General features: G+C 47.9%; 11 protein-coding genes across 20 annotated transcripts; 3 read left to right on the forward strand and 8 right to left on the reverse strand.

Moving 5' to 3' along the window:
- Positions 1-576: 576 nt before the first annotated feature.
- Positions 577-79,690, reverse strand: CDH22 (cadherin 22). The gene is made up of 12 exons (XM_030963086.1): positions 79,629-79,690; positions 52,653-53,637; positions 48,572-48,866; positions 38,437-38,556; positions 28,563-28,730; positions 27,486-27,673; positions 26,407-26,660; positions 19,325-19,461; positions 12,194-12,315; positions 11,803-11,920; positions 4,736-4,987; positions 577-3,371 (listed from the first exon to the last, which is right to left on the reverse strand). The coding sequence occupies exons 2-12, from the start codon at positions 52,869-52,871 to the stop codon at positions 2,833-2,835; spliced, it is 2,412 nt and encodes an 803-aa protein (XP_030818946.1). The 5' UTR covers positions 52,872-53,637; positions 79,629-79,690; the 3' UTR covers positions 577-2,832.
- Positions 79,691-110,709: 31,019 nt separating this feature from the next.
- SLC35C2 (solute carrier family 35 member C2) lies at positions 110,710-116,049 on the reverse strand. 4 transcript variants are annotated; one of them, XM_030963544.1, is made up of 9 exons: positions 115,932-116,049; positions 115,705-115,855; positions 114,009-114,072; positions 113,718-113,790; positions 113,393-113,561; positions 113,023-113,106; positions 112,629-112,693; positions 111,702-111,831; positions 110,710-111,558 (listed from the first exon to the last, which is right to left on the reverse strand). In XM_030963544.1, the coding sequence occupies exons 1-9, from the start codon at positions 116,046-116,048 to the stop codon at positions 111,437-111,439; spliced, it is 975 nt and encodes a 324-aa protein (XP_030819404.1). In that variant the 5' UTR covers position 116,049; the 3' UTR covers positions 110,710-111,436. The 4 variants fall into 4 exon arrangements, with proteins under 4 accessions (XP_030819404.1, XP_030819402.1, XP_030819403.1 ...); XM_030963542.1 differs by having other exon boundaries at positions 112,518-112,693; XM_030963543.1 differs by lacking the exon at positions 113,023-113,106 and having other exon boundaries at positions 112,518-112,693.
- A 267-nt stretch (positions 116,050-116,316) lies between these two features.
- Positions 116,317-135,546, reverse strand: ELMO2 (engulfment and cell motility 2). 6 transcript variants are annotated; one of them, XM_030963245.1, is made up of 22 exons: positions 135,280-135,546; positions 131,071-131,196; positions 130,896-130,936; positions 130,323-130,395; positions 129,942-129,992; positions 128,794-128,975; positions 127,922-128,021; positions 127,588-127,739; positions 125,314-125,392; positions 124,675-124,710; positions 121,761-121,811; positions 121,316-121,438; positions 120,556-120,690; positions 120,028-120,132; positions 119,840-119,948; positions 119,075-119,211; positions 118,597-118,760; positions 118,402-118,514; positions 117,991-118,098; positions 117,589-117,665; positions 117,191-117,268; positions 116,317-116,646 (listed from the first exon to the last, which is right to left on the reverse strand). In XM_030963245.1, exons 2-22 carry the CDS (start codon positions 131,146-131,148, stop codon positions 116,446-116,448), a joined length of 2,193 nt encoding a protein of 730 aa, XP_030819105.1. In that variant the 5' UTR covers positions 131,149-131,196; positions 135,280-135,546; the 3' UTR covers positions 116,317-116,445. The 6 variants fall into 6 exon arrangements, with proteins under 6 accessions (XP_030819105.1, XP_030819101.1, XP_030819104.1 ...); XM_030963241.1 differs by having other exon boundaries at positions 117,589-117,671; XM_030963244.1 differs by having other exon boundaries at positions 117,589-117,671; positions 135,339-135,518.
- Positions 135,547-135,585: 39 nt separating this feature from the next.
- On the forward strand, positions 135,586-138,061 carry SNRPB (small nuclear ribonucleoprotein polypeptides B and B1). Its single transcript, XM_030963066.1, has 7 exons — positions 135,586-135,727; positions 135,842-135,993; positions 136,346-136,457; positions 136,712-136,864; positions 137,236-137,374; positions 137,528-137,653; positions 137,874-138,061. Exons 1-7 carry the CDS (start codon positions 135,725-135,727, stop codon positions 137,909-137,911), a joined length of 723 nt encoding a protein of 240 aa, XP_030818926.1. The 5' UTR covers positions 135,586-135,724; the 3' UTR covers positions 137,912-138,061.
- Positions 138,062-138,532: 471 nt separating this feature from the next.
- Positions 138,533-144,848, reverse strand: DDX27 (DEAD-box helicase 27). The gene is made up of 21 exons (XM_030963260.1): positions 144,707-144,848; positions 144,488-144,622; positions 144,326-144,385; positions 143,895-144,045; positions 143,481-143,527; positions 143,238-143,324; positions 142,366-142,471; positions 142,114-142,287; positions 141,661-141,811; positions 141,410-141,509; positions 141,160-141,301; positions 140,932-141,085; positions 140,736-140,817; positions 140,483-140,660; positions 140,233-140,339; positions 139,986-140,091; positions 139,791-139,885; positions 139,571-139,697; positions 139,267-139,351; positions 139,000-139,074; positions 138,533-138,719 (listed from the first exon to the last, which is right to left on the reverse strand). The coding sequence occupies exons 1-21, from the start codon at positions 144,800-144,802 to the stop codon at positions 138,704-138,706; spliced, it is 2,274 nt and encodes a 757-aa protein (XP_030819120.1). The 5' UTR covers positions 144,803-144,848; the 3' UTR covers positions 138,533-138,703.
- Positions 144,849-146,289: 1,441 nt separating this feature from the next.
- ZNFX1 (zinc finger NFX1-type containing 1) lies at positions 146,290-157,530 on the forward strand. Its single transcript, XM_030963358.1, has 12 exons — positions 146,290-148,063; positions 148,856-148,987; positions 149,427-149,572; positions 149,768-149,920; positions 150,306-150,420; positions 150,670-150,899; positions 150,998-151,137; positions 151,453-151,607; positions 152,255-152,400; positions 152,758-152,868; positions 153,580-153,675; positions 155,095-157,530. The coding sequence occupies exons 1-12, from the start codon at positions 146,293-146,295 to the stop codon at positions 157,528-157,530; spliced, it is 5,631 nt and encodes a 1,876-aa protein (XP_030819218.1). The 5' UTR covers positions 146,290-146,292.
- A 511-nt stretch (positions 157,531-158,041) lies between these two features.
- CCNDBP1 (cyclin D1 binding protein 1) lies at positions 158,042-164,110 on the forward strand. 2 transcript variants are annotated; one of them, XM_030963425.1, is made up of 11 exons: positions 158,042-158,178; positions 158,270-158,329; positions 158,975-159,054; positions 159,655-159,736; positions 160,189-160,285; positions 160,562-160,635; positions 160,934-161,010; positions 161,635-161,888; positions 162,274-162,334; positions 163,339-163,385; positions 163,722-164,110. In XM_030963425.1, exons 1-11 carry the CDS (start codon positions 158,112-158,114, stop codon positions 163,828-163,830), a joined length of 1,008 nt encoding a protein of 335 aa, XP_030819285.1. In that variant the 5' UTR covers positions 158,042-158,111; the 3' UTR covers positions 163,831-164,110. The 2 variants fall into 2 exon arrangements, with proteins under 2 accessions (XP_030819285.1, XP_030819286.1); XM_030963426.1 differs by lacking the exons at positions 158,042-158,178; positions 158,270-158,329 and having other exon boundaries at positions 158,987-159,054; positions 159,560-159,736.
- A 417-nt stretch (positions 164,111-164,527) lies between these two features.
- EPB42 (erythrocyte membrane protein band 4.2) lies at positions 164,528-174,245 on the reverse strand. The gene is made up of 13 exons (XM_030963424.1): positions 174,129-174,245; positions 172,473-172,658; positions 171,568-171,798; positions 170,871-170,989; positions 169,819-169,941; positions 169,276-169,450; positions 168,934-169,072; positions 168,454-168,557; positions 167,916-168,158; positions 166,767-167,081; positions 166,143-166,303; positions 165,767-165,900; positions 164,528-164,869 (listed from the first exon to the last, which is right to left on the reverse strand). Exons 1-13 carry the CDS (start codon positions 174,136-174,138, stop codon positions 164,719-164,721), a joined length of 2,091 nt encoding a protein of 696 aa, XP_030819284.1. The 5' UTR covers positions 174,139-174,245; the 3' UTR covers positions 164,528-164,718.
- Positions 174,246-178,794: 4,549 nt separating this feature from the next.
- Positions 178,795-192,925, reverse strand: LOC115912165 (protein-glutamine gamma-glutamyltransferase 6-like). The gene is made up of 13 exons (XM_030963574.1): positions 192,919-192,925; positions 190,079-190,252; positions 189,492-189,731; positions 188,860-188,978; positions 187,558-187,686; positions 186,195-186,372; positions 184,624-184,759; positions 184,144-184,247; positions 183,123-183,365; positions 182,254-182,580; positions 181,034-181,191; positions 179,276-179,409; positions 178,795-178,948 (listed from the first exon to the last, which is right to left on the reverse strand). The coding sequence occupies exons 1-13, from the start codon at positions 192,923-192,925 to the stop codon at positions 178,795-178,797; spliced, it is 2,103 nt and encodes a 700-aa protein (XP_030819434.1).
- A 2,492-nt stretch (positions 192,926-195,417) lies between these two features.
- On the reverse strand, positions 195,418-206,383 carry LOC115912166 (protein-glutamine gamma-glutamyltransferase 6-like). Its single transcript, XM_030963575.1, is given in 13 exon segments — positions 195,418-195,568; positions 196,596-196,720; positions 197,399-197,562; positions 198,519-198,836; positions 199,500-199,742; positions 199,838-199,941; positions 200,311-200,435; positions 200,437-200,447; positions 200,703-200,883; positions 201,027-201,152; positions 201,397-201,515; positions 205,343-205,582; positions 206,170-206,383. Coding segments are annotated over 13 exon segments (2,121 nt in total).
- A 5,813-nt stretch (positions 206,384-212,196) lies between these two features.
- Positions 212,197-223,305, reverse strand: LOC115911845 (protein-glutamine gamma-glutamyltransferase E-like). The gene is made up of 13 exons (XM_030963090.1): positions 223,296-223,305; positions 221,382-221,549; positions 220,831-221,064; positions 220,156-220,274; positions 219,547-219,675; positions 218,449-218,626; positions 218,155-218,290; positions 217,200-217,303; positions 216,491-216,736; positions 215,258-215,563; positions 214,441-214,598; positions 214,092-214,225; positions 212,197-212,344 (listed from the first exon to the last, which is right to left on the reverse strand). The coding sequence occupies exons 1-13, from the start codon at positions 223,303-223,305 to the stop codon at positions 212,197-212,199; spliced, it is 2,070 nt and encodes a 689-aa protein (XP_030818950.1).
- Positions 223,306-245,363: the final 22,058 nt, after the last annotated feature.

The following is a 245,363-nucleotide window of genomic DNA, read 5'->3' on the forward strand; positions in this document are numbered from 1 at the left end:
TGAAGGAGGGTTTTTTAGCTGCTGCCAGTAACTGAACACTGCTGTAACACACAGCATCACCAAAATGAGAACGGGTCAGGTACCAAAGCTGTTGACAATGCTCAGCTGCACTGAATCCATCAAGAATTACAGAATCACACAATGGTTTGGGCTGCTCAAAGCACAACCCAACTTTCTCCTGAAAGGGATGGAGAAAACCAAGGGCATTTTTTTTCATTGTTCATTTTCATTTTCTTTTCAAGTTCAGAGAGAAAAAATTGACCCTTCTCTTGAAGAAGCTTTTTCCGATGAGCATTTCAATGAAAAATGGGAAGAAGCCAGAGATGCAGCATCCTGCCAGCAGGAACTTGCTGTAGGGGTTGGCTGTGCCATGGCCCATCAGCCACCCAGCCCCTCATGGAAAGCGCCAAAGGGACCACAAAGTCAGGGCAATATAAAGAAAAAGAAAAAGACAAAAAAGCACATAAGACTCAGGCTAGACGACAAGGAAATAATTTATTTCCAGGTCCCAGAAAGACCTTGAAAAAAAAAAAAAACAAGGGTGAGGAAATCAACCTTCTAATTTCATCTGGGTAGAGAAACAAAACCGAAGTGACTCCAGGGACACGGTGGCAGCCGCCAGCTCCTCCTGCGGGGGCGGGCAGGGGGCGCGGGCAGCGCGCTGCTCCTCCCGTATTTACAGAAAGGAAAACGCGAGCGTGAGTGCATGCGGAGCACGGGCTGCTCGGGGATGGGAGGGGTGCTAAACACCTACCCTGTCAGACCCCATCTGCTAGGACAGAGCCCTGCTATTGCACAACACTTGGCTACAGGGAGGGCCGGTGCCCGAGGGGCTCAGCTCTGCAGCCCAGAGGGAAAACACGAACACATTCCTGAGGAAAGAGAGGGATTTCTCCGTTCTCCTGCTTGGAGGTGCGGGGTGCCACGTGCTCGGGATGGTGTGCCCAGAGCTGGCACTCGAGGGCCCTGCTGCCTCCCCAGCATCATCACAGTGAACCAGCAGCACGCTGGGCACAGGTGCCAGCCGAGGCACCATCACCTCCTCAGAGAGGCCATGAGGGGCTCCTGGTGCCAGCATGAGCCCAGCTGGGCTCTGCACAGGTGGCAGTGGGCAGCAGCAGCCGAGGGCAGGCACTGGTCCTGCCCCTCTCTGCAGCCAAAGGAGCAACGCAGCAGCCGGGAAGCAACACACAGTAAAGAAATGGACACGCATGTACATCTACAGTTAAACCTTCTCCAGAGAGAGAAACACTGGCTGTAGTTAAACTAAAAGGACAAACCCAATGACAAGCCCAGGATGTGTCAGGCCTTGGGAGACCGTATCAGTTACCTATCAATGATATAATTGATTTTTTTCCCAACGTGAACAGATAAGGAGCTGCACCAGCCAGGATGGCCTGAGGTGCTGTGCAAGGACATCACTCTGCAGGCTGCTCAGCTTTCCCTGTGGTAGCTGGCAGGCTGGGAAGGCACTGGGCACCCAGTGCTTTCCTCCAGCATCACCTGCTGCCTAAGGAGCACTGGCACATCCCACTGGCACCTTCCTCACCTGCCTCCCAAACCCAGGAATTACATGCAAAAGCAGTCCTGCTGGGAGCTCATGCTGGTTTGCTGCAGGACACTGTGCTGGGCTGGGGACACCCTGGGCATCCCCAGGTGTCACAGATGTGCTGCCCAACCTGCAGCCAGCTCGGCCCCAGAGCTGTGCCAGCAGGTTCTGGCCTCACACACGTCTCCTGGATGGCTGTTCTGTTGCTAATGGTGATGCTCTGCTGTCAGCTGGGTGCAAGCAGGAATTATTCTCCCCAGCCAGGGGCCAGGGTTCTCCTGCACCCTGCAGCAAGGTCCTCCATGGGATGCAGCTCTTCCCCAGCCACTGTGGGCCAGGGAGCACTGACATCCTGCCTGCTGCCCTGTGCAGCTCACACCATTTGGTGACAGCCAGTGCCTGGCTGGGAGCCCTGCAAACCCCAGGTCCTGTGTGAGGGGCTGGCAGAGCCCACCTGGGGGTGGCGCTCCGATGGCACTGCCCAGCACCGCAGCTGCTCCGTGGCCAGGCCACAATATCGTGCCTCGGTGACAGGTGGGACATCCCTGTCTGCCACTGGGGCTGCAGCGCACACCAGGACTTCACAGACAACGCCTGCTGTGCAGGGAGTGTTGGGGATCCCCTTCACATCACCAGCACTTCTGTGATCACCAGACGGGTGAAGTGATTGGCAGCACGGAAGGGAAAGCTGTGAGCAGCCGTTCTGCAGGGTGTGATCCCAGCGTGGCATCCTCCCTCCAACACCGTGCCCGCAGCCGGGGGCGGCTGAGAGCCCCACGGGGAGCAGCGAGAAGGAAGACTTCAAAAAGCAAGTAAACTTAGGAGGGGAAAATCTGAACAGAAGTCAAAAGCTTGTTTCCCTCAGCAAGGAAAGCTCTTAAAGAAATCAAAGCTCTTTAAATGCTCTGACTCAAGTGACAAAAACAATTTAGACAACAAAAGGCTCCCGGTTTGCTCTTCCTCTCCTGGATGGGGATCACCGAACAGATCTATTTAAATGATAATTTGTGGGGGAGAAACCCTCTCCAAACCCTCTTGAATTAGATTTTCTCCTTCTTAAGTCAATGCGTAGTGCTTTAATGGAGACTGGCTTTGAGGAGATGAGGACACCCCGGCGGCTCCTCCGGGCTCCCCACGCGGGTGCGGAGCCCACCCGAGCTGCACAGGAGCAGTCCCGCGGTGCAGCTGTGCAGTCTGGCCCAGGAGCAGCGGATGCCCTGTGGCAGCTCTCGGGCTGCAGCCCCAGCCCAGGCGGTGGCCGGAGCCAGGGGCTGCAGGGGCAGCTAGGACTCCTCGCTGTCCTCGCCGCCCCGGCGCCCCGCGTACAGCGCTGCCAGCTGCCGGAATCGCGGCCCCCAGCCCCCCAGGTAGGAGAAGTCCTGCTCCGAGCCGCTGGACCAGGTGTTGATGGAGCTCAGGGAGGGCACTGGCGAGTCCGAGCCCTCGAAGGCATAGGTCTGGAACGAGTCATAGGGCGGCACAGAGAGGTCCTCGTCCGCCTGCTCCACCTTCCTGCAGATGTAGTCTCTGAACACAGAGAAGTCCAGATCTGGGCTCTGCACCCACTGGGGGAGTGCATGGAGCTCAGAGGCTGGGTTTCTGCCTGGGCCCCCCTCTCCTGGCCCCCCACCTCCATCACCAGCTTTGATCTCGCTGAAGTCGTAGAGGCTGCGCAGGGCTGACATGTCATAGGCCTCTGTGTCCTGCTCACCACCTCCTTCATCGTTGTATTTGATGACATTGTCCCTCATGTCCTCGTCATCCTCAGAGGTCAGGTGGCTTTTGTGGTGTCGCTTCAGCGTGAGGATCAGAAGGACCAGCACTGGGAAAGGAACAGACAGTCAGAGGGGTGCAGAGTCTCGGGGATGCTGTGCTCCTGCAGGGTGAGGACAACCCTGCTCGGTGGCAGGGGTGGAGGCACAGCACCCCCAGCACAGGGAGCCCTGCTGGGATGCCAGAGGGTTCCCATTACTCAGGCTCGTCAAGCAGCAGCCCTGCTGTGTATTGGCTTGGAGAGAGATTTGTCCAGGCTCCAGGGCAGACCAGGAGCCTCCCTTGCCATGCAGTGTGACCACTGAGACAGGAGGGAGTGATGGATAAACACACAGCTGGACAGACAAACGGACGGGCTCTGCAGAAGGTGAGCAGACAAAGGGGGTGCATGATTCACAGAACAGCTAAATGCTGGGTGGGTGAATGTGGAGCAGATGGCACAGAGCCTGAGCAGCGAGCCGCAGCTGTGTCCTGGATCATCATCCATTCAGCCCATCACCTTTAAAGCACCAATGTGCACTTTATTTGTCTGGGCAATTAGGCAGAAATTTGTTTGCACTGCGTTGGAAAATGAAACCAGTGTAAAGTGCACCCTGTGGGAAAGGGTTTTCTGAACGGAGATGCAGCAGGAGATATGGAGTGGAGCCATGCCAAGGAGAGGAAACCTCACCAAACAATGTGCTGCCTCCCACAGGTGTCTGGACAAGCCTTGGAGCCAGCCAGGGGCCAGCTCTGGGGCCAGAGAGGGCTTTCAGCAGCTGCACCCATCAACTGTCCTGTGCTGAACCTGAGGGCACTGTAACACCCCTCATTCAGAGCCCCTTCCCACAAGCACAAGCCCCCCATGCCCAGCAAAGCTTGTGCCAGTGTGCCAGTGGCAGGCAGCAGCATTCCCAGGGTACAGGTCCTGACCTAGGCAGCACTCTGGTTTGACCACAGCCCAGCTCTGCATCCTGCCCACACACTCTAACACTGACCTTTTCAGGTAAGAGCACACCTGTGTGCCCCACACCACACGCTGGGATCACACAGCCCCATCTGCTGTGACACGCCTGCTGTGGGCACAGCGTGGCAGCTGGCAAGCAGCTCTTGGCTCCTGCCTGTCCAGGCAGGGAGAGAGCCAGCAGCTCTCCAGGCTCTGCTGGGCAGCATCACACCTGCCTGGCACAGGGAACTCTGCTCTGGCTGCCTTGTGGAGCCCAGCACCATGAGCTGTGGCAAACATGGGAGCTTCCCCACTGGTCCCCAAGCCGGGGCTGAGGTTCATGTCCCCCATGCTGCAGCTACCAGGGAGGAGACAGATGCAGAGAAGCTCTGTGCCCACAGCTCTGTGCCCACCTTCACGTGATGCTGAGGGAGTGCAGCAGGGACAGGCCAGGCCAGGGAGGGCTCAGGGGACAGGCAGGCACTCACCAACCAGGATGAGGACGCAGACCAGCAGCGCGATGAGGGCGCCGGGGCTCAGCGTGGCTGACACCACATAGGCGGTGCTGTTGCAGGACTGGATGGCCCCGGTGCTGTCACAGCCACACACACGGATGGTCAGGGTCCCTGTGCTGCTCAGGGCTGGGGGGCCACTGTCCACCACCAGGATGGGGAGCAGGTACACGTCCTGCTCCTGGCGGTTGAAGCCCACTCTCTGCGTGTGCACCGCTGCCGTGTTGTCTGCAGGGAACAAGCAAAACCTCAGCAAAGTCACCCCCACATCACAGCCTGCAGCAGCTGCCAGGGGCTCCTCCATGCTCTGGGTGAACAGCAGCTATCCTCAGAGAGCCTGGGGCCTCCTCCTCCTCCATCACATGGACCCAGCTCATGGCCCCCTGGCACTGCAGCCCCCCTCTACCTGAGTGCCTGAGCATGGCCAGCTCCACTCCAGCACATTCCCCTTTGCCAGCAGCACCTCAGGGCCAGCCTGGCATCTCCTTTGTCACCACACCTGGGAGTGAGCCTGGCACAGCAGCAGCAGCACATGAGTGTCTGGACCACGCTGACAAACAGCGCAGGTGGCACAGAGAGAGGGGAAAAACTTCCAAAAGACCCTCTGAGAGTGGAACAGAGTCAGGATAAAAATCAACTGCTGACATGCACACAAGAACAGACAGGGTCTGCAGGTGGCACTGAGACTGCAAGAGCAGACACTGCTTCTTCCAAAGCCAAAAGCCATGAGTGAATGGTCCTGCCTCAGCCAGAGGGCCAGATACCCCTGTAATCCTCTGTAACTCCTGAAGGAGTAGGCAGAGCTTCTTCCAAGCCTCCCAGCCAAGTCAGGCATCCTCCTCCCCATCTGCTTACACCCTGCTGCTTGAGGGGCTCAGCTGGCACAGCACAACTCGTTAAGATCCCATTAACACAGCCACTTCAGGGGCCCTCCAGGGCCCTGGTGCCAGCGATGAACCCAAGGAGCAGCTGCTGCCCACCAGGAGCAGGGAGGGAGGGCAGGGACAGGCACTGACACTGGGACTGACTCCCTGCTCAGGGGTGCTGCAGGCTGCCAGCCAGCAGCAGCATGGGCAGGATGGGGCTGAACAGCAGGTGACAATTGGAGCCAGGTGTCACAAGCCACTGCCGACTGTCTGCAGCCTTTATCTAATAAACCATGGATTGGCCACTCACAGCAAGGTGCTGCTGTCTACAGACTCTGCTCATCAGAGCTGATTTATGCCAGACCATCCCCTTTCTCTATGAATCAGCCCTTCCATTGGAAAAGACATGTACAGTAACTCTGGCCCTTGGGCCGCTGCCGCCACGGAAATTGCTGTATGGATTGGGGGCTGCACGAGAGCACACAGGGCATGGTGGGGACAGCAGGTGAGCCAGGATGGAAAATCTGCTGGTCAGCCAGGAAGCAGATCCCAAAGGGTGTGTGTGGCAGCCAGGGCACAGCAGAGCACAGATTCCTGTCCTGTGGGACACCTGCCACTGTGGCTGAGACTCCTGGAGCAGCGTGTGGCAGCAGCACCATGGCAACTGGGCAGAGGTGTCAGCAGGAACAGGGGAGCCCTGGCCCCTGGGGGCAAGGAGGCTGGACCAAGTGTGGTGGCAGCAACACCTTAGAGCTGCCTGTGGCCTGCCAAAGATGAGCTATGAAAAAAAAAATTATTGTTATGCTAATCGTTTGCACAAAGGTAATGAGATCTCATTTGGTGCTGGTCCCCCTCCTTGCTGCAGTATAGCAGGGAGATATAAATAACGTTAATGGCACTATCTCAGCAAGAGACCAGGACTAACTCCTAGCTAGTCCAGCTAAAAGTGAGCCTCAGACACCTGGATAAAGTGGGGATAAAACCACAGGACAAAAAGGACAGACCAAAGTGCTGTAAGAGGGCAAGGCTCTGGCCACAGCCCAGGAAGGTCACCTTTGCTGTCACTGTCACACGAGGCAGGTCACCAGCCTGGGGTTGGGGTCAGATCCTGGCTCAGAGGATCCCTGAGCACACAGCCCAGCACACAGGGCTGATGGAACACAGGGCTTGGGAATCCCCCAGCTGCTCTTCAGCACTGTGCAAACGCAGGGGTAGCACCAAACCACTCTGGAAATGCAGCAGGAGGCTGGCAGCTCCCTTCTGTTTACAGGCAGCTCCAGCTCCTGTGAGGGACCTGTGACAAGGCATGCTGTATTGTTAGAAACAGTCTCTAGAAACCAAGGGGAACTGCACATGCAAGTGGCAGAGGGGCAGGCACCAACCTCAGCTCAGCCCAGACAGTTTAGGCAGCCTGGCACCACTGAAAAAGAAATATTGCCACCCACCAAGTCAAAATAAAGAACATGGTTGTTAAATTTAACAGCAGCATGACAGACAAGTCTGCTCAGAGAAACCTTGCTGCAGGAAGGGGCTGAGGGTTTGCCCTGTGACCCAAAATTGATGCAAGGGAGCCACAAAAATCACAGCTACAAATGCTACTTAAAACATCATGAAACTATATTTTATCTCCTGAACAGGGTGGCAGGCGCCCTTCATCCCAGGAGGGAGAGGCACAGAGATTTCTCACGTACAGCAATGAAACTGCTGACCAAGGCTTGACAGCCAGAGCCCAGCCTGGCAGGGACCACCTGCCTCTGGCACTGCAATGGCTCCAGCACCTGCCCACCACCCCCTGGCCCCATCACCACGAACTCTTCTCTGCTGGGTGTTTGCACCCCTGTCACTCACAAACTTTGGTGTTCCCCTCTGAGATACTCCAAAAAAAAGTGCTCTGCCATACGATTGTAGTCCTTTTGATCACAGATCTGGGAAAATTTTGCCCAGATCTTGGAATGTGTATCCTGGAAAACGCATCCAAGGCAACCTCCTACAAAACAATTGTCATTTCTCTTGGTGCAGTTGTTTCTTTACACGTGGCTGACCCACAGCAGCTGCTTTGGGATGTGGCTTGGTGCAGATTTGTTTGCATTGGCACAGCCCAGGCAGCCCTGGCCCCGCAGCCCTCGTGTCTCTTCCTCTGCAGCAGTTTCCTGCCAAATCCATTTCTGGGGTGATGAGCTGAGGAGCAGTGCTCCTCAGGAGCAGCACTGCAATGTGAGCAGACGTTAATCCACACCTCTCCTGAACAGACGACTCTGGGTCTCCACACTTGGTTTCCTGCCCAGTCCCCACAAAGCTGCACCTTCTGCTGAGGCTGTGCTGAGTGTCCTCTGATGCCCCAACCCAAACCTTTTACTATCACTGCTTTCCTGCTGCACAGATTGACATTTTCTTTGTAGGTTTCCTGCCATCCTCCCTCTGATCACGCAGTGACATTATCCTGTGTTACATCACACCACCTTGTGTGACAGGGCAGGAGATGGCCCCTCTGTCCACCTGAGGAGCAGGACACTGGGCAGGGCATGAACAGACATGAGCTGAACACACAGGGACTCATCAATGCTGCCCTAAGAGGGAACTTTGGAAAGGCAATATACTCTGGTGGTAGCTTAATGTCACTAGGAATAATAAAATAATTAAGTCTCCCAGACTCCCTCTCCAAAGAGGCTCTTGGCAGCCTTGAAGATAGAACTAATAAATCCTTCTCATAACTCAATCTCAAACCGCGCTAGCAGAGCAGGAGGGATTTTGATGTCCCTTCCCTCTCCCACACTCACAGGGCCCTGTGAGCACCTGTGTTCCCCCTCTCCAGCAGCTGCCCTGCTGCAGCAGAGCCGGGGAACAGCAGCTCTGGGGAGGAGCACCCGGCTGTGCCTGCGGGCACACTGCTGCCAGAGCTGCCCCGAGGGAGCAGACCTCCTCCAGCCCCAGCTGGTAGAAGAAACATCCTGGTTTTCCCTTCTGCCTCTTCCTTCTCTCGAGTTCTCTGGGTAGCAGGCCACAGCACCACTGCTGCTCCTTCTCTGTTTGCTCAGCCCCGAGGAGGTTTGATGCTCTTTTACACACACACACCCCAACCCTGCCCCAGCCAAACGAGCATCTGCGCTGCTTGTGCTGAGAGGGGCATCCCTGCGGGGCTGCAGGAGGCTTCCTCTATCCTCAGGCAATCCTCAAATCCTAACATTTTGCTTTTGATTGTTAGGATTTTCAGATCTTCTATCACCCATTACATGCTCTTAATGAGAAGACCTGCAGAGAGTTCAGACATCTGCTTGCCGAGCCCTTGAGCCCTGGAGTCAGTAGCTCCATGTGTCACTCCACATTACCTACCACTCCTTCCAGGTTGCTGGGCTTGGATGCTTTCTACCATCCCTTCCAACACAATTAGCATTTCTTGGAGAACATGATTTCAGGCTTTAATTGCCTTTGATCCTGCTGTAATCAATTTCTCAGGGCAGAAAGGCCCAGCAAAAGGCAAGTTAGGAAACAGAGGATGGTGAATGCCTTTGGAATGGCACCAGTTGGATCTTAACATGGTCAGCTTCTCTAATTCCATCTCTTCCTTTAGTCACTCCATATGATGGGCATCTTCTTCCTGGATGCTCGCTGCTGTTACCACAGATGACATTTGCTCCTTGTCTGATGAACCAGGGAGTGTGTGAGAGCTCCCTCAGACAGAGCAGAAGCAGGGAAAGAGAGGCACCAGCAGGCAATGGTGCAGTTTCCAAAAGCCCAACTTGCCAATCACCTGTAACTCAGCTATGTGGCTGCAGGGACACCCTTGGTTTTTGCATCTCCAGCCCTGAGCCAGCACAGCTCTGTGTGCCACACCCAGGACATCTGGAGGGAGCCCCAAAAGTGCTGTCCCCACCCTGCTGAGAACAAATCTCTCCCCGAGGTGGCTTTCTGGTGCCACAAAGGAGCCAAGAGAAGTAGGTGCAAAGCAAAAGAGAGGATTTAAGCAAGAGCTTAGAGAATCCATCTGTGCTGACATCCATCAGTGTCACTCCTTGGCTGCAAAAGCAATATTTATAAATCACGTTTCAAAACTGGCTACAAATTTGTACAAAGAAACAGATGGGCTGGTGGTAGCAGTTTGTCACCACTGATATTTGCACGGGGGAGTAGAGACAAGTGCATGGTGGAGAGGGGTGAATGCAGGAGAGGGAAGCAATGGGGGAACACAAGGGAGGATGCAGCAAGGTCACCTACGAGAGCAGGGGCAAAGGTGAGCGCACCCAGGGCAGCTGATGGAGTGGAGAAGGGGGCAGAAATCAAAGGGAGGGAGTTGGCACCAAGGCCCCCTGTTAGAAATGAGGGGTGCCTCCATCTGCCACAGGCAGCCACCTCCTCTTGCTGTGGAAGACAGCACTGCTCAGCAACTGGGAGGGTCTCCAAACACTCTGGGAATAACCCTGCAGCAACAACATTTGTTTTCCCAAGAGCAGCAGGCGGGAGGTGATGCCAGCTTTTACTCATTTTATGCAGTGTTACACCACACAAAAAGCTCCAGGGATCATTTAGCACAAAGAGTTACCCTGTGCCACGAGAGCCTCATCCCACTCAAGAGAGCAGCAGCTCTGGAGGAGATGGTGGCACAGGTGTCCTGCATCTCCTGCAAGGGCAGCTCTTGGGCACTGCTGGTGGATGCCCACACAGAGCCAGGGAGCCCCTGCCGAGCCCCACACACCCCCAGCCATGTGCCCTGGCAGATGAGCAAACAGCAGTGGCGGCTCTGGGGTGGCAGCCTGGCCATGGCAGACACCCTGGCCCAGAGCTCGGAGCCTCACGAGGGGCTGGGCAGGGATGGACACCCGGGTGCAGCTCAGCGTGTTCAAGCACATTTCCATAAGGTTTTCCAAAGAAAGTGAGGGAAGGTAATCGCTGGGTGAGGGGCAAAATCTGGCTGAGGATTAAAGCCTGTTTACATGATAAGAAGCAAAGGTCTTCTGAACAGCTGCCCTTGAGCAGAGGGGGAGGGACTCAGGTCAGGGACAGCTGTGCTGCTCAGGACACAAAGCAATATCCAGCTGTGCTACCATCACATCTGAAGCTTTTCCATTTTGACTATCCCTAATAATGCTGAACCAAACTGAGCAAGCAGGATCTTATGTCAGCAGAAGGCTCCTGTGATAAGCTCAGAACAAACTAAACCCGGCTTTTGACAGATAAAGCTGCAAAAGCAGAGAAAGAGAATGATTTTAAAAGAAAACCCAACCAAAACCAAAGAAGAATTTCAATGTAATCTGCTGGCCCCTGTGACAAGCACATGCACATGTGGCTGGAGAAGGTCCCAGTATCTGCAGGGGACCCCGCTGTACCCACTGCTACAATCAGCACCTAAATTCCCCCTTGAACACCAACCAAAAATAGGAAGCATCCTGATAACTACTTTTCTGGATTGTTAGTGTCCACACAAATGCAGCGTACAAAGTCCAGCAGCAGCCAGGCTCAGCCAACAGAACCTGCATGGCACACCCCACCACTCGCAGCAGCATCGAGTCACCCAGGATGAGCTCAGGGATGCTGAGAACCCCAGAGCTGCCCAGAGGAACAGACAGGCTCTGCCTGGCTGCCTGTCCCAAAGGAGAGGATGAGCCTCAGTAAACAGAGGAACTGCACCCAGAGCCACCACCTGACAGGGAATCAGGCTCTGCAGGCTGTGTCCCAGAGAACACACTGTGGCTGTGGGCTGGCTACAGCATGGCCCCACTGCCTCCCAGGGCTCTGGAGCTGCTCCCATTTGACAGGGGCACAGGGCTGGCCAGCCCCTAGATAACCCAAGCTCCAGGATTTACCTTGGAGAGGAATAAATCATAATGCTCAAAATGGGAGCGTGTTCTTTTATAAATCCACATCATCTCCTTGCCTGCAGGCAGGTTGGAGATTTCCCATCAAGAAAGGGACTGAGAGCCCTGAAAATACCAAAGGCTTAACCAGACAGCACGAGAGGAGCTTTGTAGCTGCTTGCAGCGAGGAATAAAGCTGGCAGAGCCTCCTTGAGGAAATCCAAGCTGTTAGCTGATCAGTCCCACCATTTCAGGTTGACAAGAAGCTCTGCAACATGCCCAAAGCACCCAGAGCAGGCACAGAGAGACCATAACCCACCTCCCTGTCCATGGCCAGAGGTGCTGCTCAGCCTGAAGGATGCTGGGCCAAGGGTACAGCAGGACTCACCCTGGATATCCAGCAAAGAGAAGTGGTGGTTGTTGGTGGCTTCAGGCGCCAAGGTGAAGTAGAAACGGTGCCCACTCTGAGGCTCGTCCCGGTCCACAACGCTGATTGTCTGGATCAGCTGTGGGGAGAGGGCACAGGTGAGCACCAGAGCTGCTCCCACAGCCTCTCCCAGGGTCCCACTGCAGGGTCCAGCCAGCAGCATCACCAGCTGCAGCCAGGGAGGGACGAGCCTTCAGCCCTGCAGGTGGCTCAGTGGGAGCAGCAGAGTGACTCCCACTGGGACAGGGGCTGCACACCAAGGCTCTCGGGCAGGACGGGACAGATGGGCAAGCTGGCACTAGTCCAGAGTGCTACCTGCAGCCCAAGACCAGAGCTGGGGGACTCTCACTACCTGGCCTGGCTTGGCATCCTCACACACAGCGGCTTCATAGGGGGTGGCAAGCTCAGGTGGATTGTCATTGACGTCCAGGATTCGGATACGGAGAGAGGCCCTCGACACCTGGGAGTGGTTATCTGAAACAGAAAGAGAAGCAGAGCTTCAGGACAAAGGGCCAGCTGCTGCTATCAGAGAGCAAACCCCCCATCCCCATCTGTCCAGAGGCCATCGTGGCTGCTGCCAGCGCTGCACCTCTGCCTGCCTGTGCACAGACTGTCTGCAGGACAGCAGCACCTGCAGAGCATGCTTCAGCCCCACTGCACCCTGCAAAGGAAGCCCAGCCACTGGGCTATGTGCCAAAGACTCCTGAAACACCACCTCATCTACCCCTGGAAAACTGGAGCAGCCCAGAGCTAGTCCCAGCCATAAGGGTCAGGATCTGTGCTGCAGAAAAACAGCACCAAGATGGGACAGAAAACTGGGATGTGAGATCCCCCTCTGACCTGGATCCTGATCCATAGGTGCTTGAGACTGGCAGCAACATCTGAGAGCCAAGGAAATGGAGCTGGGATATGAAACAGCTGCACCAGCTAAGGGCACAGGTTGGTGGTGAGATCTGTCTGTCCAGCTCTGCTGTGCCCAGGTGACCCAGGGTCAAATGTGCCCCACTGAGGCACAAGGCTCTTGCCCAGGGACTCAAGCCTCTAATGCTGACACTGGGTTTTGTTAAACTTGATCACAACATCATCCACCAGCTGGCATGAGGGGGGCACACAGTAAGACTGAGGGCAGCCCTGTCACCCTGGCACTCACCAGCCCAGCCTCACCCAGGCAGTGGTCCTGGGGACCCCCCCTCCCTTGGGGTTCACTCTGCACGTGGGATGGGGCAGCATTTACACCTCCACTCACTGCAGCATCACTGAGCTGCACACACACTGCCGAGGGACACTGAGCCCGTGGCACAGGATTATAAATCACTCTGGAGGGCCTGATGTTTGCTGAAGCACCTCATATATCTCCAGAAATGAGAACTCCCTCTTACTCCATCTCCTTTGTTTTACCCAGAGGCTGCACCTGTGACAGAACTAATGCTTCTCTCCACGCTCAGGCAGGAGTTCTGCTGCCTGTTTGTCTATAACATTAATAGTGGCCCCAGCTGATCAGGTGGGGGAGGACCCCGGGGAGAGGAGATTTAGTGCTGCTCCATAATTAGCCAGGAATGTAAGCCCCCTCCCCAGAGCTGCCTTCACCCGGTTCTCACGTTATCACTCCCTCTCACCCAGACCAGCTGCTCTGGTGATTAGATAGTTGTTTTTGGGGGAGGGAGGCTGAAGTCGTGACTAAAAGCCTAGAACTATGTGTTATTTTAAAAGGCATATTGGTGCAGTGAAATTGCTTGCAGGAAGAGAGAAAGGGGGAGGCAGCGGGGTGAGAAGGGAGCCCGGGGAGGCGGCGGGGTGTGTGCTTGATGCCCACAAATGAGCAGGAAGAAAAAGGGTTCAGTTCCTGCAAGAAGGAGAATGACAGCGTTTCATCACCCCCTCCTCAACCCACAAGGAAGATGGATAACCATCCCTGCTGCTCAGCTCTGGAGCAGGCTGAGATTGCTGAGAGAAAGACGAGAAAAGGCAGGAGGAGAGGAGAGGAGAGGAGAGGAGAGGAGAGGAGAGGAGAGGAGAGGAGAGGAGAGGAGAGGAGAGGAGAGGAGAGGAGAGGAGAGGAGAGGAGAGGAGAGGAGAGGAGAGGAGAGGAGAGGAGAGGAGAGGAGAGGAGAGGAGAGGAGAGGAGAGGAGAGGAGGAAAAAAGGAAGAAGAATCCAGGACCCCAGCTCTTCCCCTTCCTAACTGTAACCCAGAGGAGGAGCTGCTCCCTTAGTGCCCCACAGTGTGGGAGGCAGCTGTGAGCAGGAGCCCATCCCAGCACTGCCGAACCCAGGAGCTGTTGGGATGGTGCGTGCCAGCTCGGGACATCCAGGTGATCCTGAGCAAAGCAGCTTCTCTTCGAGTCCACCTCCCCCAGCCCCTGAGGAGGGATGTGAGCAGCGTGTTCAGAGCCAGGCAGAGGCACAGGGCCGTGCTCGGCAGCGGGGTCACATCCCTGCCTGGGCACAGAGCTGGGACCTGCACCCTCCCCTCTGCAGCCAGGGCTCACGTCCTGCTTCCCTGGGCACAGCTCTGAGACAGTGACCTTTCCAAATGCACCCTGTCATACAGAAACTCTCCTTCTGCCCTTCCAAAACTGCTGAAGCCTGAGGCTCCTGCTCACTCCTGGCTCAGTGACGGGGTCAGAATTTGACGTGTCAGGAACATCGAGGTTAGAAAGGCAACTGCTGCACTCTTGTCTACCTTTCCAGTGAGGCACACATCAGCTTCTTTTTATTTTGGCTGCACAATGTATATTTGAAGGTTTCTCAATGCTTTATCAACTTCCCACATCCTTTGAGCCAGTACCTGGATTTACAGGTGGAAAAAATGAAAAATGGTTGGATGTATTTGAAAGAAGTTATCTTCAAAACATCTGAAATAAGTTTTTTGTAACAGTGGCATAAACTGATATTACGATGGTCAGAAGTGTGACTGAGATTGTTGGAGCTCATCTGTGATGAAAGGCACAAAGCACACAACTAACACAGGACTCACATCTGCGAGGTCAGAAACTCTGGCAGTGCTGTGAGCACGCACCCAAAACGCCCCAGCACAGGGACAAAGGCTCAGCAGGCAGGTCCCAGCGCCAGAAAGAGAAGCAGAGAGGGTGGATGAGGCTGTGGTGTGGGTGCTGCAGGCACCTGCCCTCACAGGGCTCACCTGGCCCGTGACTGAGGCGAGGGCAGCACGTGCTGGCTGAGGGCAACCGGAAGGGAAAAGAACCATCTTCCATTGCAGCCTCTCTCCTCGGTATTCCAGCTCAGCTGACTGACATGCAAATTAGTTTAATTATTTCTTCTTCTAAAATAAATTATATTTTGCAGTGGCTGCAATATGTTGTGTCAGGCAAAATTACATTCAATATTTTTAAACTAATTGATGTCAGCCTTGAGAAAACCTGATTGACAGCAGAGAGAAAACTAGGCTGCTACCTAAACGCTTCCCTAAATTAAAATTAAACATGCCGTTTTTCTGCATTTCCTTCAGGAGCTGGAATGCTATTAATCTGAAAAGACTGAGGAAAGAGACAGGGAAAATACACAGAACAAGAGGGAGATGCTGGAAGCACAGCCGTGCAGTATGGGAGCTCCAGGCTGGTGACTGGCAGCTGCCTTTGCCAACATGGGAGGAATTATTTCAGAGGCACTGGAGCTGCTGTGTGTGGGGGACAGAGCTCTGCCCAGTGCTTCCACACTGCTGCATCTGTGCCTGCCTCAGCACAGCCACCAGCGTGGCTCAGGGCTCAGCCAGACACCCTGCCCAGGTGCCACGTAGCAGAACAGGCAGCACTGGGACAGGGCTGGCAGGGATGGGACAGGCAGTGCCAGGATTCTGGAGCATGAGACGGTCACAGTCCTGCTGCACAGCAACCCTCAGGCCAAGAGTTAAATGCTTCAGGGGAATCTTCATCCACATCCCAGAGTATTTCCTTGTTTAATTAATCATGTAAGTAAGTAATCTCAACAGGACAATATTCTCCTCTTCAATATTCAGATGCAAAACACCAACTTGGCCTCTCCCTGAGCTGCAGACAGCTGAGTGCTCACAGGACTGACACCGAGCAGCTCTGGACAATGCTGTAGCTCTGCAGCAGCTCCCAGGGAGGGGAAGGGATTGACAGCGCTTGGTCACCCCTGCTGTGGCAGGAGAGGAGGGGACTTGTGGCTTCTGCTGTGCCAGGATCCAGCCCTTACTCCTCCAGACCCTCACACAATCTCACAATAAAACACTTTGCATTTTTACACCCAAACATCTCCTGTGGAGCTCCAAATCCAGCAAATGCCATTTACCCTCCTCCCCACACACACCCCAAAGTGCTCAGCAGCTTCTCTGGGTCTGAGGAGGGCCCAGGGGACCGTGGGCTGCCACATGCAGCTGCAGAACCTGGAGCAGCCCAGCTCAGGGACACTGCTGGGCGCAGCATCCAATCTGCTCTTCTGTGTGGAGACCAAATTGGTATAATACTGAATTCAAAATTTTTACATTAGTAGGGAAGTCAGAGGAGGCAGGAGTGGAATTTATTTCCTCACTATCTCAGCAAATTGGGAGAAGAAAATGCAGAGCAGAAGACTGGGATGTGCCACTCTGCTCTCTAGCCCTGATGCCACGGCGCTGGGGCACAGGGTGGGTTTGTAGCTGTTGTGCAGCTCCTGCCTGCAAACCAGAGTGCTGCTGCCAAGGACAGAGCAGGGACATGCCAGGGGTGTGACTTGTCTGACAGGTGGCTGTATCAGAGGCTGGAGCTGAAAACGTGGTCCCCAGCTGAGGGGAAGCAAAGTGGAAGCAGCAGTTAAGCCAAGTAACATAAATGGCTCTCACCTCTCCTGAGTCCTGCCCAAACTCAGCAGCATGAGAGTCATTAAATTGCATCCAAACACAATGCTCTGATTAAAGCCAGTCTCCAGCAGGAAGATTTATCATCTCAATTACCAGCAGTGGACACAGCAGTCAAGGCCTCATCATTTTACATGAGCAAAGAGGAAAACAGGAAGAGAATCACTAATATTAGCCCAAGGAAGGTAAACAGCTTGCGAGGGAGATGAAGATTTATCTGTGGAAACGCTTGGCCTGGTCCCAGGCCAGATTAGCTGAACAGCCCCCATGCTTCCTGCTGGCTGCCATGCTGCAGGCCAAGCACTCTGCTGGTCCTGGGCAGCTCCTGCTGGGGGACAGAGCTGCCCTTGCTCCTCCTGCACCACTGGGGAGCCCAGAGAGCTCATGGGCACAGCTGGGCACCTTCTGCAGCCTTTCTTACTGCTTCCAGGGCAAATACACCCTGATATGCACAGGTGGGAAATAACCTGGACACAGGCTCTGCTGCAGCAGCAGCAGTGGGTGCCAGGCAGGGCTCTCCAGGGAGGGGGCACAGCTCCTGTTTGGAGCTGCTGAGCCCCACAGGCTGTCTGTGGGAACAAGGGTTGCCAGTGGGGCTGGGCAGTGGCACAGAGTGGTGCTAGGCAGAGACACACAGTGGGGCTGGTTGTCCTTCAGCCTGCAGTGGGGTCAAACAGCCCTGACAGCAGACCAGGAGGCCACAGGGATGCAATAATCTTGTTGCAATACACTCCAGGCCATGTGATTGGTGCCATGGGAATCAAGTGGGTCCTGGCACCTTGGGAATTCAGTGGGTGCAGTTTCCCACCAGCCCCAACGAGCTGAGGCACAATGCTGAGCAGCAGGACTCCCACTGGGTTTGTCCCATTCCTCCTGCCAAGTTTACATCTCACTGAGGAAAGAGACTAAGTGATCACTTGCCTCTGATGGAGTTGGTGATGTCCAACCCTGTGGCATCCAGCTGCACCCCACAAGCCCATGGTGAGCACCACAGACACCTGTGTGCCAGGAACTGCACTGCTGGGTGTGCAGCTGCCAGCCCCCAGCTGCTCTGCATTCCCCACTCCCACTCCAGGGCTGATCCCACTGCACCAGGCACATCCTGACAGCTGCTGCACAGCCCTGCTCCCAAACCCCTCCATCACTCACAAGGCTGTACCTTTACAACTGCCCTTTCCACCAGAGGATCCAGACATAAATTGTACTTTAAATTCAATATCAGTCATTAATATTTCATGATTACAAAACGTTAAGGATAATGTCACTGGGAAGAATGTCTGGGCAGCTAAAATGGATGAGTCAGAGCTCACCATGGGAGAAGTCAGAGCACTGAAGAGTCTCCCTGGCTTTTGAAGCAATCCAGCCTGACAGGCTTCCCTGCCAGAGGGGAGCTGCAGCATTTACTGACTTGTTCTGAAATCCTAGCCACAGCGTGTAAATATTGTCCTTCTGATTCTTGTCACCTCACGTTTGCTCTGGATGCTGAGTTGTGCTGCAGTGCTGCCATCCCCCCTCCCTGCAGAGCCTCCCCATGGAGCCCCCAGCACAGGTCACAGCTGGACTGCCCTCCCTGGGACGTGACCAGGCAGGGCTCACAGCAGTGCCACAGCCAGGGAGTGCAGGGGTCACTCCCATCACCCAGCACAGAGCACTGGCACAGGGAGGGACTGGGATGCACCACAGAGCCACAGATACCCCTTCTGGGCACTGGGCCCTTCCTCTCCCAGGGCTACAGGGCCTGTGCCCTCACCAGGCCAGAGTGGGTGGCAGGATGTGACCTCTGGGACCCAAGTCAGGCCTTCACCTGGCTCCCTGAACATGAACAGCAGCTTCAACACTCAAGAATGAGCAGACACTCAGAGCAAAGCCTGGAGATGGCTCCTGCCCACAGGCAGACAGGCCTTGGCACATGTCAGCAGGGGTAAGGAGGTGCCCTGCAGCCCCAGCAGCTCCCTGGTACCCACTGCAGGGCAGAGGCAGAGCACAGCAGGGCCCAGGCTACCCTGGTGACTTGCGCCTCCAAAATATGGAAAACTCTGAAGAATAAGGCAATGCCTTTCTGTTTCCCAGCATGGTGCCTGGAACATTCTGCTCCCACAGTCCCTTCCCACTGCTGCACCCCAGGATCTCCCATCCATTCCTTCTGTGCCAAGCCTGCACCACCCCAGGCACCCAGGAGGCATCCAGAGCTCCACACCCAGGTGCAGGTACAGTCTGTGAATCCCAACACTGAGAGCTCTGGCAGAAGCAAGTGATGACAGTCCTGCAGTGCCACAGGGCTCCAGCTGAGGGGACATCCACTCCACCAGGGCACAGGACTGATGTGAGGGAGGCAGTGATGTGAGCACAGCCCCCCGGGAGCCCCCGGTGCTGCTCAGCAGGTGTGAGCGCAGGCAGCAAGCTGTGCAGGGATGACTGGCAGAGATGGCGCAGAGATAACACAAATTTGATTAGTGTTCATCAAATATACTATTCGACCATGCTCCCTTATTAATGCTCAGCTCAGGAAGAGTATTTTTAGGTTGTCTAGGGAGATGTCAGACTCAGTGCTGCTGCATTTATTTTTCTTTTTTACTTCGGTGTTGATTAACACTCGCGTCTTGGCCACCCCTGCAATGACAGCACCCAGATTCCTCCTCCTGCCCCACAGAGCATTCCTGCATCTCACCTGCCTCCATGGCCAGGACAGTGATGTTGTGCCACCCTGCTGTCTCCCGGTCCAGGACCTTTCCTGTCACAATTGCCCCCGTTTTGGCATCGATGTCGAAGATCCTCTCGGCGTCCGTGCTGCGGTCGATGGCGTACCTGCGACCAGGCAGAAGGGGAAACCATGAGCAGCTGGAGGTGCTCACCCTTAGCAGCAGCCCCAGGGCACTGGAATCCAGCATCACAGGCCCTGTGGCACAGCTCTCCTTGTCCTGGGCTGCAGCATGGTACAGGAAGGCCACATTTCTACCAGGCTGCAAGCCCAGAGCCTTCCACTAAAATTAAAGTGTGGCTTTTGGTGCATAAAGTGGAGCTGTGCTCAGACTTTGGACAAAGGGAAAAACCTGCTCTGATGGGAACCTTGTGCTTTGGATAGACAGAGCAATACACAAACTGTGGGCTGTAACTTCACCTGTCACTCTGGGAAGCTTCAGCGCTGTAGGTTCAGGAAAAGCATGAACCAAAGTGAAGCATGAGCCAAACTGAAGGTGGGCACCCCTGCTCGAGGAGCCCATCCCACCTGCTACCCCTCTGTGCTGCTCCTGCCACTGCATCCTCAGGTGAGACACACAGAGGGCAGGGCACAGGAGGCTGTAAGCCACAGCTGCAGCTACAGTGGCACAAAGCACAGGGTCTGGACTGACCATGTGTAGCTGGGGCAGCAATCCTGGCAGCAGAGCAGTGGGCAGCAGCCAGCATCCCCCCATCAACACAGCACATCACGCCAGCAGCCCCAAGATTTGCCCTATTTCAGGCTTCCTGTCCCACAAGGAACAGGCTGATGAGCTCCTCCAGCTCTGGCTGTGTCCAGCTGCTCAGCAGAGACCCATCACAGGCATCACTCTGCTCATTCTGCTGCTTCAGTGCTGCCCCAAACAGCCCCTCCTGAGCGTGGAACCCACGTACTCCCTGGGCCACCCCCAGAGAGCACAACTCCCACTTCTCCCCAAGGACAGCCCCACAGCCCACGAGGGGTCAGACACCAGGTTTGGCCCTGAGCCTTCACCAGGACACCACAAATCCATGTCCCAGGGTCTGCCCTGCACTTCCAGCCATTACACATGGAATGGAGCAAGCCAAGAGTAAACCAGGGCACAATGAGGTGTGAGCTCCTGAAGGAAAGGGCTGGAAGGGAAGTCTGATCCAGCTGAGGCTGTTGAGCACAGCCATAGCACAAATAACACAAACCACCACTGCAATCAGAATTAGAAATCCAGAAGGCCTGCAAATCACAAACAATACAGCATAATGTTATTGTGTACAGCATCTTTCACACACACTGAATCCCAGAGTGCTTCACAGAATTAAATAATACAAGACAGCAAAGAGTACAAAGGATGAATTACCAAAAGCAGGGCTGTGAATAAATTAAAGCCTTCAGTCACATGTCCAACCACAGAAGGAAGATAAATGTGGGGACAAAGCAAACTGGAAAGCTGGTGAGGTAGGACTGAGAGGCCACACTGGACAGGAGCAGAGCAGGACAGGCTCCAGGCTAGCAGCAGGTTCAGGACAGAGGAAGTGCTCCATGTGCTGCTGAGCAGTTTTCCAGCAGTTTTCTGAGCTGATGTTCCTTTCCACAGCCAAGGAACATCAGCTCACCTTCTTCATGACCAGAGATGGCCCCGTGCTGTTCTGCCCCATGCCCTGGGATGGGACCAGCTGCAGATGGGAGTGCCTCTGGCAGAGCCCCTGCCCATCCACACAGCTCCAGCTCTGATGGAGGCACACAAAAAGGCATTCCTACAGTTTAACATGTTATACAGTACCAGATTACATTTCCCAGCTCTCTCCCTTTCAGACAGATGGGGAGATGAGAGAGTAAATACAACAGCACTTGCTTGTAGCCAAATAAAAACATTCAAAAGTCACTATCTAAATTCACTTGCAACCAGCCACCATCTAGTACTTATGCAGCTGAATTCCTCCTACCCCCTTACATCTAAAGGTGATGGACATCTCTCACACAAAGCCAGGTACAAGCTCATGTATCTCAAAACCAGCTACCAGGAACTGCCTGCATTTTCTGCCCCAACTCCCAGCTGGCAGCAGAGCTTTTACAGGCACACAGCCAACTCCAAAAGGGACAGTGACACTGTCTTGGCATGTACTGCAGCCTCTCATCCACTCTCTGTTCACTCACTGCAAAGGAAAAGGAGAGGTATGGCCACTTTGAATTGTACAAATCAGTCCAATGTTCTGCTAGAAAGAGGAGCAGAAACTGGGATGACAACACCTGATACCTTTCCAATAGCATAACTGCTTCTACATAACTGCTTCCATTGTTCTCCCACAGCCCCTGATCTCAAACACGTCCTGCCTCCCACTCCACTTTTTCATGCTGTTAAGTTCAAGATGGTAGTTCACCCTCCCCATGGCTTCCCTGCCTCTCAGAGAAGCACATGCCTGTTTTGATCACACTTCTGTCACAAACAGAGACATCTGCAAAAAAAAAATCCACACAGAAAACCCCAGTTAGTGGTGGGAGACACCCCCAAGCCTGGACACATCTGACAGGGCTGCCTGCCCAGCCAGAGGGCAGGAGGATGGCAGGGAGTGTTCAGGGTAATGCCACTGGATCCTGTTCTTATGCTTCTCATAGCTTTGCTGCTGAGGATGTCCTGTCCCTTCTGAATGGTCTGTTGGGGACATGCTGCCTGTACCCCATGGCCAGGCACAAACCAAACCACAACTCTGATCCCTTTGGCACCACTGCCACAGAGAAATGTCACCTTCTCAGCATGCCCCAGGGAAGGAGACAGAGCCCAGCACACTGCCTTGGCAGGACTGACTCTGCTGCCACTCACTGTGACTGTGGAGGTGGCCAGTCCAGCTGGGTCTGCAGCTCCCACAGGCCATGGATGCTCTGCTCTGGAGTGGGAGCTGGGGACTGGGAGGGTGGCACAGGGATGTCCATCAAGCCCTGCAAGCCACAGCCATAAGCTGCTCAGAGCTGCAGATCTCACAGCAGAGCTCACCTTCCAACAGCTTCCACCTCATCCCATGCTGGAGTGAGCAGGGCTTTGCTGGGCTCACTCACATCACTTGTGCAACACAACCTGCACCAACAGCCTCTCCTCCAGCTTCATATTCACCCTTCCCACTGCAGTCCAACAGTGTTTCTCACCTGGGAAGAGGCAGCATTTAATCCCTCCTCCTCCAGGTACTCAGAGACAGGACCTGTGCTCATGTCTCCTGCAGCTGGCTGGTGCTCTGGAACTGCAGTCCCCAGCTCTGATTGGGATGCAGACCTTGTACTCCACTTCCCTCTCCTCCTGCTGGCACTGCCTGTTGGTCTGGATGCTAGAAGTGACTGTTTAATTTCGACAGCTTTCCCCATGCTCATCTTTCCCATGAATGCATTTCTCAAGCAGTTTGTTTCACTTTTCCCCTGAACACAACAAGAAGCACATTTTATGCCATGTGTTTTGTTAATAGGGAGCTTTTCAAACACCGTATGAAAAGCTTTTTGTTGTGTTTGTTTTTTCCTCCTCTCCCTTTTGTATTGAAGCAGGTTGTAGTTCTTGCTGTGCTGTTGGAGTCTATAAAATGCCCATGTCCAACACGTGTCTCCAGATTTTGTGAATGCCAAACAAGAATATCTCTGAGAACCTTAAATCCCAAGCAACATCTTCCCAGTGCTGATAAAGCCTGGAATGCACACAATCAGAGCACAGGCTCCCACTGCAGAGAGAGAAACAAAAGGCTCCCATACAAACAGCCTCACACACACAGACAGTCTATCACTGTATTACTTCATACAATGGCTCAGCTGAGAAAAACTGCACTATGCCCAGAAAACACACAGCTAAAGCCAAAAAGCCAACTGGAAACTATTTTTTTTTCTGAAAAGAAACGGTTCCAGCCTTTGATAGGGAAAAAACCCAAGGATGGAATAAAATAAAAAGAATTGGTCCTTTAGGAGGGCATTGCCCACACTGGTACCACAGAAGGTTTTGTGCCCCACAGAGGGTTCATAGAGCTGCTTGGCCATGCTGAGCTCAGCACAGCTCCCTGCTCAGGCACTGGTGTCACTGGGAGGGTGTCCTGTTCTGAGAGATGGGCTGATCTCCAGGGGCCTCCTCACAGCCAAGGCAAGCAGCTGCCAGGGGCTCTGCAGGCAGCAGTGAGCTCTGTGCAGCTGGAGGGAGGCAGTGAGGAGGTGCCTCAGGGACGCCCCTTCAATCCTCACATCTTTGTAGCAGGTCACTGAGACCCAGCGCAGCTTGTGGGAAGGGATTTGTTCTCAAACCAAGTCGCTGCATCCTGTGGATCACCAGGAAGGCAGGGGAACATCAGGCTGGAATGTGCCTCTAGCAGTTGCTTTGGGCAGTGCAGCAGGGTTGCACAGCCTTGTTCCTGCTGGCCTGAGGCTGAAAACAAAAAGCCAAGGGCACCTCCCTTCCCGTTTGGCTAAAAATACCTCCTAAACCTCGTTACTGGCAGCCTGGTGTCAGCAGGACCTGGAAATCCTGACAGAGCTGATTTCTGCTCTGCTGTGTCTGGCAATCCTTGTTCTTTCCTGCCTCAAGGGGAGAGTGCATCTCGATGTGACAGAAGTGGTGGCTGTCCCCTGTTCACAGGCAGAGCCAACACACAGACCCGAGTCCGGAGAGCAGCCCCTGCAGGAGCACAGCCCTGCCTCTGCTCCCAGATGGAGCAGGAGGCAGATGAGGAGCAGGAAGTTAAAGGGATCCACTGAACTGCAGCATCTTCAAAGGGCTCATGCCAACTTCAAGGCACTGAGGATCAAACGCTGGTCATGCCGTCAGGACCAGGTGCTCTCTAATGTATCAGAGGTGAGGTACAAGTGCTGGCTTCTTGTGACTGAACTTCTGAGCAGCACACTTGAAACGAGAGGGGACTTAGTGCCTCTCCTGCTGACGGGTTAGTGTCACATCCTGGTGCTGCAGGGTGCTGCCATTAATGTCTGTGCACTGCTTTGAAGCTGTTAACAGCTGCCTACGCAGCAAAGTATTTTATTAAATTACCTGGCTAGCCAGAGGACAGGGAAGCAGGAGAGATCCAACTCTACCTTCCTCTTGCATTGGTGCTGCATCAGCACGACCAACAGCAACCTGCAGCTCCGCTTGGTACGTGTTAAATGTCTGTGAAGGCTCACCCTGCTGCACTGCCACTGCTCATGACAGCAGGGACTGCAGCACCAGGGAGTGAAGGGATGGACCAAGTCCCACAGGGCAGCATGGGGGACACAGGATAAGCTACCTGCCTGGGGATAGCTGGAGGCAGGACATGAATTTGAATGCATCAGCCTGACAAGGGAAAACACATGGCAATTCCCAAGCTGCAGCAGATGCCTGGGAGTCCTGTTGGCTGGGTCCTTGTGTCTGAGCACGAGGCAGTGCCTTGCCAGCACTGAGCTCACTGCAGGAGAGACTCCCAAAGCAAAGTTTGGGCTCTCACCATCTCATTCCTGCTCAGTACTTGAATCTGCTTCTCTCAGGTCCAAGTCTCCAGTGCTTTCTGTACAGCATTAGGAGCTTCCCTTCACTGCTTTCTTTTGGTCTGTCTGCAAACAATGCAGCAAGCTCCACAGGGAAGCAGCACAAAGAACAAGAAAAAGCAAGAATAAGAATAGTTCTGTCCCCAAGGTCCCTTTTCTACAATTACAGATCTGAAAGTAAAATCTGTGTTCTGCAGCACTGCTAGAAACAGTCAAGTGAAAAAGCACATGCACACGTGCACACACACAGGTATGTGGACACACCACTCTCCTGCAGGGTGTGTGCTGACAGACACATGCTCAGGGGCAATAAAAAAAGAAATCAGACACGTAGCCTGACTGGAGAGGGACTGGAGAGTCACAGGATGAGGTGAGCAGAGGTATGTTGAGAACACATTCAGCACTCAGCAGCCACTAGTGCAAGTGGTGCAGCACTCACACACACAGTTCCTGGCACACCACGGCTGATTTCAGTCACATTCCCCCCAAAGTCAACTTTGACCATCCAGCTTTGTGACACAGTACTCTCTGCTAGCTGCCAGGCATCTGTAGATGGCAGCTTTCCATGTGTAAATGCATTTCTGAGCTTTCTAATCATCATAGTCTTTGTTTGCATGAGGATCAGGAGATCCTCCTCACCCCACCATGAAACAAACCCACGGCTGCACAGCACCGAGCTCAGTGCCCCAAACAGGCACTGGGGGACATCACTGAATGCAACCAGGCGCTGTAACTGAGCCCTCTGTGGCCTGTCCCCCTCCACCCCACATCCCCATCCCTCCCAGTCCCTTGCTGCAGGGCTGGCTCCTTGCAGAGCTCTCAGTCACAGCCAGTGCTGCTCCCTGGAAGTGAGCGGCCCCGCTGGCACCTGGCACCAGAACACACATTTCAAGGAAATTTTCCACACGTTGAGGATGTTTTCTGAACACCAGATTTCCAACCCAACTGCTCGTGACTCAGGCCAGTTGGCAGGGCCAGAAGGCTGCTTTGTGCCTTAGGTAATAACAATTTAACAAGGTAACAATCTCTTTAGCCACAAATTAAATGGAAATGGGAAATGTCCTGTGCAGATAAGCTGCTGCCTGGATTATGTCCCCTGCCCAAATATAAACTCCTCTGATCTTTGATCCTATGCACACATGCACGCACACAGAGCTGGGCTGCAGCTCTGCACCTCCCAAGCCTCACCTCATTTCTCACCCTTCACCACCGTCCTCCTGCCACTCCTGGCGTCAGGTACCACTGCAGATACCTTGCTGTCAGCAGCAAGGACACACAGGTATCACCCAGCCACCTTCCCTGGCCCTCCCTTGAGCTCACAAAGCTGTCACCTGTCAGTGACGCATCTGCCACCTGAGACACCGCTGTGCCTGCTTGTGCATGGGCTGTCCCTCACCTGCCAGCTGCCTGTCCCACGAGACACACACACACTGGGCCACACACGCAGCACTTTCCACTTTCACCTGCCCTCTCCCACCCTCTCTGCCCCAGCCACGAGCCCTCCCAGGCCAGGTGTCCCCTGCAGGTGCCCCCATGCCCTGTGCTGGGTTGGCTGATGTGAGTTTGGGATGGTGCTTTACCGGACAGGGTGGTTCGCTGTGTCCGGGTCCAGGGCAGTGACCACCCCCACGACAGAGCCCACGTGTGCATCCTCCTGCACCTCCAGCAGGTTGGAGGGGGGCCGGAACTCGGGGGGCTCATCCACGTCCAGCACTGAGACCCTCACGATGGTCTGGTCCCGAAAGGTGCCCAGGTCCACGAACCGCGGGTCCACAAACTTGTTGAGGGCCTCCACCACCACAGTGTGCACTTTTTTTGACTCGTAGTCAAGAGGCTGGGGAAGAGGGAAAGGAATAGGGTAAGCCACAGCCAGCCCAAGGAGCCCCTCTGCTGCCCCTTCCTTCAGCAGAGACATCAGGGCAGCACTAGAGCCACTAAAGCCACCTGCTCCCAAGCAGTACCTTTGTAGCAGCCTGAGGGCTTCTGCTTGGCCCTTCTGCCAGCGGCACCCACACCAAGGGGGCAGGAGGAAGCAGAAGCCTCCGGCCCACTCCCCTCAGGGCCCCCAACAGGGTGCCCAAGCTGTGAGCAGCCAGGATTCACTGGGAAGACAGCACAGTGTGTGCTGCACACAAGTGAGTTTTCATCATTAATCACCCGGCTCTTATTTCTACAGGGGAGGCAAGCTGCATACAGTGGCCTTGAAGAACAATCATTCTTTCCTGCCTGCACCAAGTATTTGCTTGATTGTTTTTGCCACCAAAAGCAGATACAGTTAAAGTGCTGCTGGTCAGGTACAGGAATTAGGTAGGCATTTTTCTCCTCTAACAGGTGCTATCAATAACAGCTGTAAGCATTCCTCTCTGTAGTCCTATGCATGGTGTCTCCTCTGCACAGCTCACTGCTTCACTGCCACCCCCAAGCCACCCTGGGGGACTCCAGCAGGCATTCTGTGCTGTTCCTTTTCTGTATTTCCTCCCAGACACAGCCCTGTGTTTTGCCATGCAGGCAGAGCAGAGACAGGTCTCTCCCTGCATCAGCAGGCACAAAAATGCAGCTGCTACTGCTAGAGCAGCACTCAGAGCATTTTCTGCAACTCACATTCAACAGCAGCAGTCCCCAAAGGAAAGGGTCCTCCCTACTCAATCAACACTCTCACCTTCTGCACTGTGATGACAGCCTCTTGGGTATTGCTGTCCGTGGTGACTTTGAACATCTCCACCCCTTCCTCATCCTTCACTTGGTATGTCATGTCCGTGTTCTCCCCGACGTCAGAGTCCTCTGCCTTCACCCTCCCGATGGCAGTGCCCACGGGGGCCGTCTCCACAATGCTGAACTGATACATCTCTGCAGGAGAAATGGGCACCAAGGTCACTGCTTCTGCCTTTGAACTGCCCCCACCCTTCACACACCTCCCTGGGGCACCTTTTGGGCTGTGAGGGCTGCTCAAACCCCACCGTGGCTACAGTCCAGAATGCCCCAACAGGAGAAGTAAATACAGCCAAAAACAAGGGCTGGGGGAAGATAACTGGGGAGCACTGACATTCCAGGTGCTGTGTGAAGTAAGGGCTGATTTCTCTGCGTGGACACTGCCCTGCAATCAGCGCTCTCTGATTCCTTGCGAAGATTCTTTTGCAATTTCTGATTTCTGGGAGATGCAGCGCAAGAGCTGAGCCTCCCCCAGCTGCAGCCCCTTCCCCGGCCTGCGCTGCAGAGCCCTCACAGCCCACTCCTCACAGCAGCATCACCCTGCACCTTGCCTGGGGAGGGTCCCAGATCAGACACCAGCACCAGGCTGGGAAACAGAGCTGTGCTGTGACAAGGCTGCTGCCCCTGAGCACTGTCACTGTCCTCACACCGGGGCAAGGGTGTGACAGGGTCTCACACAGCAGCCAGGAGGGGCCAGCCCAGCAGCCAAGTTCTGGCCCCAGCTCCCAGGGGACAGCACCATGGTGGACCTTGCTGGCTTCCAGCTGCTTGGAAGGACTCAGGAAAGGGCTGGCCCTGCTCTCCTACCATGCAAGCCATGCTTGCTTCCAGGCCCTGCACTGGGGCAGGGATCTGGCACCCACTGTGCTGCCAGGCAGGGACACATTCAGGCCCAGGAGCTGTGTGTGCCATGGTCCCTGGTTATTGTCACCCTGGAGTGGCCAGGCTGGCTCAGCCTCAGGTTGCACCCCAGCACCCAGAGGAGCCAGGACATGGCCCAGTGCCCCCCCAGGGCAGCAGCACTCACTCTGAGGGAAGCGTGGCGGGTTGTCGTTGACATCAGTGACCACGATGGTGACGGTGGTGGATCCTGAGAGCCCCCCCAGCTGTCCTGCCATGTCTGTGGCACGGATCACCACCTCATAGCGGTCCTGCGTCTCGCGGTCCAGGTCTGCCACGGCCGTGCGGATCACACCTGCAAACAGCAGCACAGCTGAGCACAGAGCTGTCACAGGGCAGCTCACAGAGCCACACACAGCCTGGGGCTGGAAGGGCTCGCTGGAGATTACTTTGGACAAGATCCAGACCTCAACAGGATCAGCTGGATCTCCCTCTCCACACGGGGCAGATGCTCCAGTATTGCACCAACCTTCACAGCCCTTCCCTGGGCTCACTCTGGGATCCCACAGAATCACATCTGGCGTCAGGCACAGCACCTGCATCTCACCAGTGCACAGAAAAAGGCACTGTCACCTCCCTCGACTGCTGGGGACACTGTCCCCAACCACAGCCCTGGTGCTGCTGGCCAGCTCTGCTGCAGGAACACACTGCTGGCCACAACCAGTGCCTGCTGAACCCCTCTGCAAGAAATCACATCAGCAAAAGCCAGCTAAGGGGAGAGAAGGGCACTGAGGGGGAGAGGAACAAGCCCAGGAGGTTGTCAGCCAGCCAGAAACATCCCAAAAATCCTCCTGAAGCCCAGGGATGGCCACAGGCCCAACCTGCTCCCAGCAAGTCTCCTCATGAAGCGTGAAAGAGTCCAACTGCTGCTTTTCCTGTAGGCTATTGCAGCTCCCACTGGGTTAAACCCTGGCACAGAGGAGGTTTGTGCTTTTCCTCCAGGGTGACCGGGAGCTGGGTGAAAGATCTGTGGAGGTCAGAGGGGGCAGGAGTGACAGGAAGAGAGGACTCATCCTCACCCCCACCCAAATGCGGGGGCTGTGCTGGGGCCAGCCTCGAGGTCTGCTCCGTAGAAACCCAGGCTGAGTCACAAAACCCCTCTGGCACACATCTGCAACAGCCCACTCGTCCTGATCTGCTGAGCAGGAGCCAGGCTTGCTGCAGCACCCCTTACAGAACAGGGCTGCCCCTGCCCAGGCTCCATCTACAAGGTGCCGTGGCCTGGGCACATCTCAGAGGTGTCACAGACATCTTTTATGAACAATCCTTTCCTTAGGATTTTTCCTCCTGAGAAGCTGAGAGGCCTCAGGAACAAAATGTAAACATTGATTATCTGCTGCTGTGGAATACAACAGGTGGATCTGTGATTGGTCTCATGTGGTTGTTTCTAATTAATGGCCAATCACAGTGAGCTGGCTCAGACAGAGAGTCCGAGACACAAGCCTTTGTTATCATTCCTTCTTATTCTATTCTTAGCTAGCCTTCTGATGAAATAATTTCTTCTATTCTTTTAGTATAGTTTTAATATAATATATATGATAAAATAATAAATCAGCCTTCTGAAACATGAAGACAAATCCTCATCTCTTCCCTCATCCTAAGACCCCTGTGAACACCGTCACACGGGGGGAATTCTGTGATTTGGAGAATGGAGGTGTGAGCAGCACATTTCTAAAAGTCTGTCTGCACAAAACCCCTTATTTACAAGTGTCCTTCTAAGTTAAGGAGACCAGAGACGACAAAACACATGCTCTGTGTCAGAAAATGCACTGGAGCTTAACAAAATGAATGGTGTGGTAGCACTTCTTACAAAAGTAACTCTCTTAAAACCAGTGTTTATAGGTCTCCAGTATTCATCTGGGACTGGGGAAATGACCAGGACTAAAATATAAAGGAATGTAAAACAAGAAACAAAGAGCAGCAAAAGCCTGAACACTCTGTGCATGGCAGAAATTATCAGTCACCCACGACTGTTTCATTTAAATGGCAACAAAGTAGGGAAAAAAAATTGAGGATGAAAGAAAGAAAAGACTCTGGCCTGAAGTGGCATCAGGGTCAGGAAGGAAGGAGTGCCTACATGGATACAAGGTCATTAACACCACATTCCAGTCCCACTGTATCAGCAGCAGCCCATAACAGACAGGAATCAGCTTAAAATCCTCTCCAGCTCAGTTTTTTAACATTCCCACAGATTTAGACATTGGTTTATGTTTTTGTAAATCCTCTCTCTTCCAGCGTTTTCTGTTTAACTATCAGCTTTACCTCCTCCTACTGTGCACTGCAAATTCATCTCTGCTTTGTTTCACCAGTAATCCTGCCTGGTGCCAGGGACAAACTGGAGGAGGCTGCTGGTCCCCAGTGAGGCATCTGACCCAGGGGGAACAGGGAGCTCTCCTCTTGCTGAGCAAACAGCAGAGAACCATCCAGTGGTCTGAGCACCTTGCAATCCGTTTGCTGATGTGCAGCACATCGAGCAGTGCCAGAGCATCAAAGGTCCAAGTCACCAAGAGCACAGCAGAGGGGGGGCTGAGTTCCAGCAGGCTGAAAGGAGCAAGATTTGGCCACAGGGATAGATCCCAAGGCTACCAGGTATCTTTACCCCACAGCCAGCAGGTTTCCAGTTTCCCCATTCATGTGTCTGCTGTGGCCTTGTGCACCTGCAGACCAGGGCTCACGCCATGGAGCCACTGGTGCTGTGGCCCAAGGGCAGCCAGAAATGCCACTGAGCTGGGAGGATGAAATTCCTCCCCCTCGCCCTTTGCATGACATTACAGGTGCAGCAGGAGCTGGCAAAACTGTTCAGGAGACATTTATCACTCCTTCCTTCGTGAAACTAGCAATTATTCCAATGATTAGCATTGTTAGGATTTATTATAAAGACATAACCACCATTTCAGATCGTTGCCATTCTCCAGCTCTCATGGATGGGCACAATTATCACCCAGCCTCCCTTGTCCCTCTGTCACTTCAGGTTCTGAAATTACCTGGACTCTCCTGCCTTCAGCCCCATAGATAAGGGAGCAGGTCTGAACTCAGATCAGGTAGGACTGTTAATCATTGAAGAAACAAACCCTTGGTAGTGGCTGCACCACGAGGATGTCCTGATCCAACACTGAGGTTGGAAACCTCCCCGTTGATACGGGCTCTCGGAGGAGATTGTGCTGTTATCCCTGGGGTAGCTTGGTCCATTGATCAGTTGCATTGGGTCTGGATGCTATTAGCATGTTGAGGGGTTGCTCCCAGTCTAGAGCTATGGTCTCATTTTTGGAGGTTTGGTTTTGCTCTAAGGTCGCCCCAATGGAAAAATGCAGACCAGTGGCTTATGAGTCAGTGAACCCAGGATAGGCACAATTATCAGCCAGCCTCCCTTCTCCCTGTGTCACTTCAGGTCCTGTAATTACCTGGACCCTCCTGCCTTCAGCCCCACAGATAAGAGAGCAGCTGATTATCCTGTGGTGGGCCCAGGGTGTGCTCTGACCCCCTCATTCACCTTCTCTGCTCAGAGGGAGCCATTCAGCAAGGAGTCCCACTCCTCCTCGCACACAGAGGCAGAGGGGACGCAGGAAATGAGGCAAGGACCCATCCCAGCAAGGATGGCACCCTCCCCCGTGGGCAGCACAAAGCCCCAGGGCTCAGGGGCCAGCCCAGCTGCTCGTGCTGACAGGCCTCTCCTGCCACCCCACCGTGAATACAAAACCGCTATTTCTGGGCAAGCGCTGTCTCATTGAAATTTAAGCAATTCTGTTAATTAACGGGGTCTGAAGCATTTTATAATGAAAATGATTCATGTCAGCACAATAGTGATGAATTGGGATGAGAGGGAAAAAGCTCATGCATTCACCAAGGCTGTAATGACTTAACTGAGCTGCTCGTAATGATATAGCTCATAATACGCCATGCAGGATGGGAGGAAAGTGCTCAGGCACTTCCCAGAACACCTCCAAGGTCACTCGTCCCAACAGGGAGCAAGTCCAGGCTGTTTGGCACATGCAGAGTAGGGCCAATGTCCCCAGCCAGCTCCTGTTCCTCCAGCAGCACAAGGCAGAGAAAATCTCTGCCTGTGGCAGGGGTGGAGACTGATCAGAAACCCCCTCTCATGGTGTTGTGCGCCCAGTCCATGCTGGAAAGGTGGGGATCTGCTGCAGACAGACTGCCAGACCTCCAGGAGCCCATCAGGACTGTCACTGGGATGCTATTCCCAAATGGCATGGGCCACACCAGGCCACCAGCCCGAGTCAGGCTGGCTTTGTCTCCTAGGCTGAGGTACCTCTCACCATTTGCTAATAGCTGAGGCAGATCAGGGTCTCCTGCTCCACATCCATGTGGCACTAAGGGCACCACCTCAAACAGCCACCAGCAGCAAACCCACATGGTCCCATCCTCCAGAGCCAAGACAGTCTCTGCTCCCAAAACCTGACCCCCAGGGACTCTGCAAAGAAGCTGCAAGGGATGGAGACACAGACATTCCTTCCTCAAGGCTGTACAGAGAGCACAGAAAAGCCATTGCTATCATTTCCCAAGATTCACCTTCTTTCCAGCTGGAAAAACTGACAAACTTTGTCTTTCCCAGACACTACTAACAAAGCAAGAACAACCTCGAGCTCAGAGTTGTCTCCCCCATTCTTGTCACTATCTGTTATAGCTGAATAACGTGGACACGTGGTGGCATACCCTCTGGTACAAGGCACATGTGGCTTTCCAGCATGATCCAGATTAATCAGTATAATTACCAGGCAAGGGGACACTTAGAGCATCACATAAATACCACTGAATCTGCTCCAACAGCAGACTCTCTTCGGGTGACAAAAACAAAGCAGGACAAAGCACTCAGCAGGTAACTGCCTTCCAGGAATCCCATCATTAGGGGCTTTGCTCTGCTCTCAGGTACCTCTAGGTCAGACGTCCACATCCTCAGAGACTGCCTGGACAAGGCACCTTCCAGCTGAGGGCAGGAGGAGCAGTAAGCCAGAAAATCATGGAGTAACAAACAGGGATCTATCCTGAGGAGGTTCCTGATCCATCACTGCTCAAAGCAGGCAGTCTTCAAAGGCAGAGGAGATTACCTCTGGGCCATCAAGAGTCAAGGTTTTAGTATCTCCAGGGATGGAAGTGCCACCATCATGGTGACAAGCCTTGTCTTCCTGCCATTTGGGTCTCTTTAGTGTGAATGCCTGAGAAGAATCTGGGTCTGTCTCCTCGATCCCTCTCTCTCCTATTTAGCTAGATAAAGCAGATTAATTTCTGCCAGCAGCCTGGTCAGTTAGATCAAACCCATCTCTGCCTCAGGCCAGGAATGGCAAGGCACCTGCCAAACTGACTGCAGATTCCTCACCTGTGCCCTCACCTGCCTGCAGGGACACAGAAACACCAATATATCTGCCAAGACACGAGTCCTGCTGGAAGCACACATCCTGGAGGAGGTCAGCCCTTGCAGAAGAGGTCTTGGCTTCAAGAACCAGCACTTCAGTCTCCCTCCAGCCCCCATCCTGTCCTTCAGCTCAGCACAATTTGAGAGGCAGAAGCTAAAGGTGCTCTGAGTGAAGTACGAGGCACAAAGGGTCAGGAGGTTCAGGAAGCACCTAACAAGGGCTTGTTCCAGGCTGCAATCAGCCTTGCCCATGCAGGGCAGAGCAAGCACACTCACCCTTCCTTTGTCCCTTCTTTTAGCAGCTAAGTCCCTCATCACTTAACATTAATTCCCTCAGCACATTAGTAGATACACTCTAATTTCCTCAAGATGACCAAACATACAATTTGGTCCCAAATCAGCTGAAGTTCCTGCACCAGCCTCAGAAAAGGGCTGTTAATGTTCAATCTCACTGATAAGAGGAATCCCCTTAAATAGATGTGGCTTCTCTGCAGACTCTTGTGCCTCACACTCAGAGTCCCTTGTGCCTGTGCACAGCTCTGGTGGATAAGGGACAGGGATGGGACACAGACCTGCACAACCTCTGGGCACAAAGAACACACATCTGTGTTTCCAGGCACCAAGGAGTGTTTTTAACAAACTGGCAAGAGCAGCAGAGAAACGTGTTCTGCCTCCCACCACCCCATCACACAAAGCAACAGCTCAGTGTGCAGCAGGCTCCCAGCCCCAGCTCCTCTCCCAGCCCAGCCTCACTGCCCCAGGAGCAGGCACATCTGTCTCCAAACACAGCAAGGCTGGCAGGTAGGGCTGAAAAAACTGAGAACTGCACACAAATAACCATCAGCTTCACGCCAGTACCTCCATTCTCCCTGGCCTAAAAAGCTCCAAGCCCTTATGGCTCAGTCTTTAAACCAGGACACAGGCTCTAGAACTCAGGAGCTGGTTTAAGTCATCACAAATGCCAGACTGCATTTCAAATACCTTCTGAGTTCTGCCTTTCCCCTGCATTCAGCAGAGTGACAGATTTGAAGAACAACCTCTTCCTTGTGGTAGAGAGCCAGGCTCCCGTTCACAGCCCCAAACTGACAAGCTGGCTTTTAAGGAAGCAAACATAATGAAACCTATGGTGTTCCACGCTGTGGTTGCTCTATAATACTCAGTATCCCTACAAAAGGATGAACAAGACTGCTGGAAACAGGAGCACCAGGCTGTGGGGTGTTGAGCAGCTTCAGGCTCCCTCCCAAGGAAGGGATCACAGGCAGCAGGGAGTCTCCAGCCACACTGCCCAGGAATGAGAAAGGGCACTGCAAAGTGGAACAGACACGAGCAGGCAGGCACAGCTGCCTGCCAAAAGAGAGATTTGCCCCTATCAAGGTGAATAATCTGCAGTGGTACAGAGAATGCAGGGCGATATAAAGCAGCATGAAAACACAGCCTGTGGATTTAAATGCACAAATTTCTCCTCTCATGTAAAGGCACTCAGAGTGCCCACACTCAGGTGCACATCTCCATATTGGAAAAGAATAAGCTTGAAAGATCTTGGTGAGGATGAGATGCCTGGAGCTGGAACAGGAGCTGCCACTAAACCTCCCACCCTGTGTAACTTTGGGAGAGCTGGGCTCGTGGCCCAGCAGCAGTGAGGGGGATTCTGCTGTCAGATTATTGCTCTCACCCAGCCAACACCCAGCACAGCAGCAGAAGAGGCTGTTTCCCACTGGAAGCAGCAGGGCAGAGCTGTGTGCTGGTTGCTGTGAGAGCACAGCCTCCTGAGCAGATCAGGGCAGCCACAGCACGGGCACTGCTGCTGCTCACCTGCTGCAAGGAGCAAAGATTGCCTGCATCCTGTCTGAGAGAGGAAGGCAGAACAAAGCTTACAAAGCTTAATGCCTGCAGGCTCTTGCAACAAGCCACGGGGATATTCTTACAGCTGGCAAGAAAACCTTGCCTCAAAAGCTTATGCATATAAAGCTCCCCACTCACACAAAAAAAAGCCAGCCTTGACCTCCAGCACACACAGCTGAAGTTCTTGAACCTGATTTGGTGTACACAACACAAGTTTCAGTCTGTGAAACTAATCTCAAAGCATGAGAGTGGCTGCTGTATATGAAAGAAAGAAAAGCTCATGTGCATCAGCTGTGCTTTCTCTTCACCATCATTCAGTTCTGGAATCTTCCTACAGCATAAATGCCATCCTGCTGCTCCCACTATTCCAGTGGAGCCATTTAGATGCTTGTCTCCCTCCAAAAAGACCCGAGATGCTACAGGCACTCAGGGCTTACTGAGTGGCAGGACTTGGCACAGCACAGCAGCCAGACAGTTTGGGTTTGCCTGTGAAAGGTCCATTGAATATAAAATCCCAGCTGAACACTACAGCTGGAAACATCCATGAACAGGAGACAAAGTCAGCTACACATGGTCCATGTTCTGTACTCAAGCATGGAAACCACTTTTGTACATGCCACACCTGTGCTGTGAAGGAGGGTGTGGAAAGGGCACAAGGCAAGGGGGGAAGACAGAACCTGGGCAGGAAGGAGTCAGGGGCTGGGGTGGTGTGCAAGGCAGCACATGCATGCATGCACCTGCAAGAAACGGCAGAGAAGGAGGTCAAAACCAAAAATGGAAATCAAATTGTTCTTCATTATCATATATTATAAGAAATGTAACATGCCAAGTTTTTATGGTTCTTTTTATGGCCATTAATAACAATGGTGGCTCTGAGAGCTACGCTGCTGCTATGGATAATTAAATCTTATGCTCAGGGCAGAAGCTGGGCCACCTCGGGCAATCAGACTTGGATTCCCCTGTGCAGCATAAAGTCTTGTTCTACCAGAATGAGAGTGGGAGCAGGTTGGGGTGTGCTTGGGTGGATATGATGACACCTCGTGCCCCCACAGCACTGCTGCAGCCACAGCTTGAGGGACTGATGGGCAGAGCTGCAGTTCCTGCAGTGCTGGTGGGGCAGCTGCCACAGGCCATTTGCAGCTCAGAGACCCCCAGAGTCAGCCCCAACATCTGTGTTAGCAGCCAGATATCCTGCAAGCAGACATGCTCAAGAGGAGCTGGAGTCTTCTGCAGATTGTCAGCAATTTTGCCTTTGTGAAACACAAGCAAGTAAAACAGTAAATCAACCCCCCAGTGTATGAAACAGCCAGCTTGAGAATTAAGACACAAAAAGTCAAGGAATCAAGAAGCTTGGATTCCCAGAGTGACATTAATTCTCACCACAGTCCCACAGGGCACATTTTAGTTTATGCCTTAATACAGAGCATTAATGTGGCAGGAAGCTGAGCCTCTGCACGTCCTGGCTTGTGGTCCCTCTCCATTCCAGCAGCCAGACTTCACTCACACAAAGCTGTCTCACATTAACGAGATCTCACGTGCACCTGAATTTTCAGTGGTTAGCCTATTGTTCCTACACACACAATATAAAACAAAGCAAATCTGGCACAGAAGACAGCCCAGGTGCAACAGCTCCTGAGCAAGGGGTGGGTACAGCCCCAGCCTGCTGCTTGTGCCCTCTCCCCCCTGCAGCAGCCTCAGTCCAGACAGAGGCATTTCCCAGCACAGGCCACAGTGTCAGGTGTGTGTAGGAGCTCCCAAACCCCCAAATCTGAGTGTTCCTCCAGCAGCAGCCAGGCTGGTGGCAGAGCCAGGGCTGGGCCCAGCTTCCCCATGTGCACCAGAGCACTGCCAGGAGCTGGAGGGTTTCTTGCAGGTGCAGAGGCTCAGGCATACAGACCTTCTTCACACTCTTACACCAGCATCTCCAAACAAATCCCAGCCTTAGAAAATATCAGCACAGACACAGATCAGCCTGACAGAGATGTGGTACTTCAGCCCAGGGGTTGATCTCAGTTTATGCCACTGTGGTTCAGCAATAGGGTGGGGAGGACTTTGCTGTCCAGTTTTCCAACACAGGCTGCAGCTCCTCAGCCTGCTTGTCCTTTGACAAATTTTCCTTAAACTACAGGCACTTTACTGCATGCTTTGTGCCTTAAATATCCCTTATTAGCATTTGAGTGTCTTCCCTTCTTAGCAAGCTTGTGAGGCTCTCATTAAGGGTAATGAGAGTCAAACTCCTGGGAGGCAAGGAGAATATATACCCCAACATCTCCTGGTTATGGTCTACTCTAACCAGTATGTCAGAGCATCATCTGCCACGGATTTATTACAGAGGCATTTTACAACAGGCTCTATTATAAGTTATTAAGGAATGGAGCAGCTTCTACTGTTCTTTCATTAAATATTAATAGAACATTTATAAACCTATCCTTAATTTAAAGTGTTACCTTTAATCAAAGCCCTGGTGATAATGATGCAGCCTTTGGTAAGGCCCCTTTGGTAGTATTTAAACCTTCTTCACTGAAGTTTTATGTGCCTGTGGGGGCATTCCTGATCCAGGCAGAGAGGAGCTCTGGCCAGTGCAGGTGCAGATCAGGCACTCTGGGCAGGCAGCTGCAGATCCTGCTGCAGTCAGGGCATGGAGCTGGGCAGCAGCATCCTCTGCAACAGCCCTGCCAGCAGTATCCAGCACCAGTGGCCAGCAGGGAGGCACAGATCTGGCTCACAGCCATGCCCAGGAGCCACAGCCCCTGTGGGATCTCGTGGCCCAGCCCAGCTGGGTGCTGCTCACCTGTCTTGCTGTCCACAGTGAAGTGCTGCTCCCCCTCCAGCACACTGTAGACCACCCGGGCACTGCTCCCATAGGTGGGGTCGTCGGCATCAGAGGCCATCACCTGCATCACAGAGGTGCCTGCAGCAGGGACAAGGAGGAAAACAAAGTCAGGCAGGAGTTTAGAAGAGCAGCACAGGCCTCAGAGCAGGGCACTGATTGCTTGCAAATGATGAGGGGAAGGAGAACAGCTGGGTGCAAATGCAGCATCACCTCCCCACCAACACCTGAAAGCCAGGACTCCAGACACAAATGCCTCTGGTGTGCTGCAGAGTGGCAGCAGGGACAGGATCCTGGAGCAGGACCTGCTCTCTCCAGGAGATCACTGGTCTGAGCAGCTGGGAGCTTTTCCCCCAGCAGCTTTCTGCTGGACCATCTGGGGGTGTCATACTGGCACCTGCCCTTCCTGTCAGCACAGAGTGAGTGACATGGTCACCTCCAGCACAGAGGCACCACCCAGCTGGGGCCTGATCCACACTGCAGCAGGCAGACCTGCCCAGGGACAGCAGCCTGAGGAGAGGAAAGGCTTTCACTTGCTCAGAGCCAGACATAGCACCAGGTCCTCATGCTCTACACGTAGCAGGGCAGGAGGACTATAAATTGGATAAAAGTCCATCAAATGTCTGCAATTAAGTTATTGATTTTCAAGGCTGCCTCATTAAACTGGGTACTTCACTCCAACTGTCCCTGTGATGGCTTTAATTTGACATCATGTTCAATTTAACAAAAGCAGGGCCCAGGACATGAGGGTGGGGGCAGGAGCAAAGGGGCTGAATGTGGAGAGACAACAGAAGGGAGAAAGGAAGGGAAGCCTACTCCTACCTACAGACACCTTGAGAAAGGAGGTGGTGTGACCAAAGCCCTGTGAGGACAGGCTACCCTGTTCCATCTCCAGCACCAGACTCGGTGCATCCCTGCCCAGAGGCCAAGCACTGGCAGCAGTCAGACAGAAGCAGCCTCTGTTGCTGTGTCACAGGAGGCACACAGGGAGCTGAAACCATCCAGAGGAGGATGAGGAGCCTCAGTCCCTGATGCCTTCCTCCTCCTCCAAGTGCAGGGCCTGCAGGCAAGGCAGGGATTTCCTGCACTCAGGCAGCAGATGAGGCAGCACAGCACAGTGCTGCTGTGAGCAGCTGGGATGCACAGGCTCCCCCGGTCCAGTTCACTCTGATCTCCTGGAAAGGGTGTTCACTGAGGGAAACAAGCAGTTACCATGGTTGCTTTTCATTCTCCCTGGCAGCCTTCTCAGAGCTGCAGCTCTGCTGATAACAGGAGAATCCCCCTCATCAGTCTTCAGCAACAAGCTAGTTTGAGTCAACTTATTTATGCTTTGCTGTCTCCAGTGAAGTTATGGTGCATCCCTGCCAGGCACGTCCAGATTTTACACCACGGCAACACTGGCTCTCTGCCTGGCAAACAACTGTTTAAGAAATACTATTGCTGCATTTCCTCCTCCTCTCCCTGCCATAACACAGCTCCTTCAGGCAGGTATGAGCCAAGGCAGATCACTCCCACACCAGCACTGCACATTCCCCCGGGCAGCCTGGCGTGCTCCCTTGGCAAGCTTCTGATCAGAAAGCAAAAAAAGGGACCAGAGAAGGGAGATGACACCAGGGTCTCCAAGCACCCTTCTCCCAGCTGCAGGAGAAAAGCCTCCTAGGGATGCTGGAGGTGCCAAAGCCTGAGAATCACAGAAAGCAGTGCCTGCTCCTGGGAACAAGGGAGGGCACAGCCTGGCAGCAATCAGCTGAGTGCCCAGAGTCCACAGCAGCACCCCCTCCTGCCCCTGCAGCACAGGCAGAGCCTGCTGACCTTGCACAAACACCCCTCACTCCCAGAGCCACTTGTTCCTGCCGAGGGTTGGGAGATCCAAACCTCACCCACAGGGACCCAAGCCCATCAGTTTATTTCCCTGCCCTTGCCCTGTACACCCTGTGTCAGGACTGCACATCTGCAGACAGAACAGGTGCCCCAAGGACCACACCACAGCCTCCTGTTCCAGCCCTGTTTGTGCAGTCATCCCAAAGCAGGGATCGTGAGAGGCAGGCTGGCCACTAAACGTTTGCACCACTCTGCATCTCAAGATGCATTCACTCAATTGCACAACCCATCTCCTAATCCATCCCTGTCAGGCACAGCTGTACTCCCTGCGGTCCAGAGTTTACCTGGATGCTGCCAAGCTGCAGAGTCTGAAGAGGAGACAGGACTGTGCCCACCCAGAGCATGGTTTGTGTCACCATTCCAAGCCATGCCTTGGACAGGTGAGGTGGGCTGCTGCTCTCAGGCTTCCTGTGCCACTGAAAGCTCCTGGTCCACAGCTGCTGGGCACTCCCAAGAATTGGAAAAACAGGGCAGCAGATCCAGCTCCAGGTACCAGGGGTAAGCCTCATGTTTGGGACCAGAGTTTTCTGCTCAAGGGCAAGGGAAACCAAGCAGCACGAGGGGAATTCACTCAGAGGCAGAGAGGGGCCACAGTGCCCTTGGGCTGCAGCCAGCAATGCCAGAGGTGATGAAGGCTCTGCCCTTTCCCACCTGCCCTCACAGCATCTCATTAACAAAAGAGCAACATCAGCCAGGTAGGGAGCACTGACCCCACTTTGTGCCTTGGCTTCTTGTCTGCAAAGATGCCGGTTCAAGGTCACCTAAAGGGTATCAGGAATTTACTGGTTTAACTTTCCAGCATCCTCCCCTAACCTCCACTTATCCCTTTCCCAGCCTTCCCACCCTTCCCTTTCCATGTGAAGAGCAGTGATATTCAATTTCAGCTTAACCTGGTCCCCTCCTTCCTGCAGAGACAAGCTTTCCCTGGCTCCCACCCTGCTCCAATATTAGTCCCTGCTCTCCAAGCACAGCACTGCCCACAGCAAGTACAGAATGTACAGCTTTTATTTAGTTTTCTGGCACATGCCTTAGCCATAAAAGATACACTAAATAAAATCTAAACATCCATCATGTACTCTATCACCCGCCTCCCATAACCAAGGAGCCTGAGCCCATATCCAGAGAGATAATTAGACAAGTAAAATGAGATAAGACCTTGGTTCCTCCCCCGACAAGCTCACTCCACAGATCAGAGGAAACCAACAATGTTACATAAAAATTAACAGGTCAGAATCCATCTCTTATTCTCCCTCTGCAAAGGTGAGATCTGGCACAGCAGATCAAACAAACCCTGATTTCCTCCAGACCCTCACTTCCAGAGCAACACTTCCCTCAGCCTAGCTGGCTGTGGCTGCCAGCCATCCTCTGTCCCCATGGGCCCTGCTTGGGTTGTCCCCATTCCACACCCTGAGCCATCCTGGAGACGTGCCAGGGCCAGCAGCCAGCCCTGAGCTCTGCCAGCACATCCCTCCTCTGCTGTGAGCAGGGTCAGCAGGGCAGGGAGGGGCTGCCCACGCCCAGAGGTGCCCCTGATGCCCCACTGTGGTGTTTGTGAGGTCCCCAGGACGAGGTGAGAGATGAGAATCTAACACCATATTCTCAGAAGGTTGAGAAATTATATATTATATTATATTATATTATATTATATTATATTATATTATATTATATTATATTATATTATATTATATTATATTATATTATATTATATTATATTATATTATATTGATTATATTATATTATAATTATATGAATTATAATTATATTATATTATATTATATTATATTATATTATATTATATTATATTAATTATATTAATTCTATTCTATTCAAATTTAGAATGCTATACTAAAACTATACTAAGAAAGAGAAGGATACAGAGAGGAGGCTTAACAAGAATGAATAATAAGAACTCGTGACTGACTCAGAGAGTCCGACACAGCTGGCTGTGATTGGTCATTAAGTAAAAACAATTCACATGTTTGGATAAACAATCTCCAGACCATAGTCCAGAGCAGCAAAACTTGGAGAAGCTGAGGCTTCTCATCTTCCCAGGAGAAGAAATCCTGGCGAAGGGATTTTCCAGAAAATATCACAGTGACAGCCCAGGAGCTGCAGGAGCTGTGTCTCTGCAGGGTCCCTGCCCCTGAGGGCAGCCCCCAGAGCCACCCTGCCATGCTGAGTGTCCCCAGGGCTGGCAGGGCACAGCAGCCCAGCCCAGTGCCCTGCATGGCACAGATGGGCTCTGCAGGGCACCTCTGGAATGCCAATGCAGGCCTGTCCTGGCACCTGTGACTGCCTTCCCCAGGGACCCAGAGCCTCTGGGGCCATCCCTGCGTGAGGGAGGCTGAGAGCTCCAGGCCACTTGCTATGCCACTCACTGCAAACACGTTCAGCTAAGAGAAATGTTGACAGGCAAACTCCAAACACATCCACGAGCAGAGAGGCCCTGCACTGAATCCTCAAGCAAGAGGCTGGGACCTGTCACTTCCCCAGGGACAGGAGCACAGCCAGGCTCTGGGCAGGCAAAGAGGCAAATGAGCAGCAGGAAAAACCAGCCCTTGCTAAACTTGGCTGTCCCTCCTCATGGCAGCATTCACCATTCTGTGGTGAAACCAGGAGCCTCCAGGTGCTCTCCAGACCAGCTCTGGGGCTCAGTGGCCACCTGCAGCTCGGGCAGAGAGCAGGGACACTTTCTGGGCATGCTGAGAGCCCTTTCTGTGCGGATCTGGCCAGCTCCAGGACAGCACTGGGGCACTTCAGCCCTGCAGAACAGCAGGGACCCTGCAAGGAGTGCTGTGTCATGCAAAGCCACATTCCCTGGCCTGATGCCAGCGTGCAGCACTCCCATCCAGGTGCCTGGGTGCCATGGGGCAGGAGGGAGTTTATAAACAATGCAATTTACAGCTTTTCTGTGGCCCCAAACACCTGCAGCAGCTGATGCACCCCAGACACATTCAGGCAGGACACCAGGGAAAGAAAGAACTAGAGTAGCTTAAAAATTACTGGAGCAGAAGTGAGTTTCTTGCAATCTTGCGAACATCCTGACTTGGTAGAAAGCCAGGCCCAGAGAAGATTCACTGCACAGCCCTGTCACCCCACAGGACAAGCCCCAGGGCAGTAACCTGGCGGGGTGCAATTGCTCCAATCTGCTACTGTGAAACTTCTTTTGGGCTGTCTGGCCAGAGAAAGGCACTGCACAAAGCACCCCAGCCCCTGGCATGGCGCAGGTAAACGTGGTGCCATGGGGAGCAAAGCACAGCATCCCATGGAGAGGCTCAGGTCCCTGAGGGGCTGCCAAAGGCAGCCTGGATGAGATCCCCACCTAGGCAGGGTCGTGCTTGAGGCTGTCCTGTGACCTAGAGCACAGTGCAGAAGGGGAAGGACTCCCCTCGCCAAGGACAAACAGACAGGGCAGCCCCAGCTCCCAGCAGCTTCCAGACCCTCACAAGTGACTTCAGCACTTTCTAGCAAGGGGGGTGTGGGGGGGAAATCCGATTGCCTGCAAGTGTTCTGGCTGTATGGTAAACAAAGTGTTTTTCTCTGCTTCCAGCACGGAGATTAAACAATTTCTTTTCACAATAATCACTTCTGCATTCAGCCAGCTTTGTGCTGGAGTCAGGGCTTGACCCCAAGTTTCTGTCTGTACAGCCAAATCGCCTCTAATCTGGACATGGTGCTACACAGAGAAATGAGAGTGAAATGCACCGAGGGAGGAGTGATGCTCTGATGGAAGCACATGCCTTTCCTGCCATGCTCCTCACCCCAGACCCTGCCTGCTCCCCAAGCACCCCACAAGTGAGCTCTGGGCTGCAGCACCCACCCTGTGCAACGAAGAGAGCTGTCTGACAGGAGGCACCGTGTGCTGGATTTGGGCTCACGCCTCAGTGCAGCAGACAGCTGCTAAGCAGACCCCGGGGAGATCAGGAAAGGAGCCCAAAATACAGCTAATTTTAGCACCTCCTGTAACAAGGTGAAGCTCCTGCAGTTCCAAGGCAGTTGGCTGGGTCCCATCCTACATTCTCTGAAGCTGCAGGTCTCTCTCTTTGGTGCTGGATTCTGCTCAACTCTGATGTTTTGGACAGATCCACCCAGGGGTATCCACAGAGGCTGAGCCTGGGGTGCCAGCACAGAGCAGCCTGCAAGCTCTTGACCAGCAGCCCCTCCCTGGGGTGACAGGACAGCAGTGAACAGGATTTGCAGCTCAGGCCCCATCCTGCACACACACTGCTCCTTGGCTGGCACGCTGTGGGCACAGGGCAGTCAGTGAAAATACTCCCCAGGAGCCCCTGCCTTCCTCAGCCTGGGTGACTCCAGGGCATTGCCTCCAGCCCAGCTCCCTCTGGGGGCTGAGCAGGGACCTCTCCATCCCTCTGCAGACCCAGCTGCCCTCCCTGCCAGGCTGCAAACCTCCCACAGCAGCTGCACTTCTGCTCCTGATGCCCCAGGCCAGACCAGGTTTCTCCAGAAAATCCAGCTGCTGGTTTTTGAGCTGGTTCTGCTGTACCAAGGGAGGTCAGATAAAGCTATTGGGTCAGCTTCCATTTTGGATGTGCTTCTTCCAAGTGCAGGATACCCCTGTGTAGGAAACAATGACTTCTCCAGCCTGGCTCATAGGCTGGGGTTAGCTCCAGGCACCATCTCTGCCCTTTACAGATCCCTTATCCTCCTGACCATCCTGCATCTGCCACTATTGATCCATCAGATAACAACAGCAATCCTTTCTCTTTTCCCTCTGCAGAGGTTTACAATGAGTCTGGATGAGTTCATGGAAGACAGATACTAAAGCTGACTAAACCCCCAGAAACCACCCACAGCCAAAGAAATTTCCAAGCTGAAAACAGATGCTGGCTGGGAGAATATTAAGAGGAGCATCACATGTCCTGTGTGTGCTGCTCCTCCTTCCTAAGAATGCACTTTGACTACAGCCAAGGCAAGATCCTGGAACAAAGAGGCCTTTAGTGCACCCCCAGCCCCAGTCTCAGTACAAACACACTGCCCTGGCCCAGCTCAGAGCAAGGGCAGCTGTGCTGCAAAGCAGTCCCAGTTACTCTGAGAGTTTGTGCACTTCTCTCATTTGTTATTCCCTCTTAGACACTAGGAAATCAAATGACTTTCCCTCCCAATTAGTACTCCTTCATTATGCAAATAATGTCCTTTGATCTGCTCCTGCTGTCACAGAGCGGATCTGACTGTATTTGGTTTATTCCTCTTCACGCCCCAGGAAGGCACCCACCTCTGGGAGCTGGGGCTCTGCTTTTGGCAGGGAACGGAGAGTGCAGCTGAGAGCTGCCTTGACTGAGAACAAAAACCACCCAAGCACAAACCCCAGCGAGGCCTGGGAAGGCAAGACCACAGGAGGAGGAAGAAGGGGTCACCCTTAACTCTTCAGGCTGGGATGGAGAGCAAAGGCTGCAGAGCAGCAGAGACAGGGAATGAGCAGCTCCCTGCAGCTCCAAGCTGGAGAGCAGCCCTACCCTTGGAGTGGCCCCATCCCAGCCACCCAGTCACCCTTATTTTTACTACATTCATCTACTACAGATGGATCCGAGTGGTGCTGAGAGCAGCTTGGCTACCAGCAGGTCCCCAGGCTTTGATCTTGATACACCAATAGCCAACCAAAGTTCTCCAGCCTTTGTTCTCCTGCTTGGCCAACACCAAGCTGGGATCACCTCCATCCACACTCAGGAAAGCAGCAAGGCACACTGTCCAGTCACTCTCACGGAAATACCCCACAGCTCTAGGGGAGATGCTCTGTCCAGCTCAGAGACAGCAAATATCAATAATCAATACCAACCACAACAAAGCCATGAGCACAGCTGCACCCAGCCTTGATGCCACACAAGGAGCACTCCAACACACAAAGGGCCTGGCAGGTCTCTTCCCACAAGAATATCCTGAACTTCACCTCCCTGGCCCAGCAGCTCCCCATATCCTGCACCCTCAGCCCTCCTGCAGCATCTGGAGCTGAACTTCTCACACCAGGTCCATATGCTTTCACAGGCTGTGTCCATCTTGTCCTTCGTGCTGCCTGTTCCTGGGCAAAGCCCAGGGAGAAGTGGGAGGGAGCTGGGCACTTGCAGCAGCAGCAGCAGCAGCCTGTGGGTCCCTCAGCTCTGCGCTCACACTGCTGGGGCCTGGGCAGCAGCAGCACAGCAGGATGATGTGTGAGGCCCTCCCTGGGCCATCTCCAGGGCAAGGCTGCTCTGGAGGAGCCCTGCACTCCCCAGCATGGCCAGACTGCAGGAGGCTCCGAGGCTGTGCAGGCAGGTAGCCTGGAAAGCAGAGCAGGCTCTTGGCTCCAGCTCCCCTCTCCAAGCACACAGCTGGGAAATGCAGCCCACGCCCTTCACAGCACTTCTCTTCACTTTTAACTTCCGAGTATTTTAATTTGCAGGAATCGTTTTCTTTCATGTTGCGAAACCGTGTTTCTTTCTCCCTCTGATCTCCAATTTCGCATAGAAACTGTCTCCTTTGATATGTCTTGTTCACATCAGTCTGATCAGGCAGCTCCATAATTGTTAGTGATTTTCAAAGAACTGGGATCCTTGTCTAATACCCAGAGTTGAGAATTCCTTGCTTTTTAAAATGTTGTTCAAGCAAATTAGATTAATTTAATTTCTTACTTCCCTTTGGGAACAGGATGCCTCTTGCTTTGGTGCCCACATGCTGTCTTTCATTCCTCCAGGAGCACCCAGCTGTAGTTCAAGGGGTCACTCTCTGACTGAGGCAAGGATTTGCACAGGTAACTGGAAGCAGAAGGAGAGCTTGGGATGCCTCAGGAGAACTTGTTCTGCATACATGAACAGAATCCAGGCAGCAGCAGCTCCTCTGGTGCAATTCCTGCACATCTATATTTGCTGGAGGCCATGCACCAGCCTTGCAATATGCTGCACATGAGCCATGGAGAGCTGGAGCTCTGTCCTGAGGCAGTGCAGACTGAGCACCACCCCCTGCCCTCTGCAGCCAGACCTTCCTGCAGCAGCACAGCAGCACCTGGTGGTCCCCCTGAGCTGCCTCTCAAGCCCCTGGTGCTCTCAGCTGTCCCCCCCCTGCCCTGGGGGCTCTCTGCACTCCTGGCACTGCTGCTGCCCCCTGTGCTGTCTCAGCCCTTGCTGAGTGTTGGGGTCCTGCCTGATCTTCAATGCCAGCCTTTCACAAGCTGTCTGCTACCTGGACACAGCCTTTGGGAGCAGTGATTTATGGTTCCTGCTCACAGCACATGCCAACACACACAGCCTGCTATAGGGGTAGGACAGAGCTCCAGCGTGCACAGGGAATGCTGTGGCTTCAGGCAGTGCAGCACAGCCATTCTCCTGGTCTCCAGCTGTGCTCAGCAGCAGGGAACCCAGCAGAAGCGAGGGCAGCAGTGCTGCAGCTCACACATCACCTCCCTGCATGTGATGACTGCCCTGCTCTGCCATCCCAGGGGATGGACTCATGCAGCCTCATCATCATCAGCCTTGCCCTCAGAGCTTAGTGAGGAAGACCATCGGCACACTTGAGAGGGGCCTGGTGCCAAGAGGATGGCCAGTTAAGGCTAACACAGGGAAGCCACACTTCTGTCACAGGGACATGAATTCCCAGTCTCAGCCAGCAAGGCCTGGCCCCTCAGAGAAGGGCAGACCCAGCTGAGAAGGGCCTGGCAGCTCTGCATGCGGACACTCAAAGGGATGGTGTCTGAGCAGCCCTGGGGCTCAGGAGAGCAGCAAGGCAGCACACAGAGGATGGCCTGAGCTGGGGGAGAAGCACCACTCAGACCAATCTGAACCACAGGCAGACGTGAGCTCCTTGATTTGTGAGGGTTTAGTCCAACCACCCAGCATTCAGGAGGGAGGGGGCTGTGCAAAGCCAGAGTCAATGCACAGCAGGCAGCTGGCACCACCACGACCCATCCCCAGAGCACGGCTTAGGGCTGAGACTGAGCGCTCAGCCAAAGGCTGGCAATCAGCTCAGAGGATTTATCCACTTGTTTTTCTTAAGCCACCTTATTTATTTTTCCCTTTTGGCTCCCTAGCTCTGCAATCCCTGAGATTTGCAAGTGGTTTTGGAGGGGTACAGCGGGCTCAGAGGTGTGACAGGGGAGAGGTGCAGCTTTCCCAGCCCAGAGCAGACCAAGGTGTGACAGGAGGGAGGTGCAGCTTTCCCAGCCCAGCCCAGAGCAGACCAAGGTGTGACAGGGAAAAGGTGCAGCTTTCCCAGCCCAGAGCAGACCTACCGACGGGGGACAGCTCGGCCACGCTGCCGATGTAGGGCCCCTCGAGGAAGCGCGGCTCGCTGTCGTTGATGTCCTGCACCTTGATGATGAACTCTGACTCGGGCTCCAGCAGCTGGTCCGTCTGTCTGTCCCGGGCCTGTGCCCGCAGCGTGTAGAAGGTTTTCTGCTCCCGGTCCAGGCGCTCGGTGGCGTGGATGTCCCCTGTGATCTCATCGATGAGGAAGATGGTGCCTGCGCCCTCCCCGGAGATGGTGTACTTGATGGAGCCATCCCCCTCGTCCGAGTCTGAGTGGATCTGCCAGGGAAAGAGGCAAAGGGTGGGAGCAGGCTGGGGATGTGCTTGTACCCAACCCCAGCCACCTCCCCAGGGTCTCTGTGTGATGCCCCTCTGCCCTTGTAGGACTGGACAGTGACCGAGAGCACCACCAGACAACTCTTGTTGGTTGACATGAAGGCCCAATGAATTGGAATTTCAGGCCTGCCTTTACAGCTCTGCAGACTACAGATTCTGCCAGTGCCCACTCCCACTACAAACTAAGGGACAAACCCCTTTAATAAGGGGTTACAAGATGATGGAAAAGCAAAGGACAACTCAACTGCACTCCAAAGAAAGAGGCTTCCCTATGGGCAAGGACCCAGGACTCTGGCAGCATGGGATCACCTCTCCCAAGCTGCACCATCAGCATCCCCCCCTTCTACACAACCAACAGTTTTTTCCCTTTAATTGCCCAAAGTCCATCCTCATCCACCTGCTTGGCCTCAGCCACAGCCACACTCCACGATCTGGGCAGCTGGCGCCGACAAATCTCCCTGCTGGAGAGCTCACACACTTGCTGCACCCCTCTGCTGGGTTTATAATGCAGGGTAACAGGGGTCACAACATCCCATCATCATGCCCAGAGCCCCAGCTGGACAAAATCTCACAAAAGAGTGTGACAAATCAGCTCATGTCCAGGACTAAAAACAGACCCTGAGGAAGATGCCTTTGCAGGCAATCTCTGCTGCTTCATTTTTTAATTAAGACAATGTTTGGAATTAGGAAAAGAAAGGGTAAACAGCAGCTCCCCAAGGACCAAGAGCTGACTGGAATCCAGGCCAGACGTCCAGAGATAATTTTATTGGTGGCATTAAACTGAGTTATGAGGTTTTTACAATCCAGCCACTTATGAGAAATCTATTAACAGTAACTGGACAGGCAGAATGCATCTTGACAGGGAGCAGCATGGGCATTAATTGGGACAATCCATAATGGGACAGGCCCCTGAAAGGTTTCCTCAGCTGCTTTCATTTGTTTCCTACAATTTTTGCTTAGAATCAGCAAAGTCATGTCCCCCCTCCACAAAAAGAAAAAAGCCGTCCATTAATCGGCTAATGAAATATGAAAATGTTTATGGGCCATTCAATCTTCCAAACTGCAGTTCTATAATCCACCTTTCAGACATACAGCTCTACCAGCAAGAATTTATACCAGAGCTGCCTCTTTTTTTTACGATGCCTTCATTATATTTGTCTTGTTAGATACAGTTTATGTATTTATTTCACAAGTGAGGGACCCACACGTTAGGCAATTCAGTGCATTTCGCCCAACATTCACAAATTACTGCCCATGGTGACACATCTCTCAAGGCTTGCCTGGAAGGAGACCTTCACTCAGCCCACAAATAGGGCTGTGAGCCCAGCAGAGTCTGGGACCACCGTGATGGCTTTGGCTGGAAATGTGCCTATGGGGTGGTCACCCCACCCTGGCCACCTGGAGCATCCTGCCCTGGTCTGTGGGATGGTCATCCCAGCCTGGCCATCCAGCCCCAACCCTCCCTCCTGGCTGGGGGAGAGCTTGCTGCCCTCTTCACTTTATCATCCTCTCCCAGTTCTCAGTGCTACTCTGTGAGCTTTTCAGAATGAAGGAGCACCAGGTTGTACAGTGCAGGCAGCAGAAACCTGCATTTCCTGCTGAACACCAGGCTCATGATTAATAATTAGGCTAGAGATAAAGCATCCAGCACCACATTGAGCTCTCAGCACATCCTCTTCACATATTTGCTCATCACTGACTGCTTGGAGCAGGCACCAGCATCCCTGCAAACCGGAATGCTAGGAAGAAAAATGGAGCCTGGGCTCAAGGGGCTGCAGAGATTGATTTACAGGGGAAGATTAAAAGAGCTAAATCTGTGCTGCTTGGCTAAACAACAACTAATGGGGGAGGGCCGGATGGCAGACTACAGAAACACGAGGGGAGATGCCACGGACCACATGCCAGGGATGCTCTCCCCTCCCTGTCACAGCAGGCAGGCTTGGGGAGCACCACGCTCCCACGCAGCCTCAGGGCTCCCTCCACCCCTGGGCATGGCAGGACACTGATGTCACACAGCTCTGGGCCCCAAGAGCAGAGGGACCACCCAGCCCTGCCTGCAGCTCAGCCCCAAGCAAGGAGAACAGTGTCTGCAGAGCTGGGACATCCAGAGGGAGGACAATAGGCTGATCTGTCCCATTTGTTAAACAGGAAAATTATTTCCTTGTCCTAAAAGACTACAACCAGAATTCTTACCAAGCCATTAATTACATACTAATAATTAAATCAAAATTAAATATGAACAGAGGTGCACATTCCTTATTAAAAGCAATTAAACAGAAAGCACAGATACACAAATAAAAAATTACTCTGGGGCTAGAAAAGAAAGAAAATCAAATAAAAACTAGCCTGTAATAAAGGCGCACTCTGTTTGCTCCAACTCATAAAGCCCGAGTTCATCAATTTTCTTTAAATATTAGCAACTTAATTAAATCTGCTTTTTTCCCTTTAATCCTCTCCTCTATCTAAAATAGATCTGTCCACATGCAGAAGTTTGTAACTAGTGCTGACCCCATAATTCTATTTAAAAAACCCAAAGAAATCCACATCAAACTGACAGCAGCCTCGGGGGAAATTACAGTTCAGAAGAAGGATTAGCTAGAGAACCCAGATTTTATGGAAATGGTATCGGCCCTCCAGAAAGCACATGTAGGTGTGTGAGAGGCAGCCACGGAGGGCAAGCCCCAGTGCAGGAAGGCTCTGGACCCACAGACTGTGCTAGGAGGGCTGACACACTGCTGGGGACAAGGAGTGTCCCAGGCAATTGCTCCATCCTCTCCCAGCAGCAGGAAAAGCCTGGCCCTGCTGCTTTCAGCCCTGGGGATCACAGGCAGTGCTGGCAGAGCTGCGGCTGGCAGCCAGGCGGGTGATGTGGTGGGTGATGTGGAAAGGGGCTGTACAACGGGTGAGTTGTAGGTTTGGGTTCAGCTGGAGCAGAGGAAGAGCCAGGCCTGTGACAGGCCCTGTGCTGCTCCCAGGGGAGCCATGAATTAGCTGTGCCTGCTCCGAGGGCGGCTTTGAGTGTCTGCTGAAACGGACACAAATCACCACTGAAATCCCCGCTGGCCCCCAGCCAAGAAACCCATTTTCAAGCTCCTCCAGACTCATGCCCAGACGGCTGAGGCCATGAGACAGCCCTGCTGTACAAGCTCTTGGGCACTTTCCTTCAGGGTGAGCCCATGCCTCCAGCTCCAGTGTGTTCCTCTGACTGGTCCCAACAGCTAGCACTGCCTTCACCCAAATATAAACAACCCATCTGCCCGATCTGTGGGGCAGCTGCTTCTCCAAAGCTCCCAGAAAAGGATAAAGCCCAGCAACCCCAAGGTGAAATGCTCCTTCAGCCTCGGGACACCAGGAGGGAGGGAGCAGAGGTCCATGTCCAGCCTTCCCAGGAGGTCACACACCAGGGAAGTGTGGTGAGCTCCTGCCTGCAGACCCAGTCCTGCCCACCAAGGCACTGTCACCTGTCCCAAGAGACAGGGCTTCTTGCACCCACCCTCAGACATCACAAGAAGCCAGTATACAATTGTAGGAATGCAGATGTAAATCTCGGTGTGTCCTGGGAGCACATTAACCTCACCACCCCCAGCAGGGACCAGGCTCCTGCCAACACAGTCCACAAAATATTTGTCCAGCCAGGCCCCCATGAACAACCTCCACATGGGCCCTCTCTCTGCTCAGCAGTGCCAGCATGTCCACCCTGCCCCTGTCAGCCCCATCAGGTCAGCTTACCTTCCCCACATAGAGCGGCTCCGTGCCCGTGTACTCCTCCACCACAAAGAACTGGTTCCAGACCCAGCCACGCTTCACTCTCCCTCCGGCCAGCAGCGCAGGGTCCCCGGGCTCCCCAGGGCCCTGCCCTGCTGTGTGCATGGCCCAGCAGCCCAGCTCCTGCATGGCACACAGCAGCAGCAGCATGGGGCACAAGCAGCCCCGCAGACCCTTCGCCATGGCACTCTAGGAGGCTGCATCAGCAGGAGCTTCTGCGTGTACAGCCAGCATCCTTCAGGGAAAGGCAGGAGGAAAGTCCACACTAGGAGCTTCTGGACAGGCAGCCAGCATCCTTTAGGGACAAGCAGGAGGAAAGTCCACACTAGGGGTGTGAGGCTGCCCGGTCAGTGCAGAGCATCCCTGTCCCTGCTGCATGCCGTGCCCTGCAGCTGGAGCGCTCCTGTCCTGCCTGAGTCACATCTGGGACAAGAGGTGGCCCGGGCTGCCGCTGCTGATGTGGGAGCAGTCAGTGCTGGTGCCTGGCAGGATGCACCTGGGTTTCCAGAGAAGAGTGTGGCAGCTGGCATTTGTCCCTGGGGACAGAGCTGCAGGGCTCCGTGCTGGGCTGCCGTGGGTCTGGCTGGGCAGGGGGGCGATGCACAGCCTGCTGCCCACCCTGTCTGCGGGCACACACACCCACTGCTGGCATTCACAGGAGGAGGAGGAAGCTCTTGCACAAAGCTTTTCACAGAGGAGTTGACAGGATGAGCTGCTGTGGCCAACGTCTGCCTGTCCTGTGGCAGCCTGGGACTACTGTGCAAGGGGGTGGCAGGGCAGGTGTGTGTGCCACAGGTGCAGCTCACAAGGCCATTTGTAACTCCCATCTTCAGGGGGACACCATCCCAGTGCCTGCTGAAGGGTCCTTGGCCCAGATGATTCTGGTCACTCCCATTGTCTGCTGGCTCACGCAGGGAGGTGCAGGGCAGTCAGCAGCATCTCCAGGAGCCTGGAAAAAGCCAAAGTGTCAGAGCTGGTGTGAAAACACAGCCTAATGTCCCCCTGTGCTGCTCCTGCAGCCTTGCTCAGTATCTCCCACCCTGCCCTGCCCCAGGTGCTCCACAGCCAGGCCAAATCCCACAGGTCCTGCAGAGCAGGAACACAACAGGGGCTCTCAGCACTGCAGACATCTGCTCCAGCAGGGACTCAGAGACCAAGGATCCTGCTGACAAGGGCACCCCCTCACTGCATGGTCCTGGCTGTTGAGAGGAGTGAGGTCTGTGCCTGGAGGGAGTCACTGGTGCCCACCCACACTGCTGGGAGATGTGCCCAGCACTCCTGGCACAGCACAGGACCAGAGCACAGCAGTCCTGCACAGGCAGACAAAAGGCTCACGCTGAGGGACACCAGCCCCTGAGGTGGGAGGTACAGCCAGTGCAGCAGACACTCCTGCAAGCCCCCCCTGCAGAACCTCTCTGTCATCTCATCTCTGCAGCCGTGGGCAGCAGAAAAGCATCTGTTCAAGAATTTGCCACCTGGCTGACTCTAAAGGTAACAGTTTGAAAAAGGGCTCTGGTGTAAGCTTCAAGGCACCCTCAAGGCACCAAGGACTGAGACACGAGACTTTCAGCCCAGGGTACATTGCATCCAGTGAGCACAAGGAGAGAAGCAGCCTGATCAGGAGATGGGGATGCAGCATCCATCTCTCCCTGCACCAACACCCTGAGGTTCCACCAGAGCTCTGCAATACCAGCCACAGCCTGATCTACTCATGAAACATGCACCAGTCTGCAGAATTCATCTCCTGTCAGCTGCTACTCTGGAGAAGAGGAGAGCAGAAAAAGGGTGAATGGAAAGGCAAATGATCCTGGACTAGGTGTCCATCTACTGCCCACAGAAAGGGAACTGGACTGTGCTTTCCACAGACCCCTGCACAAATCTGAACAGTTCAGAGGAGGGACAGCTCCCACATATTTCTCCAGCCCTTTCCCTCACTTGCAATTCCCCCGTGTGACTCCACCAATGGGGCCATTTCCCAAACAGGGAATGTCTGCTGCACTCCTTCCTGTCTGCATTCACTTGTCTGGACAAACCCTTCCCTGAGAACCCCGAAGCATCATCCTACACTGCCTGTTCATGGCTCACAAGTTGTGTGTCACACAATGTGCACAAATCTGTTCACCAAAGGGCTCACACACATCCCACCCCATGCACAGCTAAGATCACTCATACTCACTGGCTTCTTTTGTCTATTTCTGCCTCATTTGTGTGCACACACATTTCCTCCCCATGTACACACACTACATTCCACTCACACATGCACATCAGCTGTCACATGTGCCAGCCCTGTGCACTTCATGCTCCAAGGAAAACAGGGTCTCCAGTGTATTTTCATGTTAGCAATCATGGTACAGAAGCAGTAACATTGCTCCCCACCCCTCCTCCTTGCCAGCCCATTTAGTATAAAGATATTTCCCCACCAGCCAGGTGAGTTGTTGGCGATGTGTCTTGCAGCCAGGCCACCCCAAGCAGAAATGCTTCCTGTCCCTGCTCCCAAAGGGCAGCTGGTGAGGGTCCCTATCAAACCCCAGAGTATTTAACACTGTACTCTTAGGGGAGCAAGATGTCCTTGTGGGGGACAGACTGAGCCATCTCTTCCCACACGGAGGGTAAAGTAAATTCACAGATCAAATGCAGAGATTGGGGTCCCTGCTCTGGAGCAACAGAGCTGGGGCTGCCCAACCCACAGCAGAGCAAGACACTCACAAAACCAGTGCAAGTGTGCTTTATCACACTTACCTGGGTATATAGAAGATAAACACAGCCAGACAAAGTGCACTGCTGTCACAAACAACACCTCTCCCAACTCTCACACCTAGGAGAGCTCTGGCTATTTTGGAGTAGGTTACCCACACAGTGAGACATGCCAATAAACTGAGCAGCAAAAGCTGTGTCAGAGCAAGAGTTTCAGGTCAGCAGCAAGGGCAAACAGTAAGTGTGGGAAGAACATCCTGCCCAGCATCTCTGCCTGCCACTCTGCAGCACTTTTGCAGGCAACACCTCTGGTTGCATCCAAAATCCGAGTACAAAGAGTTGTAGCTGGTAAACTCAACTGCCAGAAAGAGAATTTAAAAAAGAATCCATCTGCATGTGTTCTCAGGACAGCTATGTCAGCCAGAGCCTTGGGGAGAAGCAGCCACCACCTGCTGAAGTCTCCCATTCTGCACACCCAGCATCCTGTCCTTGCCATCCAGGAGCAGATCCAGCCACACTGATTTATAAAGCCCTGCCAGAAGCCTGACAAGGCAGCAGTGCCAGTGCCAGGGTGCAGTTCTGCAACACTGAAGGCCTTCTGAACACATGGGGAGGCTGCAGGAAAGCCAGTCCAGTGGAGCAAATCCTGGCACCACAACTAACATCAGCATCCAGGGTGTCCAAGTGAGCTGGCACAAAGGCAGCACATTCCCACTGCCTCCAGAACCCAGCACCTGGGGCACACAGCTGGCAAAAAGCACCAATACTGGCTCTGTGACACAGCAGGAGCCACCTTGATTCCCCTCATCACACCATCTCACACCTCAGAGGCATCTGATTTCCTCCAGGACACAGCCACCCCAGGCACACACTGCAGGCAGCCCTGTGCACACAGAAACGGCACTGCTGCTTGCTCAGAAATGGACTCTGGCCTTCTCTGTCAGCCTGACCAGAGTTACAGCACACCAGCAGAAGCAGCACAGTCCCAAACAGCGTCAATAAACCAGTAACAAGAACAGCTTAAATGCACACACACTAAGGCAAGGCAGGAAAGAGGAAGAGAGGGCAGAAGAAGATGCTGCAGTGGGTGAGCTCCACTTGAGCAGAGCTGCTCCCTGGCTGGCAGACAAGCTGGCCCACAGTTCCCAAGGCAACTTGTTCAGTCCTGTTGCATCTGAGCACTCCACAGAGCAGATTCTGCCATGGAGAGGAGAGTCCTGCTGAGCACCCATGGGGCTGGGCTGCGTTGCTGTGGGAAACACAACCTTATGTACAGTCTCAGCTATTGTGCTGGGTTTATATTTCACAGATTTCTCATCTGAGCTGATGCAGTTTGCTGGTGACGGTGTCACGTGCCCGAAGTTCAGCTGCTCTCAGCTGAGCTGTGTGCCTGCTCTTCCTGTGGGCAGCAGTGCAGGTGCTGGAACCAGAGCTGCCTCATCCAGGTCCCACACATCAAAGCCCAGCCACAGAACCTGTGCTGACCTCCAGTCCCCTGCACCACAAAATGCGGGCCCAGAGTCACATCTCTAGCCAGGCTCATTGCCACAAACCAGATCCTTCTTCTCCAGTGGCAAATTCTCAGCCTGTGTCTCTTGTGTGACAGCTTCAGGGTCATGTCTCTCCTCAGTGTGCAGAACCTTTCCAGCTGTCACACATAGACCTCTTACAGAGGCTGCAAAGCCAAGAGCCCCACGTCCTACTCGTGCCCTTGCAGCAGCAGGAATGAAGACACCCCAGAAGGTCCCATGCACAGGAACCAGGACTGTTTTCATCTTTTATGAAAAATCTTTTCTTTAGGATTTTTCCTCCTGAGAAGCTGAGAAACCTCTGGAACAAAATGTAAACATTGATTATCTGCTGCTGTGGAATGCAACAAGTAGATCTTTGATTGACCCATGTTAGTTGTTTCTAATTAATAGCCAATCACAGCCTGGCTGGCTCAGATAGAGAGTCCGAGACAGAAGCCTTTGTTATCATTCTTTCTTATTCTATTCTTAGCTACCCTTCTAATGAAATCCTTTCTTCTATTCTTTTAGTATAGTTTTAATATCATATATATCATAAAATAATAAATCAAACCTTCTAAAACATACAGTCAAATCCTCGTCTCTTCCCTCATCCTAAGACCCCTGTGAACACGGTCACACAGGACTAGCACAATATTTATTTCCCTGCGTTACTGAAAAACCTTTCACCAACAGCTGGAAGTGCCCCTTCCCTGTGCCACACCTGAGCAGCGGGGCTGTAAATACCCATGGGAGCTGCTGCTGCAGCCAGCCCAGCCCACAGCAGCACACACGTTCCCACGTGGCAGCGTGCCCAGCACACCACACCAAGCAGGTTTCCATGCAGAGTGTGAAGCACCAGAGCATCACACCGCCCCAGGCCCAGGGTGATGTCCCCTCTCCTGCTGCTCTGCCATCCCCACTTCCAATGATCAGCACAACTCCCCCCTGCCCTCCCCAGCAGAGCCCGTGCAGTTTGTTGGTGTGCATTTGGCACAGCTATACTGTACATCATGTTGACAGTAGAAATTACATCCTGAGCTTATGTTTTACACTGTGCTCTGTCAGAACTCACCGCAGCCCAGTGATCAGGACAAATTGAATAGCATCCCGTCCATGTCAATATTTATTTCATTTTACAAATGCAGGCTGATGCAGGAGAAAGTAGGCAGGGGGAGGCGGGAGACACGGGCAGGCAGTAGCACACCAGGACAGCAGTGCCCAGCACACCACAGCCCTGCACTGCTGCCAGCAGCCCAGGGAGGACTGTCCCACCCAGAGGCCAGGGAGCATCCCCAGGACCTCATGCACATAGCTGTGCTGGCACAGCAGTACTGCTCCTCTGACAAGCCCTAAGAACTGGTAAAAAACACAGAACTGCCCATCAGGTACCAGAGGATGCAAAGGCAGGGAAGGAGAGCCCTCTCTCCTCAACCCCAGGCTGCAGCCTCAGCAAACATGGGCTTGGGTGTCCTGCTCTGGCTCCCCACTCCTCCCAGCAGAGTGGCAGCAGCATCAGGACTGCTCCAGCTGCTCAGAACAGCCATGAGGATGCTACAAAGGCTGCTGAGGAGCAAGGCACTGCTTGTGCCACCCTCTAGAATGCAGAGCCACAGCATGAATACCAAGCACAAGAGAGGAGCTCCTTAAAGCCTGGGCTTTCTTCTGCTTTACTACAGCCCAGAGGACACAAGGAAAGGAAGGCTGCAGTAGGAGGGTTGCTGGACAGAGACAATTCCTCAGTCCTGACACCCACAGTCCTCCTGCTGCTGGATTAGCTGCCTGCAGAATGAGCTCAGGGGAGCACCCCTCACACAGCTCCAGCCCTGCTAGCCAGCAAAGCCAAGGAAGGAGCAGACAGCAGCACAGCAGGGACAGTCCTCGGGCTGGGGACAGCACCTGCAGGCAGAATCCCAACCCTGTGGCTGAAAACTGGGAGCTTGTGGACTCCCATGCTCTCCCAAGGGCAGATCCTGCAGGGACAAAGGGGGCACGAGAAGAGCTGTGGTGTGCCTGCATCCCCAGGGTCTGGAGCAGCTATCTCTGACCAGTCAGAGGAAGCCACCCAGGTCCAGCACTGCTCTGCCAGCTGTGGCACTGAGCTCAGCTACCTCACAGGGAGGCTGCAGAGCAGAGCATGGGGAGATACAAGAGGCAGGCTGGAGATGCACAGAGCACAGTCACAGCTTTGTCAGTGGTTTGCAGCTCTGCTTCCAACAGGCAGAACTGCAGCACACCTGGAGACAACCCAGGACAGAAAGCCAGATGGACAAAAGCCCCTACTTGACTCCCAGCAAGCAGCCGTAAGTGCTCCACTGTCAGAGCAGCAAGCAGAGCACAAGTTTCACACCAGCTTGTTCCCAGAACATGCAAACCCATCTGGAGGCCCCTTCTGAAGAGTGGGGCCAACCTCCAGCACCAACCAGCCCCCTCCATTCCCTGCCCAGCTCTTTCTGACCCCACTGTGCCTTTACCTGAGAGCTCAGAGGCTGTGCACTGGCTCCAGCACTGTCCGATGTCAGCTGTGTCACCTCAAGGGAACAGCTGAAGCCACGTGCAAGCACAAGAGCAGCTCTGGGGGTCAAATTAGTGCCAGCTTAGCCTGCACCCCACAGGGAGCCCACCTGCCTCACATCTGAGAGCGTGGGCAGCACAGCAGCCCAGGCTCAGACAGCCCTTGCTGGGACATGGGGCAGGGAAAAGCAGCAATTACTCCAAGAGCAATTCTTTTCCAGCGCTGCCTACAGCGCAGCACGGGCTGTGACCACGTCTCCTCCTGTTAAACAGGATTCAAATCCGCTTAAAGCTCCCCTTCCTGGGCAAAGGAGCAGGCTGGCTCGAGCACACTCCCCAGATCTGCTGTGTGGAGGTAATACAAGCATGGCAAGGCTGCTGCAAAGCTTTAAGATGGTTCATAATCTCCAGGCCTAAGGCTAAGACATGAACTCAGGCTCTCTGGAGCTCACTTTCTCTACTGGATATTGTAAGACAAGATGAGGCAAATACAGGTTTTTGGTTTTTTTTCTTTTTATAAACTTCTCCTTGAAATACAGAGAGGAGAGATGAGGCAATCTCAGCAGACATAAAACACTGTCAACTCCAGGCCAGGCAGGGGTGTCACAATCAAGCTTCCAACATCCCACATGCTGTCTCTTGACAGGAGATGTCAATAACACACCAAGCACCTTGGCCAAGCACCCACCCATATCCCCACACTCCTCTCCAGCATTCAAAGGCACCTCAGGATTGCCCCTTTGGGCTGGACAATGGAATGCACTGAGCCCTCTGTCCCACAGGGAATACTCTGCAGCTTTAGAACACCTGGGACCAACTGCACAACCTGGCTGCAGCGCCCACAAACCAGTGTCCTTGGCTGGAAAACATGAACACACATCACCAATTCTGTAAGGGAAGGCAGCACTGCTGAGAGAAAAGGTGTGGGATGCCCACTCACATCAAGACAGATGATGATCACAGGCACTGCACTGCAAGCTCCCATTCCAGCAGATCCCATCAGTGCCATTTAAGTCTCAGTGTTCACATAAAGCTGGACAAAGTACCAGAATACTGGTGCCACAGGGAGCATCTGGAAGCTAGACAGGTTTTTGTCACTGCAAGCTCTGGATCTCCCATTGCACCCTCTGCTGAAATGGATCCTGCAGAAGGCAGACTCTAACTCAGTGTCCTTTCCAGAATATCACCAAATTTTGTCAATCTAGCAAGAGATGGCGAGAGATGTTGACCTGGCTAGCACTGTGTACAAATGCTGGAGATCAGTGGCAGAAGGATTGAAAACTGTAGAGGCTTTTGAATTAAGATATTTAAATTACTTTTGTCTTTACTTAGACAGTGAAAGGGTCACGTAACCAGTCACTGGATAAGCATTCCCAAATGCAGGTCCAGACTGTGCAAGGGAAGATTTGGTAGCAATCTGCCTTTCAGCAAGTCTCCAGCCTTGATAGAGAGCACAGAAGACAGACAGACAATGATAAAATCAAGTTCTCTCTCTGATGTCACCACAGCCTCAGCTTTAACAACAGGGCAGAAAACCCATTATCCGTAGTAAAAGTTTAGTCATGCTTATTTTTGAAGTAAATCTCTGGATTTCCTCTTTCTTCTTCCTTGGAACTGTTCTCTCAGCAAGGAACTCCTTCATCTGCCTTTCTTCTCAGATCAACTTGCACAGGGTTGAGGAAAGTTGTTTTGGCAGAGGAATGTGTACCTACACAATGCTCAGGTCTGTATGACTAAACATGCCTCTTTCTCCCTTCTTTTTAAGTTGCTTTAAGTTTAATTATTGTCCCCTTTGATGCTGCCTTGAGAAATTATAATAGAAAAATGAGGCAACTTCCAGAGCAGGAGCTATTCACAACCTTTTGACTTTTCATGTTCAGTCACTTTCTGCTACCAGACACACTGTGAGGAACAGTATTTGTTAAAGCTCTCACACAAGCATTGTTTGGAAAGAAGTATTTTCAAAGTTTAGGAGGTGTTTTTTTTTTCCTCCAAATCTTCTCTAGTCCAAGTTTCAAAGAAATTTTAATTGCAAAGAAAATCTCAACATTTGCCCTAGGGAAGAAGTTTTTACAGCCATAACGGTCTCGCTCTGCAGCAATTCTTTCCCAAATATGGAATTTTCATGCCTTGTCTACGTGAATACAATACTTTTAATTTGTCTTTAAAAACAGTCTCGGAGAGGAGTTGGAAGCAGCCATCACAGCACCTCTGTCACAACTTCTGAGATGGACAGAGCTCCTCCTGCTGTGGTGAGAGAGCTCCAGAGCTCAGCCCAAGGCTTTCATTTTAGGATCTGGACAGAGAGCTGTATCTGAAAGCCATTCCCTTAAAAACACCCTGTATAAAGCCAGAAATTGCATTCTAAGAGAGCTGCATCTTTTATGCCTCAGCATCTCCTGAGGAGCCTGAAGTGCTCTTGGGCAGAGAATCCCCACCAGCCTCCCCTGCCAGAGCTGCACCTGTGGCCAGCCCTGGGACACACAGGGACCAGCATCACCCCATCCCTGCCTCCTGCTGCACTTCTTCAGGCCCTGAACACCAGCAAAAGTGACAAGAGCCCAAAACAGGACAGGTGGAATCAAAGCTGATGGCCCAGACAAAGGGGCCATTTGATAGGAATTAGAGGACAAAGTAAAGTAAAAAAGCACAAAATGGAATTCTTCCGCTTTGACAAATGTGGAGGGAATTGGCTTCTTTTAAGCCAATGTTTGGCAGATGTATGAATTATTTATCATTCAATATTGTGTGATTAAATGGAAAATTGAAGGTGTTCATAGCTCTGTCTGCAACTTTCTACCTCTTGTGAAAGACTCCTCAAATTCCTACACAGAATAACAAATGGGTATTATAGTGAGTCAGAAAGGTTCAAAGAAACCTCCTCCAATTTGCTTCAAGGTTCAAGGTCACGTTTAGACTCAGTCCTCTGGTGAAATAAATACCATGGCAGGCACACATCACTTTCAGGAAGGTCTCTTGCTGCTGCTCACTCTTCTTCCCTATACATCTTAATCCTCTTAGCAATTTTGTCCTTGGAAATCCCTCAGTCTTCCTGACAGGAGATCTGCAAGCCCTCTTTACAGAAGGCACGAGGAAGTCCCTTCCCCTGACAGCACACTGTCATTGTGAGCCTCAGACCAGGCTCCCACAGGATCCTTCACAATGAAGCTGAGAGGTTGTGAGGGAGGACAGGAGAGCAGCAAAAAACCAGGACAAGACCTGGGGGGCTGCACCTGCAGTTCTGACAGCACTTTTCTGCAGTGTAACAAGATCATCTGGTTGAGCACAGCCCAGATTAGAAGCCTGTAGCAACTTTCCACTGCAGATGCCTCTTTGGGTGCCTTTGGTCCAAGCTAAGTGGCTTCCTCAGCACCTCAGGACAAGCCTGCAGCAATAAACAGCTGGTAGCAAGGTGAAAGAATGAGTGTAATTAGTCTCCTTAATGCCAATTTCAGCCTGATCTCTCACACTTAAGAAAACTGTTACAACGATTTTCTTTTTTTCAGAGGAGCTCATTAAATAAAAATTAGAAACAAGATAGCATAATGGGTAAGAAAATTGTTTCTGCAACATCCTGCTAAAATCCAACACTGCCTGGCCTACAGACAGGCTTTTCTGGTTTGGAAGAAGATGCTCCGAACCTTCCTGCCCCCCAGGAATTCCTAAGCACCAGGAAAAAAAGAAGGAATCTGGACACCAGAGAAATTTAGGAACCTGAAGCAGAATGGTGCACAGCCTCACCCCCCAGAGAGGAGGCAAATGTGCTTTGCTAAGACTCAGCACTGTGCAGAACACTCCACCACAGCTGGCAGGAATCCCTGGCAGCTGAGCCTCCAGCACAGGCAGCACATTTTGGCCAAGTCTGCTTGAAAGCCAAGGTCTCCAAGAGGAGCCCAGCAAGGAGAGGGGCTGCCCAGGTGGTCAGAGCTCTCCCAGTCCCTTCCTGGTCCCTGAGGCTGCACATTGAGCACAAACAGGCCAGCAGCGAGCGGCGCTCTTGAGAACAAGCCCCAGAGCACCACAGCCCCACAGGAGCCTCTGGATGGTCACCCTGGTAGACACTCACTGAAAACAAAACCCGTCTCCCCCTCACAAAGAACAAACAGGAGAGACCAGAGCTTCTTGCTGGGCCAGGGACCTCTCGGGAGGTTGCAGGTTATTGCAGCTTTGAGACACAAGAAAAGTCTCTGTTTCAGCCCAAACGTTTGAAGAATGAGTTGGAGTTCTTCAGGTTTTGGTCTCAGAGTTGTTTATTGTATCTTGTCTATAAAAATTTTTCTCTTGCTTTGCTGAGGTCTGCTCAGCAGGACAGAGGCACTTCCACTGCCCCCGGGGTGGTGTTATGTATTTATACTACAAACTACGTACAACACGTTTACAATTACTTTCCAATACCTATCACTTACGTTACACAGTGAGCTTCTATTCTAAACCAATCTAAAAGTGCCAACATCCCAGCAGAAGATGGAGGTAGAGAAGAAGAAGAAGAAGAAAGGCTGGACATGCCCGAATCTTTCTATCTTGTCTCTAAAACCTCTATTCTAAAAACTCTAAAATCTACTTTTTCACTTAGTGATAATTTTATTATTACACTGCTTAAACTTTTGTGGCTTTTAGGTCTCCGTACAAAGTTGGTAATTTGCTTTATGGGTCATAATCAAAGCTACCAGTGTTCTGGGCTGTGTGCTAGGGTCTCAGAGCCTTCTGGCAGGGGTCCTGGCAACTCTGGGCACTTAGAGGGATGTCCTGAGTTCTGACACACTGGAGCAGATGTGCCAGGAATACTCAGAGCACAGCACCTGCCCACGAGCTGCAGATAACAGCTCCTGCAAAATAAAGGACTGACCTCCTTGTAAGCAACTTGCAGACAACAGCAACAGGCTAAATTTTGCATTCAACCATTAATGATTGATGCATTATTTATTTGGAATCATTTGCTTCATTCTGCTAATCACATCAGCACTACCAGCTCCCGACAATGAGCAGTGCTCACAGCCATGTCCCAGGAGCCACTCAAACCAAGCTCGGTGGCCTCAGGGCTATTTCACCTCCCCAGGAAAACATCCAGCCTTTGCCAAAAGCTGCTCACTGCCCTGCAGACACCACATACCCTCTGATGGCCAGCGTCTGCCACTGCTCACACTGCCCCAGGTCCAGAGGGAGCTGCTGAAAGCAGCTCCTGTCCACCAAGGCTCACCTGCAGCCAGGAGAAACCAGCACCACACTCAGGTTCTCCTGCCCTGAGCCCAACTTGCACTTTGAGTTCTGCCTTCACGTCATGGTTTAACTGCAGAACAAGGTAACCACTGTGAGTTTCTGCAAAATTCACATGTCAATGGCCCAACTTGGGCCCCACCAAGGCGGGGGCAAACAGCCCCATAAAGAGAACGCACATGGAAACCAGACACCCCCAGAGCAGAGCAGAGCAGCCCTTTGTCCCCTCAGTGCCACAGCCCAGAATAACCCATTTGTGTCCCCCCAGGCACTTCTGTGCCACCACTTTGCAGGCAAAACCCACACAGAGGGCACAGACACTTTTCCCCAGAGGAACCAGTCCTTTGGGAATGGACCAAGTCCAGGTGGGAGATCTGGAGACAGGGACAGAGAGACCACATGTCCCAGGTCACTCACATGCAAATGAAGAAGCATTTTAGCATCCAGTCCAGTAGAAATCAAATTTTGATACCCTTCTATGCCCACTAAATTCTGTTCACAAAGACCAAGAAAAAAAAAGGAAGTGAAAGCATTAATAAATGCTGGAAAAGCAGGGAGCTCCCACCAGCTCCCAGCCCAGCGTAGCTCAGGGATTATCTAGGCAATAGTTTATTTTTCTCTCCAGTATCATTTTCCCAGCTTGATCTCTACTGTCGCAGTATGATGGTTTCACCCCATTAGCCTTGCTTAAAAAAGTGATCCCAGGACTGTGAGCGTTATTGCCCACATAAATCAGGAGGCTTTGAATATGGAGCACCTTTAAATAAACAGCTGATGGAAGTGAAGTTCCGGGATCATTATTAATAGCTTTTCATTTCTGTGGCCGCTGTGCTGTGACATTCTTTCCCAGCAGAAAGCCTCTGCTTCCTATCCCCAGCACATCTGATCCCCCGGGTCCTGCAGCCAGGATGAATGACTGCACCTCTGTGTTAATTGCATCGCCCGCTCCACAGACGGAATGCTAATATTAACCAGCAAGAGAGGGAGAGTCTGCACACCAGCAGGGATGGGACAGTTCAGAGAGACACACACCAGTCCCACTGCCTTTTCTAGGGCTGGTCCTTCCTCCTTCCCTCGAGGAAGGGCAAATCTTCCAATACACACCAGTGAATGTTACAACAGGTGATGAGGTCCTGTTCAATTTCTGTCCTGTCTGAGGTGTCTTGTACTGGACAGACACCAATTTTCTCTGCTCTGCCAGCAATATTACACCTCTCACAAGCCCCCTGGTAAGCAAAATGATGCCACTCTCTGTCACCCTGGTTTTTTAAGATTTTCTAAGCCTTCTGATATTGACATTCTTGTAGTGAACTTTCTCACACACTTTCTGTAAATAACTCATTGTTTTGCATTCCTTTATGGAGGAGGAGAAATTTGATGGACCGTTGGTTCGTCCAGTGTCATTGGAGAGGTGGCACTGTCACCCTCCAATCCACTGTCACTCTTGGAAAACTATAAATGTTGGAGTCAGAAAATAAACTTCCCTTTTTCTTCACCTTGAGAGCAGCGGTGTGTGCTTGTGTTCTTTCATGTCCTATAGCGACAACTCTCCACATTCCAAACAGCTTCAGGATGAGTCCAAAGCAATGCACACCCTTGGAGAAGCAGCCACCACAGAGCAGCCCCAACAGAGCTTACAGGCACTGGCACTGTTCAAACATCTCACCTGGCCAGATCCAGTTCATTTTTCTCCAACATGACTTCCCCAGGGAGAAATCACACTCCTCCTCCACCCTCAGCTATCAGGGACTCTCCTGAGTGCTGCAGGAAGGTGCAGAGCATCAAGGGGCAGACCTAAGGGCAGCAACAGCTAACACCACCCACTTCCCCTTGCCAGGATGGTGAGCCTGGGACAGGACCAGACATCTCAGCAAGAACCTCAGCCACCTGCTCTGGGAGCCCCTGGCTTTGCTCTCTGCTGCCAGCACTGACACACAGGTGCTCCCAGGTGGAATTTCCCAAAATCCTCATGTGCAGGACCCAGAGCTGCCAACCCTGCTGCATCCACAAATGACATCTTTCCCCAGGTCTGTGAAGGGACCAAGTTTCGCCTCAGAAAGTGTGCTCAGGCTCTCTGAGGCACTTTGCCTAAAGAAGGAAAGGATCCTGCTGACAGCCAGCTCCAACAAAGTGACCGATGTAAGTGCTGGCAAAAAGGCTCCACAGTGCTCCAAGGTGCCCAGGAAGAGGCTGGCACTGGTTACAGACCCTTCACTGCAGGGACAAAACCAGAGGGTCCTGCTGCTGCAGCCCACCTCCATCTCCTTCTACTGTTCTGGAGCCATGCTGCTCACAGAGAAATCACAGGGGAAGCAAATACCCCAAACCAGCCTGTTACTGTTTGCAGGGACAGACTTTGCAACAGACATTTGCTGTACATAAACTCAAAGGGCTGCAAAGAGCAGCAAACCATGGGAACAGGTGATGGCTTTTGATTTTACTGCTTGCTCTTTTCCCAAATCCAGCTCTCAGCAAGGAGATTTGGGACACAGGCATAAATAACAGAAGGTTCACCTATGAGAAAGCTGAAGTGGAAGCATCAGAAAACTGGAGAGTGGCTGAACAAGGCTGAAAGAGACCACTACACACTGGAAGTACATTCCTTGGAGGGCTTTGAGAGGGACAAAAAGTGTTAAATGTGTCTCCTGATTTCAGAGCCCTTTGCTAGCTCTGAATTGTGATGGACTAGCACAGCAGAGATACACCCCTATGACAAGTCTGTGGGTCTCTGGATGTGATTCTGCAAGAATACAGCACCAGCCTTCCCTCTGCAAGGAACTCTGACCACTCTGCTGAGCGAAGAAAAAGATTTGATTCCTCCTCCACCACTCCCCCAGTGCTGTATTTGCAGACTGAACCAGCATCCAGCAGCCACCCAGGGCCTTCAAGCACAGGAAATACTGTGGCTATCACACATGCAAAGCTCAGTGCATCACAGAAACACTGCTTTCCAACCACCAGACTTCAGCATCCCATTGAAGCATCACCTCTCAGCAGAGGCCAAATGTGCAAATTGCAGTTGAAAGGGAGAACATTTCTGAAAGCTTGAAGCACGTGAACACAGCAGACTGGAACAGAATCTGCAAGTAGCTTCACTTTAATGTCACTACCAAACCAACAGCACAAAGAGGAAGGGACAGACTGGGAGCCCTGGGAACAACCACTCTGCTCAGCACAACTGATAAAGGGGAATTAATCATTCAGTTCCTCCATCAGGCACAGGGGTTCAGGGCTTTGGTGTGAAACTCCATCAAACAAGACTGGCATCTTCACTTCTGACATTCCTGGGTGGACAGAGGACGCAGCGTGGGGTTTGGCACAGGGCTTATTTCACAATCCAGCCCTTTGCCTCTGACACTCCTGGAAATAGTGAGGCTGTGAGGATCTTCTCAAGCCAGCACCAGGCTTTGAAGGGTCTTTCCTCATGTATCTGCACAAAGCTGGGACCTTGGGGCCTTGTACGTAGGTTCTAATGTTATTATTATCAAAAGGAATAAAGAGGGACACGGTGAAGTCAGAGGCAGCAAAGCAGCCCAGGCAACAAAGGGAGAAAGAAAGAGAGAGATTACAGCAGCAACAGGGAGGACAGAGAAGCAGATGGACAAAGTGCATGGGAAAGAATAGAGCAAAGGGGATATACATACACGTGAGCAAGCAGGATTGTGCTGGAACATGCGGGAGTGTGGGCGTGCAGGAGGGGGCACAGACACTCACACAGGCAGCTGCAGCCATTTGCAGCTCCCAGTCCTCCTGCCCCAGCCCAGGCTGCCAGCCTGGCACTGCTTCAGCAAGGGATCTCCCTGAGAACACGCAGGGCACACACTGCACTCCCCTGACCCAACCCTCTCCAGCCAGTACAGCAGCCACTCTGACAGAGAAAGATCCCCACAACCTAAGACAGACAGACAGACTGACTGACAGACCCTGGCTCTGGGCACCCCCCCACAAAGCAGTTCTGTGCCTGGAAGAGGGAGAAGTGGCAGGACACACATACAGCCACAGCCGCCTTCCTGTGTGGTTTTCCTCCAGCTTTGTCACCCTCACACACATTAACCCCTTGCATCCTGCTCTGTCACTGCACACCCTTGCTTGCACTCCCTTTGTCCTCTGGGCTGCTCCACTGCCCCCTGCGCGCTCCTTCCCAGCTCCCTTGATGACAGTCACATCAGAACCCATTCACACACCCCAAACCCCCAGTCCAGAGCCCACCACAGCCAGTCCATGCTGTCACTTGCACAAGTGCTGAAATCCAAACTGCGCATCACCCCCTGTGTGCTGCCACTCCCACCTCCAGGCTCCCACTGCCCCAGCTGGACACTGGACTGTGTCAGGACTGCAGCACAGACTAAATGTGTTCCTCTCCAACCCAGCAACCCTTTCCTGGCAGCAACCTCAGGCAGAGTTTGGGCATCCAAAGCCAAACTTTGTGTCCAGCCAAGGAGCCATTTTAGCCCCCCTGGGCCTCGGAGTTGCTGTACATGTCTTGCCCCTTGCCTCTCCCATCACACCTCACAGAGGTGTGACACCAAAACTCACACCTTTTGAACACACAGTCATGGTGATTCCAACACAGAAAAGCAAGACACAGCTGCCCTGAGCAGGGCTGGTTACAAACCTTTGAGAGGTTCAGGACCAAGCCAGACACAAGCACTGCATCTGGGCACTCCTTGGGCCCCCATGCTGGAGGACACCAAGAGCATTCACTCATCAAACAGCTTTCCACATCTTGGTACACAGAGGCACGGACAGACCTCACACACAAAAACATATAAAACATAAAAAAAGTTATCAAAGACTCCAGGCATTGTCTAGAAGAGGACAAAGAAAAAAAAAAGAAGCTATTTCTATATATACTTGGGAAGCACCAGATAGCACAGTGATGGACTAGATATAAAAAAGATACAGATGAGTCTCAGTCCCAACCTTTGATCTCTCACAAGGGAAATGCATGTGCTGCCTTCTGGAAACCAGGACCAGACATTATGTCCTACCTCTGCCTAAGCCCAGCTCAGCTGCAGTTTAAAGAAAAAGCTTCCAGCCTGGTGCCTCACAGCCCCTCCCTCTCGTTTCTATTTCACAGCAGCTTTTCACAACCCTGACAGTGCTTACTATAAGCAATACAAGCTCAGCTGCAGGATTTTCTCCTTCTGGGACAGACTAAGGTTTGGAAAATGCCTCTCTAGAAGAAACAAACTTGACTGGAGCCTGTGGCCAGGAGCTGAAGGCAGATGCTGAGCAGCAGCCCTGAGCAGTCCCAGGTCAGAGCCCGTCCTGCCAGCTCCAGCCCTCTGAAGGACTGAGGATCATTTACACCAGCTCACCACCGACACACAGTCCTGCTTACCAAGGCTTGCTCTCCAGCACTCTGTTGTTTCTGCAGCTTCTCCCAACACACACCATGCCTGGCAGCACCCCACATCTGTGTCCTGGTCAGCCTGAGTGTGCCTTGGCCAGCAGATCCACAGGACAGAGGCTCCATCTCCTGCTGCCCAGGTCTGACAAGGATTTTTTTCCAAGGCATCTCCCTAAGGATGAGCACTAAAAGGTGTTTAACTGTACTGGGTGTGGCTGGGAGGGAGTTAATTAGCTCTGCTTGGTGCTGAGTTTTAGGTTTGTTACCAAAACAAAGCTGGTAACACACTGATATTTTAGCTACTGCCAAATGGTGTTTGTAGAGTTAAAACCTTCTCTGCTTCTCACCATGTCCTCAGTAAACAGACTGAGGGTGCACAAGAGTTTGGGAGTGGATTACCCAGATCAACCACAAAGCTACCTTGTCCCATCTAACATCATGCTCAGCAACAAAAAGGGAGAGGAGGGATCTTGGGGGGTTTGCCACCCTTAGCTCAGGAACTCCTGGACATCAGTCCATGCAGAGAAGGCAGTGAGTGTTTGCCTTCGCATTCCTTGTTTTCTTTCTCCCTTCTTCCACTTTCACTTATTAAAGCATTTTTATCTCAACCCACACATTTCTTGCTTTTACTCTTCCTTTCCTTTTCCCACAACCCACTTGGGAGTGAGGGAGTGAATAATTGGCTGTATGGGGCTTAGCTGCTTACCAAGGCTATCCCACAACAGGCCCAAAACACTTGGCTGCACCAGTTCACAGCCAGAGCAGAGGAAATCAGACTGAACCCTTCCAAAGGCATTAACCAGAAAGCAGCAGAGTGGCAGAGGGAGAAGCTGCCATTCTCCTTGCACAGTGCTTTGAGCCTCTCAGTCCTGTGACGAGAGCTCACATCTCCAGTTCTGGAGCAGCCAAGCACCACCCCACTTCCCATCTAATCCACTGAAATACATTAGCACTCTAGGTGCAAAACCAATTAAAGCCTCAACTGATGGTTCCAGCATCCTTCCCAGCAGACACAAGTCTCCCATTACACAAAACTGCTTTTTAAGAGAAAAATCCATAAATGCTCACCTGTGGTGGCTACTGCAGCTGGGGAGGGTTCAGTGCCTGCATTCACTCCTCATGTCCATTGCTTTGTGATACCAAGAACAGGAGCAGCATCATCTGTCAGCACAACAGTCCTCTAGGCAGGGCTGCAGAGCTCCAGCTCAAAAACCCTCATCTGCCTTCCCTAACCCATTGCCAGCTCCTGGGCAAGGCCACTGTCCATCTGCAGGGTCAGCCCCAGCCCCTGGTCACTCGTGCCATGGGGACTCACAGTGGCAGCCCCGGCCCCGTGCACACCTGGGGCTTGTCCCCTGCCCACACACCCAGATGTGCCATCAGCCCTGCCACAGCTGCCACCGAGGCTGCTCCTGTCCTGCATCGAGCTGGGCCACACCAAACCCACCCAAGGGCTCACCTGAGAGCTGAATCTGGGCAACAAAGCAGAAAAGAGGGATTTGGGAAAGACACGGTCACTTCTCATCCTCAGCGAGACCACAGAGGCACTGCCCAACGGAGGGCCCTGTTCTCAGCTCACCTCTCTTTCAGATTAATTGGTTAATTGGCACGGCGGGCTGCGCACAGGAACGGAGGAAGGCTGGCTCCCTCTGCCGGCACCGGCCCGACCGGGAGCCCCCGGCCCGTGTCCGCCCCCGGTACCGGGATCAGCCAGAGCCCGGCCCGTGTCCTCCCCCGGTACCGGGAGCAGCCAGAGCCCGGCCCGTGTCCGCCCCCGGTACCGGGAGCAGCCAGAGCCCGGCCCGTGTCCTCCCCCGGTACCGGGAGCAGCCAGAACCGGGCCCATGTCCGCCCCCCGGTAGTGGGAGCAGCCAGAGCCCGGCCCGTGTCCTCCCCCGGTACCGGGAGCCTCCCACCCGTGCCTGCCCCCGGTACCGGGAGCAGCCAGAACCGGGCCCGTGCCCGCCCCCGGTACCGGGAGCAGCCAGAACCCGGCCCGTGTCCGCCCTCCGGTACCGGGAGCCCCCGGCTCGTGCCCGCCCTCCAGTACCGGGAGCCCCCGCCCGTGTCCGCCCCCGGCCCCGCTGACCTGGCACCGCTGTTATGAAGAAGTTTATAGGATAACTCAGTGAATCGATGTTCGCCCCGTTTGTTGGTTGTTAAGTGTTGCTTACCCAGTTGAATGTGTTGATTCTGTTAACTGTCAGTGTTGTTGGTCACCCTACCCAGCCGCCCCTTGCCTGCGCATTTTTGTCCCGAAATGGCTTTAGCCATAGAGAAGGTGACATGTGAGTAACTTGTAAATCGAGACACAACGTGCAATTCCAGAGAACATCCTAAAAAGAGGAGCCAACTTGCAGTGTAAGGGACTGAGTGACATGTCCTACTCAGGAACTGTTGCTCTGTTCCACGGGTGTGATTTCGGGTGTCACCATAACCTGACAAGAACAGGACCAGGATGAGGATTTCGGACGAGGAATTTTGCAGTTTTCCTACGCAGGGTCGTGAGGATGGAAGCCCCAGCTCTGCTACATAGCAAAGCTGTTTTACCTCCTCCTCCACACCGCCGAAGGGAGCAGCAGCACCCAGAGCTGATTTCATAAATAAAGGCGTTAAAAAAGGAGCAGGTCTCCTTGCCCTTATTTTTACTACACTTTGGGAGCTCATCTTACTACACTGCCACAACCCCCCAGAGCTGCCACAGCCAGAATTCAGGGTGCCCAGGGAATGGGTGCCCTGCCTTGGGACAGTATTCCTGCAGCAGGAGTGATTTTGGAAAAAACACCGTGCTGCTGGGAAACAGCCCAGGAGGGCTGTAGCAAACGGGCGTTCAGCTGACTTTTGAAAAGTTTAAGCAGGGATGTAATTTCTTAAGGACTCTGCTGATGCTCAGCTATTCCTACCTGCCATCAAAAGGTTTAGCTGTATTTCATAAGTGGGAAGGCAGCCAAGCTCAGAAAGCTGGTGAAGTCCAGCTCTCAAAGCAATCCCTCCCTCCTCACCTGTGTGTCCTCCACCTTCCAGACTCCAGTGGCAGGGAAAACGATTCCCTGTCCACACAGGCACAACTGCTGTCACATGTCAACAGTCACATGCCTAGTTGGGGCCATAACAATAGCAAAGAAAGCACATTTTCACACAGCTAAAAACACTGCATAGTGAAAATACAGAATGATCCAAGGGTAACTCTGCAGTTTGGTAGTGGTGGGGGTGGAACAAAACAGTGTCCTGTCCCAGGTTAACAAGATTATTTGCTCACTGTCAGTATGTGCATAACTCAAACTGATTCTCTCTAGAGAGGGTGATGAGGACAGGAGGAGGTGCTCAGAGCTTAGGAGCCACTTTTAATGACAAGGATTATTGGAGAAACAGCATTTTGGGGATTTGGGATTCCGGGAAGAAGCTGCAGTAGGAGCAGAGGGAGATAATCCCAGTGTGACAGACAGAGATGCAAGAAAGCAGCACTGGAGGAGGGAGTGCAGCATCCCCAGGCACACACACAAGTTACTGTCTGGCTCAAGGGAACATCCATTCCAGAGCAGGAGGCTGCCAGAACAAGGGTCTGGACCACAGCTTCCAGCTCTCTTCCCTCCTGGCATGGCCAGACCAGTATGGTTCCCCTGGACCAGCCAAACCTTTATCTGTCCCCGCTGACTCTGGCCAACAGAGGCTCCAGCTGCCCCACAGGGCAGAGGATCAGGCTCCCTGGGCAGCCTGTGAGCAAACAGCCAGCCAGGGGCTCCCAGGCTCTGTCCCAAAGGCAGCAGAGGGGCACCAAGGGGGCAGATCCAGGCCAGGGCCAAAGGGACATAGCCCAGGGTGCCCAGCTCCAGCACCTCTCAGGTGGGCATGGGGCCCTTCCTGGGCTGGTGTCTGCCCGCACACAGCTCAGCAGAGCACAGGGAAGGGCAGCAGTGCTCAAGGAGGGGTCCAGAGACAGACAGGTGTCACCTGCAGAGGCTGTGCTGAGTCCCCAGGGGCTGCCATGCACTGCACTGGGGATGAAGCTGCCCCAAGCCTGTGGCTGCAGCACCCAGGAGGGGCTGATTGCTGCACAGACCTGGACAGCTCATCTGTGGGAATGAGCTCCCTCCTGCCAGGCCAGTATTGTGACCACATCTCACCCTTTTGCCATCAAAACCTCAGGGAAGTGCCAGTTTACCAAAGCAGCGCTCAGCTGCTGTGCTTGCTCCCACAGCTGCTGTTTCCCAATGTCTCACTCACAGCCCTGGTCTGCAGGGTGAGCACCACTACCTGTACCCACATGCACACATGGGCTCCTGCCAAAAGGCATTCAGAGCTTTCAGGGCTCCTTTTATTGCCCAAGATGTTTCTATGGCGACTACCTTCACATCCCATCATTGGCTGTGGAAAGCTTCTGGCCATCAGCAGCTTCAGGTGACTTGAGGGCCTCAAGCTCCAAGTCACCTGCAGTTGTTAATGCCACTGGCTACAGCCAGTTGGGAAGAGATTAAGAAAGCCCCAGGTGAAGAGGGAATGGTGAGCACGGCAGTGTCAAAGAGGACTGAGCCCATGTCTCCTTCCCCTTGGTGTTCTCTTGAGTGCTGTAGCAGGGATGAGCAACAGAGAGGGGCAGGGGGTGTCTGCAAAAGGATATTGGACAAACAATTCTGCTTTCATGGTTCCCTGAAGGATTTCCCAATCAGCAAAGCTCACAGAAGTGCCATAAGCAAAGCACAGGATCACTTCAGCCCAAGCAGTGACGGGCCCTGCCACACCAGTGCCCTAGCAGAGCTCCCAGCTCTGCTCCTACAGGGCACCTCCCTAAATGCTCCTGCAGGGCAGCCACAAACCCGTGGGTGCTTCACCTCCATCACAGCCACAGCTTCCACCATGAGCCAGGCAGGGCCAAATTCAGCACACGTGACAGCAGTGACAGTGTGAGACAAGCAAGGTGGCTCTGTCTGGGGAGCAGACCCTGCCCACAACAGTGTGACAGCAGTGCTAACAGGCACTTAGCCCAGAGGAGTGGGCTAAGGAGTGTGAGCTAAGGCACGGCTCTCCCACAAGAGATCTGAAATTAGGAAGTGCAGCACTGAGCAGAGTCAAAACTGAATGAGCTCTGCTGGGTTTATTTTCTCCAGGCTCATGGATGGCACTGCCAGAGCAAGGCAGTGAGTAACAGCAGGACAGCAGAACAGGGCACAGCAAGTGCAGATTTCCCACACAAGAGCAGGAGGGCAGGACTGGGAACACAGAAGTGCTGCCCTTCCTGCAATGAGCATTGCAGCCTTGCCTTGTGTTTAGTGAGCTATCCTGAGATGGGGCACCCAGCAGAAAGGAGACACTTTCTGAAAAGCACCTTGATTTCCAGGTTGTACGTGCAGCAGCAATGAATGATGCAGTCAAACCTGGCCCTTGGGCTGGAGCAGATGGACCAGCTCTGGGCTGGAGCACAGATGGACCAGCTTTGGGCTGGCTGCCTCTCCTATGCCCAAGGGCACAACTACACCTGCTTTCAAGAAGAAAAATGCAGGGGCCTCAGCTTAGCAGGGTCTGTCCCCCACCTTTTAGGCAAAGCTGCCCTCTAGGAGGTCTGGGGAGAGCCACCCCAGGTGACACTGGTGTGTGCCCTCACCACCACCCAGGCTGGGTCAGCAATGTGGAAGCAGCTGAGACAGCACCTGGAAACCTGTCTGAACACAAAAGCCATGCCCAGCCACTGAGGCACAGGCACCCCAGGCACTCCCCATGCTGTGAACACTCTCTCCTTGTGCTCCCACCTCCCAGCACAGTCCTGCACCCCCGTTTGCTGCCCATGCACCAGGAAACATCAACAGCTAAGGGAGCTCTGGGGCTGCTCTGGGCCCCACACCCACTTGCTCAGGCTCACAGTGTCCCACAGGCCTCAGAAGAAGGTGCTGCAATGCTGGCAAAGAGCTGAGACATCCATTTGCAAGAAGAATTCCAACTACACTGCAAGAGAATCTGAGGAACAGCATCACCAAGAAGACCCACAGCTAGACCTAGACCCTCTGCAGGCATCCCAGCCAGCCCTGTGGGGCAACAAAAGGCACACACTGCTGGAGAAAGATCCACTTTTGCTAGCCAGAACCAGCACAAAAATGCCATCCAACAACCATTCCCCAACAGGATAAAACAGAGCTCCCTTCTTCCTGCCACAGCACAAAGGACAATAAAAAGAAAGAAAAATGCAAGAGACACAGAGCCAGGCTAAAGTAAGGTCTGGACTAGACTCTGAAAGCAGAGTTGTTGCAAAGGATAAAATTGAAAATTACTGTAATGTGCTGTATTCCTTTTATGGACTTCGCAAATAATAGAAAGTGATGACTAAATGAAAAGGAAACTGTGAACTAACTGGGAGGATGGGTCTCTGCAGTGGCTGCCAGCAGGAGCAGAGCCCCGTGCCTGAGCCCTCCACAGCTCCCCAGAGCAGAAACTAACCCACAAACTGGACACAACTGCAGAGACAGGTGTCCCACAGAGCTGAGACGCAGTGGACACCCAGCTCATGTTGGGTGAACAGCTGAGTCCAAGTCCAACCCCATGCTCCAAGTCTGCAGCAATTTGCTGTCAAAATCCAGCCACAAAGACTTGGCTTTTCTGCTGGGGTAGAGCAGGGACTTCACAGGGACACACAGGCACGAGCCCTGAGAATGCTGCAGCAGCCAAGCCAAAGGACAGAGCTCTGTGCCTTCACCTGCAGCCCAGGGCAGGCACACACCTGAGAGCAAGGTGACACAGGGGACCTGCTCCCTGCAGAGCCAAGAGCACACGGGTGCTGAGGGCATTCCCAGAGCAACAAACAGCCTGAGGCTAAGCTGGTGGCATCCCTCCCCATCGGGCACCCCTTCCACAAAGAAACACCACGGGATAAACTGGTGGTAAGACAAAAGAGATCCTGAGAACAGCAAGAAGCTGTACACCGTGTCCACCTACAACCTCGGGCAAGCAATCTGCTTGGGATTCACACCCACCTCATCTTTACATGTAATTTTTCAAGAAAGCAGATCACTCAAAATGGCCTGTGCCTCGGGATATGCATGGACTTATCTGCAGAGAAGTGTCATTGCTTGTAAACCCAAACACAGTTGCATAACCACATGGTTAAAAGATAACAGCACAAATTCATACATGGCTGTATCCTTATGCACGAATACTCTTCAGCGACATGATGTCAGAAGAACCCAAGTGTCACCACACCATTTCTTTTTCAAACTGCTTTCCTTTACTTTTCAAATGTGGGCTTTTAAAATATAAAAGCTAATTATTTGAAAAAAAAATAAGTAATTGTACTTTAAAGGAATAACAGCAGATTAAATCCCACCCAAAGTCCAGTTTTGTTTCAAAGCTTTCACGAACAATCTAATCCTTCCAATGAAATAAAGTCTGTGGGTTAAAAAAGGGCTTCAAATAAACAAACATTCCCTCTGCAACATTTCCAGCCAAATTTTACTGCTATGGGATAGTGATTATGAGTACAAAAGTAAAATTTGCTACAAAAAAAGCCTTGCTAGCTCAATATTATTTTTAATGGGAAAAAAACCCCCAAAAGCTGATCAGACAATATAAACAACAAACAGTAAATTGTGACCCTTTTCTCATAATCCTTAAACACAAGAAAGAACCATGACTTTTTCAAACATGACATTTGAATCATGAAAATATAGTATTTTTTGGGATGGAGCTAGGAAGAATAGGATTTTAACTGTTATTTTTAACCCAAAGACAACCTTTTCTTTCCTTTTTTTTTTTTTTTTTCTGGAGGCCTGCTAGCTTCTTTTGAAAAAGAGTTTTAAAACTGACCTTGTTCCAGTAGCCACTTGTCTGTCATAGGTATGAAATCACCATATCATATTATAAAGTGTCAATGCACCAAAAAGCAAAGGGCATTTTTTTTTTTCCAGAAGGAACAAAACTGGCTTTTTTACCTATGAAACAGCACATACTTTTTCTTTCATGAGTCCACCAATTTCAGCACTGTATTATTCGGCAGCCGGCATTTCATACAGAGACCAAACCTCACTCGCTCTGACCCTCACCTCACTGGAGCAGAGACGTACGTGAGACAAAAGTCAGCACAGAATCTGGGCCACCTTATTTAGATTTCAGCGGGCTCTACCTTGTGCTACTCTCAGGGTACTGTCAACATTTCAGGGAATTCATCAATGAGCAGCACAACCACCTTTTGGCCTTGAACACAAACAAACACAGCACCAGCACAGAGGAACCGTTTCAGACTAAAAGCCAGAGAAACAATTTATTTTCAGCATTTAAAAACTGATGTACCAGGACAATGATCTCCAACCCTGATAATTGTTTGCTGCAAATACTCATTACCCAGCGCTCTTGAAAGAAGTGGAGAGCATTCATCAGCCTCATAGGGAAAACATGGCAAAGCCCAGGTTCTGAGCTGGGCATGCAATCTGTGAGTACAGACTGCAGGCTTCAGCCATGCTCTGTGCATTGGGTACTCTGAAGAGACAGAAACAGGTCCCAAAGAAACAGTCATGAGCTGAGATTTCCTCAGTGGTATGCAAGCCTGTGTTGCAACACACAGCATTTTAACAGCGCAAGGACCAGCCCAGGAGCAGGGAGAGAGAGGCACATTCCCCCATTTATTTCCTCAGGCCATGCAAACAAGCTCTGGAGAACCAGAGCTCTGCGGAGCCACCCACCCATCCTTCCTCCGTAGCCCTCTCAGGTCCAAAGGCATCCCTGAGGTGCACTGCACTATCTCACGAAGTTAAGTCTGAACTCCCGAGCCTGCCCCTCCTCGCCGCTGCCTATACCATCACCCCTGCAACTGGTCCTGTTCACGCATAAAACCAGGTTAGATGAGAAGACAGGGCAGATGTCCCCAGACTGTGCAGGCTGTTAGAACTGTCAGAAACCAACGAGAAATGAAGAGGCATCAAGCGCATCACTCCACTCCCAGACCCACGGCAGTGCCCGCGGGAGCCCAGGTGGGTGAGAGGCACCTGGCGTGGCAGCGCTGGGCCAGGGCACGCCAGGGAGCAGATGCGGCTGCAGATCCCGCTCCCAGAAGGCCTGTGCACAGCCGGTTGGGAACCACGTCTTAAATGAGGAAAGTGCTAGTTTTAGAACAGTTATTTTTATTTTGTTGTTAGAAAAAAATGTGGCTCTGTGAAGGGAGATGCTACCCGGCCGGCTCTAAGGGCTCCCGCTGGGCTCCTCGGGCATAGCAGCCACACATCCACACGCGCCCAAAGCAAATTCCGTGCGGAATGGGCACGGAATGGGCACGAAAGCTCCGGTCTCAGCGAGAGAAATGGGGAGATGGATCTTGGGTAGGAAGGAGCCCGAAGAGGATGTTTTAAGATACCGCCGGTTAAAAAAGGAGCTGCAGCTCTTCAAGCACCGGACTGTTTTAATTGGAGGGTGTGCACGGACCCGCAGCTGGCGCGGCCGCGCCGGAGGCATCAAACCTCCGGCTTCTCCCGCCGGCACCAAGGAGACCGGGGCACACCGGGGCACCCCGGGACTGCCCGGCCCGAGGCGGCGGCGACCCCGGGGCCGGGCCGAGCCCGCGCTCACCCGCGGGGAGCGCCCGCCGCAGCCCCGCCGAGCGGCGGCAAAGTTTGCGGCGCGGCGAGGGACGGAGAAGTTGGGCTCCCCCCGCCCCCCCCAGCCCCCGCCCGCGCCGGCTCTTACCTGGGGCGGCGGCCGCGGCGCTCCCCCGCGCCGGGCGCTCGGCCTCCCGCGGCATCCTGCGCGGCCCCCGCCGGCGCGGCCCCGGCGCGGAGCGGAGCCCCGGCAGCCCCCGCAGCCGGGCACGGAGCGGAGCGCAGCCCCGGCGCCCTGGCACGGAGCGGGCGGAGCCCCGGCAGCGGGGCACGGAGCGGATCTCAGCCTCGGCAGCCGGGCACGGAGCGGATCGCAGCCCGAGCAGCCGGGCACGGAGCGGAGCGCAGCCCCTGCGCCCCGGCACGGAGCGGATCGCAGCCCCGGCAGCAGCGCGGAGCCCCGAGCGGCGGCGGCGGCGAGCGGAGCCGGTGCTGGCACCGGGCGGGCAGGGCGCAGGCGGGGCGCGGGCGGCGGGAGCGCGGCGGGGGCTGCATGTGCGGCGAGAGCCGCCTTCCTCCCCCTCGCTCCCTGCCTGCCTCCCTCCTTCCCCCGCCAGCCCAGCCCTGCCCAGCCCTGCCCGGCCCGGCCCAGCCCAGCCTCTGCTGGAGACTCTGAGAATGCAGCGCCGGGTCCGCGCCCCGGGCTGGCCCCAGGGGCCTCCCCAGGGGACCCGCCCTGGGGACCCGCCCGGCCCCGGGATGCGGCCCCGGGATGCGGCCCCGCACCCCCCGCGGGCTGGCGCGGCCCCCGGCGGGGCAGCGAGGCTCTGCCCGCGGCTCGGCTCCGCTCCCCACCCCGCGCTGCCCCCGCCCCGGCGCCCGCATCGTCTCCGCCGCCCCGGTGCCTTGCCGGCCGCCCCGGGGGCGGGAGCGGGGCGCGGACAGGGGCAGGGGCAGACCTGGCCACCCGCAGGTCAGGGCCAACCCTCCTGTGCCCGGTGCTGAGATCCAACTCAGTGCGTGAGCGTGGGACTGAGCCGAGGTGCCAGGGCGTCAGACAGAGACCCCAGCCCATGCTTCTGCTGCCTTTGAGTGGTGCCAGACATTGATGGCCCAGTGGCATGGTGGCAGGAGCTCTGTCAGGGGCTCTGGGCATCTCTGGGGCTGAGGCTGGGGCTGTCAGACCCCCTCCCGCTGTGCACCATGGCTGTTGGCATCCTCAGCACTCACCTCAGCTCTTTGGTGCCTCCTCCAGAGTCTTGCTCAAAGCATGGTGGGCACTGTCCTGGCCCAGCAGCATTTGAGGGTGCAGGGGCAAAGTGGCAGCACAGTTGTTGCCTGCAGTAGAGTCACACACCAGCAGCAAGATGCTGGGTGTGCAGACCACTCTGGGCCAGTGGAAGATGGAAGCAGGAAGAAGCTCAAGGCTGGTGAGACTGCAGTACTGTATTTGAGGATGGATAAATCTGCTCCTGCAAGTCAGGTTTTAGTCACAGCCTAGGCAAACCGACTCCAGTGGGACATTTCCCAGTCTCCACTGCCCAGACACTCACATCTTACCAGGAGAAAATGCTCTCCCGTGTCCACAGCATTCTCTGTTACTTGGCCTTGGAGTTTGGCCCTGAAAGGAACACAAGAGAATGCCAGAGGAGGGAATGCTGCGTTGCTCCATTTGTACAGCACCTTGTGTACAAGACAAACAAACCCTCTGCTTGACCAACTTGATCAAGAAACAGTAGTAATTAAGTGGCAGGTTATCCACAAACTACGTGGATCTGGTGCTTCCTGTTCAGGCAGGTGCCCTGAAGGTGAGGGAGAGGTGGGTGGAAAGCAAAAGAGAGGCTTATAAGCACAGCATGGACCCAGGAGGAGTGGCTCTTCCTTTCCAGGACCAAAAGAGGAGCAGGATGCAGACCCAGCAGCAGCTCTGGCAGCTTTATTTCCCACCTTTGCCCTGCCTGGCACAAGGCTTCCCACCACCCTACTGCTGCATGGCTCCCACCCTCAAAGGCCAAGGGGACCCTCAAGACATCCCAGGAAATGCTCCACATCAGCCCCTTCAGACACAGAAACATCTAGAAATGTCCTCAATCCCAGTGTGAGACTGAGAGACCTGCCAGCTGCAAGCACTGCTGCCAAAGTGGATCCCACTTGAGCCTGATGCTCTTGTAGGGAAAGGAGCAAAGCCTGGAGCACAGCTGCTCTCTGCTAACACAGTCTGCAAACAGAGACCGTGTGCTCAGTGCCAATCTAGCCCTGGGACACCTGCAAGGCTCTGGTGCCAGCTAGGACACTGGCGCTGGGAACACCCCGATCCTTTCCCTGGGACAGCCAAGAGGTCACCTCGCACAGTGCAGGTGGAGCTGAGCCCACCTGGCTGGAAGCATCCAATAAGCTGGTGTGATACTGGGAGGAGATGGTCCCAGCACTTGTCTGTAGTCATGGTGCCTTTTTCCAGCCTGTTTTTGCTAAGACCCCCTTGTTCTGAAGACACAGAAGATTTGTCTCTCCTCCCACTGCCCCCTCCCCTGTGGCACAGCAGCTCCATGCCTGATCTAGTTGAAGAAGTCCCTGCTTATCACATGTGGGTTGGACTAGCTGACCTTTAAAGGTCTCTTCCAACCCAAACCATCCTATGACTCCATGATTCCATGCCTCTTGCTGCTGCCATGCAGGTGCTGGTAAGGCCCTGCAGTCTGTCCCACCCAGCTCCCAGATGAACCATGGAGAGCACCACAATGAGGCAGTTTATGACAGTCCTTCCATGACACCCAAAATCAGGGGTGCTTCAGAGCATGCCAGGTGACATGGTCAGGAGCCGCCAGGGAGAAGGAGAGATGGAGGAGGCAAAGTAGAGCTAAGGACCACCCGTGACATGATTACTCCCCATGACCACTGAAAGCAGCCTCCACAGCTGTGTCCCAGCCCCTCTGAGAAGCTGACATGTCACTTTCATGTCATGTCTTGTATGTGCAGTGACAGAAGGATGGACAGGTTATCCTTTGACTTTGCTGCCATCCCCTTTATCTCCATGAGAATTTAGTCCTCATCTGGCTTCTCTTTTTCTCTTATTCTCCTTGCTGCTTTACCCCAGTGTTTAAATAGCTCTTTTGTATTTTTTAGCTTTCCTCTACCTGCAGCACTGTTCCCTCACTCTGTTATACTCTCCCCATCTCATTGAGCTCCAGGCCCCTTGCTTTGTTCTCTCCCTATCTCTCCCTTTCTTTCTGCTGGTGCCTTGTCCCTTTTCTTGTTGTGATTTGTCTTCTCTGCTCTGTCCCTTTCACTCTTCTATTCTCCTTATCTCTTTTTGCTTCTTCCTCTTCCTTTTCCCACTTTTTGCACTTCCCCCCTTCCTCTCTGTGCCTTTGTCTGCAAGGAGTTGAAAGTTAAAAGCTTTTCCAACTTGATCCTGAGCAGCTTTCCCTGATGCTTTCATCTCCACAACACATTTGTAAAACTGCTCAGACTGAAGAGCCATGACATGAACAACTGAAGAAATATCAGAAAGAAACAGGACTCCCAACATGGAATGGAAATCTTCCTTTTCTAAAAAAATCTCTGTTTCACTAGCACTGAGATTTTTCTCTCCACAGCTCCTTAAAACACAACATAAAACCCATTTACCACAATATAAAACCCATTTACCAAGATTTCATTTTCCTGGCCTCATTCTCCTTCCTGGAGACTTCCTGGAGTTCTGTAGGAGGCAGACACGGGGGTGCCTGAGAGCTCCCCATCATCTGCCAAAAAGTAGCTGTGACCAACCTGTTCTCCCTTCCCCATCTCTAACAGGTCCTGCCAGGTGTGTCAGTGCTGTATCACAAACTGCTATCCAGAGGAAAGTGCTGGTCACACCAGGAAAGGTGCTCTGGCTCTTGTCCAACCCTGCTCCTGCTCTTCCTTCATGCAAACCTGGCAGAGACCTGGCAAACTCTCCAGCTGATGTGTCACCAGCTCCTCTCAGCTGCCAAAAGGAGTTCTTAGCTCCTTTTCGTGTTCTGTGCAATGTCCAGCATTGTTTGTTCTGGGTATAGCAGCTGCAGACCACTTCAGGGAAAATCAGGGAACTGATGCTTTCAAGCTGCTTTGCTTGGTGCTCCTGCGCAGCCTGTGCTGTGCAGGGCTCATGTGTGAGCACAGGAGTATGGCCAATCTTACCTGTGACCAGCAAACTGCAGAGTTACCAGCACAGATCTGTGCTGTGTCACATGGAGCAAGCCCAAGTGCTGCCTGCTTACTTGGAAATTTGTTGCTGAGAAGCCCATGAATCTTGGCTATTCTCACAACTCTGTGAAAGATTAATCTTGCTAAATCCTCCTACTCCTTCCCTATTGGAGAAACAGATTCAGCACAGGACAAGCTTTGTGACTCACCTCTCTGTTGGCAAAGCCATCTCCCATTAATCTAACTCCCTGTCTAATGTCCACATTTGGCAGGCAGGCAATCCATCTCCAGTCCAGCTCTGTCCAGGATCCAGCTCCCCTGTCAGTCACAGCTTTCCTAACACTGGGTTCCCTGCAGGGCTTCTCCCTGGCAGGACAAGGGCAGCCTGCAGCCCACTGCCCACAATGACAGCAGGGGACAGAATTTGGGCAGGATGTGCACTTGTTAGGCAAAGAGATCCCTGGCTGCAGTGGCTGCTGGGCTCAGCAGCTGTCCTGCAGAGCTGTGTTCTTTCCCTCAGCACACCCCAGCTCCTCTCAGCACAGCAACAGAGATGCACACAGCTCAGTCCCAGCAGCCTCGCTCTTCCTGGGGGCAGGATTCAGTCTGCTGCTCTCCAAAATTCAGCCTGAAAGGAGCTGAACACTGAATGTCAGGACTGGCAGAGAGGGCTTTGCTCACAGAGATGCAGCTCAGGGTGCCATGGGAGATGCATGGGAGCAAGTCCCCCTGACACACTCCCTGCAAAGGGTCCCTGGGAGGTCACATTTGCTCCATTGTGGTTTTCAGCTACCTCTGGCCAGCTGCTCATCCTTGTCTCAGAGACACTTCCTGTCTCTGGAGGGCTGCACTGTGGGATGCCCTGTTACCTGCCTTGATTGCCTCCTGCCTTTACCTGGTTGCTGTTCTGGTTTAGGATGGTTTAGGATGGACCCCACAGGCAGGTTGTACCACATGGCTTTCTTCATAGCCCATGGCTGTGGTAGAGGTTCTGCACCCCTTAAAGGTGCAGCACCATGATTCCTGCTGGAAATAGGGGCATGAACTGAAGGGAGCAGTCCTGTGCTCACACAAGTCCTGCAGAACTGGGGACAGTGTAACACAACGCAGAGCGTGCCCACACGAAGATGGAGGTGACAAAACATGGCTGGGAGGGACACAGCCCCAGCACTGACCTGTTTGCTGGGCACACCTGAGCCAAGTGCCCCAAACTCTTGCCCAGAGCCATTTTTCACATGCCCCCTACTCAGTCAGCCAAACAACCCTGCCTTGCTGAGGTTCTTCTGTACTGCTGAGGATCCTTTCCTGGGAACATTCCCACTGCCCCACAGATTCAGGCATTGCCTGTCACCACAGCCTGGCAGCTCCCCCCATCTTTATTCTCTCTGAGTACTGTGTCATTTGCAGACTCCACGGTGTCAGCCTTGTGATTAGATTCCAATGCCTTTATGAATAATTTGTTGCACAATTATAAAGCAAATATTTAATTGAACTTTATGTAAAATTGCTTCTGCCTCTGAGCACCGAACCCCAGTTTTGGGAGAAGGCTCTGCATGACCCCATCAGGCTCTGGGTGCCCTGTGGTGAGGCAAGCAGAGCACTGCCAGACCCCCTCCCAGCAGCCTGTGCCTGCTTGCAGCTGGCCCTGGTGCCTCAGCTGAGCCTGCCAGGGGACCAGAGTGGGTGGCTGCACGCTGGCCCCAGAGACTGCTGCAGATGCAGCAGCTGCAGGATGGGTGAGCCTCCCTTCCCTTGGCAGCGTGTCCTGGGGCACAGGCAGGGGATGTGTCTCCCTCCCTGCCAGCTGCAGCATTCCCACAGTGTGACCAGTGCAGCGCTGGCAGAGCTCAGCATGAAGGATGTCACCGTGGAAAATGTCCCTGTGACAAGTGGATGGCAGTCAGGTTTCAGCACAAAGATAAGGACACATGCAAAGACCCTGGATTTTCTTCTTTCCAGTCCTTTCCCTTCCAGGACAAGACTGGAGTGTGCAGTTGGAAACCTGCACTTCAGCCGACTCTTCAAAGGAAGGTATTCCTCATTGGCCATGTCTCAACAGCATGGGGCACCAGTCTGAATTGATAACAGGAGCTTTGGGTGTCCATCTCAGCACATGCAAGGGCCTGTGGTCTGTGCAGGAACACTCAGTACCAGACATCATCCACAGGCTCAGCTGGAAGAGGCTGAACAGGAAGGGTCTGGACACACTTCAGATTGGCCATGGCATCGCCTCTGCACAGGAAAACATCTGTATCAGCAGAACCAACAGAACTGGACGAAATCCTAATTTACCATGGTCTGTAAAAGAGGCTGAAGTGCCTATTTCCAGTGAGGCGAATTTGAAATTGAAAGAGGAAAACGAGTGCATTGAAGAGATCAGAAGCTCCTTTCCAAGCGTGTATCTGGTGCAGGTAATTGCTAACTGACCTGGAGGGGCTCTTGAAATCGACCTAATGCAGCAGATTCTGCTACTCAGAGTGGCTCCAGGGCTGGGGACAGCATGTGCTGGCACTGTCCCTGCAGTGTGCTAGCATAGGAGGACGGGCTGGGCAGTGGTGAGCTACAACATGGGAAAGGGAAGGCTCCCCCCACAAGTTCCTCAGCCTGGCCCGAGCATGTCCAGTTGGAAGGACTTGGGCAGCTGCTGGGAGCTGGACACTTGTCCTTGCACAAGGCAGGCCTGACTGCAGTGATGGGGGAACCAAGGCTTGGAACCTGGCGCCTTGGGAGGTTGGAGCAGGAGCAGCTGTGGAGCAGCTGCGCTGGCACACTGGGAAAGAAGGGATGGATGGTGGGTCTGGTCAGAACTTGGCAACTCAGGAAGTGTGTCTGGACACCCAGGTGGGAGCTGGAGTCCCTGGGAGGGTGCAGGATGCAACGTGCCCTGCTGACACGGGTGTGTGGTTATTGGTTTCTCCGCACCAACCAGTGAGGAATGTCAGTCCCCTGTGGCAGCCTGGAGTTATTCCTTTCCCCAGCAACACTCTTTTGCCTCTCATCTCAGCTTGGGCAGCCCTTTTACTCAGCTCTTGCTTTTATGCCTCCAGATGAAGCAGCACAGCTTACCCTTTGGCTGGCAGCCACACGTCCCCTGCTGACAGCACACCCCAGGACCAGGCCATTAGCTTTTGCCCCTGGCAGCTTCCCTTCCTGCCCAGCCCTTGTTCCTTTTCACTCATAGGTGTTAAAGGCTCCTTTCAAGGTACACCTTTCTGCTTCCTCTGCAATCCAGACATTTCTTTAATAAATCACATCTGTACTGGCTCTGTGATGTCTATTTGGCTTTGAGCTGTCATCTCCACTGCTTGTTGTGCCCAGCGTGAAATGCTGCCACTCTGCCTATAAAAATTGGAGGTTGGGGCAGTTATTTGTAGCAGTCATTCAACATTTGCTCAGTCTGGTCCATGCCCAGACTGAAGAAAGCCCATTGACAAGTACTTGGCTCTGCTAATGGGCAGGCAGATGAATTGCCCCTGCTGTGGGATGTGTTCACAAAGTGCCCTCCCTTCAGTGGCACAGGGACTTATTCCAAATTGTTTGCTCCCAAGACTTACATCTAGATGCACAGATAACTGAAGCTATGCCCTAGATATGCAACATGAAAAAGACAGGGCAAAGAAAATGAAGAAAGGCAGAAGTTGGGGACATCAGGTGTGGGTTGCCTCCAAGAATCCCAGCTAGATGGAAAGCTTAGGACCAGGGCTAACTGGCAGGAGGACCATGATACAGCCTCCCTTTGTCCTTCTCTCCCCAGTCCACACACAGGCAGGCACACACACACACACACACACACACACACTCTCTCTCTCTCTCTCTCTCTCACTCACTCTTCTGTAGCCCTGAGGTCAGCGAAAGGCAGAGAAAAATGAGGTTCAAAGCAATTGTAATCTTCCTGTGATAATTACAGAACTGTGGTGCAGTGAAAGTCACAGTCTGGCTGCACAAAGCAGTGGAGAGGCTGTAAGCTGGAAAACAGTTGTTTGTTTCTGTTACTAGGATGGTGTTTGGACTCACATCCCAGAAAGGAAGAGTGATGTGAGCACTGCTGGAGCACACCAGGGCTGAGTGCAGCGGGGAAGGATTTGCAGTCTGGGCTGGGAAGATCACCATGATGTGGCTGGGAAGGACCAGCAAAGCCCCCCTGTACCCAAGGGCATTGGTTCAGTGCCTACATCTAGAAAGTGCTGCATCAGCCCCAGCTCTGCTTGTCTTTCATCATGCCCTGTTCCCTCTGACTCAAATCCTGCTCAGCCACCACCACTGTTAAATTAACTGGCAATATATGTGAATATGCAGTCCTGGCTTCCTTCATGCTGTGGCAGTCCCACTGCACTGAATTTAAAGTTACACTTTCCTTGTGCCATTTATTGTCCTGTTGTTGTGACTAGCAGGCGTCTGTAAGTATCTGACAGGGTTCTACAGCTTTTCCAAAGTGCAGCTGCAGGAATCTGAACCTGCCAAAGATGTGCTGTAAGTGCATCATGTGGGGCTCCTATGCTCACTCAGTTACCAGGATCCAAAGAATGATCCTAATTTTCTAAAAATATTTGTATTTCCAAACTGTGTACTTGTCTTCTCTACTACATTTCAAACAGTCCAGTATAGATATTTTTAGAATAGACTCAAACACAGTCCATCATGTCCCTTGAGCACATAATTAAGTAGTCACCTGTTTAGCTGTTGCATGCCTGCCTTTCCTTTTCCCAGGCATTCTTTCCTATTAATCCACCTTGGAATTGTCATTTTCCTGAAGTTAGCTGTGGCACACCCATGGAATGGCACCTCTTGGCTGTTTTCACCCCTTCAGAGGGTAAGGGCTATGAGATGCTCTTACTGGCCCAAAATCCTCCAGAGCCAAGGCTATGGCTGCAGCTTTTATGAATACACATTCTGAATCACATTTTCGCAGGCTTTTACAAGGATATGGCTTAGGGCCATGTTTGTTGTAACTTTGAGTTTTCTGGGAAATACTCCTGCTTTCTGTAGCTGCTGCATATCCATTGCCAGTGATGATTTTTCCTCTGCAGTGGGTGTTCCTCTGGGTGGGCAGAGAAGCCTTCTTGCCCAGCAGACTTGTTCTGTTGCAGCTCCTGGCTCTTGTACATATGCTGGTCTTTCCTGGTGTGCTATTGCCATATGCAGAATTTCACAGATCAGTCTGTGCTCAGAATTCTCCCAGATCCTCAGCTCCAAGGTTTTACTGCAGGTCTTTAATTCTGTCACATATTGATCGACTGTTTCTGCTTGCTTGAAAAGGATTGGAAATGTTAAAATGATTCATTGTTTGGTGGGATACACAGTCGCATTTTGTTATGTTTCTCTTACACGTTCCTTTCCTCCTCCCACCAGCAGCACAGAGACCAGGGCTTTCACGTTAGAGCTTCTTTCATCTGCACTAATTGCTAAGTGGATCTCAAACTGCCTGACAGTTTCTGTTCTCTACTGCATCCCAGCAGGGAAGAATTTAATGCTGGACCCTGTGATACGCTTGTTAGTTCTTCCAAGAGCTCCTGGAAACCACTAAAGTTCATATTTAAATTTTGTCAGAGCCACCTTGCAGAGAGAAGTGTATGTATGAGGAAAGATTGCCTTCATTGGGGCTGAACCAGCGCTGATAAAAGTGACTTAGCTCTGAAGAGCGAATCGCAGGGAGTTAAAAATAATTTCCTGGAGCATCTTCCTTTGGCCCCAGTTCTGAGAGTGAGCAATGAGCCCGGCATTCTGAAAGCCCAGCCCAGAGCCCATCAGTGGCAGAACACCCCTGGCTGTGGGAGGGATTCTGTGCCCAGCCCCTGTGTGGGTCAGGCAGAGGTGTGTGCTGTGTGAGGGAGCCATCCCTCCTTCCTCTCCCTGCACTGGAGACAGCAGAGACACCAGGCTGCTGCCCCTCAGCAGCGCCAGCAGGGCACATTGCCCCTTCCCTCCCCGTCAGTGCTGCCAGGGCACATCCTGGTTTGGCAGGGAACCCTCCTGGCCCCGGGCTGGGGAGGGAGGGCAGCCCTGGCACTCATGGGGATCCTTGTGCTGGTGCTGGGAGCTGCCTCCTGGCAGAGCAGCAGCCTGGAAGGGCAGCTGGGTAAAACTGGGCCCTTTGCTCCTCAGCTCCAGGCTGCCAGGAGCTGGATGGCCGTGCCCAAGCAGGGCCTGCCATGTGCAGAACATGGCTCCTTAGGGAATCCTTGGAATTGCCTTTGGAGAAACAGCAGCAGCCTGCACCGTGGCTCTGGGGCAGGGATGAGGAGCAGGCTCCACTTGCCATTTCCTTTCCTTAAACTTCAAATGTGCCATCAGACGTAAATTATTCACTTGTAATCCCTGGAGCTGGCAGCAGCTCAGAGAGGATCCAGCTCAGGTGATAAGAAGGAGGAAAGAAAAAAGAGGAACCCATTAAATTTAAAAACCTCTGAGAGTCACAAAATGTAAAAATATATTCAGGACAGGAGCCAGGCCAGGATAGGGAAGCTGAGGGTCTGGCACTCACAACTCTCTGAGTAGTGGGGTGCCATGAAAGACAGGGCTTGGTGGTTCAGAGTGCTCTGCTCTGTTACCTCTTCTAACTCCTCCTGATGCTTTGTCCTGTGTCTGTGGTGAAGATGGAAGGAGAAAAGAGCAGGAAATCCTGCTGGAGTGTCCAGCCCAGACTGAGAGCAGAGTCCTGCTCTCCAAGGATGCATTTGGGGGATGCCCTCTCCCTCTCCACAGCCAGACCCTGGCTCAGTGTCCTGAGAGAAGGTGTTGAGGATCCCCAAGGTCAAAGTGTGGGAGCAGCTGTGTCACAGCATCAGCAACACCCAGCAGCACTGTCCCCAGGGACACAACCACGATGCCCAGAGCTGCCTTGGCTCCTGCAGCATCCTTGGAAAGCTTGTTTACTTGGTCCTGATGCAGTTACCATGCTAACTGAAAACAGAGAGCAGCCCCTGGCAAGGCAGGGGCTGCAGAGAGCTGAAATGAAAAACATTTCAAATGTTTCGCTTCACCAGCCTGGCTGCCCCTTTGCCCACCAGCTCCTGCAGCAAGAGCTCCATCACCTCTGAAACAAACTGCATCCATCAGGGAGAAACACTCCCATCTCCCAGGCCTGGAAATGTGTCCTGGAACAGCTCCCCAGGAGCCAGCACCCCTCCCCATGTGCCAGGGACTGAGCAAGCTGCAGGCACTCAGGGACTGCTGCTTTCCTGAGCCCTGCAGGAGCATCTGCAGGCAGGGACAGGGCTGCAGCCCAGCCCAACCTCCCAGCACAGCCAGGCCCAGCCCCACAGCTCTGCAAGAGGGTCTGACAACGGGCTGGGGGACACCCACTTAGCTCAGGCCTTCCCAGAAGCTGGGGGGGAGATAGCTTTGGGATGTGGGAACCCAGCACATCCCTCTGGCTGTCCAGGATGGCCAGGACCCCTGCCAGGGGGCTCAGAGACCCTGGCACGGAGCCCAAAACACCTGTGGGTTTGATTATGACCCATGGAGCAAATTACCAACCTTGTATGAAGATCAGCAAGCCACAACAGTTTAAGTAGAATATTAGTGAATTTATCACAGGGTGAAAAACAGATTTTGGGGTTTCTAGAATGGGGGTCCAGGGGGCAAGGTGGAGGGATGTGGGCATGTCCATCCTTTCTCCTTCTTCTTCTTGGCCTCCATCTTCTGCTGTGATGTTGGCACTTTTAGATTGGTCTAGAGTAGAAGCTCACCGTCTAACATAGGTGATAGGTATTGGGAAGCAATTGTAAACATTGTACATGTAATTTTTAACATAAAGACATAACACCACCCCGGGGGCAGGCAGAGTGCCTGGAACTGTCCTGCTGGATGGACCTCGGCAGGGCAGGAGAAAATTTTTATAGATAAGGAACAATAAACAACCTTGAGACCAAGAACTGAAGAGCTCCGACTCATTCTTCGCACCCGGGCAGGGAAAAGAGACTTTTAACAATCTCGGGGTCGCAGCAACCTCCAAAATATCCTGAGATTGGGAGACACAGGGGATGTGACAACGTCCTGGCCCAGCCTCAGTGGCTCTGCAGACACAGAGCTTGACAGCACCATGGGGAAGTGCTCACTCTGAGCTCCACCCAGGCTGGTGGGCAGCTCTCTCTTCACCTCCATGTGCTGCCAGTGGCACACTGCAAATGGCTGTGGGAGGACAAAGAGCATCCGTGCTGGCATAGCCCATGTCTGCCAGGAGATCCCTGGCAGAGCTCAGCAGGGCTGGGGGGAGCACTCAGAGAGGATTGGCCCTCACAGCAGCTGAGAGAGCTGATGGTTTTAGAGTCTCAAGGATCTTGTGCATCCTTTTGTCACTGCACACCAGCTCTCCATCCTCTGTGCTCTGGGCTCAGACCAGGACTCAGATCCAGACCCAGGCTGAGCTTTGTGTCTCCAGCCTTTTGCAACACAGCTCAAGCTGCGAGCCAACTCAAATCTCAGGGCTCCCTGTCAGCTCCACCTCTGTAACTGAGGTGAGGAAAGGGGCTGCAGGTGCTGCAGGGGCTGCACCAGCCTGGACCGGAGGAGGCAGCCTGAGACCCTGCAAGCAGATCAGCTGCACCTCCTGCCTTGGCTGCCAGCACCTGCAGGGAGTCTGGATCCCTCCTCAGAAGAGCAGCCAGATGGGAAAGGTCTGTGTGAGTCTGATAACGGAGCTGCTTGGCTTCCCTCCCTGGCAGGCCTGCACAGGGCACACAGGTGCCTGTGTCTGGCACTGCAGGAACAGAGGGGCCACGTGCCCCGAGGCCAGGCTGGCATCTCTGCCCTTTAGAGCCCCCAGCACAGCTTCTCCTGCTGGAACACGCCCAGGGAGTGCAGAGTGAATGCTCACCCCACGGTGAAGGGCAGGTGCATCCCCTGGGTGTGCTCAGACACTTGGCAGATGCTGAGCCAGGCTCCACAGGACAAGGTGATGGTTCAGAGTGCAAAGCCAGCACCTCTTCTCTAGCAGAGCTCAAGGAATTCATCCCTGCCCCAAAACTCACTGAAGGACATGGAGCTGCTGGCTCTGGACCACCCAGGGCAGAACAGGAGCTAAAGGCCAGGCAGCTGCTTTCTTGCATTTGGATGCCAGCAGAGAAGCTGTGGATGTGAGGGGTAAAGCCAGGCAACAGAAAAGAACAAGGCAGTGCTTGTGGCAGGAGTGCTGAATTCCACTATTATTCTACGCTCTTAACTTATTTTTAAAATTCTCTTTCCTCTGCAGATGGTGCAAACAAAGTGCCAAGTAATCTGCCCCCACTTTTCTGCACAGCAAGCAAGAAGACATCACTGTATCCAACAGGTGGAGGGAGGTGGGCACCTTCACCAGCAGGCACCAGCCCCAGCTCATTCACCCTGCGCCAAAGGCATCTCAGTAAGCCAAGCAGCTCCACCCTGCTTCACCTGTGGGAAGAACAGAGCACCAGAGCAAGGCCAGGGTGCTGAACAGGCTGGGGGAAAGTAGGCAAGGATGGAGGATTTTTCTGTGGGTGGAAGGGAAAGGAAGGCTTGGGAAAATTCTCCACATTCCCTGGGATTGTGGAAACCACTGGCAACAGGGCAAACATCAGGGTCACTTCTAGTTCAGCAAAATTAGAAGTTCAGTTTATGCTTCTGCAGCTTGCTGCCTCAGTGCTGGAAATTCTTGGAATTTAGGTGGAGGATGGATGTGATGGCAATGATAAAATCTGGGCTTTTCAGCCCATTTTCACTCTCGGGGCCTGTGAGGTGGGCTTGACTTGTTAGGTAGGTGAAGAGATCACAATGATGGTACCGGGAGAGAAGGCAGAAATCAAGGCAGAGAGTGATGTCTGTGATCAGTCACATGACAATCAAAACAGAAAATAAAGCCCAACACCCAGCACTTGGCTTTTGCTCCTGCAAATCTGTCTGCACCCTCGTAATCAGCAAGTCCAGAATCAGCCTCCATCCCCTGCACGTGGGGAAGGTGACAGGGATCAGCGAGGCACTGTAAAATTGGTTCTATTTTTACATGCACAGAAGGAACAGGGAGCTGCCTATCACCTCTGTTTCCCCCTGACAGCAGGACTAGCCCTGCCTGGGCCAGCAGTGCCCAAACCTTTGGGTTTTGCTGTCCTTAGCTGCAGAGGCAGCACGGGCCTTTCCTTGGCCATCCTGGCAGTTTAGGGCTGTGAATATCCCAGGGACATTCTGGAACTTGCTGGATCCTCCCCAGCTCTTCCTGGCTTTTCCAGGATTTCTGGGCACTGCAGCTCCCGGTCTGACCCCACAGCCATGGCTGTGCTCAGCTCCTGCTCTGCAGCACCATGGAGAGCAGAGCATCAGTGCCCGTCCCCGGGGGTGGGAGCAGGGTCACTTTGCTGATGTTCCTGCCCAGGGCTGGTGCTGACGTGCAGAGCCCAGCAGAGCTGTGCAGAGCAGCTCCCCGCAGACACTGCACCCCACTCCTCCCCAGCCCTCTGAGCCTGGGGCTGCACAGACCCCAGCACCCCAATCCTGCCCTGGTGCTCACTGCGCTGCCAGGAACAAAGCCCTCTCCTGAGCAGGCTGGGCTGCCTTGCCTACAACTAAATATCCCCATGCACTGTGCTCCAGCCCTTTGATCAGCAATTTATCTCTCCATGCCACAAGTTTCCTGGAGCCTGGCGTTTCCGCCCCGTGCTCAGCGCAGGTCCCAGGAGCCCCAGAGACAGGTGTGAGGAATTAGCTACAGGGACTAATGCTCTGACAGGAACCAGCACCAAAAGCAGGGGACAGAGTGTAATGTTTATTACATTTGAAGCAAAGCAAACATGTGGCCTACTTATGTATCTAGAAAGAATTAATTGGGGAGCTCCACAAAGCAGCAGATTATAAATTAGAATAATTTTCACCAACTTCAGCCCATTCATCTTGTTTCACACCAGGCCTGTCAGCTCAGGCTGACGTGGCCCAGTGCAGCCCCAGGCCCAGCTGCTGTCTGCTGGCACAGAGGGCTCTCACAGCCAGCCCCATGGGCACAGCCTGCCAAAACCCATGGGCAGCCCCTGGCCTTCAGCCAAGGCACACACCTTCAATGGAAACAAGCTCAGGGCCTTAAGAATGGCTCCAGAGGTGCTGAGTGCCAGCAGCTGCCATCTGCAGGGCTGTCCAGAGTGCTCTGCTCCAGGCACAGCAGAGATGCTGGGCACTCACCTTGTGCTCCTCCAGCCCCTCCACCTGCAGGAGCTGAGGGTCTGGCAGGGCTGTGCACCTCCTTACACACCCCACCCTGGTTACAATTCCAGAATCAGGCTCTCCTGATGGGACATAATGGACAGCCAGGTCTCCAAGGTGAGGTGGAGAACCCTTTGCACAGCTCAGAGCTCACTCCCAGGACATCACCCACCATGTGCAGGTGCCTGCCTGAGCTGCTGGGAATGTAATGCTCTGCATGCCCAAGGCACTGGGGGCCTTGGACTGACACCTTGAGGAGGGGTAAAACCCCTTTGCAGCCAGATTCTGGTGCAAGGAGCAGCAGGAACCACAAACTGGAAAAGCAGCTCATGCCTGAGGTGCTCTAGGCCCCCAGAAACCAGGACCCAGGAAGGGCTCCAAAATCCAAATCCAGAAATGACCCTGAGGTGTTTCAGGGATTCTGTCCTGGAGAAAAAAACCCACCCAGAGCAGTGACTGTATCCCAGATGGTGAAATCTCACCAGCGGATGAGAATAACACTGACTTGGCCTCCACTTACAGATCCCAAGGGGACAGCATGCAAAATACCATATGGATGCTGGGATCATTTTGTCCAAAAGGTCACCTGCTGCCTTGCTGGATGAAGTGTTAAAAGAGCCAGTGGAGATGGCTGGCAAAGCCTGTAAAGGAGGATCCACCCCTGAAGATGCATCTCAGGTCAGAGCACTGCCACCATGATCTCAACTCTCCAGCCCTCCACAGTGATCAGGGCTGGACAGAACCAGAGGTGGGACCAGAGCCTCAGCACCCACCTGTGCCAATGGGAGCTCTCCCAGGACAGTGTCTGCAGGCTCCAAGGCACAGACACTCAAGATGGTTTCCACAGGGAGGAGCAAAATCTGTCCCAAGAGTTCTCCAGGCTGTGTGGTGTCTCCAGGGTGGGCAGGAGCAGCTGCCTGGAGCACACCAGTGTGATGCTCCTCCTAACACCCTTCCAGACAATTATCAAGTCAAAGAGACACGTGCCAATTTGTACTTGCTCTTTTTGACAGAACTATCCAGAAGCAGGAGCTAGCATGCTGCCAAGGCCTTCAGAGATGTATATAACAGTCTTGTCTCAGCTGACAGGACTCAAAAAGCTTCATCCCATGGCAGGGACTCTCATCAATCTGTTTTTAGCTGCTGAAACAACCTGCTCTGACATAGGAGCTGTCAGGCTCAGCAAGCCCACCAGAGTTCACCCTGGCAAGGGTGTGAGATCAGGATGGGCAGAGCCCTGCAGGCACCAGCCCAGGGCTTCCAGACAGGTGCCAGGTGAGATGCACCTGCCCCAGCCTGGTCTCACTCCAGAGCAGCACCCACCCCTTCACCACTGCTCTGTCTCAGCTGCAACCCTCACTGCACACCCAGCCAGCTGATAATTTGTGTTGGTTTGTTCAAATGTCATTATTAATTAGTATAAAAACACTATTAGCAATGTTAATGTATTCCAAACAGTTCTGAGCATTGGCACAGTGTGAAAGCAGAACTGGGGCAGAGACCAAGGCAGCAAAGCCAGGCCTGGGCATGGGCTGAGCAGAGCAGTGAACCAGGATTGTCCCTCCCTCAGCTCTGCTCTCCCTGGTACGGCAGTCAGGAAAAGTTGGACTGAGACAGATTTGTGTTTGTGTGTGTTTGGGAATCATGACCACAGAAACGACCCAGCAAGGGAATTTTAGGATTAAGGAGCTGAGGCAGGGGCATGGGGGTAGCAACAAACCAAATGTAAAGTGGATGAATTATTTACTGCAATAAACAATTGTGAAGTCACTTACTCTGGCTCTATGCATGCTAAATGGGGGCTGCAGCGTTTCTCACATCTCCCTAGTGTGCTGAGTGATTTTTTTGCAATTGGATGCATGAGGCTGGGGTAATCTTATAAGAGACTCCAGAAGATCAGTTTAGTATTGATCATGTGCTGAATTTAAAGGCTTTCCACATCCATCTGCTGCTGTTCCTCAGGTGACAGCCCAGCAAAGGTCTGGGTGCACCCCAGAGCTGCCTCATTTGGCTGTGGCTGGGTTGATGCCCAGCAGGACCTGGGGCCAGGGCATCCCACCAGAGCTCTGTTCTGGAGCCAGCAGAGCCACAGAGCTGCTCCCAGCCAGCCTTTGGATCCCCCAGAGGATCAGGCTGCTGGTCAGCAGGGCCAGCCTGTGGTGGACAGCAGTGGGTCACAGCTCAAACCCAAAGGGACCCATCACAGGGTGACTGTGGCAGAAAGAGCTTGGAGGAACACCAATCCTGGGGACACAGGGTGACAAGAATAGGCACAGACAGCGAGAGAGAGCATGGGAGGAGTACACATGGAGCAGGACCTCTGCCTGTGTCTCCTGCTCTCTGCAGGTTTGCCAGGCCCCTGACTACCAAGGGTGAGCCCAGGCTCCAGACACAACAGCCTGGCAGCAGGACAGTTGCTGTGACATGCCCACAAATGTGACAGGAAGAGGGAATTTGGGATTATGGGACTCTTGGATATATTGTGTCATAATGGGGTTTTATTATTTTTCTTTCACTAATATGCATATTGCAACTTCTAATGGAGCCATGAAAGCTGTAAGCCACGTTTTCCAAATGACAACCTGCTCTACAGTGCTAAAATATAAAGTGTCTTTTTGTAAAACAACAAGAGTTATATATATGACAAATGTACTGATTTACTGAAATAGGAGATGTGCGGGGTAGGAAAACAATGACACCTCCAGGTCCATATTTACCTAACAAAGGGCCTGTATTCAAGTAACTCTCACTGGCATACTCACAGAGGTTGAGTGGCCGAAAATAAGGATACAGCAAAAAGAAGCCCTCTTTATCAGCAGAGAGAGCACATCAGGTGCTCCTTCAAAATTCCCAGGCAAAAATAACAGTCTAAAAATCCATTTTGCAAAGCTGTCAGCTGGGGTGAATGGGGGCTGTTGTCACCTATGGGCAGCTCTGCAAAGTGCTGAGAGGCAACACTCTAAACACAGGGCAGGGCCCAGACAGGACCTCAGTGCACTGTACCTGGTTGGTGCTGAGATGCAGATCTTAATTCCAGACATTGATAAGGCATCCAGTTCCTCTGCTGCTGCTGTTGTTGCTGCTGTTGCTTTGTTTTCAATAGCTGCAGTTAAACATTTAACCTTTACATTGATGGAATGACCCAAACATGTTTTTCCAGGCTGGCCAGCAGCAGGGCTGCCTCACAGTCAGCAGAGGGATGATTTTCCTTTCAGCCTGGCGCAGCAGTGTGCTGGGTGCCTGGCAGATTTGCAGGTGTCCCCTGCTCAGAACACATGGAAGGGCCTCAAAGGTAAGGTACAAGCATTTCTCCAGACTTCCAGCTCTAACAAAGAGGTGGGCACAAGCCTCTGTCTTCTTGGCAAGCAGAAGAATAGCAGCTCACAATTTGGACACCATGCAGCTGTTCCAGCTAGGAGGCTGGCTCTAGCTGCTGCTGTCCCATGCCTGTGGCTCTGCCAGCAGCTGAGGCACCTATCCATCATCCTGGCATTTTGGATGGCACAGAAAGAGTTACAGGAAGGAGCAGCAGAGTAATGGTGAGTTAATATGGTCCCATGTTTTTTACTGCTCTCAGAATATTAAATTGATCGCCTGGTACCAAAGGCCAGAAGTGTCACCTCTCAACAAGATGAAATCTATGTAGCCTGTGGATAGGGGAAAGCCACAAGATTTATAAAGGCATCCATAAAATTAACATTTGAATGAGGATGTGGGAGAAGAGACCACGAGCTGCAGCAGCAGGTCTGCAAGTCTCTGCCACCCCTGCATTCAGAGCCCTGCAGGCACTGCTGACTGCACCCTGCTGCCCCAGTGCCTGACCCAGTGGGGCCCCATTGCCAGAAAGGGATTGCCAGGAAGCTTTGGGTGATGGCAGCATGTTGGTAGTGCCACGGGGAGTAAGTGGCAAAGGGCAGGAACCAGCCACATCCAAGATCTCCTTGGGGAATCCCTCCCTGCCATTCACAGAGGTCAGGCCCTCTCTCCACCCTCAGCTTCCATGGCTCAGTGTGGGGACAAGCCTGCCAAGGCTCCATGCCACTGCCCAGGTGTCCCTTGGCACAACAGACACGGACACCCAGCATCCCAGCACAGCTGCTGACACAGGGGCTCATTCAATATTTCTGCTTCACTGCCTGTAAAGCCAGGGGCTGGGCACCTCTCTCTGCCCTTCCTCTGCACAGCAAGGAAAATAGTCCAGTACTGCAACAAAACTGTGGCCAGGGAGAATTTGGAGCACCTCTGCTCTGGAAACAGCCTGAGAGCTGAGGTTGTTCAGCCTGGACAAGAGAAGTTTCTGAGGAAGCCTTAGAGCCCCTTCCAGTGCCTAAAGGGGCTCTAAGAGAAGTGAAAAGAACTTCGTACAAGGGTATGAAGTGACAGAATAAAGGGGAATGGCTTCCCAGTGACAGAGAGCAGGGTTGGATGGGATATTAGGAAGAAATTTTTCCCTGTGAAGGAGGTGAGGCTCTGGGACAGGCTGTCCAGAGAAGCTGTGATTGCCCCATCCCTGGGAGTGCTCAAAGCCAGGGTTGGACAGGGCTTGGAGCACCCTGGGACAGTGGAAGGTGTCCCTGCCCATGGAATGGGTGTTGGAACAAGATCATCTTCTTTAAGATCCTTTCCAACCCAAGCCATTTTAGGACTCCATGATTCTATAACCCCACAGACCTGCTATCATCCCATAAGACAGTGCTTGGGTGTGGCAGTCATATTTTCTGGAAAAATCCCCTTGTCCAGGATTCTTCTCCTGGGAAGCTGAGAAGCCTCAGAGGAAAAGGAAAACAATATTATCTCATTTGCCTCTCCTGTGTTTTGCTGCTATGGAATGTGTTTGGAGATTGTTTATCCAACAGGTGGTTGCTTCATTGGTTTCATGTGAATTGTTTTAACTTAATGACCAATCAGGGCCAAGCTGTGTTGGGACTCTGGAAGGAGTCAGGAGTTTTGATTAGTACCTTTCTAGCCCTCTGTCTGTATCCTTTCTGTATTCTTTAGTACAGTTTAGTATAGTATTCTTTAATATAATATACTATCATAAAATAAGAAATTATCCTTCCAAGGACGTGGAGTCAGATGCATCATTCCTCTCTTTGTCTGGAAACCCTGCAAATATAGGACTTGGGGCCACACACTCACCCAGACCAGCCCATCCCACATTGCACAGCTCAGATTCCTGCCCGGGGGCCCCTCGGTGTGTGTCCCAGGGATGGTAGTCCCCAGGGATGGCAGTGTCCAGGGGTGGCAGTGTCACACGTGTCCCGGCTGTGGGCTCACACCTGGTGCTCCACTGCTGCCGGCAGCGTCACTGCCGTGCAATTAAAGGAATGAAATGTTTATTCAGGAATAAATCTGTGCTAATGAGTGCATCCTGCCCTGACAGCCTCTGAAACACAGCAAGCAACACGGGAGAAGGTTCCAGTGTGTTCTGCTCCCACGCAGCAGCCAGGCCGGGGATGGAGGTGGCAGGGAAAGGGAAGCAAAGCCAGGCAGGTGCTGGTGGGGCACAGGAGCCACTGGTGCTTTGATTTCCATTTCTGCTTCCCTGACAAGGAGTCAGCAGGAAAGACCAATCCCATGTGGGGCTGGCTTAGGCTCAGGAGGTATTTGTGCTCTTTCCTGCTCTGGGAAGGGAACTGCACCTTGCTCCAAGGTTTAGGAAGGACAGAAGAGATTTGGATGGTGGGGACACGCTGCTTTGGGCCCTTCCACCCAGATGGCCTGTTCAAAACCTTTGCTGCAGGAGGAAATCCCCGTGCAGGTCATCCTTGCTCCCCTCCATCCCTCAGAAACACTGCACTAATCCCGGTCCTGCCTACCCAGGAAGGCACGGAGACACAGAATCCAATTAGCCTGAAATCCTGCTCTGGCTCCTGCACAGCATCTCCCTCCCTCTCTCAGAGCTGTGGAGCTGCAGAGATAAACAGTGCATTAGGATTCCAGTGGGGTCTGGCAGCAAGGATGGCTTTGGAAGTGCAGCACCACTGAGACACCCCTGCACCCTTCCCAAACCCCTCCCTCCTCCTGTGCCTCACAGCAGCTCCTCAGCCTCACTCTGCCTGCAGCACCTGAGCAAGCTGGGAGCTGAGGGCTCAGGCCAGAGCTGGCGGTTCCCAGGCTGCTGTACCCACCCCAGGGGCTCCATCTTTGCTGTGGGAGGATGAGTGGCCTCCAGAGCCACTCCTGGGGGTGGCCAGTGTGGCACCAAGGCCAGTGCCAGGGCCCCTCTCCTTCCCAGGGCATCTCATTGCCAGAGAGCCCTTCAGAGGACCCTTGTCACCCTCAGCTCCCCTGTCCCTGCTCCAGCAGAGAGTGGCCCTGCATGCCTGGCTCTCCAGAATGATCCAGGGGCAAAGCAGGCCCCAGTCGCACAGAGACAGCGGGAAAAGGGACTGAAAGAGCAAATCCTCCCCTGGGGAAGCCAAGCTCAGCCTTAGCCAGGGCCAAGCAGAGTGCAGGGGGTACCTGTTGCTGACTCTGTGCCAGGCCCTGCAGGACCTGAGGCAAGGAGCCCTCTGGGCTTGATGCTTCCACTGCTGTGCTCACACTCCTGCTTGCACCCACTGTAAATTACCTGCTTTGCATTTTGCAGCAGCAACTTAACAGTATTAATTCATTGTGTTCTGTCTTTAACAAACACCATTATCATATCACCAGCCAGGATTATGCAAATCCTGCAAAAGGAATTATTTCTCTCCCCAAAGTCACCTTGATTTATCAGTTTTAACCCAAAATGAAATAGTAAGTTGCTTTGGACAAACTGTTAAAAACATGGCCACACATGAGCACTCATGACACAGCACCAGGAGTCTGTGATGGCCCCACAGGGCACCTGTGCCCAGCTGGTGACCCTTCACATGGGCAGGTGGCACAGCTCTGTGCTGGCCCCCACTGAGTGAAGGTGTGTGACCGTGTTCACATGGGTCTGAGGATGAGGGAAGAGACAAGGATCTGACTCCATGTTTCAGAAGGCTGATTTATTATTTTATGATATATATTACATTAAAACTATACTAAAAGAATAGAAGAAAGGATTTCATCAGAAGGCTAGCTAAGAATAGAAAAAGAAAGAATGATAACAAAGGTTTGTGTCTCGGACAGAGTCCGAGCCAGCTGGACTGTGATTGGCCATTAATTAGCAACAACCACATGAGACCACGCAAAGATGCATCTGTTGCATTCCACAGCAGCAGATAACCATTGTTTACATTTTGTTCCTGAGGCCTCTCAGCTTCTCAGGAGGAAAACTCCTAAGGAAAGGATTTTTCATAAAAGATGTCTGTGACAGAGGTGGACCGAGAGCTGGGGAAACAATCCCCTTGCAGAATACACCTGGGACAACTCCCTGGGTGCATTGCCCAGGGACAGGCCCTGGGGCAGGGTTGAGGCTGTGAAGAAGTACAGAATCATAAAATCACTAAGGTTGGGAAAAACCTTCAACATCATCAAGTCCAACCTTTGGCCAAAACCCACCACATCCACTAAACCATACCCACACTGAGTCAGTTCTGAGGGCTTCCAGGGATGGAGACTCCACCACTTCCCTGGGCAGCCCCTTCCAGTGCACGTGGGGCTGGCAGCAAGGAAACTTTGCAAGGTTGCTTTAAGGGCTGTCCTGTGGCTGCCACTGCTCTGTCCCCATCCCTGTCCCTCCTTCGCAGGCCACCACCGCAGGCTGGGCCTGTGTCACAATAACAAACCAGGGCGCTCTCCCACACAGGGGTGGGTGCAGCTAGGCACCAGCAAGCAAAGCTGCATTCCCCTCCAGGAATGGGGTCTGGAACAGCTCAGGCACCAGCAAGCAAACCTGCATTCCACACCAGGAATGGGGTCTGGAACAGCTCAGGCACCAGCAAGCAAACCTGCATTCCCCTCCAGGACTGGGGTCTGGAACAGGGCCCTCAAACTGCTTAAAGCCTTTGGCCGTGATTTCCCTGCTGCAGGGATAAAGGCTCCCCACCCTTCTCATGATGCTGGACCTGACCCCAGCTGTCCCTCTGTAGCTGTGCTGAGAAGGCCCCAGCGAAGGAGGAATGATGAGGAGGACTCCATTGACATCAGAAGGCTAATTAATTACTTTATTACACTATATTATTCTATACATCTAAAGCTGAACCTGCCAAGCACTCAGCTCTGCACACAACTGCTCACCCTGCCCAGAAACTTGTGACTGCCACCCAACAGTCCTGACACAGTTCCTGACAGGCCAAGGAAACAAATCACCATCACTCTGGGTAAGCAATCTCCATGTTGCATTCTGCTTTGGCACAAACACAGGCACAGCAAATGAGATAAGAATATTCTTGGGAAGAATTGTGCCTTGCTTTTCTCTGTGAAGAGAAATGTGGGGCTACATCCCTCAGCATAAAGGAGGCACTTGTGTGATTAAAGGTAACCTTTTCTCCATTATTTGTCAGCAGTTTGAGTCAGTCCTTCAGCAGAGGGGGAGAACAGCACCTTAGCAAGAAGAGAGGACTTCTCCTCTTTCTCAGGGCAGGCAGCAAGGCTCTGCAACCTGAGCACAGCCTTTTCTTCCAAAAGGAGCCAGGCTTGTGGTGAGTGCTTTGCCCTGACAGCCAGCATTGCTTTATGTGTTCCAGCTCAGTGCAGAGGGGCTGTTCTGAGACAGAGATCTGCTGCAGATTCCATTAACTGTGGATGGTAGCTGTGTTAGAGTACAAAAAAAAATCCCCAATTAGTTCTAAATAATTTTTACTTTCAAACTCAATGTGTTCTGGCAGACAAAGAATCAAGGGCACCAACTGTGTGTTGGAGCAGCATGATTGCAGGTTGGTGAATTGAAAAGCCATAGACAGGTGGACACTCAGCAGCTCTTGTGCCTATGGCTGACATTTAATTCTAACAGAGGATGGGAAATTCCTCAAAAAAACCCCAAACATACTATGACAGAGACAAGGATGAAATTAGGCACTGGCAACCTACAGTAAGATACAGCTCAGTAAGAGATAATTATTCCCAAACCAAACACTGGAAAAAAGACTTTTTAAGGAGTCCCTGCACTGTGCCTGGACATCACCACGGGCACACCTGGGCATACCTGGGCTGGGCCTGCAGTTTGCACCTTGAGAAAGGGTTTGATCACCTTTCAGCCTCACTGCCAGAGGAGCACTGAGCCCCCGAGGTTTTGTGGGGACAGAGCTGGGGACAGGCTGGCTGGTGGCTGTGCTGTGCAGAGACTGTGAGGAGGAGCTGGAAAAGCCTCCTTGGGATCCCAGAAGACAGCCTGAGTGCTGGTGGGAGAGATGCCTCCTCCTGGCACGGCACAGACCAGGGCTCAGGCTGCCCACAGTCTTAAAATCATACTCATTCGTGCTCTGATGTGCTCAACATGGTCCTTCCTGGATTTCTTACAGCTCCCTTATCTTCTCTGCTTCTCATCCACCCTGGACCCAGCTCCTCAGCCCCAGCTCTTACTTCCAGCAGAGCCTGATGTCCTCTGATCATTTCACACCTTTCCTCAGGCTGACCCAAACCAGGCTCAGCCAGGCCATCACTGCCCTTGCAAGGTCAGAGGGAAGCTTGGAAAGAGGGACTACACTACATCCTCCTGGCCTTGAGAATCCAAAGGGTGACTCTTCCCAGTCCTGCCCACCTTGCAGCTGGGACATCCCTCTCCACAGCCACAGAGCCCCTCAGGGGCAGCCCCTGCTCTGCTGGGCATGGGGACGAGGCAGGCCAGAGGCTGGGAAGGTGGGTGCAAAGCTGGAGCACAGGAGGGATGCAATGGCACAGACCAAAACAGGAGAGGCAATTCAATTTTCAGAGGCTGTCCCACCAATTCAGCTCAGAGAGATGATAAGAAACCCATTTCCAGTGATAGGCACCCTAATCCCCAGCCATCCTGCATTTCCATTTTTGAGAGGCGCTGTTTCCAACAGGGAGGCATTTTCACATCTAGGTTTGCTAGAAGGGACAGCAATGGATTAAATACCAATTTTTCCAGCACTGATTAACTCCTCCTGTGCCTTCTCCTGCCACTTATGCAAGTGCTGGATCACAGGGCAGTGGAATGACTGCTGTGCTGTAGCCCTGGAGCAGGAGCACAGAGCTGGAGGCCTCTCCCAGGCTCTTCCCAGTGGCCTGCAGCCTGAAGAGACAGGGAAGAGGAGAAGAACATGACATGCATCAGCAGTGCAGGCAGAGCAGCTCAGATCAGGAATTTATTATTGCTTAAGGCAGGACTCAGACTCAACTGAGGCACGAGTCATGCAGCTAACTTTACATCCAGTGTCAAAACCATTAGACAGGTCCAAAGTGCTGCAAGACTGACTTAAAGCACATTTGGAGGAGAACAGCCACTTAGAGAAAAAGGGAAGCAAACTATGCAGTGGTGGCCATGCCCCTCACTTGCTGTTTTCACAGTGTCAGCATTGTGGTCCAGGTGCAGCCTCCAGGTTACTGGAGAGTAGAAAGACAACAGCAGCACAGATGCTGACTTCCAGCATCAAGCAGAACTTCTTCTGTCACTGGGAAGCTGTCACAGACATTTCTTTTATGAAAAATCTTCTCTTTGGATTTTCTTGCTGAAGCTGAGAAGTTCAGCAACTAGACATAAACAATAGGTTATCTGCTTCTGTGGAATGCAGCAGGTCAGTTCTAGATTGGCCCAGATTGAGTGTTTGGAAATAATAGCCAATCGAGAACTGAGCTCTCTAGGACACAGTCCGAGAGAGCAAGGTTTGTTATTATTCTTTACTTTCTATTCTTAGGTAGCTAGCAGCTTCTGGAAACTCTTTTGTTCTTTTTCTTTTTAGTATAGTTATAATAGATGTTTATATTATAACTTAATAAATCAAGCTTTCTGATCATAGAGCTCATCTCGTCTCTTCTTTCACTCTGAAAACCTTGTAGCCAACGGGCGACAGGAAGCCACAGCATTCCTAGGATGCCAGCACAGCCTTTCCCCATATGCCTGTAGCCAGACCTGCATCTGTGCCATCTATCCCAGTCCCACTGCCCTCACACTGTGCCAGGTTTCTCCATTTATCCCTGTTTCCTGAGATCAGGCTCCTCCCCACTCTCTGACCTGTCCTTCAGGGAGCTGATGGGCCCCAGGCCCCCAGTCCTGCTTCTACAGCACAACTTTTTACCCTGGCATCCCACCCAGCAGCTCCCTCCCAAACATGACAAAACCCCCAGCACAGGGTGGGAACAAAGCCTGAATGTTCTGACTTAGCCTCTCCAAACCCCTCCCTTGGCCCCAGTGATGAACTGAGCAGTTTTGCTGCAAAACCCAGACAGGCATTGCCTCATGACCCATGAGGTGTCTGTGCTGAGGCTGCAGGAGGGAGCCCTGACTCTCCCATCACTCCACATGGCTCCAGCACCAGCCACAGCTGTCCATTCATCAAGCACTGCACAAATGGAAATTTAAGGGCTCATGGCTCTATAACACAGAAAACAATTCCCTGTGCGTTTTTACGGCGCTGTAATTTATTGGATCAGAAATGATGAATGGCAGCAGGAGGGGGCAGGGGCAGCACACAGGGGAGTGCTGATGCACTGGAAAGCAGAGAGAGAGGAGTAGCTGAGGGCAGAGAATGGGAAAGCCCCCAAGATTGCTGCTGCATGGGGCTGGGGGAATGCCACCACCTACAAACACTGATTCCTCCTACACCTTGCAACCCCACCATTCAATGCAGGATTTGCAGCAGGGGCTTCTGTGAGAAACATCCACATGAGGAAGAAGAGAGCTGGGCTCTGTGCTCCTGAGAGGAGGCACAGCCTCACTCTGCCCAGGCAGCCTTTGCTGGCAGCTTTGCAGATTCAAGGCACAAACAAGAAATGGAAAAAAGCTCCATCCCTGGGGAAAGAGGAGCACCTGGTGGAAAAACAGAGTGTAAACGTGAGCAGTACAGCTCCTCCCCCCCTGTAATCTCCCAGCTCTGGAGTTTGAGCTGCATTCAGCAGTAATTGAAACCAGGCTCTTTAACACAGGTGCCAATTACTGCCTGTTAATGCAAGGAGCACTGATAGATACAGCAATTACACAGCTCTGCAAGGCTGGAGAGCACAAAATGAGATGGAAGGGGCTACTTACGCCACTGTAGGTGTTGTAGGACAGCTCTCTGCCCCAGCAAACCTCTTGCAGTGTTAGACTGGGCAGCTTCTTGCACACCTGCATGTTCACCTGAGTGAAGAGCATGCCCTTGCCACAAAGAAGGGAGCAATATCCTGGGGTGTCCCAGGTAAAGAATGGCCAGCAGGTCAAGGGAGCTGATTCCTGCCTTAGGCAGCACTGCTGAGGCCACACCTGGAGTGCTGTGCCCAGAGCTGGGCTCGTCACCACAAGACACAGACATACTGCAGAGAGACAAGCAATGGGCTATGAAGATTATGAAGGGTTTGGGAGCACCTCACCTCTGGGGAAATGCTGACAGAGCTGGGACTGCTGAGCCTGGAGAAGGCTCAGGGGGAAATCTGGCAATGTCAATAAATACCTGATGGGAGGGTGGAAAGTGGATGGAGCCAGGTTCTGTTCAGTGGTGCCCAGAGACAGACACAAACTGAAATAGGAGGTTCCCCCTGAACACCAGGAACCACTTTTGCCCCAAGGGTGACTCAACACTGGCACAGGGTGCTCAGAAAGGTTGTGGAGTTTCCATCCTGGAGATATCAAAGCCATCAGGAGACATTCCTGGGCAGCAGCTCTGGCTGGCTCTGCTTGAGGAAGGGCTTGGGCAAGATGACCTCCGATGTCCCTTCCAACCTGAACTGTGCTGTGATGGTGATCTCCAACCACTCATATTCTTTGTCTTCTGCCATTTCTACACTTCTCTTGCCCAGCTGCCTTTCCCCCACCTCTCTGCTCTTCTTTGCCTTCCTGGGGGTGATGTGGCAGTGAGGAAGGAGGCTGATGCAGGTGTACTGTGCCAATGATGGCAAGAAGACAATGGAAAGTGGAATTCCCAGAAAAACCCTGCAGAGATCCAAGGCTGTGAACATCAAAATCTGCTTACCCCAGCAAGGAGAAAAACCAAGAGAGCCTCAGTGCAGCAGCAGGGGTACCAGAGTCAGAGGCAGTTATTTACCACTGCAGAGACTGCAGAAGAATGTGAGCCCTTTAAAGCCCCAGGCTGGCAGTAACCAGCATTCCTCCCATCTACACCCTGAGCTCCCCCTTCCCCACCTCACAAGGCACCAACCACAAACCATGTAATTAATCCTACAGAGATGTTCAGCTGCAGTGAGAAACGAAGCACATCCTGAGGCATCCCTACTGCTGGCACCAGGCCCCACGTTGCTGCTCTGCCTTGCCGCTCCTGTGTGTTTTGGAGACAGGCTTGCCTCCCCACAGCAAGCCCACTGGTGTTACAGACCTTGTTTGCTGGGCAGAGGACCAGAGGAGTGCAGGGGGCTCTGCAGGGACACTTTCTCCTTGCCCTCAGGATGTTTACGGTACTGAAATTTTAGCAGGAAGCCAAGCATCTGTTCTTCAAATAAAGAGGTTTCCCAGGGGGATGTGTGGGGAGGCAGAATCATCACACATGTAAACACCTGGTCTTGCAGGCAGGAACAGAGTTTGAGGAAGGAGTGCAGCACTTCTGAGACTCATTCAGCTCAGCTTCCGCTGCTTAATGAGTTCAAACACCATCAATATTCAGTGGCAGCCCTCCCTTGCCAGGGTGGCTGTGCTGGTGAGGGGCTGGCACAGACAGGGGAGCCCGGGCAGCACAAACACAGCCCTGAGCCCTCCCCAGAGCAGGGCTCATCCTCCTGTGCTGCTGCAGCACTCGTGGCCCTGGCACTGCCCTGCTCCAGAGCTCTTCCAGGACATTCAGCCTTCACACATTTCCTCTGAGGAAAGAGGCAGAGCCAAACTGTGCCACACAATGTTTGTCTGTGCTGAAAGCTACTTCCCTTGTCCCATAAAGCGGCCCCTGGCTTGGGGCTTGTCAGAAAATGCTCTGCACGAGCAGTGAGCTGCACCACTCCTCTCAGCCACAGGGACCACAGTGTGGCACCAAGAGACCTCCTAAAGGCAGGAGACAAAGCTCTGTGCCTGCACACACGGCTGGGGGCTCCCAGAGTTTCCCACCCCAAGCCCACTGCCTCAGTCCAAGCCTCACACAACTTCAGCAGCACCAAGAGGCCTTGGCTACCTCTGGCCAAGGCACTGCAAAGCCACCCAGGGCTATTTCCAGAGGCAAACAGGATCTACTGGCACTCCCAGCTTCCAATACCAACCTGTCCATGCCTCCATCCTCCCTCCTCAGTAGACTCCAGTTTTCTCCATGCCTACAGTCTGTACTTCAACACTCACTACAGGATACTGTGCATTCACATTTATTTTGTGCCATTGCTGCAGCACTCCTGGCTCCCTCCTCCAAGTCCTTCCTCTTTGTGTCTTTTTCCATTTCCAGCATTTTCAATGCACAGTAGGATTTTTTCCTTATATGAGAGGGTGGGCAAAGGTTCATTCTCCTTTCATTAAATATTAGTGCCCATTCAAGCACGATGGACAGTGTTCAGCAGAGCGGTGGTGCTGCTTTAACACTCTGCTGCACTGCCCTAGACCAGCACAGTCCCACCCCACCCCTCCCAAGCTTGCCCACAACTCTGCCATGTTCCAGGAGCTCCAAGACAGAGCTGGAGTTCAAGGGCATCACCTCTGTCTTAAAAAGGAAACAAGGCTGGAAGCAACAGACTACATGGTTCTACAGGTCACAAGCACAATTGGATTTCATCTTCAAGCACCATATCTGGTGCAAATTCTGGCCTGAAAATGAAATTGCCTTTACCTTGGATTTACAGGGACATGAAATCTCAGTCTGGGAGTTACACAGCAGAAGGATTCCCAAGGTTCAGTTGTAGGAGAGTGGAAAGTGAAGTGAAGGAGCAGCTGTGATACTGTTGAACCCAGTTCATGTGCAGGAAGTGCCGCTGCCCCACATCAAGCACAGAGTGTTTGGGGCCTGGGGCTCACAGCTATTGGCAGGGCAAACAGGGTGAATCCTGCTGGAAGCATCCCCAGTTATTGGAAAGTACAGCTAGGGCCAGAGCAAGTCATTCTCAGCTCCAGACATTCTCCTTGATGCACAGAATCCCTTGGTCTGCCAGCCTGTGTGGACGTGCTGGTTCAGCAGCTTTACATGAGGAAGCTGCACCACCTGCTGTCTGCTGTGAAGCCAGTTACCAGAACGTGATCAAAGATGATCACTAATAACCAAAGTTTTCTTCAGAACCTGCTTTTTACAGGACATGCTCTTGATTAAAGCCATCAAGAAAACTTCATATCTGAAAACTAAGAAGCAAGATCAACAGAGGGACTGTTTAGTCAAAATGGCTCAGGCTCCCAAACAGAATATGAGAAGTTCACTTTAATACCCAGCTCCTGCCAGGAGAAAGACTGTACTGTTATCCCTTTGGGAAACTCTGTCAAGTTATTTCTACTCTAAAAACTACAAAAGCCAGCACTGAACAAAACTTTGAAAGATTTGGAAATTCTGCCATGCAAAAAACCAGCCACCTGCCCAACACCACTCGAGGCTTAGCAGCAAGGAAAATGACATCTCAAATCCTGCTATTCCTTCTTCCTGGACTGCAGCACTACCTGATCCAATCAAATGGGGCAAAGAGATAAGATTCTTTCAAAAAGCCACAATGCTAAAAGTTCTCTTAGGATATGGTGCATTAAGACAGAGCAGTCAGTAAATCCTCTTGGCTGGCATAAATATGAGAGGCTGCAGAACATCTCCCTAATTCTAGAGATCAGTGATAGCTGGGCAAGTGTTTTGTGTGCCAGGCCTTATGGACCTGCAGTAGCAAGGTCAGTGGAGGACTAAAAGGAAAGGAGCTGAGAAGACAAATGACCTCTGCTTGATGAAGCACAGGTACAGAATGTACAGACAAAAGCAAATCAGAAAAAGAGTTTATTTAAAAAACAAAAAATCTCCCCCTCAAAACCACACATACTTTCTGATAAGCTTATTGCTCAAGTTAGGTCTCCTATGACACTGCTCATTCTCCTCTTGGCCTGTAGCACCAGAAGTACTCTTGCATCTCTGTCGTCACTCCAATCTGCATCACCTGGAAATGTTCATCATTTTCAACTGGTCCCAAATACCAGCATTTAATTCTCTCTCTACTATGCACACAGAACATGGAGGTCCCCAGGCACAAAAGGTCCTTGCTGGGACAACTCCAGGGATTTATTCAGTCATGTGATCCCACCAGGATGGGAGTTCCTAATTTGCAGAAACACAAAAAAAAAGGGAAGGTGCATCTACCTTCTCCTTTGAAGTCAAAACCTAAACAGCAGTAAAATGATCCCAGAACCACTCAGCCTGCAGTCCAGACACGTCCATGTTCATTCTACAGCTCATGGTCTACATTCTCAGTAAACAGCCTTCAGGATCCCCTGATGGACTTTTTACAGCTTTTCCCTGTCTCACCTCACCATTCTACACCCACTGAATCAGGGCTTGTCTTCCAAGTTCCTGTGAAAGGGATGTTGGCTTTTCTTGCGCAGCATCTACAGATCCACACTGTAGCAGAACAGCAGAATTCTCTCACCAGGCCCTGGCTCTGCTTTGGGTGGCCACAGAGACTTTTGGATCTTCCTCCTGGATAGCTGTCAGGCAGTTAGGTAAGAACAGAGCAGGTGGCTTTGTGCTTCATGTTCAGTCAGTGCTGCTGTGGGGTTTCAACAACCTCCTCCTCTTCCTCAGCCTGCTCGGAGTGGAGCAGCAGCAGCTGCAGGTCAGGGTCAGAGCTGGCCTCTTTGTGTGGCTCCAGTGCTTTGTCACCTGCATGCAGACACCCCATTTAGTGACAAACTTGCTGGATTCCCCCTAAACCTGGTGCTGCCAAGGAGCTGGAACCAGACACAGCTCCTAGTGAAGCAATGAGAAAGCCTACAGAGAAAGAGAAAGGGATTTAAAACAATCACCTTTGGAATTCATGGCTTTGAGAACAACATGGAGGGAGATTCCCAACAGGCAGACAGCAAAGCCCAGCCAGTTCAAGAGACTGAGGCGGTCTCCCAGTAAATGTGTGGCCAGGAATAAAATGCAGATTTCCTGTGGAAACAAAAAAAACATGACAAGTGGCAGGGCAGGACCTGAGGAGATATGCATGATACATTTTTCAGCTGAAGCCTAGATCAAGATGTCAGGCTGCTAAATTTCTATCAGCACATTCTTTCATGCGCGCAGAGTTCTAAAAACAGTTTCTAGAAACAAACAACCTGTCAAACCAGGATGTGGGATTTTAAGTCATCTGACTGCATAGCTCAGTTACAGAGGAATCCTTCAACTTCTGGATCAGAGAGATTTCATATAGCACAGTTCAGCTCAAAAGTATGTGTGCTGCACTCCTCTGGGGAGGATGTGCCAAACTAGGCTACAGAGAGAGCTCAAACCAGTGGTTTGGTCATATGCAGGTCTGATGCAAGAGCTTGCCCTCCTCTCTTCCACACCATCTGCTGTTCATGAGGGCAATGTGTTTTAGTCTATCCCACATTCCAACAAACTTTGATCATTCATGGTATTTTTTATAGATCAGCCACTAGTCTCTGGCCCTTTGCTGTCAGGGACCAAAAGACTTCACTGCAGAGACTGCAAGGCAAAGCATCAAGCTCCTGTGCAAGGAGGACAAAAATAACAAGCAATAACTTCTAAGGATCTAAGCAAGCTCCAGCACATAAAGCCCAATAGGGATGACTCAGTACTTGCCTTCTAGTATGAGCACAGGAACCATGCCTTACCTTAAAAATGCCAGCAATGGAAAGGGTGAGGCTAGATGTTCTGGAAACCAAGAGGAACTCAGAAAAGCCTAGACCAAAGGCAAGAATTCCACCCAAGAACAGCTTCCCTACCAGAGAGAACAGCATTCCTGCTTCATGGAAATGGAAGAGCTTCTCTGATATGGACAAAGGAAGGCCTAGGAAGAAGACAATGAGTAGCAGAATACCATTCCCAGCTCCCAGGATTCCTCTTAATAAGACTGATGGGGTGGGCTGCTCACATTCCAGTATGAGGAGGATGTGGAGCCAGTTCTTCACAGCCCTTACGTCCACAAGTGTGGCAGGCTACTACTTCTATGCACTCTTTTAACATTCTGCCAGCATAAGATAAATCCAGGTCTCTAACTACCTTGCAGAGTTGATAGTTGTTCACTTATCTAAGTGAATTATCTCCAACAACAAACTGCTAAGCAATCTCCCACCACTCTATAAAGCTCTCCCTGCTTTCTCTAATGAACTCACGCACCCTCAAACACCGCAAAGAGTGGGAGGAGCCCCAGGAACATGAGCGGCTGCAGGTGAAACATGATATCAATGGGATTCTGGAGCCCTGAAAGAGGAGAATCAATAACAGAGCAGGCAGCAACAAGCCAGGGAATAACACAGGTCCCAGAGCATTTATTAGCACCATTCCTAGACATACACCTTATTTGTGATGCCCACACCTGTGCTCCTGCAGACACCCAGCCACCTTCGTTACCCACCAACAGATATCCCATGCTCAAGGTTTCAAACACCTTCCATCAGATGTTTAGTTTCTGCAGCAAGGGCAATCACCTCTCCTTATTCCCCTCCCTGTCACCAGCACCACCACCCCCTCCTGGCATCCCACATACCCAGTTCAGCCTTCTGCATCAGGATCTGTGTGAGAGTCCAGCGAATGCCCCCCAGGAAAGAGGCACAGAGCACCAGCACAAAGCCCTGTGCGTTGAACTGTGTGGACTTGTAGGTGAACATGAACAGTCCCCCAGCAATGAGCAGAACCACCAGCAGCAACGTCACCCTCTGCAGGAGAGCAAACACAACAGAGACAGGCACCTCCTTCCTTCCAGATTCACCCACATAACTGCAGCATTCCTCTGCTCACATGTTTCTTGTGCATGCACTGCCTGTTTCCCTGGGTCTGACCTCCCTCCCTACAGCTTTGTGTGGGACTCTTACCATTTCCTCCAGCTTGAAGAGCAGTGAAAAAAGCAGGATGAAGAGAATGGCAGAGGATTTGGTCATCGTGTAGCTGTAAGGACCAAAATACACTGTCAGACTCCTTCAGTGTAGTTCTTCCCATCAAAGTACTATTAGGAACATCACTCATTTCTACACTGCTACCAGCAAGCAATCACAGACCCTGCATGCTGATCCCACTAACCAAACACCTGTCCAAGAAACTCCCCCTGGCAAAGCACTCTCCAAAGCCCACCAGAGGCTCCCAGGGAACGTGGGGTTTGTACTCACAGGGAGACAGTGACATACAGGAAGCTCCAGTTACTCAGCCCAATATCCAAGGAAGTTGACAGAGCTAAAGAATTAATGAAAAAGTCCTGAAATTAACCGAACCCTGTGACATGAAACAAACCCACCACAAAACCCTGCTTCATGGCCACAGATAGCAGAGCAGACCCAGGGGAAAAAAATAAGCTTTCCTCAAGTTAGTTCTTCAGAACCAACATAACTCAGATATTCTGAGCTCTTCATGTTTCTGTCCTGTTCCTTGTGACTCAAGTTGGGCTCAGCATTGCACTCGCTCAACATGCATTACAAAAAAGCCAGAAATAACTTTTGCCCTCCGTGTGACTGAAAGTGATTGCAGATTTGCATAAAGTCTTTCTTGACTGTATCAGAACATGGTAACTTGTAAGTCTGATGGCCACTGCAAGAGGCCTGAAAAAGCAACAATTATCTGCACAGAGCCTTAACCCTGGTGCAGCTTTTGGTACAGTCTATTCTCCCTTCTGTGTAAGCTTCCTACTACAGGAAACAGTGTTACTGATCCAAGGGTAGGCCATGCTGAAAGGTCAAATTGCTGCAGATGTGGAGAAAGCTTTTTTCAAGAAACCATGGGGCATGTTACGTAAGGTACTGCAAACCTTGCCAGAGATCACAGACCAGATGCTGTTCTGTGGGAGCCAATACAACACAGCCAAAGAACTGCAGAAGTAGTTACAGTTCTGTGCTCCAAGTAGGAGCTTCACTCCTTGGTCTCAGATAGTTCTGTGTGCCATGAATGATGAATTCTCTACCAAGCTCCACCCTGAGAAAGATGCAACACATGGCTTGATACCAGCGTTAAAAAGAAAATGTTACTTGCAGACACAACTCATCAAGGCACTGCAGAAGGTTCTCTGTGCCAGTGACTCCTTCAGAAAGATTCATTCTGCGTGGCCTCTCCCTATCCTTATACATCTCTGTAATGAGCAATGAAGGTGGCATGTCTCAGGCTGAACCTTTAGGTAGCATCTACACCTGCCCTACACCTGGTAAGGAAACACAGGGCTTGGAGCAATGGCTGGACCCCACAGCTCACCTTGTCCCAGGGAATTGGCCCCAATCACCCTAGGCAAAGGGCAAAGGGCTCTGGAAGCAGCCAGAGTGCCACAGGCACCTCTGAGCAGCCTCCTAGAGTCACAGAATATGCTGAGTTGGCAGGGACCCACCAGGATCATTGAGTCCAACTCCTGGCCCTGCACAGGACACCCCAAGAATCTCACCCTGTGCTTGAGAGTGTTGTCCAAATACTTCTTGGACTCATTCAGCCTTGGTGCCATGACCATCACCCTGGGGAGCATGTTCCAGTGCTCAACCACTTCTGAGTGAAAACATTTCCCTAATATCCAACCTAAACCTCCCCTGATTCACCTTAATATGTTTTCTTGTATCCTGTCACTGGTTATGAGAGTGAAGAGGAGATCAGTGCCTGCCCCTCTGCTTCCTGTCGTGAGGATGCTGAAGATCACAATAAGGTCTCCCCTAAGTCTCCACTTCTCCATACTGAACACACCAAGTGACCTCAGCCGCTCCTCACAAGGCTTCCCCTCCATCACCATCCTCGTGGCTCCTCTCTGGATGATCTCCAACATCTTTCATATATTGTCGTGCCCCAAACCTGTGTCCCGCTCCCGCTCCGCCGCCCCTCTCCCGTGCCCGGCCGTACCTGCGGGGGCGGCCCGGCGGAGGCAGTCGGCCCAGGACAGCGCTGCCCGCGGCCGCCCGGAGCGGCAGCGCTCCAGGGCGCGGGCGAGCGCCGCCAGAGCGAAGATGAGCAGCAGGTGCAGCAGCGTGACCAGCAGCGGGAACGGGAAGCTCTGCGGGACCGACAGCCGCTGTCACCGCCGCCGCCCTCCCGCCGCCGCCGCCCCGCACCGCCCCGCCACCCCGCACCTTCATCAGCCACTTGTTGTAGAAGGTGATGCCGATGGAGAAGCCGTAGTAGAGCAGCACCAGCGGCGCCGCCAGCGCCGCCCGCCCCAGGCCCGCGCCGCCCGCCCCCGCCGCCATGCGCCCGGCAGCGCCGTGGGAGCGAGGAGCGGGAGGGAGCGGGGATGGGCACGGGGGATGCGGTGACGGCGCCGCGGCGGCAGGGCACGGCAGGGCAGGGCAGGACGGGACGGGGGCCGCGATGCTGAGCGGGCCGTGGCGGCGGGGAAGCGGGCCCGGCGGTGACGTTGGCCGGCGGGGCGGGGGAACGAGCGGCGGTGGCGGAGCGGGGCGGGCGCGCAGCGGTGACGCTCCGCGCGGGGCGGAAAGAGGCGGAGGCGGCGGCGGCGGCCAGGAGCGCTACTGGTTATTATTGGAACCGATACAAAAGGCGGCCGGCGCCGGGACCCCCGGGCCGAGCCCGCGGCACGGCAGCGAGCGGCGGCCCCGGCCGCACGGGCCGGCAGGCCCGGGGCCCTCAGCCGTAGTGGTACACGAAGTCGTAGCTGCTCGGCTCCTTGGGGATCGGCGGCGGCGCTTCGGGGATCTGGATGTTCTCCAAGTCCAGGAGCCTCAGCTTCATCTCCATGCTCAGCAGCGTGTCCAGGTCGCTCTTGGTCAGCTCACTGGACATGTCCTTCCCCAAGAGGGCGTTAAGCCCATCAATCCAGATACAGTACTGTGGAAAAGAAGGGGTCATTCACGACTCCAGGCATAAATGATACCTTATGTCGAATCTTTCTGTCCATGCAAAAATTACAGAACTTTAAGACAGGAAACACTGGAGTGAGTTAATATGTAGGGAAAAAAATCCCACCCCCAGCTCTAAAACAGAGCCCACAGAGATTTCCAATGGAAGTTAAAAGCCTAGAGGAAAGTGTGAGCCCATAGCTGTACTAGAAGGACAAGAGTTTCTACTGTGGGACAACAAATGAAAAAAGTAAACCCATTCTAGGCATCATAGGAGGAAAAAAGTAGCAGTCCAGACTAGGGGGAACTAGTGTGGGATTTTTTTTTTCTTTTTAAAGAATTTTTTCATCCCTTTGTTTTCCCCATAACTACAGGAAAACAAAGATGGTTCATATAAAGCATCAGCAGCATATTCTAGGAATGAACCTGGTAGGAGACAGCCTGCTTGAGTCTCTAATGAGAAGCAACTGATCCTTCTTAATCTCTGAAGTTAATTGCTATATATTCTACTGCTTAACCACTACGTTTCTTACCTCATATTTATTAGGTGCAATGAAGTTCAACGTCTCATCTGGATCGTATAATATGGAGAAGGCCAATTCTAACACTTCCTAAATGGAAAAGAATGTTTCACTCACCAGCTGAACAGAACATTACAGCACCTTCTGCCTGCCACCCCGAGAGAGCTGCCTTGCTGCAGCTCAGTACACTTTCTCACACTGGTATTGTGAGCAATTCTGAAGAGATTACAGCACAATCATGCTTACAGCCCCTTGCAGTCACAAAAGAACACTAGGAAAGGGCTCAGACAGGAGATGGGGTTTGTACACAACACACTTGCAGTGGGGGAGATCATTCACTCTTGTTGCTTGCTTTCAATCTCAAACACTACAGCATTAGATACTAATGACAATGAAAAGGGAGCACTTGCCTTATTCTGTTTCAGTGCACTTTTCTCCTTCATGTGTGGACAATCCTTCCCTGTGACAATGGCTTTGATGTCTGCAACTGGAACTAACAGTGAAAAAGTAAAACTTCCAAACAAACAATCCTAACCAGGAAAATAGAGAACTTCGTTTTGTCTTTGCAACTGAAAACTGTTTGGTTTTTTAGCTTATTAGTGCAGTTTTCCAAAACACATTACCAGTAAGACATCCCTGCAGCTGGCTTTTAAAACAGTAATTCCAAGATTTGAAGAATTTGGGCAAGGACCAAAAGTTGGTATCTCCTTAGTCAGGGCTTCAGCCTGGTGTCTTTCATCTTTAGCTAGGATTATATTCAGCCTCTAGACAGCAGAGCACAGAAGAGTGCACAGCCTGTAATCAGGACTTACTTTTTTCTTGTAAAGATTCAAAGGTCACTTCCCCCTGGGCATTATCTTCCAGGTCTCCATAGTGTAGCACCTTGTGATTCAGAGCCAGGCGACAATACCAGAATCTTTCTGGAACACACACCAAGGGTAAGCTGAGCAAGATCATTCACATAAGGTCTCACAGCCACTATGTTACAGCCTCTCCACCCAATCCATCTGCTTGCCCAGCCCCTCAGCACAGCTTCTTATTAATGAGGAGATGGCTGTATTCTTAGAAATGCACATTTGTGCCATCCCAAACTACTGGCTGATATGGACAGCCAAGTAACCAGCTTTTCTTTCTGGCAACATGCCTCCTGACAGATTAATTAATTAGATCTTTTTTGCTACAGTTCTTCACATGACAAAATACAGTAGACACTGTCCCCTTACCTTGTCTTCTGCGATTTCCAATTTTCCTGAAGCTACTTCCCTCACAAAGCCTGTTCAGGCGCTGCTGCTTTATCAGCTCCAAGATCTCAGGTTGGATTTTCTCTCTCAGCTCCCTGGCAATCAAATATGGAAGAGTAAGCAGAAAATGGAGATAACGGCAGGGATAGAAGGCAACAGTTTTTGTTAAGCACATACACAATAGGTGGAGACTGGAAGTCATCTTGGCTCATTCTCTCAGACTGGCGTAGCCGCAGAATCTCAGAATAGCTCAGGCTGCGCAGTTTGCTCTTGAACTGGTCCAAGGAGTTTGGTTTAGAGGGCAGAGCCCTTGTGATCTGTTCCCTGACAACCTGCATAACCTAAAGAGGTGGGACAGGAAGAAAAACAAGTCATGTTCTTGTTGGCAGCAGAGTATCAAGGGACAGCTCAGTGGCAGCAAAGAACTAACATGGGATAACCAGGGCCAGGAGTATCAGGATACTCCTGACTTTGAAGATCCAGAAGAATCAAGAAGGACTTCAGGGCATTCCAAATAAAAGTCATCCTCCCTTACAGCCCATACCAATGCCCTGTCGCATCTTTTGCACCCTACTCCTTAACCAAATGTACAGGCTGAGTGAACATATGCTGATCTGCAAAAGATTTTACAGAAATATCTCTTCTCCACCCTGACCTTATTAAAATCTTCTGCTGTCGCCCTCATTTCTTTCCAGGTCTTGTTCAACAGCTGGATACAGATGGCAAACAGTTCCTCAAATGCACGGTCATGGGTGAAAAACATGGGGTGATAGTCATTCCTGCCTTCATTGGCTTCAGAAAGAAACAAACCACAGCCATGTGAGCATATTGGACACAAGGCACTAGGAGTAACTAAAGTCCACTACAGTGACAGACAACTGATGGTGTGCAATAGTATTTACTCCAAAAGATTAAGACAGTTCAATACTTTGTCACCCCATAGATAGTTTATTGACAACAGCAATTACCCCCATACTTCATGCAAACCTCTGACTCATGCCCTTTTCATCCTGGTCCCCCAAAATAACTGCTTGCAGTGTTTCCACCTCTGGTGGAATTTCTTACAGTGGTTAATTTTCTCAGAATGCTGTTTTGAAACTGTCAGAGCTAACAAACTTTTCCCAAGTTCATGGTGGTTTCAAGACTATTTTTTTTTAATAGAGCACCCTTCTGAAGTTCTGAGAAGCTGAAGCTTTTTGCATGTATCAGTTTTTCAGGAGAACCAGAGTGCATACACCAAAATTGCTTACTTTATTTTGATCATGGTATTATCAGTCAGACATCAACTGTGCTAACTCCAAGCTTGTCCTTTCCTTACATGGCAGAAGTGAGATCAAGGTACAAATGCTTGTGAATATTAGTTTCTAGAAGCATCAGCCCAGCAGCCTGTGAAGCTGGGTAATGAATGAATGGTACTTACGGAGTTCCCCAACTTGCAGGATCTCACAAAGCATCCTGGTGAGCTCAATGGCACTGCGCCCAAAGGGACACTCATGTTTATCTTCTCGGCTGCTGTTCTCCAGAACAATCTATAAGAACAGGATGTCACACACACTAAGAAGAGCTGCTGAGGTGCTGGCATCTGTAAAAATCAGCAGCTTCACGTACCCTGATATAGGTGTCCTGATGAAATTTGGCCAAGTAAAGCATGTTGTCCAATGCCAGCATCCCAGGAGGAGTCTGTGTAAAATCCATGGCTGGATTGATGTGATTCTGTGAAAAGAGTGTGTAGAAAGAATCCAAACAAATTAGCTCAAAGGAATTGTGTGAGAACCTTTTCTGAATGAATTTTCAACCACCCGTCCATCAGGCACTCCCTCGCATCTATCCAAGACATAACCCTGAACACCTGCTGACAATGCTATCTGAACTTTCTATAGGAGAGATGATTCCAAGTCCTTCATAGCACTGGTGCATATGGTAGGAAATACCTCCAGAGAATGCCTAATGAACCCTTGCATTTAACCCATCAGCAAGTTCATAACGATCTTCCCCAGGAGTGTGAGTGAAACTGAATCTCTAAACTCAGATCCTAAGTAAGGCAAAGGAAACAGCTATTTCTGTTCCTTATTTCCCCACAACTCCCATGGAGATTGCTCAGATTGCCCTGACAAGGTTTACAGTCTAGATGCATACAGTGAATCCCAGCATCTTGTAGTCCTTGGTGTACATGGCTTTGCGTTTCTCTGTTCCGCTGCCAGGAACGGTGTTGCTGTCAGACTCTGCATCAAATGCAATTCTTCTCAACTCAAATATGATGTCTCTCTGTGCCTGAAGGGCAGAAAGCAGGGAAATGGTGACGTGATCAATCACTGCAGCAGTATTTTCACATATTGCACACTCCTGCATCTCTCCTCAGAGCTCATACGATGAACACAGAGAGATGCCAAAGGTCATTAGCACTATGCACACAAAGAGGCAATCCATTTCAAAATGGCAAGTTTCAGTACAGTGGGTAATGCAAAATATTTGTTTGCACTTTTCTTTAACTGCAAGTTTAGTTACAGGCAATTTCTAGGCATTCAGGTAATGCTATGGCATTTCTCCTTAAAAACTGTAATACAGCTGAGTAACAGACACCTGAAAAATGCCCAGTTTTCCTCCTATACTGCAAGCAAATGGATAAAATGATGTGCCTGCCATAGAGGTAAAGTAACCAGTTTGACAGCTGGTCAAGAAAGGAGTATATGGCTTTCAGTGCCCACTTACATCTCAAAGTCCCACAGAATGCAGCAGGATGGTCATGAGCATATCCTAATCTCAAGGTTGACAATGTGAAGGGCGAGTTTGAAACTTTATGTACCATGCACTGCAAATGCCATAGTGCTAGGGAGCCCAGGAATGAGGCCCCTTGTACATCCTATTATATCAGATCTTACTCAGCTCTAATAATGACCTGATCATTGGGATCCATCTTGGTCATCATTCTCTCTTCCAGGAGATTAAAGGTCAGGACCTGCAGGACGTAGAGCTGATGGGCCATTTCTGTTTTAATGGGGCGGTTTCCTCTGATCACATGCTGCAAAATAAAGGAGAGGGCAGAAATCAAGAGAATGCAAATAAAAGCTGAAATATTAACCCTAGGCATATGCCAGACTGCATGTGCATCTCTCTATATGAACATTCAGTTGTTTAACCTCCATATCCCACCAGAAGCATAATCATAATGCTCTGTAAGAGCAGAAAGCAGCATCCTGGTAACTCCCTTTTGAATAAGCTTTACCTTTGAAAGAGTCACTTTTCTGCAAGTGCCCTGAGGGCAGTAGAATTTACACTATACACAAGTGAAACCTCCATTGAAAGGGCATTAGGAAGCACTTTGTCATTCTAGACATACTTACATTTAGGATTATAGACCTCAGGTGCTTCTGGGCAAATGCATTAGCCATTTCCTGTTGTGGAATTTAAAGATGAAATAACATGAGTGAAATATAAACAAAAAGCCCACACTGTGCAGAAAGGAGAAAATAGAAGAAACCTATGAATTGGAGATAGCATTGGCACGCAACAAAGTGCTGTTCTACAGACTGTCAATTTAACAGAGCACCTCATAGATGGCTCCCCTACAGAACATCACTAGTGTGGAGAAAGCCACTAGCAGAGTCAAAGCACAGAAGCAAATTTAGCTTAATGTTAGACATCAAATGGTACTTCACTGTTAGGAGATATGGCAGCAGGGAGCACACTGTGCATTGCCCAGGAAAAATCTGCCATCTCCAAGAGCTTCCTCCAGTTAGCATTTCACAGCTTACACCAAGGGAAACACCCAAGATAACAAGAGCTATGGGATGCAGGTTTCAGGTCTCCTGCCTCTCAAAAACTCTCCCTCTGAAATTGATTTCCTTTGTCCAGTTTCTAAAGAGATGATCAGAAGTCAGCTTGAGGACAATTTGCAGAAGCATTTCAATTTACAAAAATACAGGCTAATAATTTTCATGCTTAGAGGAAAGATTTCAGTTTCCCTCTTGACTGCATGGCTTTCTTCTCTAGATGAGGAAGGTTTCCCAAACATCAAGTCATGATGACAAACAGTCACAGCAGATGCAAGATGCCTTCAGTTCCAGCAACAGTTACACATTCATCTGCAAAAACCTAACCTGTGCTTTCCTTGGAAATTGTGAAGAGGCACTTTCTAACATAGCAGTGACCTCATCACCCCTGCCAGGAGAATGGCACAAGTGCTAATGTCAAGGTGAGTATCATGAGTTTGCTGCTACAAGCAAAATCTTTTGCATAAGAAAAATCTGTTGGGCATTTTATCATCTGGAAGAAGTCCAAAAGAACTGACAGTCTGAGATCTCTCTTCACATTCCTGTGCGGTGCAGATTGAGAATTGGGAGCAGATGTGGAGTCTCAGACAATTGCACTCAATCAGCTGTACATTCTGAGCAATCCAAGACTTTCCAACTGCTCCTATCAACATCACTCTTGACAGAGCAAGAAGTCTGCTAAAATGTATGCATTAACCTTGTTCAGAATTCCTATTACCACTTTTGATCCAGACAGAAACCTCCTGAACCAAGACAGTGACTGACAGCCAAGCTGTAATGGCTGCAAGTTCAGTAGGGCTCATCTTACAACCAAAGTGAGTCAGTGCTTGAGTGGAAGGTATCTAAGGAGCATCTAGATGAAGTAGGAGGCGCTTTCAGAGAGAACACACTGCCCTCTGAGTCATTATTTTCTACTACTATTTGTGAGATGTAGTACTGAGAATAGGACAAGGCTCTGTTGTTAGGATTTGCTCATGCACGCCACACAAAGAATCCTTTCTCTGAAGGAATTGGTTTGTACGTGGGATGGAGTTAACAGGTGACTGAAGCAGATAAAAAGTGGGAAGGACAAAGACAATTAAACAATTCTAAACAGCATAGAACGAAGCATCAACACACATATAGTCTAACCACTGCTAAGGGATCTATGCTCTGCTGAGAGTCCAGTAAGGCCCACTTGGCTGCTTGATGGCCACAGAAACACAAAATGATTTATGCTGAAAGGGATGTTTTGAGATCACCTAGTCCAACTCTGCTGTTTCAAGCAACATCAGACAGACCTGGCTGCCCAGGACTGTGTCCAGTCAGGTTTTTAATATCTCCACTGATGGAGACTACAAAATCTCTCTGGGTAACCTGTTCCAGTGCTTGACCCCATCATATTTATGTTGTGAGGGTGTGCACATTCCACGTGGAATTTCCTGGCTTTTAAACAGTGCCCCCTGCCTCTTGTGCTGTCAGTAGGCAAAGCTGAGAGGAGTCAGACTCCCTCTTTTTATTCCCTTCCATAAGATATTTAAACACATAAAACCTCCCTGAGTCTTCTCTTCTTAAGGCTGAGCAATCCCAAATCTCTCAGGCTCTACTCATATGAAGATACTCAAAGTCCCTTAGACAACTCCATGGCTCTTTGTGGTCATTTGGATTGTATTCAAGGGAGGGGAAAAAAGTGAAAAATCCCTTGGAATTTTGTTTGCTATGAAGTCTACTATCTTTGCTGCATTACCAACATAGGAGTATGATTTTTCTTATTTTCATCTATTAAGCATATCCATTAATTTTAGAAATTATGTAACATTTGTTGAGATGGCCATTTCCACTCTGAAGGTGCTGCATCCTCGAAAAAAGTGGAACATTCTCTGTGCCATGCAGAAAACTAAAAAACCTTCCAGTATCTCAATACAGAAGGTTTCAAATCAACCTATTAACAAGAATGGTGATTTCCCTAGAGTGAGCAGAGGGCAAAAAACATTCTTACACTACAATTACCATAAGGGAGAAGTCACAAATTAGGCAGAATTTATGCTCTAGTCCCCAGTCAGCATCAAGTTTTGTGACTGCTCTTCACAGACAAACAGCTCTATCTTTAGAAGGATGCAGCTGGATATGAAACTCTCATTAGCTCAAGTGAGATTTGGGCTATAAACTCATGCTGCAGTAAGTTTAAGGAGATTCAGATTGCTACAGGACTTGTTCCAGTTTTACAATTGGTTCACCTGGTCATTCTTGCAGTATCAGTTTCCTTTTATGACCATCTGTATGACCTTGTGTGCACAGAAAGCCATTCAGGGCTTCTCCTGCTACTGATTCTTCTCCCCTCCAGAGCCTGAGTGCATCCCCAGGAGTCCTCCCACCCTTCTCCTTAGGTTCATCCACTCTCTGAGGCTGTGGGCATCATCCCTGGGATACAAGGAGGCACAGCTAGAGAAGAGCTACCATGCCTACAGTCCCCTACATGACCAGCCCCCAGGCTTGAGTTACTTACAGTGATGGGCAGGTCTAGTGGGTTAAGCAGCTTGTCCTGCTGGCAGAAAGCAAAAAAAGGCACAAAGAGAAGCAGACAGGGTTTAGCTTGGAGTCCAGGAATAAGGCACAAACAGGGCACTAGAGAAGAAAGGCTTAACACAGCAAAGCTACACAATACACACATATGCACATCTTGCAGGTAGCTGAGATCTTGGGAGCTTCCTCAGAGCAGGGCAGTGTTTAATTTCTCATGTTTGTCAGCAGGAATATCCCTCTATGACTTAAGAAAGGTCCCTTTTTGGGGGGGAGGGAGGTGGGTGTTTTTTTATTAAGTACATACAGCCCCAAGGAGTCTACCCAGCCTACCTCTCCCATACACAATTAACTTTAAAAAACTTCCCAGGCTGTCTGCAGGATTACTTTCTGGCTCTGAAGGTCTTTCAGAATCCTCTCTGAGCATGTCCTAGATATAGATGTGTGCTCCAGGACACATTATTAATGGGATGGTACTTTTTCTCCTCTGTTGCCATACTGAAACAGGCACTTAAGTTCTTGGCAAGGTCTGAGGTCTACCTTGCCCAGACAATACGATTTCTGAGGCATAAAAAGCCAGGCAGCAACCATCACTCAGGTTTAAAGTCAAAAGGCAAGAACAAACCTGTCTCTTGTCCTCAGGTGCCTTCAGGAAGAGGGCATTGATCAAGGCAATGGCATATGTCTGAATCTCTTGGTTTGAGCTGCAGAAACAAAAAAGGGAGGCTTGTAAGGCAACAGGCAGTACAGAACATTTCAGCTTGCTGCTTTACCTGCACCATGAGAACACTGACTACAGCAGTTGTGCATTTTCAACAGACAAGGAGGACTCCTGTAACCCATCAAAAGGCTTGCAAAAACCTGACAGAGATTTGTGACTGACAGGTCCATTACCCAGAAGACAGAGCAGACTGCAGCCCAGCACCACCACAGTTTGTTTCCAGGGCTGAAACTATCTCTGTAAAATATGGTTATAGTACAGTCTGCTACATGGATACAGCTTGGAACTTGCATGGAGCAAGTTATTTTTCTCCCCTACGCCAATGGAAGCCACCAAAATTAAATGGAACTAAGGGGCAAGAATGCTTCACTGCAGAACTTCTTCAGGTAAAGGGTGCTTAGCCCCTTCCTAGGTCACACAGAGCATGTGGATATACTTGTCAAGTTCCAAACAGCACAGAACTAAGCTTCTAAATACCAATGACATTCTTTTGTCCTCCTCCCGATATTCTGTCAAATGCAGGTTTGTTTCCTGCAATACTCTGACTCCTCCTGGGGGTAGACCTTGGCTGTCAAGTCACTCTATCTCTCAGCCTATCCCAGAGCACTCCTGCATCAAGCTCTTCTGATGAACAGAAGTCCAGTGTATCACCTATATTCATTCACCTGTGCATGAATATACTTATTTTTAAAACTATTTTCATTTATTTAACTATACATGTAGACATAAAAGATCTTTTTATAAAGATCTAAAGCAAATACTTCTTTTAGCTTAAATACCTATGTTCCTCACTTTGATATATCTCTGGATAACAACCATATTCTTTCTTCTATTGCTCCCTTCCAAATCTTTTTCATTTTGGTCAATCTGCTGTACTTCAAACATGTAAATCTCCATGCACCATCCTAGGTTCTCCATGGGGCTCCATGCTGCATAGGTCTCTGAAGTCTGTCATTCACTTTTGCTCTCCTTTTCAGGGTTTGTTGCTCTTTTCACCACACTGCTTGCTCTTTGACAAAGCAGAATAATTTTTTAGGTTAGTTTCTCCTCTTCTAACTCATCTCCTTTGGACTTGTTTCCATGGTCATGTTCTTCCAGAACATATCCTCTGTTATGAACTGTTCCCTCCTGATGGCCTTGCCAAGAAAACCACCAGCAAATCCTGACTCACCCTCCCCCTTCCCTTCCAAAATATTCCCTGCATGGATGCTTTCTTAAGTGACCATTTGTGTTCTGGAAGCACTTAAGCACACAAGTTTATGTCTTGAACAAAGATAATTTGCTTAAAAAATCTGCACAAGTGTGTTCAATGTTAGGACCAAATCTGTGTTTGACTAAACCAGATATCATAAAGCTGAAAGAACATATACTCTTTGCAGAACAAAGCTGCTGGGGTATTCAGGAGAACTTGTTTAGCTTTCTGTTAACCAAATTCAAATGTATAAACATTCCAAGCACGCAATGACATTGATGCAACACTTTGTTTGCACTACAATTTGGTTAAACTACTGATCACTGATTAAAGAGCATCAATCACATTCACAAATAGTGCTTTTCCATACATTCAGAATGAAAAGGCTTGAGAAAAAACCCAACCTGTTCAAAGCTCTAACAACTACATGCAGCATTTTTATAATGAAGAGTAGAACTGACCTAGACAAACAGCCCTAAGAGACAGAAATTAATTTGCCAGTTTGTCTGGAAAGGGAGGAAGAAAATGAAGGGAATTTTTAATCCCTTCAAGCAAGAAAGGCAATTGTTTTCTTCTTTAGTATGCAGGACAAAACCCAGAAGATGATGAGCTCTTAGATTCTAGTGGAGACAATTTAAAGAGGGGTAAAAGTGACAGACAGCTGGATGCAAAACCTTTGGGAAGTTGTTGTAGTGAAATGCAGGTTTGGTCCTAGCACTGAATACACTTGGGCAGTTATTTAAAGCTAAATATCTTTGTTCAACCCTCATGTGCCCAAGTTCTTCCAGAACACAGAACATATTTTTCTAGGATCTCACTTTTCAAAAAAATCCATTAGAAATCTTAAACTTCAAGTCAGTTGTCATATTGGTAATGCTTAAAAAAATACAATCTTTAAGTGTTCCAAATGTAAGAGGATATATTTTTAAATAAACAAGTAGTCATAAAATTGGTATAAATCCCCCCATTGCTGGGTGGACACTCACACTTGCAGGTGGGAAATGAGCTGCCCCACAGTGATCTCCTCTGCAATCTTCTGGTACAGAGTCTGGCTATTGAGCACCATGCTCTCCAGGATGGCCAGGGAGCGCTGCAGGATGGACACGTCCACCATGGGCTGGCTCACGTACCCTGCAATCTGAGCACACACCAAGTCAGCTGCTGCCAGCCAGGACACCTTGTGGGGAGTGAGGGCTCACAGAAGGCGTGCACTGTGCTCTCAGACAGTACTCAGCTTCTCAGAGTCTTGTACTCTTCCTGGGAGATGCATTAAAGCATGAAAAGAAATAATATCCACTCACCCCCTCCACCCAAACTCACCTGTTTGATGAAGGTTATTGAGACCATGTCCCAGGAGACAATACCGTGGTCCATGAGCTCCAAGAAGGCAGTCAGGGTGAAAGCCAGCATCTCACTATAACTGAGAAATTGAAGAATTCAGTTACAAGAGATCTGCTGGCAAGAAAAAAAAGCCTGCTCAAGCTGGATAAGAGAAAAATGTCACCACGTTCTTCTAATAGCACAGTGTGGCACCTGAGGGAGCAATAAGGTATATGCATTCATGCAGATAATTTTACTGCTTTGTAGAAAGATATTTTATTTTTCCTGGTTACAAGCACAAATTAAAATTAGCAGCAGTAAGTCCCTAGTCCTGCCACCAGAGACTCACAATCACCAGGATCAGTACTTGTCTACTCAAAGGAGCAAACACGTTTCCACATCAGAAAAAAAAATAAGGGAAGTTAATTGTCCTCAAAATATTGGGACCTGACTTGAAATAAAATAAAGGCACAGCATGAGTTCTTGGAAAATTTAATACACAACCACAAGACAGAAAGATAAAAGAGACTGAAGGGAAGACTGCAAAAAAAGCCAAAAATATATTAGTTGCTAATATATAAGAAGAGCTATAAATGTTATTACAGTAAGTTATCAAGACTTCAAAAGTACTTCCAATGAAATATAACAACTGCAACAGAAAATCTAACTGAATTATTTGTACCATAGTTCACTGTGTATCATGGCTGTCTCCTCTTCTGCCTCGTGAGGTTTAGCAAATGACTGGAAAGATTTTGTCTCCACAGATCAGCATTTGCTCTAAGGTTGTGAAATTGCTTAATGCCACTTCAGCAAGCAAAATGAGCCCCTTATTTAAGGCCTTCTCCCAGAGTCCTGGAATAAAGGAAACTTACTGGGATAGAAGCTTGGTGCCACTCTCCACCAGCCGTGTCAGCACTGTAATCCCTTCCATGTTGATGAACTCTGTGGCAAAGGTGACGTCTGCTGAAAGTTTGGCCAATTCCTTCATGGCATCCAGCCTGGCTTCCATGCTGTGGGACTGGATCCTCTCCATCAGCTGGCGAGCTGCCCTGGACTGGCAGGAAAGAGGGATGGTGCCAGTTACAGAGCAGGCACCTGCAGGCTGAGTCCTGCCAGCATCAGCATTCTGTCAGAAGCCCATGGGTGGGCAGGGAGAGCAGAGCCAGGCTAGAGATAGCAGCAAAGTCACATTCAGTAGCTGCAGTCAGCAAGTCTAAGACAGACTAAAAAAAGGCTTCTCTCAGCAACAGTTGCAGCCAAGCAGGAGGTCAGTAAAATGCTGGTTAGCATGTTAGAGCAAATGCCTGTTTTTCTCCTCGCTGAGGTGAGTGGAGGTGGGTATAAAAATATGGAGCAACACCATTAAAGAAATACAATATTGATAAAAAGTCTCACAGATTCAAAGAGAAGCATGATCTCATTTTGTGTATCCACAAGACATTCTGTAAGATTTCTCAGACACAGATCATTATATCCTCTTAATTCCCTTTTGCCCAAGTACCTTCTCCCAGTCCTCCTCACCCTCAGTTCTATGCCAAGACATTTGCACAAAAAAAGGTTTAAGAATTTAAATAAAAAGAAAGCTGCAAAAGATGACTATTGAAGGCACAGTAGCAATAATTCAGCAAAAACAACGCCCTCTTCATCAAACTTGTCTCTATTTTAATTTTTTGCATTCAGCTGCTGGAACTGTTGCTTTCTAACTGACCATCCTAAATGCACTCACATTGTGAATACATTTGTCAGTGTTTCACTGCATCCTAATCTAGGAGATGCACTAAAACTGTAGACTGGATTTATTGACAGGAAGTCCTATAAAAGGGCAGAGCATCCAAAGGAAAGACACACACCACAGGCAGGAGGGAAAACAAAGAGTGTGTGCCTCACTGTGTGGAAGGGCCCACAACAAAGGTACCCACCCTGCAATTTGGGGAGAAGGAGAAAGAAAAGCCCAGAGGTAAGAAACAACCTGCCACCCATGGAGAGTTACTGAGAAAGAGGGAGATGAGGAAGCATTTACCGGGGACACTGCCAGCTGGAGGATGGTTCCATTCTTGATGTCACAGCGAGTCTGGAAAGAAAACTCAAACTCAAACTGTGGAAAAGTGGAGGGGAAATAACCCAGCTGGATCCACAGTGCACATCTGTATGCACAGTAAAGGGGCTTCTATGCCACACAACCCTACTGAGGGTACTGAATTTGAGTGCCTGAGTCCCCACACCCAGGCATGCAAAGGGAGCAATGCTGAGCTCTGTTGAATGGCACCATTTGAATCTGAATCTCCCTGAGAGCAGAGATGCTGCTCCTCAAGGATTAGTGCAGTATTGTTCCAGGACTGTAGTCCAAGACATTCTGGCCTCTCAGCCAGGGAATCAGCAAACTGCTGCCTCTCACACTGACCTGCTCTGTGATGTACAGCTGAGGACCATCAGCATAACGCAGCGTGTAGTACTCAGGGTTTGGCAACGACCACCTGGCAGAGGAAGAAGAAGGATACATTAAGCATCTTTGTCCTCTTTCTTCTAGCTGTCCATTAGGAAACGGAACTTGATCCCAGCAAGTTGCAAAAGAACTTTCAAGCAAAGCTTTAGCAGGGGAAATCAGGTCTCCCGAAGAGGAGAGAAAACTCCTCTTGAGGACAATGTGGGACTTCAGTCTATTCTAAATCAACTCTGTGGAACACCTGAACAAGCCTACACTTCAAGAACAGCAGGATGGGCCAATCCTCAGAGAAACTGACCCTAAGGCATACAAATGCACACACTAAGAGTTGGAATAAAAATGGAAGGCCCCCATTTCCAGGATCCTTTTCTTCACAATTCAAACCCCAGCCCGTTCCATGGCCAAAACCAGCAGCAGGCAGCATGGACTGTGCTAGCAGCACATTAACAAGCAGCAGACTTCCACAGTAACCCAACAAGACTTGTCAGCAGGACAGACTTTCTCCACAAGGATTCCCAGAGAACTACTCACCCATCACAGACCTCCTTGATGATGGATGCAAGAGGCCTTTTCTAGAACAGAAAGAGAGTCCTCAGTAGCCGTGTTCCTCTCAACCAGAAAGGAATACTGCCCATTTCTATGCTTCCCACATTCCAGTATCAACGCTGGGGTGCCTTTCCTCCCCCATCTGGTTACCAGGTCTCACCTGATCTATTTCCAGCAGCTGGGCATTGGCACCTGGCCACTCAACAGCCACTTTCACAATGTCTGAAGGTGGTGGCATTGCTCCAGACTCCTCCAGGTGCCCTTACAACAGCATACACCTCCACACCTGTTAAGAGAAAGGATAGTGAGCATCTTTCTCTGAAAGCTATTTCACTTGCTACACTGGATCACACCTTTGCCACCAAGCTTTGAAACACCTAAGCTCAGCCTTATGGTTTCCTGGGCCTGACAGGGACAAATCAGCCATTATTAGCAGAGATCAAGGCCTCACACAAACAGCATGTTGTGAAATTGCATGCCCAGCTTCATCATCTGAGAAATACTTCTGAGAGCTTGTTGGGGCACTCACAAGGAGGGTCAGTGATCAGCAAAGCCCCATCAGCCACCCACTGTCTGTACTGGCAGCTCAGGCTGCAGGACTACTAAAGCAGCAGCTCCCTAGGCTCAGCTGTAGGTGAGAGCAGGAACAGACTGCCCAGGCAGCCTCCCTCCCATGGGCTCATGTTTACTCATGCCCAATCCAAATTTCTTAGACAACTTGATCCACTCAGGATACCCAAACAGGCTCTTAGGCAAAGCAGCAGCAGCTAACTTTATCCTATACCCTTCCTGTAACATCATAAATCCAAAACATGAGCATCCATCACAGAAAATAAGGTAACTCAGCATTTGCTCTGGAAGTGTACCTTTCACTCTTTGATCTGCCTTTCAGAGCATAAGCTTGTCTTCAGGGTTTGGTCCCATTCAGTGGTTTCTGCCCAAAAAATTGGAGTATGTGACCTCCTGCACTCCTATGACTTGCTCCACTCCACCACCCTCCACCACCTGGAAAGTATCTGGCAAGCCAGATTCAGAATTTCATTATATTCTGGAAAACCAACCCCAATTCACAGAGATGGCTACAAGTCAGTACTCCTGGCCTTCTCTTTCTGTTTGAGCACCAATCCCAAGAGTGGCTTGTATTTTCTTAAAACTCATTAAATGACTGTAAGAGTAAACGCATCTCATTCAGAAAAGTGCCAGTCAAGTTAGGTTCAAAATAACATCTCCAACCTTTCAGATAAGCAGCAGACATTAGCTGACCTTGGAAAAACAGCAGACTCAGGGCACCAAATCAGGGCAATTACCAGTATCCAACCAGTACTCCCCAAAAAGCCCAATTTGTATGACACCCCCAGACCTGCAGGGTTTCCATGTATTAAATCTAGAAACAGGCAGTTCCCAAATGCTGTGTGATTTCCACTCACTGTTCTCCAGCAATTAAAGGCTATGATGGCCTAAACTGAAAGCCTGAGAAACAGCAGTCCTGTGCAGAAATCACACACTCAACATCCCCAGTAGCCAGCCTGTAATAACTGAACAGGTAATTACCACTCCCACAAGCAAGCCAAGTCACTGCCAGAAAATATCTAAATCTATTCAGTGTTCAAGACAAAACAAATACACAGTGTAGAGACAAGGCTCAAAGATTAGTCCCTGAGTATTAAAAACTGAATTTGCAACTTTTTCAACTAATTTACCCATGAGTAATTATGCATGAGTAATTAGCATCTAATTACCACTTTTCCCTTCAGCCTCTTGCAGTACAGTCATAGTCTTTTATTTGTATTGCAACTGACAAGTTGCTACTGAAAAGTACAAGGAAATACAACAATTTACATGCCAAAACAAAGATGTCCAGATTACTAGAGGTAGAAGCCTTTACAAATCTCTAACTTGTCTTTTCCCACTCAAAGAACATGCCTCATTCAGATAGGGAAGTGCCCATTAAAACAGAAATGCTGATATGAGGGGAAATCCTGCAGAAATCATAGAACATTTAGGTTGGAAAATACCCTTTAGGTCATGAAGTTCAACCATAAACATAACACTGCCAAGTCCACCACTAAATAATGTCCTTTATAACCATATAAATGTCCTATTTCTTTCCCGAAAAAGTACTGCAGAGGCACACAGCACCCAGAGGTCTGTGCACTCTACCTGCAGCTTCCCTGATATCCTCATCACCAAAACCAGGGACCAACCAAGTTGTATTGCACTACCTTGGTATCTCCAGAAACAAGCTCTCAGCTTCATACAAATTCAAAGTAACTCACTATGATATTTAACACTTATTTCTGCCTCAAATTTCTTCCATAAATGAGCACCCACTCATGACTGGCAACCATGCTACCTATTCCAATCAGTATTCAAGGCACAGCAAATACACAGTGAAAGAAACAGAGCTTCAAGACTCTGAAAAACATCTTCAAGGTATTTTTTTTTTTGCACAGCAGCACCACAGAGCAGACACCACAGGTATCTCCACCAAGGCAGAGATTTGAACACCAAGGTGACTAGGCTAAGGAGAACCCAGAGAAGCAGGAATTAAAAATTTAAAAAAGTACGAAACTTTTTAGAACAGTCTTGGTCAAACAATGCTTTGAAGCACCAACACAGATCGATAATTCAGCAGAAGCAGCTTTCCAGAAGAGGATGACTGGACCATGAATACAAAGGGTACTTCAGGTCAGCCTCTTAACATGAGGTTGTCTGCCAAAAGCATGCTTTGAAAAGATTTCACTGTGCATCTGCAGACAAGAGGGGTGTCAAGATGTTTGGTTTTACAATGGATATTTTGCAGTGCAACAGTGATAGAGCTGATAAAATTGTTGAGAAGCTCTTGTGAAGAAGTACAGATCATGATGTTGCGTCATTGTGTTTACCATTCAGTCACTTATGTGCATGCTCTCACAGCACATTCTTCCCAACAGCATGTAAACAATTCCTCACAGTTTGTACAGAGAGACAGAAGCCAAGCTAAAATCCATCAAAAATTAATTCAGTCTGCTTCTGCAGAGTGAGATCTGTCATGTAAAGCAGTGGTGCAGGGGTAGCTGCAGGGCAAGGAAAAATCAGCAGAGCCACTAAAAACACACTATTCAAAAGACTTCTGAGAAGCTGCAAGCTAAAACAACTACAGTATTTTAAGCAGAATTTCCCTATTCACAAACTCAATCTTCTTTTCATTACAGATAGAGAACAAAGCGTGCTGCACACAGAATGAAAATGAGGAGGATGAAAGAACATTCCCTGAAAAAGAAAAGCTGCCTGGTAGAATCCCCCAGTCAACAACCAAATAGCTGCAGCTTCTGAAACCTGTAGATGCAACAAAACACCCCCAGCAGTCCTCAGCAAGTCCCCAGATGGTACCAACTGGCCAAGCTAAAGTTGGCAGTGACGTTGGCACAGGGACTAATGGGACAGGTGGGCAGAGAAGACATTTCTTGGCCAAGCAGCATGAAAGGGTAGGAGATAGCAGAGTCCAGCCTGAAGACTATGCAGTTTTCTATGCTACCCCACACACTAAGCAATGAGAAACATCCCTGTCTAGATAAGCCAGAGAGGCAAATGGCTCAGATCTGCCTCTGGAATCCTATACTGCTCCAAATGCCTTCCGTGGCTGCACTTTGGCAGTAAAGCACTACGCCTATGGGCCCTGGAAATGCACATTTCAACACAGCACAGCAGAGACCGTCTCTTGGCAAAGACAGAAACTGATAGCAACAAGCAAAAAGAGAACTGCTTTATTATTTTCAATCAGTCAAGTGACTTCAAAGCCGCCAGCTAGGCGCCAACGCCTGGAGCTTGGCCCAAAACCCAGTTAAAGGAATTAAACAAGAATTTTTCTGCTAAATCCTGTCCGCGCTGTGCCTCGGCTCCCGAGGGAGCACCGGCCTCGCCTCTCTCTGTGTCTCCGAGGGCAGCGGGGCCGGTGCTCAACGGGAGCTACGGGAACTGCGGCGGCCGGGCCGGGCCGTGCCGGGGGCGGCCGGAGGAGCCAGGCCGGAGTGAGGGCCGCGGGCAGGGTGGGCGCGGCGCCGCAGCGCGCCCGGGAAGGCGGCAGACCCGAGGCACTCCGCCGACGGCTGCGCTCCCCATCCCTGACCCTGTCCGGCTCCCCATCCCTATCCCTGTCCCTACCCACGCCCTGGCCCGCCCGCGCTCCCCCGGCCCCACCGCAGCCGCCCCGCGTTCCCGCGGCCCCGCCGAGGCGCTGCCGGCGCTGGCACCGCCCCTGGGCGCGTCATGCGCCCGCCGCGCTGCCATGGAGACCGCGGGGACCATGGAGACCCGACCCGACCCGACCCGACCCGCCGGCCCCGCCGCCCCAGAGCACCCCCTAGGCAGCCGGGTCAATGCCGCTAACCGAGCGTCCCTCGTCCCCGCGCCCCTCCTCGCCTCCGGGGCCGCCGCGGCGGGGCTCACGTCAGTTCCCCGTGCCCACGGTGCCCCGCCTCCGGGAGCGGCTGCGAGCGCCAGGGGCCGGGCGTGCGGGAGCTCATGCAGGGCACCCGCTCGGGCTGGCGCGGGGCTCTGCGGCGGCCGCGCTCGGCTCCCTCCGCCCCGGCAGCGAGCGCGGGGCCGCGGAGCTCTGCGCAGCCCCCGCCTCCGGGCGCGCCCCGCCCCGGGAAGCGCAGCGCCGGGAAGCGCCGGAACGGGCGGGGCCCGCGAGCGCGGGCGGAAGTCGCGGCGGCCGCGCGTAGGAGCTTCCGCCGGGGCGGGCGGGGAGCGCGGAGCGAGGGAGCGCAGCGGGAGCGGCAGGAGCAGCAGCAGCAGCAGCACCGGCGGGGGGAGCACGGAAAGCCGCAACCATGGTGAGCCGGGCGGGCCCGCGGGGCGGGGGGCCGCCGGTGCAGCGGTGCAGCGAGCTCCGCTCCGCTCCGGGCCGGGCCGGGCCGGGCCGCGGGTAACGCGGCGCTCTCTTGCAGACGGTGGGGAAGAGCAGCAAGATGCTGCAGCACATCGACTACCGCATGCGGTGCATCCTGCAGGACGGGCGCGTCTTCATCGGCACGTTCAAAGCCTTCGATAAGCACATGAATCTCATCCTCTGCGACTGCGACGAGTTCCGCAAGATCAAGTGAGCGGTGGGGGTGCCCCAAGCCCGGCTCCTCATCGGGGGGGCCTCGGGGCGAGAACCGGGACAGCGCTGGGGCAGCGAGTGCTGCCGGATCCCGCAAAAACACTCATGGGTTTAGTCTTATTTGTCAAATCCCCAACGTGCCAAAGCTTATGGGACCCTTTGTTTCAGTTCTTTCCTAATAACCAACATATGTGATGCCATTTGTAGTAGTTTAGATTTAGTTTGAGGCATATAAAAATGTGCTCATCTCTGGAGAAGCAGCCTAGTCATATATTCTGTTGCAGGCTTAAAGAGGAACATTCATTCATTCTGTTTTTCCTTCTGTTTTGCAAATTTTTTTTCTCCCCAGACCTAAAAATTCAAAACAGCCAGAGCGGGAAGAGAAACGAGTCCTTGGTCTTGTGTTGCTGCGAGGGGAAAACCTGGTGTCCATGACGGTTGAGGGACCACCTCCGAAAGATGTAAGAATGAGCACAAAGTTAAAGAAAAGAGAAACCTGATGAATTTACTTCTTTGCAGGGGAACGCTGCTATTGTATTGTTGTAGACTTACAGATCTTACCGGTGCTGTTGTGACTAAGTAGAACAAACTGCTCTGCAGGAAACTCTAATTTCCTTGTGGGCTGGGACATTTCATTGGACAAAGGAAGGCTGTGGGCACCTGTAGGCTCTGCGGACTTCTGATAAATCTTTCTCTTTGGGGGCTGTGTTTTCAGACTGGAATTGCCCGGGTGCCCCTCGCTGGAGCTGCTGGAGGACCTGGTGTTGGGAGAGCAGCAGGGAGGGGAGTTCCAGCTGGTACTCCCATGCCACAAGCTCCAGCAGGATTAGCTGGCCCTGTCAGAGGAGTGGGAGGACCATCCCAACAGGTGAGATACTATGACCCATGTGGCTTTTATTTTTTAAATAAAAAATAAAAGTACCAGTGTGATGCAAGAAACTGGTGTAATGGAAGAACTATAATCTTAGTTTCTGTTAGCACAAAGTTTCAGCCTAGTGAGGCTTTTTTTGGTACGAGATATTCCTAGGTATTGTCCTGTATGACAGAAAAGGGTTGAAAAGTGTAGCTTTTCACACATAATTCAGGTGGTATCCATTGAATCTTACTACAGGTTGTAGTGTTATTTAGACAGTTAAGAGAAGACTGGTGTGATTTCTGAAGGGCAATTTCAATGTTACTTTTTTGTTATTATGATAAAGCAGGTGCTATTTTTTCTGAGCCTATTTGTTTTGTCTACAGGTGATGACACCCCAGGGTCGTGGAACAGTTGCAGCTGCTGCTGCAGCAGCCACTGCCAGCATCGCAGGAGCCCCAACTCAGTACACACCAGGGCGTGGGGGTCCTCCCCCACCCATGAGCAGAGGAGCCCCACCTCCAGGTAGGAATTACTCTGTAGAGCTCATGTTTTGTTGCAAAATTGGTAATAAGATTTTTCTGATGAAAATCTGGTATTGTGGGAGGTATCATGATACCCAGCCAGTGCCTTGAATATTCAGCTGGATTGACATGCTTGTTTTTTCTCTGGCTTAAGGAATGATGGGGCCTCCTCCAGGCATGAGGCCACCAATGGGCCCCCCCATGGGAATGCCACCTGGCCGAGGGGCTCCCATGGGAATGCCCCCCCCAGGCATGAGACCACCACCCCCAGGAATGAGAGGTGAGCACAGTCTATCCCAACTGCCATGGGGCTCTGAGAAGCTGTAATAAAATGTTTGAAGGGGGATGCATTCCAGTGTCTCCCTAGCTCTGCTAGTTGTCAAAGTGCTTTGGTGCCAAAAGGGGTCCAATGGCTACTTTGAGCATGGGGAATTGTGGTTTTTTTTTTTTGGTTTAGTGTTGCTGCTTCTTTTCTCTTCAACTCTTTCCTTTATTTCCAGGACCCCCTCCACCTGGCATGCGTCCCCCAAGGCCGTGAAAGTTCTGTGATGTACCTCTGAAATGGGAGAAGACCAAGAAGGGGATACACTGAGCAGTACCACCTGTCAGACCTCTGCTATGTATATTTTATATCTACTGCTGGTAATGTTTGACCTTTTTAATAAAGCTGGAAAACCTAGTACTAGGAGTCACTGTTGTGCTGGTCTCTTTGTGTCAAGAGTGCAGCCATTACTTTTTACTGGTCTACACTGGTCATCCCAGAAGAGCAAGCTTGAAGGAAAAAAGCTTAATTTGTAAAGACAGAAATTAACAGTTGTTGTGTGTTCCTTATAGGAATCAAAGCATAGCAATGAAGTGTAACATGGCTGATGGAAAAACAACATATTGGGAGAGTGGAGATGGTAAAAAATTAAACCATATTTGTGACAGGTAGTTTGAAAACTTCTTTTCCTATTATAGAAATGGGTTCTAAACCACAAGAATTTTTTTTCAGCTCTTAGTTATTTGAGATCACAGAAGTACATGAGCAAACCATTGTTCAGTTTTTGCCTTAAGTTATTGCATACACAAACTAGAAAGATGTAGCGTATTCCAGCTCTTCTAGCCATCCATAAAACAGTCAACATCTTACAAGAAAAATAATCCTTTATTTCATGGGTTGCTACAGATGTTTTCACATTCTTCAGCTAGGTAATTGACAACCATCCCAGAGCTATTCCACAACTTGAAGAAAAACTTCAATTTTACTGAGGTTGTCTCCTTGCAGTATTACAAAATCGAGGACCTGTACAGTGTGTCTGAAATTACCCATTTGGTAACAGTTCTTACTTCACTTTCTCTTATACCTGCAAGAGAAGATAACAGAAATTGTATTACTCCATCAGCCCAACTCTCAATGACAGATGAGGAGCAGCACTGAGCATTATTCTAGGTAAAATGGTCTCCCAAGTAGAAGCCTAGGAATGTGTTATTAAAGGCACTATCCTTGATTACCCCCAGCATCAGACCTGCAATAAGAGGGTACTTCAGAACCAACATATCTTTTAGCAAGGTCTTTAAACAAGCACAAGAAGAAAGCAGGGAAAAAGCCCCCAGACTTGAACAAGAAAGTAAAGGGAACTATACCTGGACTTGGATTTGAAGTTCCCTCCTTTCCTGCGCTGGGCGATACCCAAGCGTTTTCGATCTTCAAATGATGGGCTTTAGAGACGGGAGGGAGGAGAGGTCAGCCATGTCACAGAATTATATCAGCAGGACAGGTACTTCTCAAAAGAACCCTGCCCCAATTTCAGAACCTCTTCCCCAATATCACAATATCCCTGAGGAAGTACAGAGATGCAAACAAATTCTATCTACCGCAGCTGCACTAATGTAGACCTGCTAAGACCTTACCCGGCACGGTACTGCTTCAGTGCCTTCCTGCTCGTGTTGGTCAGCTCTTCATCAAACACAGACACTTTTTTCTTTTTCTTGGGACCTAACAAATAACAATCAGAACACTGCATCATCACAGTACTCTTGAACACAACAATTAGCCTACGCAGGAGGCAAATGACTGCAAACATAGACCCTGGGCCAGCACTTGGGGCCATTCCTTCAAAGATCAGTGCCTCTCTCTGTACAAACTAGATTAATTTGCCTATTTCTAGCAAAGTAAGTGACATAAAGAAGCTAGCTGTAACACAAAAGTCTCTACCTGCTGGTGCTGCTGCTGGTTCTTCTTCTGGCAAGGCTCTGGCTCTCTTTGCTCGGCGATTCCTCTTTGCCAGCCGCTCAGCATACATTTGAGATTTCAAGATCTCAAACTGCGACCTTTCCTCTGGCTGAAAGGTGTTAAAACACAAGTTTTGGTGAAGTGAAGCTAAGGGAAAACTGATAGTCAGGCCAGATTCCCACTTGTCAACAAATAAACTCACTGTCATTTGGCCTTTTTTCTGTGTGTCCTGTACAAATTTCTTCCTTTTCTTTTTCCCTCGTAATGCTAGGTCAAATTCCTGCAGGGCTTTAGCCACTGGAAAGAGAAAGAAAAACAAAATAAAAACCTCTTAAAGCACAGAGCAGAGTCCAGCTGTGGCTATAGAATTTAAAAAGGTCACAGTGTCATGACTCACACTTCTCTTTCTTCCTCTCCTCACGGGTCTGGAACCAGCTCCGCTCCAAACTCTCACTCCCAGTCTCTTTTTTTCCTGTCTCCAGCTGCTTCTTTGCCTTGTTGATCTGTGATAATTCAGGCAAGATGTGAGCTTATGGTAGCTAAAAATTACTCCTGTCTTCCCTTTCTAAAATAGGCAAGTTAAGTGCACTTAGGGTAACCTCATAATGGACTGTATCACACCAGATACTAAAAAAATTGCTTACCTGAGCCTCTGACTGCTGCATCTCACGCTCCTCACGCTCCAAGCAGAGAACTGCATAGATATCTTTCTCTAGATTCTCAATCTTCTCCCGAAATTTCAATATGACATCTGAAAACAATACCATATGAGCACCAGAGGCAGCTCATATGAAGTCCATCTTGTTTTTCAGCATTTCCTTCAGTGTCCCTGTGTACCATGATATTCCCTGTGTACTCCCTCCAGCTTTTTACCTCAGTAAAAGTACCACATACCCTGGGGAAGGATTCTGGCTTTCACTGGTGTTTTAGCAGTCTTGACAATCTCCTTCAGCATCTTGCGCTCTTCCTCACCCACCAGTGAAACGGAACGACCAGCCTTGCCTGCCCTGGCTGTCCGACCCACACGGTGCACATAGTGTTTAATGGTGTTGGGCATGGTGAAATTGATTACCTGTAACAGGAACAGTGTTAGCAGAGAATCAACATGAAATGCCTGATTAAAAAGCTCAGCATTTCAAATACTCACTGTTTTAACACCTTCAATATCAAGTCCACGTGCAGCCACATCTGTAGCTACCAGGATATCAATCTGCTCATCCTTAAAGCGCCTGAGCAGAGAAAGCAAATGCATTAGCAATTAATGTAGCCATCTACTTCCACCCTAAAACTTCCAACTTGAAACTTCTTTTTAGCTTAGGCTTGCTAACTAAGCCTGCTAATACCTGAGTGACTCCAGCCGCTGTGTCTGAGAGAGGTTCCCATGAAGCTCCCCAACCCGCAGGCCCATCAGTCCCAGCAGGATGTGCATGCGGTGAGCTTGCTTCTTGGTCTGGGTGAAAAGCATCACGTGGTCCTGGAACGTTCGTGTCAGCAGAGCTAAAAGAAAGTCCTCTCAGAAGGCTGCTCCACAGTCACTGACTGATTCCAGCCTGCCTTGGCTCATCACTAACCTGTTACAATGGCCTCCCGGTCCCCCTCCCGGTTGGGTCTGATGCGGATAAATTCCTGCCGCAGGAAAGGCGCAACATCTGTGTTGCTGTTCACGAAAATTCGGACGGGATTTTTCAGGGAAACGGAAGCCAAATCTTTCACCTACAAAAACAGGTTAAGAAAAAAAAGTCCACATGATTTCTGGTAAAAGACCTGACAAATTCTCATTCAACTTCCTGACGGGGTATGTTTCTCAGCAGCTTGTCTTACCTCCTCAGTCATTGTGGCAGAGAAAAGCATTGTCTGACGGTGATGGGAACACAACCTGATTATTTCCTTCATCTGTTCTTCAAAGTATTCATCCAGCATCCTACACAGGAGAAAAAGAGCAAGGTAAGGCAGCTTCACCTGGGCCTGGCCAAGAAACATACGTAAGGCAGGACAACAATGACAGCCTGATAGCCTGGAGAAAGGAAAGCAGAAAACTGCCATGTTTTTCATTGCTGTCCTGCTTATCCTACCTGTCTGCTTCATCCAAAATCAGCACCTCAACGCTGCTCAGGTGGAAAGAAGGGCAGTTGTGGAGATGATCTATCAGTCGCCCAGGAGTGGCAATAAGAATGTCTGGCCCTGAGCGCAAAGCAGCTTCCTGAGTCTTCACATCCAGGCCACCTGAAAGACAGGGAATACAGACTGCTGACCCCCTGAGCACACTGCAGCAGAGTACAGGGATGCAAAATGGCTGAGGAATGGGAAACACCTCAGACAAAATCACATCCAAAGCCAGAAATATTTTCTTTCTCAGAAACAGGTAAACAAATACAGCACAACCTTGAAAAGCAAGATTTTAAACCGCAATGTATCTACTAGAAGCATAATAACCACACAGCCTCCGGTTTTACACACAGAATTCCCAGTTCTGTATAGTGGTTTACAATGAGCTGTACAGTTCACATAAATGACTGAACACTCACCTACTGCCAGGCAAGTTGTGACACTGCTGAACTGTGCCAGCTGTTTTGTGACAGAGTGCACCTGAATACCCAGCTCTCGCGTTGGCACCAGAACCAGTACACGTGTTATGGGAGCCTGACGAGGTTTGTAAATCAGGCGCTCAAGGACAGGCAAGATGAAGGCAGCTGTTTTACCTGAAAAAAAAATATTAAGGGTTACCAATTATTGTGAATAGCTGATTCTCTGTTTCTAGTGCCCTGCTCAACCCCTACCTGTCCCAGTGGCAGCACAAGCACAAATATCCTTTCCCAGAAGACCCACTGGGATACAAGCCTTCTGAATCGGGGTTGGTTGCTTGAAGCCAAGAGCTGTGATTGCCTAGAAAGGAGTGAGAGCAATTAAACTTTGTCTCTGGTATGGCCACACCTGGAGTGCTGTGCCCAGAGCTGGGCTCATCACCACAAGACACACAGACATACTGCAGAGAGACAAGCAATGGGCTACGAAGATTATGAAGGGTTTGGGAGCACCTCACCTCTGGGGAATGCTGACAGAGCTGGGACTGCTGAGCCTGGAGAAGGCTCAGGGGGAAATCTGGCAATGTCAATAAATACCTGATGGGAGGGTGGAAAGTGGATGGAGCCAGGCTCTTTTCAGTGGTGCCCAGAGACAGATGCAATGGGCACAAATGGAAACATGGTGATGTATGTGTTTAGTTCCCTCTAAACACCAAGAATCACTTTGTCACCTCAAGGGTGACCAAGTAGCAGCACAAGAGGCCCACAGAGGTTGCAGTCTCCAGCCCTGGAGATACTCAAAGCCATCTGGATGCACTCCTAGGCAGGAACTCTATGTTGCCCTTCTTTGAGCAGGGGTTGGATAAAATGACCTCCAAAGTCCTTTCCAACCATGCTGTGACAAGTCTTGCTCAAGACAGTGTTAACACATTCAATCTTTGATTGACACAATCAAAGAATAGTTATATTAATGTGTAATAACAGCTTCTAAAAACTATCACGCTATCTCCCAAATTATTTCCTTGTCAGAGAGGTTGCAAATGAAAAATTTCACAGCTCTAATTGGTGGCAGGGAGGCTGTACAACATTCTTCAGAGTAACATGTAATAAATCAGCTAGGTAAATACCTTCAGCAAAGGTCGTGAAAGATTCATGTCCTGGAATGACAAGTTATCATCGTATTGAGAGGCATCCTCAAAAAAGCTCTCTGCTTCCTAGAAACAGGAACAACAGCAAAACTGGAACAACACATGCAGCCTTGTAACATGTTATCAAAGGGCTCTGGGCTGGTTTCTGAGCTACGATTTGTTAACCAAAGCAAATTCCTCATAAGAAATACTGGAGGAATTTGACATGATTTTAACACTTACCACTTCTCCCTTTTTTGATCTCTTCTTTTCCTTCACTTTGACCTTATCTGCAGAGAAGGAGAAATGTGACAGGAATTAGGAAGCACAGCTAAACCCATAACAAGATGAACTATCTTCACCTTGTAAACTCATACTTTTTGCTCTCAATTCAGATATTGAGGGAGAAGCCTCAGAAACAAGTAGAGGCATGTAACGGACTAAAATTGCCCAGTAAACATCCTTGTTCAGGGATGAGTTCAATTATGGCTACCATTCAAAATAAACTTGATTAAAATCAGAAGGAATGTTGCAGAAGGCAAACAAAATATAAAAGGTGCTCCTTGCCCACTTCCAGCAAGGCTTCACTTCAGACTTTTCTCCAGTGAGCCAAGTCTGTGTCAGATTCTTGGCCATCTCAGTGTGTACTGCTGATACCTGCTGTTGTGAAGATACTTTCATCATCTAGTGAATATTCAGACTCCACATCTTCTTCATCCCTACTGCAATCCTCATGCTCCTTTTTGTTTTGATCATCTTCAGCCTCTGCATCCTCAACCTTTACTTTGGCTTGTTTAGCTTCCCTTTCCTAAAAAAAGAAAATAAAATTCTACGAAAATGTTTTAAAAAGAAAGGATGAAAAAAAAAATTCAATCCTTTGTGAGTCTGTGTTTGTTATCATGACCCCATTCACAAATCCACGGTTTTGCATAACTTTGATCACTAATAATTCTGCAAAACCATCCATTCAGCAGCACATCACATGTGGCAGCAAACCGAGCCGAAGTGATGAGCTGCAGCCAGGGCACCGTGGCTCAGGGGATGGCCAAACACATACCAGTCTTTTCAGCAATGAGAAAGACCCTGACCTGCAGCTTCCTTTTCTGTCTCACTTTCTCTATCTTCTCATCCAGCGTCGTTGCTGCTTTCTAGGCAGAAAATCACAACAGCAGGGCTGTGAGAGGAGCCTGGGGGAGCAGTGGTCGCTGTGGCCTCTGGCACCGCAGCTCCATCCCGGCCTCAGGCCTCACCTTGCCGCGGAGCTGCCGCAGCGCCGCCGTCCAGGCATCCTCCCCGCCGGCCTCCGCCTCCCCGAACACGAAGTCGGCGCTGAAGTCGCCGCGGGAGGCTCCCCGCCGCCTGGGGCCCGGCGCCCGGGGCAGCTCCTGCGGATACAGCCGTGAGCACGGGCCGCGGCCGGGCCCCGCCGCACCGGCCCGGCCCGCGCCTCCCCGCCCGCCCGGCCCCACCTCCTCATCCTCGGAGTCGCCGGATTCGGAGTCCACGGGCACCACGTCCCCCTCGGCGATGGTGCCCACCAGGCCCAGGCTCTCCAGCGTGGCCATGGCTGAGAGCCGGAACCCCGCGGGACACGCGTGCGCTGGGCCGGGCCGGGGGCCGGGCTAGGCCGGGTGGGCAGAGCCGCGGCTGCCTCCGCCCCGCAGTGCCGGGAAAGGAAACCGAAAGCAGCCCTGTCGGGGCCGGACAGGTGGCTGTGCGGTGTTTTCCCATCCTTTGCGCTTCCCCTCTGCTTCGCTTCCCCTTCTCTTCGCTTCCCCTTGCCGCGGGAGCCGGAGAGAGAAGGAGAAGCTCCGTTTGGGGGGCGCTGCCCGCCGCTGACAGAGGCGGGGGCTCTGCCCACCGGGCGGGACTTGCGGGGAACTGGAAAGCGAAACTTTGGGGGGAATTGGAAAGGGAAGCGCTGCTGGGTGTCGGGGCAGACGCGGCTCAGCATCGCCCGTGTTCGGCCGCAGGAGAGCCACGGTCCCCAGCGCCCAGCGCTGCCCTCGCCCGGGAGAGCTGGAACAGAGCCGGAGCAGTCCCCGGCCGGGCGATGGAGGATCCTGGGCAGGAGCCCCACGCCCGACAATCCCGAGGTGGAGCGAGAGGTGAGGGTCCCCAGGGGAATACAGGGCAGGAGGGCTGGGTGTGGTGCTGGTACAGGGGGATCCGCTACTCCCCTACCTGTGTACAGCGGAATTTTCTCTCAGGGCTGAGTTTCAACACTTCCTTATTTGCCCTTGGAGTCTCTTTGGGGCCATGATGAGGCGATGTGTTGCAGCAGGCTCTTGCTATTTGTTCCTGCTAGCAGTCAATTTTTCCCTAAACGTTCTATGGGGAGTCTGACAAAGGCCGTGTGGGCTGCGCTTCCTGGGACTCCGAAAGGCTGGACTTCAGCAAACACTCCATGTTTTGTGTGTGCTCCAACCTACACTCCATGTACAGTTCAAGTCAGCTGTGGCGTCCTCTATCATTATTTCACTGATGATTAACTCCCGAGGAAATGCTGTCCTGTGCAGAAAGCTTAAGCTTTCACCTTCTTACTTCTGCTTTCAGTTCTGTGGAAAGAGGTTTTCTTTTTTGGTGTCTTCACAGCTCAAGTGAACTCTAAGCACAGCGCTCTCTTTAGCAGTTGGATAGAAGGGTACAAATGAGACACTAATTTGAAAATCTATGTGCAAATGTAATAATTTTTTAATTTGATGTCAAATGTTCAAAATATGCTGACTGTCAGGTCAATATACTCATTTGTCTCTGTTGGGAGGCATGTTAATTTGGTTGATTTATAATTAATGGGTGTCATTTTTCCTGCTTTTTTAAAGGACGTGTGCTTCGTTTGGACACTGGCTTTACAGGAAGAGGCAGAAACAGAACAAATGATGTACCAGACCAGGCACCTAAGTTAGGGGAAGACCTCCAAGACAGTAATTATACCCTTCCACATGGGCAAAGAGAAGAGGGGTTTGGTGGTTGGATTTCAAAGATTCCTCAATCAAGTAAGAATAAACCAAGAATCCAAGGTGGACAGCACAACAGTGAAGCCACAGGATTCTGGATGAAACAGGAGAATGAAGGAAGGAGAATAAGGTATCAAGGTGGAAAAACACATGAGAGGGGCAGAGGACCCTGGAATGAGCAAGAAAATGCATTTAGAGGGGGAAGGTGTCAGCTTGGACAAGCCCATGAGAGGACCAGAGGACCCCAGAATGAGCAAGAAAATGGAGGCAGGGGAAGGAGGTATCAAGGTGGACAAGCTCAGGGAGGAGCTAGAGGGAGAGGGCTGAGGAGTAGGTGGGAAAATGAAAGTAGCACATGGAGGATGCAACCTCGGGAGAATCCTCATTTCTATCAGAATGCTACCCCAGGTGGTGCCCACCACAGTAAGCAGCCTCGGCAAACCAGAAGGATTGGCTTTAAATTCCTTGAAAGTCTCCTCGAGAAAGACCCCTCAGAAGTTGTCAACACACTTGCTTCCAGTTCAGGGTTGAAGGAACTTCTTTCCCAAACAACCATGAACCGCAATTTCGTCCAGCTCATTTGCCAGGTGCTTCGGAAAGCATGCAGCTCCCAAATGGATAGACAGAGGGTCCAGCACATTCTTGGGGTTGTGAAGGAGTCCAGCTTTCTCAAGGTCTGTCTGCCACAGTATGTGTCTGACATGGTAACAGAAGTAGTTCCTGCTGTACGCCATGAGTACCCTGAGCATATCAGCAATATCATTTTACTTCTTCAGCACCTGATAAGTACTTTCCCAGCCAGCTCTGTGCAGAAAGTCTCCCTTGTCTTGACAGTCTTGACAGCATCCATCAATGCCCTGAGAGGTTTTGGTGTGGACATCACAGAAGAGACAGAGAAGAATCTCAATCAAGTACAGATGCTCATGCAGCATCTGCAGGAGAAGAGACGCGAAGGCACCCTGAGGGCTGATAAGTGTACATTTATGCAGCCTCAAGATGGGCAAGCAGAAAGCTATCGTTTCATGAGCATTTATCCAACATATGATGAGATACATGGTAATGAGAAACCCTTTCTACGTCCCAATTTTGTTTCTGGAAAATATGAAAGCACCAGTATTTATCTTGACACCCACTTCCGACTTTTGAGAGAAGACTTTGTAAGGCCTTTAAGGGAAGGTATCATGGAGGTTTTGCAGAACCTCCAGGACAGAAATTTAAGAAAGAGAAAATTTGATGATATCAGGATCTACTTTGATGTACGGATTATTGCCCCATCTTGTACCCCAACTGGCATTGCTTACAAGGTCCAGTTTGACACAAAACCACTGAGGTTTGTACAATGGCAGAATTCTAAACGATTGCTGTATGGATCCCTTGTCTGCATGTCCCAAGATCACTTTGAAACATTCCTTTTTGCCACCGTTTCTAATCGTAATGCTGCAGAACTTGTCAATGGGATTGTGGAGTTGTCTTTTGATGCAGACAGCCAGCCACTGGTGGGACAGTTTGAACCCTCAGACTCTTTCCTCATGGTAGAGACAACTGCTTATTTTGAGGCCTATAGGCATGTGCTAGAAGGGTTGCAGAAAATGCGGGAAGAAGATATCCCGTTCCAGAAGTACATTGTGGAATGTGATGCACAGGTCAAGGAGCCAGCATACCTGACACGGGATACTGCCTACAACCTTGCACCCTTGGTGAAGACTTCATATAAAGAGAAGTGCCCTGATAGCTTAAGAAGTGTCAACATTCTAGATCCAAGTCAATGGCTTTCAATGGAAGCTTTGAAATTAGATGAATCTCAGATGCAGGCATTGAATCTTGCACTCACCAAGGAGCTGGCTATCATCCAAGGACCTCCTGGCACTGGTGAGACATATTTGCGTAAAGACTCTGTAATTTAAGAAGTTCTTGTTGATTTCCCCATCTAGGGAGGTTAACTTCACAGAAAGCCAGCTGTACTGTCTCCAAAGCTTTAGTCCAATGCATAATTGATGCTTGAGTCACCCATTTAGTGTGAGCTGTGGAGACAGTTAATATTCTCAAATAGCCACATCTGATCTTTGCCCACCTACAATGCAAATAGACACCAACTGCACTGTTGACTGTGCTTGTATATTGGGGTGGAGAAGTTTACAGTGGCCTTTGAGAACTTGGTTCTTCTTGCTGTGCAGCACTCTCCTACTTGTCTTCACAGCATGTTAGGGCTTTGGGCACATTCAGCCATGAACCATTGTGTGAATAAAGTATTACAAGATGGACTGTAATTGTTTTAAATGGTACCTGGATTTAACAAGCACCAATGCTTGTATTTCAGTAGTATGTGGATGTTTCATGTGCAGCCAAATGTCATCTATGATGCCATAATTAGAGTGGGCTGGGGGATGCACTGGGAGAAAAAACCCTGTGTCCAGTTCTGGTATATTATCCAAAAAATAACATTCTTGCGGAGCGTGGCCTTGCTCAGCTACAGGCTGGAATGTCAGTGTTATGATACTTTGTGTACATTTTGTAAGTTAGTTACCCCTAGGGTCAGTTCTCTTGGTACAGACCAGATAGGCAGCCTGGAAAGAAATCTTGTATCTGTTTTGATAATTTCTATGTTTCAAGGCCCTCACAGAGGGTGGATTACCCTTTTCTGATTCTGAGCTTGTCTTGCAGGAAAGACTTATGTGGGTTTGAAGATTGTTCAGACTCTCTTGACTAATGATCATGTGTGGCAAAGCACTTACCGGAGGCGTCCCATCCTTATAGTCTGCTACACCAACCATGCACTGGATCAGTTCTTAGAAGGTAAGAGTACCTGCAAGCAGGATGGTGGTATAATCATAGAATGGTTTGGATTGGAAAGATCTTAAAGATCATCTAGTTCCAACCCACCTACCATGGACAGGGATACCTTCCACTAGACCAGGTTGCTCCAAGCTCTATCCAGCCTGGCCTTGAACACTTCAAGCCATAGTGCATCCAATTCTCTGGTCAACCTGTTGTTAGAATCTATAATTAGAAACTATACTATAACTCTTACTCCCCTCATTGTATGGCATGATAACCTGCATTTTGGTTTGATTCTTTTTAGTGACTCTAGCTCCATTGACATGGATTAAAAAAAACTTTACTTGGAGAAAACCACTGTAGGATTTGCAATCAAAGGGTATTTTTCCTGCCTCTTGTCCTACTGCTGAAAACTGAGCTTGGCCCTTTAGTTCTAATATTTCTTTTTTATTCACAGGAATACTCTCATTTGAATTAGACGGGATAGTGCGTCTTGGGGGCAGGAGTAGCAGTGCTGCCCTGCACAGATTCACCTTGAAGGAGCTGAGGAAGCATACCGACAGATTTGACTTCCCAGACTACCACTTCAGAGACTATGAATATGTATGTACAGACCTCCTGGGAGATGCTGGGACTGGGTTGGCTGTGCATTGGAGGAGGCAATCAACCTCCCCCACACCTGGCCTTTCACCTCGTTTTACGTTGAATTTGGCCTCTTCTGTCAGTTTTTTGTCCTGCTGTTAGTGAACTTAGTTTCTCTGAGTGTGACACTGCCTCCCTTGTCTTTGTTATGAGTAGATAACAAGGGAGATGAGGGAGGCTGAGGAGGGTCTCCTTGAAGGAGCGAAGCGGTTGGAGTGCACGGCCTACGGAGTTCTGCATGAGCGCTATTTGAAACCTCACATGGCACCCCAGCACTGGGCCAGCCTGAGAAGGGCTCTGGCAAATCAGGTAGGTCCCTTTCTTCTGAGTCAAGAAGTGCCAGTGCATGCTTACCATCCTTTCTGCTAATGGGCCTGAGGTTCCCCCAGCATACATCTTTTAGCATCATTTGGTTACTGGGAAAGTGAGGGAGTGAACAGCAAACTGTGCCAAATGACAGTAGTCTAGACAGGCAGGGCAAGCAGGGGCTTTGAATTTTGCTCCTTTAAACTTCAGAGATTCTAAGTGATCTTTAGCAGCATAAAAATGCAAGTACCCAAAGGAAAGCCTCTTAAAGGGGGTGTCTTGGGGGGACTTGTCCTAGTTGCCACTGCTGTAAGGTGCTGCTTTGGCATCATGCTTAGACTCTGAAGTGCAATAGCCCTGGCTGATTTGACTTTCTCTATATTAGGAGGACACTGAGTTTTACTACATTTTTTCACAACGCTCATTGATTCTGGAGTGGCTGGGACTTGGTGTATCTGCCTTCACCCAGAATGCTGCAGAGAATACATGGGCTGAAAATCCAGGTAAAACAAACAAAACAGAAAAACCAAGCACCAAAAAGACACCCACCCCACACACATTTTCTACAAGTGTGTTTACCTAAGCAGTGTATGTGTGCCAGAAAAGAGACACTGCTACTTAACAGGCACTGAATGATGTGTGATATTGTGAGGGAATGAAAAGAAGATTAACCCTCATTTCAATGTAGTGATCTGACTGCTGCACTGATAGAGTGGCTGTGGCCTACTTCATGTGACTGGTGACACTCACAGGTGGTCAGCAGGAGGGAGAGGAGGAGAGTGAAGATGAAGCAGAAGAGGAGCTTTTGGTGATCCCAGAGATGGCCGACCTGATTGAAGATGAGAGAGTGATTGAGGATGAAAAGATAGCAGACTATTGGAGGAGGGAGAAGGAAGATGACAGTGTTCATGAAATAGCCCGTTCCGTGTTGGCTATGAAGCTGGACCAGGAAGAAGGAACAACTCGACCACAGCAGTGGGAGGTAACTGCATGCATTAGCATGACTGTGTAAGGAAAAGCATGGGGATACTAACACAAAAAAATCTCTGTGCTGTAACTGCTTTTTTTTTTTTTTTGCAGGTAACTCGTGGCCAGAGGAGAAAAATTATGCAGAAGATGAAGGTTGAGCTCCGTAAAGTGAACACAATGACAGAGTTAGAGGCCAATGCTGTTCAGGATGTGTGGCAACTTGACCTGGACTCCCGCTGGAGGCTTTACAGGTGACAAAGCTATTGTGCAGGGCTTGTCAGGCAGGTGTTTCCTAAGATCATTCCAGTGTGCAAACTGTGTCAAGCCATGATGTTTCTGTCTGTACCTGTTCAGTTCCTAGTTTGAACACGCTCATTCTTACCTTCCTTGTACTGCATGGGAAGCAATATCATGCCCTGCATTTGTAAGTGTTCAGGACTAAGTACAGATGGTAATAATCTGTTTCCCAAAAGGCATGGCAGAAGTTTTGAACTGAATCCACTCAGAACCTGTGGATCACCATCCTGTTTTCCTTGCAGTGTGTGATAATGGTGCTTTCTTCCCAGGCTTTGGCTGCAGACTTACCAGGGTTCTATGCGAGAGGACATTCAGGAGCATGAAGAGCAGTATGAGGAAGCAGCCAGAAAACTGAAAGAACTGAAGCTGGAGCAAGATCTCTGCATTCTCAGTAGAGCCAGAGTTGTGGGGATGACAACTACAGGTGCAGAGCAGTTGGGAAACAAACCAGGATTGTATTGCTTACAATCATGTTTAAAGAACCTTTTTGCTGAAAGATTAGTATCATGTGTTGCTTCACAGCCTGGGCCAGGCTCTGCCTTTTTAATCTTTGACTCCCTTTCCAAATGGGGCTGTTGTGAGAGTTGTTAATTAGTGGCATGAGCAGCTTCTGCTGTTTTGCACTCCCCCTCTCTCGAGTAGCATTCTTCTAATGGAACTGCATCACTTGTGCATTAGTAAGGCACAGCTAATACCTGTGTTGCTATTCCCACAGCACCTTCAGGAGATGGTAGTGTCAAGGTCATTGTAGTATGTCCCTTTGGAGAGACAATTTAGGCTTATTTATATGTGTAGACCAATGTATTGAGTGTTTCTTCTGTCTGAAGAGAGCATTGAAAAAAGGACCAAGGCAGGCATAGGACTAATCCCCACCTGCCTTCCTTAACTCATCATATGGAAACCATCCCTGGTATGTGCTCTTTTAAAATTAAAAAAGCCAAGTGTTGAAATGGGGAATCTTGAGAAGAACCCCAGTTTTTCTGAGACAGAGCCTACTCCTCTCTGTGAAAAGTCTTGCCTTACTGCTTGAATGCAGTTATATCCTCAGGTTTATCTTCTGTCCTTACTCAGGTGCTGCAAAATACCGACGGATCTTGCAGTACATAGAGCCACGGATTGTCATTGTAGAAGAGGCAGCAGAGGTGCTTGAGGCTCACACCATTGCCACTCTGAGTAGAGAATGCCAGCACCTCATCCTTATTGGAGATCACCAGCAGGTAACTTTCATGGCTAACATCTCTATCTGCTGGGTTAATGATCAAGAATTGTCTAACCAAGCGCTGTGTGGGAAAATTGCCAAGGCTTGGTGCTCCCCAGCTTCCACAGATACCACAGGTCCTGTCTCCTGTAGTTTTAGAGTAGAGCTCCTGTGGGACTGGTGTTTTAGTTGAACTGATACAATTTTAATTGTGCTTTGATTGTGACTGTATCTAGCTTTGATGTTTAGCACTTCTGCAAGAATCCAATCTCTGGCCTTTCATTGGGAGACCAGTCACAAAAAAATGAGAGTTAAAAGTCCTACTTAGACATAGGAAAAGTGCCAAAACATGGACCTCCTATCCCTTCTCTTTCAGTTGCAGCCTAGTGCAAATGTATATGACCTGGCCAAGAACTTCAACCTTGAAGTCTCTCTCTTTGAACGTCTGGTCAAAGTGGATTTCCCCTTTGTCTGTCTGAAGTACCAAGTAAGAAAGAGCTATAAAAAACTTCATGGCATTTGTATTTAGGTTAAGTTTGTAATACATTTAAGTTTATATTTCTACTGTAAGAGCAGCCTAAAAGAAAAGAATGTTCTATCTAACTTCTGAAAAGAGTGGTAGGAGCTGTCAAACTGATACAGAGTTCCACAATATTTTCAGTTATTTGGTGATATTGTCCACAGCACTGTGGTTCTCATGTTTTTGTGTGAAGAACACAGTTTATTGTGGCAACTGAAACTTCCGCAACTTTGCAGAGTAAGACAGCACAATTCTTCTCAGGATACTTCCTGCTAAATTGCTATAATCATTTATCTTGGTGCCTGGGGAAGTTAATTCTACCACTGGCAGTCCCATGTTAAAGGTACCTGAAAGAGCTCATTTAGTAGTTAGGGTGAGGTGCTGGCTTTTGTTATCTATAAGTGTGCTTAAATTTGCACTGAAACCAGCACTATTGTGCAACAACCTTATCAAGAGATTTTCTTGAAGATGCTCTGCTACTCTTACTCCTGCAGTTGTTGGTGGTATCAGCAATGGGGTGAGGGAGAGCAGGGATTGGGAAGTGCTTCCTTTTATCTCTTATTGAAAAGTCATCCTTGTCTTGTATTCAGGCACTGTCTGAACAGTGGAGCAAAAGAATATTGACAGGGAAATATGATGCTCCTTTCTCAAGACTGATAAAACTGTTCTGTGTTTCAGCACCGCATGCGCCCTGAAATTGCCCAGCTTATCAGTCCTCATATATACCAGAAGCTGGAGAACCATCCCTCTGTCCTGGAATATGAGAATATAAAAGTGAGTTTTCAGCAATCCAGGTGCTTGCTTTTGTCTCCTGTTACTGACTAAATGAGTTTCTGTAAACTACAGTGTTCAAGGATTTTGAATTCTTAGGTCAAATTCACTTATTGAAATTTATACCTGAATCAAGGAATTGTGCAATATAGAATTTAATAAGTAATTTGTAGTTCTTCTGGCATTAGTGATGATGGACAGTGGAAATAGATCCAATACCAATGACTTTAAAAGAACAGTAAAAAATGGAAGGGGGAACAAATGAATTGTAGGAGTTTGAAAGCTAGGAAGAAATCTTAAATGAAAGACTTAGAGGATAATATTGAAATTCCAACATAAAATAGGTGACAGGATTACTGGAACTCTTTCCTTAGTCTCTCCGTTTGGGCATTCTACCAATGCACAACATTGCAAAGAAGTTCTATGCAGCTTACAAGTACAAAGTCATCATTTATTATCTAACATGCATAATAAACAGCCAGAATTTAAGTTATTAGAATGCTTGCCTTGGGTATCAGTCAGAAGTGTCAGTCTTTGCTTCTTCCTTAATGGTACTGACCTTCCATCTTAACACTCACTCCCTATTTTCTGATTTAAATTTCCTCAATGAAATGAGGAAATACAAATGAGGAAGCCCTAACCAGGGCTTCATGTATCTCTAGGTTGGTGCTTTTCTTGCATCTTTGAACTATTAACAGTCATCTCTCTGTAATCTTACCTTGGACAACCAGAGATCTGTGTTTGATCTACAAAAGCTGTTCTTTCCTGTTAAAATCAGTCTCTGGGTTTTGGCAGGCAGAGCAGTAATTTCTTATGGGTAGAATAATTCCAGTTAATAGGTAAAAAATTAAAAGCCCCTGCTAACTCAAGGCAAATACAGTTTTTGTACAGGTGAGCAGTCAACTCTGCACACCATGAGATGGTAAGTGACTACTGGAGTCCTAGCATTCCTAGTTTTTTCTGTTGAAGAAGAAATCTTTCTCGCTGCTTTGTTTTTATTGCAGCAACAGAGGAAGTGTGTTTTAGGCAAGTGCTCAGTCCTGTGCACTGGTAACTTAGTATCCTTCTCCTACAGGGCCAAAACAAGACATTGTTCACACCATGAGTATGCTTTGAGAAGTTACTAACACTTCACGTTTTCTTTGGTATAACCTGGAAATGTACAGTAAAGATAGGAAAGATAGGGAATAACATCAGAAACTGATTTCATATTAGGGCAACTAAAATATTACCAGTAAGCTGAAATGGGAATTTGATTAATAACCTATGAAAATCTATGAGGAAATCACCGAAGTACACAGTAAATGCATACTGTAGTCAACTCCTTAAAAGTCCTCCTGTCAGTGGATAATCAGGAGCATGGAAACAGGCTGGGGTGACAGAAACTAGAATTCTCTCTCTGAATCCTTCCTCTTGTTTCAGGGTGTCTCAACTAATGTCTTCTTTGTGGAACATGAGGTTCCTGAACAAGAGATCCAGGAAGGGAAAAGCCACCAGAACCCACATGAGGCCCACTTTGTAGTGGAACTGTGCAAATATTTCTTGTGTCAGGGCTATGAACCTTCTCAGATCACCATTCTCACTACTTACAGTGGACAGCTCTTCTGTCTGCGTAGGCTCATGCCAGCAAACATCTTTGAAGGTGTGAAGGTTCATGTGGTGGATAAGTACCAGGGAGAGGAGAATGATATTATTCTGCTGTCATTGGTGAGGAGCAACAAAGAGGGGAGACCTGGGTTCTTGCAGATCCCTAATCGGATATGTGTGGCATTATCCAGAGCTAAGAAAGGCCTCTATTGTATTGGAAACATGAGAATGCTTGGCAAGGTTCCTCTCTGGAACAAGATCATTGAAACCCTTGGGAAGAACGGTCACCTTGGCCAGTCATTGGAGCTTTGCTGTCAAAACCACCCTGGAACCAAGACAAAGGTATCTACAGGTGCAGACTTCAGCAATGTCCCAGAGGGAGGCTGTACTCGTCCCTGTGAGTTTAGGTTGAGTTGTGGACATGCTTGCACAAGGGCATGTCACCCGTATGACCCTGAGCACAAAAAGTACCAATGCCTGAAGCCTTGTCAAAAGGTACTTTGTGAAGATGGGCACCACTGCCCAAAGTCATGTTATGAGCCCTGTGGAAAATGTATGGTGAAGGTAAAGAAAACTATTTCTAAATGTGGCCACATACAGATGGTGCCATGCCATATTCCAGAATGGAAATTTGAGTGCCTAGAACCTTGCCAGAAGAAGTTAAACTGTGGACACACATGCATGCGTTCCTGTGGGCAGCAATGCACAATGAAGTGTCCTCAACAGGTTACAGCCACACTGAAATGTGGCCACGAGCAGAAAGTTGCTTGCTGGATGACTAGGATGGTACATGAGGAGATTGTGAAATGTGAGAGTAAGTGTTCTGTCACACTGGCATGTGGTCATGTATGTTCAGGTTCCTGTCATACTTGCTTTGGAGGAAGATTTCATAAGGCATGTGACAGCCCATGCAAGCGTGTCTTGATCTGTTCCCACGAGTGTCAAGAGCCTTGTACTACAGAATGTCCTCCTTGTCAGAAGGAATGTCAGAACTACTGTATTCACAGTAAGTGCAAAAAGAAATGCTGGGAAAGCTGTGTTCCTTGTGCAGAGCCATGTGAGTGGCAGTGCCAGCACTACCAGTGTACCAGGCTTTGCTCTGAGCCGTGCAACAGGCCTCGCTGCAATGTTCCCTGTGCTAAGATGCTGCCCTGTGGTCATCCTTGTGTTGGATTGTGTGGAGAGCCCTGCCCAAAGAAGTGCCTTGTTTGTGACCATGAGGAACTCACCCAGATCTTCTTTGGCTTTGAGGATGACCCAGATGCTCGATTTGTACAGCTTGAAGACTGTGGCCATGTCTTTGAGTCGCAAGGCCTTGACCACTATATGGATGAAGATGATGATGTTGTAGGTATCAAGCTGAAGGTATGCCCTCTGTGTCAGACACCCATCAGGAAGAATCTGAGATATGGCAGCAGTGTGAAAAGGCAGGTGGAGGAGATAGAACGGGTGAAACAGAAAATCCAAGGCCCGGCAGAGGAAATTGAGTCTAACAGAAAGAGACTGCAGGCTGCGCTGGCACAGAATGTTTTTCTGCGACATGATCTATCCTCTAAGTATGCCATGCTGGAAAAGAAACTAAAAGCTTCTCCTCTCTCCACAAAGAGTATCGGACTAATTGAGAACCTGCTTAATTTCTACAAACGTGTAGCAGACCTAACTAATTCTCTGAACAAAATCAATGAGAATGAAAAGAAGGGGCTGATAAAGAGGCTGGATGAAGTGCAGAAGTGGTTGGATAAGCAGCGCATCAGTTTTACAGAACAGGAGCTCACTGACCTGCAGTCTGAGATCCAGAGGCTGACTTACTTGCTGAGCCTCTTGGCAAGGTGCAAAGCAACAAGTAGGGTGATGCCCGCAGACATCGCAGCAGAGATTAACAGTGCACGTGAGATCCTGGAAGGGACAAAGAAATTCACAGAGGAGGATGAGGCTGCAGTGAAGGCTCACCTGAAGAAGATCAATGCTAGCTTGCCCATGTCAGGGCTGGGGATTTCTGAAGCTGAGCGGGTGCAGATTGTCAGTGCTATTGGCTGTCCCCGTGGCCACTGGTTCAAGTGCAAAAATGGGCACATCTATGTAATTGGGGAGTGTGGGGGGGCAATGGAGAAGAGTACATGCCCTGAGTGCCACGAAGTCATCGGTGGCACCAACCACACCCTGGAGAGCAGCAACCGCCTGGCCTCAGAGATGGACGGGGCAACCCACGCGGCCTGGTCCGACGTGGCCAACAACATGCTCAACTTCGAGGACCTGCGCCGGCTGATGTAGGGGGTGTGAGCCTTGCTCCTTCCCACAGGCACACACACAGCCACACAGCCCCGCTGCTTTCCCCATTCGCTTGCTCTATACTAATAAATTAGTGTGCATCGCTGTGAACCAGGCTGGGCTGTCTCTGTGGGATGGGGCTGTCTCTATGGGGCTGTCTTTATGGGATGGGGCTGTCTCTATGGGGTTGTCTATGGGGCAGGGCTGACTCTATGGGGCTGTCTCTATGGGGTTGTCTATGGGGCGGGGCTGTCTCTGTGGGGTGGGGCTCTCTATGGGGCTGTCTATGGGGTGGGGCTGTCTGTGGGGTAGGGCTGTCTGTGGGGTGGGGCTGCCTCTATGGGGCTGTCTCTATAGAATAGGGCTGTCTCTATGGGTTGTCTGCGGGGCAGGGCTGTCTCTATGGGGTTGTCTCTATGGGGCGGGGCTGTCTCTATGGGGTTGTCTATGGGGCGGGGTTGCCTCTATGGGGTGGGGCTGTCCCTATGGGGCTGTCTGTATGGCGGGTGTGTCTCTATGGGGCGGGGCCGCTCCCGGAGCGGACGTGACGCGCCTCTGCGGCGCTCCGGGGCCGCCCCGCAGCGATGGAGGCGCGGGAGCCGCTGCGGGACGTGCGCGGGGCGCTGCGGGCGGTGCTGGCGCGGCTGCGAGGTGCGGGCCAGGGCCGGGGCCGGGACCGGGCGGGGGTCGGGCCGAGCCGGGCCGGCTCCCCGCGGGCTGAGCTGTGTCTGTGCCGTTGCAGAGGGAGAGCCGAGCGAGGGCCGAGAGCCGTTCGAGCTGCCGCGCTTCTGGGACGCGCTAGGTACGGGCGGGGAGCGGCCGGGCCGGGATTCGGGGGGTGCCGGGTACCCGCGGGGCCGGTCCGGGACAGGGCTGCCCTCCCCGCGGGTCTCCAGATGTGGGGTGTGCTCTCCACTCACGGAGTCACGGAAGAGAGAGATCTTTAAGATCATCAAGTCCAGCCGCTAACTGTTTACCCAACTGTAAACCATAAACCACGTCAGTGCCAGATCCAGCCTCCTGAACATTCCCAGGGTTAGTGACCCCACCACCGCCCAGGCCAGCCTGTTCCAGTGTCTGACCACCCTAACTCTGGTCACCAGACACTCCAAGGTGTGGCAAAGCAAAGGCCGATATTGAACCGTTCACACAAAGTTTATAAAGGTCTCTGTTAAAGCCTCCTGGCACATCCTGGTGAACAGGTCATGAACCAGGATGCAGACTGGGGTTCACTACCAGCCAAGTGAGAAAAAGCAGACCCAGGACACAAGCAATGCATGGCACAAATGCAGCAGAGAGTTTTTCTTTCCACTGGGGTTTGGTTTATATGTTTGTATGGCTTGGGTGAAATGGTAAACAAGCAGTAGAATCAGAGCTGCTGCTCTGTTATTTTATCTTTTACCTGAGTTACTGTCTCTTCTTTTGCTCCTGTTGGATTTTTTTTTAGGTCAGACATTCCAAGTAACATCACAGGAAGCTACAAAGCTGAGTCTGGCATTCTCAAGGCCTCCACTACCTTCTGCAGAGGTGAGGGAAAGCCTTGACAGACTATGAAATTGCAGTGTGTGTGCAAGCTTCAGGTATTTCTTGGTTCATTTGACTAAATGGGCTGTGTACTGTACAGTGTATTAATATAATCCCAGAACTGCCCATAGAAGAATTTTCTCTAAGGTAGGGAAATATACTAAATAAAAATGTTCTTATATTCTTTCACAGCTATTGCTCATTGCTGATAGAGACAGAGTATTGGAGAATACAGACCTTAGGTTTAACAAAGAATATGCAATATTTTTGCTATCAGTTGAGAGAATTTGATCATACAGGTGTTCAGAAGAGAGGAAAAAAAAACGACCTTCAGTTCAGAATAATGATCTAAGTTACTTTTCTGATGCATGACCACCACACCAGGGAATGTTTTGTTACTGAATCATGAGGCAGGCTAAGATGCATACAGCTGGCTTATGGTGCCTTCTTCTTGTGCTATATTCGTTTCTCAAGCACACTGGCCATTGCTATTCTTCCCTTTTCTCAGAGCAGTCTGAAAGCCAGTGATTGCCTGTGAGGATTCCTACATGTGCTGCAGCTGTGTGTTACTCCTGGATGATCCTTTTGCCTCTCCGTTTTCAGAACTGCCGGAAGCTGAGTGAGGATGTCCAAAATGCCATTCTTGCAGTTGCCACAGTGTACTACTGGCTACCCAAGGGCCAAGGTGAGCTAGTGAGCAAGACAGTCACCCCTGCATAGGATGGGGGTTCTTTTGCCACCACTATATAGAGAAACCCAGTGTTTCAGAGCCTAATGAGGTCTGGTATCAGCAAGTTTTTATTAGCATGGTATCCCATTATCAGCTGTTCTATAGACTTTGAACGTGGTTATGAGTGAGGTTATTGTCTGTCTGATGCTGTAGTTTTCCATCTGTGGGAGAGTGATGATGTAGGAGGTTATGTAGTTGATTGAGCATTGAAATGTATGAAGTGTTGAAATCCTTGTCCAGAGTTCCTTTGGAACTGGGAAGCATTTTCCTTTCTTCAAAATACTTGTAACTTCATTTATACAGTGTATCCACACAAACAGAGCAGTCTGTGTGTTCATCTTCAGCACTTGCTGTCCGTCAGTGCTGACATTTTGCCAACTTTCTTGTTCTTTCTCTGTCTCACCCAGGTACTACCCTTCGGAAGATGGTTCGAGATGCTACCACTGAAGTAGTGGAAGGGATGATCCAGCTCACAGACACAATTCTCAATGCCCCAGTGGAGAGGTTGTAATTTTCAATTGCACAGTTCTGTGATTTTTGTGATAATTTTTGGGAAAAAAGGCAAGAAAAAGTTACAAGTATACTTGTTAGGAGGCAGTAAGGGCTCTACACAGACTTGGCATCCTAGTGACAAGCTAGTTGGTGACATCTTCGCAGCAGAACTTTTGCTGATATTTATCATCTTTGTTGCAGAAAATGAAACAAACCACAGTCTAGCACAGTGCTGTTATTGACTCTGACCTTGAGGGTTTTGTTTTGTTTTGTTTTGTTTTGTTTCAGCTTGTCTCAGGAACAGCTGATATCAACTGGAGGGGTGTGGGAGGCTTGTGAGCAAGTGTCTAACCTGCCACGAGGTGAGTGTTGTAAATGCAGAGCAACAGCTCCAGGATGTATTGTCTTGGAATATCAATAGCTTTTGCAAGGGCATTCCAGCTGGTACAGTAAAAGCTGAATGGAGAATAACTCAAAAACTCGACTGGTTTTGAAATGTATAAGCTTGGAAATCAGGTCAGATTCTTTGTCTGACAACAGTGCAGCTCTGAGCTCTGCAGGAAGTTTGATCCTTGCAAGTGATTGCAAGCCTAGGTGGAGGTTGTTGCAAACTGATTTGAAACACAGAGTGCCACAATTTTCATCCTTTTGCTTTTGCAGATAACCAGGCAGCTGTTGTGTCGGCTCTGGCTGCATCTCTAGGTGTGGTCAAGGATGCTGTGGAGGAGATGGAACATGTAAGGAAGCCCCTAAGCCTTAGAGGGACCTGCAATGGTGGATTCATAGACTCAGAATATGCTGAATTGGAAGGGATACACAAGGATCATCAAGTCCAGCTCCTGGTCCTGCACAGGACAACCCAAACAATTCCACCATGTGCCTGAGAGTTGTTCAAATGCTCCTTGAGCTCTGGCAGGTTTGGGGCTGTGACCACTTCTCTGGGGAGCCAGTTCCAGTGCCCAGCCACCCTCTAGGGTGGTTCAGTGATGGAACACAGGAATTATTTTACATCCAGGCTTTAATATAAATTTGCTCCAACATGACATAGATTATTGTTTTATGCATGGATTTTAATGAGTTTTTATTCTCAAACTGGGTTTACTTTGTATAAGATTTTTGTAAAGCCATGTCCTGAATTGGGAATGGGGGAGGCAATTTAGGATCATGTAAGAATTCACCAGGTTCTTGCTGTTTGCAGTGTTAGAGTGATGGTTTTTCTTAATCCAGTCATTTTAGCGTTAACAAACTGTGATTTCTCCATTAATTATTTATATGATGTCTAGATTATGCTTTCCCTTTGCTCCTGGGTGTTACTGGAATTGATGTTAGGCTCTGGATCTTCAGTGCCTCTTTGTTCTCAGGCACTGGTGGAAGGGCAGGATCCCTATGGGGACATCATGGAAGATGAAGAGCTGGGCTTTCGGGGCAACAGGGACACGTACTGGTCAGAGGCTGACAGGCGGCTGCTCAGCTCCTGCATGGGACTGATGAAGGCTTCTAAAGCTTGCCTGAAGAAGGTCTTGGCTGCTGTGAAGGCCCATGGCAAAGCTGATTCTCCAGAGCACATTGCACAGCTGGATGACCTGGCAGACATTGCTAATGAGATCAGCCCAAGGTAAGCAGGCTTCTCCCCTTGCTGCTTTTCCCTCTGAGCAGTCCTGGTCTTTCTTTGAGGTCTTGAGTGAGGAGTTAGGAACAACCTTTATGATACTGGAGCTGTGAGCAGGTGGTGGACACAGATGTGGTGGGAAGGCTGTTAAGCTCCTGAGGGTTGTGTAGGTCAGGAGAGAAGCATAGGGGATGGAGCTGTGACCACATCTCACTCCACAGTGACAGGGACACGCAGGTGACTGAGAAGGCAGTGGGAAACATCCCATAGGTACAGCTGACATCTCACTGTTGTTCCTGACTTGCATTCAGGATTGGGGCAGGCTTTGACCAGGGTGTATGAGTTGTGCTATCAGAACATTCCTTCCTTGCTCCCCTCTTTTCTGTTCCAGTGTTGATGAGCTGGCCCTGAGCATGTACCCACCTGTGAACCCGTTGGCTGTGCGACTTAATGTGAGTACCTGCAGTCCTGATAGCTCAGTGCCTGAGCATCTGCACTGTATTGATAGCTCAGTGCCTGAGCATCTGCGCATGGGACAGTGCTCTGGCTGTAGGGAATGGGAAGAAATCAGATTGGAGGAGTTAGGTGACTTCAGGGAGAGATGGGTGCTAGTGACTGCCTCAGTAATAATTTCTTAAGGATGAAGAGTGCCCTTTCTTCTTGCACACTTAACTCCCTTCAGGGGGACACACGTTCTGCAGCTGTACCTCTTCAGGGAAAAGTATGGCCATTTAAAACTTCAGTTCTGAACTATAATCCATAGAGATTTTCAGTGATAGAACCTCAGGAAAGTGATGTCTAAGGCTGCCTAGGTACTGCAGATGTACTTCTTTTCTTGGGTAGTGCAGTATTGCTCAAATAAGGCTATCTATGGAATGAAAAACTCTTACAGTGAGTGTATTTAAGCATTGAAACAAGCTGCTTGGAGAAGCAGTGGAGTCTGCATCTTTGGCAGCACTGAAAACTTGACTGGGCAACACTCTGGCAACCTGACTGAACTTTGAAACATCCCTTGCATCATAAATCAAGTACAGATCTGCTGGTATCTGGAATTTCTTTTATTCTTCATCCTGTTTTCATGATTTTGGCCAGTGGCTTGATTTTTTTGGAGTAAAAAAGAATCACTTAATATCAAATTGCATTAAAATCAATCACTTGCAACTTTGTACTTTAATATCAATTACTAATTTCTAATAGGCTTATCTTTTTTTAAAAAAGGCATTTTAATGTATGCTTTAAAAAACAGGTTATTTTTAACTATCACAGCCAGGAGTAGGTTGGGAGGCACTTCCAGCATGGCAGTGATGGATAACTTCATTCTGCAGCAGGATCCATGGCAGTTTTATTCATTCTTGGCTTTTGTGCATCCCTATAGTCCTCTTCATTTTCCAGTACTGTTCAGACCCTCCATTTCCTCTCATTTGGCTCACCTTATTTCCCTTTTGTTTCTCTCTAGGCTGCTAAATTGGCCTCAGTATTAACGAAAGTCTTAGAGATTGCAAAGTGAGTATGAGCTACAGTGCTGTGAAGGTTGATACCTTTGTGCCTCATGTCAAAGATGACTCATTTCTAGACAGTAGATGCTGGCATTTCAGAGCAATGATGATGTTATCTGGTCACAAAGGGATGGGAGTGAGAAAAAGGTGCTAGGGATGATAGTGGTTCCTTGTTTTGGTTTGGGACTGCAGACATGAGTGTGGGTTCTTGCTCAAAGCCCCCTGGGGCTAGAACAGCACTGTTCTACTGCTGTGGTTATTCAGAGCTTCACAGTACCCCCGTGTTGTCTGGATGCATAACACACCAGGAGGCTTCCCTAATGAATTTCCTCCCCTTTTGCAGGACAAGCCATGTATGTCCACCATCAGAGGAAGGCTGGGTGCAGTTTCTAACTGGTGCAGTAGATCACAACATGAACAAAGTCAAGAACTTCACACAGGGTCAGCTTTAACTCTTCTGTGCCTACGTGTGTTGCTGCCACTGGCTGTGGCATCTGCATTTCCAGTGAACTTTGCTGTTGTTTGGCTGTTTGGAAAATGATGAGAACAATGGAGGAGAGAACTTCACTGCTACTTGGAAGAACCTCTCCATGAAGTTGCCCTTTGCCATGGCAAAGGTGTCATTTTGCTTGGATTTTTGGGATGATGCAGTGCTGCTTCTGAACATGCCCCATTCTTTGGACATTAAAGCTACTGTGGGGTTCAGAGAAAAATAAAATACTGCTAGATTTACATTAGTTGCTTTATCTGTCTTCAGAGGACAAAGAATACATACAGAATGAAAGGGTCTTGCTTCTTTTGCAAGCAGCCCAGTGAATAATTATAAAATGTGCTGCACTGCTGCTATTTCCTGTATATTTCCCGTTCACTGTCTTAGAGACCAGTGAACAAGCTTTCTCTTATTTTCTCAGAAAGCAGCAGAAAATATTGTTTACTACCTTACCAATGTCAAGGATCTACAGGGGGAGATATCCCCCTATATATATATATATGTATCCCTAGAGACATCCTACATCTATCATCACTTTAAAGTTCCAGGATACCCTTTACTTTGTCACAGGTAGGGCAGAAGACTTAAGCACTGGTGGGCTCAGCACAGGTGTGGTGAGAACTGCAATGTGTGCTTCAGCATTCAGCCCATCTTTGTCACAGTGAGGCTCAGCTTCTAAAACTGCAGAGTAAACATGGTGGCAGATGGGAGAGAGTTGAGTTTGTGCACATAATCGAAATCAGACATGGTTTTAAATATAACTTTTATTAAACTGTTAACATCTGTGCTTGCCCATGATCAGGGCACAGATCACAGCCGCTCTTTGGTAAGGACCTGTTCTGAGCTGGCCTCAGGCAGCTGCAATGTTGGTTGTTCTGTAGCTCTTCAGGTTCTGGAGCTGGAGGCAGGTAAGACATGCAGTGAGTCTTCTGGGCCCTGCTCGGGTGGGGGTGAATGGGATTTCCAGCTCTTGAGTGCTTTTAGCTTGCACAGAGCCCAGCCTGAAAGGAGAGAAGGGATTATACAGCAATCGCCCTCTTTGTGTTTTTAGTTTCCTGTGTCTGGGATATGCATTAGCTAGAAAGGAATGTGGCGCCAAAAAGAAGGAAAGGAATAAAAAGAAATAGAAGAAAGCTGGCAGTTACTTGAACTACCACAGTGAAATTGTTATCTAACAGTAGTTTGGGAGGGAGATAGGACAGAGAAATCCTCCATGGAGACATCTAAGGGGGCTGTCCTAATGCAGCTTCTTGGGACAAATGTGGGGTGTTTGTCATGTGAAGGGGAGCATGCCCCTTTGGTGGCTCTTGGCTAAGTCACATTTGCCTGGTTCTTCAGTAGAGAAGGGAAAACACCACTGTCTTTATTGTTTACAGTGGGTAATGGATGGAAAGATGTCATAAACAATACAGTTTCACTCCACTTAGGGATGTTTAAGTTGCTCACTAGAAAGTAATTGATCTCTCAAGAGCAAATAGTTTCTAAATTTCATAGCTCGTTTCAGTGACCTCTAATTTTGTCTTATTTCATGTGTGTTTCTGACTTAAGTCTTGTAGCATTTCCTTGGTTATCCTTTTTGTTGGCAGGAGGTTTTCCTTTTGCTGTCTATGCCTTTGATGTTGAAGCTTTCATAGATGCCATATTGGCTTCAACTTGAGTGTTACACATCTGTTGCAAGTTCTCTTAGTTGGCTTTTCTCCTTTTCAGTCTGAAAATCATCTGTATTATCTGTAAATAAAGGATGGGATGCTTGGGCCTTTCATGCTATAGTGATATTTTCCTACCATGTTGTTACCTGGTTATTTCTGGGGACAGCCTTTCCTGTGCAAGGGTTTCTCTTGCTTGTATTGTGTCTCTTTTTCCATTTGCTGTTCTTGGATCAGGACTTTGCACTTTACCTGTAATTCCTTTGTCTGTAAATGAGCCCTCGCCCTGTGACTGCTACCACGCACTGCTCCAGGGGCTCCATGAGGGGGTTCTGGAGGCTGATCTTTGCTGTGCTTGGCTCATACTGGACCATGTTTTCTGGGAACTGTTGAAAGAAGCAAATGAACTGAAACTGAGAGAAGAAAATCTATTCTTCTATGATTAAAGGGAGATGTGTGATTTTTTGGTGCCTGAGGTGCCGTTTGCCAGAAGAGGCAAAGTCCAGCTTAATTTCTTCTGCTCTGCTTTCTCAGAGAGCCCCTGAACCCAGCAGAATTGTTTTGCTGCTTATGACTACAAAAGGTGTTTTCTCCCCACTGCAGAGGCAGAATGACAGCCCAATCTTACCTCAATGGTGAGAGGGGAATCACAAATGCTGATTTCTTCCTGTGCCAGGTACATGAAGGAGGAGTCCTCGTCTCTGAGCACAGCAGTCAGCCTGAGCAGGTGGTTCTCTCCCAGCTCTTTTCCAAACCATGTGTAAGGCACAGAGACCTTCAAGTTATTGACTGGAACAGAGGGGTGAAGTAACAGGTGATGAATCTGAGTCTGGTGCAGTCTGGTCTTTCCCTGCATGACACCTAGGAGTGTTCAGTGCCCAGCATTGTACTAAAAGCTGCAGCATTTAAATGTTTAAGCATTTAAATGTTTAATGTTCAAGTGGATTTGCAGATTGGAAACGTCTAAGGTGATGCTGCCAAAGTGTTTTATTTCACAGAATGGGTGAGGTTGGAATGGACAATAGTGAATTATCTGGTCCAGCCTTTCTGCCCAAGCAGAGGCATCCCAGGGCACAGGATTGTGTCCAGTCAGTTCTGGAATATCTCCACTTAGGGAGACTTCACAATCTCTCTGGGAAATCACCTAGAATCAACTATTCAGCCACCTTTTGTAAACCTAGGGCTAGGGGAACTTTTCTGAAATGAGAGCACTAGAGGATTTTTCTAGCCATGCACCCAGGAGAGTCCTTACCTGAATTGCTGTGGAGGTTAAAATGAAACTCTTCCTTCCAAAGTTGGGCAATGGGCACACCATTATAATGCAGAGCCTGGATCCCAACTACCAGATGAGTAGCCTTTTCTCTATCACTGTGGTTAAACACTTCAATGGAAAGTGTCATATCTTGTCCCAGTTGCAAAGAACTTGACTGGAAGTGGATGAAAAGGTTGACTGGCTCTTCCAGAGCAGTAGGAATGAAGATAAACTGTGTGCTGCTGCTGCTGGCTGTCTCAAGTTCCTTCATATTTCTGTAGGCTTTGTCAAGTACTTTTTTTTCCTGGAGAGAACCTGCCACAAAAAAAGGAAGCATATACTTTGGTTCTCTTTCCTGTTTACTAGTGAGAAGCAGCAGGAGAATGGCATTGATTTCTCCTGGTAGCACTGTAGATAACTGTTCCTAAGAGCATAGAGAGATATCCTTTTGTGCTTCTGGTTGGATCAGTTTGATAGCTTCAGCTGTCAGGATATTCATTGCATGTGCCTGACAGATTCTACTTGGGGATAGTTGTCACAGTTTTTAAAACACTTTGGTGCTAGCATCTCTCAGAGTAGAGGAGGCAGCTGCTTTTTTGTTGCTGTAGCTAAGGCACAGTTCCATGCTCTCATGTGTAGAGAAGTTGCAGTTGTCTCCTGCAGCCAACAAGCCACAGGTTAAGATGGGGTGTTATGGTTGAGCCAGGGAAACAGCACTCAGATTCTGAAGGGGAGCTGCTTGTTGAGGGAGAGATTCAGGCAGTATCTGAGAGCACAACAGCCCTTTTCAGAAAGCTGGAGTCTGAAATACATCTATCCGTATAAATATTACAGAGGTAATGGGAGGTGGATGTACAGAGTGTAGAGATGACAGAAATCAGAAAAGGTATTCCATACATGAAGTGCTTGGTACACCAACAAACACCTGGTCTTCCACAGACCTTAATGCCGTTAAGCAGGGTGAAGTTTGGGTGATGACCTCTGCTTTGGCTCTGTAGACAGAGAGAATCAGGTGTTCTAGTGCCACTGAAGAAGGAGAAGTAGTGAGAAGTGGATGACCCTGGTGCTCTGGTTTGGCTCTGCTCTGGTCTTTTACTCCTGATTTGTGATAGTGACAGGGAATGTGCTCAGCCCTGTGCCTGCCCATACCTTCAGGATATTTGTAGTTCTGTGTGATGTCCTCACAGCGCTCACTGCCCACGCTCTTGGTGCTGATGTTGTTACCAGTGTATTTTGTGCCACCAAAAGCTGGCTTGAGGGTGTCATCTGCTTTGTGTATCCACACATGACACTTGGCATTGATGGCAGCAAAGAAGTAGCAGACATCATAATCAACTTGTGTGTCCCCTTCCTTGATGGCATGAACAGGAGCTGGCCCACAGAAGGATAGACCTGAAGAGAAAATGTGGTCCAGTTAAGATTCAGATGCTTTCCCAACTAAACCCATCCCTAGTTTAGACTTATACTGGTGAAATATCTAGTTTAGGAGGCAGTGATAGAGCTACATGAGCTGCACAAACCAAACAGATAAGTGATAGCTTTGTGCCTAAAGTCATCGGGGTGAATGAGTTCCTGTCTTTTTGCACCTTTCCCCTGGAAGAAGGGAAAGGAGGAATATTGAACAGCTTTATTTGCCCCTGCTTCACTTCCCCCCTGCTCTTGCTCAAACTCATCTCTGATATCTTACCCTTGCTTTTTTCCTGGCAGGTGGCATCCAGTGCCTGCCACCCACTGTACTCTGGTAGCAAGTCTGAACGAGCCATCCAGCATTCATTCCAGACGTGGAAGGTCCTGCAAGAGGCAACAGCATGAGCTTACATCCAGGGACTGAGCCCAGTGAAGCTTTTGCCAAACCACAGCTGGTTAATGCTCCCTTGAAGGAGTTCAGTTCATCTTGAGAAGAGCAGAGTTGTGTGTGGAGAAACAAGTGGAGTTTCTGCAGCTGGACTGGGCTATCATTCTTCCTTTGTGGGCTCTAGAAACAGGGCACTCTTGAGTTTGGGTTGCAGCAGTTTATCAAGAACAAGTCTTGTAGAGAGGATCTCAGCTGAGCCGTCTCCTGTCACCTCCTTGCAGCTGTTTTATCTCTTTCCTTTCCCCTGGGTTTCATTTCCCACATTCAAGTATTGTCTCAAATTCTTGCTTGGGCCCTGCCATGGGTTCTTACCAGACACGAGCACTCTTGTCCTGTGTCAGCAGTGTCCCATCCTCATCGTAGTACTCATCCACACTCAGGCTGCTCTTGGTGTTGTGAGCCCAGGTAAAGCCAGTGACCACCCTGGTGGGAATTCCCAGGCACCTCAGAACTGTGCAGAAGAGAGAGCTGTGAATCAGTTGTGCACCCTGCCCTAAGGGTGCCTCTGCTGATAGGTGCAGAGCCTCTTCTGGTGCTAGGCCTCTTAGGAATGGCACCAGGATTGCTGTTTGGACTTTGCAAGAGGCATCCCTCCCTCAGGATATAAAATTTCACATGAGCACAGGACTGCAGCAAACACCCAGCACCCTGTACCTGAGCACAGGACTGCAGCAAACACCCAGCACCTCCCAGAGTGCACGGGCTGGAATTTGGATGCAATCCACTGCTGGAGGATGGGGCTGCTTCTCAGCCACTTGGAAGGGGGTGTCCCATTATGGTGTTGCCCAGGCTCATATTCTGTCAGGCTTCTAAACTCACTGCAGTTCAGCTGCAGAGAAGGAGGTAGAAAGATGTATTAAGGAATTGCCACTCTTTGGTAGGTCCCCCTGATCCTGTTTGTGGAAGCTTCTCCCAAAGGAGGTGAAACCAAGAGGACTTTTTTTTGTGCCAAGCATGAAGGTCATGGCTGAGCAGAACAGGGGCAGCAGTCTCCTCTGAGATTTAGTCAGTAAGTGCACTCTCACTACTAAGAACCTCCTGCAGCACTACGTGTCTGCTGAGGCAGTATCAGGACAGGCTGGAGATGGGCAGGAGGTGTTGTTTGGAACGGCTTCCTCTTTGGTCAGTGGTTTGGCCTGACCTGGGGGTGAGAAGGTGCCCCCTGCTCGGGTCAGGGCTGCTCTGTGCCCTCCTTACCATGGCAGCAGCTGCTCTGCAGACGTGGACGGGGCTTTTGCGCTGGGCAGGATCCTTTTCTCTTTGGAAGTCCTCCCCCAGAGCCAGCAGGATGAAGCAGATGTCAACCATATCCTCCTCAAACTGAAACAAGAAGACATCACTTCAGGATATTCTCCATGAACTTTTGTTCTTTTGAGTCCCTACGAGGGTTTGGGACTGTGCAGACTGTTTCTCCCTTTCTGCTGATGGTTTTAGGTAAGTGGGCTGTGGAGGAGGGCAGAGATCTGCAGAAGGAGCTGAGGACAGACCTCCAGCTTTATTGAAGGTGGGAAATGCATCACCATGATACTGTGTTCCCTGATTGAAGGAAATTGATGCTTTTCTGTAGGGGGATAGAATATGAGAAAATAAAGATAGTGTAGAAAGTAATCTTACCCCTAAGGAATTGCAGTTGGGCCAATTATCAAAGATTAGGAGCAGGCCTGACTTTAACAGGCCATAGGTGTAAACAATGAGAAGAAAAGTGGGGTGGCTGCTTTGTGAAGAGGAAAGAGTCAGTGCTCTGAGGAGCTGCTCGTGAGAAACACCAAGCAGGTATGAAACTTTTGTGATAAGGAGACAACACTTCTCTGGAGCACTCTCTAGGCTGGCACAGAGATATTTTATGATCTGCTGGCACAAAAGTGAAATAATCACTGGCTGTGTCAGATGGCCTTAGACAAACAGAAAGATCTTCTTGTCCTCACTTTACCTGTTATACAGAGACAGTATTATTGAGCTCTGTTAAATGCTTTTATACCTGTTGATGGAAGGAAGGCACACAAAGCTCAGATACAGAACAATGCATTCCTTTATAGAGGACAGCCTGAGAAGGAAGCTAAAATTACATGTGCTGGGTTATAGGGCTTCATACACAGGTCCCTGTTCTCCTGCACAGGAGGTAGTGGGTGCAGAGAACATGGAGATGAGTAGAATTCTTTCATCAGAGCATCCTGTACACACCAGATTTATGCACCTTTCCTCTGCTGGTGGTTGGAAGAGAGCACAGACATATTGGACCTCTTGCTTACCTGACTGAAGTCCCAGGGTTGGGCTAGGATTGCATTTTCAGTCCCCTGGTAGATGATGCCATCTTGGTTTAAGATGTACTCCTGCCGCTGTGCCTCATTAGCCAAGAACACCTCATCATCTAGATTAGAGGAAAAAAGCATCAGGAAGAAAGCATTGCTGGTCTCAGATGCACTTGCATCTCTCCGGCATCAGCAGATTCCACTGTGCTTTGGCAGTCCCTGGCATTCTGCCCTGAAAAATACCTCAGAGTGTAAATATCAGACAGGAAAGAAGAATTTCATTGTCATCTCCATTGCCTTGTCCAAAAAGTTCCTCTGGACCCAGGCTGTTGCACTGGCTGGCTCTCCTGGCTGATAAGTTCTAATACTAAGAAAGATACAGTGGCCTTAACCAGACCAATTACAATCTTGACTCGTCCTAAAATCTCTATTATAGGAAACACTTAATCAAACATTTTTCCCTTAGCAGAAGGACAGGGCTCTTGCAGTGCAGTACTCCAGGGAAGAGGCAGAAGTGCTGAGGCAGGAAACTTTGGGCTTTATGAGCCCCTACCTCTCTCCTGAGGTGCTGTGGGGAGCAGGGCAGGAGTGGAAGGAGCACTGGGTGAGTCAGCCCCAGCCTCCCTCCATGGAGGCTCCAAAGTGTTTTTTGTGACGTGGCTGATCCCAGCCTGCCTTTGTGTTTCTGACCACCTACCTCTGCACCAGGGATTAAAGAGGAGGGTGAAGCTGCCCAGGAGCTGAGGGGATTTGGAGGCACGTAAAAACAGAGTGTACTGGCCAATGGGGGCATTGGCAGGTGTGTTCACACACAGAGTCCAGAAGTTTGGGTCCTGTTCCTCCACTGCTGCACTCCACTGCTTCTGGTCTCCCAGGCTGGAGATGGGAAATTCAGCCTGGATTTCCTCTGCTTTGGAAGAATGTGGTCCTGCAGACAGAGAAATCTGGTTGTGTTTATTCCAAACACTGTTTATTCTTCACCTGTGCCGACTGCAGGGACCTTGTCTCTCTCTGGAGCCATAGCTCTCCTTGTGAGAGGGCCATGACCCTTTAGCAGCTCAATGCCCACTGAACATTGCTAAGGGCAGGAATGCACTCAGGCCTCCCTGCTTGAAAGTGAGATGTGCTTTCCATAGATTTGTAGAAACCAGGAATGGCCAGAATGGTGCAGCCCTGCTGTTCCTGTGGAATTTAGTGTTGTGTAACAGAAGTCACAGCCCAGTGCTCACAATATGGTAAAACAAGCTGGGGCTGAAAGCCGCTGCCCTTCTCAGTGATCTCATAGAAAATGCTCTAACAGAAAAACCTGTGACAGGCCAGCTTGGTTTGAGCATTACTAACCCCAAAAGTGAGAAGAGATCCCATGAACATTTTGCAATCATGGAGTAGGGGAGCTGTGTTGGTTATTGTGTGCAGTGTCTCTTCTGGAAGGGATGTGGTTATGATCCTGCAGGAGACTCTACTTTGCCTTACACAGGCAGTTCACTGGCCTCACATCTAAATTTGGCACCCCTGCCCAGCTCTGGAGATGGCTTTTGGCCCCAGCTCTGTTCTTCAGGTGGGTGGAGGAGCAGAGCTCTGGTAGGTTTGTAACGGCATTACCTGTTTGTACGATGAGGAAGGTCCTCTTCATCTGCTTCAGGTAGTTGTGTATTGGAGCTGAGAAGCTCACAGTGATGGTGAATGGCTGTCCTCTCCTCACTATGAGCCTTTTAGTGCTGATCTCTTCTGTATGGTGGCTTTTGTTATTCTCTGGGATCATGAAATCACATTTTTGGATGCTCAGACCTGTAGTGTGAGAAGATGGAGCATAAGTTTGGGGCTGTGAGCTGGCTGCAGTCGGGCCCTGAGCCACATTCTGGGGCACACAAACAGCTGATTGTCTGAGTGGAGAAACACCCATTCTCCCCATGCTTTTGAGACTTTCTATCCAGTAATGGTAGGGACTTCACTCTGAGCTTGGTTGGTCTGGTGTTGAGTGACTGTTGAGCTGCCTTTGCTTATACCTGACATCATTAAGTGCAAACTTCACTGCTGGTTCACATGCACAGCTGGATCAAACACTGCTTTTCCTACTTTGTACCACATCAGTTGACAATGCCATACCCAGAGATGCAGGAGACAGGAATGATCCTCCTCCTTCTCCTCCTGTCTCCTACACAGGCTTTATATACACCATATGTGCTTCTGTCCAGCACCAGAAGACAGAAAAAAATTGTCACAATTTCAAGCACCCAATTACTCCCTGTTTTATCTCAGCCTTGGGATCATCCTGACCTTATTTACCTCTTTGGCTTGTAGCCCAGCACTAAGATCCTTGGCCCTGTGGGTTGTAACTGCTGCCCCTTATGTGGCACTTGCTGTCACCGATCTCCCCTTGCTGACCCATGCTCCTCCCTCTGTTGCAGCTAAAAAATTAAAATCCATAGAGCATTTCTCTGCTAAATTGATTGCTCCTGTGCTGAAGCCATAACTGCTCTCTTTGCAGATTTCACTGCTCTGCTCTCTCCTGATGTCTTGTCCTGTCTTGTCCTCTGCATTGATACCTTCTCCCATTGTGGTTGTCCCTGCTGTGTTTGTTGGGGACTCTTACTGGATTGTGTACTTTGTTTCTCTTTTCCCCATATAATTTTTTCCATGTGATTTCAGTGAAACATTCTGGTCTGGCTTTCAAATCCCCTCATGGCTGTCCCAGTTCAGAGCCCTGCACCAGTTCAGGCCTTATGGAGCCAGCTCTGACCTCATCTGTTTTCTTCTCTGTGATGAAGATGTCTGTTCTGTCTTGTAGAATAATGAGTGATGTGTAGTCTGGCTCCCTCTCCATCATATGACTTTTCATGGCTTTTACTGTCACTTTCTTCAAGGTTGCCTGGAGCCTTGTTTCCCTGCTCCAGGGGCTCAAACACTTGGTCAAATCTCTGTTTCAGTTGTGTTGTCTCCTTTATTCCTCCCACCCCCTCATTCCCTGTGCTGAGGATTCACTTACCTTTGCTTCCAAGCCCTCACCTGTCTGCCTTGGCTGCTTCTTGCTGCTTCTCAGACTTCACTCAGGCATCAATACCAGCTTTTGGTTGCTGAGCCTTTTGTGCAGTTTGCCATGCAGACTGAGCTCCCTCAGCCTTTAGAGCCCTTGGCTCCTGCCCTACAAGCTCAGCTCTTCCCCAAGCCTCATGAACTCTGTCTTGGAGCAAGAACAGTTGTCTCTTCCTGACACACAGCTGGCAAATTCTTGGAACTAACAAAAATGATTTTGCTTACCTTGGCCCATGGCTGGTTCTGAGTACCATGAAAATATTCAGCTTCTGCTTGCTCTGGTGGGCAGTGGCTCTTTCCTCCAGCTGTCTCAAAAACTGTCCTCTTGCAAAGTTGTTAGCTTGATTTCCTTGTACAGGGTGGGACGTGGTGTTGCCACCTTTCCAGCTTATCTGGTGTGCAGATGTTGAGGACTCTTTTATCTCTCAGACCACACTGGAGACAGGCTACAGATGAGGTGAAGTTCCACAGCAGGAGGGGAAGCATTTAGAGACAGACAGTGACAATTCCTTCAAGGAGCTGTGCACTGAGGAGCCCAGAGTAGGAAATGCAAGTCTTAATGTGGCTCTGAACAATGCACAGATGCACTTCCAATGTCATTGTAGGACAGCTGCTCTCCAACATTGACCCCAAGCTACTTAGATCCTAAACCCTTCAAGGAGCTCAAAAATATAGTCAGTACATCCATTGCCCTTGTGCCCAATTCAGAAAAGTGAAACTGCTCTAAAAATGAGAAAATGTGTTAAAAGAAACAACTGAATTTGTGTAGCTTAATGGAGATTATTTAAAAATATTGAGCTGGAGACTTGGACTAAATACGTTCCTAAAGTTGTGTAATATAAAAGGAACATCACTGGATTGATATCACTTGGTCAAAAGACAAGAAATACATCAGAAATGAACAGCTTTCACTCTGGAGTGAGTCATCAATAGTTTTGCACAAACCTATCATCTCCAACGAACTCAAAAATAATTTAGGAAGTTGATTACATAATATAGTCCAGTGAGTTTGGTGGTTTTCTTAGTATTTCTTTATTAAACTTTACAATTGTTTGCTTATCTGTGTTATTTAAGCTAGAAACAAACTCTCTTGAGTTTTAGGTTTTTTGTATAGATTCACTTCCACAGAATAGCTGCAGAGTGGAAGAGGTTGGAAGGGACCTCAGAGGTCATCTTGTCCCAGCTCCTGCTCAAGCAGGGTCACCAAGAGCTGCTGCTCACCTCTTGTGGTGACGAGCCCAGCCCTGGGCACAGCACTCCAGGTGTGGCCTCAGCAGTGCTGCCTAAGGCAGGAATCAGCTCCCTTGACCTGCTGGCCATTCTTTACCTGGAACACCCCAGGATATTGTTCCCTTCTTTGTGACAAGGGCATGCTCCTGCCTTGTGTGAGCTTTGACTGCTCTATTACAAAGCTTGGAGGTCACCAGATTTGCAGAAGTTTGGAACACTAAGAAGAATATTGGGAAAATCTTCCAGAAAATTCTGTATTTATTGAGCATACATTGCTCAATGTCAATTATATGTGATTTTTGTATATGTCTTGAACTTGTTTCTTACATTGTAAATTGTAAACCAACTGTGCTCAAACTTCTGACTTTCTTTGAACGATCAATGTTCTTAAATGCACCTTTGCAGTAAATGTATGAGTTTTGAGCCTCTAAATCAGAGTGGTTTAGATACAGGGAGGTATTTATTCCATCATCACTGCCTTGTAACGGCTGTGCATACACACAGTACCATCTCTTGGTCAAATTGGCAACTGCAAGTAGCATTTCCTGCATAGGATTTCCTGCACTTCAACTCTGAAAGCAGACCTACTTATTATCCCTTCGTGTCTTTCTTGACACTAAAATGGGCTAAAAAAGCCCGTGGAGTAGGTTAACACCCAAAAGAGACTTCTGCACGTAGTACTGAAGTGTTGGTACTGGCATTCCATCTGGTGAGAATGAGCCCCTGTCCCCAGGCTGTCCCTCCATCTAGGGCTGCCCCTCCCAGGTGCAGAATCCAGCACTTGCCTTTGTTAAACTTAATTGGTTTTGTCATTTCTCTATCCACTACATCCCTGATATGCTCCTAGAAATCCCAAGAAAAAGTAATCCATAAATCCTTGAAAGTGTCCATCCTGCCTGGATATTTATTATCTCATGGTGTGTAGGAATATTTGTTTTACAGGTCCAAACACAAATCCATAAAAACTTTATTACCTTCAAAAATAGAAGCTTAAACTGTTTCCTGAGTGAGCATCTTTTATAACTGGATCTCTCTCTGAATATAGTGATCAAAAATTATATACACCCTTTTATTGTGTCTACATTTCCAGCTTTGATATGGAATACCCATGAATTAGATAGGAATTTTTATTTTGAGGGGAATTTCTTGAGGGGGATTCTTTAAACCAACCAGAAACACTTACACTGTGCCTTTGGTTTTATCTTTTACAGTGATCAGTGCCCTTCACATTCAGTACAGAAGAGGGATAGACCAAGAGGTAAAGCAGTGAGCTTTGGTGGCAGAACAATGTGATTTGAAACCAGCAACTTCAGCTATTTCTGGTTGATTTATGGTTTTTTTTTAATCTGAATCTAGGAACTTAGAAGAACAGAATGATGGGGACAAACATTCACTACCCTGGAGACTGATTTCAGTGTGCTTCAAGACCAATTCATGGTTATGAACATGTCATATCAGTGAGTGCTCATTGGATTTTTTTTGGAGTGGTCAGACTGGAATGAGGGATGGCTGGGTCAGCCTCTTGGGCATGCTCTTGTTTAAACTGCATATTTATAAAGAAAAATACTGACAATTAGCCATTGCACTCCCCGACTCCCACTGACTTCTGACCAAGGGCTGTGTAAAGATTGCAGGTTTGACAAAAGCAGTTTGAATCCTTCCTCGGGCCCTTACATATTTTTTCTCTGTAATAATCATTAGTATAATTGAACAGTTGTCTCATGTCTCATGCAGGAAGAATGTGTTTCTCCTGCATGGCACTGGCCAGATCTGCATTTTCACACTCAAACTGAGCTGGGTGTGGTTGCTGAGGGCAGATGAAAATGCTGACACTGTGAAAACCCAGCGAGTGTTGCAAAGCCTGGAACTTGGCTCAGGCTCTACAGCCTGGCTTCCCTTTGAACTGCAGCCTTCCTTTACAGGTAGTTAATTAGGATGAGGTCATTGCAAGCTCCTGTGACAAACACTGTCTGAAATAATTGCCTGGATTGTGTTTAAGAAGGAATACTGAAGGAATTTGAATGTTTTGGCTGTACTGTGTGTAAAATGTAATGTCAGTCTGCATTCTTGTAAGATTTAATGAGATTTTCTGAAATACCATCACTACCTCAAGGCCTTTTTCTGAGGCTAGTGGAGGATTGTCTACCCTGACTCTCCAAGATCCTGCAAGACTTAATTGATAGGTGCAAAGCTACCTATTCCCCTCTCCTTTGCCTGGAGAAATCTGAATTCCTGTGTGTATGTGTGTGTGTCCTTTTCAACCTTCATTCCAGTCTCTCTGGGCTGACTAGTTTTACCAAGCTTCCACATCCACTGTTAAGTATATGTGTGGGTGGCAAAATATTGTAATTGATGTAATAAAATAGGACTTTGCATGTTTTGAAGGTTTTGCTGGCTTTAAATCAAAGAAATATTTAAATGAGTTCTCAGTTTAATCTGCGTCACAGGGTCAGTTTGTGTGCATGGGACATTCTGGGGGAGGCTGGTCCTGCATTGCTGGGCAGTTCTGACTGTCAGGAGCAAAAAGTCAAATTGTCTCTTAGGAGCATTCAGAGCTTTGCCAGATTGGCTTGTTAACTTTGCAAGGAGTGAATGGACACATTAGGGATTTAGATATGGGTGGCACAATGCCTCCCTCATGAATGATGATCTGCTTTAAGCAGCTTTGTGGGATGAGGAAGAGTGACTGTTAATTGTGAAATTTTGTACACCTTCCTGATGTCCTTCTTTTTCTACTTTTCTATTTTCTCATTTTTCCAGTCATAAGAAGAGAATTGTGTTGTACCAGTGCCATATCTTATTGCTGTATTTTCCTTCTAGCAATAACATTAAATGATAAATTTAATTCTAGAATTTAATGTCAGCTACTTGGGTAGTACTTTGGCTAGTACTGAATAAAACATATTTAGTGGATATAAGCCTGGAGAAGTGAAGGTTTCAGGGACACCTTATAGTTCCTTCCAGTGCCTAAAAGGGGCTCACAAGGAGGCTGGAAAGGGACTTTTCACAAGGGCATAGGGAGATTGGACACGAGGGACTGGCCTTAAGCTGGAGGAGGGTAAGTTTAGATTGGAAATTAGGATTCTTCTCTGAGAGGGTGATGAGGTCCTGCAGAGGGTGCCCAGAGAAGCTGTGGCTGCCCCTGGATCCCTGGAAGTGTCCAAGACCAGGTTGGATGGGGCTCTGAGCAGCCTGGAATAGTGGAAGGTGTCCCTGCCCATGGCAGGCAGCTGAAACAAGATGAGCTCTAAGACTCCTTCCAACTCAAACCATTTTATTATTCTGTGATAATTAAATTGCATTCCATGGAGCTTATAAAACCAGTGATTTTAAATGATGTTCCTTGGAAATCCAGCTGCTATTATTGCTACAGGCTCTAATGCTGGAAACCATCACACTTGATCCTCTCCTTCAAGTTTAATTATATAATGATTCCCACTAGTAATTGAATGTGTGGAGCCCCATAAAACAGGCTAGAGAATGAGAAAGGTGACACTGTCTTTACAGTGTAGTCCCTGGTACCTTTTTATTAGTTTCCGTTCATATTACATCACTTTATTTTGGCTGAGTAATCTGCATTTCTGTGCTTCCAGTCACAAGAATGCATGAACACTGCACCAGCCTCATAAACAGGCAAATCTGAACTCTTGTGCAGGTTATATCACTGAGTAGGAGCCACATGAAGCATCACAAATCCCTTAATGTCTGAAAAGTGGGTGCAAACCAAGTCCACCTGAAGCTGCCTGGTGCCACTCCTGTAGGGAATGATTTCAAATTCCACTGTTGAAGTCTCCATGGGGGCCATTCTTTCCACACTAAAAGAGAGAATGCATTTGTAAGTTAAAGCAGCTGAAGAATTCTTGCTATGTATTCTTCTGAGTACCCAAATTGAAGTCTGTATGCCATCTCTCCGCTCCCTGAGCATTCTGTAATTCAAGTCTTGTCAAAAGCGGTGCAAAAACTCCATCTGCTGTATGGAGAGTACTGACAGGGTGGCATTTTGTCCAAGGCTGGTGCAGATGAAAGTCATGAGGTTGACAGAATAATCTTTTTAAAAACCCCGCTGGTACTCCAGATTTCCCGGATTTTCTCCAGATTTCCCACCAAAGTGAACAAATGACCAGCCTGAAGCGTTTACGTACCAGATTCGAAGTTGCTCTTTGAGCAGGCCACTGCCCTCAGCTCTCAGGACACAGTCTGTCACCTCCTCAGACAGGGGGTTGGTAAATGTGACCTCCACATTGACAGGCTTGTGCACCATAGCTGCACCAAGGACCTACAGAGGGAAAATATTCTTCATCAGTCTTGTGTCTTCCTAATGCTTTTCTCCCTTCATTCCCATTGCAAACCACTTATCCTTAGGATCACCTGGGCAGGAAGGAGCCAGGAATTAGCTCATGTGCATGGTTTTGGGCAACAGAGTTCAGCCTTGAATGAGTGTGGCTAAGAATCAGCAAGCTGCTGCAGAATCTACCATTTAGTCCCCTTTTTAACTAGGTCAGTGCATGGTTTCATGTATAACATGATACTCATCAGAGTGAGAATACAAGTATTGGCATACATGGTTAACTACTGGAGGCACCTTAAATTAGCTTTAACTAGGCTAAATGAAAGGTTTGGGATTGGAGAACACTGGAGGTGTCAGACACAGGTGAATTGTGGTGTTTCAGGGAAAAGAATGCAAATTAGCAAATAAACATATTCATTACTTTATTTTGGCTGAGATAATGTGGAATTGGTATATCTGATATATATTTGTAAATAATATTCGGTAGCATCATTGAGAGGTCCCGATTGCATTTATTACTGTCTCCTAGTTTATAGGGAAGTTTCAATCAACAGAAACATAAATGCTTCTTAACACTTAATCACTGAATTGGAGTAATTTAATCCAGATGCCTGCCCTACATAAACTGGCTCTGTTATTTGCATGACACAGCACAGAGACTTTTTACAAAGTCTCACTAGAACTTGGTATTCAGAAATTGCCAGACCTGCAAAAACCCACACTTTTTACTCCTTTGTGTGACCTTGCTTTTCTTGTATGCCACTGACAGAGTGGTTTGGGACAACTAATCCAGTCTGGAGGCCCTGAAGGGCTCTGCACATTACCATATTCCCTCTATGTAATTTACAGTAAGATGAGCAGATAGCATTTGATCCCATGAGTTATGCAGCATTTAAATCTGCTGTCCAAAACCAGTTCAGCTCGTTTATGTGGATGTGATGGGCCATGCAAAGCCCGGACTGTCCCTGGGCAAACATAGTGCAGGACCTTTCCTGTAGGCTAAGAACTGCTTTTTATTCATTGTACAACATGTGTCAAAAGTCAGTTAAAAGTGGGAAAAAAGAGAAAGCCTCCAGCTCTAATTAATCACTTGGGAAGTGTTGCAGAAGGTGAAAAGTGACACTTATCATGATACAGTTAGAGAACTTTCTTTGAATATTGGTAATAGAGAGACTCACAGCCCCAGGTGTTATCAGCTGGTCAGTGAAGGTGTCTTTGGTAAAAATCAGTCTTCCTAAATAAACTGGAAGATATTGATCAGACTTTTCTAACAGAAGGGGAGGTCTAAATATGGATGAGATTTCTTTCTCTGTCTGTATTCTGCTTGTCCATCCTTAGGTAAACTTACCTTGTAACTGTTGTAACACTGAGAACTTTATCAGTGCCACATTAACAAACACTGGCAAGAATATCCCAGCACAGCTATGCCATGGAAAAATTTTCCTTTTTTTAGTGTATTTAATTTCATTTGTATCGTATGACCTATTACTACAGCAACAAGATCCAAGATCAGGCATGATTTCACTTCCCATACTCCCTCCCATGAGGAATAGATGGAGTAGGAACTCCAGTTGCTGCTTCTCAGCAGGTCACAGAGGGGACTAGATTTTACCTTGATGGTGAGAAAAGGATCCTGGAGCACAATATCCTTCTCAACCAGAAGTGAGGCTCCCCGTTTCATCTGGCACACCGCAGTCACGAGGATCTTCCTGTCATCCATCAGAGAGTTTTTGTACTGGGAGTAGGAGATCTTGAAAGAAATCTCTTTCACTGTAATGAAACAGAAACAAAATTTCCCTCTCTTCTTTTGTCTGAGTATCAGCTATCTGTAAGATACCTGTGTTTTAAGGAGTAATTCTCTTACTACCCTGGGGCTGCACATTTGTGAGTGTTGACACCAACAGGCAGGAATGATGCTCATGGGTGACTTCTGCTTACATTTACATAAAGCACTAAATGATCAGGTACAGTTTGGTACCTGGACAGATCTGAGGATGGATGGATGGATGGATGGATGGATGGATGGATGGATGGATGGATGGATGGATGGATGGATGGATGGATGGATGGATGGATGGATGGATGTGGCAATACCTGCTGGTGTTTTTTTCATTAATCTGAAGCTGGGGTTTATTGGTCCTTCCTTGCAAAGAGGGCAGAGGTCAGAAGGTGGGTTGGTTCAAGTGCCCTTGCAGATGCAGCTGTTCAGCCTCTGCCTTGCACAATCAGGGTTTCTGTGCCAGTGAGGAAGGCACTGGAACTCAGAACAGTGAGAAAAGAATTCTGCTGGAACTGTGGAATGAGTTCTAACTTGTTATGTATTAGCTTGAGAGGGTAGCTCTGTCCATCTGTGCTGCCTCTCATTTTTCAGCACTGTCCCTCTAAAAGCAGGGCAGAGACCCCTCTCTGCAGGTGGCACAGCTCTTCCTGCAGTTGGTGGTTTCAGTTGTGCTGCTGTGAAAGTTGTAGGCTTGTTTTTCCCCCTTTAATCTGCCTTTTTGCTTTGCTTAGGGGGAGCCAGCATCTCACTAATCTCCGGTCTATGTCTCTTAGTTGTTCCCTTTTAGCAAAAAAGGTCAAAATGTAGCACCAACGGTGGCTGTGCTGGGTCAGAGAAGAGGTCACCCTGCTCAGTCTCCTTTCTGTCAGTGCCTGAAAGCAAATGCTCAAGACAGGGAAAATATGTGTGTTTCTTTTCCCCTGAATAGCCTTGACCTACAATTGTTTGCACGTCATACACTTCATGAGCCATTCTTTATTTTCATGTGATCTGACCACAACCCAAAACTATATCTTGTCCAGTAATAAAAGCCATAATAAAATCAAAATTACCTTCTTCAGATCCAAGTTTAACAGACCTATGCAACTGCAAGATCTCTGCCTTGGGTTTTCTGGTGTAGAGAATGGCTGAAGCCTTCAGTTTAACCTTTATGGTCTTAAAATCTGCGATCAAGTTTTTGAGTGTCAAGGTAAGGAGGATGTCCTGGCCGACCACAGGAGATGCATCAAGGAGCAGCTTCCCTGAGATGCTGGGGTTTTGTGCAGGCTGTGCCCTCGAAAATCCTCTCCTGGACCTTGGAATTTTGCTTCTTTTCCCAGGTCTTTGCACACCCAGCAGCTTCAGTGCTTTCTTGTACACCTGCCTTTCTTTCAAGGATCCTGCATTGAAAGGTTCCACGGTCAGAGATCTTGTGCATGTACAGGGTATGGTGCCATGGCTGATCTCAGACATTTAGGGAAGCTGAGAAGGGCAAAGACACTCAAGAGGAGAAAGTGGGGTCTGACCCTAATGTGAATTTTGGCACAAAAGCAAATGAATGTACATGGCCATGAAGGCTGGAAAGTAAAACCTGCCCATGAGCTGCAGGTGGCTGTTCATGGGCACCCCTGAGAAGCTGTGGGCAGTAGGAAGGTAATTCTGGGAGAGCTCAGTTCTGCATAAGGTGCGGCAGTTGCCATCTCCTCTGAAACTGAGAAGGGTGAAAAAACCCTTTTGTAGAAATTCTCCCCAAACAGCTCTCCAGAATGGTTATTGTTTCAATTGAATAAATATCAGCAGGTAAGGAGCCCTAAGACTTTGAAAATTCACAATTCCTTGGCTCTAGAAGTAAAGAAATTTAGTCAGTACTCAGTCCAACAAAGGCCTTAATTTTTATAATATCTGATCATCAGTGTCAAAAGTACTGTAATAAAGAATTTACCTTCTGGATATTTGTAATTAGCAGTGACATCCACACGGGCGTTAGTGCCCACTGCTTTGGTGCTGATAAATTTCCCAATCTTCCTGGTATCAGAATAAATCCTCTCTTTTCTTTTCTTGCTGTAGCGAATCCAAGTAACACAGTCAGCATTCACTGCTGCAAACACAAATGGGCTGTCGTAATCCAGGTCCACATCCCCTTCCTTAATGGCTCTGGTGGAGGCAGGACCACACTGATAGATGCCTGTATTACAGAGGGAGAAGTTGAACAACATAAATCCTCATGTTGACAGCAGGAGGGAGAGGCAGCCACTCCAAAGACACATTTGGGAGAAGTAAAACAGCATAAATCCTCATGCTGACAGCAAGAGGGAGAGGCAGCCACTGCAAAGACACATTTGGGTCAAGTACACTGTTTTAATGTCTGTGTGATGTGGTAACAGCGTGCCCAGAGATTCCAGGTGCACTTTGTATCAAAAGGTGGGGCTGCAGAGGAGGCTGGTGGGGGCAGCTGAAGGTTCTGGTGATGGGTGCCATGAGAAATGGTCTCGCCCACCAAAGGCTGCATGCAAAGCTGTCAGATGGAAGGAGAGGAGTCAGAAGTACAGTCAGAATGAGAGATGGGAATCAACAGTGCTGGGTGTGCATTGAGAAGGGCCAGGAAACTGAATTTGTTCAACCTGGTAGTGAAGAATGGGATTGTGTGATGTGAGCAGCTAAGACAAGCAGGGGTGAGATAAGTGAACTTAAGATGTGCTGGCTTTTGTGGAGGCAGAGAATTGAAATGAAAAAAGAAAATTGTTATGCTGGTCAACAATCCAGAGGCTGACAGAAAAGCTCCTTACTGGAGATTAATGTGGGTATTGCTTTTCTTGTGCAACCAAATTAATGCTCCATCTACAGGGATTATATAGAAGAGAATTGTCCTGAAATTTTTGGCAATTTCAAATTTCAATTTTTTACTCCTGGTAATCTTTAGGAGTAACATTATCTACAAGTTTTTATATTTACAACAGTGTTACCCTTGCTTCTTTCCTGGGGCGTTGCATCCAGAACCTGCCATCCATCATAAAAAGAGCCGAGGTCTCTTCTAACAAACCAGCTTTCATTCCAGACATGGAAATTCCTGCGCGGGAGGTAGAATGCAGAATATCTGATTTGTACAGTGCAAGAAATCATCCTAATTGAGTGAAGGAAAACTCCACTGTGGAGAGAGCAGCTGCTATACTCCTTACATGAGTACCTCCTTCCCCTTTTTTGCCAGCTTTTTGTGTTATACCTCTGAGAAAGGTTGGGATGTTATGAAAAAGAAATATTAAAAGGAAAATACTCCAATTTCATTTCAATATTGGACATTCCTGAACAAAAAGCCAAAGGTCTGGAGTGGAGTTTTATATCACTGGGAGCATGAGGTCAGGGTGGTTTTTCAGGAGCATGATTCTAGATATTTTAACTAGTGGGGAATATAATGGAAGAAATATTAAAGAAATATGTATATTTACCACACACTGTCTTCACTCAAGTGCAGGTTGTTTCCAGACACATCAATGTACTTATCAATACTCAGATTTAGGTTCTTGTCATGGGCAGAGTTGAAGTTTGTAATAACGCGAGTAGGTATTCCCAAGCACCTCAGTACTGCAATACAGAATACCATAAAAGCTCTGTAAACCTATTTTGCAGACATATAGAAAGTTTTTTTCTTGATCACACAGTTTAGTGTATATTTTCAGTGGTGAAACAAGCCCTCAGAAATTTCCCTCCAGCTATGATGCAAGCCACACTCATTGTGCAAAATTGCTTAAAAGACACTTTGACTGACATGACATTCTTAGCTGTCATGTCCTTTTTAATAACAGTTTGGTTCACCCATTTATTTTAATCTGTGATTCCTCATCCTGTTCTCTCTCCCATTTTTCCTCTGTTTGTTCCTTGTTTCTTTTTCCACTTGTGGAAATACACTTCTCAATTTTCCTTTGTATTTTCTCCAGAGAGGTTCTTGTGTCTCAAAGCAGCTCTGACTGGAAACTGCTAGGATGAAATGATTTTCCTAACTTGCAGCTCCCTTTACAGGTCCTCAGAATTGTGACTTGCTCTTGTGTCACCAGTAGGTAAGATACAGCAGTAGAAAACTGGCAGTGTGAGAAAATGGACTTAAAAAGAGTACTGGTTTTCTTTGAATCCTAGCTTTGAAACAGGAAACCTTGCTCTTTTCACCAGCCCAGCCTGGAAAACCCTTTTGGTTTTTGCTTACTCACAAAGTTTTGTGTTTACTCACAAAGCTGGCATGCATTATTACAACCTGTAAACTGAAGGATTAACCCTTCACACATGGAGAGCAGAGGTTCCTCACTCTCCCTGCCAGAGCTGAAACAGCCTGAACAGAATTGTCACAAAGTTCAGCCTGCAGAACTCAAAGTGAGCTGCTGTCGGAACCCAGGACATTCCTCTGGCTGCTCTGGATGACTCAAGACCCTGGGGGCTCAGAGACCTTGGCACAGAGTCAAAAACACCAGTGCCTTCAATTTTAGCCCATGGGAAATAATTACCAACTTTGTGTGAGGATTTACAAGCCACAAGAGTTTTGAGTAGAGTGATAGTTAATTTGTCACAGGTTGAAAAAGTAGAATTTTGGGGATTTAGAATGGGGGTTCAAGAGGCAAGATGGAGGAATCTGGGCATGTCCTGTCCTTCTTCTTCTTGTCCTCCATCTTGTGCTGTGATGGTGACACTTCTGGATTGGTTTAGAGACAGACTGTCTAACATAGGTGATAGGTATTGGAAAATTATTGCAAATAAAGTACACGTAGTTCTTAGTATAAAAAGCTAACATTGCCCCAAGGGTGGTCAGTGTGCCACAAACCAACCTGACAGACAGATCTTAGCAGGCCAGAGAAAGAATGTCACAGGTAAGAGAAAATAAACGACCTTGAAAAGCAGAACCGAGGAATCTCCACTTCTTCAGTTGCGGGGATGGGAAAAAAAAGACTCTTTAATACCTCGGGAGCCATTTCAAGCACAGAAAACCCAAGAAGCTGCCTCTGTGGTGCCATCTCCAGCTGTGCCAGTGTACCTGTGCAGGTGACTCCTGCAAAGACCCAGCACTGGCCGTAGCGCACGGGGCGGTAGCGGGCGCGGTGCCAGCGGCGCAGGATGGTCACGCTGCCGCTCCAGCGCAGGGGGTTCGTCCCTGAGCGGAACCTCCCGCTCCACTTGCCTTCCACCACTCCCTTCTCATCGTTGCTGTTAACCTGAAAGAGTCTTTCTCGTGAGAGAATTAAAGTATTAGCAGGAAAAGAGAGAGGGAGATAGTTAGAGGTGACCCTGTGTGGGTAGCACTGTTCTCGTTGACTGGCTGGTGGGACAGAATGTTTGAATTTTAGATAAAATTTTGTCTGCTCGAAGGCTACAACTGGACCAAACCCAGACCAGATTGTACAATCTGGTGATTCAAAACTGCCTTGTTTTCAACACAAGTGGTTCCAAATGTATTGCCTGACACCTGCTTTCTCTGTTTCATCTATTGATCTCACCTCCTTGTATGTCATTATTCTGCTCGACTCTGCATTCATGCTGCTTCACATTCTCGAGTGATTTATGGAAGCCTTGAGAAATCCATCTTTTTTCTGAATGTGCATTTGTTGCAAATGTGCACATAGTATTTCAAGCTTGCCCAAACTTGTTAGATGTGGTTGCATATATTTGTACATATCCATTGCAGAGCCTTGTTTAAGTATCAAGTGTGGTGGTACAGGATGCAGCAAGCTATTTTTAATATTTTTTCCTTAATTATTTGTAGTTATAGTAATTTTGTACATCTGAGTTATTTACTTTATGTTGAAGCAGAGAATGCCTAAAGTGAATGCTGTCCAAACGGCTGAAAAATATCAGTTATAAAGGAGGAATCTGCTAAGAAATGTGGTGAGGCATATATTATTTATAAAACAGAAAACTTTTCAGCTGCCTAGTTGTGCATTTATGTGTTTATGAGGAGGAGTTGTAACTATTTGTTGAAGGAAATGGTAAAAACCTCACTGAACAAATATCCCTTAAGTAAAAAATGCTAAATTCAGACATTAAATACAGCCAAACCAGCACTGGTTTTCCAAAATATTTTGTGCTTCTTTTGGTGTTTGAAAAACTTAGCAAGTGATTTCAGAATAGACAAAGGCTTTCCAAATTAGTGAAAAGATCTAACGACTGAAAATCTGTCAGGAAAATACATGTTTTTTTTGATGTTCCTTGGAAGTTCTTGGTAACATTCCTTCAATTGTGAGCAAACTTTTGGGCAGAAGAATGAATCTCCATTTTACCTATTTTTTGTAGCTATTTTTTGTTTGGCTACACCTATAAAACATTGAGGAATTCATGCTCAGGCATGAGTTGGGGTTTTGTTGGTAGGTGCATTTCCAGCTGTAAGTGCTGGATGACTTTACCGTGGCACTGATAACCCTGCTCACGTAGACAGGGCTGTTCCTCCTGGACACATCCAGAGCTGGGTCCTCATGGTGGTTCAGGCTCCGGTCCAGAACAGCCAGAGAGATATCCAGGATGTCCTCTTCAAACTGGAATCAAAACAAGCAATATATTAAGGCTGATTTCATAAGAAAACCCAAGGATAAACTCCCCACCTAGTTTCCTTCTCTGAGCATGGGAGGATGGGAATAGAGGAGTTTTCTGTACTGTTAGAGAAAATTGGGCCACAAAGCAAACATAACCATTAAGCTGCCAACTCTCCATAGTATTTTAAAGATGTCTGGGCACAGTGTGGGTCCATGGCCACTGGCATTCACAAGGACATTATATGCCTGGTGGCACAGACAAGATCACAGTGGGTTTGGCTCAGCAGGGCTCACACCCTCCCACATCCTGCCCTGCCCCTTCAGGCACCTGTCTGCTATGAAAGCTTTACTCTCATGGGCTGCCCCCACCTCATATCAGGTGATCTGATATGAAAGAAACCCATAAAAATAATTATTGTGGATTAGGGTCACCAAGACACTGCTTGGGCCCAGAGAATGCCCCAGTGCTTGGCTGGATGGATGTGGCCAGGCAAGGATGGCCCTTGACCTCTGAGACAGAAAGGAACCCTGGCCTTGTTTCATTTATCAGTGTAAAAGCAGCCATGGGGTCAGGAGGATCAATAGAAATGCTATCTGCAGATGCTGGTGCACTTGGAGGGCATGAAGTGGCCAGGGATGGTCCTGGCTGGCCTGGGCAGTGGCAGGATGGCTGTGTGGCTGGAGATGGGCTGTAGTTCTGTGTTTGCAGTGGTTACACTTGGAGGGTGAAACAGGTTTTCAAAAATTCCAACAGGAGTTGTTTCAGTTGAGTACATTTGGGGTATCCTTTTAGGGTCTTCTGCCCCATTACTGAACACATTGCATAAATAGTTACATGCACTGGCTTTGCAATACCCAGTGTCTTTCTTTTCTCTCTCCAAGGGTCAAAAAAACCCCCAAATACAGTTTTACCAGTTTGTGTAACAGGCAAAAGAAAACTTTTACCTAAAATTATGCTTTGTTTCTTTTATTTCTGTATGAGCACATGCCACACAGGGGAAATGATCCCGATGCTGCTGTCTGTAATGTAATGTAAATGAGATACATATTTGCAAGAAGATCTGAAGTGAGGAATATTGAACTTTTATACTATGAGAGAATGTTTTTTTTCTCCTCAAGACCCTGTTTACCCACCACTCTTATTTTGACAGTTCTGGAAGAGGTGATGCTATTTACCTGTCCATAGTTCCAAGCTTCTTCTTGAATATCTTTCTCCACTCCCTGAAAGATGATTCCACTGTCATTCAGGACATACTCCTGCCGCTCCTTTTCATTAGCCATGTAGACATCATCATCTGCAAGCAGAATGAGACATGGTGGCTGGAAGGAAATGGCTTTGCTCTAACTGAAAATCTCAAATAGAGGGCAGTTCTAGGGATCAGGTGAGACTGCCCATGCATTCAGGCTTAGGACTCTCTGCTACACCTCTGTTACCATTTAGAAAGTAAAATAAGCATAAAATTTCTTTCAGGGGAACTGACTGTGTTCCTGTCCCTGCAGTAAGCACAGTATGTATCTTACTGATACTTGTTACTTGTTTTACAAATGAATGCAAGAACCAGAGAAAAAATCAGAGAAAAAAGTTCTAGAATGAATATTGGTAATATTTACTCCCTTTGATTTCTTATCTTACAAGCAAGAGTCTGGGTCTTTGATGCCTTTCAACACTGAAGAAGGGACAAAAACTTAATCCTTGATGTTAAGCACAAAACCAACTTTCTGTAGCTGTGACTGCCAGGTACAGACTTTACTGTGACACCCAGGTTTCTTGGCTGAGACAATGAGTTATTTGAAGGTTCAGAGCATACCTGGACACCAGGGATTGAAGAGTAGCACAAACTGGCCCAGGGCTTTGGAGGAGACCTTGTTCCCAGCAAGGACCTGGAGCTGGAGTTTGTATCGCCCGATGACAGCGTCGGCTGGGCTGAGGATGCTGAGGTTCAGGCAGCGAGGCTCACTGGGCTCTTGGGTGGCACTCCAGCCACTGGCACCCTCCTCAGAAAGGCTAAATATGGCTTTGGTCTGCTGGGATTCTTCTGGAGATGGTCCTGCCAGAGGGAATGGATGAGCTGGGATGGTGGTGTGTGGGAGGTAGGGTGAATTATGTGTTGGAGATAACATGCAGTGCTGCAGGGATGTCCTTAGGAGCAGAGATACAGCCTTGGTGTGGAAATGAGGATGGCTCCTGCCTTCCTTTGAATTATTAACTGTCTCATGCCTTAGAGGTGTAGGTCAAACTTTAAAATGGGAACTCCTGAGTGTAAAAGGGCAAGGAATCCTGAGTGGAACAGGGCAAACCTTAATGTTTCAAGAATGGGCCGTGTACACCTGTAAGGCACAAGTATTTTGGAGCTGGAATAACCTGGATATGAGATGACTGCCATGGGGAGATTACCTGTGCTTGCAATAAAGGTGAAATTGTCCCAAGATTGTGCTGTTGTTTTGAGGTTCAGAGAGATGTTGAAGGGCTGCCCTCTCCTCAAGATGAGTTCTGTGCTGCTGTAATCAGAGGTGTGGTGTGCAGCTTTATTTAGTTTGGATTGCCAGTTGACTTTTCCTATTTTTAGGGCTGGAAAGACACAAGACATGTTAATTAAAAACGTTTTCCTTCAGACTTGCATACCTTTTCATTGTGTCTAATGTACTAATTTTATTATATTTTTATATAGCTTACATTATGTGCTATAGTAACAAAGAAAAATCCATTGTTATTAAAAATTGAAAAAATACCAGGGAGTTAGCCAAACAGCTAAAAGATGAACCCTTTTCTGTATGGTTCTTTCAAAAAGAGAAAAAACATTCCAAAATCCAAAATTCAGAGAATTCATCTTTGATTTAAACAGAAAATCCAAATCTTTTGTGGTTAGATAAGACTTTGTTAAAGTCTGAAGAGACTGTTCTATTCCTCATGTTCCTGCCCTTTTTCTGTGGTGATATCTAGTTCCCATCATGTTTTACAGATTTACAGAAAGACGTATTAAAACTCTTATCAGGAAGTGCAAGGCTGGTTCTGGAAACACTGCCTCACAATGATGGCTAGGAGGTTGGTATCTTCAGTGTGGAACTTGCTTGTTATCTTCTCATGGATCTTGTATCTAAATTAATTTACAGCCTTGTAGCTTGAAGCTGGGTGTTATTTCACACTCTGTTGGAGAAAGATTACAAGCAGAGGAGTGGCATATCTCGAGGCAGTGCTATGGGTTGCTCTATTGTATCATGATAGGTTGCCCAATGTTGAAAATGGGGCACTGAAGCTCAGATTACAAAAGCTTCAAGCTTTCTCTTTCCTTGATAAATTAAAAATTTCCCACAACAAACAAAAACAAAGCAGAAAAATACAGATTTCCTTATGAAAATAGGTGTTTGGAAAGTGCCCTTTCCCAGTATGATATTCCAGAGGGGTTTCAGGTGAAGAAAACCTCCTGCTCTGACTAGGGCTTGTTAACCCTGTGCAGAATAATGCTGCTGTAAGCAACATTTCCATCATTTCACTCAACCAAGAAAGGGGCTCATGTCTGAGAGAATCTATAGGCTTCTACTATAATAATAGGGTGAGATTTCAGTTTTCTCCTGCATTTTCAACAAGGAGTTATATTCTGTGAAGGCTTGAAAAAGGTGCAATTGTACTAATTTTTCTGCTTTTTGGAAGAAATGTGCATTTCTGAGGCATACTCCAGGCAGTAAAGGCCTGGAGCAAGTGACTTTCCTGTAGTCTGTGTGCATAAGCATGTGTGAGTGTTTTCAGTTAAGGGTCTTGCTTCAGATGTATCACCTGGAGACAAAAAATTCCATTGGCAGGAGTCTGATGTTTGAGTCACATGGTGTGAAATGCCTGGAAAGCATGTTGCTTGCATCATCACTTCATTTTCCTGCCTTAAACATGTTTAATCGAATGGGATCCATGGAAAGCATCGTTCCTAATATCAAGTCCTCTAATTTAAGGGTGACTTAGAAGGTGTTTCTGAAGGGCACCTGGAGTCAGGGTTTGAAAGGAGTCAGTTTGCCTTGCTGCCCTTTATCCATGTGTATCCTGAGTGCCCAGGCTCTGCAGGGCAGGGATGCAGGAAACTGAGAGCATTTTGCACGTTTGTAAATAAAAATGTCGTGCACAGAGGATTTAATGGAAACCCATGATATTAGTGAGGCTCTGATGTTAAAGGACTTAACAGCGCTGCTAAAGACTGTCAGAGTGGAATGTCACAGACAAGGACAATGTCCATCAGAGGAAGAGGGGAAGTGAGCAGAAGCAGGAAAGATAAAGAAGGCAGTGGCTAGCATTGGTTTCCTCTAACAATTTACTGCATCAATAATTTGATTTGCCTTGTGAAGTTCATGGCTACACAGGCATTTCCAGAGAATATGTGCATGAGATCAGAAAGAAAAGTTCCATACATGTGGCAAGAGCACAGTAAAGCTTGATGCCAGTCTTTTCTCCACGTGAATCTCAAATTTATCCTTGTTTTGATCTTCACACTTTCAATTTCAATCCTATAATTTCTTTTTCTTCTTTTAGTGCCTGTGAGGAAAACTTATTTTCTGTAATTCTGTCAGTGTACAATTGGCCAAAAATGTGTTTGGGTGTCCATGCTGTAATGGACAGACCTTGGGAGCATACTCAGGAGGAAAAGCCTGATGGTGACTGCTGAAGATGCTGACCATGGTGCACACAGGGTTCTCTTTGACTGAAAGATGAAGCTCTAACAGGAAAACATGTTAGGCTAAACTGTGGAGTCCATGTGAGTATTCCATGGTGCACGTGTCTAACTGGAGATCTTTACAGCCAGCATGAGAGTGAGCACAGAGAGTGCAATCCCAGACAGACAAACAGCACTCAGCTGGAGAGCCCCTCTTGGGAGCCCAGAGACCACCAAGGGACCTGGCTGAGGCCAGACTCCATTTGATCTTAGAGCCTGGGATTTCCATGTAGGAGTTTGATGCCCCAATCACTAGCCAATAGTTAATTAGGTGGCTGCAAAAGCACTGAATAGAGCAGTTAATTGATATGATAGAAAAATATTTTCTTACTCTACTTTTCTGTGTTACTGGAAAAAAAAAGGTTCAAGACCCAAGAAAAAAGAAAATCAGTTCTAGTAGAAAAACCAATAAATACCCTTAACCTAAAAAAGCAAAGTTCCTGAGAGAGCAGCTAGATGTAATTTATCTTGTTTCCTCAGCAAATATTGCTCATCTGGATTGGAAGAGGATGTCTGGAGCCATCAGGCTGGATGGACTTACCTGCCATAAGGATTCCTTCTTCTTTTCCACGCTTGTGCGTAGCTCAGGGTACAGTTACAAAAGTGTGCAAGAACATTCTAAATCCTCTTCCAGCAGCAGTAATGAAAGGCTCAGGACTGGACTTGGCTACCTAGGCTGGAGTTTATACAAGCTGGGTGTGACCTGTGGTTGGTAGCTACTCTTTTTGTAGTGATATCCTACGCGAGCATCCACTGATGACTGCTTTAATTGCACAATCTTGAATCCAATTATCCTTATGTAAAACTGGTGAAGGGCTGAGGAAAGATGAGAATCAGTATTCTGGCATCTTAGAGAGGAAAGCATACAAAATTGGGCCTAATGAAGGAAATACTATCTTGAGTAGACAGAAGCAACTTAATTTCAGATGGTTTGGTTTGTGTCATTTTAGGTTTTTGGGGACTGTATGTACAGAGAGCAAGTGTAGACTAATACATCTATGGTACAGCACAGCTGTGTGGGAGAAGGAGTAATCCAAGTAGATTTATAATAATTAGTGTTACTGCCAGCAGCTTTTTTCCCCCACTTTTTTTTAAAGACATCTATCTGAAGATCTTCCATATTACTGCATATAATTCATTTTGTCTTTGCCACATTACTGTAATAATGTTTCCTTCTCATTACCTGTTTCTGACATGATTATAATCTGCATAATATAATCTGCATTTCTTCTCTAAGGAGAAACACTTCCCAGGGAGGGGCCATTGCTGTGCAGCCAGCTGGGACTGGGGACTTGGTTAAGTAAAGAGAAGTCTTTAATGGCTGCCTCTGCTTCTAATAATTTTTCTTTGTAGTTTGGTGTTCATCACACATGCACATAGTTTCTCTGTAGCTGTTTGGCATGGCAAGGTTGGTTGGGCCCTGGAGGAAGCTGCAGAGCTGCTCTTCTGGTGTGAGCCCTGCCCTCTGTAATTACAGCGCTCTGCTCCTGCAGCTCCCTCCTGCCCTCTCCTCCCTCATCCTGTGGAACAGCTTATCTGAAAACATGCCCTGACAATTTGTCCCAAGAGTAAGCTGCAGACTGCTCTGGACTTCCAGTGAACTGTAATGAGGAGTAAGGGGTGTCAGGAGCAAGGATGATCTCTTGTTTTCCTCACCTCTACATTCTGCCTTGTGTCTTTTTTTTCAGTTCTGTTTTCTGTTTTGTTTCCACTTTCATATCAAGACTGCCAGGAACCAAAAAGGCGAATTAATTGCCGGCAACTAAAATACATTTTTTAAAAAGGGAATCTAAAGGGGGTTTTTATGGTTTCTTGTGTGGGTTTTTTTTCTGTAAAAATCTGTGATTATTTCTGGATCCCTCAGACTCTGAAACCTCAAACTCTGAACTGTCAGACAAAAATGCCCATGCCCATAACTCGCAACAGCTCTCTTCCAGCTTATTAATTCTGATTTAAACTTTTTTGTAAGTCACACAGTAAATGTAACTCTTCAGGCTTGGCAGAGCTGTTTGCACACCACCATTGCCCCATATCCTGCTCTCAGGGTGACCTGGCAGCTCCTGTACCTGCCCAGTCATCACCTGGAGAGGCTGCAGGAGCAGGGAATCCTCACAGCCACTTAAGGGTGGCTTTCAGGGCAGACCTGGTACCTGGAGATGCTGGGATTGGGAACCCACAAAAGAGGCTTCTGTCTGCAGACACTGACAAGTGTGGGGTCAGGGCTGCCCTGAGGGAGCCACAGGGAGGGTTTGAAGCCAGATGTGTTCCTTGTCCTCATGACCTTTCACTGGTGGGCAAGAGGAGTTATTCACCCTGTGCTGCTGGGCTGCCACACTATTGCAAAACCCTCCCCGTGCTCTGTGGAGCCTGGGACTCTGTCAGGCTGCATAAGAATTAAGTTACTGTTTTGAATATGTGCATGAGTTCTCCGCTCTGTGACAGGCCTGTGCCCACGGCTACACAAATACTGCCAAGCATCACTTTTCCCATCTTCCCTAGGCTTTTTCCTCCCCATTCATGGAGCTATAGGTGTCAAAAATACATATTAGATATTAGGTGAACAATGGAGGAAATGTTCCATTATTCTAGGTTAGTGGCTTGTGAAATGAAGAAAAAAATCCCTTTTCCTCAGTCTTGTGATTTCTTGTACTACCCCCATAGAATGTATAAATCATTACAAAACAATACAGTTGAGAATGATTTTTATTTATTGCTGACAATTAGAATGTGGTCAAAAGGAGATTGTATTAATTATTTGAGGGAAAAGTCAAAACTGGGAGCTTAACAGAATGAGATTTGAAAATAGTGGAACTATTTCTATCAAGAAGGGGCTGAATTTTTTTCTTTTGTCAGGGGGTGGGAGGGAAGAGAAATACAATTGGAGACTAAATAGTTAAGCACCATGAAAGCAGACTTGATTCTATTGCGATGTAAGAGGTCATCATTTTTTGTGCAAAGTTCCTTTCTGTCACCACTGTCCCTATACAGAGGAGAGTGTCTTGCTGTGTTAATGCTGAAATGGAAGGCTGATTCCATCACATTATGCAGGGGCTACTGCAATTGTTACAAATCCCTTAACGTGTGAAAATTTGTCACAAGAGAAGTCTACTTGCAGCTGTAAGGGCCCAGCCCTCCGAGGTGTGAACTCAAAATAAATTTTTGATCTCTCCCTCGGTGCCAGTCGTGCCAAACTGAAAAAAAAATTAGAAAAAGAAAAGAAAAAAATTAGTTCAGGCTTGCATTGTCTTTTATAAGATTCCCAAGAAACAGAACTGCAGTTACTTGAGACCCAGCCTTGGGTTTTGAGAATTACTTAGGGTTTGAGGCTTTGTGTAGACTAAGAAATGAGAAAGGAGAGAACCATCTTCCTTTACTCTCAAATGGAATTATGGAAAAGAGAGTTGCAATGTCACAGCTTCGTCTTAGGGCTGGATGCAAATTTGGATAGTCAGCACAAACTCAGAATAGAAAAACTTTGACGTCAAAGGTCAGTGCTCTGTCCAGTGCCTGCTTGGTTCATATCCATTTTGGCAATAATGATTTTTCTAATGGCCATTGTGCTTTGGTTTGTATCTCCTTTTGTCCTAAATTGGCTTAGTCTTTTACTGGAATAATGTTTTCCTTTTTCTTTTATGGATTATTAAGTCCAAATAGTTCCACAGACAAAGCAAGTCAGGCTGTTTTACAATAGAAGAAGCTTTAGGAAATACAAACTATTACTCAACACTGAGCTGATCCATAAAGCAGCAGAGTCCAGAGGAAAAGAAAATAAAAAACAATAACAAATTGCTTTTATGTTTTGAAAAGGCAAGTTTTTTCTTGCTTTAAAGCAGAACAGAGAAACTTTTTGTTTGGGCTGAACCAAGGGGAGTGTCTGACTTGTTTGCTTAACCTAATTATCTTTGTCATATCAGGGTATTGTATGTGAAAATAAAACCAGAACGCCAAACTGTAGAATAAGCTGCAGAGAGACAAAAGAATTTGACATGTGCATTTGCTTTCCCAGGAAAAAAGAATGTTAGCAGGTTTGAGTTGTTAAAGAAGGTCTATGTGGAAAAGACACCACATGATTCAGGAATCATATGGCGTCACTTTTGTTTTCAGAAATAGAAAATATGAAAAAGACAAGTGAAGTGTGGTTTTTTCCTTCTGTTTGAGAGTCAGATGTGCTGTTGGTGGTGTTGGAGGCAGTGAGGGATTGCTGCAGGTTGCACTTACTTGATCTTGACCTGCTGGTTCATCAGGGTGACGAGCAGCACGCAGCGGCTGACGGGCTCCGGGAGGGGGTTGGCGTAGGAGATCTCCAGGGACACAGCTCTGTTCACCACAACCCTCTGGGGCACCTGAGGGACAAAACACCTTTCTGGTCACTCCCTGGTTTATGGTTCTGCTCCCTGGAGTCAGGATTCCGTGGAGCTGCAACTGGCATTTAGGTGGCAAACATTATCTTTCCTCAAGTTTGAAGCTGGATGTGGCTCAGCTCAATAGGGCTGTCCAGCTGTCTGCAATATTTTGTGCATCATTTCAGTGAAATAGAGCCCTGGCTCTACACAGACGTGTCCCACAAAACCTGTCTGATCTTTTGGTTGCTGAGTGGCTTTTTTCCTTTTTTTGGCACATCATTGATTGGGATTAAAGTGCTAAAACAATACGAACTGGCTCTAGCACTGGTTAGAACTAAGGGTTTAAATCTGAATTTTGGCAATGTTCTTCAAGGACAACACAAGCACTTGCCAATACATGGAATGAAAACAAGTACTGTGGAACATAAGGCAGTGGCTTGTGACTGGGGAAAAAGAAGGTAACAGAGCTGTTCTGAAAAATGGGGCAGATTCAGGCCAAAGTTCAGAACTGGCCTCTCACATCCTTGCATTCTCAATTCAAGCAGGCAGAATTTCGGAACAACATCTGAAATGGCAACCTAAATGTAATACATTTATCCCCAGATTCTCATCTTAAGATCTGAACTCCAGAAAGATCTTTTAGCATCTATTCAGAACATCAGGGAGAAAATTGTTCACCTTAATGATGATGTTTGTGTCCTCTAAAATGATTGTCTTCTCCACCAGCAGCTTCAGCCCGTTCGAGCGCATGACTTCACATAAAGCAGTCACTTGGATCCTTTTGTCAGTGGTCAGATATTTTCCATAATGAGTATAAGGGATCTTTACCCGGATATGCTTCCCTAGAATTCAGAGATATATTTAGGAACCATTACATTTTCAAAGCAAGCTAAAGAGAAAAGAGTTATAGTGAGGGGTTTCGTTAATTACTGAAGAGAAAAAAGATGGCAGTGGAGTTTGTTTATATTTCCTTCTTGTGAGACTGATTGTGTATTTCCCTCTTCTGGTGATCCTTGCCTACTTTAACTCATTTGACCCATACACTTTTGAATAGAGGATATTGGCCTGAAACTGAGGGAGTCTGCTTATCTGCATTTCACTGGATTCCTGGCCTTTTGTATTTCTTATGATTAGAGGTATAACTATTTTAATCTATTCCCTCCTTATAACCTTTTTATTTTACCTCAGTCGAGAAGAAAGTTTGGGTCAAGTTTCACAGAGATCCTTTTCAAGTGACCTGGTCAGCTGCTCATTGTAGTCCTACAACTTTTCTGCTGTGTATGGGAAAAAATGTTAATCTTTGTAGCTCCTGGGGATGAAAAAGATCTCTATAATAATTCCAATAGTCTTAACTCTTCAAAAGAGAGATAGAGTTTCACTGTAACTTTTAAGCTTTTTTCTAGTTGATTTCTTTTCGTGTGCTGCCTGTTGGGTGCCAGAAGGCACACATCAGACTTTTTATACTTGTTAAGAGTAAGATGTGTTCCTATGTAATAATCAGCACACACACACATGCACATATATATACATATAGAAACCATGACACACACACATAGTGCTCCTTCTGGAGCTATAACATAAGTGTAGCCTCCTATGTAACATTTCATGCGACATTCACTTAGTGCTTGAACTAGTGCAAATTTTCAGAGGAAAAGAAATAATGTAAAATGTACTCATAAACAATGGGTAACTGCACCAAAAGCTGATACAGGTATGATACTGATGCTTCTTCCTTCTAGTTGCCTTCCTGTGGCTGGGAGCAGAGCTATACTGGCTCTTTAGGGACATGAAAAGTTACCTTGTTTAGGACCAAGCTCCACAGCAGTGGCTGCCTTCAGGATCTCTGCCACTGCTCTCCTTGTGTACAGGATGGTGGAGGCACTCATGTCCACCCTGATGCTCTTGCGGTCGGAGGAGAGGTTGTTGAGGACCAGGACCAGGTTAATGTCCTTGCCAAAAACTGGAGGTTCAGCCAGCTTGAATTTCCCAGCAATGCCAGGGTTTCTCATTGTCTCTGAAGATCTTCCCCCAGGAGAGTCTGTGCGTCCTTCTGTGACACTTATTCCCAATATCTTACTCAAGGCCTTTCTATAGACTCGTCTTTCCTCAGAAGAACCTGGTGGAAGCAGAGAACCAAGTAAAATTCTACTTTTGTTGCACATGCACTTTCTCTCTGTAAAGGTTTTCAGACCAATACAGGATATCAGCATCACTCAGAAATATGCAATACCTAAAAGCTCTCTGTATCTTCATTAAACCTCCATTCAGGTTTTTCACAGGGGATATACCATGGCAAGGTGAATAAATCACTAAAATGAAATATGATGCATTTGTATTTGTTTAGAAGTGAGATTTCTTTTTCTCTGGTCAGAACATGCAGTAATGTGCTAAGTGATACTCTGCTGATCTGATGGCAGCCAGCCTCTGTATTAAATATGGTTGCAGTAAAACACTGAGGAGTGAAACCCTGAGGGTTTGTTTGCCTTGGGTAGTAAAATGTATTTTATAGCCCTGTTTTGTGTATGCATTAAGTTTTACACTTTTGTGGAAGGGACTAAAGTATATTTTGTATTATCCCTTAATAAGGAAGCTACTGAATGCACAAACCCAGAAATATAACACCCATTGTATTGAGACTAATCGGAGCACACTGGCAGAAATATTTTCTGAAGGCAGGGGAGAGATGCTTAAACCAAGCAGGTTGTCTATCCATGGCAGCTTTCCAGCACCAAGGATTCAGTAGGCAATAATAGGAGATAATTTGTGCTAATTCCTCTACCTTCTGGATATTTGTAGTTAGCAGTGACATCCACACGGCCGTTGCTGCCCACAGCTTTGGTGCTGATGGACCTGCCAATGATTTCAGTATCACAATAAACCCTTTTCTTGCTTCCATCATTGTACACAATCCATCTGTTGCAGTCGGCGTTCACCTCTGAGTACACAAACAAGGTGTCGTAATCCAGGTTGACTTCACCCTCTTTGATGGCTAAGACAGATGCAGGGCCACACTGAAAAATTCCTAAAAATGTAAAAAAACCCCATAGGTTAAACTTTATTAGTTGTGCTCAGTTTGGAGAAGGACTCTTAAGTCAGGCTGAGACCTCAGGCTGTTACCTCTGCTTTGTTCTTGTGGAGTTGCATCTAAAACCTGCCACCCATTGTATGCCCTTCCCAGGTCTGGGCGAACAAACCAGCTTTCATTCCAGACATGATAATCCCTGGAGACAAAGAACAATGTCTAAAAAGAACAATAATATAGAGTAGTCATGCAAATTTCCAATTGGAGACAAATAGTGAATTTTTTTAAAAAAAATTTCTAAATTCTAAACTGAAGCACAAAGTGTCAAGTTACAGTACCTCTTTCAAAGGACAGATTTACTGTCTGCTTTTGAGGTATAGACCTCAGGGCAGGGAGGGGGAAAATAATAAAGTATGTTGTTTGTTTGTTTTCCAAATGGATGTCTGCAGTATTAATTTGGATGGTTGTTTTACATTTTGCCCACTCAGCTGCTTTTGAACTACTAGTGTTTTTAGGTCTCCTAGATTCTCTCTATTGTTGTTGATGAAATGGAAGAAATTATATTTACCATGTGGAATCCTTGCTGATATTAAGACTCCTTCCAGAGCTGTCATAGTACTTATCGATACTCAGGTTTCTATCCACATCATGGGCAGAGTTAAAATTTGAAACCAAGCGAGTTGGAATCCCCAAGGCACCTCAAAACTGAAATACATTTTATAAAAAAAACAAACGAGCAAGAAATGCAACAGAACCCACACAGCTTTATGATTACAAATTACAAATTACAAGCTTCAATGATTACAAATATCTGAGAAATGAAGTGTCTAAATAATTTGTGATTCTTCAGCATTTATGGTCTTCACAGTGTTGTTCCTTTTGTAGAAATTATTGCTTTGTAGTTTTGATAAAACCAGAGGTCCCAACATTTCAGCCCAGCCCTCTGTCCTGACAGCTTACCTGTGCACATGACACCTGCAAAAACCCAGCACTGGCCGTACTGGACAGGTCTGTAGTTGTCCTGGCGCCATTTCTTGAGGATCACCACGCTGCCATCCCACCTGGAGGGGTTCTCATGCGAGTGGAAACTCCCTTGCCACTTCCCCAGGAGAACTCCATTGTCGTTATCATTTCCATTGATCTAAAGAGAGGCCAGCAGGCAGAACGCACAAAATGAATTGTCTGCAATGCACTGTATGCAGCTCATTTATTGCTCATGGCTGAGCCTCAGAGGTGCTTTCTGCTCACTCCTGCGGGGCTGGGGTTAAGTTGTCCATTCCTTACCATAGAACTGATGACTCTGCCCAAGTATTTGGGATCTCCCCTTCGGGACACATCCATGGCTGGGTCCTGACGGTAGTACAGGCTCAGATCAAGCATGGTCAGACAGATGTTTAGGAGGTCTTGAAACTGGGATCAGATAAGATACATTTTTAAGAAAATGGATGGTTTCACAAGCGGAATGAAAGGAGATTTTACTGCAGTTCCTCCCTTCTGAGATATCCCAGCCCAAAGGTGATAGGGACAGTGGGGCACACTGTGAGCAAACCACAAGTAAGGCCACCCAGGTTGGTGCACTTATTATATAAACAGCAAATAAGAGAAATGCTGTTGGAGACAGAATGAGAGTCCAAAGAAATTCCTTGTGACTTACCTGTCCATAATACCACCCTCTTGCTTCAATGTACCTTGCATTGCCCACAAAGATTATTCCATTTTCATTTAGAACATATTCTTGTCTCTCATTTTCATTGGACATGTAGACATCATCACCTGAAAACCAAATTGGGCAGGCTTAAAGCTGAGAATACCAGCAACCTTTCAGAAACATTTCTGTTCTGATTCAGCAAGGAGAAAACTATTTGAAAAATAGAATTATTACAGCTCCATGAAGAGGTGCAGTTCAGTGGAAATGTCTGTTATTATATATGGCCAGGGAAGGTGTGAGGGGGTGAAAGAAGGATCCACATTATATTACTTAACTTTTTTCCCCTACTTTTAGTATAGCCTTGTGTATTATCTAAATGTCCCCTGTCTGCACATTGTGTTTTTGTGATGAAGATAGACAAAAGTCCAGGCTAGCTCACCACATTTTTCTGTCTTCTCAGGGTAGTTAGAAGTGGAACAGATTGAAAAAGATTTTAAAAGAATGACACAGATGACATTTTTCTCTTTTTTCCAGATGTATTTGTCTTGTTTTAAGATTCCTAAATGAAGACCTTTGCTTGCCTGATCCAAAGTCCTATCAGGAATGTTATTAGGATAATCTGCTCAGCCATTCACTTGGAGTTCATTGCTCCTCATTGTTTTTCCAAGTTTATGGCACAGTATTTAGCTGCTATGAAAGCATTGGTTCCCACAGAGGTTTAGGTTGTTTTGGTTACTCTTTAGGTAGCAATATCTGCTTAGCTCTGCTTTTAATTCCATAATGTTTAAAGATATTTTCTGAAAGGTTCAGGATTGCAGGAAATACATGCAAAAAGATCAGCTTTTCTATTTTATTGAATCAACTTCTTCACCTTCCTATAGGAACTTCCCATCCTCCCCTTCCTGCAAATAAAAAAAATTGCAGTTTATTTTAAAAACTGTATCATGTGATATAAATCTATTTTTGTGGTTGTTGTCCACACTTTTAAAAAATAATATCATCACTGTTGATTCCTGAATTTTTGGGGTAGCATGGACATGCAGACCTGTGTGCAGTTTCAGGTGCTGCCCTTCAAGGTGTGGACCAGTTGGAAAAAGTGGGAGGAGCACTAAGAATGCTCGGCATTCCTGAAAATCTGAAGTATGAATTAACTCAGAATTAAGGTAGGAAATAAATGGGGGCAAGGAATGGGGCAAGCTTTGTAATTAATTCCAGAAATTCTTGTGAAGAGGATGGTGCAGGGGGAAATAAAAATTATTCTTGGTGTCTATCATACGTAAGATGAGAAATTATATACTGATGTCAAAGCAAGAAAGATTTGGTTAGTTAATAGGATAGAGATCTAATAGAAAGATTATGCTTTATTGGGGGGAATTGCCAGCGGAGGTGCTGGAGCTTCCCTAATGGCTGGTCATTGAGAAGGAATTCAAGACCTCTCAGGAATGACCTAAGTGTTGAACTGAACCTCTCTTAGAGCCCTGGTGTGGGACTAGATGACTTTCTAAGATCCTTCTAGCCCTGTGATTTAATTATTCTGAGCAATGTAAATGTCCTTGTATAATCACTTGAAGAACATTTTTTTCCTAAGGTTTATGTGCTCTCAATAAACCTTTATAGCTTACTAAACTAGATTTTTTTTTTTGGTCCAGAAGACTTTTCATGTATTAATTTATCCTAGTAACCCTTCACTGAACATGGTTTAATTCCTGTCATCTCATCCAATGGCATTAACATTTAAATCTGTATAACTATTTTCTCTTATACAGCTTAAGATTGCATTTTCCCTTTTCAGGGCCATTTCACTTTGTTGAAATGTGTTCACTTTTTTGTTCTTTGATTAACAAGGGCTTTCACATTCTTCATGATTTCCAGGTGATAAGTCTGTCACTGAAATCATTGTTATTTCTCCCTAGAGGTGTGGTCTTTTATTTCCTATTATAATATCTTATTTCTTCTCACCTTCTCCACTCTCTAAGGTCAGCCAGTTATTTCTGTGTGTTGTCCCAGCCCATCTGGTCATGGACAATGCTGTTTAATGTCACTGTGCCAAAGTCAGTGATGAACTTCATCTGAGTGGTTTTTCAGATGACACTTAAGGATCCACTCTCTAGTAGCTTTGCTCCAATCCCATATTTTTTCTTTCATCTCTAGTCCTGACTGTTTTCTTGTAAGTAGTTTTTATTGATATTACAGTTAATGAATTAATTTCTGTATTCCTCAGCTTAAGGACTAATCTCCCACCTGGAACATTATCTACAGACCAGATTTGCCATTTATCCTTTGCCAAGAAAATAAATTTCCCATTTCTCTTCTGCTATGATGCTTACAATAGTGGTAACATACCCTCAAACTGAATCTGCTCCTGTTTTTCAGGATCAGGGAGCTATTGCACTCTGCAGAACTTATTCAGCAGCATCCTTCATTCAGCATTAAGGTTACTCCCTTTTAACTGTCAGTAGCCAATGCATCATCTGGTAAATCTGGAGGACTCTTCCACAAAATCATTAGTTTAAAATTGTAATGGGCACAGCTTAATTTGTCTGTTTTCATCTGAGAAGAGTTTGGTCTCTTGTGTACCACAGCCATGCTGGTGTTCCAGCTCAGGAGCTGTCACATATTGTGTCCCTGCAGTGTGGTTTCCATCAATTACAACTCACACACAAATTATTTTTCAGAGGTTTCTGGGGAGGTTTTTTTCCCCCTCAGGACTTTGCAGAGATGGTCTGAATCTCCTGAACATATTTGTATAATTATTTCTGTCTTCCAGGACTTGCTGAGCTAATTAGCAGCTTTTTTCATCTTGGCTATTGACGCGTTTCTTAGTGGCTCTTGACTAACATATGGTCACGGAAAAAAATAGTGGATGATTGTGGCTACTTTTCTCTTATAAGCTGTTTGCTCACTGGGATGGCTAAGAGCTCTCTTAACACCAGGGTGTCATGCTGTCAGGCTAATCCAGGTTTCTAGACTGTTGCATAGTTGCAAAATACGAGGTTAGAAATTTGCAGCCTCAACATTTTGCAGGAGAAATGCAGAAAAGAAAAGCTGGAGCAACAAGAGATGTCCATTTTCAACCCAAAAGAAAAACATGGGAATTAGACAGGAGCCAGCAGGGTGTGCTTGTAGCCCAGAATACCAACCACATCCTGGGCTGCACCAACAGAGGGGTGGGCAGCAGGCTGAGGGAGGGGATTCTCCTCCTTGACTTTGTGAGACACCACCTGGGACACTGCATCCAGTTCTGGGCTTCTCAGCACAACGAAGATGTGGAGCTGTTAGAGCCTCCAGAGGAGGCCACAGAGCTGCTCTGAGGTCTGGAGCCCTCTGCTCTGGAGCCAGGCTGGGAGAGATGGGGGTGTTCATCCTGGGGAAAGGAAGGCCCCAGGAAGAGCTCATTGGGGCCTTCCAGTGCCTAAAGGGCTTATAAAAAGGAGGGAGAGCAATGCTTTACATGGGCTGAGAGTGCTGGGACAAGGGGGAGCTGTTATAACCTAAAAGGGGAGAGATTCAGATCAGCTGTAGGAAGAAATTCTTTAGCAGAGGGCGGTGATGCACTGGAAGAATTTGCCCAGAGAAGCCCTTGTCTCCAGAAAAAGCGATCTGCTCAGTTCTGAAGAGCCTGTGATACAGCCCCATATAGCATGTTGTGTTAGGGTACAAAGGGGGTGGCAGCAGTGAAACAGCCTGTGATACAATCCCATATAGCACATTGTGTTAGGGTACAAAGGGGGTGGCAGCAGTGAAACAGTCTGTAATACAATCCCATATAGCACGTTGTGTTAGAGTACAAAGGGAGTGGCAGCAGCTTTTTAATGCAGTGAAACCAGAATTCTGAGCACGAGCGATTGCAGCCTCTGGTGACCCAAAGAGAGGCAGCCTGAGGGAGCAGCTCTGTGCAGGCAGGAAAGCAACAAGGTCAGCTGTGCTCAAGAGCAAAGGCATTGTCACCTACCTGGGCACCAGGGGTTGAAGAGTAGCACAAACTGGCCCAGGTATCTGGAGAAGATCTTGTTGCCTGCGGTGACGCGGAGGGTGAGGTTGTACCGCCCGATGACGGCGTTGGCTGGGCTGGAAATGGTGAAGCTCATGGCTGCAGAGTCACTGGGTCCCTGGGCAGCACTCCAGCCACTGCCCCCCGCCTCAGAGAGGCCAAATGCTGCCCTGGTGCGATGGGGCTCCGAGGGGGATGGCCCTGCCAGAGAGAAGGAGTCATTGGTTTCCATCCCAGAGCGTGGTTTCAATATTTGTGGTGGTGTTTGCAGGGGTGCCAGGACGAGGGAAGAGATGAGAATCTTGACTCCATGTTTCAGAAGGCTGATTTATTATTTTATGATATATATTATATTAAAAGAAAATGATATATTAAAACTATACTAATAGAATAGAAGAAAGGATTTCATCAGAAGGCCAGCAAAGGAAATAATGGAATGATAATAAAATCTTGTGGCTGCTCACAGCCTCGACACAGGTGGCTGCCATTGGTCATCAAGTAAAAACAATTTCACGTGCTGGGTAAACAATTCTCCAAATCACATTCCAAAGCACCAAAACATGAAGAAGCTGAAGCTTCCCAGCTTCTCAGGAGAAAAGATCCTAATGAAAGGATTTTTCATAAAATGTCTGTGACAAACATTAACCTCACACTTGAAATTGAGCACATTGGGGAAGCACTAATAATTACAGGCAGAAAAATTGTTCGTCTAAATAGAATAAGGAGAGAACTACAAGAAGTAAAGATTACAGCTCTCTGAGAACACGGATCAGCTATGGGAGTGTTACCTATTTCTGTGACAAACCCCAGGCTCTCCCCATTCTGCCTTGGCCTGTTGAAGTACAGGGTGATATTGAAGGGCTGTCCTCGCCTCACGGTCAGCTCAGTGTTGGCATATCTGTCAGTGTGGTGGTTGGCTGCGTTCACTGATGGCTGCCAGCTGATGTGTGTTGGGGTCAGGTCTATAAAACACAAGAAAAGTCATGAAGAAGCAACTGGCATGAGGTCATTTGCTGTTTAGTGGCAGGGTGAGGTTACTAAGAGCAATTACCTTTTGTGGGAGGAAGTACAACTAAAAAGCAGATGCCCCATTAAATTAAGTCTATTGGTCAATAATGGAAATATTTCCTTGGGTTTTGTCAAAGAGCCCTCATACAGAGCACTTATGAGGGTTGGATGCTCTTTTACCACTGGACTTAAAAAGAAATTTAGAGGAGCAAATTGGTGTAATTTCATAATCGGCACCAAAGAAAGTGTCCTGTAGCCCCTCTATGTTTTCAACATACGTATTTTTAGGGTCACAGGAATGGCAAATAGAACATCTTACTTTTCCTGCTTAGATCCTGATGCCATTTGGCCTAGTTGCAAAGAAAAATGCATAGTGAGAGATCATCTGTCTTATATGGATGAACAAGAGGTATTTGAGGACATGCTGAAGCTTTTGACAAATCAATCCATCTGTCTGAGTTTAGCTCTGTTCAAACTCCAGCTGGACCACTGGAGTTCCTGTTCTAATAGGCAGTAATTTCATGTCATAGAAGAAGAATTCTTGCAGTGTGCTCGGAGTTCTCTGATATTGTGTCCTCCTGCACATATGCTGTTATTATGGTCTGTGGTTTAAAACCCATAAAGTGGTTCCTGACACCTCAAATGCTAAACTGCCTTGTTGGCAAGCAAATATGAATATGATATTCCTTGCAAGATTGTTTTCTCTTCCCTGTTTTCTTGCCATGCTCAAACCTGAGCAGTTATGGTGTCTTTGGGAATGCTGGGAAGCACCTTCTGTGTTTATATCTGCCCTGGGAGACTCTACAAAATACACCTGGAGCACTGTGTTCCAAGTTTTGACAAATGCTCAGGGCAAGTACCTTGGTGAAGGCTCTTCTAAGTCATTTTTATTAAAATAAGTGTCATAAGTGCAATGAGGCTGAGGGTGGGGGGAGTGGGGACAGGATGGGGACACATGACCACCACCATTTTAAAGGGAAATCAAAAGAAAACAATAATAACAACAAAAAGAATAGGATGGAAAGGATGGATTAATACCTATGCAATATTATTGTAGGGATCTTCAAACAAGCTTCTAGGTCTATACCACAGAGCTTATCAATGATATACTAAGTCAGATCTGAAACAATATATCTGCATATTAAACCACAATTTACACCTAATCCTTGAAGAAGAGGTAAGAGTAAAACTAATTTTGCAACAAAGTGTTATAATTAAATTCAAGGAAGATTTTTTTTTCTGGTAGTTTAAGACCACAATGAGGTAATGTGAGAAAGTATTGATGGGCTGAAAAGGAGAATTTTTACCATGAATGTATGGGACAACAGCAAAGTGCAGTTAGTTGCTGCTTGCCCTGCAAAGCTGAATTGTAAATGTTTTTCCAGCATTAAATGAGAAAGAACCCTGCTATCCAATTGCCCAGCTCAATAATCATCTTCATTTTAAACTTGAAAAAGAAGAGATGCTCTCAATTACTGTTTTCCTTTGGTAGGGTTTTAATGTGTCTTTGAATTCTCATCTGTAGGTTCCATGCTTACAGCTTCATTAGAATGGATTACACAAATTTTGTTAATACCAAGCATAACATATCTCTGACAAAGCATTTTAAAAATGGTACCTTTTCAAGGAATGAAAATTTCTTTTCTCCTCTATGTCCCAATATCCTCTGTTTAACTCAAAAATTATTCTCAAACAAGTCTTAATAATAACAACATTAAAACTTTGAAAATGAAATGCAAGAACAAATGACAATATAAAATTACCTTCAGATAAGAAATCTGAGCAGATACCTACAGGGCATGAATCCTGAGGAAACAGCCCTGAGTAAATACCTGCTGAAGGAAAGCAAATGACTTGCAGAACTCACCTGCCATTCCCTCAGCTTATTAGAATTGCATACAACTTCTACTTTGCTCTTCAAGGATGTCCAAGTCCCATCAATCATAAAAAGGAAAAACCCAGCAATCTTTTCGTGCTGTCAGCTGAAATTTGAGAGAAGGGAGAGGTACTTAGCAGTTGTTATTAATACCTGTAAAGTTGTCAAACGAATTAACTGGTTCCTATAATATATATCTGTCTAATGCCAGAGTTCCTACTCAACGTGGGTGTAATTATGGGAGGAGATACCAAGATTATTTACTCAGAGGAAATGCATGCTCTTGAATCCCAAGAGAAGAAGAACTTCCTACAAAGATAATAGGTGTGCCATGAATAAGTTATCTTTAAGGATGAGGAAATGGGGAGCGTGGTGGGACGTAAAAGCTGTCTGAAGGAAAAGGAGCATTTCCTGATGACTTAACTTCCAAGTTGGTTAATGTCACTTCTGGGTTTGTCCAATAGCTGTGGGTTGGTTTCAGAGGGTTTTTTTGGTCCAATATTATCCCCAATGCCCTCTGACAAATAAAATTATAAGCTCCCACTAAGAACAAGTATCTGTTTACCTAAGTTAGCTCCATATATTAGTATTTCCCATAAGTTTTATTTCAAAAAGAACTCACAAACGAATAACTTTGAGACTTTTTGTCAGCAAAAACTTCAAGCCTGTATATTTTAACAACCATGACTATATTTCTTTTTGGATTTATGAATATATTTATTTTTGGTTTTGTACCATCACTTTGTAAAAGAGTACGAGTAATAAAATTATGTAGTTTTGAAGAGGATTATCTGGTTAAGATTCTGCAGCCCCACTAATCATGTTTTATCACTCAGTATAGACTTAAAAACAAATCAGTCTGAATTTTAAGTTACAGAGTAAGAAAAACCAACTGTAATAGCAAAAGTTAAGCTCCAGCAGCTGTTTCTAAGGTTGATTTTACAAGACAGGCCTTGTACCTTTTTGAGACACTTTGCTTTCCTATTACAAAGCCCAAGAGTACTTACTAATCTGACAGTCATGCCAGCCCTATCCCAAAGCCTTTCCCACCAGGCAGCAGCACACCTGGCACAGCACATCTCCACTTACATTATAATTCAGCGGTTCTTCCTTCCCTTGGAAGTTTCCAGGATGTTCAGGCTGTCAAAGCTTCTTCCGGGAATCACCTCAAATGGGGTTTGATTGCTGTGCAGAGCTACTTCAGTTGGTCTTTTTCTCTTTTCCTTAATTCATATTCCTTGGAAACCATAAGAGCCACAAGCCTCTGATGTTGCCCGGTCTTCACACAGGGCCCTAGTGACAAACCGCATCGACCAGTTCTTAAGTTCAGGCGCTGGGTACTTACAGTGATTGCCTCAGATGTTACACATTGCTCCCACTGGCATTTGACTGTTTCCTTTCTTCTTCCTCGCTGCTCACACACACGTAATTATGTCTCAGAACACTTTTTCTGTCCTGGCTGTAACCACCTCCTTTGCCTGTGCGAGGCACGCCCACAGTGGTGCTCGCCGAGCCACCAGAGCCTCTCTAAGCCTGGCCTACATCCCAAACTGGCACCTGCCAGTCTCACCTTCACCGCAGCAAAGCAGCAGCAGCTGCTGTTGCAATCCCTTTGGAATGCAGCAGTCATGGTTCCTAAGTGACTAATGACTGAACGTTGTCACAGGTGTTTTTCCTAGCTCAAGTCCACCCACCCGCCATCCAAAATGGTTCAAAATACTTTGTCCCTCTTTCTCCCTTGTATCAGAGTCTTGGAATTGCGGTTCAATTTGCTAACTTTCAGAGAAAAAACTTTTAGATTTTATTTATCTCCTTTATAATTTTGTCTACTGTTCATATCCCCAGAGTAACTAAATCCACCTTACAATTGTCTTGTTAGTACTTTTTGCTACAAAGAGGAAAGCAATTTAAATTCCACAAAAAAACCCCCATGGCAGAATCTCCTCCTTAAGTCTGTACTGAAGTTGTCTTTTACTCACACTCATTAACTTCATGTGCAGGGAGTGTTGCTGGGGAGGGTCTGATTTAAAGGTTTCTCTCATTTCTGCTTGTGCAATTCACTCGACTTTAGCACAATCTGAGTGTTTCAAACACACAAGAGATGCAAAAAGAATTAATTTAGTGTATATCTGCGTTCTGAACTCAAGGCTGTGCTTGAGCTTGAACTTCTCTTGTGGTTTACCGTAGCCCAGAGGAGGCCATCAAGATGATCACAGGGATGGAGCTCCTCTCCTGTGAGGAAATCTGGAGGAATTGGGATTCTTCAGCCTGGAAAAGAGAATTTGGGTGATCTATTTGTGGCCTGACAGTACCTGAAGGGAGCCTACCAGGAAGATGGACAGAGACTTGTTATAAGGGTATGGAGTGGCAGGACAAGGAGGAATGGCTTCAAACTGACACAGACTAGGTTTAGATTGGATATTAGGAAAAAAATTCTTTGTGAGGGTGCTGAGGCCTTGGCATAGGCTGTCCATAGAAGCTGTGGCTGCCTTATCTCTGGAATTGTTCAAGGTCAGTTTGAATGGGGCTCTGAGCCACCTGGTCTGGTGAAAAGTGTCCCTGCCCACAACAGGGGCTTGGAACCAGATTATCTTTGGGGTCCCTTCCAAGCCAAGCTGTTCTGTGAATCTGTGATTTGCACAATGAGAGCTCTTGGCAAGCCTTGAGGAACACCAGGAGAAAAGAGGAGGAACCACTGTGGGCTCCTTGCACAGCCTCTCTGTAGCTCACCCCATCTGATGTCCAGTGTGGTCTCACACTGACATCCTGTGATGGCAGCAGGAAACCAGGGGGGCTGCAGGTGCCCTGCTACAGCAATTTTGCTGGCTACAAGGACAAAAGGACCTTACAACCAGTCTGAGCTTGGGCTCTTCAACAGTGAGAAGCCCTTGTGACAGCTCACAGTACCCTGTTCAGTGTGGTGGAAGCTGGGGCACAGAATTAAGATTTTATTGCTTCCTGCCCCAACAGTGCCAGAGCAGCAGCTTGTCTTTCCATCCACTTTACCTACACAGTCAATTTTAGTCAGAGCTTGAGTTACTGTTCCACAGTTATTGCCCATAAACCAATCCACTCACTGGGCTACACCTACTTCACTGGAACCCATCATGTAGCCCGTACCAGTCCCCCATAAATGGTTGAAGTTTGCTTTCCTAAACTCAAATCTAAGAGATGACTTCCTGACACATAATCTACAGTGAAGAATTCCAAACTCTTCTCAAGTAAAAATACCCTCAGACTTAAGATTGCCCTGCCTTTTATTCCCAAAGAAGATTTTCAGCAAATGCAAAATATCAACATTCTAAACTATGTACAAAATATGTACGCTGAACTGGGCAATTACCCCCATGTGTTTGTTGAATGCCTCTCAAATTGGACACCACCCAAATTCCTGATGAACATATCCTATGCCTCATTTGGTCACTGTGATTTACCAAAAAAAAAAAAAAAAAGGAAACTGTCAGGACAGTTTGTAGCAAAGACAAAGCTAAATGACATAAATTGTGCAAGTCATCCTCACTATGTTGAAGTAGGGCAGTTTCAGCAAGGAGAAACACTTTGGAAGTGTTTGGAAGTCCATTGGACAAGGCTTTCACTAAGTAACAATGAGTTTATGAATGTGTGTGCAGAGGCATCTGGAGCCAGGAGGAATTAATTCCAAAGAAAGCCAGACATAAATCAGACTCTCTAAGTAGAAGGTAAAATGTTCTTTTTAATAACATGGATATTCACAACAGTAAATGAACAATCAACCATTCCTCAGTTTATTTAAAATTACAGTGTAAAATTGCAATGATATGGTGTTGGTGACCCTTTGTCAGAGGAAGTGAAGATTTCTTTTGCTGATTATCTCATTGTTTTCTATACAAGATTTCTTGTCACATTTTGTTCAGTTTATACACACACAGACCACTCCTTGTACATCTTCATGTTAGTTAATCACATTTACCATCTTAAAGGTCTTGATATCTGCAAATTTATCACAGAAGAAATTAACAAGTAGATGTTTGGGACCCGCCTCAGAAGGGATGAGTTTAAACTTGGTACTGGATTTCTCACTGGCTTTCAGTGGTGGTATGCTAAAAAAAAAAGGAAACAGAGGGAAAATATAAGTCAAAAACAGGCTTATGCAACATGCTTCAGTTTCTTCACTAATCATCTTCCATCTGGAGTAAGAACTCTTATCACTGCAAAGTAAGGTGGCCATGAAAAGATCACACATAGCTTGATCACACAATACTTATCAGATAAGTATATGATAAGTATTTAAAGACTCAAATCCATACATTAAAGGCTCTCACAAATTCATTATGCAGTAACCCAGATAAGCCCACAAAGGGGGACATAATAATATATGAGATAAGATTTCTTGCAGAACAGAGGGTGTAAAACACATCACAGAATCATTGCAGAAGAATAACCAGAGACCTTGCAGAATGTTAATATCAACTCTTGAATTAGAAAGGAGAATAGCACCAAGGAAACCTCAGTGTTTACAGAGCAGGAAATTCTGAATGGAAAAGAAAATGTTTTACACTGAGTGTTTTGTAACTCCTGGAAACTTGTTAATGTTTTTCTCTTACCCTGACATATTGTCTTGTCTTGCCTGAGGATAAAATTGTGTGGGATAGACAACAGGAGGTTGGTAAATTCCCTCAGGAGAGCTTATAAATGATGGGATGAACCATTCCTAATTGCTCAAGTGCAAATGGCAATGTTAAGTTGCTGTGTTTGTTTGTTTGTGTTTGTCTGTGTATTCAGCTAAAGAGCATGTTTTTATATCCCAGGTATTTTCCAAAAATAATTGCATTTGTCAGGATACGTTGAAATTTTTATGCAATTTCTCGTCTGTACAAAATGAGGGATAGTCTGAAAATTTAATCTTTCTGTTTCAATTATGAAATACTGAAGGGAAAAGGGCAGAAAAGGTTACAAAATCACCAAAGCAGATAATAGGCAACTAGGATCTATAGTAAAAAAAATAAAGGTATTTCATTCCAGTCTTCTCAATCTCAACATCATCAAATAGTTTCTTGACTCTGTTTATTAATCTCCTAAGATAATTATTTGGTAGAGTTCTGAAAGCAGAGCTTGAAAATTAGTGTGCCTGGAGCTCTCATTTTGGAAAAAGCTGCTTGTCATGGTTTGTGCTGCAAAAACTATCCTCCTCAAACTGTGATCTGCTGTGTCTGGAAAAGCTGAGCATGGAGCAGACCTGGCTTTGTGCTTTTCAGAGGTCCCACCCTTTGAGATCACAACCTGTGTCTAAGCAGTATTAATTCTTGTTCCCAAAGCTGAGACACTGCTGTAACTGCTTTTTACATGTATTTCTATCTGTTGGATATAAATACAATTTGTTTACAATGCTGTGCACCCAGATTGGCACCTGCAGTTCCATTTAATAAAGTGAAAAATATATCCTGGTATGTTGTAATTTGGGTAAGCATGGACAGAAATAGTTGTGTATCCTATTGTTGGCCTTTGATCACAACAAGAAGGTGCAACCTGTCTGGCCTATAGCAGGATAGACAGCCTCAGCAACATTTACAGTTTGGGTAAGCATGATTTTTTTTCTCTGGAAGTGCGTGGTCCTGCTAGATAGGCAGGAAAACAAGTTCTGTCCAATTATGACAGCAATTATTTGACCTCCCAAACCATGGAGCCAAAGCCCAGCCTAGATGAAGGGCTGGTTCATCACTGTGTGCTCATAACCTGTGCCTCCCAGCTGACAGCTAGAAGAAAATGTCTCCTCCCACAGTTCAGTTCCAGCTCATCCATGCCCACATTCCAGTATGTTTGATAGCGGGAGATGTTTCTGGTACCCACCGTAGCTCCAGGATCCCTTGGAGCAGGTCACTGCCCTCCACCTGCAGCACACAGTCCTTCACCTCCTCATTGATGGGATTGGTGAATGCCACCTCCACAACCACCTCTTTATTCACTTTTGCTTCACCAAGTACCTGTGCAAAGAAAATGCTTGTGAGGCCAGGTTCTCAGTGTTCTTTTCTAGCTGAGCCTTTTCAGGAGTCAGGAGAGGGGATATTATGAGAGGCTGTGATGAACCATGGCAGAATTTCTGAATGTGAGCACAGCATTTCTTTCGGGGAATAAAGCGCTCTCAAAGAACTCCCTTTCCCTTTTCTCTGCCACTGCAGTTACAACACAGGGAATTTACCTGTATGTCAATGGCAGGATTGTCCAGGGTGATGTTTCTTTTCACAAGCACTTGAATCCCATCTTTTACATGACATAAAGCTGTGACCTGGATTGTTTTGTCTGTAGTTAACTGTTGCTGGTATTCAGGATACTTTATCTTAATAGGGAATTGTTTTTCTAGAAGGAAAAAAAAAAGGAATTGGTACACACGTTTATAAGCCCACAGAGCTTCATATCTAACATTAGTATTTTCCTTTTATGCTGTGACTAGGACTAGGAGGGCTTTCAGCCATCACTGCCAAAAGTAATTAATTAATGCAAATCTATCTGTTTGCTTTAGGTAGATAGTGATTTCTTTAGTTATCCCTTCTTAATTCACTATTACTGTATTGCCAGGCTTATTTTCCCCCCTATTGCTCTGAAAGATGCAACAGCTGGAGTTAAAGGAGTTTGCTGGTGTCTCTCCAGAAGTTAAATTACATATTAAAGAAATGAATTATTAGTTCTGCTTCTCACTAACACCTTGAAGCCTAAGATTAACAAAAGACAGTATCAGCTGTGATTCAATGATCTTTCACCTCATGTTGGAGATGCTGACACATCTCTTATCCCAGGCTCCTAATGGTAACATTTTCCAAAATGTGAAAATCACTTGGGGACATGATAGTGTGAAGCATGCCTAGTTAATGTATGTGTAATGCAATATTTTTCTCAGCCTTTTCTACCCAGGGATTTAGGATTACAGTTTGTTAAGAGCTTTCTACCTCAAGCTGAGCAGCCTCCAATGCCCTTTTACAGATAAAACCATTATGATTAAAAGGTATTTGAAAAATTACCTTCCTTTGGGGCCAGAGTGACAGACAGGGAGTCCTTCCAGATCTGATTAACTCGTCTTCTGGTATACAGAGTACTCCATGCAGTCATATTTACATTTACAGTCTTAGCATCAGACTGCAAATTTTCAAGAACCAGAAGTAGGTTGAGATCTTTGCCAACCTCCAAAGAGCCAGCCACCTTGAATTTTCCTGAGATGTCAGGCTTCTGTTCAACTTCCTCTTGTTTTGGTGCTGTAGGATCAAATTTATCCTCAAGTCCTAGCTTCTTACGGGCTTTTTTAAAAATCTCTCTTTCTTTTGCAGAGCCTGTCAGGGAGAACCATGAAAATTATCCTCAACAGTTAACATGCATTTCTTATTTTACATGGCTGCTAGGGAGAAGCTAGCCAGGACATAGTGTCTGTGCTTAGAGATAAACAAGCCCTCTGTTTTCCACAGCCATACCTCATTTTCTGTATCTGCAGTCAGTAATGTCACTGTACTTCTAATAACATTTTTTTAAAATATAAAGTCTTAAGTTTCTCTGTTCCCATTTCTATCCCTTTTTATGGCTATAACATTTAGAAATGTGAATTCTTATTTGCTAGCACAGAGAAAGGACCAAATGTTGGGGAAGGCTGATGGCACATTGTGGTGGGTTGAGTCTGGCTGGCAGCCAAGCATCCACCCAGCCCCTCACTCCCCTTTTCCATAGGAGGGGAAAAGGCTCGTGGATTGAGGTAACAGGGATTTAACAGCAGCAGAAGCTGCTCATGAGCAAAGCAAAAAGAGACATATAACATGGGGATGATCAGACCTGCAGGACTGAGAAGGTGCTGTGCTCTTGCACCCTTTGAAAGAGTTGCTTTTCCTGGGCCTAAGTGCTGATTTAGCTCAGGTTTCTGCAACACACTTTTTATTCTGTAGACAAATGCTGGGGCTGTAGGATAATTCTCACTAAGCAGAGGCAGACAGTGCATGTCAGCAATAGGCAGCTGGAACAGTGAACATTTTATTTGGAGATACTTGGGCTTGACTTATTTAGGTTCCACCAAGCAGCTCCGTAAAGGGCAAAGCAATTGTGGTTTTTTTTTTTTACTCAGTGCCTTTTCTCTCCTTTTGTGTAGGAATTGAATAATTCGAGTATAAATTCTGCTCCTACTTTATAAATGCACTAAGAGACTCCTAACTGAAAATTTTTATACTTTTGGGAATGAAGCAGCTGTGATCAGAAGAACCAGAGGTTTTACTTACCTTCCTCATATTTATAATCCCTGGTGACATCTACACGAGCATCTCTACCAACTGCCTTTGTACTGATGGAGGCACCAATTTCTGTAGACTTGGAGAATATCAAAGTTTTCTTTCCAGTTGCAGAGTCATAATTCCAGTACATACAGTCAGCATTCACTTCTGCAAACACAAATGGGCCATCGTAGTCCAGCTCTACTTCTCCTTCTTTGATGGCGTGCCGTGAGGCAGGACCACACTGATAAATTCCTACAGCATCAAGGAAAAGGAATTTAGGCACAATCTTTGACAGCAAGCAGATTATTAGACAGATATTTATCACTGACTCCTGAATTGCCCAGTGCTGCTCTCTCATTCAAGCCCTTTCATTCACATAAACCCTCATACAAGGTCACCCATCAATGTATCTTGTGTTTATTCTGAAAGTACACTTGATTTATTTTATATTATCCCTTAATTTTCAATAGCATTTGATACCTATATCAGAAATATAGGAATTGCTGTGAAAACTGCTCCTGGAATTCTAGTTTCTTTCTTGGCATCCACAGATGATCTGAAGCTTTTGTAATGCAACCAATGAAGTATTTTCTTCTGCAACTATTTCTGAGCAGATTGACAAATTGCTTTTACAATGATTTCTCTTTTTCCTTCTCTCTAAAAGTGACTGACTTTATAAATTTTCAGCATTAATTCTGAAATAAAATTTGTGTACCTCCACTTTCTTCCTGGGGAGTTGCATCCAGAACTTGCCATCCACTGTAAGAGGGGCCCAAGTCGTTGCGTGTAAACCAGCTTTCATTCCAGACATGGAAATTCCTGGGTGCAAAAATGAACTAAGTAAGCTACTGGTATGTATTTATGGATTCCTGTCCACCTCCTTTAATCAGCCATCTTAGTTGCATGGATTAAATGCCTTAATTTCACAGTTCTTATCTGAGATTCACCACTTCTACCCTGACCCTCATCCTCACTACATTAACTAGAAAGGTGCTGAAAATTGCGTTGTGGAAAATATATAAATGTTCAAGGGCAGAAAACAAATTTGTGAAGTTATAAAAAATACCTTGAGCCTATTCTTCACCAAAATCTCCATTCACTTCCTTAGTTTTAGCTTTAGGTTTCCTTCTGGCACAATGCTGCAGTTCTACATGTCACATGTAGATAGAATGGGTCCAGAACAAGAAGGGGACTAAACAAGACAGAAACTGAGGGACTACTTCTGCTCTTTGCTGAATGCAAGCTTGTTTGAACTGCATTTGATGCTTAATAGAGGCAGTAGTTAAATTACTTTCACTGCAAATGATGCCACTGCAAGAAAGCTGGTTCTGTTGAACTTTTACAGTTTAACGTGAACTGGTTCTGAAGAATAGTTTCAAACTAGGTTAAGTTGCCACTGCCAGTGCAATATTGCAAATTTTCAGCCATCTGTGGCATCATAACTGTAATTTTGCCTGCCCTGGCTTCAATGAGCTGTTGTAATTAGTGTCACAATTCTTTGTTTAACTGAGAGTGAAAACACCAAGTCTTGTAGTATTATTCTGTAGTATTTTTTATTGATCCTGTGTGTAGTAGTTTTTAAGGCAATTCTTAAGAAGACAAAGCATTTGTCATTAGAACCTATGCTCTGTAGACATTAATAAGCTCTACTATTAAATATTGAGGCTTACCACACGCTGTCAGCTCCCCTCTCCAAATGATTTCCATCTGCATCATAAAACTCATCCACACGCAGATTTCCATCTGCATCATGGGCAGAACTGAAGTTTGTGATGGTACGAGTGGGAATCCCCAGACATCTAAGCACTAAAGAGTGAAGAGAAAGCCACAGTCAGAAAGCAATATTTCTGCAGGTTTCATATAGCATAGTAATGTCTTCAAAGACTTCTATACGGGAAGTATTATTAGTGCTTCTTTTAATAGAATCTGTGCAATGCCCGTCATGCGCATGACATAAAACATACCTGTAGTCAGTACTGCTGCAAAAACCCAACATTGTCCATATTTAACAGGTTTGAATCCTGATTTCTTCCAGCTTTGCAGGATTTCACCACTTCCTGTCCAGCTAGTGGGATTTTTGCCACCCTCATACTTTCCACTCCAGTTTCCTAGCACCACCCCTTGGTCATCATTGGCGTTGACCTGAGAAGATATTCACTAAATTTATGATGAGGTAAATTAAGAGTTTACAGCCTGTCTGAAAGGAGCCTGGGAGTTACAGTAAATGCCATATTGAATTTGAGCCAGCAGTGCTCTCTCATCGAAAGGGAAAGCTCACAGTGGCTGCACTGGGGAAAGTGTGACCAGGAGGTTGAGGGAGGTTGTTAACCCCCTTCAATTATCCCTAGCAAGGCTCTGCCAGGAGTCCTGTCTCTAGTTTTGGGTCTCTCAGTTCAAAGGGATGTTGAGACTCTGAAGGGGAGCCAGGAGGGAGGGCTGCAGGATGGTCAGGGGTCCTGCAGCACACAATCTACAGGGAGAAGTTGAGAGCACTGTTCTAGTTCTGTCTGGTTAAGGAGGGTGGAGGAGGTGTAAAACCAGTTTACAATCATTTGAATGTGCGCTCTAACTAACCTTTCTCTTCTATATTCCAAGAGGCAACAGCAGAAAGCTGTAGCTTGGGAAAATCATATTTGACATAAGAGAGAAATTCCTCATTAGGAGGGTAGGGCAGCTCTGGACTGGTCACCCACAGAGGCCACAAACCCTCCTTCCTTGGAGAATTTCAAAGCAGCCTGGCAAATCCATGGCTGAGCTGATCTAGCACCCAGTAGTTCCACTTCAAATGGGGGGCTGGACTAAAAACCTCCAAGGAGCTGTTCCCTCAACCAGCCCTGTCTTCTATTTTCAGTGTGACTACTGGATATCAAAGTGATAATTATCAAAACTATCCCAGAGGAGATAAACCTGGCAGGCTCAGAGCAGATGACAAGGTAGGCCATACTTCACCATACAGCCAGTGGCCGAAAATTCTCTATGAAGTGGCTTCATATTTACTTTCCCTGACAACTTTTAAAGGACACTTAGTAGTTGAGTTTGCACTTTGTGAAGCTGCTGCTTACCATGGCACTGAGAACACGGCCCAGGTACCTGGGGTCGTGTCTGTGAGACACATCAGTGATGGGATCCTGACGGTAGTACAGGCTTCGATCCATTATGGCCAGGCAAATATTGAGGATGTCTCCTTGAAACTGTGGTACAGAAAGAAATCAGTGTTTTGAAAACACAGATTACTAAAAATCAGGAGTCAGACAGCCATTTTAGTGTTGAATGGGGTTTTTAAATCACTGATTGAAGCGCTGCAGAGCTCAGCCAGGCATTACCATGTAAAAATGTGGCCACAACAAACTCTGAAAATCAGAACTCACAGAGCTTTCAAAGACTTGGAATCTGTGGACTTGAGGCCTCTCAGCGTTGCTACAGTACTTTACTGTATGTTAAGGCTATGTAGTCTTAGTAAAGATATTAATGTTTGTGCTGGCTGCTCTTCCAAGGCAGAACAGGGAATAGTAAATGACAAATCCTCATACTGATCAGTGAAACAGGGCTTGGCACAAGTGCTGATTGCAACAGCAGAGTCCTGCTCTTCAGAGATGTATGCAATGAACTGGAAAAAGCAAATGACCCAGTTTATGCAAAAACAATGTCTGGTGTTTCAGTGCTACATTTACCTGGCCAAAGTTCCATCCAAAGCTGCTGATATGATTTTTATTGCCTGCAAAAATGATGCCAAACTCTTCTAGCACATATTCCTCACACTCAGCCGTGTTAGACATGAATACATCATCACCTGAAAAACCAAAACAGAGAGATGTACAAATACGACAGGCAAAATAAAACAAAACCTCAGGAGTCTTGCTCTATAAGGCAAAAGCTCTCTTGGTCTATAAAGGGTGCTTGCAGATATCCACCCTTTGCTGTTCTTGGTGCTATAAACAGATTGTGATACTCAGGATCTACAATTAGAGAAAGGGGTGGGAGGTGTCTGAGTGAAGATGGAGGTGTGACACTGCCAAATCTCTGTGAAAATGGTAAATATGACTCTTTTCTTGGTTCTACAGAGGCCAGACACTTTCTTCTAAACTTGTGCAGAAATAGGGAAGCTTTATCAAAAGCAGAACCTTATCTTTTAGGACAATGAGCTCTCCAGTATGTACATGCTACAGAGCTGATTCTATGTACCAGAAGGTCCTAAAAAACTGTTAGACACCTTTTTTTGGCCATTGATCCCTCATGTTGTCAATTTTCAGCTGCTATATTAAAGTATAGATCAAACTGAGAAGCTGCAAGTATTAATGAAGCCCAAAGCAACTTAGGTCTTTAGAGGAAATTCGATGTATTCATACCTGAAGACCAAGGGTTAAAAAGCAAAACAAAAGTGCCAAGACTTTGTGGAGAGGAGCTGCCACTTTGAACACTCAGCCTGTAACGTCCAATGACAGCATTGTGTGGGCTGGAAATGGAGATGCTCACAGAGCTGGAGCTGCTGGACTTCAGAACTGCACTCCAGCCCTCCTTGCTCACTGTGCTGGAGATATCAAATGTGGCCAGGGTCTTGGTTGCCTTTGAGGGTTTTGGACCTTTCAAGAGAAACAAATAACATTTTTCTTTCCATGCCATGCTGAAATAAAGACTTAGTCATCAACGAACTCAGCAGGGATGTAACCGTCCCAACCCTCCCCTCGGGTGAATTTGTGCCAAATATTGGCAACTGAAGGAAGCTGTGGCTGCTGGCTGGGGTAGCAGCAATACAACAAACACCTCACACAGTTCCATGGCTGTGGGAATGAGCATGTTGGCTCTGAGGTTTTCTCTTGCTGCTCTGTAGTGCAGATTGGGCCAGAAGAATATCCTGAGGCAGCATTACTGTCCATGTGGAAGAAGCTGGGGGCCATACCTGTTTCTGCAATGAATATTAAGTTTTGCTCAGGCCGCTCTGCTCCATTGAAGGTGATAGTGAAGGTCTGTCCTCTCCTCACAATCAGCTCTTCACTAGAAAATTTACTTGTGTGGTGTTCTCTTGCATTTTCTTTCAGATGCCAGTCGGTACTCGGCTGCGTTGCAGCTACGAAAAAATGGGATGAGCAAAAAAGCTGGAGAGTACATCCAAAGAGGAAGGAACACAAACACACTCTGAAGAATTGCTTATTACTTTCTACAGGTAACTGGTACCCATGTGAGGCTTCAGCCAAATTAAAAATAATTTTTATGTGAGCATTTTTTTTAAGAGGCTCCATCTTGCATAGGCTATTAGAGGTTATCTGCATAATTAAATATAGAAGCAGTAGTATACAGGGTACTAAAGATATACTCTGTACTAAATTAAAATCAGAAAGGCATGTAAGAGGAGAGGAACCTGAGAAAATTGAATATTTATGAGTTACTTGGATAAAAATCTGTCTGAAGTCTATTAATTCTCCCATTCTGAGATGATGTCACCCTAAGAGAGGCACAGCCTTGCTGCCTCTGAATGAGAAATAAAGAAACATGACAGACCAGAGTAATCCTGTGAATTTTAAGCCATGATGTGGTCTCTAGCCCTGTTATGTGTCACACAGCTGCCACTGCTGGAAGCACCTAACAGGAACATGCTGATGGACACTGGGATGTTGTTTGGCCGTGGGAGAGATGGCAGAACTGGAGAGGGAGCACTCCTAAAATATGCTCTGGAATGCTCTTGCATGAGAACTGTGGCTTCAGTCAGAGGCCAGAGAATAAAGATCCAAGATTGGCTTGGATCTGCCATCATCAGAGACTATGGAGGGATTTCTAGTAGCAAATGGCTTGATGGTTTAAATGAAGTGCAGAAGTGCAGAAGAAAAAGATTTTTTCTTCCCCTGTGAAGAGTGAGATAGGAAAGAGTAAGAGTGTGGTGCTTAGGAGTGGAGAATAGTTACCCTGTGCCATTATTGAATAAAAAAAAAAACATCCTATGTTCAAACAGATTTCTTAATGTAAAGATTTTTTTACAGCATGATCTTAAATTGATCAAGTTCAGATAAGCCTTGAAATAACTGCATTGGTAGTTTTAGCAATGCAGTCACTGTCCAAATGTAGAGGAACGTGGGTTTTTTACAGCATTGAGGTGAGAAGTACAGATGATTCTTGAAGAACATATCTACTATTAAATAAAATCCTCAGAAGCTTAGCAGTGAAGCACATCTATTGTAGAATGAGCTGAGGGCTCAGGGAGTTTTGCCTTTAGAAAGGCAGGAGTTGGAAAAGCAACACGAGACCCTTTATAATCATAATTAAACTGTTTGCATATCTATAAATATTAGCACATGAACAAAAAACTCACCACAGCGATAAAGAAGCTGCCAAAAAAACCCCTAACACCCCCATTTTTTGTATCCTCTCTGCCTTAGCTTCAGGTTTCAGCCTTCTCTGCTCAGTGTAGCCTTCCTCAGCCTTTGCAGTGATACACTCCCAAAGTTCTGCTTTGCTTCTTTCTCCTAAGTCAAGTCTGTCAGTCTGTCATTTGCCCTTTTCTGAAAACTCCAAATAGCTGTAGGGTTTCCATTCCTATTTGCAAAACACAACATTTTTATATCAGTTAAATACCTGTGCTGCCAAACCTCGTTCTGACAAGCTTGCTTTTCCCATGCACACAGTAAATGAAAAAATGCAATTCCTCTGAAAATCCTTCTCCTGACTTTCAATGGAAGAATTTCCTCCTACTTTTTTTTTCTTGGATCAAAATTCCTTAGAGCAGTAGTGACCTCTCAGTGTCCATGACAGAGCTGAACATGAAGTATGGATGTAAGAAGGTAACAAAGAGCATCACAGGATGGGCTTTCCCCTTGCTCACCTTGGCCCATATCTGATCACTGTGTCCTCTGGAGCTTCCTCTGAAAGGCCTCCTGTACTTCTGCTGGCTCAAGGAATGACTTCCACTGGTGCCTTTCACTTCTTTAAACTCTGTTTGCAATATTCCCTCTGGGGGTGGAGCTTGAGTAACTATCTTTGCCCCCAGCCTTGATCTGACCAGTGGGGCTTGATTCATTTTTGATTCATTTTCTTTCCTCTCTCAGTTCTCACGTCCTCATTTTATTTCCTTGCAATCTAACATCTGAAGCTTGGACAATATTTATTTCTAACCTTCTGGCTACTAAAGAGTTTCTTAATGTATCTAAAATTATAAGAACTTCAGCATTTAGCTGCTTTTCTTTCTGTTGTAGGTCTAAAGTTCTAGGAACAGCATGACTCCTTCTTGCAAAACACTAATTTCAAATACTCCATGAGAAATATTTACAGGGACTTTTTCTTTAAATTAACTCCCTAAATCTGTTCTTTTGGAGCTGCTTTTTTTTTCCCTCCCTGCATTGTAGTAATTTCAAAACAATGACCAAGCTACTGTTTCTGCCCCAGGTCCCATCAGGGCCAAATTTAAAGAACGAATTTTTCATTTATCACATAGTTGCTGTTTAACCCTGTTCAATAGACAAGCACTCCATGTCATATTTGCATGACACTACAGTGACACCAGATAAGTATATTTGTGACTTGTGATAAAATATCTATAATTTCTTTCAGCTGGTGCTCTACTATTTTTTCATAAGACATCTCTGACCATGCTACTGGCAAAGCCAATTTCTGCCCAAAAATCTTCCACTTAACTTCAAGGAGAGTGAATTTTGCTTATGCTTTGCAGGTGGCTCCACTTTGTGTTAGGAAAGAGATAGTCTAATTCTGATCCTTTTATGAAACAACCTGTAAAATTTGATGAACTCAACGCACATCTTACAGATGCTTCTCAGGGACACCCATATGCTGGACTTGCACATCTGTACACGCTCCCAAATTCATCATTTTAGTTGGCTGGGCTCAGTATTCAGGAGCCAAATTGTTTTGTTTTCTGGTTTGGATCACGTTTGTAACATCTAGAATTGGAACTTGCTCAAACCATTTCATATGTTTTATTCATATTTCTTATAAATGGTGCTGTTAGAGGAAACAGTTTTTAACTGGCTATAATTCGGACTGCTACCTTGACTCTCTGCTCATTAATTATATTAATCTTAACAGGGACCATAGTTTTATAATTTGCAAAGCCCAACTGTGATTTCAAAGTGATAAGACTAATCCTTTAATGGGAAATGTTTTAGAATTTGATTAGAGGTTTTTGATGTTAAGACATACTCTCCTATCCATACTTTAAAGTATTGTTAAAAGTCACACAAACAATTTTCAGAATAAATTTAAGTTTTCAGCCTATCCTTGGATACACAGCAAACCATTTTTCTTTGACAGGAAGGTTAGTTACTGTTGAAAGAGAAAGAACAGCAGTCCATTTATGCTGGCAGACAGTATGTCAGGAAGAACAAGTTGTGGCTGTTGTGTCAGCTTCTGGTGTTTATTCCCAGCTCTGCTTGAGTTGCCTTGCGGGCCTCTGGTGTGCTTTGTTTGTAAAACAAACTCATGATGAATGATACATGCTGGACCTTTGGATTAAAGATTATGGACAAAGGTTGAGAATGAGGGCTAAATTAATGAGAAATATTAACACTAGTCAGAACATGCAGTCAGCCAAGCACAGTGCATCTGACCCAGGCAGCCTCTTTGCCAAGCAGTGTTTGCAGGGCTTGGATGGGGGCTGTAAATGTAGGGACTGCACAGGCAGGAGCTTGAAACTCTGTGGACAGCAAGAGAAGACTCTTGGACCTCAGAAAACTGAAGCTATAAACCATGTTAGTATATGGTTTCATGTACCCAGAAGGAGATGTATCAGCATCATCTTTTGCAGACTGGTCCAGTCATATAATTCATAACATCCTTTTCCAGTAATACCCAGGTCTTTTCCCTCACCTCAGTAACTGTTAAAGCATTGAATATATAGGACTAAGAGCTTCAGCACTGAACAGTAAAGGACATATTTGTTAACAGGCAATAAACTCCTTTCTCCTTTCCAATGTTTTCTTTCACATCAATTCTATGTGAATCCTCAGTGATACTTGAATTTTATGAAATGTCACCTATTGTCCTTCTGTTCAGGATGGGAAATCAGTACCTGTAATAGTCTATCTGCTCCTATCTTCTCTCTGAGCGCAGCTCCTCTTTAACATATCCCTAAAGCACCATGCTGCAACCATATGGCCATGACTCACTGGGACCGCCTCAGTGGACTCGATGATCTTACAGGTCTTTCTCAACCTAAATTATTCTGATTCTGTGATTCAGTATCCTGAGAAGTCTGGGCTATCCTATCTCTTATCACATCCCGGTTTTGAATAATTAAGCAAGATATTCCATCAGCAACCTCCACTCCTGCTATCCTAGATACAGGAATTCAAGTGGTTTTCTACAGCTGTGATTTATTTGAGATACCTGGGACTCTAGTGTGGACTAACTGACATCAGCACTTTTCAGGGCTAGAACCACCTGACAGACAATGGTCAGACTCATATGGAAAAATATTTGGCCAAGATCTCTTCTAAGCCTTACATATTTTCCAAGACATGTCCCATTTTCTGTCTGTCTTCCACTCCCGTGCCTTAATAGCAGGGGCATTTGGAATGGAAGCCTGAAGCCTTCCTGAAGCTCCCGACTGTTCCTGAAGTTTGCCAACAGCCTTTCTTCCTTTGAAGACAGCAGAACTTGGCACAATCCCGTTCCACATCATCTGTGTAAGAAGGGTGTCCTGTTAGGGCTCAGACTCCTCTTGAGATCTCAGCTCATTCCAGATGAGATGGCTTGCTCAGAAGGGAAGCTGGCAGTGACATAATAGTAACATGCACTGATATGTGACCTTCAAAAACTCCCAGGGGACCAGGACACGGGAATAAGCCAAACTGGCAGTGCACAGACTGGGATGAACCTCTGCTAGACTCCCCTGACAGCTCCCACATCATCACACACCACCTATTATATACAACCTATGATATTTACATATACTTCCCTACCTCTCCCACTTATGCACGTATGTCTTCCATTGGAATGGAATAAAAGCATTATTTGGCAGTTTTAACTTCCAGCTACTGCTGCACACTCATCATCCAAGAACAGCCCAGTGCAGGCTGCCATCCCTGCCCTGCTCTGCTCCTCTCTGAGGATGCAGCGTGCTGCCCATTCTGCGGGCAGGCGCTCCCAGTGCTAACACACAAACAGGATGCTTGCAGGTGTAACTCACGCCTTAATTGTAATGACACCGAAGCTTAAAAGTGACAGAAAGAAGCTGGGATAATTATTTTCAGTGTGAGACGATGAAACAAGTTGTTAAATCCTTAGTAGCAGTAGTGGTGCTGCAGACTATCAAAACCCTTTAAAAATCAGGCAAGCTTATAGGAACCTTTTAGGTGTTTTTCCCTTTTCTTTCTGCAGTACCTTCTGGATTCTGTTACAGCAGGTCCATTAGAGACTGGCCCACAAATGCATATTTTCTGGGAAAAAAGGTGTGTCTGTCTGCAGGATGTGTGTCAGGGGATGGAAGGAGTAGGGAGACAGGAAGAGAAAGAGTGAAAACAGCTTGGTGCAAACACCTGCACACAAAGCCTCTGTTTTTTACATAAAAAATTGTCCATGATACCATGAGGAGCATCTTTGTGCAGTTCTGACATCTCCAGCTGAACCTGGGCTTAGGTATTTCTTGGATCCTGGGTATTTCACAAGCAAGTGCTGATCATGATCAGCAAATACCTGTTTGTTTGTTAAATGCTGCATTAAATGCTTCTTGAGTTTCATGCAATAAGAAAATTGTCGTTGAGGACAGACTGCTGTCTGAAATTTCAAGCGGAAGTTTTGAGAGAGAGCCCTGATAAAATTTTCTAAGTTATTGGCAAATCATTGCTTAAAGGGAAGTGTTACAACGCAGAAACAATTGGTTTCTGGGTTTTTCCCACATTGCTGAAGGTTTTAACTGTCCACTTTACTGTATAGTTCTTTTGTTAAAAAGAAGGGTTTTTCTACTCGCCCAATATTCCAGCTATTTAAGGTCTGCTCAGAGGAGGAGTTTTATAAAGGAATCTACAGCTCTATGCTGATTGCATGCACCCAATTCCCTCCTAGCCTCAGTTCTGCTCTTAAACAAGTAAACATATAGATGGTATCACACTTAGCAGCTGCACTGAGATAGTCATTAATTAACCACCATCAGGCCAGGCAAACAGCAGATGCTGTGAGGGATGCTGGCAAAAGATCAAAACAATAACAGGAATTATTTCAAATAATAGATATATGGAAAACCACTTGTGTTCTAAGAGTTTGTGCAATCACTTCTAGAACTGTGAGAATGGGATAACTGTGCCTCTCTTAAACTGCATGAGGGGAAAACAATGCATGTAATTTCTGCACTTGAGCCCTTGATCTGTGGATGGCTGTTTTTATTAATTTCCTGAGCTTTTCAAACCTAAGTCACATAAAGCCAGCACAGCATGTGCTCTCCTAGGATTGGTAAAGGAGCATCATCTTAAACTCAGGACTCATTTTATGTATTTATGAAGGGGACCTAGAAGAAAGTTGGGAACAAATTTTTAGCAGGTCCTGTTGGAATAGGACATGGAGTCATGGTTTTAAACTGAAGAACTCAATTTAGATTAAAGTTTTTACCACAGAGGGTGGTGAGGCTCTGGCACAGGTTGCCAAAGGAGGTGGTAGATGCCCCATTCCTGGAAAAATGCAAGGTCAGGGTGGATGGGGTCTGAGCAACCTGATCTGGCTGCAGATGTCCCTGCTCATGGCAGGGGAGCTGGAGCAGATGGCCTTTAAATATCCCTTCCAACTCACACTATTCTGTGATTCCCCATTTCTATACAGGCGCCAGCAAGTCAGGCCTAAGTGAGTACATGGCCAGTCTTACTAAAAGGTGTTGATTTAATTTCCTTCCCCCTAAGACTTCACTGCTGGACTTCTGCTTGATTTATTTGCATTTTAAAGTGCCTTTGCCTTTCACACTAATTTAAAAAAATAGTTAAAATGGCATTACTGGCTCTGGATCTGCAGGAAGAAATTTAGTCTGTAGTGTATTCTTTGCATAAGAAATTCCATTAACACAAGATTCATTCATATGCAACCTAATCTTTGATTCATTAAATTTCATGCTAAAATAAAGTTTGCCGTTTGCCATAACTTCTTCTTCTGCTCTATTTGCAATTTTACAATATTTTAAAATTTAACTTCAGTATAGCAATGGATGGATTAACTTCTTGTGCTTGTTTGTGTCTTTTGTAAGATTCAGGAAAGAAAAACACTGAAACAACATATGCATAATTCTCAAAATGCTTTGTACTTCAAAAGTTCAGAGCCCTTTACAAAACAACCCCACAGAGAAAGCTAACAAATGGTAGATTATTCACTTTCCCATTCCATATGAATAAAGAGACTTTTTTTTTTTTAAACTTACCAGCCATGCTCCTTTGCTCCTCTTTGCCTTGGACTTTGTATTGCTGTGAGCAACTGCAGACCTATATGATAAGACTTGAAGCTCTGGCTGTGTTGCAGCATTTATAGGGAAAACTTTAGGCCTGTCCTTATGTTCAAACCAATTATAATTCACATTAGGTGAGTGAGGCAGGTAAGTCATACCAGTGGTCATGTAAACTTCCTAGTAACCCTATATTAGCTCATGGGTTATAAGACATTGGACTTGTGCAATTCAGGCCATTTATCCAGAAGCTTGATGAGATGCTTAGAAAAGCAGAGCATTTAATTGCATACCTGGAATCCAGAATTTCACATGCAATGATGCATGACTCGGCAAGGGATGTTTTTTGAGTCAGTATAAATTAATATCTCTTCCAAGTATGATCCAAAGTTGAGTATTCATGCAATAAAAGTATACATTCATAATCAAATTCATTTGGTCCCCTCCCTATGAGTGTACTCATAAGTCTGGAAAAAAAACCCCAGAACTTTTCATTTGCCTCATTGGTCCCTTTTTGGGGATCACCACAGTAATGCTTTTGTGTCAGCCCCTCCTTAGAGTCTCTGTGAATTATACTAATGGTATGAATGCTGTAAATGTAGTGTAAGCTAGTAGTAACTTGAAAAACTACTGAGCATGGAATAGCTTTGATGAGTGGATCCTGAGCAGTAACTCTCCCTGCATGGAGAGAAACTTCATCCCCATAAAATAAAACACTCATTTTGGAGCAAGTACAAATTATGACTTCAATTTGTGTTTCGATGGTGGTTACTCATCTAGTTTCTGACTCTATAGAGAGAGCAATAAAAGTTAAAATTTCTTCATTGGCACATACAGGAAATTCTATAGGTACAAAGAAAATGGATTTGTCAGAATGGCCTCATAACATTTCTTTTTCTTTCAGGCTAATCCTTCATTTTCCATATCAGTGCTAGCAAATTGATCACAGATGTCTCTTTCTCTCTTCTGCCCTCCACACACAGGAACTTCTGTTTCCTTACACTTACACAGACTTGAACAAGGTATTTTGTCTCTTCATTATTACTTCATCTCACTTATCTACAATGACGAGAAGAGACTGAAGCAATCTCAGGAATGTTAGTGCTTACCTTGAAGAACTTGAAGGGTGGAAATTTCATAAGATCAGAAAGGGGCAAGCACAGTATCTATGTATAAAATGGGGCAAGAGACATGAAAAAGAGCTGAGGAATTACAGTTGACATCAACTAGTTTGATTCAAATTCCTGGAAAACACTGAAAGAGATGAACTTCTTAGCATCTAGATGAATAACAGCCAGCTAAGACATGCCAAGAAGTCAGCTGAGCCCATCAGAGGAGAAGAAAGAAGTGTCATCTATCACCACATGCTGACTTGGATTTGCAACAAAATCCCACAGGGTATTTTCATAAGTACACTTTGGAAACACTGATTACACAAGATTTCTATTAGTTAACTGCATAACTTGTTGTTAAAAAAACAAATGCTGCATTGCTTCAGTGCATCACCATCAAACTGGAAGGGCACAGTGGCTGAAGTGCCATTAAAAGTTGCCTTGGAGCATTGACATTTTAAATATGCTCTTTTCTGTTGTTAATGTTGCTCAGCAGAAGCATTATGTTAGCCCAGGGCTAATCTCAGCTCGATAATGTCAAGACTACAGAGAATGGAGAGCTTAAAAAAACAGAAGGATCAAGATGAATCAGTGTAAAACAGAGAGAGCTGCAGAGATACTATGATTTTTGAAAAAGATGAACAGTGATTATAGAAAGAGGAGGCCAACTGAGGAGTAATGGTCTTAAAAAGTTTAGTCTTTGACTGAAGACACTGAAGTGAAACATAAAAATGCTGGCAGTGAAGAAGAGTGTTTGGCTAGACCCTCTGGGTAGGTTGTCAAAACCTTAATATTTTTTTTCCTCATGGAGATTAAGAACAGCCTGAATGCATATTTGTCAGAGATAACACACGTGTGTGGCTGAGCTGCCCTTGGGGCATTGATTTTGATGTCAAAGCTGTGACAGTGACACTTTCCCCCCATTGCTCATTGCAGGCACCTGATGCCGAGCTGCACAGGGTAGGGAGCACCTCAGCAGGGCAGGGAAGCCTCCTGCACCCAGGGCTGCACCCAGGGCTGCTGCAGCCCCCTCTGCCCTGGTCCTGCCCTTTGCTGTGGCTCTTGCCCACGGTGAATGCTCTTCACCCTGTGTCCTGTGGTGAAGGGTCACCCATTTCCCAACTCCTGTGACACACAAGCCTGCAGACTCTGTGTCACACTCACCTCAAGAACTGCTCAGTTCAAAGGAGTGATAAAATGTTTTATAGAAAGAGGGGGGTCAGCATTGTGTCTGTCCAGTGTTGCATCTGCCAGTTCAAGCCAGCTCACAAGCCCCACAGCAATGCAATAGATAATTCTTCACAAGATAATTCTTTCTCCATTATCTTGTGAAGGAAAAGTCTGTCCCACCTTCAGTCATTTGGTCACTTGTTCCCAAAAGAGGGAAGTACAGAACTGACCTGAAAATAGCCATTTATTTTTTTTATTATTTTGGTGTGTGTGCAGAGAAAAGCCACCTCCATTTTAGAATCCATTAGAGTTCATTGGTTTTTCATACCTTAGAGCAATGTGTTTCACATGCTAATTATAAGTTGTGTAAATAATGTTCTAAACATTCCCTTTCTACATTTAAGATCCACTGGTTTTTACATTGTCATGATTAAAGGGTACCCAAGGCTTTGCTTCACTTTATTGTTCAGTGCTTTGTATTTCTCTATAGTATCATGTCTTATGATATTATATTCCTCCAAATTACATAATATCAGACTTCCCAGTCTCTTTTCATGCTGATACCATAGTTTGAAGATGTTGTGCATTTCTGAAACTCATTCAGCTTCTTCTGTATGCTTTTGTGATATTAATGAAAGAGAATTGAAACATCATCCTGTCAGGAAAATACACTATAAGTCAATTGGTGACAATGATTTTTAGTATTTCCTGATCTATTTTCTATTAATGCCATTTTTGTTTGTTAGTTCAGCACTTGCTCAGCTTAGCCCACAAGACAGTGTTTGTTCATCCTGTACAAAGGAAATATGTCATAAGAAGATATAAAATAACAAGCCTGGACCAGATGTTTAGCTGTGTGGAAGGGTAAAATGGGTGTATTGGAAATTGTGTGAAGAGAGGCTGCACAACAAGCTGATGTGTGAATTCCATAAAGTTAAAGGAGAGAATTGGAGTGTATCAAATGAACTGGCACAGGATTTGTAAATAGAGTGCTCAGGGAGCTGGTAACCACAAGGAAAATGCTGCAGTAGCTGGAAAGGCAAAGGAAACAATTGCTTGAGATGGAAGAAAATATTGTCATTAGAGAGAAGCCAAACAATTGTGAAAGATTAAGGAACAGAATTAAGGAGATCAGGAATTGGAATGGAGCACAGCCAGAAGTGGAGAGGAAGATGAAAATTTGATTAATTTGAGATAAAAGAGAAATAGATAAATTAAAGATAGAAAGTTAGGCTATGGGGAAGCAGAAATCCAGACATTCTGGTATCTTGCTCATGGAAGAAATATTCCCCTACAAGAGGAGAAAATGAAAATAATGAAGGAAACTAAGGGTGACTTAAAGATGGAGAAAACTGAACTAGAATGATGGTTTGGTATTTATTAGAGTGGAAGAAGAGTAAAACTGAGGAAGTGGAGAATGAAGTCAGAGGAAACGTCATCAGAAGGAGGTATTGGGGGAATGCCTAGCCTGGGGGTGGTGGGGAGGGATATATGAGAAAAGATCTGGCATAAAAGGAAGGGAAGCTTTAAGGGAATCAAGGACCAAATCAAGGAAGAAAAGGGAGGGGATAGTGAGTATCAGCATATATATAAATACTGTATTTCAATGACTTCACTAAAATTCAAGCTGCTCTCTAAAATAGTTAGAAACCTTGTGTAAGAAATCACAACATGCCCGCAGCTTTTCCATCTTTTCAGTTGTGTCTGCTGGTGTAATAAGCACAGTTCCATCCTTCAGATCTTGTTTGTTGTGTGACCTTGGACAGAGCAACAGCACTGCTAGAATAGCTGTGGAATTTTGGCAACGCTGAATCTGTACTGAGAATTTAAAGCAAGGCTTCACCTGGGACCAAGTGCTTGCATCTCTGTCAACAGAGCCTTTGAGTCAAGGCCAGGCATCCTCTCTTTCAGCAGGAAATCAGGTAGCACTACGTGCTGTGCCTGTGCACAACTAGGAGGTTTTAGGAAACATTCCACAATTCTCCAGCTCCCTTGGCAGTGGGCTGCTGAGGCTCTAACACTCTGCAAAGCAGGAAGCTGCCAAGGACACAGGCTGCTGGGGAGTCAGCAAGATGCCATCGGGGTTTTTTTGCGTCAGAGCGTTGGAAAATCCCAATGGTTGTTCCTGCTGCCAAGCAGGGCACACCCTGCCAGGAGGGCAGCTACTGTGGCATAGGGAACACTTCTCCCAGAATCAGGGTCACCATCCACAGCTCTGCCACACCAGGGTCCCTTTTCTCCTGGACAGTTCCAGCAGCTCCATTGTGTGTCTCCATCCCTCTCCTTGTTCTGTTTTCTTGCCGTAGGGGCAATCAGACAGGCACTTACAGATTTAGAAGAGATGTAACAAGATAGTTAGGAGGTCAAAGTGTAGTTTCATAGTGGATAAATGTGCCTAATGCTGACTCTGAATGAGAATTCTTTGCAATATATGAGTGCCAAGAAACAGGTCTTGCCCACAGTATACTGGGCTACAAACACTGTGTCATGGTTTGGGGGAGGTTTTCTCCCCAGTCACTGGCATAGAATTAACCTGAACTTCCCAAACCTGTTCTGCAGAACCCAGCACTGTACATTGCAGCTGCCTCTGCAGCTCATCTTTACTCACAGCCACACAACTTTGCTCAGTTTCAAATCAGACTGAAGACATTTCTGGCCACCAGTGACCTGGCATCTTAGTTAGCCATGAGCACACCCTGTGCTTGCTTTGAGCTCCAGGAAGAAAGCATTTGGCCAGAGTGGAATGCATGACTATGGCTAAATTAGAGATGAATCCATCTAGGTCCTACACTGGACTCAATCTATTAGTCTGGAGTAAGAGTGAAAAAGATTTGGGGAGAGATTGGAAACATGACAATCAAACAAAGGCACTTCCTGAGGATCATTTCCAAGGCAAGAAATCAGCCTATATTTTCATTTTAGAGAGTTAAGTGAGTTTCATTGCCTTGTTTGTTTTTCTTGGGCAAATGAAACTCCTCTAACAGGAAGGTGAGTGCTTCCCATTGTAAGAGAATGCTGGCAGCTCTCTTAGAACCATGAGACAGGTTAACAGCAGAAGTTTACGTTTTTGGACAGGATTTACTTTTCAAAGTCTGAAGTCACTTGAAACTGTGAAACAGGGGAAGGGGCATAGGTAAGTCACATGTTATGGCTTTGATACTATCCATTTTGTGTCCCTGAAAACATAATAATTTCATAGCAAGAATATCCATAACACTATCAGCTTACCTTGAACACTTATTTTTTAACTTTTTTCCCCCTAAAACTTGGTATCTGTAGTGAGTAGAATTCATTTTTTACAGCTGTGTAAACTGGCAAGATTTGGCACTGTAAGTATGTCTTATTCCCATCCCACTACATCACTGTCAGACCTTTTGTCCTATAATATGTTTCCCTTTGGAATTTTTATAGCAAATAACTTTATAAAAGAAATTGCAGTAGTTTATCCTTTGTATTTAGCAGTATAACCATTGGCATGACCCAGTGGCTACAAACAGAAAGAACCAGTCACTGGTACCAGACACCTCACCATTTTTAAACTGCATCTGCTGGGAATAACAATAATAACATTGACTATTGCAATTGATTCTGGCCTTTTTCTTTCCATTCAATGTAAAATACTTCCTGAGAAGCCTTGGAAACTTCAGGGCATTAAGCCTTGCAGTTGCTGTTCTATATTTGAAATTGGGTTTCTAAGCCTCACACATGCAGGTAAACAGAAATACTCATTTTCCTGGCTCTCTCTCTGTACAGGTTGCTCACATTGGTACAGCAGTGCATGTGTCACTGTACACAAATGTTCAGGACATTTCCTGTCATTTCATACTCAGGGCTAGTTTTGAGAAACCGACTTGTTTCAACAGTTATTTCTTCTTTGTGAACTGTGAAATAAGAAGTTATTGGTGTAACAGCAGAAATTGTAAATGTGCCAAGTCCCTTCCTTTGGGCAAAAGGGGAAAAAAGTATTGCCTCAAAAACACAAACCATTTCAAGCCTGCCATGTCCCCACTTCCCTAAATAGTTCTCTCTCCTTTGACATTCTCCTGTAAGCACATATTTTACGTTTTCTTGAAATTTTTAAATACTCAGCTGTGAGCAGCTACTGATGCAAAATGAACATAGCAAAGCTAAATGTGAGACTGTATAGAAGGGGAAGGTAATTTTATTTTAAACAAAACTGATTTCAGTCAGTCACACATTCTCCTGCAGATTTCATTCAGTCAATCTTTCACACTTGCTTTTCATACCTGCATTTTAACAAGGATTAGGATGTGTGTGTCTGGCTAGTCCAACCAGGATTACTTGTGGTTCAACTGAGGACAAAGGAGGCCAGTTTGGGAGTCATCAGGTTTCCTGGGTTCTTTTTGCTGGGTGACCACATGCTGAGTTTGGAATTGCCTTTTGCACCCTTCAGAGACCCAGGTCTGTGAGTCATTGATTGTCTGCCTGTCCTTCTGTCTCCTGCTCTGTGAAAAGTCTGTCTTTAGTTTTCTTTCTAGACAAGGGAAGTACAGTGTATCACACAGGTGATGAGCTGTAGAGGACCCTGGGCTGAGGACTGGGCCTCTCACAATGAAGTTACACCTGGAGGGATTCTGTGCTGGTCATTCTGACAGAGCAGCACCAACTCCCCACGGAGCCACGAGCGTAAACCAGCTCACTCACCTGTTAAAGCATGAATGGTGCTTGGGCTTTCTTGGTGGCTTTTTAGTCATGAAACTCAGTGCTATGAACTCTTTTGGAAGGAGGACAGTGAGATGAAGCCTCTGGAATGACTGTAAATACATTAGTGCTCTTCTGTGTACTGTTTCTGCACTGAGTGCTACCCAATAATAACAACAGTGCTGTACAGAGGAGTTTCTGAGCTCAGGTACTGGTAGCTTTGTTTGAGAGGGTCTGCATTGTTCTTCCAGCCACAGATGTGGTTGTGGTTGAATAATGGCCTGCACTTCCTGGAAGCTCATTAAATGTCATCCAAATTGTAGGCAGTCAAAGGCTGAGAGTGCTGGGGGTTAGGCATGTTTATGTAAGGGTTTGAGAGAGAATATCCACTAGTAGAGTAACACTGAGACAGAATAAAACCAGTATTTTATTGAAGATGCTGCACGTGAATGTAAGATGATTACACCACCTGTCTAATAGTGAAAGGTGTTGTATTTATTGTTTCCAAAATCTCTAGTAGTATGATGGTGAGTGATGTATTAGGACCTTTCCTTTAAGGGAAACAAAACAAAACAGGAAAAACCCCCACCACCATGCTAAAGGGGAAAAAAAAAAAGCACATACATAACTTTAACAGGATCTCAGTTAAAATACAACATCGAGCTTATCTGTTTGTTACAGGAATGCAGCCAATGAGAGCATATGTTAAAAGACAACAGACAAAATATCTGGGAATATGTTTAACAGAGCTCTGTATCAGGTGAATCTCCTACACAAGGAAGTGTTCCAACCTCCTTAACTCTGATAACTACAGAGGATAATTGTTCATTATTTCTGTCTCCCACTTGCACCCTGCCACTGTTGTTACTTGTTGTCTATCTTGGCTTTGCTTCAGATAATTCTCTTTGTAATCTTACCTGCATTTGTTAAGCCAGAAAGATACCATGCTTGGCTTTTCGATTGTCATGGCTGGAGTAAAAGACACCAGACAAACAATCAAATAAAGTCATCAAATCAAATAGATCTGATGGAAAGCTGCCTCCATCTCCGCACAAGAGAACCCAAATTTCTTTTGGTCATTAGGAGAGTATCTCACTAGCATGTACTGCCAAGTCTGTATCTTGTAACACAAAGTATGATATATACACATGTATTTGTGTGTGATGAGCCATTATTCTTTAAAAGCTACAAGGCACCAAGTTATTATCCCAGGTAGATGGTTGTCAAGTGACCAAGGCTACGGAAGAGGAAGTGGGAGAACTGTCCAAATTATAAAGCTCAGAGATCAATTTCAGTAAGGCTCAATTAGTGCTACCCCAGGAACTGGGACTGGGGAAATGAGAAAACAGATAGCTAGAAGAAAGATTAAAGCTTTTAGTCAAATAAACATTGTTTATCCCCAACCCCAAGACAGCAGCAGTCAGGGGAACGTGAACAAACCCCGGCACAAAGGCCCTCGGAGCTCTAAGGGACAACTCAAACCCTTTATGGGCGCCCAGCCCTGCTCCAAAGCACCCACCTGGCGGCACAGCTGCCCAAACCCAGGCTCGGGGCTGTCCCTAACACAAACCCCGGCTCGGGGCTGCTCCCTGACCCCAAACCCCGGCTCGGGGCTGTCCCTAACACAAACCCCGGCTCGGGGCTGTCCCTGACCCCAAACCCCGGCTCGGGGCTGTCCCCGACCCCAAACTCCGGCTCGGGGCTGTCCCTAACACAAACCCTGGCTCGGGGCTGTCCCTAACACAAACCCCGGCTCGGGGCTGTCCCCGACCCCAAACTCCGGCTCGGGGCTGTCCCTGACCCCGAACCCCGGCTCGGGGCTGTCCCTAACACAAACCCCGGCTCGGGGCTGCTCCCTGACCCCAAACCCCGGCTCGGGGCTGTCCCTGACCCCAACTTCCGGCTCGGGGTCCCCGCCCGGGAGCCCCCTCTCCCCGCGCTGCGCCGCCTGTTGGCCTGAGCGCGGTACTGCAGGGTGCAGTGCACGCATGGCCGGGGCCCAACAGAACCACAGAATAACAGAAACACGGAATAAGAGAATCACAAAATCACAGAATCACAGAATCACGGGAAAACAGAACCACAGAATCACGGAATAACAGAATCACAGAATCACTGAATCACAGAACCACAGCATCACAGAATCACTGAATCACAGAATTACAGAATCACAGCAACACAGAATGTTGATGCAGTAACTCACCTGAAAGGGGATGAAACATTTAAAAAGAATTTAATCCATCATCTACCTTTATCACTCCCAAAAATGTGATAAACCACAAAGTTTAGAAGGGAATTGAGAAGAGGATTGTAAATTAGCTCTTTCATTTTTGGGTTACTGCAGGAAACACAGAGACTCTGACTTAACCTCTTATGTCCATTTGAAATTAACTTCTAAAACTCCAACACCACCATTCTCACACCACTTGAAAGAAATATTTTTTTTTTCAATTTTCTAATATGGGAATACATTCAGTTCAGAAAATGTTATTCTGATTACAACAGTTCACTTGAATGTAAATGAAATGTATCTCCAAAAGCTCAGACAGACCTTCCTTCTTTTACTGAGCTTTTTAGGGAGCTGCATTTCAATCTAACAAAGCTCAAAGTTATCATGTGCTTTGTGCAAGAGTACTCATTCTGAATGTCACTGGGTAGTGACAAAACTTTGAAGATATCTGCTCATCATTTGTAATGAAATTAGAGGGGAATTTTGAGGGCCCATACAGCTGCTTGTTCTTACCATGAATATGTTGAGCTTTTTTCAGTGTATATTGGAGTTAAGTGTGTGTGGCTGCCTTGTGCATTCTAGTAGGAGGCCCAGTTTATTCAGGATTTTCTGTGTGCTGCTGCACCACACAAGAACCCATTTACTTCTAGCCTGTGTCTTTTCTACCACCTTGACTAAGATTTGCTAAAATACTTGATATTAAACTATGAATTATATGGCCAAAACCATATCCAGACTGAGAACCAGAAATTATTTCAAATGCTTTTTATTTGCTTGTGTTCACAGAATTAAATTATTGCAGGAGGTATTTGATGTGGACAGAGGAAGATCATGCCTTAGGAAGTTCCTCTTTCCCACCAAATCCTAGGACGGATGTTCCATGGGGACTTCACTAAAAAATTGGCTTTCTTAGAGAGTGCAATGTTCCACAAATGAGCGCTAGGGGATGCTGCACTCCTACACAAATTCACACCTGCGGGAGGGAAAATACCAAATTTGTGGCCTTATTACTATTCCTTTCCACACACAAAAAAAAAAAAAAAAATCGGGAAAAGAAGCTTTTGGTCATTCGATGCAACAAGGCTATTTTATTGGTAAGTATTCAAGTGAGTAGAAAAGGATCATTTTTAAAATTCTCTGCTAATTGTCTGTCTTATTAGGTCTAAATGTCCTTTTTATGTGTGTATAAAGAGGTTTATTTGTAAATATTTATCATATAGAAACATCCAAGCCAAGACCATGATCCCAGTTCAATAAATTGCATGCAGAATTAGGTAGAGAACATAAGATACACTATACACAAATCTACAGAGATCTTTAGTCCAGGGCTCAAATTATAGAAATTGCCATTTGAGAACAAACACAGAACAATTTGTAGGTCTGAAATTTGTTAGAGAGCAAAGCTGGTCATTCTGCACTAGAACTTGTTTTTTCTTTAAATAATTCACATTGTTTTCAAGTGCTTATAAAAACTGTACAAAATAGGAATTTTTAGATATTTGAAAATTATGTAAACTTTCATAATATTTTAAACTGAAAAACAAAATATAAAAACAGACATAAGTAACATTTTTCAATTAAAAGAATTGGACCAAGCAGGAATAACGAGTTTACTTTTCAAAGAATTGCTATTTAGAGACTGCATTTGCTTTGTGAATGTTTGCAAGTAGAAGCAATACTAAGGAGAATTTTAAATTTTTATATGTGAGCTATAGAGGACCAGTTTTGGTATGTTAAATTATACAGGCAGCTGTGTTTGAAGTTTCTGCTGAGAGCCCTACCTTAGGACATGCTGTTCTGTTCTTAAGATAGCGCAGCATTTGTTTGTCAGTCCTTTTGTTGGATTTTGGGCCATCAGAAAAAAGGTAATTTTTTGGGTTTTATTTGAAATGTTCGTGGTGTTCTATGTTATCTATCAAGATCTAAGTTTTGAGCAAACACATACACATGCAAATATCTCCAAGAGTCTGTGCTCTTTATATGCTTAAAATGTTGGATACAGGTTCACTTTTGACTCCTCTCAACTGTGACATCTGTCCACTCTAATGTCATATGAGGATATTGTGGCCTTTAATAACAAAACTTGCAGACTAGTGACATACTTAAGGTTTATTTTATGTACATAATTAGCACACACTTGGATTTGGTTGTTAAAGGCAAGTAGGTTAAATAGAGCATGATTTGTTCTGCTCTTTCAGAATTACTTTCATGTGGGTGTGCATTTCTTTACAGTAAACAAAATGAAACAATTGTTGAAAACAACGTTGCAGTGGCTTTATCTCAGGAATGTCCTCATTTTTGTCACCTGATAAGGGGAACTCAGTAAACACTGGCTGCGAGTCCAGCAGTGCAAGAAAAATAACAACCTGTAAAGGTGGCAGAATGAATTCGACAGTTTATGTACATGCTAATTAATGTGAGTGACATGTGCTAATTACAGGCAAGGCTTTCACCTGGCTTGAGAAAGCAAAGCCACAGCTGGAAAACGTGTTGATTCTTTACAGGGACATGATTCTGTTTCAAAGGCTTTTTTCATTTTTGAAGAGACAAAAAGTCAGATCTCTAGTGTCATTAAGACATGGAGAAAACCTAGTTAATACCACAAATGTGATGAAAAGCTGGATGTAGTGGATGTCTCACAGAAACTCCTCATGGTGGTAGTGATTGTTTCAATCACCTGGAGCTGCTCAAGCCTGCTCCCAGTCCTGCCATGACAACAGTTACCAGTGTGAACTGGTGTGAACTGGAGCCTTTCCTGGCTGAAGTCAACACAATAAATCTTTGATTCACTGTTCTCAGTGTCACAGTACAGACAGTTCTGCTCAAAGTGCAGCTGAGTGCTGTGGCTGGAAGGAAGGGTGAGATGCTTAAGCCAGGAAGTCTGACTGAAAAAGAAAAGAAACTTGTGGTGGAAAAAGAAAGGACTTTTTGCTGGTGAGAGGTAAACCACAAAACTGAGACGAAATAGCAATTGGAATAGCACACAGAGAGGAGAAAGGTGTGAATATGCAGAGCCTTGAAGCTGAGGCCAAATTGTGAATTTAGTGTGTGAAGAAGCATGCAGGAGGTTAAAAGTGAAAGTGATATAGTTTGAATCTGCAGTGGGTTGTGCAGTAAAAATTATTGCAATAACTTTATCTTTGTAATGTCACTTGACATCTTTGGTATGAGCTTTAGCTTCTGGGACATGATAAGATTTTATTAAAAAACCCCAAACTAAAACAACAGTAATACCAAACCAAAACATGAAAGAAGTCATGTCATCTGATTATTGCTAACCAACTGATTCCTGAATGTGAAAAAATCAAGAAAGAAATCCTGGTAATAGGATTGGAGTTCAGCATTATGTAGTCCTGAATAATTCCTCCCTAACAGCAGTGACTTCCTTTTGTTTCCTTCAGAAGAGCCCCATGCCAGAGTAAGTGATATATACAAGATGTCTCACACTTGGCCATTAGAACCACTTGGTGAAGTACAAACTTCTTTCAAGATTCTGTACTTAGGCCTCATGCAGGGTATTTACATTTCCATGGCCACAGAGCAGGGCTGATAAATCCACTTGTTCACCGGCACTGTGGGTGTGCTTCAGGCCTGACCTGCACCACGTCTGCATGTGTCCCACAGCTGCTTTCTGGGGAACTAGAAAAGTATTTGTCTGCATATAAAATATGAAAGCAATTGTGTCTGTTAGGCCTTCAATATTGAACATAAAACTTAAATAATGAAAATTCAGTTTTATACAGAATATCCAACAGCCCAGCTGTTTAATTGTGGAGAGACTGGTTCAAAGTGGGGGTGAAAGTGATGAAATGGGCTTATGCCTTAAGAAAACATAGCACTTCTTTAAAAAAGCTACAGCTGTTAAAGGACTCAAAGATGACTTTATTTTTTTCCTCCAGGTATTTTTGGCAGATGATTGAACATGAATGGAGATTTCCTTTAGAAAGAAATGTACATGAAGCAATTGCACAGCACACTAAAAATGGCTGTCAAGAGACACTTAGATAATGCAGCAGATATTCAGTTGTGTGTTACAAACTGAACCAGGTTTTAAGACAATGAGTGACCATTTCAATCCAGAACAAGTAATGTCAGCCCAAAGTACTGAAAGCTGCTCTTCAGAAGGACCAAGACATGCAAAGCCTTTTAAGCTCACGGGCAAACCAGGGGCCTGCTGTGCATAGATACCTTCTCCTCTAGTTTCCAATAATTTATGAAATTACCAACCTTCTTTGACAGGTCACTAATTTTAGAATCCAGTCTACTTTTGAAAATCGAGGAACTGTTTTTATAGATATTTATTGGTGGATTCTGTACTGGATAGTGATCTACTGGTCTACAAGCAGTTACTGATCCTTTGTCAGACTCTTGATAAAGGGGAAACACTTGAAGAGTTTTTTTTCCAAAGACACGGAATGACACTGTTTTATGTTCTTACCCTAGAAATCAGGATTATCAGACAATGACTTGGAAATCCCAGATTGAGCTACACACTCTTAATGCATTTTCTTTCCCCTGTTTTTATCTATTTATTTATTATACTTGAAAAATATGACACTTCCCCTTTTGTGTATATGTTCAAAATGTTCCACCTCTTGTCTATCACATAATGTTCAATCTCTGTTAGTGATGAGGCAGCCACTGTAGGGAGGGGTAAATATTAACCCCTCCTTCTGTCATACAGGCAGACATTTTCCTTACTGGTATTTGTTTAATTTGGAGGCTCTGGTATACATTATGGAGTATAGTCCCTTATAACCCTGTGATGCCTGGTGTGTGTGCTTCCTGGGGATGATACACAGTGGGCAGAGTTCTTTGCAAAGGCCTGTATAATGGGTTCTACTTTTAACATTACTGTCTTTTAATTTCCTTTCCACTGAATGTGCTTTCCATCTTTCCTTTGGTTTCTCTGTTTAGCTTTTTTTTCTCCTTTGTTTTCCCTTCATATCTCCAAAGAATTGAAAAGGACACATACAAGCTAATTTGATCTCTGCCCTCTTTTCTGCTTTAAAAAAGCTTTTAGCTTCCCCTCTCATGCTTTTTTTTATTTGCTTACCTTTCCTTCCCTCCCCCACAAAAAAAAAAAATCACTACTCCTACATAAAAGAAATGGTCAAGCTGCAGCAGGACACACAATCATGGGGACTTAAGACAAAAAATCTGTATTTTCCAGATGTACCTGTGTGTTATACCAGGCGTGTACCTCTGGCTGCAAAATAAGCATGAGGACAAGATGATAAAGAGAAATATATCTCAAGCTTCCCCTTTGATTCCTGACAGAATTCTTTTGTCTTTTTGAGCAGAGTAGTCGAGTGGCTGAATATACACGCTATATGTGTCTGATGTGCTTTCCACGGTTTTGTTCCTGCTAATGACTGCAGGTTTATAAATTTTTCTTTTGCATTTTTGCTTCCTTGAATCAAGAGGAGAGGGGCCTTAGGCCTTTCCTAAGGCTGCTGTTGCCTCTCCTTCCACTGTGTGCTCGTTCTGTCTGATAGGCCCAAGTGTGTCAGCTTGGCAGCGTTCCCAGGCACCATCAGCATTACAACATTCCCGGAGTTGGGTCTGGGTTAGCACAAAGCATTGACAAATTCTGTGTATTTAGTTTTGTTCTCATGCTGTTCTTCATAGGGATTAGGATTTTTTTTTTTTTTAAGAGAATAATATTAGAGCAGAGCAGTCACACAATGAGCATAAATGTTAATGGTTGACAATCCTCACATTTACTGCTTAGGGGAATCAAAATTTGGATGTTTGTATGCTGGGGGTGATATCTCTGAGCAACATTGGCCTTTAGGTGTTCAATTAAAAAGAAATCTATCTTGAATGGTTTGCACTGTCAAAACTGATGCAAGTATTCACTGAATGTCATGAATTTCCAGTATGTTCCTGCTGCTGTAGTGGGCTGCATGATTCCCTTTATAGCAGCACTCTCCCCAGTTTCTGCATCATTCCTAAAACAAAACAAACGGTCAGTGTGTCCATGAGCCTTCCTGCTCCCTGCCCTGAAAAACATTGCAAAATCTAAAAAGAGAAAATGCTTCCAGCAGGGACTCCAGAATTCCTTATGAGATGATAATTTATACTCTGGGCTGTTAATCTGCTGTTGCAGCCTGAAATGCAGAGACACAGAAGTGTAAGCACAGCCATGGGCTGCTGTGGCAGCTCCCTGTGACAATGCCATCTCAAGGAATAATCTGAATGCAGAATGGGACAATGCAGAGCAGGATGACTAATTTTACTGAGTGGCACAGTTATGAGTCACGTCGGCTCTCAGGCAGTGAGGTTTGTGTGGTAAAGTAGTTATATCGTGAGAGGTGCTGTATGGAGGTAAGGGAGGGCACTAGGTTTTGTTGTGGTGATTGTTTCTGGGATTATTAGCACTCGACTAAACGTGACATGCATATTCTCTTTGCAACTGTCGTAGATTTATGGAAGAGGGCTTTTTATAGCTGGTTTTGCACAATCTGAGTTCCTGCATGTTGTATTAGAAGAATGTTTATTTTTCTTTGGTTATTCTATCTCATTATTTAATAATTATTGTTTCAGTGTTAAGCGTCTCCCTCTACACCTTCCCTTGTTTTGGTTTTTTTTTTTTTGCTTTTGTTTAATAAATAATTATTTGATATTCAATATGCTTCAGAATCACCCTTTCATCTGCAATTTCCATTGCAATCTTCATGGCTACAGAATGATAATACAGAGCTATATAACCTAGATGCAAAATTTTGAACAATAATACAAAGGTTTTCTAAAAATTTAACCTTTAAGATCTTCATCTGGAGTTAAGGCTTCCTTCTTGGCATAACGATAAATCCTCCCACTTTCACTGCACTAGGGAAAAGAACGGAATCCCATTTTTTAATCAAAACCTTGGAAATTGGCCCAAGATCAAACCGATTGCTCACACCCTCCTTTCTCATTTTGTTTCACTAGCAGCATTTTCGCAGGAGACAAAAAAAAAAAGGTAAAGCAAAACCATCTGAAAAGCTGTGTGAATGTTTTCATGGGGGGCAGACTGATTGCCACGTCGAGAAATCAGTGTTTCCAGGGCCTGTGCTGCGTCTCAAAAAGCACCCAGTGCTAGAGGGTTAACGGACAGGAAGCTGCAGTTGCAGCCGCTCCTAAGGAAGTCAGTCAGTTTTTGTGTAACAGCCCAGCCAGGCCGAAAGGTGGGGGCCGGCGGGGGGGACTGGCGATCTCAGGGTCTGGGGTGACATGGATATTTTTAGTTTTGCTCTGCAGCATTTTGAACGCAGGGAGGGCCTGCACCAAGTGGTAGCAACGCTCTGTGATGAAGCAATTTCAATTCTGGAATGCTTTTTGGGGAAAGGAGACAGGAGTGTT

The sequence above is a fragment of the Camarhynchus parvulus genome, chromosome 20, assembly GCF_901933205.1.
Source record: "Camarhynchus parvulus chromosome 20, STF_HiC, whole genome shotgun sequence".
NCBI lineage: Eukaryota > Metazoa > Chordata > Aves > Passeriformes > Thraupidae > Camarhynchus > Camarhynchus parvulus.

Excerpts from the sequence above, each read along its gene's own strand:
- DDX27 (XM_030963260.1), bottom strand. The coding sequence starts at position 144,802 with ATGGCCACGCTGGAGAGCCTGGGCCTGGTGGGCACCATCGCCGAGGGG. Across the intron at positions 141,812-142,113 it reads CACAACTTGCCTGGCAGTAG|GTGGCCTGGATGTGAAGACT; the intron begins GTGAGTGTTCAG and ends CCTGTCTTTCAG. Across the intron at positions 140,661-140,735 it reads ATATTGAAGGTGTTAAAACA|GTAATCAATTTCACCATGCC; the intron begins GTGAGTATTTGA and ends TTCCTGTTACAG.
- CDH22 (XM_030963086.1), bottom strand. The coding sequence starts at position 52,871 with ATGGCGAAGGGTCTGCGGGGCTGCTTGTGCCCCATGCTGCTGCTGCTG. Across the intron at positions 48,867-52,652 it reads AGCCGCTCTATGTGGGGAAG|ATCCACTCAGACTCGGACGA; the intron begins GTAAGCTGACCT and ends TTTCCCTGGCAG. Across the intron at positions 27,674-28,562 it reads CCCGCCACGCTTCCCTCAGA|AGATGTATCAGTTCAGCATT; the intron begins GTGAGTGCTGCT and ends TTTCTCCTGCAG.
- LOC115912165 (XM_030963574.1), bottom strand. Across the intron at positions 183,366-184,143 it reads GCCCCAGGAAAGAAGCAAGG|GCATCTATCAGTGTGGTCCT; the intron begins GTAACACTGTTG and ends TCTGTAATACAG. Across the intron at positions 182,581-183,122 it reads TAATTACAAATATCCAGAAG|GATCCTTGAAAGAAAGGCAG; the intron begins GTAAATTCTTTA and ends CTTTCAATGCAG.
- ZNFX1 (XM_030963358.1), top strand. The coding sequence starts at position 146,293 with ATGAAACAGGAGAATGAAGGAAGGAGAATAAGGTATCAAGGTGGAAAA. Across the intron at positions 150,900-150,997 it reads CTCGACCACAGCAGTGGGAG|GTAACTCGTGGCCAGAGGAG; the intron begins GTAACTGCATGC and ends TTTTTTTTGCAG. Across the intron at positions 152,869-153,579 it reads TTGTCTGTCTGAAGTACCAA|CACCGCATGCGCCCTGAAAT; the intron begins GTAAGAAAGAGC and ends TCTGTGTTTCAG.
- SNRPB (XM_030963066.1), top strand. Across the intron at positions 135,994-136,345 it reads GACGAGTTCCGCAAGATCAA|ACCTAAAAATTCAAAACAGC; the intron begins GTGAGCGGTGGG and ends TTTTCTCCCCAG. Across the intron at positions 136,458-136,711 it reads AGGGACCACCTCCGAAAGAT|ACTGGAATTGCCCGGGTGCC; the intron begins GTAAGAATGAGC and ends CTGTGTTTTCAG.
- CCNDBP1 (XM_030963425.1), top strand. The coding sequence starts at position 158,112 with ATGGAGGCGCGGGAGCCGCTGCGGGACGTGCGCGGGGCGCTGCGGGCG. Across the intron at positions 161,889-162,273 it reads GCTAATGAGATCAGCCCAAG|TGTTGATGAGCTGGCCCTGA; the intron begins GTAAGCAGGCTT and ends TTTCTGTTCCAG. Across the intron at positions 163,386-163,721 it reads AAAGTCTTAGAGATTGCAAA|GACAAGCCATGTATGTCCAC; the intron begins GTGAGTATGAGC and ends CCCCTTTTGCAG.
- SLC35C2 (XM_030963542.1), bottom strand. The coding sequence starts at position 116,048 with ATGGCGGCGGGGGCGGGCGGCGCGGGCCTGGGGCGGGCGGCGCTGGCG. Across the intron at positions 113,791-114,008 it reads CTGTATGTCACTGTCTCCCT|CTACACGATGACCAAATCCT; the intron begins GTGAGTACAAAC and ends TGGTCCTTACAG. Across the intron at positions 112,694-113,022 it reads ACTCTTTGCGGTGTTTGAGG|GCCTTCCTTTGTCCATATCA; the intron begins GTGCGTGAGTTC and ends TCTTCTTCCTAG.
- LOC115911845 (XM_030963090.1), bottom strand. Across the intron at positions 215,564-216,490 it reads GGATTATAAATATGAGGAAG|GCTCTGCAAAAGAAAGAGAG; the intron begins GTAAGTAAAACC and ends TCTCCCTGACAG. Across the intron at positions 214,599-215,257 it reads CACTCTGGCCCCAAAGGAAG|AAAAACAATTCCCTATTAAG; the intron begins GTAATTTTTCAA and ends TTTTCCTTCTAG.
- EPB42 (XM_030963424.1), bottom strand. Across the intron at positions 168,558-168,933 it reads GACAAGAGTGCTCGTGTCTG|GACCTTCCACGTCTGGAATG; the intron begins GTAAGAACCCAT and ends TGCCTCTTGCAG. Across the intron at positions 167,082-167,915 it reads GAACTACAAATATCCTGAAG|GTTCTCTCCAGGAAAAAAAA; the intron begins GTATGGGCAGGC and ends TTTTTGTGGCAG.
- ELMO2 (XM_030963241.1), bottom strand. The coding sequence starts at position 131,148 with ATGCCACCACCTTCAGACATTGTGAAAGTGGCTGTTGAGTGGCCAGGT. Across the intron at positions 130,937-131,070 it reads AGCTGCTGGAAATAGATCAG|AAAAGGCCTCTTGCATCCAT; the intron begins GTGAGACCTGGT and ends TTTCTGTTCTAG. Across the intron at positions 119,949-120,027 it reads ATCAGGACACCTATATCAGG|ATTGTTCTGGAGAACAGCAG; the intron begins GTACGTGAAGCT and ends CTGTTCTTATAG.